The sequence below is a fragment of the Crinia signifera genome, chromosome 1, assembly GCF_055691185.1.
Source record: "Crinia signifera chromosome 1, ASM5569118v1, whole genome shotgun sequence".
In the NCBI taxonomy this organism is placed as follows: Eukaryota; Metazoa; Chordata; class Amphibia; order Anura; family Myobatrachidae; genus Crinia; species Crinia signifera.
In genome coordinates, this window is record NC_139217.1 from 432,645,070 (window position 1) to 432,930,844 (window position 285,775).

The 285,775-nt window shown below is 45.1% G+C and overlaps 5 protein-coding genes and 1 pseudogene across 16 annotated transcripts; 2 read left to right on the forward strand and 4 right to left on the reverse strand.

Annotated features, from left to right (window-relative positions):
* The first annotated feature begins 554 nt into the window (after positions 1 to 554).
* On the forward strand, positions 555 to 57,030 carry SREK1 (splicing regulatory glutamic acid and lysine rich protein 1). Of its 12 annotated transcripts, XR_014450711.1 has the most exons (15): positions 555 to 783; positions 4,458 to 4,591; positions 19,187 to 19,308; positions 31,057 to 31,089; positions 31,797 to 32,006; positions 32,980 to 33,158; positions 37,163 to 37,293; positions 39,946 to 40,048; positions 42,791 to 42,910; positions 43,900 to 44,043; positions 47,373 to 47,465; positions 48,690 to 48,828; positions 51,301 to 51,747; positions 52,594 to 52,693; positions 56,416 to 57,030. XR_014450711.1 is itself a non-coding variant. In XM_083152770.1 (13 exons), the coding sequence occupies exons 1-13, from the start codon at positions 659 to 661 to the stop codon at positions 51,430 to 51,432; spliced, it is 1,665 nt and encodes a 554-aa protein (XP_083008896.1). In that variant the 5' UTR covers positions 555 to 658; the 3' UTR covers positions 51,433 to 52,082. The 12 variants fall into 12 exon arrangements, 8 of the variants coding, with proteins under 8 accessions (XP_083008896.1, XP_083008944.1, XP_083008928.1 ...); XR_014450712.1 differs by lacking the exon at positions 52,594 to 52,693 and having other exon boundaries at positions 56,416 to 57,029; XR_014450710.1 differs by lacking the exon at positions 56,416 to 57,030 and having other exon boundaries at positions 52,594 to 56,408.
* Positions 55,900 to 108,017, reverse strand: LOC146020013 (leukemia inhibitory factor receptor-like). The gene is made up of 15 exons (XM_083152758.1): positions 107,967 to 108,017; positions 102,244 to 102,288; positions 89,681 to 89,810; positions 88,775 to 88,938; positions 85,127 to 85,245; positions 83,056 to 83,191; positions 81,541 to 81,620; positions 78,778 to 78,985; positions 77,056 to 77,217; positions 75,567 to 75,686; positions 74,123 to 74,275; positions 70,577 to 70,723; positions 69,434 to 69,527; positions 61,337 to 61,421; positions 55,900 to 56,507 (listed from the first exon to the last, which is right to left on the reverse strand). Exons 1-15 carry the CDS (start codon positions 108,013 to 108,015, stop codon positions 56,262 to 56,264), a joined length of 1,938 nt encoding a protein of 645 aa, XP_083008884.1. The 5' UTR covers positions 108,016 to 108,017; the 3' UTR covers positions 55,900 to 56,261.
* A 45,592-nt stretch (positions 108,018 to 153,609) lies between these two features.
* On the reverse strand, positions 153,610 to 161,191 carry KGD4 (alpha-ketoglutarate dehydrogenase subunit 4). Its single transcript, XM_083152862.1, has 4 exons — positions 161,041 to 161,191; positions 158,972 to 159,035; positions 157,060 to 157,268; positions 153,610 to 153,863 (listed from the first exon to the last, which is right to left on the reverse strand). The coding sequence occupies exons 1-4, from the start codon at positions 161,077 to 161,079 to the stop codon at positions 153,846 to 153,848; spliced, it is 330 nt and encodes a 109-aa protein (XP_083008988.1). The 5' UTR covers positions 161,080 to 161,191; the 3' UTR covers positions 153,610 to 153,845.
* Positions 161,192 to 163,549: 2,358 nt separating this feature from the next.
* On the reverse strand, positions 163,550 to 185,128 carry CENPH (centromere protein H). The gene is made up of 9 exons (XM_083152875.1): positions 184,853 to 185,128; positions 180,523 to 180,578; positions 179,466 to 179,526; positions 179,215 to 179,286; positions 178,368 to 178,424; positions 174,658 to 174,721; positions 173,035 to 173,086; positions 168,574 to 168,734; positions 163,550 to 164,748 (listed from the first exon to the last, which is right to left on the reverse strand). Exons 1-9 carry the CDS (start codon positions 185,011 to 185,013, stop codon positions 164,656 to 164,658), a joined length of 777 nt encoding a protein of 258 aa, XP_083009001.1. The 5' UTR covers positions 185,014 to 185,128; the 3' UTR covers positions 163,550 to 164,655.
* A 41,548-nt stretch (positions 185,129 to 226,676) lies between these two features.
* Positions 226,677 to 270,497, reverse strand: SGTB (small glutamine rich tetratricopeptide repeat co-chaperone beta). The gene is made up of 12 exons (XM_083152889.1): positions 270,424 to 270,497; positions 255,320 to 255,449; positions 254,845 to 254,948; positions 244,113 to 244,191; positions 242,146 to 242,245; positions 240,807 to 240,905; positions 240,346 to 240,484; positions 237,915 to 237,977; positions 235,813 to 235,850; positions 232,291 to 232,374; positions 231,770 to 231,891; positions 226,677 to 229,882 (listed from the first exon to the last, which is right to left on the reverse strand). Exons 2-11 carry the CDS (start codon positions 255,417 to 255,419, stop codon positions 231,780 to 231,782), a joined length of 918 nt encoding a protein of 305 aa, XP_083009015.1. The 5' UTR covers positions 255,420 to 255,449; positions 270,424 to 270,497; the 3' UTR covers positions 226,677 to 229,882; positions 231,770 to 231,779.
* An 11,541-nt stretch (positions 270,498 to 282,038) lies between these two features.
* On the forward strand, positions 282,039 to 284,035 carry LOC146015537 (NEDD4-like E3 ubiquitin-protein ligase WWP1 pseudogene; annotated as a pseudogene).
* Positions 284,036 to 285,775: the final 1,740 nt, after the last annotated feature.

Sequence of the window (285,775 nt, forward strand, 5' to 3'; positions counted from 1 at the left end):
AATAGTTATAAGAAAAAATTAAGCTTTAAATTTGATGAAAATAATGGTTTCTTTCACAGATTTTTCTGATTTATTGATATTGCATTTACCCCAAACGTCTGCAACAGTGAAACATGTCACACGCTATGTTACAAAAATGACCGCCTTCTTCCAATGAAGGTAAATAAAATTAAAGTAATGGTGATTTGTAACGAACCCATACCCCTATTACACCAGCCTAAAAAGTCCAGGAACAGAGCATTTTCTCCCTCATGGAGAGGGCCAGGTAGGCAAGTATGCCACAGTGACAGTGAGAGTAATTATTTATCCTGGGAGTCTTTTATATATGTGTGCGTATAATCTATCTCTTTTGAATGATCTGCTAGGGGAGCATAAAAAGAAATCTTGCCTAGGGCATCAGATTGCTTAGGGCTGGCTCTCGTGGCGTGCACACCGATGGCCATCCCTCCCTATGTATCATTCCGGGACTTGTATTAAACATGGCCACTAGAATGCGCTGTTGCAGCTCTGGCGGCTGGTGCGAGAGACAGCGCGCCACTTCCGGCGACGCTCTATCCGCCGTGGCCGCTAGCTGCTCGGCTCGTTGTCTGATGCTGTGAGGCGGGAGTGCTTCAGTGCACTGGTCAGGGCTTCTCTGTCCGCCGCTGCCGCCATCATCATGAGCAGCTCCCCGACCACGGTCATACAGGTCACCAACCTGTCCGCTTCCGTCACCAGTGACCAGATGCGGACGCTCTTCTCTTTCCTAGGGGACGTGGAGGAGCTACGGCTTTACCCACCCGAGTGAGTGCAGTGACCCGGGCACGGATGTGGTGCAGGGAATAGTGGGGTTACGGTGTCGTGCATGGGGGGTATCTGTGAGGTATTTGTGTGGCAGGGGAGCTGTGTGGTGAGAGAGGGCCATAGTGTCATCCTTCTGCTTCCCAGCACAGGTCCATGCTCCTTATCCCCTCACTGCCCGTGCATTGGTGTGCAATGTATGGGCATTTTGCAACAAAATGTCAGCTCCCTGCGTCTATTAATGTGGGGCTGTCCATCAAGGGCACATATAAATCTGGGTTTACCCAGCACAGATAGATGTGGTAAGCTGAGTACAGCCCATAACATACATCACAGGTTCTCAAACTCGGTCCTGAGGACCCACATAGTGCATGTTTCAAACATGTGGATCTTTTAAAATATGTCAATGAGTGCACCTGTCGTGTGACCTGGAAAACGTGAACTATGTGGGGTCCTGAGGACAGAGTTTGAGAACCCCTGAGATACATCATAGGATACATTTTTCTGTCACGGCTCATACAGCCTGCACTAGGCTGCATGGGGGACACAGGGCAGTGCTGCCCTGCGCGCTGGGTCCCTTCCCACGATTGGCCCGCAAAGCCAGACACAGGCTGACACCTAATACCCCTTTCACATTGTAGCTTTAACATGGTATATTGCCGTTTTTTTACCGTTTTAAAACAGGTACAGCTGCAATGTGAAAGCTCCGTTGTCAATTTACCGGTTACAGAATACCGGTATTTTGAAACGTGTTAAAAGCAGAATCCTACACGTTTCTGAGCCGTTTTCCCTGCAGTCTGATGCTGCTTTTACACCGCAAAACCTGCTTAGACCAGGTATTTAAAACGGGTCAGAGCAAGTTTAGCCCCTTTCACATCGCATGTAAATACCTGGACTAAAGCAGGTTTGCGGTGTGAAAGCAGCATCTTCTTTGAAGTTGCCCGGCATTTACTCATCACCGGTAAAAAGTGAAAGGGGCATGAACAGCTCAGAATGGTATTTGCTACAAATGATAACCACACAAGGGTGATAGGTTATCTCCCTGCATGATCCCCGCCCACAAGCAGGAAATAAACAAAGGATATTCTTACTATGGGTGAAACGGGTTGAAACTGAAAGGTACAAAAACGGTATTGAAACTGGCTTTTGACCCGTTTTAAAACACATTTACAAAAATGGGTTGAAAGCAGGTTTGCAATGTGAAACCAGTATAATTGGGCCTTTAGTATGTACCCTCCTGTGTACCTGGTCATTATCCTTTTGAATAGGATTATGCAATTGTAAAGCTCAATCGAACATGTTGCGCTATATAAGAAACTGTAAAAAAATAAAATGTGCTGCTTGCCAAGTGGGACAATTCCATGGGCGATGCAGGTATGCATGGTGTAATGGTACATTGTGTCATACATCGGATTGTTTAGTATGTGCAGCGGATGTGATCTATTATATTGCAAAGCTACTTCACACATTAGCATCTTCTTTATTTACAGTTTCTTATATAGCGCAGCATATTCCGTTGCACTTTACAATTGGAAACGGGAAAAAACAAACTGAGTAGTAACAAACCAACGTAGTATGTAACAAAAAAATGTTATTTGCTACATACTTTTATTGTGTATACAGCATTAGGCTCTTTGTATCAATCTTTCACTTGTGACAGTATGGGCAACAAACCTGGAATAGGATCCCAGTTAATGGTACAGATACTGATAAATGGTTCTGTGGATTTGTAGTAACAAGAATGGATCTGCTGGCAGTTTTTACACATGGACCTATCCAGGCACCATGGGCTACATTTCATTGTCCCAAGACTGTGTTTATAGTATGAAAATATATTTAAGCATTTAAAGAATTCCCTAAAAACAAACTCTACCCCCACAACTAATGCCCGCTCATGACATTCAGGTCACTGAGTGGCCATAAAATGGGAAATAAAATAACATACCAGGCAGAGTTCCCATTCCCCTGCCGATCCTACATGTCAGCCCGTCATATCACACCCAGTTTGGATAACTCCATCTCACTAAACCATCTGTAAATCTTAAATACTTTGAAAATTATACATTTCTTGGTGACCTATTTATCATGCTAAAAATATGGCTAATAATCCCCCATACACACTAAAGGACATAGGGCTTTCTGAGTGATCTCTTTTACTATATCTTCTAGTGTGCACACTCAATATTGTTAACTATGCACACTCCCTCGCATTGTTACCGACTCCCCATCCCTCTCGGCTGAACATGCAGGTCAATTTGGCAAATTCAGCATGTCCCGGTGACGTTACTGAACGCTAATGTTTACCAAAATCGTTCAGTGTGTACACGCAATATTGGCCCTCCATGCCTGATATTGTTAACTATTTTGGGTGCAGCCGTTATCGTGTAGTGTGTATGAGGCTAAAGCCTCCTGAAAATAAAATTTAATATGTAAATTATATATATTTTTTAACATGTAATATTTATTGCACGGGGCAGCTATTTTTTTGCCTAATAAAGACTCAATGTTTGTTTAGGACAAGCTGTCTCTGCCGTTCCATTCTGAGGTACCCATAATTCCCCTGTGCTAGTGAACTTGCAGTAATTAAATACTATCATGGCCAACAGAGTATAGCTCATCACTCGAGTCTGTTACCAGACTATTGCTAGATTCTTGTTAGCTCTGTGTCGCATATTAGAAGGGAAATATGTGGCTGGGTTCTCCCACGTGACCTGGAGAACACAATTCCACAGGAGGCACTGGAAGCTGGATAATCCAGCTTGTTACATATTCATGAATAAATGGTTTTCATTTCTAGTTTTACAGCATTGTAATAAAATACCACAGAATATTTAGGTTTGCCTTCAATAATTTATTTTTGTTTTAACATTAAGGGTGATTATTAATTGATCCTGGAGTCCTGGCTAAATCCATGGGGAATTGGGGGGCCTTGTTTAATGGTTCATGTAGTGTTTTTTTTTTTTTGCAAATAGTTTGGGATCTCCCCTTTATTGCATGTCATACTTGTGTCTCTTGGTCTCATGTGGCTTTCCAGCTGTCAAGAATTACACATCCCAGCATGCCCTGCAACAGTTTTTATTTTGGGGAATGCTAAAAATTTAGCCTGGCATGTGTAGTTTCAGAACAGCTGGAAAGCCTCCGGTTGGCTAGGCCTATATTAAACTAGTACACAGAAACTATGTAGTTATGTGAATAAGGTTCATTGTGTATGTACCACTCTAATGGGTTTATTCCTTCATGATCGCAACCCTGTCATAGGGATTGTCTCTATTAAACTGGTTTATAATGAGGAATAACTGCTATTGGCAGGAATGTGTGCTCTTGTTGCTAGTCCAAGTGAGGCCAAAGTGTTAAGACTATTTAGCCTTAAGCTGGGTACAAACTGCGCAATGTGTGTACCGGGCAATATTGGTAGCGGCAGGAACCGGGTGCAGTTTGGCATGGATGAGTACATACACACTTGCCATGCTGCTAAACCACTTCTATTTGGGCACTTGAAATGTAATGGACGCTTGATCAGTGCAACAATTGAATTGCTTTGATCGGCGCACATTACTTTGGGCACACACAAAAACCATTGCATTGCACCCCTAGTAGTCCTTATCTATAAAGCAAATAGTTATTTACTTTGTAAGAAAATGAACGGTTATCGAGATTTTCTTCTTTTTATTTTTCAGCAATGCACCGCTTGCATTTTCCTCCAAAGTGTGCTATATTAAGTATCGGGAGCCGGCAAGCGTCGGTGTGGCCCAGCATCTTACTAACACGGTTTTTATTGACAGAGCCCTCATTGTTGTCCCCTGTGCTGAAGGTTAGTATGAAAGACGGTGTGTTCTGTTTGTCTCTGCAGTGTCTGATAACTGTATTTATTTGCAGGCTCAGAATGAAGTCATTTGGTAATGTTCCCTTGATGTAGAACTTTAGATATGTGTAGCTTGCGGTCAGGTGATACTTAGCTGGTATCTGATAGACTCTTAATTAGCTCCTGTAATTTGACATGTGAGTACGTGTTCATGTTTCCTTCTATAACTCCTGCTGCATGGTGACATTCTGTATAATCAGACTGCAATGTCCTGTTAAATGCAATCCTGTTCTTCCAAACCCATTCAGCACATTCCTGTTCTTTTCTTGGGGACACCGGAAACAGTAAGGTTATGGAACTATGGCTGGGGAAATCTCTCCTCTTATTTATGTCCTGAATGTGCACCTTATAGCCGTTGCCACACAATAGAAGGGACAGTGCCCTCAGCCAGGCTAATATAGCATCATTATTTAGGAGTTGTTAAAGGGAGCAGAAGGTAAGTAGTAAAACATTTTCTTTCTCCCTTGCACCTTTTATTTCCCTCTGACCACTTCCATTGTCCCCCACACTTTGTTTTGCTAGTTCCTGTCTGCGGTTTCCTATATTTTCTCTCCTTAGTATTCTTCTCTTTCATGTTACTTAGCTCCGTAATGATAGATTGTTGATATTACAGCCCACAGCCTTGTTTTTAGATAGCAAGAGGCTTCCTGCAGCAGCAGCAGTGTGTCTTCACCCCTCACACACAAATAATGTTCCTGGGACTTTTGCATATAACTTTCGGCAAGCCTCAGGACTCTGGTGGAGGAACAAATGAATAAATTCACTTGAAATTGAAAGCAGGCTGCTAATTAGGTACTTACCACACGGCTATATTCACTAGTAACTATACTGAATGAGTACACATACATATTTACAATCATATTTTTGACACCTTGTGCCTAGATATGATGACACAGTTAAGGATGTTTATGTGGAACAGCACATATAATTTAGCTTCTACATTTAATGTCACATATTTAGATTACAGCTCAGGGTCAACCACAAAGTTGCTCAATGTGATTGTAATGGGGCCTACACACAGGGATATTTTCAGTGCGATGCTCAGCACACAGCGCTGCACAGCAACATGCCAGAGGTGTGTTCTCCGGAGACAACCCTGTCCCTGACCGGGGATTAACTAGATTTATCCAGCATGCTGGATATAAATCGCCAGGTGACAGGGCCGTGCATCGCTATAGCTATGGCCCCTACACACGGAGCGATGTAGGGGCATTTTCTAAGTGATCTAATCAGATCAATTGGAAAATGCCCTGAAATCGCCCCGTAAGAAAAAAAGAAAACAACAATTCTATGGATAAGTTATTTTATGTCTAATGTAATTATCTTTTCTGAAAAGTCTCTAGAGGTTATTTTCAGCAAATATTATTTTCTTGATGCCAGAAAATGTTTTCCTATGCTCCCTCTGCTACGGAGAGGTTATCTGTACATAAATACATTGATTTGGTGCTATATGTACTAAGCAGCAGGTTTACAAAGCCACAGCTTTCCTGCAGTTTTTGCCAATGTCATTAGACACAATATTCTTGCAGTTTTAAATCTCATGGGTAAATCTGCTGAAAACCTGCCTCATAATACATATGGGCCCTGATGTTCAGTGACTAAAGGGGACAATATTGTAAAAAAATAAAAAAAGAGGTTGGTGCGGCACATAGGGATTAATGTTCCCAATTTCAGATTGTGTGTTATGGAAGCCAAAAGAAGTCTAGAGCTGCAAGCAGGTCTGTTCATGGTAAATGCTGTTATGATGGAGCATAGGAAAACAATCATAGATGCTTCTCACTTTCATTATTTCCCCCCAGAGTCAGTTCAGTTACAAGTCATTGTTATTCATTCATCTGTTACATGTAGAGAGAATTCAGATGAGTCATTAGAATAGAATTTCTATTGGGCAGTCTGCCTGCACAGCTTTGCTATTCACATAAGTGGCTGCTTAATCTTTAGGTCGGAGCAGAATGCCAGCCAGTCAGTTTGAATTATGTCCTACATGATAAATGTACAGACAAAGCACATTTTTTGTCTAATAGACAAAACCATGTTCCACTACAGGTGGGGCCAATGTAACCATTTATGGTTAGGTCTAAATTCAAGTGGGCTAAGGGGCCTTGTGACGTGACAGGGGAGGAGATGGGGGTGGAGAACAAGGTCGAACCAAGAGACCCAAACGGACCCTCGTGGGCTCACTCAACACCTGGTTACTAAAGGCAGTGGTGGCGTGGATAGCGATAGTGAAGGAGCAAGCCCCCCGGCTTTGTGATCAATGCTGAATTAGGCCCATAGTGCGAGCAATTTAAACAATGCTCCTCAACATTTCCTTAAACTTTGCTTCTGTAACAACAAGGTATTGTGACTTGTACAAGTCTTGGTGCGACCTGGATACTGCTGAGGACGTTATTATGCTGGGCACACACTACATAATGCGTGTACCCAGCAGCCTCGAGCAATTAAGACTTGGCATTGGCCAGTGCATACACACTTGGTGATGCTGGCAGAGACTGGAGGGGAAGCCCATTGTAACAGCATGGCATTGCTAGCAACATTCCCCGACTGAGCTGCAGGTACAGACTATGGGGGATGTTGCTAGTGACCCGCAGGAGCGCCCACTGTTAACAATGCCGTGTGTATCATTTAATTCATTTTAGTATGTACCCAACTTTGGAACTGCTTTCAAATCCATATTTACCATAGCAGGTTATTTGATTTTCTAACATAATTAACATTTATCGCTTTATTTAGTAAAAAAGTGTAGACCTATAGACATATGTTTGAAAGCTGTTCAAAGTAAACTGTAAATGCATTAAATAACTGCCCTATTGAATTTATAAAATGTATCAAGTCATTGGTAGTGGCCCCGGTCCCTGGCAGGTAGCGGCCCCGGTCCCTGGCAGGTAGCGGCCCCGATCCCTGGCAGGTAGCGGCCCCGATCCCTGGCAGGTAGCGGCCCCGATCCCTGGCAGGTAGCGGCCCCGATCCCTGGCAGGTAGCGGCCCCGATCCCTGGCAGGTAGCGGCCCCGATCCCTGGCAGGTAGCGGCCCCGATCCCTGGCAGGTAGCGGCCCCGATCCCTGGCAGGTAGCGGCCCCGATCCCTGGCAGGTAGCGGCCCTTAGCTTTATCATTTGCTTACAGATCCTCTTATTGTGTTTCTGCAATTCTGATTCTCCTTTCCTACCGTAGCATAAAACATCTGTCGAACCTCCTAAAGCAAAAATTGTCCCTGATCTTTCATTGTGGGCTGCCTAAAGCTGAACCAACCCCTTACATTACAGAGTAAGGGGTAACGCTGTGACATTATATATTAGCTTACTAGAGAAGTAACACAATATGGCAGCAGCTGCAGTAGAGGAAGAAACCTTTATATTACTGGATGGATGCTATATTTATTACAGAAATTCTTTGACTTTTATAATGTCTATTTAATACTGATATATTTATTTTCTACCTCTAATTACTATCTATGGTGTATTTCTTTATTAACTGATGTCCAGGTTGGGGAAGTAAGCAGACTACTTGTGAGTGTCAGCAGCAGCTTCCAAAACAGGACGATTACAGAGGAAAAGAGGAATTAATTTAAGTAATGAGTCTGGCAACGTCTCTCTTATATTCTATGTTTTCATGCATCCGTCACAGTTCAGCACTTCTTATTTAGCTTTTATGTAGCAATACTGTCCATTTGCAGCTGTACTGCTCAATTCCAGTGCTGTCCTATTTCTTAAAACATAGCACCGTGCTAAACAAGGATATGGATCATAGGGTCAACAATGGCTAGGTTGTCATTGACAAAGGATCGACGTGTACAAGGTTGACACACAAAAAGGTTGACATGCGTTTTTTAGTTGCCAGTGTCGACACCTGAGCAGGTGTATCCCCAAGTAGTGTAATGTGTACCCTTGCATTCTACATGGCAGGTGCCTTGCTCTGCTACCACTGCCCTTGGCGCTCTTTACCATTCCCTATCGGAGTTCAGGTGAAAAAGTATGAAAGCCCAAAAAATTTAAATAAAATCATGTCGACCTTCTCATGTGTCAACCATTGCCTTGTCAACATTTTGGTGTCGACTATCATCCGGATCCGGCTAAACAAGAGGCTGCTAAATTACTGTCACGTACAATCAGTTGGCAGCGTCATTTCAAGCACACCTTGCCAAGCCTAGATTTATACAGTAGTTAAACCATCATAACTGTTTCAGTATAAGTTTAAACATGACTCTTAAAGGTGCCCATACACAACTCCGACTCTGTCCCCTCCCAGCAGTGGGGAGTGGTGTCGCCTGTTATACATCTCCTGTGAAAGGAATGCAGGGTGGTCTGCTTGCCCATACCCTGCTACAATACATAGCAATAGTGCATGGTTACCTTTTACAGTCACGTGGTAACAATGTCATGTTTGCTTGACCTCACACTGCTGTCACACAGATTGTTTACATTATGACTGTCAGGAAAGCATACCTATCCCATGATAAACATGCTTTCCTGTTAAATTGCAGTGTCGTGTGACACACCACCGCTAAACTGCAATTGTTTAAGAATTTATCGTACAATTACAGGACATTTATAATGTGTCACGGTTTCAGATATATTTTAATTTCTTAAGTTTAAGACAACCAGAAGTGTTATAAACTTGGTTTTCCATGAGTGTTTTACAGCTGTAGTATCAGTGGTAAGTACAAATTATACTTTAGTTGTGATGCTCTTGACTAACTGAAGTAAAATATTCTCAGGAGTTATTTGCATAAAAAGAATAAGCAGCCAATCTGGTTAAATCTGCTAGCCCTTATTTATTTTGGTTAACTATTTTTTAACTATTTTTAACTAGTATTTGGTGTACTCCTTTATTAAGCAGTACCCATGGACTATATGATGTTTGATATTTGAAAATGTTCAAATATCAAACATGCTTGAAGGATGCTCTTTAGATATTTCGGCAGAAATGAAAGTATAAATTTCCCATTTTCGTTAATAAATAGTCATTCAGTAGTTTTATTGAATGACTTTTTTTATTACAGGCTGTATCACCTGTAGCAACAAATTGCAGTGAAATATACTTTTAAACATAATACGGCATACACACAGGGCAATTGTACCCCTATTTTAAATTAAGCACAGATCGCTCTGAGTGTACTGGAACCCCAGTGACATCGATGCGCGGTCCCATCGCATGGCTACATTTACACTGCCGTACCAGATCAGTGCACGATGTGTGTTTAACTGCATCGATCAGCGCAGGTTCTCGCCCTGTGTGTATGGAGATTAACTCTAATCCATTATAGCCAATATCAGCATCTCTGTCTCTCAGCCTCTAGCACATTGTATAGACTTGGGCTTAATCACTTGGTAATGTTCTTCCAAGTGTCTGATCATTAAAATCCAGTGTTTATGCCTGAAATGTAAAAGGGCAATGCATTTACTATCCGCGTTTTGTTCCTAAAAGCATTGCCGATTTTTTTAATTTTTTAAAGACCTGAGTTTTAGATCCCAATACTTAGAGGATTATTTGCGGAAGTGGCATTGTAGAGCAGGCCTGGCCAAACTGTGGCTCTCCAGCTGTTTTGAAACTATGCATCCCAGCATGCCCTGCCACAGTTTTAGCATTCTGTAATAGCAATACTGTGGCAAGGTATGCTGGGATGTGTAGTTTCTAACAGATGGAGAGCCACAGGTTGACCAGGCCTGTTCTAGAATACTCCACTCTTGGTATTTGCTGGCAACTGATTTACTTTGTGTCACATCTTTTCACTTGATTGCCAATGCTTTTATCAGTTGAAACATTTCTACTAAAAATGCATTCCGTTTTTTCCGGCTTCTCTCTGCAAGTTTAAATGTGCTTTTACTTAAATGTAGGAGTGCATAGTTTGTTTGAGTTCCCTTCATTACCCCCATTGTGTATACTTGGGTAAGCTCATTCAGCGGAGCACACAGTGTTCTCAAAACAGCAGTGCAGCTGGAACGTATCACATAATTTTATACCAGTAGGTATAATGTCTAAGGGGACATGTAGTTGTACTTGTTTTTATCTGTGAAGATTCAGTCCTCCAAGGCCATGAAAGACCTCCCAGATTGGAAGGCCAAAGGCACTTTGTGACCAGTGACATCAGTAATTTTTCCTCACACCAGAGAGAGGTGCGCTGGATCATTAATGAAATTTGGTTACAATAAATATATGGGATTCATTAAGCCATATACCAGAGCTGGAAATTTAATTGATCCTGGTCAACATACGATATATCTATTTCCGTGGCTATTTCTCCCCAGGCCATGCTTTCATTTACCCTACTCGTCCATCAGCCATGCCCTCATTTACACTGCTCTTCCCTCGGCCACGCCCTCATTTACTCGGCTCTCTCCCTCACCACGCCCTCATTTACTCGGCTCTCTCCCTCACCACGCCCTCATTTCCACTGCTCTTTCCTCCTCCTGTCGAGCCCTAATTTCCCCTCTGGCTTCATCTTAATTTCCCCAGCTCTTGCCCTATATCATGCCCTGCTTTTCTCTTTGCTGTCACCTCGCCCTTTCCACTGGCTCGCTGCCTCCCTCTTTCCCCCTTCTCTCTCTGGCTCCTTTCCCTTGCATTGCTCTCTTTGCTGCCACCCCCTACAATTCCATGCTACCATCCTCCCCACTTAAAGACTAAATTAAATCTGGTGGTAAGAAAGTAACTATCTGCAATGTGGAAGGACAGTGGTGGAAATAAGGCAGTTTAATTGCTGTTTGTAGAAGGTAACATCCAATGGGCATACGTTTTTGTTTTTTTTGTATTAATAGTAATATTAATACATTTCTTTGTAGTTCCATTACATAAATTACTGGTCGCCTTAAAATCTTAATTGGTTTCAGCATAAAATGCTTATAGGAGTATCGTAATTATAAACCTATTACTTGTCTTTTATTATTTTTTTGATCTTTTAAAATCTGCCTTTGCTGACTTAACATTTTAAATACTGGTTATTCACTTAATTTAAAAAAATAATCTGATAAATGAATATCTACCAATTCACTCATCTATAGGGAACATTGTTGGGAAATAAGTAGCTTTCAGAACATAAATTTTCTTTTGTGTCCATATTTCAAAGTAGATGGATTTTAACAATTTGGTTTTGTATGTTTTTTTTTTTTTTTTTCTTTTTTTTTTTTTTTGTGATTTTATATGTGCATTATTAGATGACTAGCCTGGCCAAGGCAGACCTGTTACACATGCCTGAGTAAGGCACTGTTTGCCATGCCACTAAACCAGCCGTCAAGGGAAAAACTTCATGTGAGGATGAGCTCGGAGTCTGACTGCCGAAGATGGACGCCCTGTCTGTTTTTTTTTGTTTTTTCTTCTTTTCTTTTTTTTTTGTTTGTTTTTTTTGTTTGTTTTTTAATACTGTTTTTGGCTCTTGTATATTATGTAATATATATTTGCATAACGGGATATAACTTTTGTCTAATTTAATAATTTGTTGAAATAGATTTAGCCATGAATCGTAAATAGACCATTACCATACACTGTCGTTTTTCAAACAATGGGGCAGATGAATGAAGCATCAAGCCAGTGGAGAAGTTGCCCATGGAAGCCAATCAGCACTGAAGTAACATCTATCATTTCCATACTATAAAATGATACAGAGCAGCTTATTGGTTGGCATGGGCAACTTCTCTACTAGCACACGTCATCAGTATAACTATAATTGTATGTGCTCTTGATGTTCTGCAACATCTGGGATGTTTCATGATTTCTACAAGAGTATTCAAACGCTGTTGCATATGTATGTGTGAACAAGATGCTATTTTAAAGGGAATCTGTACATCTATTAGACCACACTTAAGTCGACAGTCATTAGGTCGCCCACGTTAGGTCGACAGGGTTATGGGTCGACATGGGTTTAGGTCGACTGTCATTAGGTCGACATGCATTTTTCACTGTTTTTTTTTTTACCTGAATGTCAACACAGTCGACATGGACACAGTTGGAGGTGAACCGCAGCCCTTCGCTCACAATGCTTCAGACACGGTGCCTCACTGCGCTCGGCACACTTTTTTATTCTCCCACCACGCCCTAGTGGATGGTAGGGCATGAAATACCGCCTGTCGGCACATGTTGGCTCAAAAAACAGTGAAAAACCCATGTCGACCTAATGACTGTCGACCTTGACCCATGTCGACCTATAACCCTGTCGACCTTGGCCCATGTCGACCCAACGTGGTCGACCTAAGTGTGCTCTAATAGATGACCGTTTCCCTTTTAAAGATATGCTCCTTGTTGAGACCTTCACAAAGGACGTGCATTTGATGAATGTGTCAACGGCGGCTGGAAACGTTGACATAAAGAACTTTTTTGTTCCGACATGTATGGAGAATGGCTGTCCCTGCATCAACAATCTCTCTCTCTCTCTCTCTCTCTCTCTCTCTCTCTCTCTCTCTCTCTCTCTCTCTCTCTCTCTCTCTCAGAGCTATCTACTATCCATTCACTTTGGAATAGTTACTTTTAAAGGGATGGAAATAGGTTATATGATCACTGTACATGTACTGTTTTGATTTATATTGGCTACTGACTATTTTTTCTTTTATGCATGTGGTATTTAACTACATCTCCAAAACCTGTAAAAACACGTAGCCGAAATTGTGATTTTCTGTACAATTCCTGTACATGCATTTCACATTATGGAGCTGACCTGATCCCGTTTTAGGCCTCCAGCACATTTGGTAACACAAATGTAGATAAAGTACTTCTTTAACTCTGTTTCCAAAATTGGAAACGTTATCTGTTCTTTATTTTTCTATATTATAATTTTAAATCTCACCATTTTTGGTAATAGTTCTGGTCCCTTCAGCAGTAATAAATTCACCACTTTCATTTAATTGAGGCCCTTATTCAGATCTGATCGCAGTACAAATTTGTTCTCAAAATAGGTAAAACCATGTGCACTGCAGGTGGGGCAGATGTAACATGTGCAGAGCGTTAGATTTGTGTGAGTTATTTTGTTTCTGTGCAGGGTATATCCTGGCTGCATTATTTTTACACTGTAATTTAGATATCAGTTTAAACACAACCCACCCAAATTGAACTCTCTCTGCACATGTTACATCTGCCCCACCTGCAGTACACATGATTTTGTCCATTTTGAGAACAAATTTGTACTGCGATCAGATCTGAATAAGGACCTGAATCCTGAGAATCTTCTACAGCTAGAATAGTCAGGACACTTCTGATTTCCTTTGTTTATGAAGCCTCCCTGGTCATCTTGCTCGGTCAGCCTGTGCTGCACGTGTGCAATTTGCCATTGTTCTCACTGGCTGCCAGGCACATTTGAAAAACAGCTAATGGTTAGTTTGGGAAGGGCGGTTCCTAGAGCCCACAGTCTTCTAATTATTATTCTCATGTGTAGTCAACTCCCAGCTTGGCATTGACTGGCTTTTTTTTTACCATAAGGCGGGGTTACTAAACTATTTTGAAGTAAGGCGGCACCCTAACGTTTCAGTATTTTCTTTGCGGCACCCCTAGGCCAAAGGTTTGTTATTGAGAAATTTATAAAACAAAATTATAAATAAAGTCAATTGTGTTTATATGTTTTTCTTAGGGTCAGTTAGGTGACGAGGGACAGGATTCACTTCTGTTTGCACACATACAGTATGTTATGATTAGGAGCCACAAGAACAAGTTTTGCCAATTTCATTGGCTATAAATGGTTTGGATTGGTCCTGGACCCCCCAGCCCAGGGCACCCCCTGCAAGTGACCTGAGGGACCCCAGGATGCCACGGCCCTAAGCTATTTTGTAATATTTATAAAGTTGGATATTTGTGTAACCTAAAAAAAAAAGAATAATACCCCTGTATTCAGCACTTTCTTCCAATCTGCGTGAGATGTACCCGAACATCACAATTCACCTATGGGGTGTCTTTAAAGTGCTGCGTGTTGTCCATCCCCCTGATAACCTGAGGCATTCGGCCATGGTAGAATGATGGCCATTGTTTTGCTGAAAAGACAGACAAAACGATGCTTTGTGCACTGTGTAAAATAAAATTACAAACTGTGGGAGACTGTGGTAAGTCAGCATCCAAGTAAAATGTTCCACTCACAAACTAGAGCAAGAGCCCTCTTGTAGTTGTGACCACCTGGATTTGGTTTATTGACCTAGTCCAAGAGCTAACCTTGGACCTCTCCATAAACAAACATGTACGGAGCGCTGTAGGAGCACTTACAGGTGACATAAAATTAAGGAAATAATATTTCCTATTTATTCTCTGGTATTCTCAGCAAGTAATTTGTTTAAAGGGAATAGTTTATTCATCCCATACGTAATTGTGTAGATTATACCTTTTAGTTGACAAGGATTCCTACAGACCAGAAATCTGTACTAGATTTGTAATGCTTGACATTGATAACAGGTCAGTCATGTACCTTTGCTTTGTCTTGTATTCTTGATTTTGCGGTGTCTCTCAAAGCATGTCTTTTACAGAGGCACTAGTGCAGGCCTGGCCAACCTGTGGCTCTCCAGATGTTGTGAAACTACAAACCCCATCATGCCTTGCCACAGTTTTGCTATAAGGTAGTGTTAAAACTGCATGCTGGGATTTGTAGTTTCACAACACCTGGAGAGCCACAGGTTGGCCAGGCCTGCACTAGCGACTATGGACACGGTGATAGTGTTCACTCTATTTGTAAGCGATCTGACCAGATCACTTAGAAATGGAGAGTTGATCACTCTGTGTGTATAGCCCCGGACATCATCGCCCATAGGGAGACACAGGGCTTGCTGTTTTTTTTTTTTTTTTTTTTTAACATCTTTTGTACTAATTGTATAATAGACACATGTAATTTGGCTGCAGTGTGATGCTATTTACATCATGCAATGTGAAAATGCTGTTATATGCCCCCTATCTATATATGCTTGTAACACAGTACTATAGGGTCATTTCAGTTAAAAGCAAATTGGGTCCTGTAAGCTGTTCTCCGGGCAGTCACATGTACCGCACATTGGCATTTCTAATTGGATCTTGCACTTCTTGGATGCAACCATTTAGTGCTAATTATTTTCTTCTATTAGTTTAGAACTTCTATGTTGTGTCATTACACGGATACTTCCTTTCATTCTAGGACTGATCTGTTGATACAAGTCTGACAGTGTCCTCCCCCTACACACAGGAGCAGTATGCTGCAAGTTTCTCACATTCCCCCGTAGACCAGTCTCACATACCAATCACCACATTGAGACACATTGCAGCAGTTTGTGTGGTTGCTTTGTAACTCTACATTTGAGCTTGGGTATTTATTCCAGGATTAAAGAAAGCAATGGGTTACGTCTTTACCTAGATTTGTCCACAAATGTAGAGTAGAGAAATATTTCCTGTATGTGAAAGTGGAGGTATGGCTGCTACGGCCCTTTTTCCTACATTTACATTAATTGACATCCGAGTTTCTGCTTATCTTTAACCCTTTGTAGCCCAAATGTTTTGGTTTTTTTTTTTTTGCAATTCAAACAGTTTGATTTAAATATATATTTTTCCTTTTTTTTAAGCAAAAATGGTCTACATAGAATGCTGTTAATGTTCTTTATTTTAAAGTGGCTCACCACTGGATCTGCTACTAGTGCTAGGGCTGTTGAGCCTGACTAGTCGTTGGACCTGAAACAGTTAACATGTTTACTGTGTCTTATTCACAAAGTCATTGAAGTATCGGCTTTGTCTCGCTGTCAAGATCCTGCTCCTACCTGAGCGTGTAGTCCACTGCTGAAACCTTTGTTTTCTAACGCCGAATTGCAAGTGATTTTCTTGGAGAACTCTATTTTCAAGGAATTTTTTTAAGTAGATATTCAAAGTTTATCAGTATAATGAATTTCTCCTAATATTCCCTTGTTTCCAGATGTGTTGTCTGACTGGTGCCTGGCTAAAGGTCTTGCAGATTCTCATTCTTTTATTTTTGATGAATACTCTGAAACCTACTTTGGGCACTTACATGAATTGTTTACGTCGCTGCTGTCTTTCTTGAATTTAGCATGTTCTGTTCCGGCACAGCATAATTTGGCTGTTGGTTCAGTATCTGTTATCTTTGAGGTTCTCCACTTGGCCTGTATAGTTCGGTGACATTGCCGTGTGTGCCGCAGGGCCACTTTGTGCTTGCAATCCTCCTTTGAGTTTGCACACTTTGCTTACTGTGGGGTTTATCATTCTTTTTGTGTGCTTCTGGCAAACTCTGAAGGACAAGTTTTAGAATATCCCTACACATTGCACTAATGGTCATTGCAGGTAGAGAAATGAAGCTTTGTCTCATTATGTCCCATACACCCATATGTGTATCATCCGTGTGCTTGGTCCTATATTTTTCAGGGACATGGAGTGTACATTGGTGTATATATAACTGCCAGATTTGTTCTGTGCATATCTGGCATACACAAAAAGGAGATTTATTTGCACCCCTTGCATCATAACCTTGTTTGTTCTGGAGAGACGTCCACATACAGTAGGTTGCGCTCTTGCCTTTGGTCTAACTCGTGGTTCCCAACCTGGGGTACTCTGCAGACCAGTTGGGGGTACTTGAAAATAATATTGGTAATGGCAGATGATGAAAAGGTCTTTTGATGGCTGAAGAAGACATATTGCCATATGCCTGACCTGCAATCCACTGGGAGCTTCCCAAGCTGCCCTCAGATATCAGCAGTCATCTGCCCAGCACTGACAAAGGTGGAGGAAGCAGCGGCATTAATCCTACTGGTGTTAGCGGGAATCTTGGAGATAATACACAACCAGTGTCTAGACACAGAAGGGCATGATTCCTGGCTTTATACTACTCCTCCGCTCCTCCTTAATATAAGGACATGCATAAGGATCCGCATACCGCTAAGTACTGTCCATATTTCAAAATGAGAGGAGGGGATACTTATCAACGAAAAGCCTAATCAAGGGGGTACCTGAGAGAAAAAAGGTTGGGAACCACTGGTCTAACTGATCTACAGTATCATTAATTAGTCAGTTGACAATGAGCATATTTTTACTTGTGGGAAACATACAAAAAAAGTTCAGTTACTATCTATTTTTTTTTTTTTTGCTATCAGGAACTATTTCTTTCATCAGTTTTTCTTTCTATAAATTCAGCTCTGCTAATGTTTTTATTTTCCCAACCTCACTCCTTACCAGTGCTCCGATTACAGAAGTACATTAATATGCATTTTAAAATACTGTGTAGAATTGAAGGAGCTGCATGAACTGGTATTTTAGTTGTTGTCCAGCATGAAAATGCTTCAGTGGTTAGGTGCATTAGTGCAGTAAAGTTGCTGGAACCCTTTGTCAATTAGCATAGTATTAGCAAGCATGTATGGCCAAACCAGCGGCATTAACCGAAATATAGAGAATCCTGTATGGTAACACTTTCTGCACTAGTCATTTTAGGGTCTTCCTGCAATTTGGGAAGTGCATATTTAGTTGGATGTAGTTTATTGGGAATATCGTCTTTATTTAGTGGTGTGAGGGCTAATTCTCTTGAGAGCGACTGGAAAGCATTTGGATAAAGACGGGATGACCTTTATACAGCATACATGATAATTCAGTCTTACTATTTGACATGTAATGCAGCATTGCATGTTAATGGTGTTCTTCATATCACTTGATGTAATGTCCTATATTCCTTTTGAAGTGCCGTTCCTTCTCCATTGCTGTGGTAACTTTTTTTTTTCTGCCGGAACCCAAAATGTTATACATTCCATAAAGAATGTATTACGCATCCGATTTAACATGTAACCCACAGGTTTTCCATTTACAATATGATGCAATATCTGGTCATTGAGTCACATGACCATGTTGACAGTGCAAAGCAATTATATATACATATAACAGGCATTGCATGTCTGGGAGGATTGCACCAGTCCTTACCAGCCTTGTATAGTTTAATCTAGTCTACCATAATCACCATCAGCACTTAATTTTTTTTTTTTTTTTTTTAATAGAACTTTGAATTGTCTATAACACTGTAGTTTAACTCAAATAAAATGATCAAATAATAATGGTGGATTTGGAATTGATATTTAAATAGGACTTGTTTTCATTCTCCCTTTTTTTTCTGTTTTTTTTTTTTTTTACTTTTGGTTTATTTTGAAAAAATTTTGGTAACTTGCATTTTTTTGGGGATTGAACTTTAAAAAATGTTCTTCTTTTCTGTATCTGATGTTCTGTGTGCTATTAGTGATGCAGCCAACACGAACGGTTGTCATGTGTAACACAACTTTCGATCAGCGTGAAAACAACGCCCTGGGAATTGGCTCCATGCTTGATATCGTTTGGTTCATGAACCTTAAGTTTCCAGTACAGGTGACCCATAGCTCAAAGTGTTCAATTGTATATTCAGTTATATAAGTAAAATTCCATTTGATGAGATTTAGTATTTGAAGCTTTACTCACTTTTTTGTTTTGATTCCTTGTAGACCAGGGTAATAACAGGAGGGGAAACAATTACCTTAAGTTTTTATTCTTTCTTACTAAGGCTATGATAGTTTCTTTTTTTCCTTTTATGTAGTGATTTTAAATGAGGAGTAACGGGACGTTAAACCTTCATTAATAACATTGCTTTTATTTTCTGCAGGTAAAATACCAGAAGAAGCCAAGGCCCTCTCTCTTTTGGCACCGGCTCCTTCATTATCAAGCTTGCTTCCTGGGGCCGGTCTGCTCCCTATTCCTACTCCTTCTCCATCCTCCCTAGTATCTGTAAGTATTGCAATACTTTGCATTGTTTCTACACTGTAGCAGAAGCTTAAAACCGCAATCCCACAATTACTTTTTATTTTTCTTTAAATACCTGTTAAGTATGCATCTTGACTGTCTTAGCACATATCATTATATTCTTTTCAATATGGCTGCCTTTCATAAACAAAGAGGGTCATAGCTCTCCGTAGGTCGTGTGATGGCAAAAAGGAGGAAGTACTTTATAGTACATGAAGCAATTGAGATCAGATAGGTCTGCTTCCTGTGTCATGTAACTGTGGTTGTCATGGTGTTAACATGATACTGCTGGAACATCATTCTAAATCACTGCTTAAAGAAACAAACCAAGTAGTAAACACCAATATTATTCACTGACACCGTGATTTCTTTTTGTAAAAAGAAATGTGCAGCTGTAACTTGGTGGTGCTGAAAGGACAACTTCTTCTAAATCATTTTTCGAACATAAAGCAGCATGACCGTGGATAACCAGATTTGTATATTATGTTATTGATTTGTGCCTGTCTTCTTTAGTGTGTTTAATTCTTTATGGAATCTGTATGTAATCAAAACGGCTACACAAAGAATTTCTTTATAGCAATATATAAAAACAAAATGTTTTAACTATGCATGTAAACCTTTACATATTTTATTCCTTTATCATCCATTTGGGGGATCCCATGACTTCTGGGTTGTGTATAGTGAGATGTGGAGTTGAGCACTAACTACAACGTTGCGCTGTCTTTTTACTCAAAGTGTATAGTTCACTTTTTTTTCCTTATTATGGTAATAATTCTCCCCAGGTATCCGTTCATAGAGAAGAAATAAGTGACAAAAAGTGAAATTGATGAGTACTTGACACAGTATGATGGATCCGTAATCTCAATTAGACTCCTTTTTACTGACCTGTATAACAGGCCATATATGCCCGTAAAGGTATCTTTTATCTGGGTCACAGTTTCTTGATCTAATAGACTCTGCTTGGCACCCACAATTTCAGCAACCCTCAGAGTATATGCTCACCTCAGAGAAGCGCCCTATGTTCATCCAAAGGTATCTTTTTGGTCCCACCTTGCCCCTCGGATATATTTCCAGACTCCGACTTGGTCAAGACAAGTAAGTTTATTCCAAAAACTTTCCTTAATGTTGTCTACAGCAAAACGACTTGTGGGTATTTTGCTGTAGACAACATTAAGGAAAGTATTTGGAATAAACTTACCTGTCTTGACCAAGTCGGAGTCTGGAATTATATCCGAGGGGCAAGGTGGGACAAAAAAGATACCTTTGGATGAACATAGGGCGCTTCTCTGAGGTGAGCATATACTGTGAGGGTTGCTGAAATTGTGGATGCCAAGCAGAGTCTATTAGATCAAGAAACTGTGACCCAGATAAAAGATACCTTTACGGGCATATATGGCCTGTTATACAGGTCAGTAAAAAGGAGTCTAATTGAGATTACGGATCCATCATACTGTGTCAAGTACTCATCAATTTCACTTTTCGTCTCTTATTTCTTCTCTATGAACGGATACCTGGGGAGAATTATTACCATAATAAGGAAAAAAAGTGAACTATACACTTTGAGTAAAAAAAAAACGCAACCTTGTCAACCGTTTGTGTTTTTGAGTTTGGATTGTAGGGGGTGGTATCCCCTGGTGTGACATTGCTGCAGTCAGGTTTGGCGCGGATATACCTCCACTACAGTTTTTGTTTTGTAGTGAGCACTAATTAGTTTGAGACTGCCCCCCACTCCCTATATAACCCTTCCCCCCTCCAATAGAACCGTAGTCTAGTTTTAGTGCCTTGGAGAAGGCAATAGCTAGGTCCTTTTTAAATTCTAGTGCTTAGTCTCTGGTGGGAGCCCACTTTTGGGAAACTTGGCAGCAATCCATCTTGGAACTTTGGCTATTGACTCATAGCTCAGTCCTCAAGGCTATGCAGTTGTTTGGGGAAATGGTGGCTTCTTTCAGAGCCATCCCTTTCACCAGATTTCATGCCTGTACACTGCAAAATCAGTGGTTTCGTCAATGGATTAATGTAGACCCTCGATTTAATAAGTCAAATGTCCAGATTATTTTGACAGATCTGTGGTGGTTGCAAGATGTAAATTTGAACAGAGGTTGACATTTGTCACTGATGAATTGATCATTGTCACCACAGATGCCAGCCTAACCGGCTAGGGGGCAGTGGTATTGGATATATACCTACAAGGTTTTTGGTCCATCCAAGAAGCTTCTCTTTCATCCATATACTGGAATTGAGGGCGGTTTGAGTTTGTCTTTGTTCAGGCTCCCTTATTCCAGAGCCTACCAGTCCGAATCCAATCAGACAATGTCATGGCAGTTGCATATATAAACAAGCAAGCTGGCACTCGCAGCTGGTGAGCAACAAGGGAGGTTTCTCACATCTTTATTGGGCAGAAAATAAAGTTACAGCAATTTTATTGTTTGAATTATAGCGGAAAGTGTTTGTAAAAATTGTGTCCACATGGGGCTCTCCAGACATATCTCTAATGGTTTTCCGTCTCAACACAGAATTCTCGGTATCGGGAACCTCAGGCATCCATGGTGGATGCCATGACAGCACTTTTGGTGTACCACACTGGCTGTGCCGTCATTGGTAATCAGTCCTTCGGAACATGTTGGCAGATGTTATGTATAGTCTGCCCCCGCATCCATATCTGTTGCCGTCACACTGATTTGTCTTGCTTGGCTTTGATGGCGTGGTTCTTGATACAAGGGGTTTTCACAATCCGTTGTAAAAACCATGATACGGGCTTGTAAGCCTGTCACTTCCCAAATTTATCATTGGGTATGGGAGATAACTATTTCATGGTGTAAACGACACAACTTGAAACCTTTATAATTTACGAGTGTCCCGGCTTTAATGATTTCGCCAGGATGATTCGAGTAAAGGGCTCAGATTATCTTCCCTTAAGGGACAGATTTCATCCCTGTCTATCCTTTTTTTCAAGGGACATTGGCCACCGTTTCTGAAGTTCAAACCTTCTTGCAGGGGGTTCTTCACATACATGTCCGGACAAGTTCCCCCTTGGGAGTTGAATTTAGATTTGCACACACCTAGAAAATGCTCCCTTTCTAAACCATTGGAATCTTTGGATTTGTGATAACTCAATTTAAAAGTAGTTTTTCTCTTGGCCAGGAGAACTTTCATATAAATCTCCGCTTCTCAATTTTCGTAAAGATAAGGTAGTGTTACGCACTAAACCTTCCTTTCTCCTTAAAGCGGAATTGGCTTTCCCACATCAATCAGGATATCGTTTTTGCAGCTTTTCGGCATGGTTCAGTGACATGATAAAGTTTCTTCTTCTTTAGCGCTGTTGAATGTGGAACGTGCGTTGTGCATTTATTTAGATGTACTCCATCTTTAAAACATGGATTGTTTTGTTCTGAGTGAGCACCGAAGAGAGTCTAACCAGCCTCTAAAGCAGGGGTGGGCAATAAGTGTCCCTTGTAGAGTTTAGGGAATCATATATCTCTCTTATCCCAATAATGGTTATTGAGATTGAAATATTATGTAAAATATATTTATTATATCTGGTATTGATATAATAACATATATATTTGCCGTCTGCAATTATATTCTAATAGATTTTACAATACAATATGCAGAGTACTTGTCATAATTTGATTCCCCAAATATGAGAGTTCAAGACTTGTAATTTTAGCTCAGAAAGTCTGATATTTATTTACAGGCAAAACAAACCATTACAGAATACATTAACACAGTAATTGATGTATATGCTATTATATATATATTCCTCCTTGCTTATATTACATAAAATGACATTAAAACAATTGACAGACTTAGACTGCTACGATACTGACATAAATTATATACTTACAAGTTACATGGGCATAGTGACCAGTGAATACCGATAGCTACCTGTGACCAACACTCCAGCCCATTCCTTCTCAGCCGTCCCTCTGATCTGAACTGACTACTAACTATCCATACCTCCCTTATATTACAGATTCACCCATTGAGTTTGCCTGTTCTCGGGGCATTATTGATATTCCCAGATGTCAAGTTTTATGGTTTTCCTGTTTGTTCAGATGTTCTAGGATGTGGGCATGGTGGGACCTTGTGTTTGATGGCATTTGACATTGTTTGTTCTCTTTGAAGTGCGCCTGGTTTATTCCACCTCTAGGGTGTGACTATAAACAGTTGTATCTTGTCCTGTAATATAACTAGACAATAGCAGGACATATACAGTCTGTGCTAAATAGTATATCCTTAAATACCCGTTTGTCTTATTGTTCTGTTATTTGCATCCTGGGGTGTGAAGTACCTTACTTTGTTTATACTTGGTTAATAAGTATTATGTAACTGGGGGAATCAACACATCTATCTCTGCTAATTAGCATGCCTTAGACATTTTGTCTCCTAAATAAATTCAGTTGCATTTGATATGTTGCAAAGTGGTCCTTCATATTCTTTAGTAAAACAAAAAGCTATACTACGATGTCTAAACATTAAACTCTGATATCCTAATTATTAAGCTATTCCTATTTTTATATACACATACATAATATATACTATGGTTAATAATCACATTACATTAATGGTGGTATAAAACAATATCTATATGCCTATATGGTAACAGTCCCCCGCTTGTGACCATGAGAAATTATTTTGATTGGTCACACAGTAAATTACCATACTTGCTTCATATATATTTCCAAACTTTCTTTTTCAAACTATCCTAAACATAAATTAACCATTGGTATGAAATATCCTTCATTTAATTAACCTATTTTACCCTATAATAACTAAATTTGACCAGGGACAGAGGTTATTTATATTCAGTATTCATGAGGAAAATATTTTCATTGCTACAGACAGTTATATGCCACGCCACGGCTTGCCTTGTCGATGTTGTTTGGTCGATGTGTGAGGACACTTTCCTTGTATTGTTGCTCACAGTGATTTCCTGGCTGAGTGCTGTCACCTGTGTGGGTTGCAGTTCTTGGAGACACTTTACATTTGCAGTATGGTGGACGTAGAAGTAGAATTCTTCATAGACGCTGTTGACTTGCTTGCCATGTTGCCATGTATAGAGGGAATGTGTGTGGCCCTTGGAGTGCTGCGGTCTTGATAAATTTCTTCACCACAGTTTTGCAAAACACGGGGGCCTTTGATAACCCTCATTAATGCAGTCCTTAGCGAGTTTGCTTTGTATATCCTTTATGATTATCGCTGTGATCGTGACAAGTGTCCTTGTGCGTCCTTTAAGATTATCGCGCTGCAATCATGATAAGTGTCCATGTCTCTCTTTAACCCTAACCTCGTTGTGTTGAACAAAACAGTTTGTGACATTGAATACAGCAGTTGAAACTTTAACCAAGTATTTTTCCTTTAGTGGTTGATAAGAACATTTATCTTCAGGCATTGGCAGGTAAATGTCTGGGGTAGATTCTAAAGGATCCACTCCATTTATACTAAATTTCCTCACTGAATAATAATTTACCATTCAGTCTCTGATCTCTTACCTACCTTCCTATATACTATCTTATCTTAAACTAAAATAACCATACACCAGCTAAATCCAATAACTAACAATAATATTTTGATTTGACATATCTATGACAACATCCTATCAATACAAGAAATTACTATGATTTTTCTTCAAACAAATATTAGATATCTGTTAAGAATGGGTTTGACTATATCTGATTCCTTCCAGTGTTGTGTGATATGCAGCCATGTGCATATACAATAACTACAATATTCTATCTATGCTATTATTCATTCTCTTAGACTTGGTTAAGTCTGTATTCAGAGAATGATCCAACAACTAACAAAACCTTTTTCTTTTCCAATTTGATGTAAGGCATACCATTCTTTGTCTGATATTTAAATTAGTTTGAAGCTTTTTAAGAAGGAAGCGTATATATATATATATATATATATATATATATATATACATATATAATCAGCATATACTCCTAAGAATAAGATGAAAAAAACATACAATATTTACAAGGTATATACAGTTACATAAAACAAATGAAGATCATATACGTGGGTTGATTGGCGATTAAAATGTAGGTACAAAAGGATTCTGCATGCTTGCAGTGGAATGCACATGGTAAGAGGTGTGTGCATGTGTCCGGAAAACAAACAGTAGTTGCTGTAGTTAAGCCTTTTCCTTCTCTGAAGGACTGAAGAAAGAAAAATAAAATAATAACAAAAAGGTCTTTTGATTTTGTCCATGTGACAGTTTTTGGATTCTCCTTAGGCCACAGATACTGGCTGTGCAGGAGACTGGCTGTTTGCATAATTGCAGCAATAAAAGGGTTAATAGAAGTTGTTCCTTTGTGTGAATTGGAGCTTTGTTTGGGGTTTTGTATCAATTAGTATTGACGCTGCTGTGTAGAACTTGTAACCTAAAATTGAAACAGAAAGAAATACAATTACTATCATTGTTATTTACATACTGGTGTGACATTGCTAGCTATATCTTTTGTGCTATCTGCTGGTCCAACATTGCTGGGCATGTTTTCTGGTTTGTACCATTTCTCTCCTCTATGTAATAGGAGGTGTTACTGACAACATAAACTTTGCTGCAGGTATGATGCAGGTTACATTTAATCTGGATCTTGTATCCATTTAAACATGTGTCAGTTTCTTACACCACCCAAGGACTAGATTTAATCTAAAAAGTAAAAGAACGATACTCCCTGTTGTCATTGCCAGGATGCATCTTTTCTCGATTTGCTTTTGGTGGTCCTGAGAGTTTCTTCAGTCTGGAAACTTGGAGCTTCTGAAAAATATACTTATGGGGCGAAAAACTTGTTAGGCTGTGCCAAATATGCTTGGTATGACTCGGAGCTTCATGTTTGACCAAACCTAAAATAAAATGGTTAGGACTCCAGGACATATAAACATTTTCATCCTGGTGATGCTTTTTAGCATTCCTGTACTTCTGTGTGGTGTTCACAGATTGCCACTCTGCATGTGGTCTCTCTGAGAGATTGTGGACATCACTAGATGTCGCTGGGTGCAGTGTGGGGGAGGCAAAGGTATTGTTACTTTGGGAATTAACATGCACTCCTAAATTCATGCTATTGCTCAGCTCAAACATATTTGTGGCTGAATACATTTGCTCTTTTAACTCTGTGACAACTTTACCTACAACTGGTGTGTGTGTACACAAGGCTATTGTCTGTTCCCCTGAGGGCAACACAAGTTTCTTTGTCACAATGGGGGCTGTGAGAGTGGATTCTGCAGAATCATTCTCCTTCTCAATGTACTGATCTCCCCCCTTAATCAATACAATATTACTTTCTTCCTCTATTACAGAGCCCTGATTAGCATCTGTGACCATTTCAGACTTTGTAGTTTCTTTGTGAATGAGCCCCTCTGTGGTCTCATCCCTGCTCCTAACACCTTTGCTGGGTGCTTCTGTGATCCCTTCATGAAAGATCTGGGCAGTTTGTTCACAATCTGCCAGAAAATTTACTTTTGTCTCAGAATTCTTCTGAGTACACTTCTTAACCTTTAGGGATTTTAAGAAGGAATGCACCTTTGCATTCATTTTCAGGCATACCCTCTTGAGGCATGAACCTGATTTCTCTTTAGCTCCTAAAGTAGCAGTTTTGGGCATTTTCCTGAATGCTACTGCAACTTTATGTGAATTCAGCATTGCACACGTTTTGCAATGCTATATTTATATTTTGTACACAAGATATCCTCCCAATGAGAGTGTCCGGATTCTCAAAGTTAACTCTAATATCTGGTACTAATTATCATTTATTTGGAAATGCTCATTTCCATTCTATTTTATTCTAGGCCTTACAATTATCATGTGCCTATTTAGTAACATACCCCACTGTGATCTTGCAGTATGTCAGCAGGCTAACCAGCCCTTGTGCTGAGCCTAGTAAATGTAGTATTAGTTCAAAATATTGCTGAATGATGCCATATATCAATATCTAAGCGTGCACTCCCAGATAATGGTAACAATGGAATATCAGTTCTGTTCTACCAATACGTTATTCTAGTTCTACAAACAATGCAAGATAAAAATACACAATAGTATTACGTTTTCCTAGATACATCCTCACTGTGATTCTGTAGGTTAGGTAGCCAGCTTCACGCATCTGCTACTCCTTATAAATATTATAATCATACAATCAGATACCAAAATGTACAAGTCCCGTCCGTGGTCGCCATTGTTGAGTTTAGGGAATCATATATCTCTCTTATCCCAATAATGGTTATTGAGATTGAAATATTATGTAAAATATATTTATTATATCTGGTATTGATATAATAACATATATATTTGACGTCTGCAATTATATTCTAATAGATTTTACAATACAATATGCAGAGTACTTGTCATAATTTGATTCCCCAAATATGAGAGTTCAAGACTTGTAATTTTAGCTCAGAAAGTCTGATATTTATTTACAGGCAAAACAAACCATTACAGAATACATTAACACAGTAATTGATGTATATGCTATTATATATATATTCCTCCTTGCTTATATTACATAAAATGACATTAAAACAATTGACAGACTTAGACTGCTACGATACTGACATAAATTATATACTTACAAGTTACATGGGCATAGTGACCAGTGAATACCGATAGCTACCTGTGACCAACACTCCAGCCCATTCCTTCTCAGCCGTCCCTCTGATCTGAACTGACTACTAACTATCCATACCTCCCTTATATTACAGATTCACCCATTGAGTTTGCCTGTTCTCGGGGCATTATTGATATTCCCAGATGTCAAGTTTTATGGTTTTCCTGTTTGTTCAGATGTTCTAGGATGTGGGCATGGTGGGACCTTGTGTTTGATGGCATTTGACATTGTTTGTTCTCTTTGAAGTGCGCCTGGTTTATTCCACCTCTAGGGTGTGACTATAAACAGTTGTATCTTGTCCTGTAATATAACTAGACAATAGCAGGACATATACAGTCTGTGCTAAATAGTATATCCTTAAATACCCGTTTGTCTTATTGTTCTGTTATTTGCATCCTGGGGTGTGAAGTACCTTACTTTGTTTATACTTGGTTAATAAGTATTATGTAACTGGGGGAATCAACACATCTATCTCTGCTAATTAGCATGCCTTAGATATTTTGTCTCCTAAATAAATTCAGTTGCATTTGATATGTTGCAAAGTGGTCCTTCATATTCTTTAGTAAAACAAAAAGCTATACTACGATGTCTAAACATTAAACTCTGATATCCTAATTATTAAGCTATTCCTATTTTTATATACACATACATAATATATACTATGGTTAATAATCACATTACATTAATGGTGGTATAAAACAATATCTATATGCCTATATGGTAACACCCTCCAGCTATTGATGAACTACACATCCCAGCTAGGGTGGCCAATCCCGGGATCGGGATCGGCGGGATCCCGGGATTTGGCCCCCAAAACGCCGGGATTTCAATCCCAGGATTGGAGTTTCCAATCCCGGGATTTTCGGGATTAGACTGCGCATGCGCAGTCTAATGCCGGGCAGTGTCTGAGCACTCGCTCAGCCGCTGCCCGGATACTCCCATTCCCGGCAGAGCAACCCTGCGCAGCGTGACCTCTCAGCGTGACGAGAGGTCACGCTGCGCAGGCAGGCAGAGATGAAGCCGCCCGTCCACCTAGCCAGCCCACCCAGCAAGCAAGCAACTCCGCATTATGAAGTCGCCCGCCCACCTAGCCAGCCAGCCGACCCAGCAACCCGGCTCCCGAAGTAGGAAGCTGGCATCCCGGCTCCCACCCTGCCGCCGGCCGCCCCTGCAAATGTAAGTAAATGCGGGGCGGCCAGGGCGTTTTTTTATTAGGAAAGCCAATTCCGGGATTGAAAAAATGCCCCGGGATTGGCTTACCTAATCCCAGCATTCCTTGGATCAGTTTGAGCATAACCAAATAGCAAAACTAAGACATGACATGCTGGGATGTATAGTTCATCAACAGCTGGAGACCCGCTGATTGCCCACCCTTGCTCTAAAGGGTTGATTCATTTGGCAGGCATATTTGTTTTCAAATGTGACTGTGCCGACTTCAATTTGGGCCCATGCGACTCCTGCACTTGGGACTTCATGGGCATTATGGCATGGTGCCTTGGTAGCTCGCCTGTGTAGGGAACCTGCTTGGTCATCCGTACACACTTTTAGAGTTTTACCGCTTCCATACATTTGGAGCACGGGAAGCAAGCATTGGGTGAAATATTCTTCAATGCTGGGATCCCTGGGTTTTTTGCTCTGGCTTTGATAAACATAGACGGAGGTTCTAGTGGACAGAGAGGGGTTTATACGATATGGTGGCCAGTCTCAAACTAGTTAGTGCCCACCATCACAGCTCACTGTACATAGCCCAGAGGTAATGGCACCCCCAGATGGATTTCAAGGAAGAGCTTTTATGGTGAGTAAAGCCAACAGTTTTTCTTATGATGTGGGGAAGCGGGTGTAGTTGATTTAAAGTGTAAATGTTATCACCTGTAAAATAACGATGTAGGCAGAGCAGAGTTTGCATTTCATTATGAAAAATTAGGAGACATTATAATAATGAAATTTGGTTAAAATAAGTGTTGCTATGCAAACGTTGTGTACACACAGTCACACACACACACACACACACACACACACACACACACACACACACACACACACACACACACACACACACACACACACACACAACAAAATCCCAACGTACTCTATAGAAAACACTGCCTGCTCTATATTTGACGCAGGAGGTTGCATCCTCTTACAGCTAGCCACAACACACCAAGCAGCACAAAACCGTGCTGGTTAATTTGACATGACACATGTATATTGTGTGTGACAGTCTGTAAACTGAGCAGAACAGAACTTCTACTGGAATAAGCTGCCGCTGCTACACTGTAGCACAGCTTATATGTAGACTCAGTCGCACACAGATATGTGACTCTCTCTTGGAGATCCGCATTGCAGATACAAAATAATGCAGTCTAATGGAAACAGGGTGAAACTTTATCTGCACTGGTTTTGTTAAATGTCATTTAGTGGGAGGTATCAAGTCAGTGTCGAACTGGCCAGTGTTAGGACGTTCGGGGCAAAAAGTTTGCGAAAAACTTTCAGTGAAATAAGCGTTTTAGTGGCAGGGGCGCTGTTTTCGCCCAGATAGTAGGTCTGCTTTTTGAGGCCTGAGGATAAGCAGTGTCTCAGGGACTTTTTGCTGCTAAATCCATTTTGTAACAACCTTGTTCATGGTTTACCTACACACTGCTTGCTTTACATCCTAGAGTGGTCACAATTTAGTGTCACTATAGTTGCTCTTAACCTTCCGTAATCATTGTTATAGATGGCTTCCTGGCTAATGTTGGTGTAGAACAGTGGTAAGGGAACTCGGTCCTCATTACCCCACGCAGTGCATGTTTTGCAGGTCTCCTCACAGAATCACAAGTGAAATAATTAACTCCACCTGCGGACCTTATAAAATGTGTCTGTGAGTAATTAGTACACCTGTGCACCTGCTGGGTTACCAGCAAAACATGCACTGTGTGGGGTAATGAGGACCGAGTTCCCTGATCACTGGTGTAGAAAGACTACCACATACTGTATTTTAGCTTATATTTGGCTACATACAATTAAAATAACAAAACTGAAAAAAAAAAAAAAAAATGTCTGGGTATCACATTTTTTCCCTTGTTGCCTCCTATTTGTAACTAATGCATACCTCCATAATGTCATCTAACACTTTATCTGACTTTAGGTTCTCAGAAGAGATAAAGTGGATGTACCATTGGTAAGGAAAACTAGCTGAAACTTAATTCTGTGTGTAATGTGAATGTACAGAGCTGTAGAAGGGTATAGTCAGTTGTCTCTGGGATGGTTTTGGTCATATTAGTCCTATACTGGACTATAATTATATATGTAATCATATATAATATGCACGGTGATTTGTGCAGACAAAACTTTTTAATTGCACTAAAAATCCAAACAGACATGTAAAAGAAATGTCCCCCTCGCATGCTGGTTCTAACTGGGGAATGCTGATTGACTTTCAACCTGTATATAACAAACCGGTTTGAAATATGAAACCTTTTTAGCATCACCGCTTCAGTAACTTGATTTTTGTTAGTAGAACAAACTTAATTATTGGGAGCTTTACATATGCCACAATTGTTTTCTGTTGCTGGCAGGTGTTAAATACACTCGTATCTCCCTAAATATGGCACTGCTGTTGTCATGGCCCAGAGAAATTACAGGTTTTATACCAACATGTAAAAAAAAAAAAAAAAAATTGACTACATGTCTGTTTAAGGTTTTTTTTTTTTCGTTCATATTGGTTTCATATACCATTGTGTCTCTGACAGGTGTCCTTTTAGGATGCAGTTGGTTCCTATCTTTTCCCTAGTCACTTATAACTGTTATTATTTCATTGAAGATTAACAAATTCTCTTTACAGTCGTTATTTACATTAATTTATTTTTATTATTACTTCTTCTTCAGCTGAGTGTTCCATTTACCGCATTGGCTGCTACATTACCAACACCACTGGAGCCAGTTATCCCAGCTCTTGCCCCCATTCTTCCAGCTCTAGCGCCTGCCCTGCCCGCACTTGGAGAACTGCCACAACCGCCTTTAATGGGCAATGTTGATCCCACAAAGGTTGATGAAATTAGGAGAACAATTTACGTTGGAAATTTAAATTCTCAGGTAGTAAGTTTCTGTGTCGCTTTTCAAACTACGTGTCACGTCTGTGCTTCCTTGTGGCTCTATGTCAAATCTAACGTTCCTATTGTGGGTCGCTGACTTCCATCAAGCATGTCTGGACAGATTTCCATTTCTTCACACGAGGAGTGTGCCAGGATGTTTGTATACAAAATTCTTTGTTAAATGTGTTTTTCTGTCTGTAAGCAACTATGAGGAAGAGTCAGGCTTTGACTGAGGCCCTGATTCATTTGCTGACATTGGCATTGTACGTGGGAACCCAATCCACACAAACATTGTTCATTTTAAGACACGGCTCTCAAATGTGACTGTTTTTGGGGACCTAGTTAACCTCAGTGTGCGGAGATTTTTAGTAGCAAAAATATTCCGATAGGAAACCTAGAGATCTTTCCTATTACCCCCAATGCCTGGGTTCTTTTTTCCTGATACCCGCTGTTGGCATGCAAAGCTTAATCCCTAAAAAACAGCCGCCAGAACTCGCAACAACATATGGGATCGGTGGATTTTCCCCAATCCCATGTGTTTGCGCATGATCAGGAGTCCATTTTTGGCTGATTGCAAACGGACTATAAGTGGATGCCGCGATTGAGATCATGAGTCATATTAATTATGATATCCTGCTGTATTTATCAGCCTGAACAGCATCAGGGCCGATAGGATGTTGCCCAATGTTTTTTTGTTTTGAATATTTTTTTTCTTGCATTATGAAAGCTGGGTGCAGCAGCATTACAGTGCTCTTTCTCTCTGGTACCCTTGCCCCCTTTGGGAGGTGGTTCCCCATGATGTTTATCTGTGTGCCCCTTGAGTGAATATTAAGTTAATAATCCTTGGGGTTTTATTAAGTAATGATATATATTTTTGTGCTACAGAACTATGTAAGTTACCGTGTTATATCCAATATATTTATAGTAAAATCCTGAGAGACTTGCTGTACACATGATTTTTTTGTTCTGTTTTTCAGACTACAACAGCTGAGCAGCTGCTGGAGTTCTTTAAGCAGGTTGGAGATGTCCGCTTTGTCCGTATGGCTGGGGATGAGACGCAACCCACGCGGTTTGCTTTCGTGGAGTTTTCTGACCAGAATTCAGTGTCTAGAGCTTTGACCTTCAATGGCGTTATGTTTGGTGACAGACCCCTGAAGTAGGTTACGCCATTCAGCAAACAGTATTTCTCATTATAAATTACATTTCACAATTCTGTTAATGGAGACAGTTTATTTCCTATTTTGTGCTCAAAACTGTAGTAATAATAATGTAATAATTCCTATGCATTAATATGTCTGAGACAGGAAGTTTGGTACTTGTTTCCTAGCACGGCCACAACGATCTTAATCGCGGGCATCGCGGCCGCTAAAAAATCGGGTGCGATGCCCGCGATTTCCCCATAGAGAACAATGTTAAATGCCTCAATTTACCCGCGATGACCACGATTTCCCATAGGAAACAATGTGAAATGGCTCAATTTAGCCAAATTATCATAGGAACAATAGTAAATGTGCCAAAAACACCCCTGAACATTGAAATGTCCCCCCAAAAATAGTTGACGCCACCCCGCCATCAACGTGAACCCGAAGCGTGGCGAGCGCAGCGGTACGCGTCCTCCGACCTTTTCATGCCCTACTATCCACTAGTGCGTGGAGTGAGAATAGAATAGTGTGGCGAGCCACCCAACCCTGAAGCGTGGCGAGGGGACGCGGATACCTTCACAGTTATACGCGTCCCCTCGCGGGCTTCCCAGGTGTCCATGGCGACGCGGACACCTGGGAAGCCCGCGAAGGGACGCGTTTACCTGTGAAGGTATCCTCGTCCCCTCGCGGGGCGCGCTGCGCTCGCCACGCTTCGGGCTCGGTGGCTCGCTGCGCTCGCCACACTATTCTATTCTCACTCCACGCCCTAGTGGATAGTAGGGCATGAAAAGGTCGGAGGACGCGTACCGCCGCCCCTCGCGGGCTCGCTGCGCTCGCCACGCTTCGGGTTCACGTTGATGGCGGGGTGGCGTCAACTACTTTTGGGGGGACATTCCACTGCTCTGTGGGTTTTTTTGGGGTTTCTGGCCCATTTACCATTCTTCCCTATGCTGATTTGGGTAAATTGATCCATTTAACATTGTTTTCTATGGGAAATCGTGGTCATCGCGGGTAAATTGAGGCATTTAACATTGTTCCCTATGGGGAAATCGGGGGCATCGCGTCTGGACCGTTTAAGCATTTTTATGTGCACACGACGCGACCGACCCGATTTTTCACTATTTTCAATGCATTTCAATGGAAAAATCGGGGGCATCGCGTCGGTCGCGTTGCAGGCCACTAAAAATTACCCCCGATGGCCGCGATTGTGGCCGTGCTAGGAAACAAAGTACCGGAAGTTTTTAACTTACGCCAGTTTAGTTTACATGTCTGTTCGACTTGGGCATTCTTTTTCTTTCAGGCTGCATTTTGTGTATCTGGGGACAGACTCCATGATTTAGTAGTTTTTCTACTATGTGGGACACATCCAAGGGACCCATTCCATCCGCCATAGTGCACACCACAGGCTCGCGGTAGGGGTCAGTCGGATCAGTCTTCGAATAGTTGTTTCGTTACCTGAGAATACTAGGGACGCCATACCGCAGCTAGGGGCACTGCTAGCAATGGGTGCTCTGCATCCTTTCTCTTGCTTTCAGTGGGTACCTCATGAAGAGATTCCCTGCCATTGGGAACTACCACATTGTTCTGCCCCTGTGGAGTGGTTCACAGTACTGTACCCTCCCTTGTCTGAGTGCACTTCTGCATGTAGATTAACCCACCCGAAGCTACTGCCACTGTCTCAACTTTTACTTTCATGGCAGCTTTCATTACATGTCTAAGGTGTACCTGAAATGGCACAGCACTAGATGTCCGTCATATCCAGAGAGCCTTCCTTCATATGTTGACTTCCAGGAGTCGCGTGAAGTCTCTCTCTTTTTAAGAGGAAGAGTAAGCACGCTGTTACCTCCTCTTATACTCAGAGGATCTACTGCCAGGTGCGTCCAGATTGCAAGTTCCAGATATCCAGGCACGCATGATCCTTTTTATCCATGATCAGCTGTAGATAGGAGTGGGTATCTCCCTCCTTTGGTGGATCCTTTTATTTCCCAACTTTAAATAAAATACTGTTCTAGTGCATGGAACATTTTCTTTCCGAGACAGCTCTCATACCAAGCTGGTGTCTACTCTCCACAGTCAATATACATAACTTCAGATGCTTCACTTCCACCAGTTCTGATTTCTGCCTGGGTCAATATAATAGGGGAAAAATGGGCGTACCTGGCTAAGGGGGGCAAGATCTCCACGTTACTACCATCCTCCTTGGTTTCGGGGATTGGTTGGAGAATTGTGACCATGGATGCTGGTCTCGGAGACTGGGGTGCAATGATTGTTCAGAATCTTTTCCAGAGGTTTTAGTCCCTATCAGTGTCCAGGAACTCAAAGCAGTTTTTCCTGTCTTGATAGTAGCTACGGAAGCATTCGGTAAAGGTCCAGTTAGACAATGCCGCAGTGGGGTGTACATAAAGTGTGGTATACAGATGGCTGATAGACAGTGTCTAGGTCAAGGGTTCCCAATCTTTTTTGAATCAAGGCACCCTAGAGTATCAGAATTTTTTCACGACACCCCTAGACCACCAACCAAGGGCACCCCTGCATGTATCCTGAGGCACCCCAGGGAGCCGCGGCACACAGTTTGGGAACCACTCTTCTAGGTCAATGGTAAGTAGTTCAACACCATATGGTCGGTTTGGTCAAAAGGTTAACACAAGTGAAATGCTGCTGTGGTTGACACATAAAAAGGTCAACATGACTTCTTTTGGAAGTATTTCTTACTCGTGGATCGGTGTACCAATTGGGGGTCCATGTGCCCAGTTGTCAGCATTTTCACCAATAAAAGTAAAAACTCATGTTGACCGCGATGGCTTTCACCCTTCAGTCGGCAGAAAGTTTTGCCATATTCATTCCTGGTAGAAGATTGTCTCAGCCATCAGGATCTTTGACCAGAATTTTGTAACAAGATCAGGACTCCCGGAAGTAGGTCCTAGGGCATCACACATAAAGCACAAGGTTCCCCTCTACTGCTTCAAGTCAAGATCAGGCAGCAGATGATCTTGACTTTGCCATGATCTTTTCATCGAATTTACCTATTTTGGCTGTTTCCGTTTCTTCCTTGTGTCCTGAAATGCGTCCAGCAGTACCGAGCGACTAATCCTTGTTCCGGATTGGCACAGTCGACACATTTAACCTAATAACCGCATTGATACCTTCCTCCTCTATTCTAGAAGGTGCTATTACAACTATGCTAAAGGCTTGAAAGCTGGTTTCCACAGCTTCTGTAGTCAGGTGTGATAGGACTTGCATCTGGTCGTACATTTTTTGCAGTCATATCTGTTTTAAACCTCTTTTAATACCTCACTTTGAACATGTTTTTTCCTATTGACCATTTCCTCAGCCAAGTGAGTGTCTGAGTAAAGTGCTTTCTTTTATCGTTTGTCCTACATTCTCTTTTGTTGTGATGATCCTACATTCTCTTATGTTGTGATGATCATGCAGAGCTTTGTAACAAGACTTCCTTCTTGCCCCAAGAGTTGTCACATAAGTCAGCCTATTGTAATTCCAGTTCTCCCTAGCGGAGAGTTTCTGGCACATTCCTGTGTGTGGTATGGTCCATTCAGTTTCCCCATGGAATCGTAAAAATGGATTTTGGTACTTTTGTAGTTTCACGGCGCCAGCATGGCTACTTCCGGGTTCTACGCTCGCCACAAACTATGTAAAATAAAGTAACTTAACTCCATGCCAACATGGATAGTTCATACCTCCACTATCCATGTTGGCATGGAGTTGATTTTAGATAGCGTGGCAAGCGTAGCGAGCCACCGAGCCCGCAGCGTGGGCGAGCGAAGCGAGCCCCGCAAGGCGACTCAGATGCACGCCATGCCATGCATGAAACTACACAAGTACATGGATTTTTAATGGTAAGTACAAAAATCATGGATTTTGTCTCCAATCACTTGAGAGATGACAAATTAGCACTGATCAGCCGCGAGGGTCAGTTGTAGGTGCTGTTTCTGTTGTTTAACTGCCATTAAAGTAGAATACAGTTTTTAAAAAATGTAATTTGAATCTTTATTCCACTCAGAATCAACCACTCAAACAATGCAATCGTTAAGCCCCCTGAGCTGACCCCACAAGCTGCGGCAAAGGAACTAGAAGAAGTGATGAAGCGAGTGCGTGAAGCACAGTCATTGATCTCTGAGGCAATTGAGCCAGGTAGGTCTGCTGACTGTCCCCATTGCTACCTTGTGTTCTTTACAGACCTGTCTCCAGAGTCATTGTGTAGAGTTCTGTTGTCTTTGGAATAATAATCCTTATTAGTCCATATTGTCGCTCATTTTGGTCTGTGCTAAAATACCCAACATGCCTAGCATACATATTAAGACCACCCCTGTTACTTTGGCCCCTTCTTACCCCTGTCCTCATGGCATCTCTCCTCTTGCTTTAGAGTCTGAATCGGACTCATTGCAATTGTCTATTCACCCAGTGAGAATCCATATAACAGGGAAAGGGAAAGTAGCAGATTACACCGATTGTTGCTATGGAAGAAATGCTGAATATGTTGGAGATGTTCTGTACCTTTATACTTGATCTGTTACAGATTGCAGACACATCCATATTTTGTATGTGTATTGCAACCTTGCACTTCGGGGAATCATTTTTTTTTCTTCTCCTACTTCTCTCCTTCTTTCCTCTGCAGAAACTTGATTGGCTTTAATAGCTGTCAATCAACCAGACATTACAATTATGCCAATTGCTGATGACAAGGACTTGTTTCTATTGCACTGATACATGCAGGGGTGGATGGGATACAGAGGACCTTCTAGGGCTGGTATTTGTAGATTACTGTTCAATGCATTATAAATATACAGGACTGGGAACAGACTACAATTCCCAGCATGCTTCCTATTGACTGGAATTCTAGCATGACTGCAATGTGAGTTTTTCACTTCTAATACATGCATTCATTTATTTTATATTATGAGTATTCATAGATGCAGCTGTACTATCCCAGATGTTGGCACTTCATACATGATGGGCTAGGTGCATGTACACTTTTTTTCATCATCTTTTTTGGGGAGACTGAGACTTCGATTAGAGGCTCAGTCTGAACTGCAATAACTTGAAATATCATCGCAAGCTTTTAAACCCATCCCCTTTTAGAACACCTGTTGACAGTAGTATACACTACATATTTTTATATACATTAACTTTTGGGACTGTACAGCTGCATCTGCAACCACCAGTGGCTGTGAGGTGCATAAAGGCAGCGTGATAAGGTAATGCACCTACTCTGGGCAACCTTGGCATGCTTTCGCCAGTACTGGCAGACATAGTTTTACAGTCTTTCCTAATATGCACCTCTGACAGAATGATGGGGATGCGGTCAATATGCCGGGGGTCGGAATCCCAATGGACAAATACCGATGCCGGAATCCTGACCGCCGCAATGCCGGCACTTTGTTCCTCTATGGGTGTCCACGACCCCCCCCCCCCCCGTTGGCATTTTGGCGTCGGTGTTTCGACCGTCAGGATTCCGACCGCCGGCATTTCATACTGAATCCAGAATGATGGTTGCAGCATTGAATTATCAGTGATTTAGTGCCCTTAGTCCTGTTGGGAACTGGGGTCTGTCTTACAAGTTCACTTTCTTTTTTGTGACCTCAGTGGTCCCTTTCATGCTTTATCAGAGACTGGGCCAATTCCTGGACTAGGGATGGGGAGGTGATATCCGTTAAGCTTCCCCTTGGAACACTCATTGAGGTACTCCTTAGTCACAGGCTGCCAGTCTGAGGCTCAGTTGCTGCATGTATTGGCACCAATTATTTTGCCCAGGCCATAGATTTCACCTCTTCGTTAGATGCATACCCCCAGAGCACACCAGGACAATGGGCATATGGGACCTCTCTAGGTCAAGTTACAAGGTTAGAGAGGTTACGGACCCTATATTTTCTTCAGTGAGGTTATGAACAAAGTGGAAGCTCCGCCCAATATAGATGCTACTGTTGCATATCTAACACATGTAGCACTTGTAGAGGTCATGGACGGGAATATTGAGAACATATTTTAATATAATTGACAGCTATGGATGGTCTTAGACCCATTTTAGCTTTAGCTTGAGTTAGCAGGTGGTAGGGAGCTGGTTGGAACATCATTTGGAGGGCTTACTTTCTCTCACACTTAGATCAGCACCCACCAACAGCGGATGCTTTTACCAGAGGTCTAAATACTGTCTACAAGGATTTGTATAGTCCTTGATAATTTGCAGAGATCTATTTTCTTATCTGCACAAGGGGTCCTAGCAATGATGGTGTCCACCTTCCAGGTTGTACAATTGGCCCAGTATTGTTAGGGAGACTTACGATTCAAACGCATTTTAAAGTGGAATATATGATCAGCCGGTTCATCATACCATCTCCAAAGGTGCTTCATTTGTTTCTGTGGTGGCTGAGAGGTGACAAACTCAAGTCATCCCTTCATCATTAGGGATTGGACACTTTATGACAACATTCACAGGCTTCAGGCATTACCAAAGCCAGAAGATTCCATATCCTCAAATGAAGGACTAATAATAACTAGTAACTAAACGGAAGTCTAGCATAAATTAATTTGAGCTAGGTGATACTCAGTTTTGGCCCAATGTCTTCTCTAGGTAATACAGGATTTTCTATATATGTTACATGCCACCCTCATTCAGCCAACAGGCTGCCTCCAGTCTGTACAGGCGATGGATCTACTTGGGTGTTGGGATTCTAGAACATGCATGCAAATGTGCAATTCCTCTTTTCTGCTAGCAGATGTGCTCTCACTGCATGTTGCCCTTGGTTTGCCTTTAAGAATTTGAATATGTTCTTTTTTTTTTATTAGTAGAGACTGGTAAGCCAATTGAGAAGATCATCGAAAAGCACTCCATTTCTCGTTCTCGCTCCAAGTCCCGGTCTAGATGGAAAAGGTCCCTCTCAAAGCACAGGTAATCAGAACAGTGTTGGCAGCTTAGTAGAAAGAGGTGGTGATGCAACATCATACACATTTGGATATAGTTTTCATTGTAACACCACATATTGGATAGTCAGTCTATCAGCCAGTGATTAGTGAGGCTGCTGTGTGATCCTATTACTTATAATTTATCTCTTCAGTCGGGTATTGACAACTGCCCATCTGATTTATTTTCCCAAGCACGTGACCCTGGGTTCATCTCAGATTGGATGCAACGTTTGTTGATGCCAGTGAGGATGGATGGGGAAAAAAAAATATTTGTCCCATGTAACATCCAAAATTTGTTTTGGTACTTGTTTCCTAGCACGGCCACACCGATTTACATCGGGGTGGTCGTGTCGGAAAAATCGGGTCGATCGCATCGCATGCGATTTGGTCGCATGCGATGCGACCGACCCGATTTTTTGATTGAATGAAATGTAAATCGGGTCCCTGGGACCCGATTTTACATTGGATTCAATGTAAAATATTCCCTAGACCCCCAAATTTAACGACGTAAACCCCACCCCACGATAAACGCCAACCCGAAGCGCGGCGAGCCCGCGAGGGGCGGCGGTGTGCGTCCTCCGACCTTTTCATTCCCCTACTATCCTCGTCGGCGTGGAGTTGAGAATAGAATAGTGTGGCGAGCGCAGCGAGCCACCGAGCCCGAAGCGTGGCGAGCGGACGCGTATACCTGTGAAGTTATACGCGTCCCCTCGCGGGGCTCGCTGCGCTCGCCGACGTCGATAGTAGGGGAATGAAAAGGTCGGAGGACGCGCACCGCCTGCGCTCGCCACGCTTCGGGTTGGCGTCTATCGTGGGGTGACGACGGGGACATCTATAATGTGAAATGGGTCATATTGGCCCATTTCACATTTTTCAAATTTTTTTAAAGGTGAGATGGACTTAATCAAGTCCATCTCATCTTGTGCCATTATAATGGCACAAGACCGACGCGATCCTCACGATTTCAATGTTAAAAAATATTTTAACATTGAAGCCTATGGGGAAATCGGGGGCATCGCGTCGGTCGCGTCGGGACCAATGTTAATGGTCCCGACCGACGCGATGCCCCCGATTTTGTACCTTTGCCGGCAAAATAGACCTGATTTCAAAGGAAATCGGGTCCATCGTGTGGATCGTGTACCTTAACGGTACACGATCCACAAGATTGTGGCCGTGCTAGGAAACAAGTACCTTTGTTTTTTAAGTAAATTAACTCTCTAGAGAATTTCCAAAGCAGGAAGGTTCACATTGCAGTTATTTGATAGTTCAGTGTTGCATGTCATTTTTGGCTTTGGCACATAGGTGCCAATTTATGTTTTTGCTGGTGGGTGCTCAAGCCAAAAATATAGAGGAGTGGCTTCATGGGGAAGGGGTGTGGCCACAGAATAGTACCATTTTATATCACGGAGCACAGTTGTCTCTAATATTCAAATTACGGCAACAGAGTTCCACATACATAAATTTCCCCCACAGTGCAGGTACATAAATTTCCCCCACAGTGCAGGTACATAAATGTCCCCACAGTGCAGGTACATAAATGCCCCCACAGTGCAGGTACTCCGCGGACAGAATACACTCTTCCCGGCATACTGTTTCCCAGGTGGCGGGTCCGGCAATGCGGGTGCTGCAGCCACAAATTAGCAAGTTAATATGGCGGCCCAGCAGCGGGACTCGGGCCCGTGGGTGCTCATCAATGTCCGTGGGTGCTCGGGCCCTTGAGCACCCACAGAATCGACACCTATGCTTTGGCACCTTGGTCATATGCAAAGTATGGCATTCTTGGAAGCAAATTCTAATGGCCTATGTGTATGATGTATGGTTCCAAGAAGCAGCCAGTCCATTTAACTGACCATTTGTGTTGTAGAATGTTCCTCAGGTCACTTCCTGAATTTGTTAATTCAGTGGTTATAGGGTCTTTAAGTAGTATCCTAGAAGATTTGTGCAGCATTTATGTATTATTGTAGAGGCATTCATGGTTCCACTATTCAAATAAATGTATTGGTCTCCTGCAGGCTTTAAAAAAAAAAAGGAAGACTAGCAGGCCAGATTTTAAGGATAGCCACACAGGTGATTTAATTAGTAAATCAAGTATAAATATCATTAAAACCTGGACTTTTAGTGTTCCTTGAGGACTATGGTTGGGAAACACTGGTCTGCTGTAACGATGGTAGTTTCTGGGTTGACTTGGGTCTCTGTGCGATGGGAAAGGGCCTTTTTGAATCTCCTGGGTTCAGCAACCTGGCATTCTGTGCAGTGTGAAAGGATAACCCAGCTCTTATTCACACAATGACGGAGGCAGCACTTGGAGACACTGCCTCCTTCCGCCCTCGAAGACTCCTTGCCTCAGTCTGATGTATATTGCCGGGTCACTGTGGGCAGCAAAACATCATAAATGCCGGGTTACTTCCGTATCCAAATTCTGGCTGCGATTTGGCATTTGTGATGTGCAAGGGGTTATACTGAAGCCAACCCAGGTTGTACTTAGGAATAACTTTGATGGGACCAGGGTCGGATCTGGGATGCAGAACCTTGGTTGATCCTTATACACATACACAGCTGGAACCCAGGTTGTGCCTGCTTGCCCCAGTAATAACGCCGGGCCTCTGCTGTGTTTGAAAGTAGCAACAGCCTAGCACCTGAACATCCCTCAGATAAAACTGGGAGGAAGGCCACCACGTTTGTTTCCACATGCACAAATGACTTAAAAAATTTTTTATTTTTTTTACAGAAGCAGATCACGTAACAGGTCTCGCTCCAAACATAAAGAATCCCGAAGATCCAAAAGTCCTCATAAGAAACGTTCCAGATCAAAAGAACGTCACAGATCAAAAAGCCGATCGCGCTCAAGGTATGTGGAGGCAGCAAGGTTCTGGCTTTTGCAGTGGGATTATTGCTATATTACATGGCATTAGTTGCTTTTGTTACATGTGTTTGCTTTAAAAGACAATGGGGATTTATTGGAAGTCCAGATGAGACAAGTGTGATGCAAGAGCACAGTCTTGACATTGGGCTAAGGGAAATTAATTTGTAGTCTTCATGTGTGAAGGTAAGAATTACCATGTGACGGTATAAAGTAGGTGGCTACAGAATGGGATGAACTTTTAGGCGTGTTTTGCTAAGAGCAAGCAGTACCATGGGTCATGGAATTTTGTCTGTTCTTGTTTACGATGCAGGCTCCTCCCACTCGTATCACAAGACTCATTTTGAAAGTGTTCTATGATGGAAATCAGAACTTCGGTGAAGGCAAAACACACCTAGATATGAGGATCACCTCATACATCTCATACAAGCAACTTGTTTTACAGGGATTTATTTGACACTTTCCCTTTCTTTTCTTTTACTTTTTTTTTCTCTCTCTCCTTTTAATTTTGGTACGGACAAAATTGCCTGGTTTAAAAAAATTTAATTTAGTCAAATAAGGGAATGTTCCTGTTCAGATTTAAGTATTCCAGGCTAGGACTAATATTTTAGTTTCTGTGTTTGGCACTGGTATTAATAGCACTACGGACATATGTAAAAATACATGGTAAGGTACAACAAAAACATTGATCTCAAAGTCTATAGAGCTGATCCTTTTTTATGTGTCAGTAGCGTTAAAAAGTAACCTTTGAAAAAAAATTTATTTTAGGATAGGGCTTGGCGTACTAATGTTTGAGCCCAGACATCGTATTGGGTGAAAGTTATTAAAATTTAAACAAGATAGAATTCCTTTATTCGTCTCACAATGGAGAAATTTACAACATTGGCACTCTAACGTGTGCGGGGCCATCGTTGCGTTCATGGGTTAGTCTTTGTTTTGTCCCATTAACGATTCTCTCTCAATATTTTTTCTTACAGGGAAAAGAAAAGAGACAAGGACAGAAGTAAAGTTAGGGAAAAAGACAAGATAAAGGATAAAAATGATAAAAGAAGAAAGGACAAAAGGTCAAAGAGCCCATCAAGGAGCCATTCTTCTGTTAGGAAGTCTCGCAGTGTTAGCAGGTTAGCGTCTGTTTCATGTTCTTACTACATTTATACATTCCTTCGCTGCAGGCCTCTTCAGGTTCTTTATAAGTTTTTCATACTTATTGGAAGTACATTTTTAAAGGGTGAATACCTGATCTGAAGTGATCTTAGGGGTCAACGGCACCGGGTGCACTTTACGGCGGACTGAATTTGCTTAAAAGTGCTTGCACCTCCATAGGGGTGCGAGCAATTTTAAGTGAATTTGACCCAGCAAAGGGTGCGAAATCTGTTTAATTCAGGTGCCATTTTCAGCATTTAAACGGCACCCGAATGGCACCTCGCACCCTTCGGGCGCTAATAGGATCGACCCCATAGATCAAGCATGTCCAAACTATGTTGTGAAACTACACATCCCAGCATGCCTTGACAGTTTTAGCATCCCTAATAGCAAAACTGGGACAAGTCATGTTGGGACCTGTAGTTTCACAACAGCTGGAGGGCCATAGTTTGGACATGCCTGCCATAGACTGATATTTCACAGTGACATGACAGTAAGTCCTGGGATGTGACGTTCTTGTTGTGGGGGAAGTGGGTTGACCTATTATGTAAGTACATTATTCCTCCTCATCTCCTAGGGGCTGGGGGGGTTCCGCCATAATTTTGTCCAGGGCACTCATGTCACCCTGCCCCATTCCTAACAACTTTCAGACAGGAATCCACTTCCAGGCACCATTTCCTTATCTGCATAGGCATAGCACACTGGGTGACTGCTGCAGGGTGTTCTATAGGGATACCATCACAGCGAGTATTGTGGGACTATCTCCGATAAATGATTTAGCCCTCCTGCATTATATATACTGAAGGCACGGCTACTTTCACCATTAGCCTGAGCCTGTATGTAATTACCAGTCTTTTTACACTATAATCTCATTGCACTTACGTTCATTTATTTAATCTGAATACATTTACACAGTGCTTGATCGTATAAGGGGTCTTATACTTCTATATTTTAACAATTTTATTGTATTCTGCTATTTTTTCCTACCACTTCAAGCAAACCAGAAAAAACTTTAAAAAGCAAGTCCGGCTCAGCTGTCCACTTTTCTTATTCAGTGTGATCCTAAATTACCTCAAAGGTGCCCTCTGTAAAGCGTGTTATGTGGAACCCGTTGTTGCTCAGCCTGGGGGTTGGCAGATCAGTCTGGTGCTGACATTAACTGTTGGTAGCTCTCAAGGACTGGAGTTGGCTTCCCCTGGTTTATGCCATAGCTGAACTTACAATGTCAGAAGTCTTTACCCCAGCCTTTTAATGCTGCTTAGAGAAGACCATTTATTTATATAATATGGTTGAAGCTTTTGGGGCCACTGTTTTGAAGTGCCGACCTTGCCTCCTCTTACTTTTATTTGGGATGATCCAGACTTGGCGGCTTCATCTCAAGAGGAAGTAGAAGTAGGACTGGTGGAAACTTCTGGTTGGGAAGAAGACTGCTTTTTTTCATGTTTCAAGATAAAGTATCTTGAAAGAGGTTTGGCTTTGACCAGACTCTAAATGTTAAGTTCCTAGAAAAAGTAAATATCTTTATCCCTTTGCAGACAAATATACAAGCCCATGGGAGATTCACCCGAAAGTGGATGCTCCTATTAGACAATTATCAAAGCTATGGTTATTCCTTTCGTACAGACCGATAAGCTTGTCACATGATGTCTGGTTTCATGATGTTTACTGTCCCCATGTGGTAGGAGCTTGTTTACCTCAGAGTTCTGTCTCTGATCTGAACCAGACCATTGGATAAGCAGGTTAATATCATGGGGGTACATTTTGGACTTTGAGGGGCCAGTACCAAACAAGTTTTTTGCCTCTCCTCTTCCTCAGTATACTTCCAAACAAAGGGCTCTTCTTCAGGCGGCTTCCTCTTTCAGAATTCAGAGGTTATGGGGTTTATCTCCAAAATAAGCCAGACCGCTTTTTCGGCCAATTCTGAATCTAAATTTGTTAAATCCTTACACTTAGAAACGCTAAAGAGGGAATCAATCCGGTCTGTCATCTGTGCCTTAGAACCAGGAGCATTTTTGGCTTCTATTGGCATAACTTTCAGTTTCAGGTTCTTCCTTTCTGCCTCCACAGCTCCAAAGACGTTCACAAACCGCTCACATGGTAGCCAGACATGCCTGGGTCAACATTACGTTCTTGGATGGCCTATTGCTGAAGGCTACATAAGAAGTCCATCTTTCTTCAACATATCCAGCTAACACTGGACACTTCCGTATGCATTATCTATACATATATGTCCATTTGTGTGTCCGAAACACTGCCATCTGTTGGTAGCATGTCAAACCTTTCTCTCACACTTGAACAAACACAGAGGCAATCACAAGGTAACAGACTAGCTCGAAGCATTTGCTTTGAGTAGGCTTACTAGTAGTATGTATTCACTCTTCAGCTGCATAGTTAATTTTTTCAAATCCAGTCTTTTGCCTTCACGTGAATGGTATTTCTGGGTCTGTTTTTCGATACAACATGTTAGTAGATTTTCCATTTAAAGGTCCATGTCACCTCCACAATTTAGATCAGCTGGCTTTACAGCATGGTTCTTGAAACCTGCATCTTAAGGGCAAAAGGAATCTGTCGATGGTCCGGACTATGATCCAGGCCTGGAAGCCAGTAACTCCAAAGATTTATCGCTGGATTCAATGTTTGTACTTTGCCTGGCATGGACATTATTGTCTTCTTGCTGGTGTTTTTTCATTTGTCACATTTTATCTCATCATTCCTTCAGGATGGTGTTCTGAAGGGTCTGCTCTTTTTTAAAGGGCAGGTTTAAGCCTTATCTATTTTTTTTTTTTTTTTTTTAAGAAAGCAGGAGAGTCTTCCAGAATTCCAAACCATTCTTCAGGGATTTCTTTAGATCCATTCTTCTTGCATCCTTCCTGTCCCACCTTTGAACTTGAATCTTGCTCCAATGTCCCTCCAGAAGACTTCTTTTGAGCCGCCGGAGTCAAACAAGTTGTGTTTCTTTACCCTGAAGGTGGTCTTTCCCTTGGCCATTGCTACCACACTGTTTCTGTCCCAGGCCTGCTGCCTGCTCATTTAACCTAGGCTGTTGGTACCTTCTGTGCAGGTCGCTTCTGTGGAATAGCTGTGTAGGGCGGCTTTTGACTAGAATCTAATGTCAAATCTCACCGTGTACACAGCATAAGTTTTGCTCCCTCATACTGAAAAACGTCCACAAAATAGTTAGGAAAAAATTAAATGTTTTCCCCCCAACAAGGCGGACACTTGCAGCGTCTTCATGTTAAGTTGAATGGGTATCTGCTAATAATTTGTTGCATGTTATTAAAACTATTACAATTAACACTGTTTTCAGGGAAATACGCAAAAGGAGGAGTCGAAGTCTTTCCAAATCCCCCAGAAGTTCCAAAACTCTGAAGAGGGTCTCTAGATCGCCTTCTCCTAGGAGGTAACAGTACTGATCAGCCACTTGCGCATTAACCTTTCTACATTATGGGTACATTTACTAAAGTGTCTTAAAAGGAAAAGAGGTGATGATGTTCCCATTGAACCAATCAGATTCTTGTCTATAATTTTCTAGGATGAAATAGAGAAACGAGAGAATCTTTTCTTTTTTTTTTTTTGTTTTTTTTTAGAAAAATCTTATCTTTTCAATTTTAGGAACTTTATTAAGTTTACCCACAAAATCTACATATTTGTATTTAAAAAAATATTTCTTTTTACTAATTGCTCTTCTTAATTTACACTTTTGCATATATATTTTAGCCCCTCCCCTCCAAACGATTTTCAACGCAGCGAACACTATTGAAAGCCATTCAGGGTACTTATGTAATATCTGGGCTCCCGTTTTTCTTATGAGACTGTGTCCCCTCGCGGGGCTCGCTACGCTTCGGGCACACTATATAAAATCAACTCCATGCGGATTTGGATAGTAGGGGTATGAAAAAATGGGGTGCATTTAACATGGGAGCCCAGATAATACATAAGTACCCCATTCAGTCCGTCGCTCATCTGCTGGGTAATAACAGCCGGTGAGCTGCGGTGGCCCGTACACACAGGGCGGCTTTTCAGCTGAAATGAAAAACTGAGCTGCTTTCAGAAATGTACTTTGTGTGCGTTGCTGAATATTCTGTGAATGTGGAACAATAAATAGGACATCCATATTTGATATCCTTTGCAAAATGAAATCCTCTGCAAGCATAAAAAGTATGCAGAAATGTATTTGTAAGTTTGATGCCCCGAGCCTTATTCCATCCTTTGAAGGAGTTTCTAGAGAAAGTTGGCGGAGCTCTTTCAATGTTCCTAGCCTATAGAAGCACATATTGTAGTACACGTATTAGGCTAGCTGGTATGATTCTTCAGGCATTGCTAACATTCACCCCATAACTAAACCTATTAAGTTCTGCTACTGAGCATATACTGCAGGGTATTCATCTATAGTCTTAGTTTCTATGTATTGCATTTAATGCTGTGGTTAAAAGCTTGTGGAACAGATTACTTCTGACATCTCCCCCCAAAAAACCTGCAGATCTTAAAATAGAGTCTGCAGTTGGTAGAATTATATTCCACACGATATTCTATGTACCACTGCAGAACAAAGATTTCCACTTGTATTTCTTCTTAGAAGGACCTTTCCCGGAGCAGACCCGTTCCTAATGTAATGTTTTCTTAGCAAAAATAGGAAGGAGAAGCGAAAAGGGAAAGAGGGGGCTCACAGCGGTGATAGGAGGGAGAGAGACCGTTCATCATCCAGGAAAAATAGCTATAAAGACAAAGATTTAAGAGATTCAGCTGATAAGTACAAGATAAGGGTAAGCGGTGCCTTTTTTTTTTTCTATAACATCAATTACATGTTCCTAGCTCACAAAAACAAACAGTGCTCCTATATGGAGTCTTGGCAGGATTGTGCAAATACATATGTCTATGGAGGCACTATTTCAGTTCCAATAGTAATGGGTGGAAGTTATATTTAATATAATGAATATACTGTCTTGTTCATGTATTGGTAGGACAGCCAGCACTCATCATAGTATAGTGGAGGAACAATAAAATGGTTAATAGAATGCTGTCATTCCAAAAACAGCAGTTGTTACTGAAATGTAAATATATTTTTCCCCCCTAAATATATTAACTTGTTTTTGGTTTATGTCTGAACTGTTCTTGTATACTCTATTTTGCACTGTACATAATTTCCTTTTTCCTACTGTACTGAACAAGGTGGCAGCAGTGTGAGCATAGCTCAGGGAAGGCAGAATGATCTGTTGGTGGATTAGGGGCCCTGATGTATCAAGCTTCAAAAAGTGATAAAGTGGAGAATGATAAACAACCAGCCAATCAGCTCATACCTGTCATTTTTCTAACCCAGCCTATGACATGACAGATAGGAGCTGATTGGCTGCTTGTTTATTACCCTCCATTTTATCACTTTTTGATGCTTGATACATCTGTCCCTAGGGGTCTCTAGAGCAGTCTGGACATGTAAGATTACTTGATGCAGCTCTACACTGTGGAGTTGTGATCTCTCCCAAGCAGAAAGCCTTGACAGTGTTCATCCTTTTATAAAGTCAAGAACTGAAGCTGTAAGGACCAGCAGGAGGAATCTTATGGACTGCAGAATTCTGTAGTTCCGGTGTGAGAAGAGCAATAGAATAAAATGACCCCAGCTTCTACCTTTTTAAAAAGAGGGGTGTTTAAGGCCTGAAAAGACTGCACATCTACGATAAAGGACAAAAACTGCCATTGTAGAGTGAGGAAGGTGGTAGGAGCAACTTCATTACCAATTACCCAGGCTACTACTTCCAAATCCATGTTTGTTCTAGAATCATGCTCCAACATCTGTAATGGTTGTGGGCTTTTTTGGATCCTGAACTACTGGGACAAAAATGGGTGTAATGTAAAGACTGGGTGATTTTTAGGACTAGTAAAAGCCAACATCAGAGATTATATTGGTCATAGCTCTCATAATGTTTGTACAATGCGTGGGTGTGGCAGTTTCGGTTGTAGGTACAGACCGCCAAAGAGCCTATCAGTATGGTCGTCAGGACCTTCATTCAGATGATTCCTGTTTTGAGTTATATTTTTCTGTACATGGAAAAACACATTACCTTAAAAATAGACAGTTAAGGAAATCTTTCCCAGTGAGTCTACAGGAGTGGGAAGAAGATACAGCGGCCATTTGTTACTTGCCCCCTGGATGTGCTGGGAGATCAAGGGAGATCACCAGTGAAAGGATGTAGTGAGCATGGCAGCACGCCATACATAAGTATCCACATACGCCTGTCCTCAAATCTCACCATATAGCCTTGTTTGGCATGCCACAAATTGTGTGACTAAGCCGTACAATGTGTTCTGTACTGATCATTTGCATATTTAATATGGCAGAAGTGAAAATACACAAGTACCCTAGTCGTTGCTGCTGGCATTGCATGTAGCAGCAGTGTGTGATTTGTACATTAACCTGGACAAAAAGGCAGAGGAGCGATGCAAGTGGCCATTCCATGCATCACTGGGTGAATACACCTCTATCGATCAGTTATTAGAGAATGCCCAGTGCTGTTTTTCTATTAGTACATAGTCACCTTAACATTTATTATCTTTTAGTCTACCTTTTATTTTATCTGCCTGTCTATTCAAGTCTTTCTTTACTTATATAACATTAGCTTTCAAGGAGATAGGGCTACCTGTTTACATTTTATTATTACTGAACCTTCTGCATCCCCCGCTCCTTACAGCATTTACTGAGTACTCTGTAGTTATAATATGGTGCATTTTGTGTCCCCCCTCCCTGCAGCATTTTCTGAGTACTTTGTATGTTTAATACTGAGCCTTCTGTGCCCCCCCCCCCCCCCCCCCCCACTACAGCGTGCCCTGAGTACATCGTAGGTATACTACTGAGCATATGGTGTCCCCCTCCCTAAATAGTCTTCTGAGTACTCTGAGCTATAATTCTGAACCTTCTTTGTCCCCCTCCCTAAAGCATCTTATGAGTACTCTGTAGCTGTAATTCTTAACCTTCTGTGCCCCCACCTCCGCATCTTCTGAGTACTCTGTAGCTATAATTCTGAGACTTCTGTGTCCCCGTCCCTACATCATCTAAGTACTCTGTAGATATACTGAGCCTTCTGTGTCCCCCTCCCTACAGTGTCTTCAATTTGTCTTCACTGTTTCCTTTCCTCTCCTTTCAATTCTGTTTCCTATTTATCGTCTTGTACTTGAATCTATTAGGAATAGCTTGCTGTGTGTTTGCAACATGATTGTAAATAAATTGCTCTTATGTCATTCAGGAAAAGGATCACGTAAAGGATGATCAGGATAGCATGAATGAAAGCCTCGAAGACCAACATGCAAACTCTTGGCACAATGGGAACTGTAAAATGAATGAGGACAGTACGGCAGGGAAAACAGAAGTGTCCTGAGCCTGTGCTCTAAGAACTCCAAGCCAAAACCATGTTCTTCAGTAGGCTTCACAATGAACATGACGTGGGCTTCACTTGTTGCCCGTAACACAACTCAAGAGCATCTTTCAATAGTATTGATTCACTGTGGTGTTGGATAGTGTATGAACTAATCACCAAGACACGTACTATTAAATCCTCATTTTCAACATGCCTCAACTTACTTGTAAAGTGCTAACCCGCCAGAATACATAGAATTGTTTCCCACCTGTGTTATTATTGACAGCGGTCAGACAAGGCTCAAATACTCACTAGTGGTCATTACCGCTAGTAATGGTAAGTGTATTTTTTTTTTTATATATATATTATTTCCTAGTAGTTATTAGTAGCTGCACAGACGGTGGGCGCATAGACCACCAGACCATTGTTGTGAACGATGTAACCGTTGTTTTAATCTGTTTTATGTTTCCGCAAATAACACGAACTGTAAATGACCAATAACTGTTCTCCAGAATTTTCATACTTAAAAAAATGTATGTTCTACAATACTGTTTTTTTTTTTTTTTTCATCTGCAGTTGTATATGTTGTAGGTTATCATACAAGATGTACACGTATGGATTTTGGTTGTTTCCTAATTTGTTCTCCCTACTAAATGAATTATCATTTTTAATTGGGCTAATGATTTCATTTTTTTTTAGACCAGGGCTGTGAGATCCACAGCCTATGTACCAGAAGTGGCATTTTGGATTATTTTTTGACGCTTGACTCTTCACTGAAAGCTATATTGATCTTTTCTATCTGGTTTCATATATTTTAGGGCGCATGTATGGATGTGGCAGGAAACAGTGTTAATGACTGGTTGTTATCAGGAGTTTGGCTGCTGTTAAATAAAAAGCTCTCACATTCTAGGGCAGGCCTGGCCAACCCTGTGGCTCTCCAGATGTTGGGGAACTACATATGCCAGCATGCTTTGCCACAGTTCTAGCATTCCATAATTGCAAAACTGTGGCAATGCATGCTGGGATGTGTAGTTTCACAACAGCTGGAGGGCCTCAGGTTGACCAGGCCTGTTCTAGAGTGCCTTCTTGCAGCGCTATGTGTTATGTGGCTGCTTTTCATAAAGGATATTACACCCCTAGAACAGTATGGATATTATATACTTGCCTACTTTTGAAATTTAGTTTCAGGGAGATTATAAATTGCACTGTACGTCATTGCATGGAGCACCGTTGAGGGGGCATATTGCATTCTATCCGAGGGGCGCATCTTCGGCCACCCGAGGTAAATATGAAGGTTCAAAGCCCAGTACTGAATACTCAGTATTTAATGTTTGTAAGTTTGCCTCAATCAAACCATTATGCTCAGTTTTGTTTTAGTTGGGATCGATGTAGAGAGGTTCATAGGTATGGGACAGCATAGTGGTTGATAATATAGCTGTAATGCAAATATTTTTGACTTTACATCATTCATTGTACAGATGGAATGCCTCTCAGCCAGCGCCGCGGCTCGCCAGAATTCCCATGTGACTGGGACTCACACGCACACATGTCCCAGTTTGCAGGGGATGGGAACCCTGCCCGTCTCTGCTTCAGGGAGACTGGCATGGTTAGGGGGTTTGCGGGGAGGCGGTGAGTTCAGTTAGAAGGGGACTCGTGGCGGATGGTGATCTGACCGGCAGCGGCTCCATCTGTATTTAGGTAAAAGCTGGTCCGGTACAAGATCCAATTGTGGTGTTAGTCTTGGGTAAATGAAAGAGGATAGTGTTTTTAAACTTTTTTACAGTCAAAAGACCTAAACAATTGTTTCCTAAACTTTTGAATTACTGCACCCTTGAGAATTTGTTTCGCTGCACCCCCTAGACCAAAAGTTTCTTATTGAATGTAAAAGACAATGGGGCAGATGTATTAAGCCTTAACAAGAGATAAATGAAAGACTGATAGCAGGTGATTGGCTGGACGTTTATGTCTCTAACTGCCATGTTACAGGCTGTGTTTGAAAAAAGTCAGTAAGGAGCTGATTGGCTGGACGTTTATCTCTCCTTATCACCCTTGCATTTATCTCTTGTTGAACAAAATCTCTAAATTCAGACATACTCTGGCTTATCGGGGCTAACTGCAAAGCCCTGGCTGAGACCATTACCTGCGGTTAAATGATTGTGGGTAATTGGATACCACCCATAGTCTGTACATACTCATACATCAATGCCCTGGTATTATCATTTTGTCTTGTCAAAAATCACTTTTAATGCTCTTGTATTCCCCAAAAGATGGGTATTTCATAATCCGAGAGGGCCTGTGTTCACTCTCTGGTGCATGTGCCATTTCCATGGTGATATTTTCACTAAAATTGGCACATGTACTACCACCCCTTGACTTGGGCCCTTGTGCACCACACACCCCGCACCCATTATAGATACGCCACTGCCAACAGGTAAGTTACCTAAAGTATAGCCTTTATCAGTTGTTATACACATGTTCCTAAGATAGTTAAGGGTCATTTTGTAATATTTGGGCAGATGTATGAAGCAGTGATAAGTGGCTCTATAATTTGTGTAATATAAAATTATACAGAGCAGCTGATTGGTTGCCATGGGCCATTTCTCCTCTGGCTCACTTCTCTTCCACTATAATATGCTTCAAACGTCTAGCCCAGTTTACTACTCATACACATTTTAATTTTTTTTTTATTTATTTTTTTATAAGCCGGGGGAAAAAATAATAGAAATAGGGCAACGAAAAGGCTTTTACAATAAAAGGCATTATAAGGACAGGCGTATGAAGCATTAAAAGAGAGTGGATAAGTTGCCATAGGTGTGTTCTATAATGATACATAGCGCTAGTCTCCCCACTGGCTCACTTCTCCACTCTTTTTACTGCTTCATATATCTACTCCAGAAATCCTTATGCGCAAAGATGAAGGGTTATGGTTTTAAGGAAAAATATAAACACATCGGAACCTTCATGCTGCAATGGATGACCTCCACGCTTAAGTTTTTTTTATTTTTTTTTATTGATTCTGAAGCAATATGAACAAATATACAAACAGTGCAATGTCCTAATATACTTATCCCGGAAATATATAAAGCATGTAATACGTGAAGAAACAAAGAATTACTTGCATTAAATACAGAGGCTGTTAAATAAAGGTCACAACAGAAAATCCAAAATGTAAATTGAAAAAAGTGCAGTGTGGACCAGGAGGTCCCTGACCGCGTCATAGGTGGTCATTACACTATGTAACATTATTTTTGTCCTTTGGTAGTAAGTGCTGGTTTAATGGTTTATGTCTCCAAAAGTATGAAAAATTGGATTTCATTATTAAATTTTGCTTTTACCTACAAATGAGGTCAAGTGGTATGATTGGGATTAAGGTACCAATGTGTATAATATAGTAAATATTCATAGGAGGTTCTAAAAAGTTACATCCAGTAATTTACAGGGCAATCTCATTGGCTAGCTGACAGTGACACAAGCGTTTGGGGGAGGGCAGATACAGCAGGCATGTAGCTAAATGTTCTGTCCTGGTGGCAGCTGTGCTATATACATCCAGCTGATTCTTGGTACGCTTACTGTTACCACAGACTTCTGGCAATTTGAAGATAGTCACTGCTATTGTGCTTATCTCTGGCACATATGTACTGCTCTGCAGCCCCTGCGTTGCAACAGTGCTGAAGTATGTCCAGATCCCAAAAGCATAGTTTGCGGGGAATAATTGGGTCTTAGGAAATAACATGTCAAACACAAGGAAATACAGATTGATACATATTATCAGCCAGTCATAGTAAATACCACAACGTACACACAAAGCATTGTATAAGCAGCCGTTCTGTCTGTGATTGGAGAATAGGAACTTAACTTGTATCTGGAACTTTCCCAAACATCAAGCATTTGGTATCCATAGTGTCTTTGGCCAAAGAAGCCTCCAGCCAACCCATCCTGAACAAGAAAAATAACTTCCTTCAGGAGCCTCCCCTCTTTTAGGGAGGGTATTCAATACTAGTCAGTACTCACCTATTCAATGCGGCCGTTACCGACCGCATTGAAGGATCTGTTTTGTCGGTTACTTCTGTGGCTTGTCTAATTCAAAGCCGGTTTCCAACAATTAGCTGCTGTTTTCGTTGTTTAGGACTTTCCGACAATCAACTATCGGTAACTTTGAATACCAACTGTCGAATTACTATCAGTTGCCGGTGAAAAGCGCTGGGATTCTGACAGTCAAAATCCCAGATTGAATATCCCCCCTAAGTGATTTAATGTCAAATGTCTTCTGATATGATTATTCTTTTGTTTCCATTATAAACTTGCACCTTATCCTACAAAAGCCAATGGATGTATAAATTTTGAGAAGATACCAAAGGCTTCTGAGGTGGGGGCAAAGTTCAGGCCGCTACATAAAAAAAATTGCCTGAGGTTAGAACTGTGAAAGAGAAGGTACTCCCCCCCCCCCCCCCCCCCTCTCTCCTCCCATGTCTCTACCTCCCCCTCCACCACTCTCTCTCCCCCATTGCGAGGCCTCTCTCTCATTTCTTTATATAAAATGTTTGTATCACACCAGTGTTAATGATAATTTGTATACCTATTACTGTTTTTTGTACTTGGTCAAGTCTGTATCTATCTGTGATTCATCCAATAAATTGTGTGAAAAAAAAAAATGGATGAGAAATAAAAAAAGAGAAGGTTATATATGAATTTTCTCTATTTTTATGCTTGTAAGCCAATGGCCTCTGCTCCTACAATATTTCATGGTCTGTTGATGTATAGGCCTGTATCTGTTCTGATCTTCCATAGGTATGGGAAGTTGGTAAGCTGCACTTTAAAAAAAAATATATATATATAATTATTTGCCACCCTTAGTTCAAATGAATGTTGGTTTGTGGCATATTTTTGAAGGTGTTGATCATTGACTGCATGCTAGTGTAATCTTTACCATTTAGTGCTAATGCAGGAGTTCCCTTGTGTTGAGGAATGTTCTTCATAGTACATGTCTCCCTTCCCTGCATACAGGACTCTGCTGACATAGTTACTATAGGAATCACCTCCACTCCACCACTGTCACATCCACTTTCATGAGTCTGTAAGAGCTTTAGAAGCTGCATCTGTTGGAAAAAAGAAAAATACTCTACGGAATGTTTTGACGTTTGTTATCTTTTATATGGTGGAACAAGGGGTCCACAGCACTGTACAAAAAGCCTGTCCTACCATCGGCACCTGTAATATTGGTGGTTGCCCCGATCCCATCTGTCAGCAAACACCAGAATAGGCTCATTGTCCACATCTGCAATGCGGCCAAATCCCTAATCGGCAAACATAGGAAACGGTAAAGACAGCTCTCTACACGCGGATTCATTTTGTGGCCTCGATGGAATATATCACATGTCTACAGAATGACTGTTTCTACCTTTCACAATGTTTGGTCCCTTTGGTATCATTTACGCTCCTTACCCTCTCCCTGGACTCTGCTAATTAATCTGTATTTTTGTTGCTTATTTTAGATATATATATTTTTTTTTTACGTTTCTTTTTTTGTTTTCTTATGCTTAAGCGGACAGCTTTTTTCTCTTTTTTCTTTGTGCCATTTATGTAAAAATGTTGGTTTTTTTTTTTAATTTCTGATTTATCTTCATCGATCGCTGTATTTGTCGGTATAATGTTTTGTACTTTGTATGTTTTCCTTTTGTAAAATTTGTTTTCTGTACAAGAAAAATAAATTATTATTTTCAAAAGGCCGGATTCCAACAAATCCAATGGTGGTTGCACTGCTCTTGTGCAGGTATTGTTCTGCATATTTATGAAACCGGTTCTGTGTGATTTGCAGTCTCTCCTTGGCCTCAGCTTAATTGACATGCTCACGAGTGGGGTGAATTCCATAGAATGCCTTAACAGGACATCCATAGTTGAAATCATACCATTCGTGAGAGTTATTCAGACATAGTCATTACAATAAGGTTGCATGGAGTGAGGATGCACTGAACAAGTGTTTCAGCTGAAGGTAAGTAATAAAACAATTGAGAGCAGAATAAGTGTGGAAGGGGTGGAGAGAAATTTTAAATTCCAAATATTGAAGTTGTTTATTGGATGATCGCAGACAGACCATGGATGATGTTTTGAAGAGAACCCCTGTATAGAACAAAGTGAAGCAAGCTTACAAGCAACACTGTCTAATTGGTACTTATATGTTAGTTGGGCGCCCACTATAGTTAGTACGCTCATACTCCCACTATCCATGTCGGCATGGAGTTGATTTTATATAGTGTGGCGAGCGTACACGGAAACTAAGCAAATAGCTTAGTGGGTGCCCTGCTAACATATAAGTACCGTCTAATTCTGGGGTAGCCAACCCTAGTCCTCGAGAGCTACCAACAGTGCATGTTTTGCAGGTCTCCTCACAGAATCACAAGTGAGCTAATTAGCTCCATCTGTATATCTTTTAAAATGTGTCAGTGATTAATGAGTGCAGCTGTGCAGCAGCTAGGTTGTCTGGAAAATGTGAACTGTTGGTAGCTCTCGAGGGCTAGGGTTGGCTACCACTGGTCTAATTCTACTCATGTCAGAGGCAGGAGGACCAATTTATGCCATGGCCCTGCTGAGGTGTGTAGCCAAATACTATAGTTAACATCCTGGGAACCATTAGAAGTCCTTGAATCATTTGTGGAGCTGGGAGAGAATATTGTTCAGTACACTAATCTTCAGTGTCCAAAATAGAGGTAGGAGATTCATTTTGACAATAAGCTAGAGGATAGGTTCCTAAGATACATAGCATTATAAAGGAGAACTATAAGAGTATTAAAAGTAATAAATATTTAGTTTTATCAATTCTGTCATTAGATTTGAGAAGGCCCATTTAAGAGCAAGGCATATGAAAGGGGGGAGGCTCTGTCTTCGAATAGTTAATCTTCTAACCACACGTAGTACCACAGGAAGCTAGGAGATCATGCAAAGCAGGAACTGTTGTCTGGGGAGAGGATCAAGTGAGCAGGAAGTCATCAGCGAATAAAGATATTTTACAGTCCTTTGAACTAACCTGACCCCCTTTTTTTAAATCTATAAGCCAAGGATTGACGGATCCTGTCTTTCGGGTCCCATTAGTAGTAATAGAGGAGTTGTGCGTATCAACTTTATTATCGGACATCCTACCAGAGAGGATGAATATAAGTCCAAGATGCCTTGAAGAAATGCACCCTCAAAGCCAAATTGACAGAGCATTTCTAACATAAATGGCCAACTAATCCTGTCTCATGCTTTCTCTGCATCCAGAGAGGACAAGACAGCAGTACATTTGTGGCATGGATTAGACCAGTGGTCAGGGAACTCGGTCCTCCTTACCCCACACAGTGCATGTTTTGCTGGTAACCCAGCAGGTGTGCAGGTGTACTAATTACTCAGACACATTTTATAAGGTCCACAGGTGGAGTTAATTATTTCACTTGTAATTTTGTGACGAGACTTGCAAAACATGCACTGCGTGGGGTAATGAGGACCGAGTTCCCTGACCACTGGATTAGACAGATGAGCCATCTTGTATTCTCTCAGACCTGTCATCCAGGAATGAATCTGATTGGATCATTATGAATTAGGTGAGGCAAGACTATTTAAGTGAGTTGCCAAAACTTAAGAGGATAGTATAATATCCATATTTAATGAAGACATTGCCTGATAATGGGCACAGTAAGAAGAATCCTTCCCTTATTTATGAATCCTTGCCTTAATATGCCCCCCACCACACACACACACCATCTCAGGGACATAGTCAGAGCAGTAGTGATATTGAAATAATGTTGTAATTCAGTATATAAAAGCTTTAGTGCGGGTTTGAGTAGAACCCGATCATTAGGCTCCACAGTCAGAACCAAGCTTTTATTAAATTATAATTTATTATATCTCCCCCATATAGCAACCATTCTGCCCATCCTGAAAAGTGATGGGGGTACAGCTTTTTTTTTTTTTTTTTTTAAATGCAATCATTTTTATTGCAATTTTGTAAAGTGTACAAAAAGCATAAGAGAACTAAAATAAACAAAAACAAAACGAGAAGAGTAAAACAAAAACATTAAAACAAACACATGCTTACGAAATGGAAACTATTGGATTTAAATATTCCATGAATCCAAACCCCCCCCCCTGACTAAATGGTTACCTTGGTCTACCTACTGTACTATGCTTCCCATTTAGTGTCATACCTCTTCCAGCCAGACATACTTGATTTTCCTTTTATTATTTGTTATTCTCTGTTGGCGGAGCAACAGGGACTTTGACCTATGGCCTAGTCACTATTAAATATCTCTGTTAACCTAGAAATTGCTCCAATGTGCATGCTTCTCAATTTTATTTTTGTTCTAATTTATATTCAACCACCCTAAAGATTAAGACTATGACGTTTTCCATTTGTTTGAGGCTATACCTGGCATCACCCCCAACTTATGTCCCTTTAGACCAGGGGTGTCAAACTCAAATTCATCGGGGGCCGCATCAGCAGTTTGCTCACCCTCAAAGGGCCGGTTGTATCTGTAGGTCCCCCTGTATAATTATAATGCCATGACACCACAGGCTGCTCCCCCTGTATAATATAATAAAAGTAATGCCATGACACATAAATGATTATACAGGAGGAGCAGCCTGTGGTGTCATGGCATTATTATTATACACGGGGACACCTCAGGAAACAGCAGATAGATATATATATATATATATTTTTTTTATTGTGAGTGTGATCCTCATCCTCACTGTTTCTCCGTCTGTCCTGCAGCTGCTGCGGCTTCCAGCTTTTCTTCACTGCTTGCTGCGGCCACACTGTCCCCGACTCCCGGTCCAGCTTCCCTGCCTGCTCCTACTTCTCTACAGACGCATGGGTGGGCGGCGTCATCGTCATGACGTCCCCACCCAGTGTCTGTCACTGCCGGGCATCAGAGGGAACAGGCGGCCGGGCCCTCCTCCACGTAGCCGTGGAGGCCGGCGGCCATGTTTCTGTAGCCGCATACATATGTGCCTACAGGAACATGGCTGCCGACAGTGGAGGAACAGGTAAGGCGGCCGCGGACGTGGACGCGGCCCGCAGCACTCCTGTTTTAGACACACTGCCCCTGAGTGCTATCTCCTCGCGTGGGCCACATGACGAGGTCTGGCGGGCCGGATTTGGCCCGCGGGCCTTGTGTTTGACACCCGTGCTTTAGACTGTTCTTCTATACCCTCTTTACCCGTCTTTTGTAAGATCTATATTGCAGTGTAGAAATAAAGCAGTCAGTATTTTCCCTGCACAGAAACAAAATAACTCACCCAAATCTAATTCTCTATGCACATGTTACATCTGCCTAACCTTAGGCTAGAAGAGGAGTAAACAGTTACTTATGTGAAAGATACCGGAGATAGAAAGACCAATTTAATTAAATTCACCCCACCTGTTAAAGGTAATTTAGTCCATAAGCGCATCCTGGAGCATAGAAATAAAATCAAAGGGTCATGGTTCAATGGTATAATTTGAATGAGTCAGACCACTGCAAAGGTAGAGAGACCTCGGGGCAGGGTGGACATTTCCCCGACAACGGCGGGGGTACGGCTTTTAACCCCTTGAGTGGTGAGCTTTGCTGGGGCAGGACAAGCCTGCCAGGGCAGGTTTGTCCTGCCCCAGCAAAACTCACTACAGAGTTGCGATGAGAGGAGGTGGGGGCTGCCCAGACAGGTGATGCACCAGTGGTACACACCTGGACACCACTGACTCACACCTTCTTCTTAGTGGTATACCTGGAAAAGTAGTTAAATACTATTATGTAGGGTACAGAAAAATTTCCATCACACTTTTTAAATCTTCAAAGAAAAGTCTTAACAATGAAAATTACCGCCACCTTATACAGGGATACAAATGTTTGGTATAAAGTTATATAATAATGGATTTGTTGCTAATACTCCTATAGACAGTCATTGCATGCCATACCTTTGTCGATGCTTCTTCATTGACTTTCATGACATTGCTGTACTTTGGATTGGGTATTTTTGGAAAATACAGATTTTTCTTTTTTCTGTGGCATAAAATATTGGATCATATTTAGATTAATATCCCCAGGATCTATATTATTTTTATATATTCAAGATAGAGAATTATGTGACATACAATACTATAGAAAATATTCTGTAGTTCAGTATGGTAAAAAAAACAACAACCCAATTATTAAAATAGTAAAAGAAACATTTTTGTGTGACAAAATTAATATACTGTTTGTGTGGTTACTTGAATTAATCTTTCCTCTTCCATACTCATAGCCTGTGGTGGGCATAACTATAGAGGGGGCAAGGGGCACCATTGGTATGGGGTTCAAAGGCTTACAGGGCTGGGTTAAGACGGGGTCACAGGCCATGTGCCCCAGGTTACCTTAATGTGCCCCTCCTAGGCTACGTTACCAGCTTTGCACACTGCATGTTGTCCCTGTTCCCTATTTAACCCCTTCCTGACACAGCCAGTTTTTGCATTCCTGACAGAGCCCTTTTTTTCAAATCTGACATGTATCACTTAAGTGGGGATAACTTTTTTTTTGCTTTTACTTATCCCAGTGATTTTGAGATTGTTTTCTCGTGACACATTGTACTTCAAGTTAGTGGTAAATTTGGGTCGATACAGTCTGTGTTTTTTTGTGAAAAATACCAAAATGTCGTAAAAAAATGGAAAATTTAGCAATTTGCAAAATGTTAAATTTTCTGCTTGTGAGACAAATAATCATACCACTCAAAATAGTTAATAACTAACATAGACCATATGTCTACTTTATGTTTCCATCATTATTTCAACTTCCTTTTCATTTTTTTGGACACTAGGAGGCTTACAATATGAATAGCAAATTCTCAAATTTTCAAGAAAATTTCAAACACTGATTTTTTTTAGGGACCAGTTCAGTTCTGATGTGACTTTGAGGGACTTGTATGTGAGACACCCCCATAAATGATGCCATTTCAAAAACTGCACCCCTCACAGTATTCAAAACAGCATTTTGGAAGTTTGTTAACCCTTTAGGTGTTTCACAGGAATTAAAACAAAGTGTAGGTGAAATTTCAAAATTTCATTTTTTTTGCAGATTTGCAATTTTAATACATTTTTCTAAGGAACACAGTAGATTTTACTAGAGAAATGTGACTAAAAATTGATTCCCCCAATTCTTTTGTTTTCATAAATATCCTATATGTGGCCCCAGTGTGCACGTTGACCAAACCACAGGCTTTATAATAGAAGGAGCACCTACTTGATTTTGGAGCCTCCTTTTTATGAGATTATTTTTTAGGCACCATGTAGGTTTCTAGGCACCATAAGATGCTAAAATTTAGGAACCCCCCCACAAGTGACCCCATTTTGCAAACTACACCCCTCAGGGAATTCATCTAGGGGTATAGTGTACATTTCAAACCCCCAGGGGTTTCACCAATTGTGGTACAACTGGGCAGTGAAAATGAAAAATAAAATTTTTTACACAAAAATGCAGTTCTGGCTCAAAATTTTTCATTTTCACAAGGAATGAAGGAGACAAAGCACCCCAAAATCTGTGCCCCAATTTCTCCCGAGTACGGCAATGCCTCACATGTGACCAAAAAATACCATTTGGGTGCATGGCAGGACTCAGAAGGGAAGGAGTGATTTTTGGATTTTGCAGCTCAGATTCTGGTGGAATGTTGGTGGGTGCTATGTCGCATTAGCAAGACCCCCCAAGCACCAATACAGTGGAACCCCCCCACAAGTGACCCCATTTTGCAAACTACACCCCTCAGGGAATTCATCTAGGGGTATAGTGTACATTTCAAACCCCCAGGGGTTTCACCAATTTTGATACAACTGGGCAGTGAAAATGAAAAATTACATTTTTTTACACAAAAATGCAGTTCTGGCTCAAAATTTTTCATTTTCAGAAGGTATGAAGGAGAAAAAGCACCCCAAAATCTGTGCCCCAATTTCTCCCGAGTACGGCAATGCCTCACATGTGACCAAAAAATACCATTTGGGTGCATGGCAGGACTCAGAAGGGAAGGAGTGATTTTTGGATTTTGCAGCTCAGATTCTGGTGGAATGTTGGTGGGTGCTATGTCGCATTAGCAAGACCCCCCAAGCACCAATACAGTGGAACCCCCCCACAAGTGACCCCATTTTGCAAACTACACCCCTCAGGGAATTCATCTAGGGGTATAGTGTACATTTCAAACCCCCAGGGGTTTCACCAATTGTGGTACAACTGGGCAGTGAAAATGAAAAATTAAATTTTTTACACAAAAATGCAGTTCTGGCTCAAAATTTTTCATTTTCACAAGGAATGAAGGAGACAAAGCACCCCAAAATCTGTGCCCCAATTTCTCCCGAGTACGGCAATGCCTCACATGTGACCAAAAAATACCATTTGGGTGCATGGCAGGACTCAGAAGGGAAGGAGTGATTTTTGGATTTTGCAGCTCAGATTCTGGTGGAATGTTGGTGGGTGCTATGTCGCATTAGCAAGACCCCCCAAGCACCAATACAGTGGAACCCCCCCACAAGTGACCCCATTTTGCAAACTACACCCCTCAGGGAATTCATCTAGGGGTATAGTGTACATTTCAAACCCCCAGGGGTTTCACCAATTTTGATACAACTGGGCTGTGCAAATGAAAAATTAAATTTTTTACACAAAAATGCAGTTCTGGCTCAAAATTTTTCATTTTCACAAGGAATGAAGGAGACAAAGCACCCCAAAATCTGTGCCCCAATTTCTCCCGAGTACGGCAATGCCTCACATGTGACCAAAAAATACCATTTGGGTGCATGGCAGGACTCAGAAGGGAAGGAGTGATATTTGGATTTTGCAGCACAGATTCTGGTGGAATGTTGGTGGGTGCTATGTCGCATTAGCAAGACCCCCCAAGCACCAATACAGTGGAACCCCCCCACAAGTGACCCCATTTTGCAAACTACACCCCTCAGGGAATTCATCTAGGGGTATAGTGTACATTTCAAACCCCCAGGGGTTTCACCAATTTTGATACAACTGGGCAGTGAAAATGAAAAATTACATTTTTTTACACAAAAATGCAGTTCTGGCTCAAAATTTTTCATTTTCAGAAGGTATGAAGGAGAAAAAGCACCCCAAAATCTGTGCCCCAATTTCTCCCGAGTACGGCAATGCCTCATGTGTGACCAAAAAGTGGCAGGACTCAGAAGGGAAGGAGTGATATTTGGATTTTGCAGCACAGATTCTGGTGGAATGTTGGTGGGTGCTATGTCGCATTAGCAAGACCCCCCAAGCACCAATACAGTGGAACCCCCCCACAAGTGACCCCATTTTGCAAACTACACCCCTCAGGGAATTCATCTAGGGGTATAGTGTACATTTCAAACCCCCAGGGGTTTCACCAATTTTGATACAACTGGGCAGTGAAAATGAAAAATTTAATTTTTTTACACAAAAATGCAGTTCTGGCTCAAAATTTTTCATTTTCAGAAGGTATGAAGGAGAAAAAGCACCCCAAAATATGTGCCCCAATTTCTCCCGAGTACGGCAATGCCTCACATGTGACCAAAAAATACCAGTTGGGTGCATGGCAGGACTCAGAAGGGAAGGAGTGATTTTTGGATTTTGCGGCTCAGATTCTGGTGGAATGAATGGTGGGTGCTATGTGGCATTAGCAAGACCCCCGAAGCACGGTGAAATTATGAACCTAATAATCCATAGATGTGTGGTATATTTTAAAACACTCCTTTATACATAGGCCGGGTTTGTCGGGGCAAGTGTCACACTGGAAAATAGTTTGCTTTCTTATTCCCTTTTTATAGCAAACTTTGCACCTTTTTTGTGTCCTGCCCTTTTTTCCAGTGGAGGGGATTTCATCAGGAAAATGCTGCCCTGGTACAATACAGGGGCCAGTACTAGAAGTACTGGGGCCCTCTGCCTGCTGGTTCCCAAATATTAGGCCCTTTATGACTTCCTCTTGAAAGTGCATAAATGTCCCCCTCTGGCCGGTAGAACGGAATAGCACGTAAGCGTTATACAGTGCCATCTGGATGATATACACGGCCAGCTTCTTGTACCAGATTTTTGTTTTCCGCAGGGCACTGTACGGCTTCAGTACCTGATCTGAAAGATCCACTCCGCCCATGTACCTATTGTAATCCAGGATACAATTAGGTTTTGAGGTGTGGGTACTGGTACCTCGTACAGGGACGGAGGTGGTACTGTCTCCGTGAATTGTTGTCAGTATTGTCCTTATATTTGACCAACAACATATTTTCGGTGCATATTCCCCTGCTTTCACCCCTTCTCATTACTTGGGCAATGTGCGTTTTTGGGAGGCCTCTTTGGTTCTTGCGCACAGTACCGCAAGCTGCTGTACCTCTTGAACCAAGGGCCTTAAACAGGGGGATGCTGGTGTAAAAGTTATCCACATAGAGGTGATAACCTTTATCCAGGAAGGGGTGCACTAAATCCCAGACAATTTTTCCACTAACACCTACGAGGGAGGGGGGGCATTCTGGCGGTTCAATTCTTGAATCCTTCCCTTCATATACCCTAAACCTGTGGGTGTACCCTGAGGTGCTTTCACACAGTTTATACATTTTTATGCCATACCTTGCCCTCTTACTGGGAAGGTACTGGCGGAATTTAACCCTTCCTTTAAAATGTATAAGGGACTCGTCTATGCAAATAAATTTTTCAGGGATGTACATCTCTGCAAATTTGGCACTGAAATGATCAATGACCGGCCTGACTTTGAATAGCCGGTCAAAGGTGGGATCATCTCTGGGTGGGCACTGTGCATTATCGGTGTAATGCAAAAATTTAAGGATCATCTCAAAACGAGCCCGAGTCATGGCCATACGGTAAAATGGGGTGCTGTACAGAACATCTGTACTCCAATATTTCTGGCTTTTTTACTATGCCCATATGAAACACCAGACCCCAAAACGTCATCATCTCTACTGCATCTACAGGGGTCCACCTAGCAAATGATGACGTGGGGTTTTGAGCAATAAACTGCTGGGCATATAAATTAGTTTGGTCCACCATTAAATTTATAAAATCATCAGAGAAAAATAATTTAAAAAAGTCAATTTCTCTGAGACCTGTGGAATCAAATTGGATTCCTGGCATGGCCAAAAACTCAGGAACCTGGGGCTCAAAATCGTCTGGTGGTGGGGTCCATACGAGATCAATTATTGGGGGGGGGGTCTCAGCTGCTCTACGGGGGCGTCTTTGAGGGGGTCCCTCATCACTAGAGGAGGAAGAGGAGCTTAAGATGAATCCTTCAAATTCCCCGCTTGCCTCACTGGCTGTGTCAGAGTCAGAGGCAAGCATGGCATATGCCTCCTCCGCTGAATACATTCTTCTGGATGACTGGGATGACATTTTTATTTTTGTGTTTCTGGTAGTGAAATGTTTCAACACGTGTATAGTGTAGGGGGGGTACAAACTTTATTTCAACCAGGGGGGTATGTAGTGTGTATGTAGTGCAGAAAAAAAAAATACTTTATACAGGAATTTGATCCCAATAAAAAAAAAAAAATTGATGGGGTTAAAAAAAAAAAAAAAAATTAAAGGGGTTAAAAAAAAAAAAAAAAATAGATCAACCCTGTGCCGAAAAAGCTGATCAGTGATGTACGTCACTGATCAGTGCACAGTGGCCACAGGACACCCACAAAATCACAGTGTGTGTAAAAAAAAAATAAAAAAAAGACCCCACAGCACCCTCAAAAAAAAAAAAGGTGATCACTGATGCGACACTGATTACCAGTGAGGGGCAGCAGGTGCACAACCTTTGGTGCAACTGACAGTGCAACTGGCAGCAACTGACAGGTATATATAAAAAAAAAAACCTCTGCACCCCCAAAAAGTTGCTGATCACCTCAGATATAGTGATCAGCACAAAAGGCGGGGGCAGCAGACACAAAATATAGCACTCTCTATCACTCTCTGTCACTATCTCTCTCTATCTCTCACTATCTATCACTCTATGACACTGCAGCAGCAGCACTGACAGTTATATATATAAAAAATTACCCCTGCACCCCCAAAAAGTTGCTGGGGGTGCACAAAAGGGGGGCAGCAGACACAAAATATAGCACTCTCTATCACTCTCTGTCACTATCTCTCTATCTCTCACTATCTATCACTCTATGACACTGCAGCAGCAGCACTGACAGGTATATAGATTTAAAAAAAAACCTGCGCCCCCAAAAAGTTGCTGATCAGTTAATTTATACTGATCAGCACAAAAGGGGGGGCAGCAGTCAGTTATATAAAAAATATATAGCACAATCTGTCACTATCTCTCTATCTCTCTCTATCTCTATCTATAACTCTATCACACTGCAGCAGCACAAAATATAGCACTCTCTGTCACTATCTCTCTCTATCTCTCTCTATCTATAACGCTATCACACTGCAGCAGCACAACACAGGAAGTCACAAGTAGTAACAGGATCCAGGAAGCATCCAGCACGCTACAAGCAGTGATCAGGTAAGTATTTGCAAGGATCAGGTCAGTATACTACGGCAGATAGGCACGGTGACCGCACTGCACGCAATTCCAGACCGGAATGGCGTCTGCAGTGCAGTCACCGTTAGTTTAAATCCCCCTCCATGGCTGTGATTGGTTCGTCGGTCCGACGAACCAATCACGGCCTTTGGGGGCGGGCGGGGTGAGGTAGGGTGACACCAGTGTCACCCTTACACCCCGTGGTGATTGGTGCTGTACTTTACAGCACCAATCACCTCCGATCCCTGTGTCACCGGCGAACGTTATTCGCCGGTGACACAGAAAACGCTGTAATTGGCTGTTCACACTGAACAGCCAATCACAGCGATCGCCGACGGGGGGGCGGCATCGCAGCCCCCCCTGGGCATGCAGGGACATGTCTGCTGTCAGGGACAGCAGACATGTTTAAACTGTCACCGCGTCTATAGACGCGGTGACAGTTTAAAGCCATGACGTACATTTACGCCATGTGTCGGGAAGTACTTCCCGACCATGACGTAAATGTACGTCAAATGTCGGGAAGGGGTTAAGAGGCTGGGCAAGGTGTGTATATCAAACTGATATCTAAACAAATTAGTAAGAAAAGAAAAACAGTGGTGGGTTTTCCTGGGGATTTGTTCTGCCTCAGTTTTGTCCGGATTAGCTTTCTTCTAGATCAGGCCCTGGTGGGAATCAAACCCAAGACTTCAGTGCTGTGAGGTAATAATGCTAACTATTAGGGCAGTACGGATGGTGTAATGGTTAGCATTACTGCTTCACAGTGCTGAGGTCAGGGGTTTGATCCCCACCATGGCCCTAACTGCGGAGTTTGTATATTCTCCCTGTACTTGTGTGGGTTTCCCCCGTGTACTCTGGTTTCCTCCCACATTCCAAAAATATACTGGTAGGTTAATTGGCTCCCAACAAAATTAACCCTAAAACGTCTGTATGTGTGTACATGTGATAGGGAATATAGACTGGAAGCTCCACGGGGCAGGGACTGATGTTAATGTTGAAATATTCTCTGTAAAGCGCTGCGGAATATATGTGCTATATATAAGAAACTGTTAAGTAACTATTTCAGTATATAAGAGTTGCTATTTCAATTTGTCAATCTCACATTTACAATCACCCCAAAACATTGACGAGTGGACTCGCAAATGCTATACAGGTTGAGTATCCCTTATCCAAATAGTTGTTTTTTTGTTTTTGCTAAAAACGTACTGGGGACATGATATGTAACTAAGAAAATGATTGCTTGGCATTCACATTCAGTGTCTGAGATAGTACTCAAACTTTATTGTGTTTTAAAAATTTGTTTCATGCACAAATGAACATACAATTAGTGTGTCTTTTATGTTTTTTGATGTGGTTTTACAACATAAATGCTACATACCTTAAGATATCTCATTAAAAAAATACAAATATTTAGAAATACGGAATAATCCATTATCCAAAATGCTTCTGGTCCGGTGCATTTTGGACAAGGATACTCAACCTGTATTTGTTCTCGGTGTGCAATCCCCATCCATGGTATCACATTGCAGACTGCATGCAAATATTAGATACATACCTGTAGATTGCATACACAGCAACGCTAATTATTATAGCAGTTATGCTTATTCCCCCACACGTAGCTATTATAATTCTTTGAAATTCACCTTCAACTGCATAAGGAAAGAGGAAACACATCAATAAGAATATATAATCAGTAATCCATCAGTTCTACAACAAATGAGAAGATTGTCATAATTACTATTGTACTAAGCCAGGGGTATCTCCAGGTAAGCTGGCTCTCAGATGTTATATGCCATTATCATGTGGCCTTACACTGGGCTATTAAGCCCAGACATATATGTTATTGCTTATGGGATGGGTTTGGGAATGTGGTGCCCCCTGTGTTGGTAGGGCTGGTCTGCTCCAGGTTAGCACACCCTAACACTTTATTAACTCTTATTTTTCCTATCACATTGTATATATTTTGTATTTTAATCCCACCTTCACTTCCCTACATAGCACTTATGTGCTCCTTATTAACCCTTACTAATTTTCATTTGTGTGCGCCCTGGAGTACTCCGCCTGTGTCGGCATGTTGGGGGCCCACACCCCAGACCCATACCCAGTATTAGGGACCCCCAGTGACAGAGAGGCCTTCAGCTTATCTAGTAAGTGGAACAATACACTGGTACTGCGGTCAGCTTATATAGTAAGTGGAATAATACACTGTACTGCGGTCAGCATATATAGTAAGTGGAACAATACATTGGTACAGGGGCCACCCCATATAGTAAGTAGAACAAAACATTGATAAAAGGGCCAGCCCATTCAGTAAGTAGAACAATACATTAGTACAAGGGCCACCCCATATAGTAAGTAGAACAATACATTGATATAAGTGCCAGTACATATAGTAAGTAGTAGAACAATACATTGATACAAGGGCCAGCCCATACAGTACGTAGAACAATACATTGGTACAAGGGCCAGCCCATATAGTAAGTAGATAAGGAGGTAAATACATTCAGGACAGAACTCAACATTTAAAAACGTTGCTCAGTGGGAGCTAAATCAGGCCGGTACCTTAGTGGCTGTATCTAAGAGGACTAGTAAATGGGAACAATCCTTTTTTATTCCAAACCTTTTACTTATGTAATAAAATAGTTTTAAAGAGGGAATAATATAATTAATGTAACACAATGATAAAAAGTTCTGTTACCATAGCTGAGTGTTGTGAACACAAGAGCAGGACTGAGCGCACCAGTCCCTTTACTTGTCACTCCTGACACAGCCAATTCATACACTTGGCTGCTTGTGAGTCCCAATAACACATGGCTTCTTTCACTGGATAGATTCACAAAAATGTCTAAGATAAAAGCATGCAGGATGTTAATTAGGAGATACTATAATAATCAAATCTATCAATGTTTACCAGTATTGTTTTCTTTAATACATAGTGCATTTATTTCAATTTAATTTCCACACACAAAAAATATAGTACAAAACCTTTTCTCTATCATCCAAAGGGGACATTGGGGTATAGATCACTTTACCCCATCACTTTAAATCATTTGTAATGTGTAGCAAGCTCCTCTCCCTCTACACCCCTCCACCAGATTAAATAAATGTGCCTGGGTGAGCTGGACGCTTCTCTAGAGCGCTACAGAGGATGTTCTTATTTTATTTTTTTTGTTTCAACTTTTTGTGTGCCTTCCAACAACAGGCAGACAGCTGGCCCTGTCTACTTGCACCAAGGGATGTGGTCTGGGTAACCCATTGCCACCATGTGGGGTTTTGTACTCTGATCCCCGGCTGCAGAGACCACTATCACCAGGTGACTCCAGCCAGCCAGTCACAGCTTGCGCTGGAGTCCTTTGCAGCCAGCTGCCAGCAGCAGCACAGCTGAAGCAAAGGGACCGGCAGAATCTACATGTACAACCGGCACTTTGACTAATGGAGTTACCAGTAGGGATGGCCATTGACCATCAATGATCTGAAATCATCGATGGTTTATGGCCAATGTCAAATACTTTTGCCATCGATGGGGGAGAACCAGATGGTTTCTATTCATCAATGGCACAGCAAAACCGATGTTTTGCGGGATTTTTTCTTCTCTGTTTGTGGTTCCTAAACTGGACGGTTCAGTCCGCCCCATATTGAACTTGAAATGCCTCAATCACTTCCTCAGAATTTTCAAGTTCAAAATGGAGTTCCTTCGATCTGTTATAGCAGGACTCGAACAAGGGGAAGTTTTGGTATCACTAGATATCAAAAATGTCTACTTGGAAGCCCCACCAGAGGTATCTGCTTTTTGCGATCATGTCTGCACATTCTCAGTTCCAGGCTCTAATGGTAGTAATGGGGTAGTTTCTCAGCTCGTGGTGGGTAAACATCATACTGTACCTAGATGATCTGTTGATCAAGGCTCCATCCTGTCCACAAATACTTCACAGTATCGGTCTAACGCATCAGTTTCAGCACGGCTGGATTCTTAACTTTCCGAAGTCCCATTTACAGCCAACAACATGCTTTCAATTTCTGGGCATGATTTTGGACACTGACAAATAGGATTTCTTGGACAACTTTCACACCATTCAGACTCTTGTCAGATTGGTTCTCCGTCTGCGGTGGTTGTCGATCAATTTGTCAATACATCCTATTGGGCAAGGTGGTGGCTTTCAAGGCCATTCCTTATGGAAGGTTCAACTTGTGGCCATTTCAGCTGGACCTTCTTTTGAAGTGGACAGGGATTAATCTGTTTCTTCATCAGTTAGTTTGTCTCTTCCCTCTGGCCTCAGCTGCTGAAGAGGGTGAAACGAGAAGCAGCGGTGACCATCCTTGTAACACTGAATTGGCCTCGATGGTCATGGTACATGGACCTAGCCTGTCACTGGACCATTGACCTGTCACTCTAGCAAGGCCCTTTTCACTATCCAGATTTACGGCATCTGCATTTGACGGTGTAGGCAGTCCTCCGCAGATTGGGCATCCCCTCAATAGGGATTCCTACTATGCTAAACACGCATAAGTCTGTGACTTACAGATGAAGCACCTGTCTTTCTTGCAGGGGCTGGAGGTCAGATCGCCAGCCACCGGAAAGGGATACGTGCGCGACACCTTACAATGGAGCTCCCCCTGGGTCCCCACCACGGCCCCCCACCTCCCCGCTCCCCCCTAACCCTGTCCATCCCCCTGAAGTGGAGACGGGCAGGGTTCGCATCCCCCACCACACTGTACCTAGACGCTTGCGCGTCTTAGTCAGATGGAGTGCCGGCTCACCAGCAGGGGCAATCTGACTAGCCCTGGCACTGGCTGAGAGGCGCTTTATCTGAATAAGCTTTACCATCATATGGATATTGTATGTTGCTTGGTGCGAATGAAAGCGTATTTTCAGTTGGCCCGGTTTCTGCGCTTTCTCCAAGCGGGCCTTCATGCTGGTTTATGGCTTGGCTCGTTAAAGGTGCAGGTCTCTGCCCTTTCCATCTTTTTTCAATGCAGGCTTGCTTTGCTGCCCCAGTTTCAGACGTTCCTTCAGGGTGTTTTACATCTTCAACTGCTATTCATTGCTCCTAAGGCTCCTTGAATATCATCTTCTCGGTTCAAACCATTGGACTTCACGGATTTAAATTTTTTGTCCTTTTATGTTTTTAGCCTTCGCTTCAGCTAGGAGAGTCTCGGAGTTAGGAGCTCTCTCATGTAAATCGCCGTACCTTGTTTTTCTCGAGGACAGAGCAGAGGTCGTTTTTATTTTTTCATTTAAATCAGCCTATTGTGGATGATTTTCCCAAGGTTAGATCTTTGGATATGGTCCATGCTCTCAGGTCTTCAAAATTCCTTGTTTGTTCTTTTTGACACACACAAGATTGGCTGGCTTGTGTCTAAACAGATTATAGCCCATTGGATCCGAATGGTCATTACACAGGTGCATGCTGCTGCTTCGCAGTAGTGTCCATCCTCTGTTTCTGCTCATTCCACACATTCCATAGGATTTTCTTGGGTGGCTTCCTGGGGGTTTTCTGTTTTGTGGCTTTTTTTGGGACACTATTTGGTTTAGCCACCTTTGCAGCTTACGGAGCGCAGTTTGGTAGAGCTGTTTTGTAGAAAACAAAGAGCTCTCCTGCCCAGGATGGGATCTTTTGGGATGACCTCAATGTAAACCTGCCTTCCAGAGACCCCTATGAGAGAAAACAGGATTTTGATACTTACCGGTAAATCCCATTCTCTGATTCCATTGGGGGCGCTGGATGCCCACCCTGCGCTGTTAGTTTAATTTTTCCTGCTGTAGTTTAAGTTTCATGACAGCTGTTGCCGCATCTTTGCCTTACGTTCTGTGTGTTTGTGTGGTTTTGTTTCGTCTTGCTTCTATCCTCCTCTACAGTTGGCTTTACAGTCTCTCCTCAGGCACAATTTCTTAACTGGTGGAGTAGAGGGGTATAGAGGGGGAGGAGCCTGCCACACATTACAAATTATTTAAAGTGCCGGCTCCCCTAATTGCCCATCTATACTCCAATGTGAACCTGCCTTCCAGCGTCCCCTATGGAGTCAGAGAAAGGGATTTACAGGTAAGTACCAAAATCCTGTTTTTGCCTGTTACACAGTGTCCATATGACCTATTGTGTCTTGTAATTCTGCAGGGTACATTTGCCTCAATTTTGATTGCTATCTGTCTAAACTCTTATAGTATTCCTACAGTGACAATACAAATGTCTTCATCCTAAATATAAAATATCTGGGTTTGTCTGGACAATGCATGATCTAATCTTACCTAGAGTGGTGTTTCTCAAGGTGTCTCTGCAATATATCCTGTAGCCCAATAAGACACCCAGACAGTCCACCTCAGGAATATCTCCCCACTCCACAACAGCGGATGTTTTTGTCACATTTCTTACAGTAATACTGCTTGGACCTTTCCTAGGAACTTCAAATACATGTCAGTATGTTCACAGCAGTATATTAATGTGCTCAAAAGTTTAGTTACCAAGGATTCTTATCAAATTTAGGATATTTTGGCATTGCTGAATTAAAAATTTAATGAATTTTTTTTTTTTTTTTTTACAAATTAGCTTTAGTTGTTGAGATCATTAATATTTGCAATAAGTAAGGAACTTAGCCATCATGAATATGGAAATCTACTGGAACATTGTAGATCAGGGATGGCCAAACCGGTCCTCAAGGTCTTGTCTGTATATTTCAAAAACTAGAGCCAACATAGCAAAACCAATGTCATATTCATAATTGGCATCACAGATTTACTCCAAAATCACCCTAATATGACTGCCAATATAATGGGTATTGATTAGTGTAACAACATACTTGCCTACCTGACCTTCTCCATGAGGGAGAAAATGCTCTGTTCCTGGACTTCCCTGGTAATGTAGGATTGCCATCACCTGTGGTGAAACACCTTTCTTATCAATTACCTAGCTCCCTAGCAGTGAGACCAGGGTATAAGAGTCAGAAGGATCCTGGCCATAGGGTAGACAATTAACATTAAGCCCAGACTCTAACAAATTGAATCGGACACTAAGTTAAGACACACAAGTGTTCATGAGCGAATGTAACATTATCAAGGGCTGCCCATGAAGGAAAGGGCTGAGCATCCAAGCCTGAGCAATACAAACTTTAGCCAACACTAGGAAGTTACTAGAGGTTACATGGGTTGTCCCAGGATAATACCAAAAAGGACAAACATGAGAGTCAAGTAGAGGTAGCTTTATACCCTGGCCACGTACTGTATAACAATGCAAATCCTGAGACCAGAATAGGCAACCCGAGGAGATGACCAACGCAGATGCCTGCAACCAGCAGCAAGCTTATGAGATGTTTGTCTGATCCTGACCTTAGCAATAACCTGTAATACTGGGTGAAATGAATGAATTCATATAAAACAAGTTCTTTGTATGAATTCAGTAATCGTGCACAGATCGTGTCAGCCTGAAAGGCAGCACAAAGTTTAGGAGCTAATGAATTACTCCTGGATAAAGGATCAGGTTAATAATGTCTTGGCAATTTGGATTTCCATTTGTTAGCTTAAAGATGACTGTAAATAAAGAAATAAATCTCTCCCATGCACCCCCCCCCCCCCCCCCATATGCCCATTTCCTCTTTTACTAATTCTAACGTTTAATGCACTATTTTATTTTTAATATACATACTATGGCAGGAGCTCGTCCTCTCCTATCTGACAATACGATAAGCACCACACATACCTCCTTCTTCTGGATAAATAGAGGTGATGCCAAAGGTTGTTTCCTTTCTGGAGTCCAGACATTGACATGAGTCATATATGTATAGCATTATCATGTAGCGCTTCATCCTCTGAAACGGCCCTGCATGTTACCAAACAACAATGAAAGTATTGGACAGACCTACATCGTTTTTACTCTAATAATGATTTTATTAAGGAAATAATGTTAGAGACATCTATGCATCAGTGTAGATGGGCAGCAAGGAACTTCCCGCTACTGTCTAGCTCAGGACAGGCCAACCTGTGGCTCTCCAGATGTTGTGAAACTACAAATCCCAGCATGCCTTGCCACAGTTTTAACACTCTCTTAGCAAAACTGTGGCAAGGCATGATGGGATTTGTAGTTTCACCACATCTGGAGAGCCACAGGTTGGCCAGGCCTGGTCTAGCTAGTCAGTGGGAGGTACCATATCGATATGAAAGTCAAGTCCTCCAATTGTATGTGGGCCTAGGATTTGTCAGTGATATAAGCTGGAATTTTATGGCAGTATAGCGCACACTGAGTAACTCAGTAAGCTGTCAGAAGGTAAATAATGTGTAATAGGATTTCTTCAAGCATCTTATCATGTAGTTATCATGTAGTCCCCTATAGCAGCAAAGAAGCCATTAGGTTAGGTAAGAAGCTTTTTTATTTTTAATGTATGTGACACTCCAGGACACCTGCAGGGGTGCCTTGGATTCATCGCTCTGATCCAATTAAAATTATTTATGGTCAGTGCAATAGACAAAACCAGAGCTTGTGGCTGCCAATCATAAAATATTTGGACAAACAGAACACAGTTTACTTGATTTGATATATTCTTCAAATGTTCTCAATAAGTCTCTTTTGGTCTAGTGGTGCCATGATTCAAAAAAGTTCGGGAACCTCTGCCCTATTCTCTTACATGGATAGTATAAGCATGACATTGACTGCAAGAAAAGGAACAGGAATCTTGTCCCACTCTAAAGAGGCCTACACACGGGGAGATGAGAGTTCTGAGCCATGCTAGAACGCTCAGATTGCTCAGCACACAGCGCTGCACAGTGATGTGCCGCTGAGCGGTCTTACAGAGAACACTGACCTTGGCGATTAACTAGATTTATCCAGTATGCTAGATATTAATCGCTGGGGTGATAGCGTCGCCCGTGCATCGCTATTTCTATGCCCCTACACACACACAGCAATGTATGGGCATTGAGTGATTAAGTGAGATCGCATTGAAAATGCCCGGGGATTGCTAAGTGTGTAGGCACCATAACTCACCCTCCTGTAGCCATTAATGCATGCAAATGTTGCGTTTACGTAGTTACCTGGCTGGAACGCCGGATGCACTCGGAGATAGGAAATCTCGCTGCCTGAAATGTGCAGCATCCTGATCCTTTGTAATGTATTTCACTAAAGTATTTTTATCTTTCTTTTAACAGATTTTAGAGCGACTGCTAACCCCTACACAGGAATACAATAGGGCTACCTGGAATGGAATAGTTGTTGATTCTCTCCATAACAATTTCTGACTCCATTTCTAAGTAGCTGGTGCCCCAATTGATTACAACAAAATCACATTGGAATAATGGGTTCCATGTCAGAAATATTGTGCTGTTTGTATGCGTAGCAAATATCTCTCCAGGCAAATCTATAGGAATACAAAGTAACACATAAAATACGCAGAACATTTTATTTCAGTGTACACCAATATGTATAATCAGCTATCCTATAAGCTACAGCAGCTTATACGTTCTGAAGTTTGCATTAGCTGTTGGGGCCATGGGCCTCATTCAGTAAGGATCGCAAAGCATATTTTGCAAGTGGGGCAGATGTAACATGTGCAGAGAGAGTTAGATTTGGGGGGAGTTATTTTGTTTCTGTGCAGGGTAAATACTGACTGCTTTATTCTTACGCTGCAATTTAGATTTCAGTTTGAACACACCCCACCCAAATCTAACTCTCTCTCTGAACGTGTTCCATTTTACTCACATGCAGTGTAACATGGTCATGCTTAGAAAAGCTTAAGGGGCCCATTAAAGTAGGATCGCATATACAGTGCGATCTGGGTGGAATATTACCGTCCAGGATCGCATTGTAATATAACATCCTATCGCAGGGACAGGGCCGGGGGGTCTGCACATGCAGGGCCGCCGAGAGGTATAAGAGAGTCTTGCTGCAGAGAGGTATAGGAGAGTCTTGCTGAAGAAAGGTATTGGAGAGTCGTGCTGCAGAGAGGTATTGGAGAGTCTTGCTGCAGAGAGGTATTGGAGAGTCTTGCTGCAGAGAGGTATTGGAGAGTCTTGCTGGAGAGAGGTATTGGAGAGTCTTGCTGCAGAGAGGTATTGGATAGTCTTGCTGCAGAGAGGTATTGGAGAGTCTTGCTGCAGAGAGGTATTGGAGAGTCTTGCTGCAGAGAGGTATTGGATAGTCTTGCTGCAGAGAGGTATTGGAGAGTCTTGCTGCAGAGAGGTATAAGAGAGTCTTGCTGCAGAGAGGTATAGGAGAGTCTTGCTGCAGAGAGGTATTGGAGAGTCTTGCTGCAGAGAGGTATAGGAGAGTCTTGCTGCAGAGAGGTATAGGAGAGTCTTGCTGCAGAGAGGTATTGGAGAGTCTTGCTGCAGAGAGGTATTGGAGAGTCTTGCTGCAGAGAGGTATTGGAGAGTCTTGCTGCAGAGAGGTATTGTAGAGTCTTGCTGCAGAGAGGTATTGGAGAGTCTTGCTGCAGAGAGGTATTGGAGAGTCTTGCTGCAGAGAGGTATTGGAGAGTCTTGCTGCGGTACCTCCTGATACATTCGGAGGATATTTAATATTTGCAGCTAATCCCCAAAAGCGGGCGTTTGGGAGATTTACCCGCAATAATAAATGGGCCCCTAAGACGATATCTTTCGGTATTTGCTGCATTAGGCACTTGTTAAACAGGAACTGTACTTAGTATTGCCTAAACCATATGGAACTGTTGTTTCTATGTAGTTTTAGACTTAATAAATAGTCCAATAGTGGAGCATATAAAACATAAAATAAAGATAACAGATCTGAAACCATAACAAGGTACAAGCCATCTTTTTGAGTAATTGGATTTTTTTTATCTCACTATATCAAATGTAAGCAGTCTGTTATGTCTCTTAATGTCTGACCCATGTTGCTGCTGCTGATGATGATGATGATGATAATAATAATGATAATAATAATAATAAATGTGATCTATCACCTGCCACAGATAAAGGACGGACCACAGAGCTGGCTATGGCGGAGCTGCCTGCTCTGTTGTAAGCACTGAGGAAGACCATGAAGAAAGCCACAGAAAGGTTGATGTGTAAGGATGTGTTTGTTGTCCTTAAGGTGATATTGTAATTGCAGCTATTTGGCAGTCTCTGAATTGTTACCAAGTATCCATCCACATCGTCATGTCTGAGATACTGTAGGAACAAACAAGAACAAAAATACTCATTATAACACACATTGCCTGGTCTGTGTATAAGTCTGGGAGACTCTAAGCCAGGCATGTCCAAACTATGGCCCTCCAGCTGTGGTGACACTACAAGCCCCATCATGCCTTGCCCCAGTTTTGCGATTAGGGAATGCTAAACTATGGCAAGGCATGCTGGGATGTGTAGTTTCACAACAGCTGGAGGGCCATAGTTTGGACATGCCTTCTCTAAGCCAAGCACTGTTCCCAAACCAGAAGGGATTTAATGTTTTTAGTGTAATTTCCTTTTTACCTCTCAGGTAGTGCAGCTCATTCAGGATGGCACATTAATGTGAGCTGTGACAAGAAGGTTTGCTGTGTCTTGTCAGCGTAGTGTCCAGGGCATGGAGGCGCTACCAGGAGACCAGCCAGTACATCAGGAGACGTGGAGGAGGCCGTAGGAGGGCAACAACCCAGCAGCAGGACCACTACCTCCGCCATTGTGCAAGAAGGAACAGGAGGAGCACTGCCAGAGCCCTGCAAAATGACCTCCAGCAGGTCACAAATGTGCATGTGTCTACTCAAACGGTCAGAGGGTGGTGGTATGAGGGCCCGACGTCCACTGGTGGGCGTTGTGCTTACAGCCCAACACCATGCAGGACGTTTGGCATTTGCCAGAGAACACCAAGATTGGCAAATTCGCCACTGGCGCCCTGTGCTCTTCACAGATGAAAGCAGGTTCACACTGAGCACGTGACAGACGTGACCGAGTCTGTAGACGCCAAGGAGAACGTTCTGCTGCCTGCAAAATCCTCCAGCATAGCCGGTTTGGCAGTCAGTAATGGTGTGGGGTGGCATTTCTTTGGGGGGCTGCACAGTCCTCCATGTGCTCGCCAGAGGTAGCCTGACTGCCATTAGGTGCCAAGATGAGATCCTCAGACCCCTTGTGTGCGGTTGGCCCTGGGTTCCTCCTAATGCAAGACAATGCTAGACCTCATGTGGGTGGAGCGTGTCAGCAGTTCCTGCAAGATGAAGGTATTGATGCTATGGACTGGCCCGCCCGTTCCCCAGCCCTGAATCCAATTGAGCACATCTGGGACATCATGTCTTGCTCCATCCACTAGCGCCACGTTGCACCACAGACTGTCCAGGAGTTGGCTGATGCTTTAGTCCAGGTCTGGGAGGAGATCCCTCAGGTAACCATCCGCCACCTCATCAGGAGCATGCCCAGGCGTTGTAGGGAGGTCATACAGGCACGTGGAGGCCACACACACTACTGAGTCTCATTTTGACTTGTTTTTAAGGACATTACATCAAAGTTGGATCAGCCTGTAGTCACACACTCTTGACCTCTGATAAGATTTGTGACATAGGCCCTTATTCTGATCTGTGCGGCCGGAGCCGCATACGTTGCTCCGGCCGCACAAACCAATCCCCGCCTACAATACGGATCGCCACGGCCGTCCGTACGCGGACGGCTGGCGATCCGCATGAAAATGGTGGGGCGTACGCCTCCACCATGGTGGGAGCTGCCCCCTGCATTCGATGGTCGGCGACCATCGAAGGCAGGGCCGCACGCTCCACCAGCTCCCGCAAGCTTAGACCACACGGACAATCGTCCGTGTGAAAGCTTGTATGGGGGCGGAGAGCTGAAATCCGGCGATGTCAGCTTTCCGCCCCCATCACTGGCGTCATAGCCTCATTACCATGCATACGCCCCGCGTTTGCATGGGAACGCCCATGAAACGCTGGGCGTATGCATAGGGTAATGAGGCTATTAAGCCCCTCACGCCCCTATACGCCCCCTTTGCGGTGTATACATTTTTTGTGCGGCGATTTCGCCTGCACATGCGCAGAGTGACCTCTGCGCATGTGCAGAGTGAAAACATCGGCGGTACGGCCGCACGCGGGCCGTACCGCCGAGATCAGAATAAGGGCCATAGTGTAAGAAGTTTCTCTTAATTACATTTCTTTTAAACTCTGTCAGTGTTTTCTTCACAGACTTCCTTATTTGAATGCATTTTGTTAAGGCAGATGTGCAGCATGGATAGATGCATCTATGTGATTCATATCTCATGGGAAAGAGGCCATCCGGCAGTGTTGGGTATTAGAGCAAATCTAGACGTACTCTTCGGCTGCCTAGAGGGGGAAACCCTTTGATGGTGAGTGATTATGAATGGTTTTCCCCCTGTGTCACAGCTGGGAACATGGATTAGTTCTTTGGGTAAGCCGTGCCGGGATTGGTTCAGGGGAATAGCGTAGCAGCAGGAAGTAGTGAGCTGCGGCGCAGTGTCCAGTGTAACTGCACAAGGCAGTAGTTTTGCGACAGTTGTGTTTTCGGATAAATGCATCAAAGGAACCTTTTAGAACCTTTAAGAGTCACAAAGGGAAGATGGGTCTTTATTTAGCTTTAAGTAAATATTCTATAGACTGGTAGACATGTCTGTAATAACACCATTTGTCAAATGAAAACAACGGTTTCACACACACATATATATATATATATATATATATATCAGTTGAACCTGAAAGCAGTTTGCCATTTTCTACATGAAATGTAATTACCTTCCACTCAACAGTAACGAGCTGTTTGCCAGGTGATGATTTCTTAGTGGTAACAAAAATATCAGGCGCTCCAGTTAATTCTGAAATCGATAAATAAATCACAAAGATTAGGAGACACATCTGCTCTCATTGGCCCTTATTCAGATCTGATCGCAGTACAAATTTGTTTGGAAAATGGGCAAAACCATGTGCACTGCAGGTGGGGCAGATGTAACATGTGCAGAGAGAGTTAGATTTGGGTGGGGTGTGTTGAAACTGAAATCTAAATTGCAGTGTAAAAATAATGCAGCCAGTATTTACCCTACACAGAAACAAAATAACTCACACAAATCTAACTCTCTCTGCACTTGTTACATCTGCCCCACCTGCAGTGCACATGGTTTTGCCCATTTTCCAAACAAATTTGTACTGCGATCAGATCTGAATAAAGGCTACTGTCACAACACCATTGTCTAAAATAAGACTTTATAGATAACTGGTGTAACCCCCATGGCCTGGACACAATACGGAGGAAGAGTGCGACTGTGTGTCTGTGCAATAAATGTAAACCATTTCCTGCAAGTTACATTAAAGCCCCCATTCAGCATCTCCTGTACATATTTGTATCCATATTATGGCTAGCAAAATTCACAATTTCTATCCTAAAGAACTCAACCCAAAACCTAGGCCCTTATTCAGATCTAAGCGGTAACGGCCGCTTGCGGCCGTTCCGCCGATGGTGTCGCTCTGCGCATGTGCAGAGGTCACTCTGCGCATGTGCAGGCGAAATCGCCGCACATTTTTTTTGACCGGCGCAAAGGGGGTGGATAGGGGCGTGAGGGGCTACTAAGCCTCATTTCCCTATGCATACGCCCCGCGTTTCATGGGCGTTCCCATGCAAACGCGGGGCGTATGCATGGTAATGAGGCCGTGACGCGTGGGTACAGGGCGGGCATCTGACATCGCCGGATGTCAGCTGCCCGCCCCCATACAAGATTTCACACGGACAAGTGTCCGTGTGGTCTTGTGTTGCGGGACCTGGTGGAGCGTGCGGCCCTGCATTCGATGTTCGGCGACCATCGAATGCAGGGGCTGCTCCCACCATGGAGGAGGCGTATCCCCGTACACATTCATGCGGATCGCCACATGTCCGCGTACGGACGGCCGTGGCGATCCGTATGGAAGGCGGGGATTCGCCTGGTGCGGTCAGAGCCGCATATGCGGCTCCGGCCGCACCGATCAGAATAAAGGCCCTAGTTCTGTATCATGCTTACCAACACTATATAAAGCTGAACTACAGCTACTGTTCCGTCCAGCCATGGCCCAGCAGTCACTGTGGTCTGCCTAGGGCGGACAGGATGTTGTAACATCCCATTGTCACAGCTCAGTGGGGCCATAAGGAGACGTGCGGAACCATAGGAAAACACTACAGGTTAGATTCACATAGCGAAGTCAATGTTACGGGTAACAGCCAGCTATTGATAAGAACATCGGAGTTTGTCAATGGATATAATATAAAGAGATTAGCAGACTCACCATGAGGTATTTTCGACTCTTCTTCCCATCGGCAGTGAAAACATAATGCATGTAAACATCTTTGCTGGACTACATATGATGTCGGCACCAATGTTTCCAGCAGTGGCACAGTGGCCGACATGTTTGTTACATTAATCTATGGTAGAAATGGTAATATCACTTTGGGAAAATGTAACAGTCACACAAAATGACTATATTGTTAGTAACTGGCCACCATCAGCCAATGTCTATTGCTGCCAGTACTGCGCTTCCCTCAAACATTATGTTGCTCTAATTCCAATGGTCCGGTCAGTGATAAGGGCCACTAACTGCACCACGCTTGTTATATATGTCCCCTCCCCCAGAGAGAAAGGAACTAGCGCTGCCTGAGGACCTCTATAATTAACTGAAGCTGATCTACAAAGAGGAACATCAGATATGACTCTAAGGAAACCCATGCCACCCCAAATAGGTAATGTGTGCAGTTCAGATGAGAATGGTGGGTGCTGGGAATAGATCAAAGAAGTACAGTAGCTACTGTACCAATAGAGCAGTGGATTTTTTGTCATGAATTCATAAAAAGGAGATGGGACAGTACCAGCAGGGGGGCTGTAGAACAGTCCAAAATACAAATAGGGGAGTCACACCCACTGACAGTGAATCAGTTTAGAATGGCACCATTGTTGCGGTCTAACTATTTGAATTTTGAACTGTGCTGAGCAACCCCCCCCCCTCCCCCTCCATATCCCCCCTTCTGAAGCCACCACTGGACAGAACTAGAATTAAGAGGATGGACATATGCTTGGGAGGCTCACCAAGTGCATCATAATTCTGGTTTGCTTGGTAAGTTGTGAAGCTCGCAGCTTACTGAGCGCCAGAGATGCTACCCGCCCCCTCACCGCTGCTGCTGATTCCCCTAATTAACATGCGAGGGGATGTGTAACAAGGACACATCTCCTGTCTCCGCTGCAGGAGAAATCATTTGTGAGTGCGGGATGAAGACAGGGCGGGATAAAGATGGGGCCCATTCCCGACAGGCATTGTCCTGCCCGGGTTTTGGTTGTCGGTAATATGACTGCTTATCCTAGATGCCAGATGCGGCTAGATGTACGGAATAAAGCAGTGCTGGTACTAGATGCCATATTAGGCTGAATGAGTGCCTCTGTCTCCTACTGTACCTCTCTATGTCCCCTCCCCATATGTACCACTGCCCCCTGCATCACCGAGCATGCTTTTGCCTCCCCTCATGAGTGCCATTGTCCCCCTCATGAGTGCTGTTCTGTCTCGTACCTCCCCATATGCACCTTTCAGCTCTCCTCCCTATGTGTACCTCTGCTTCTTGCCTCACCAAGTGTACATCAGACCCCCATCCCCTTGAGTGTCTCTGACTTCTACCTCCCCATGTGCATATCATTCTATTCCCTGAAGTACCAATGCCTCCTGCTTCACCAAACATACCTCTACCCCCTCCCCATGAGTGCCTCTGTACCCCCTCCCCATGAGTGCCTCTGACATCTACCTCCCTATGTGCACCTATCATTTCCCCTCCCCAAACATACCTCTGCCTCCTGCTGCAGCAAGCATGCCTCTGCCCCCTCCCTATGAGTGCCTCCGACCCATCTCCACATAAGTGCTTCCGCCTCTGATCTCCCGATGTGCACCCATCATCTCTAATACCCATGTGTTCCCCTAACCCCTCTGCCTATCTGTAACTCTGGGCAGCCACCATCCTGTGCCTTTGCCCCCTCCCCAAGGCTGGTGGCTTCTGACCAGAAGTAGCACGGAGATTACTCTATGATAAAAGGAAGCTGAGCAATGAGGATTTTTGTGAAACAAGTAAAAGAAAAAAAAAATGTCCGTCCAAGCGAGGGGACAATCAAAGGGGACACGAAATAAATGGCCGGCCAGTGTGAGCGTATACATCCATGGTAAATGCATCTGTTGTGGTGTCATTACGTAGGATGCTCTTTAATTATATTTAAATATTGTATTACCAGTATGTGCAATGGAAAGTGGGTATAGGTTGTAGCATGACCAGTTATCACACAAAGCATGAGGAATGTTATTTCTTGTTCTGAGCATCATTACTTACAGTGTGCCATTGAGTTAGGTCAATCTGGCGATATCTCACTTGTCCGATGCCACCCAGCTGAAGTCTTATCTCACGGGATGACTGAACGGAATGCCGGATACTCGGAGCATCACATTTCACTGCAATAAAAAGGTGTCTGTAAAATATCTCTTCTCCTTCCAGTGAACCCTGACCATGACCTAACCCACTCTTATGATACAGCTAACCATTGTTACCTTTGTTTGGCAGCAGTATACTTCAGTGAAATCGATGGCGATCGCAGGAATGTTATTGGCGGGTATTTCCTATTTATCAAGGATGCTGGGTTTGGTTGATGTGACCAAGGCCCTCATTCTGGTTTACTCAATAAGCTTCAAAGCTTGCAGCTTACAGAGAGCCCGACCTGGCAAATACACGCCCCTCCCCCCCAACTGCCGCTGCATCCCCCAGCAACCATGCAAGGGGATGTGTTATCCCCTTGCGTGTCCCGCCACAGCAGAAATCATTGGACCATCAAATGATTTCTCATGGACTCGCAAATATTAATAAGTGGAGACTGACTTATATTTGCGTGTGACCAGACGAAGACAGGACGGGCAGCTGAGTCATGTGACGTCAGCTGCCCACCCCGGAACACTGCATCATATCCTCATTTACATGGGAAGGCCCAGCGTTTGCATGGGGACCCCCATGAAACACTGGGCATTCCCATGTCCTGCTGTAGCCACCCCCCCCCCCCCCCCCTCCTTCCCCCTATGTGAGCACCACTCTGACTGTGCAGGTCGGCAAGGTGCCCGCAGAGAAGGCCTGCACATGCGTATATAACAATGATGGTCTGCTATTGCGGCAGATCTTGGTTGTGTTGCCCAGTGTCTGTTCCTCCCCCTAAGAGTACATTCTGTTTTGAATGGCTTTTCTGGTGGCATTTCATGGGGTTTGTGAGTTGGGGAGATTGCTACGCCTTCCAGAACAGCTGTGTCTTCATTGCTTTCGTCACATGTTTTCATGCAGGAAGACACGGTGCTGTGCAAGGCGCAGCGCTCCAAAACCGACCAGTTACGTTACGTAGGGGGCATTGGGTTTCGATGTGTTCTTTGGTTTTGTCTGTGGCTCATCTGAGGCTCCATTTGTGTATTTTTACTTCTAATATTTAGGTAAAATAGGCCACAATAAATAATAAGTAAAAAATACGTATATAAGTAATCCCTTATTTATAAGGTGTCAGCTATCCCCTAAGAGCAGGGCCGAAACTAGGGTTTCTGGTGCCCGGGGCAAGACATTCATTTAGTGCCCCCCCCCACATTATAGCACACACCGTAATGCCCAGTACACATTACAGCACACACCGTTATGCCCAGTACACATTCCAGCACACACCGTAATGCCCAGAGCACATTACACCACAAACCGTAATGCCCCCCCAGTACACATTATAAGCAATAGTTAATTGCTGCTGCCACTGGATAGAACACTGTCCCTGAATGATACACAATATGCCACACACTGCAATGTCCAATATGTCACAAACATACCTCCCAACACTGGAGGCAGAGGAGAGGAGGCAGAGTAGAGGAGACATCTGCGCGTGCCGAAGGCACGCGCCCAAAATTAGAGCGTTCATCTACTACCGTGGTACTCCTGCGAGGCTACATCCCCCATTTTTTCCGCTATTAGGGCATGGTCAGCTCTCTAAGAGCTGTAGCCACATGGGGTGCGGCCATGGAAAATGGAGGTGTGATACACATATGCCCACAATAGTGCAGTGCCAGATACACATGACCCCAAAAGTGCAGTCCGTGATGCCCAATATACATGACCCCAAAAGTGCAGTCCGTGATGCCCAATATACCTATGCCGCATACTGTGATGCCCATTATAAATATGATCCGCACCGTGATGCTCCATTATACATATGCCCCACACCTGGATGCTCATTATACATATGCCACACACATGATGTCCATTATACATATGCCCCACAACGTGATGCTCCATTATACATATGCCGCACACCGTGATGCCCATTATACATATGACGCACACTGTGATGCCCATTATACATGACGCACACCGTGATGCCCATTATACATGACACACACCGTGATGCTCCATTATACATATGCCACACACCGTGATGCTCCATTATACATATGCCACACACATGATGTCCATTATACATATGCCGCACACCGTGATGCTCCATTATACATATGCCGCACACCGTGATGCCCATTATACATATGACGCACACCGTGAAGCTCCATTATACATATGCCACACACCGTGATGCTCCATTATACATATGCCGCATACTGTGATGCTTCATTAATCATATGCCCCACACCGTGATGCTCCATTATACATATGCCGCACACCGTGATGCCCATTATACATATGCAGCACACTGTGATGCTCCATTATACATATGCCACACACCATGATGCTTCATTATACATATGCCACACACCGTGATACTCATTATACATATGCCCCACACCGTGATGCTCCATTACACATATGTCACACACCGTGATGCCCATTATACATATGCCGCACATCGTGATGCCCATTATACATATGACGCACACTGTGATACCCATTATACATGACACACACCGTGATGCTCCATTAAACTTATGCCACACACATGATGCCCATTATACATATATTATGCCCCACAGCGTGATGCTCCATTAAACATATATGTCACACACATGATGCCCATTATACATATGCGACACACCTTGATGCTCCTTAATAATGAGCATCAAGGTGTGGGGCATATGTATAATGGGCATCATGTGTGTGGCATATGACATGTTTAATGACTCATTAAACTTTAATGAGTCATTAAACATTTGCCACAGTGCACACATGATATCCATTATACATCAGTAGGTATGCAGGCTGGAGTCAGACACAGTTTAAAAATGAAACATCGATTACCAGATGCAGGGAGATGATTGGGAGGAGCAGCGGTGTTGACGGCATGTCATGAGGCATGAGGGAAGGAGGAGGAATAAAGCGCGATTTCTAGCGCTGGGGATGGGAAGGCAAGTGCTGCTGTGTGCTGTTCCCTCACTTGGCGGCAGGAGGTCAGATAGTGACCTCCTGCCTCTCCGCCGTCGGGAAGCGCTTCATCGCTTGGCGGCAGGAGGTCACTATTTGACTTTACCGTAAAGTAAGCACCGAGCCACTGAGCACCCGGCGAGCTACCCGTCGCTCGCAAGCGACGGGGTAGCTAACAGAAACAGTTACAATACGGTGGCCCAGCAGCGGGACTCGGGCTACATCAGTCCCCGAAACCCCGCTGGCTGTCTCCCGGACCTGACAGCGCCCCCCCCCCCCTCCAGTGCCCGGTGCGCGTGACCCCCCAGCCCCCCCCTAGTTACGGCCCTGCTAAGAGGCTAAGGTAAAAAATGTGTATAACAAAGGATAGGGGTTCAGCGACCAACAATGCTACATACTTGCTAGATGCTAGACTATAATAATTGAAAATAAATATATTTTAAGAAGTTTTAGTAAATTTACCCCTTTCTTTCCACTGGGAACACCAGGATAAATAACCTGCCCCAATATTGTCACAACCTTTATGTACAGTAGGAAGATCATGAAGGGAGATCTGCAATCAACACAATGAACCATGAACGACGACACTGACAGACTAACCTTCAGGTAAAATATAGAAATTACTTGTTTTCACGCACTGCAGCGCAGAAATCTGGTGTGATACCCAAATGGTTGTCATTATATCTGGCTCCAACGTCTCCATCCCAAGGCTCACAGACAGGTTATTTATATCAACTACAAATTCTTCACAATCCAATTCAGGCCTTCAATATAGAAAACAAAATATGAACTTGCTTATTTAGGTTGTGCAATATAATTCAGATGTATGCTTTTTACATAAACCAAAATGCATGCCTTCATTTCTAAATTGCCGCTTTAAAAAACGAAGAAGCCTCTCCCAAAATCTCTCACTTTGTAATTCTCACACCCTATTACATTTGGCCCTATGTTTTTTCACTCAAAAATGGCAAGATTTTTTTGGGGATAATTTAATCCCCCCCCCCCCCCTTAGGGCTTCTTAATGTCCATCTCACACTGGGGTAGATGTATGTAGACTGTTTTTTTCAGCACAGAGGGGTAGATGTGTGAAGCAGTGATAAGGGAGAAGTGATAAAGTGCCTGGTACTTTATCACCGGCCAATCAGCTCCTGACTGTTGAGTTACAGGCTGGGTTTAAAAGGGGACAGTTAGAAGCAGATTAGCCGGTGATAACGTACCATGCACTTTATCACTTCTCCTCCCTTATCACTGTTTCATACATCTACCCCACTGTGCTGAAACAACAGTTTGAAAAGCAGATATATGAAAAATTTATTGAGGTGCAAGTTATATTTCACAGGTGATGTTGCTATGGGCAACCAATCAGAATCTACTTATTTATTTGTCACCTTCTAGAAGATAATAGGAAGATCTGATTGGATGCCCATAGCATAGCAACATCCCATCTGAAATAAAACTAGCATCTTAGTCAATTTCCCCCATTATGTCCATTTTCGATGAACTTACCACATCTGATGTAGCTTGTACTCTGTGCTGTGCAGAGATAAAGACGGATATGGCAGCCAAGAGCAATGTACGTGTAGTAAGTCTCCGTCTGAGTTGATATCTGACTTACAAAAGATGACATCATGCCAGTCTATATTTGGAGACATGTACGTGTGAGTGGTATTTACAAACTTTAGCACAGGTATGAACAATTATTTTTCTACAGTCTATGGGGCAGATGTACTAAGCCTTGGAGAGAAATAAAACAACGATCAAGTACCAGCCATTCAGCTCCTAACTGTAACTTTTCAACCATAGCAGTTAAGAACTGATTGCCCGATACTTTGGGGGTTATACTGGTTCACTCCTTCTGGCAAATTCCTTCTTAATTGATAAAACCATGTGCACTGCAGGTGGGGCAGATGTAAAATGTGCAGATAGAATTAGATTTGGGTGAGTTATTTTGTTTCTGTGCAGGGTAAATACTGACTGCTTTATTTTTACACTGCAATATAGATCTAACTTTGAAGTAAAACCCCGCCCAAATCTTATTCTCTCTGCACAAGTAACTTCTGCCCCACCTGCAGTCCACATGGTTTTGTCCATCTAAGAAGGAATTTGCCAGAAGGAGTGAACCAGAATAAACCCCTTTATCTCTTCCACTTTATCACATTCCCCCAGTATCCTATTTTGGACAGAGGAATGCCCAGGCAGCCCATTTTAGGGCTGTCCCTTACATATATACAAGTACATATTTTTTTAATTATACAAGTTATTCCCTCCCCTCCTCCCTCATAACCTGACCGCAGTGTCAGCCTATTTTTAGAAGGATCTTTTAATTCAAGTATAAGGCTGGTGCACATTCACACTGATCATGTGAAAGATATAAAACCAAGTGTACATCTATGGGCAGTAGAACTCAGCATACAGATGAATGCATGTATTTCCCCCTACATGCAATGCACAATCTATTAGGGCCTATTTGTATCCAAGTCCGCATTGAGCCCAGTGAGTCTAGCAGTATAGATGGCCAGGGAGACTGTATAGTAGTGTTCAGGCATTTTCTGATACCCGATAGAAATAAAAGGTTACATGTAAAAATAGCATAGTACAACATCCTGGCTCTGCCAGCGCAGTCAGTCTTAACAGGAAGACAGAACGGCACGACTTGCTTGATAGATTGTTTAGTTCTATCTCTGGAAACTATTTTAAATACAACGAAAGCCATTTAGGTGTGTAAATAATGTCACAATAAGAGCAGGGTTGCCGACCCTCCCGGAATTTCCGGGAGTCTCCCGAAAATCGGGTCCCCCTCCCGGTACCCCGGAAGGGTGGGCAACCCTCCCGGATTCAGGGGGGACCCCCGCTGTCCCCTGGATCACGGCATTAAAATGCCACAATCCTCGGGTCTCAGAGGAGGGGGCGGAGCTAAAATGACACAATCGTGTCATTTTAGCCCCGCCCCCTCCACGGAGATCCATGACTGCGCTGGTTTACCATCATGGGGGCGCGGGCTTAGTGATGTCACGCTCAAGCCCCGCCCCCTGAGCGGCTACTGAAACACTCCTCTCCGGGCTTCTCCCGGAGAGGAGAATAATAAAGTCGGCAACCCTGAATAAGAGGCTGGAACCTCTAGCAACCAATGAGACATTTGCTTAAAGTTACAGAAAGCTGTATTCATAGACAGTATCAATAAGGTCTGGGGATAAAAAACAATACTTGTGCTGGCAGTGCCATCTTTCCAGAAAGATAAGACACTGTCAGCCAGATGCACTAAGATTCAAAAGTGATAAAATGGAGAGTGATAAAAAGCCAGCCAATCAGATCCTACCTGCCATGTCACAGGCTGTGTTTGAAAAATATCAGGCAGGAGCTGATTGGCTGGCTGTTTATCACTCTCCATTTTATCACTTTTGAAGCTTAATATATCTGGCCCTGTATCTGCCAAGGACACTTTTTATGCACATATTATGGTTATACTGACAGAAAGCAATGACCATTCTGTGTGCTATAGTAAAGCTGGATATGCACTAAGCAATGTGCCCAGAGACATTGTGAGCAACGGGATCCGGGGGGAAACGGCATCGGCAAGTTACACTTGCCGATGCCAGAAGGGCTGACAAAAGGATGTAATTGACAATGCGCGAGAGTGCGCATTGCCCGTGGCATAATGGGCAAAAACTAGGGCGTGTCCATGTCGACATGTGTCAACATTTTTCTGATGTCCACCAATTGCACACGTCGACAATGTTAAAATGCATGTCGATCTTTTTCACGTGTCCTTCTGCCTGTCGACCAAAAGCGGTTGACCTTATGCTAGTCAACCTTACGATCCCCACCCCACACTAGTTGCATACCTCACATTTTATACATGTAATCAATCAACTCTCTGCAATGAACTATGTACCTCTCTTGTAGAGGGTCCTCAGAGAACTACAGGTTCGGCATTTACAGGAATATCCTTAAATGCTGTTCCTTACCTTGCTAGTAAGGGTCCCCTCCAAGTTCCTTTGGACAAGTCGGACTGATCTGATCTGATCTCAGTACAAATTTGTTCTCAAAATGGGCAAAACCACATGCACTGCAGGTGGGGCAGATGTAACATGTGCAGAGAGAGTTAGATTTGTGTGAGTTATTTTGTTTCTGTGCAGGGTAAATACTGGTTGCATTATTTTTACACTGCAATTTAGATTTCAGTTTGAACACACCCCACCCAAATCTAACTCTCTCTGCACATGTTACATCTGCCCCACCTGCAGTGCACACGGTTTTGTCCATTTTGAGAACAAACTTGTACTGCGATCAGATTAGTGAAGCGCTATATGTTGTAATCGCTCCTATTGTCACTTTGGTTGTTACATTTATTGCTCTGTTATGACAAAAATTGCTCTATAAAATGAGGTGTAATATGTTGGGATTTTATTTGATGACGATAACGATGATATTTTCAGAATAATTGTGTATTTTTTTTTATGTATTTTGCAATAATACTTATTGTAATCTGATTCATTTCTAATCTCATGTTGATGCAATATTGATACCAGTTGTTAAATAAAATATATTCTTCCAATGCTTCCAGAATAAATGACCGATTTATAAAATATTTGTTCCATTTATAAAAAAGACAGATCAAAACTGATGCATGTAATTAATCTTTTACATCATAAACACTCCCTGCATAAATGAATGTAGATATGGAGGAATTGCAGTGTGGTTTTATAATCTGGTAGTCAGTTGTCACTTATAAATATAGGTGTGGACCGCGCTCTATGTGTTGGCAGCTCCGCTATTTATTTATGACAATATGGAATGGAAGTATCGGAGCGCTCTGTGTGTTTAATAATTAGGAATAAAATGTACGAGTGGACACCTGTAAAAAAAATTGTAGGTTAAAAGGTTGGATATTCCAATGTTTACACTATTTTAGTGAAAAGGTGGAGTTGCCCGTGTCCCTGTCTAACCCTATCTAGAGCCGGCGGTGCAGCACGGCGGCTGCGGTGTTAGCCGCGGCTTTGATTACCTTCTCCCGTATGGCAGCGGGGGAGCAGCTGTCGGGTCCTGTTCTTCGCCGGCGTCCCGGCACGGCTTCCGAGTTCTTCTTGCTGCTGGGTACTTGGATGTGGTGAGGCAGGTGGGCTGTGAATCTGCTCCAACGCGTTTCATACCGCAAGGGCACTTTTTCAAGGATGCAGTGTTTTAAAAAGTCCGCTTTTTTATTCTAAACTTTATTGATAAAACAGGAAGTTGATGGACGGATGTGTCGTCCTCTTTTGGTGGGAACCTCATGGGTTCTGATCTTCAAGGTGCCACTCGTATTTTTGTGTGAAAAGCAGAAGATTTATATGAAGTGAATAAAAGTGTTTAAAATTAATAAAAAAAGGCATTTAATTCTATATCTATGTTTAAACCACGTGGGTGGAGGGTTTTTAGTTCGAAGATCCATCGCATTTAATTTTTTTAGTAAATCTTTAATAACGATGTCTCCTCCTCTCCAGTTTTTGTGGATTTTTTGTATCACAGTGAATTTTAATTCTGTAGGATCTTTATTATGTTTTTCTAGGAAGTGGTTGGAAACACTGTGGGTTGTTAAACCTCTTCTTATGTTATATATGTGTTCCGCTATCCTTATTTTTGTTTTTCTTTTTGTCTGGCCGATGTATTGAAGTTGACAGGGGCATTCTAGGAGGTATATGACACCCTCTGTTTCACAGCTGACTTAAACTCTGATGTTATAGTCTTTACCCGTGATGTTTGATTTGAAACTTTTTACTGATTTGGTGCTGGTAGATTTTAATTTGCAACCTTTGCAGTTACCACACTGGTGGAAGCCTCCATTGGTTTTCTGTGTTCTTGTCTGGTTTCTGTGTTCTTGTTGTTGGTACATAGCTTGAAGTGATTTCTTGTTTTAGGTTTTTGCTTTTTTGTATATTATCCTGGGTCTGTCTGTTATGATGGTTTTTAGTGCTTCATCCAATTGAAGGATGTGCCAGTTTTTTCTTAACATATTTTCTATCTGTCTTGAGTTGCTGTTATACTGTGTGATGAAAGCTGTTGTTTGAAATTTGTCAGTGTTTTCTTTGTTTTTATATTTTAATAAGTCTTCTCTTCTTATGTTGATGACTGTGGTGTTCTGTTTCTGCAGTTGTTTTTCTTTGTATCCTTTCGCTTGAAAGTTACATAACATTTCCTTGCTTTGTTGTTCGAATATTTCTTGTTCAGTGCAGATTCTTTTCAACCTTCGGAGTTGTCCCCCGGGTATATTGTTTATCCATTTGATGTGGTGATTGCTGGATGCAGGAAGCATGTTATTACCTGAGACTTCTTTGATGTGCGTCTTTGTGTTTATGGTATTGTTTTTTATGTAAATTTCAAGGTCTAGGTATATGATTTTGTTCTTACTGTTCGAAGTGGTGAATTCCAAGTTTATATTATTTGAATTCATATATTCAGTGAACCTTCTTAGATTTTCTTCTTCCCCCTCCCAGATAAAGAAGACGTCATCGATGTATCGACGCCAGATGACGAGATGTTCTTTGTATATATTGTTGTTCCAAATGTTGTCGTCCTCCCACTTGGCAACAAATAAATTTGCATAACTTGGGGCGAGGGGTGTCCCCATCGCCGTGCCACACAGCTGCAGGTAGAAGGTATCGTTGTACCAAAAATAGTTGTGAGATAGGATGAACTCGATGTTGGCCATGATGAAATTTATTTGTTCATTGTTGAGATCTGTTTGTTCTGACAAGTAGTGACGGGTGTGATCGCATCCTTTGTCATGTTGGATGCATGTATACAATGACTTCACATCTGCTGTGCAGAGAATGTAATTTTCTTTCCATTGTATTGTTTCCAGTAGTTTCAGGATACCAGTGGTGTCTTGTAAATAACTCTTTTGTTGTGAAACTATTTGTTGGAGAAAGCTGTATGTGTGTATTTTGATAAGTTAGATGTCAATGATTGGAGACCAGATATGATTGGCCTACCAGGCGGGTTTTCAACGTTTTTATGAATCTTCGGCAAAAAATAGAAGGTTGGAATCTTTGGGCTTTTTTGTATCAGAAATTTGTGTTCTTTTTCATTCAATATTCCGATATCAAGTCCTTCCTGAAGATGTTCTGATAATTCTTTGCTGTATTGATTAGTGGAGTCTGATTTTAATGTTTTGTATGTTGTGGTGTCTGAAAGGAGGTTCTCAGCTTCTCTTTCATACATTTCTTTTGACATAATGAGGACTCCTCCCCCCTTATCTGCCGGTTTGATGATGATTGAGTCGTCTGACTTGAGATCTTTTATTGCCTTTTTTTTCTGTTTTTGAGATGTTTCTTTGTATTTTTTGACAATCAAAAAATACAAAGAAACATCTCAAAAACAGAAAAAAAAGGCAATAAAAGATCTCAAGTCAGACGACTCAATCATCATCAAACCGGCTGATAAGGGGGGAGGAGTCGTCATTATGTCAAAAGAAATGTATGAAAGAGAAGCTGAGAACCTCCTTTCAGACACCACAACATACAAAACATTAAAATCAGACCCCACTAATCAATACAGCAAAGAATTATCAGAATATCTTCAGGAAGGACTATATATCGGAATATTGAATGAAAAAGAACACAAATTTCTGATACAAAAGAACCCAAAGATTCCAACCTTCTATTTTTTGCCGAAGATTCATAAAAACGTTGAAAACCCGCCTGGTAGGCCAATCATATCTGGTCTCCAATCATTGACATCTAACTTATCAAAATACACACATACAGCTTTCTCCAACAAATAGTTTCACAACAAAAGAGTTGGTACTTGCTTCCTAGCACGGCCACACCGATCATTATCTTGGGCATCGCAGGTAAAAAAATCGTGTCGGTCGCATCGCATGCGGGCTAAAAAATCGCATGCGTTGCGACCGACGCGATGCCCGCGATTTCCCATAGCGATGCGACCGACACGATTTTGACTTTTTTCAATGCATTTCAATGGGAAATCGCGGGCATCGCGTCGGTCGCATCGCAGACCACTAAAAATTACCCGCGATGCCCGCGATTGTGGCCGTGCTAGGAAACAAGTACCAAAGAGTTATTTACAATACACCACTGGTATCCTGAAACTACTGGAAACAATACAATGGACAGAAAATTACATTCTCTGCACAGCAGATGTGAAGTCATTGTATACATGCATCCAACATGACAAAGGATGCGATCACACCCGTCACTACTTGTCAGAACAAACAGATCTCAACAATGAACAAATAAATTTCATCATGGCCAACATCGAGTTCATCCTATCTCACAACTATTTTTGGTACAACGATACCTTCTACCTGCAGCTGTGTGGCACGGCGATGGGGACACCCCTCGCCCCAAGTTATGCAAATTTATTTGTTGCCAAGTGGGAGGACGACAACATTTGGAACAACAATATATACAAAGAACATCTCGTCATCTGGCGTTGATACATCGATGACGTCTTCTTTATCTGGGAGGGGGAAGAAGAAGATCTAAGAAGGTTCACTGAATATATGAATTCAAATAATATAAACTTGGAATTCACCACTTCGAACAGTAAGAACAAAATCATATACCTAGACCTTGAAATTTACATAAAAAACAATACCATAAACACAAAGACGCACATCAAAGAAGTCTCAAGTAATAACATGCTTCCTGCATCCAGCAATCACCACACCAAATGGATAAACAATATACCCGGGGACAACTCCGAAGGTTTAAAAGAAACTGCACTGAACAAGAAATATTCGAACAACAAAGCAAGGAAATGTTATGTAACTTTCAAGCGAAAGGATACAAAGAAAAACAACTGCAGAAACAGAACACCACAGTCATCAACATAAGAAGAGAAGACTTATTAAAATATAAAAACAAAGAAGACACTGACAAATTTCAAACAACAGCTTTCATCACACAGTATAACAGCAACTCAAGACAGATAGAAAATATGTTAAGAAAAAACTGGCACATCCTTCAATTGGATGAAGCACTAAAAACCATCATAACAGACAGACCCAGGATAATATACAAAAAAGCAAAAACCTAAAACAAGAAATCACTTCAAGCTATGTACCAACAACAAGAACACAGAAACCAGACAAGAACACAGAAAACCAATGGAGGCTTCCACCAGTGTGGTAACTGCAAAGGTTGCAAATTAAAATCTACCAGCACCAAATCAGTAAAAAGTTTCAAATCAAACATCACGGGTAAAGACTATAACATCAGAGTTTAAGTCAGCTGTGAAACAGAGGGTGTCATATACCTCCTAGAATGCCCCTGTCAACTTCAATACATCGGCCAGACAAAAAGAAAAACAAAAATAAGGATAGCGGAACACATATATAACATAAGAAGAGGTTTAACCACCCACAGTGTTTCCAACCACTTCCTAGAAAAACATAATAAAGATCCTACAGAATTAAAATTCACTGTGATACAAAAAATCCACAAAAACTGGAGAGGAGGAGACATCGTTATTAAAGATTTACTAAAAAAATTAAATGCGATGGATCTTCGAACTAAAAACCCTCCACCCACGTGGTTTAAACATAGATATAGAATTAAATGCCTTTTTAAATTCATTTTAAACATTTTTATTCACTTCATATAAATCTTCTGCTTTTCACACAAAAATACGAGTGGCACCTTGAAGATCAGAACCCATGAGGTTCCCACCAAAAGAGGACGACACATCTGTCCATCAACTTCCTGTTTTATCAATAAAGTTTAGAATAAAAAAGCGGACTTTTTAAAACACTGCATCCTTGAAAAAGTGCCCTTGCGGCATGAAACGCGTTGGAGCAGATTCACAGCCCACCTGCCTCACCACATCCAAGTACCCAGCAGCAAGAAGAACTCGGAAGCCGTGCCGGGACGCTGGCGAAGAACGGGACCCGACAGCTGCTCCCCCGCTGACATACGGGAGAAGGTAATCAAAGCCGCAGCTAACACCGCAGCCGCCGTGCTGCACCGCCGGCTCTAGATAGGGTTAGACAGGGACACGGGCAACTCCACCTTTTCACTAAAAGAATGTAAACATTGGAATATCCAACCTTTTAACCTACAAATTTTTTTACATGTGTCCACTCGTACATTTTATTCCTAATTATTAAACACACAGAGCGCTCCGATACTTCCAGTCAGTTGTCACTACCAGAAGTGACGTGGAATACCTTACATTGCGCGATTGTATCGAAACAGCCCAAGGTCTGTGGTGTACTAGGTGGGCCTTCCCAAGTCAAAAGAGGGATTACCATCAATGCTAACTGGGGAGGGAGGTATTAATGCATTTCAGGTGGCCCCCAATAGGGGAATTCAGATAAAACACAAAGGGGGTCATTCAGATGTGATTAACCATGTGACCTCATGTGCAAATTACCAATGTTAACTTTGCACAAGAGCAGGACCTGTGCTGTGCAAGTGTGAATGGGTCATGTGATGTTGGAGCAAGACACCAGCAGACTGTCAGTGATCAACATTCATTGGGTATGGGGGGGGGGGGGGGGGGCGCAGAGGCGTGTTACAGCCATTTAGGGGGAAGAAAAAGGTCATAGGACGGAGATTTCCTGTCCTCTGCAACTGGTGGTTTGCACGATTATTTGCCCCAAGCCACCGATGTTGAACCATAGATGCCTCCTACTGCCTTCTATACAGCACAATCACTGCTGCTTCCAAGTAAGCAGCAGCAAAAGCTACTCTAGTCACTCCTGAATGACCCCAAAAATATATTTATTGCATGTAGTTTTACATTGCATATTGTAGTTACACTACTGACATTTCAGTTTTTTTTCTTTTTTTTTTAACAGAATGCTGCTGAATGTTAGTATAAACAGATTGTGATCTGCAGTGACATCATCAGATAAGCATATACAGACTGACGCCAATTCTCAGCAAGTTTATCTACATACTGTATGTTATACTCCGAACCTTTTAGATAAATTGATATATCTGGAACCACTGAGAGATAGGGGGACAAGTTGAAGATTACCGAAAGCATGATATAGTTGCCCTTGCAGCATTCATTATATGTCTAAGTAATTATGTTTTTGTACTTAGAGGTGGGTATATCCAGGGCCGTCTTTCCATATGGGCTTAATGGGCACTTGCCCAGGGGGCCCATGTGTATAAGGACCCTATTCTGATAGCTGAGGATCCCCTTTTTTCAGGGATACCAGAATTTTGAAAACCGGCCTAGGAGAACTGGAGATATCCAACTTTAAAGCAGCAGTCCACATCTGACCTGTTATACCCCTTTTACACCAAAACGCCGGGTCGCACCCGGCTTTTTTAGACTCAGGTCGCACCCGGCGTTTAGTGCCATTTACACCGAGCGGACAGCCCGACCCGCACCCGCCCCCCCCCCCCCCCCCCCCCGGCGTTCCCATTTACACCGCCCTCTACCCAGGTCCTAGCCGTGTTCTACCCAGGTCAGGACCTGGGTAGAAGTCCCGTGTAAAGGGACACGGCGTTAGGGATTTACACCGCCGAAGATCCGGGTCTGACCCGCCGCTGACCCGGATTTTTCGGCGGTGTAAAAGGGGTATAAATTGCAATTCCCAGTAATATTTCTCAGGTTCTATCTGATGTAGAGATTTTATTCCAAGAGCTGAAACTCTTCCCTTTCTATCAACACTAGCGGCTTGTCTCTATCATGCCCAGAGCCAGAGATATCAGCCTTCCGGCAGCTGGTCCCTGCTTCAGCTCCACACATCTGGTGTACAGTTTTATATTTTTGTCAATGGATTGCTCTGGCTCCTGATCTCTGATCCCCAAGTCCCCAGCACCTCCTGAAAGTTGGGACTCTAGGTTTTTATACTATTGAAGGCTAAGAAATCTATTTCCAGATAATGGCGATATCTGCAGTCAAACAAGCTGCCCTTCCACCGGAAAATGAGGAATATTAAGCCCACTCCATTATCCAACCCTCCCCTGCATATAAAACACCCCCTACCGCCCTGGAAGTCATTTACAAGGGACCCTTCATTCAGCTCAGTGCCCCCTTCCACACGTTAGCGTTCTCCCTCCCAACACCTGTGCAGTAAAGGAGTAATTAGCAGAAGTTACTGCTCCAGGTCCTAAATGTTGAGTGGAAGATAGAGCACCCCCTGCCACCCGTGGGACATCAAAGCTGCTGCTGATAGCACCCCCCACCCCTAGGAGGGGAGAATGGGTAAGGGCCCCAGTGCATTGCTTTGCCCAGGGGCCCACAATGCTGTTAAGACGGCCCTGGGTATATCCATATAATTAAGCAGACAACATTCTGGAGTATTTGGTAGATGGAGACCGGTAATAAACATGGATAGTCTCCTAACTGTCTTCCAATATTCAGCCAGTTCTGAGCAGAGTCACCGTATATGCAATGGGTAACCCCAAGATCGAATACTTCGCCAACAGAGGTCAGAAACCGTTAGAAACATCTGATCTATGTGTACGGGGCATCTATACCATCTGGATGATATTTTGCATTATCTCTACAACCTGGATTGAAGATGAGCTGGCAAAAGTATATTGCCAGTGTTCGTCTTGTGTATTAGTTGCCAATTCAGACTGCCATGTTTGACAAAAGAAGGTAAATCAGTAGATACAGTAGAATCTCTAGACACAACTGATAAATAATAGACACCAAAGGGGAAGCTTAATAGGATGAGCTATTCAGAAAGTGAGAGATTTGGTTAGAAATCTCCAGTTTTTTTAAAGCGGCAATCATTTACACAAGTGTAAATGATTGCCCCTTTAAAAAACCTGGAGATTTCTCACCAAATCTCTCACTTTCCGAATAGCTCATCCTATTAAATTTCACCACAGGTGTACTTGTGTGGATTTACATAAACACTTTTGTGCAAATTTGGTAAGGGTCCATCTAGGAGAGGCATTGTGAAAGGAGAGGATATAGGAGGTCATTCTGGTTGATTAGCAAGGCTGTGAATTTGCAGTCTTGTGAGTCCACCAAATCCCGCCAGGATAAGAGCTGAGTGGGAAGCAAGATTCTATGGCTAGTATATAAAACATGTTTTTTGTTATTTTCTGCCAGTATTTAATTGTAGGTCCTAACATAGGATGTGAGACGTCAGGTAAATTACTGATCCAGGGGAAGATGGAGGAGGGTATATTAGTGGTATGACTTTTAATGTGTGTCCACTGTTTTGTAGCAAGGATTCTGGACATCTCAACTATTCTGGCCATAATATATATATATATATATATATATATATATATATATATATATATATATATATATATATATATATATATATATATATATATATATATACATATACATATATACATATACATATATACATATACACACACACACACACACACACTGCTTCCTAAAGGTCAGAGATCCCACTATTTATTGTATGTATCACTGGCAATCTGATGGCAGATCCTGTGTTTCCTGCTGCAGATGGTTTGACTAGATCATAAGGGGTGTACACATGGGAAGATTTTGGCAGGAGATTGTTACTAGATATACAAAAGCTTCTAGAAGGTTAGCAAAAATCTCATTATTTTTCTCCTGCTTAAGGGGTGTACACACAGGGAGATTTTGACTAATGGGCAATTTTGACTAAGCAATTTTGGGAGAGCTTTTGGCTAGATGCACTGGAGATTTTGACTAAGCAATGATAGTCTATGATCTAGTCAAAATTGCCTTGCCTGCACAGTCAATATATGCTAAGCAATCTATGCTAGACAATATTGACTAAGCAGGAGAAAAATAGGGAGATTTTGGCTATCCTTCTAGGAGATTTTGACTATCTAGTGAAAATCTCCTATTAAAAGTTCTCCGTGTGTACACCCCTTAAGGGGCCTTTAGACAAAATCGCTTAGTCAGAATCACCAGTGCATCTAGCCAAAATCTCTCTCAAAATTGCTTAGTCAAAATTGTCCATTAGCCAATATCTCGCCATGTGTACGGGGCTTAAGTCTTCATATTTCATAGTTCCTGGATAACCTATTAGTAATACCTATAATATGTTACTGCTGCTTACTGTGTACCATCTACCACAGGACTTCCTGACATACCGGTATAAATAGGAGAACTGGTCTGTAGAATTCTGACAATAGTCTTACCTGTAGGCTCCTGGCAGTGTGATATGGGACACTCTGTTGAGACACCTGTCCAAAACATAAACCAGAGGATTGCTGGATATCTGATAACAGCATTATATCCAGAATTGCAATAGGCACAGGCATTATTATGTTACTAATGTGGTGTTGGTCAACCAGCGACCTGTGGTACTACTGTATATAGCAGGGAGAGCCTTTAAATCTTTTCCTTAAATAAATGTATCATCTATCACCAATCCCTCCTTTTCGTAGCCGCACCTTCATGAACTACTTAATGAATTTGCGGAAGCTTCATACTACAAATTAAACAGTACTAAAACCGAAGCCGTAACCTATTAATTACACTTCAGACCTTCTTCAGTTACATGAAGGGGAATATCCCTATATATATATATATATATATATATATATATATATATATATATATATATATATATATATATGTATATGTATATGTATATGTATATGTATATATATATATATATATATATATATATATATATATATATATATATATATGGTACTTATGTAATATCTGGGCTCCCGTTTTTCTTATGAGACCGTGTCCCCTCGCGGGGCTCGCTGCGCTCGCCACGCTTCGGGCACGGTGGCTCGCTGCGCTCGCCACACTATATAAAATCAACTCCATGCGTAGTTGGATAGTAGGGGTATGAAAAAATGGGGTGAATTTAACATGGGAGCCCAGATAATACATAAGTACCATATATATATATATATATATATATATATATATATATAGCAGGATAGGAGCCTCAAATATCAGGGGATCCAAATACCCTCACGAGCATCGGATATAATTTCCTGTAACTATCCTCCCCTCTTAGCTAAACGTACATTATTAACATCTGATTGGATGCTCCAGAATGTTTCTTGGATGGGACGTATTGCCGCTCTGAAAATGGTGGTCCTCCCAAAAATAGTACATTTATTTAGAACTATCCCTGTCTTTATCCCCAATGTTCTCCTGTGTAAATTTTGCTCCCTTTTTCTCAAATATATTTGGGGAGGTAAAAAACCCAGACTGGCCAATCAAATTTTATCTCTGCCTAAATTAGATGGGGGTCTCGCATTGCCTGACCTACAATCTTACCAATAAGCCACCTTGCTCGCTCAAGTAGGGGCATGGTTTGCAGAGGAGGATATCAAGCCATGGGCAATTCTAGAATGCAGCCTCGTAGCCCCTTTTCCCTTAACAGATATCTTATGGCTACCGCCAAAGGTAACTCCACACTCAGCGCCACGATCACTGGCAGTGTTAGCCACTCGTAAAGCTTGGTTAACCCATATCTCTGGCTCTAAGGATGCTTCTCTCCCTTCTGGTGATTTCTCAGGATGCAGTTCAAATCCTGGAGGTCGGAATCCCGGCATTCAAAATCACGATGCCAGAATCCCGACCGCCGAAATCCCGACACTTTCTCCCTCCGAGGGTGTCCAAGACACCCATAGAGGAAGAATAAATGAGTGTGCTGAGCGCAGCAAGGCACCGGGCCCGTTGCGTGGCGAGCGCAGCGAGCCCGCAAGAAGGGGCGATCCACGGCCCCCCTTGTCAGGATTTCGGCGGTCGGAATTCCGTCGTCGGGATATTGAACGCCGGGATTTCATATCAATCCCGATTTCTCCTTACAGGGTCTATCCCACCTTATCCTCAACTTAAATCTCTCTACAGGGATTGCTAGATATGTGGGGTCCCTGGAAAGAATTACATCAAATGGCCTATTAATGCCCTATTCCCAACTCCAGGACCTCTATTCCCTCCCTCATAATTTTTTTTATAAATTCTTACAAATGAGACACTGGCTTTATAGCAATACCCCGTCCGCTCATAAGGTATCAACAGTGCCCAGATATCTTCAAGACAAACTGACTGCCCCTGAGAGTAAAGGGAACATATTGTGGTGGTATGCCTTATTGATTCGTCCTAGCACACCTAATAAGATACCTTCCACGGCTAAATGGGAATCGGACCTAGAAAGCTCCCTCTCCAAGGATGAGTGACACACGGTCTTTCAGACATGTTTTAGCCTGTCCAAATGCATATCCCACTCAGAACATTTTTATAAACTTCTCCATCGACTATATCTGACACCGGCACTGCTTCACACCATATGGCCATCTACTTCTAACCCATGCTGGTGCAACTGCGGCCAGGTAGGAACTCTCCTTCATATATTTTGGTCCTGCCCAGCTTTGTCAAACCTACGATCCTCTGTATTCACCACCATATCCAAAATAACAGTCTCCAATTACCCCAAACCCATTATTAGCCCTGTTCCATATCTATCGTGACAATATGCCTGCCAACGACCGCTATGTGATGGACCATATCTTAGTAACCACGAAGCTCCTTCTAACATGACATTGGCGCACCCCTTTTGTCCCTACTTTAGATTTGGTTGGATCAAACCTACAACTACATTGTGAATTTGAAATAGCTGGAATCACTCTTTCCCCATCAGCTTCTAAGTCGCTGATAAAATGGTATGCATGGACTGAGTACTGGTTATCCCGGACACCTGCCACAATCCCTGGGCCCCAACCTTCGCTGACTCAACCTCCAGACATGTCCAACTGTTTTTGATGCTGATTTGCCCAGACTCTCTATATATTAGGCCCCGGCGCCCAAGAGTCGTCTTGCATAGTGAACCCCTTAGTATATCTTCACGTGAAACCTGTCTTTCACAAAGCATATAACTGATAAGTAATAACATTTGCCTCTTCCTACTAACCCACCCAATGAACACCACCGTCTGGCGTACCCCCATCCCTTTCTTTCCTACTCCTCCCCTATACTGTGTGACCTATATTTATGTTTAATAGCATATCTAATGTTTGTTGTTTACACTGAGATTACAATGTATTTTGACATTTATTTTCAATAAAAACTTAATAAAAAATAAAAATAAAAAGTATCAATCTCTAAGTTTCCGTTAACAGAGATCTCACAGTTCTTGTTGTGCAGAGAAGGGCCTGATTCTGGTTGATGTGCTGCTTAACGAGCCATCTCATGCCGCCAGCCACTGTGCGAAATCCCTGCCGCATTGCAAATGGATGTTTATCATAAACACCCATTCGCAGGGGAGTGTACGGGGGCAAAATCATTCGATCTTCGCCCCCTGTCTTGAGTGACCTATATTTGCGACGTCCGGTCAGAGAACGGGTTGGGCGGCTGACGTCCTGTGTCATTAGCGCCCGCCACCCAGCAGGCAGCTTCCCACCTGCGTTCGCATGGGTATGCCCCTCCCTGTGCAAATGCCTTGAGGACTGTGCAAGTCGACGAAGACGTCCGCACAGTGGCCCTGCATATGTGTAGAGCAAACCTAGAATTGGGCCCTAAGTTTGTTATCATGAAGCAATATTATGCACTATGGTAGTTCCTCATTGTCCAGCGAATTGCAGAACCATGGGCAATGCCAACTTTATATCCATCATGATGTGTAAATTGATGTTTTTATTGTTATTCTTTCAAGTGAATTTAATGAACCAAATGGAGTTTTCTAAAATAAAATGAACTCTGATTGGTGAGTTCACTAGAAAGGCAACCCCAGTGCATCCAATAACAATGCACCATTTACAGTTAACATGGATGAGATCTTGATCCTACAAAGAAGGCTGAAAAGATAATGACAGCTACAGATACTATACAGGGATTACTGCAGAGAATGGAAGTAAACAAGGAGCATCAGGGAGCACTCTTGGTTCCTTGACTCTTGGATCAGCACATTGAGAGACGGATGGCTGCAGCTGGTGCAATAAACAGTATTTAGTCAGTAGGGGGCCCATTCTGAGGGATCATCTGAGCCTAGAACATCTGAATCATTAGGTCAGAGGTTTTTAAACTCGATCATCAGGACCCCACACAGTTCACACTTTCCAGGTCACACGACAGGTGCACTATTTACTGACCAACACATTTTAAAAGATCAACAGGTGGAGCTAAATACTTCACTTGTGATTCTGTGAGGAGACCTGCAAAATATGCACCGTGTGGGGTCCTGAGGACCAAGTTTGAGAACCTGTGCATTAGGTTATTCCATCAACCCTCCTGTAAAACCCCCAGCACTGTCATTGGCATGCATCGCGTTAGTTACAATGGAGATTTTCTAGTGAGTATGCACTTCAGTGACCTGTCCATGAGACAGGTCATCTCCCAATCACTGCCCATGATCACTGAGCATATTTCCAAGGCAGTTCTGTTATGTGCATCTAAATCGTAACAGACCCTTTGTGCGTATACACTGTGTAAATGCATGTGACATCACTCAACTCCATGAACATCAGTATTGCAGGCGGCTCTTAATCAGAGCCATAATATCTGGATAGGGGTGAACTCTCAGGGCAGGATCAACATTGGGTAGGTGGAGCTCATGCAGACCCAGTGTAAGTGTGCGTCTCAATACACCAGTGTCAGAAAACAAAACACAATGTATAAAACAAAAAGAAACAGCAAAAAAAGGATATAAGGAAGATAAAACGAAAGAAAAACAGAACACAAAGGTGAGTCTGGAAAAGTACATCAAAGGAAAAGTGTCAAGTGTTCATAGTGGCCCTGTATTACAGATGAAGTGATGCGCAGACTGTGGAAGCACGGCCGTGTCTATTTATGTGTCATAAGGGGCATACCGAGGATCATTGCAGTGCAATACAGTTCACACCCTTTCCCAAAATAAATCAATAAATAAACCTTTTACTTATTTTACTACTCTACTATAAAGTGTGTGAAAGTAAGTGCTGGTAATGCGTTCCCTTTAGCTAGCCCCACTGCCTGTGTAGACCATTGGCTACTCTAGAATTTGCTTTTCAGAGCTTGGTAAATGCAACGACATAGCATCCCCATAGACATAGATATGTTTTGGAGGGATTGCATTAGATATCCCTCCTTAAATCTTAGGGAGGGATATTGCCCAAATATTCTCTACTTATACCCCTTTCACACCAGCCTAAATTCCCAGGTTGGGTCCGGGAACAACACTGGACTAGCGCTGGTGTGAAAGGTTCCAGGGACAAATTCCCGGGTAAATTTGCTGGCAATTCAACCCTGCTAGGTTTTTCTATGTTGATCTTGTGTGTCTGTGTCGATCAAATGGTGTTGACCTATTGATTGGATAATGACAGATCACCAGTTGCAGTTCACATCTCCAGGACCACAGGACTGACAAGAAAAGGGGTCCATGTCATGAGGCCACACCCCTTAACCAAGAGGCCACACCCCTAACCAAGAGGCCAAGCGCTGGGTGTAACCTAAGGTAAGGACGCTACTGGTAGACGATACCAACACAGCCACGGCACTTGTCACACCCCTGCAGCTGCAAACAATAGCTAAATCACAGATTTGATCATGAGAACACAAATCTACCACCATGCTGTGGACAATTTTGTGTTAAAATTTCATCCAATAAAATAACTGTAATTGAATCAAATTGCTTATCAAACACCTTCCCAAACCTTTCTCCACCTCACACCCTACCACTGCAGCCTCTTTCCTGGCTGAACCTGCGCTCACAGCACGAACCACAATGATCTCTCAATAAGATATTATCAACAATAACATTGTGTACACTGATCTGTTCTGACGAATAATTAAAGGGAAACATGAGATCCAACCTTTAATACAAACATGAAATATTACAAAGATATAGTCTGCAGCTCAGTTTCCTCTACAATATACACACATACTTTCATAATGTCATTTTCAAGTATCACCTTACCTGCGTCATAGTACATAGCGAACATTAGCAGCAACAAAACAGGTTTCATGATTGTCCTAAAATGAAGGTAAAACACAAATTGATGGATGTTTGTCAGGTTGTAGTTAGCGCCTTTATGTCGGTCATTCAGGTGACATTGTTGTCGTGTGTATTTCCATTTGTATCAGTAGACAAAATATGATCATTCGTGAAAAGAACAATGCAAACATCAACATTACATAGAAACAGATCATAATAAATCAGAGCCGGCACATCTGTAATATAAATACATGTAAATAAATGTAATTTAATACTACAATTTCTTGGAGAATAGAGAGCGGGTATGGGTAATCGGGTTGACCACAGGAAGGTCGAGATGCATTGGGTCGACCACTGAAGGTCAACATCGGCTTAGGTCGACAGGGTCATTAGGTTGACACAAGCATTAGGTCGACGGCCAAAAGGTCGACATGGGGTTTTCACCTTTTTTTGTTTGAATGTCGACGTGGACATGGTATTGGTGCACCGCTGGGCTCACCATGATTCGGGCACACTATTCTGTTCCTCCTCCACACCCTAGTGGACGGTAGGGCATGAAATACCGCCTGTCGGCACATGTAGGCTCCCCCCCCCCCCAAAAAAAAAAAACCTTGAAAAACCCTAAAGCTTGTGTCAACCTTTTCAGGTGTCGACCTAAGCCCATGTCAGCCTTCAGTGGTCGGACCAATGCATGTTGACCTTCAGTGTGTCAACCTAATGACCATATACCTAGAGAGCAAAGGAAGGATAGGATACAGAAGGCATTTCATATGCCAGTCATAACTGAAACCTCCAGACTAGGGTCAGCACACAGTTACTGGTATAAGGGCAGACTAGGGTCAGCACACAGTTACTGGTATAAGGGCAGACTAGGGTCAGCACACAGTTACTGGTATAAGGGCAGACTAGGGTCAGCACACAGTTACTGGTATAAGGACAGACTAGGGTCAGCACACAGTTTACGGGTATAAGGACAGACTAGGGTCAGCACACAGTTACTGGTATAAGGGCAGACTAGGGTCAGCACACAGTTACTGGTATAAGGACAGACTAGGGTCAGCACACAGTTACTGGTATAAGGGCAGACTAGGGTCAGCACACAGTTACTGGTATAAGGGCAGACTAGGGTCAGCACACAGTTACTGGTATAAGGGCAGACTAGGGTCAGCACACAGTTACTGGTATAAGGGCAGACTAGGGTCAGCACACAGTTACTGGTATAAGGGCAGGACTAGGGTCAGCACGCAGTTACTGGTATAAGGGCAGACTAGGGTCAGCACGCAGTTACTGGTATAAGGGCAGACTAGGGTCAGCACGCAGTTACTGGTATAAGGGCAGACTAGGGTCAGCACACAGTTACTGGTATAAGGGCAGACTAGGGTCAGCACACAGTTACTGGTATAAGGGCAGACTAGGGTCAGCACACAGTTACTGGTATAAGGGCAGACTAGGGTCAGCACACAGTTACTGGTATAAGGGCAGACTAGGGTCAGCACACAGTTACGGGTATAAGGGCAGACTAGGGGTCAGCACACAGTTACTGGTATAAGGGCAGACTAGGGTCAGCACGCAGTTACTGGTATAAGGGCAGACTAGGGTCAGCACGCAGTTACTGGTATAAGGGCAGACTAGGGTCAGCACACAGTTACTGGTATAAGGCAGACTAGGGTCAGCACACAGTTACTGGTATAAGGGCAGACTAGGGTCAGCACACAGTTACGGGTATAAGGGCAGACTAGGGTCAGCACACAGTTACGGGTATAAGGGCAGACTAGGGTCAGCACACAGTTACTGGTATAAGGGCAGACTAGGGTCAGCACACAGTTACTGGTATAAGGACAGACTAGGGTCAGCACACAGTTACTGGTATAAGGGCAGACTAGGGTCAGCACACAGTTTACGGGTATAAGGGCAGACTAGGGTCAGCACACAGTTACGGGTATAAGGGCAGACTAGGGTCAGCACACAGTTACGGGTATAAGGGCAGACTAGGGTCAGCACACAGTTACGGTTATAAGGGCAGACTAGGGTCAGAACACAGTTACGGGTATAAGGGCAGACTAGGGTCAGCACACAGTTACTGGTATAAGGGCAGACTAGGGTCAGCACACAGTTACTGGTATAAGGGCAGACTAGGGTCAGCACGCAGTTACTGGTATAAGGGCAGACTAGGGTCAGCACGCAGTTACTGGTATAAGGGCAGACTAGGGTCAGCACGCAGTTACTGGTATAAGGGCAGACTAGGGTCAGCACACAGTTACTGGTATAAGGGCAGACTAGGGTCAGCACACAGTTACTGGTATAAGGGCAGACTAGAGTCAGCACACAGTTACTGGTATAAGGGCAGACTAGGGTCAGCACACAGTTACTGGTATAAGGGCAGACTAGGGTCAGCACACAGTTACTGGTATAAGGCAGACTAGGGTCAGCACACAGTTACGGGTATAAGGGCAGACTAGGGTCAGCACACAGTTACGGGTATAAGGGCAGACTAGGGTCAGCACACAGTTACGGGTATAAGGGCAGACTAGGGTCAGCACACAGTTACGGGTATAAGGGCAGACTAGGGCCAGCACGCAGTTACGGGTATAAGGGCAGACTAGGGCCAGCACGCAGTTACTGGTATAAGGGCAGACTAGGGGTCAGCACGCAGTTACTGGTATAAGGGCAGACTAGGGTCAGCACGCAGTTACTGGTATAAGGGCAGACTAGGGTCAGCACGCAGTTACTGGTATAAGGGCAGACTAGGGTCAGCACGCAGTTACTGGTATAAGGGCAGACTAGGGTCAGCACGCAGTTACAGGTATAAGGGCAGACTAGGGTCAGCACGCAGTTACGGGTATAAGGGCAGACTAGGGTCAGCACGCAGTTACGGGTATAAGGGCAGACTAGGGTCAGCACGCAGTTACTGGTATAAGGACAGACTAGGGTCAGCACACAGTTGCTGGTGTAAGGGCAGACTAGGGTCAGCACACAGTTACTGGTGTAAGGACAGACTAGGGTCAGCACACAGTTACTGGTGTAAGGACAGACTAGGGTCAGCACACAGTTACTGGTATAAGGACAGACTAGGGTCAGCACACAGTTACTGGTATAAGGGCAGACTAGGGTCAGGCACACAGTTACTGGTATAAGGGCAGACTAGGGTCAGCACACAGTTACTGGTATAAGGGCAGACTAGGGTCAGCACACAGTTACTGGTATAAGGGCAGACTAGGGTCAGCACACAGTTACTGGTATAAGGGCAGACTAGGGTCAGCACACAGTTACTGGTATAAGGACAGACTAGGGTCAGCACACAGTTACTGGTATAAGGGCAGACTAGGGTCAGCACACAGTTACTGGTATAAGGGCAGACTAGGGTCAGCACACAGTTACTGGTATAAGGGCAGACTAGGGTCAGCACGCAGTTACTGGTATAAGGGCAGACTAGGGTCAGCACGCAGTTACGGGTATAAGGGCAGACTAGGGTCAGCACGCAGTTACGGGTATAAGGGCAGACTAGGGTCAGCACGCAGTTACTGGTATAAGGGCAGACTAGGGTCAGCACGCAGTTTACTGGTATAAGGGCAGACTAGGGTCAGCACGCAGTTACTGGTATAAGGGCAGACTAGGGTCAGCACGCAGTTACTGGTATAAGGGCAGACTAGGGTCAGCACACAGTTACTGGTATAAGGGCAGACTAGGGTCAGCACACAGTTACTGGTATAAGGGCAGACTAGGGTCAGCACACAGTTACTGGTATAAGGGCAGACTAGGGTCAGCACACAGTTACTGGTATAAGGGCAGACTAGGGTCAGCACACAGTTACTGGTATAAGGGCAGACTAGGGTCAGCACACAGTTACTGGTATAAGGGCAGACTAGGGTCAGCACACAGTTACTGGTATAAGGGCAGACTAGGGTCAGCACACAGTTACTGGTATAAGGGCAGACTAGGGTCAGCACGCAGTTACTGGTATAAGGGCAGACTAGGGTCAGCACGCAGTTACGGGTATAAGGGCAGACTAGGGTCAGCACGCAGTTACGGGTATAAGGGCAGACTAGGGTCAGCACGCAGTTACTGGTATAAGGGCAGACTAGGGTCAGCACGCAGTTACTGGTATAAGGGCAGACTAGGGTCAGCACGCAGTTACTGGTATAAGGGCAGACTAGGGTCAGCACGCAGTTACTGGTATAAGGGCAGACTAGGGTCAGCACGCAGTTACTGGTATAAGGCAGACTAGGGTCAGCACGCAGTTACTGGTATAAGGGCAGACTAGGGTCAGCACACAGTTACTGGTATAAGGGCAGACTAGGGTCAGCACACAGTTACTGGTATAAGGGCAGACTAGGGTCAGCACACAGTTACTGGTATAAGGGCAGACTAGGGTCAGCACACAGTTACTGGTATAAGGGCAGACTAGGGTCAGCACACAGTTACTGGTATAAGGGCAGACTAGGGTCAGCACACAGTTACTGGTATAAGGGCAGACTAGGGTCAGCACACAGTTACGGGTATAAGGGCAGACTAGGGTCAGCACACAGTTACGGGTATAAGGGCAGACTAGGGTCAGCACACAGTTACTGGTATAAGGGCAGACTAGGGTCAGCACACAGTTACTGGTATAAGGGCAGACTAGGGTCAGCACACAGTTACTGGTATAAGGGCAGACTAGGGTCAGCACACAGTTACGGGTATAAGGGCAGACTAGGGTCAGCACACAGTTACGGGTATAAGGGCAGACTAGGGTCAGCACACAGTTGCGGGTATAAGGGCAGACTAGGGTCAGCACACAGTTACGGGTATAAGGGCAGACTAGGGTCAGCACACAGTTACGGGTATAAGGGCAGACTAGGGTCAGCACACAGTTACTGGTATAAGGGCAGACTAGGGTCAGCACACAGTTACTGGTATAAGGGCAGACTAGGGTCAGCACACAGTTACTGGTATAAGGGCAGACTAGGGTCAGCACACAGTTACTGGTATAAGGGCAGACTAGGGTCAGCACACAGTTACTGGTATAAGGGCAGACTAGGGTCAGCACACAGTTACGGGTATAAGGGCAGACTAGGGTCAGCACACAGTTACTGGTATAAGGGCAGACTAGGGTCAGCACACAGTTACGGGTATAAGGGCAGACTAGGTCAGCACACAGTTACGGGTATAAGGGCAGACTAGGGTCAGCACACAGTTACGGGTATAAGGGCAGACTAGGGTCAGCACACAGTTACGGGTATAAGGGCAGACTAGGGTCAGCACACAGTTACGGGTATAAGGGCAGACTAGGGTCAGCACACAGTTACGGGTATAAGGGCAGACTAGGGTCAGCACACAGTTACGGGTATAAGGGCAGACTAGGATCAGCACACAGTTACTGGTATAAGGGCAGACTAGGGTCAGCACACAGTTACGGGTATAAGGGCAGACTAGGGTCAGCACACAGTTACGGGTATAAGGGCAGACTAGGATCAGCACACAGTTACTGGTATAGGGCAGACTAGGGTCAGCACACAGTTACGGGTATAAGGACAGACTAGGGTCAGCACACAGTTACTGGTATAAGGACAGACTAGGGTCAGCACACAGTTACTGTAAGGGCAGACTAGGGTCAGCACACAGTTACTGGTGTAAGGGCAGACTAGGGTCAGCACACAGTTACTGGTATAAGGGCAGACTAGGGTCAGCACACAGTTACTGGTATAAGGGCAGACTAGGGTCAGCACACAGTTACTGGTATAAGGGCAGACTAGGGTCAGCACACAGTTACTGGTATAAGGACAGACTAGGGTCAGCACACAGTTACTGGTATAAGGGCAGACTAGGGTCAACACACAGTTACGGGTATAAGGACAGACTAGGGTCAGCACACAGTTACTGGTGTAAGGACAGACTAGGGTCAGCACACAGTTGCTGGTGTAAGGGCAGACTAGGGTCAGCACACAGTTGCTGGTGTAAGGGCAGACTAGGGTCAGCACACAGTTACGGGTGTAAGGGCAGACTAGGGTCAGCACACAGTTACGGGTGTAAGGACAGACTAGGGTCAGCACACAGTTACTGGTATAAGGGCAGACTAGGGTCAGCACACAGTTACGGGTATAAGGGCAGACTAGGGTCAGCACACAGTTACGGGTATAAGGGCAGACTAGGGTCAGCACACAGTTACTGGTATAAGGACAGACTAGGGTCAGCACACAGTTACTGGTGTAAGGGCAGACTAGGGTCAGCACACAGTTACTGGTGTAAGGGCAGACTAGGGTCAGCACACAGTTACTGGTGTAAGGGCAGACTAGGGTCAGCACACAGTTACGGGTGTAAGGGCAGACTAGGGTCAGCACACAGTTACGGGTATAAGGGCAGACTAGGGTCAGCACACAGTTACTGGTATAAGGGCAGACTAGGGTCAGCACACAGTTACTGGTATAAGGGCAGACTAGGGTCAGCACACAGTTACGGGTATAAGGGCAGACTAGGGTCAGCACACAGTAAGTTACTGGTATAAGGGCAGACTAGGGTCAGCACACAGTTACGGGTATAAGGGCAGACTAGGGTCAGCACACAGTTACGGGTATAAGGGCAGACTAGGGTCAGCACACAGTTACGGGTATAAGGGCAGACTAGGGTCAGCACACAGTTACGGGTATAAGGGCAGACTAGGGTCAGCACACAGTTACGGGTATAAGGGCAGACTAGGGTCAGCACACAGTTACGGGTATAAGGGCAGACTAGGGTCAGCACACAGTTACGGGTATAAGGGCAGACTAGGGTCAGCACACAGTTACGGGTATAAGGGCAGACTAGGGTCAGCACACAGTTACTGGTATAAGGACAGACTAGGGTCAGCACACAGTTACGGGTATAAGGGCAGACTAGGGTCAGCACACAGTTACTGGTATAAGGGCAGACTAGGGTCAGCACACAGTTACGGGTATAAGGGCAGACTAGGGTCAGCACACAGTTACTGGTATAAGGGCAGACTAGGGTCAGCACACAGTTACTGGTATAAGGGCAGACTAGGGTCAGCACACAGTTACGGGTATAAGGGCAGACTAGGGTCAGCACACAGTTACGGGTATAAGGGCAGACTAGGGTCAGCACACAGTTACGGGTATAAGGGCAGACTAGGGTCAGCACACAGTTACTGGTATAAGGGCAGACTAGGGTCAGCACACAGTTACTGGTATAAGGGCAGACTAGGGTCAGCACACAGTTACTGGTATAAGGGCAGACTAGGGTCAGCACACAGTTACTGGTATAAGGGCAGACTAGGGTCAGCACACAGTTACTGGTATAAGGGCAGACTAGGGTCAGCACACAGTTACTGGTATAAGGGCAGACTAGGGTCAGCACACAGTTACTGGTATAAGGGCAGACTAGGGTCAGCACACAGTTACTGGTATAAGGGCAGACTAGGGTCAGCACACAGTTACTGGTATAAGGGCAGACTAGGGTCAGCACACAGTTACTGGTATAAGGGCAGACTAGGGTCAGCACACAGTTACTGGTGTAAGGGCAGACTAGGGTCAGCACACAGTTACTGGTGTAAGGGCAGACTAGGGTCAGCACACAGTTACGGGTATAAGGGCAGACTAGGGTCAGCACACAGTTACTGGTATAAGGGCAGACTAGGGTCAGCACACAGTTACGGGTATAAGGGCAGACTAGGGTCAGCACACAGTTACTGGTATAAGGGCAGACTAGGGTCAGCACACAGTTACGGGTATAAGGGCAGACTAGGGTCAGCACACAGTTACTGGTATAAGGGCAGACTAGGGTCAGCACACAGTTACGGGTATAAGGGCAGACTAGGGTCAGCACACAGTTACTGGTATAAGGGCAGACTAGGGTCAGCACACAGTTACGGGTATAAGGGCAGACTAGGGTCAGCACACAGTTACGGGTATAAGGGCAGACTAGGGTCAGCACACAGTTACGGGTATAAGGGCAGACTAGGGTCAGCACACAGTTACTGGTATAAGGGCAGACTAGGGTCAGCACACAGTTACTGGTATAAGGGCAGACTAGGGTCAGCACACAGTTACTGGTATAAGGGCAGACTAGGGTCAGCACACAGTTACTGGTATAAGGGCAGACTAGGGTCAGCACACAGTTACGGGTATAAGGGCAGACTAGGGTCAGCACACAGTTACGGGTATAAGGGCAGACTAGGGTCAGCACACAGTTACTGGTATAAGGGCAGACTAGGGTCAGCACACAGTTACGGGTATAAGGGCAGACTAGGGTCAGCACACAGTTACGGGTATAAGGGCAGACTAGGGTCAGCACACAGTTACGGGTATAAGGGCAGACTAGGGTCAGCACACAGTTACGGGTATAAGGGCAGACTAGGGTCAGCACACAGTTACGGGTATAAGGGCAGACTAGGGTCAGCACACAGTTACGGGTATAAGGGCAGACTAGGGTCAGCACACAGTTACGGGTATAAGGGCAGACTAGGGTCAGCACACAGTTACGGGTATAAGGGCAGACTAGGGTCAGCACACAGTTACGGGTATAAGGGCAGACTAGGGTCAGCACACAGTTACTGGTGTAAGGGCAGACTAGGGTCAGCACACAGTTACTGGTGTAAGGACAGACTAGGGTCAGCACACAGTTACTGGTATAAGGGCAGACTAGGGTCAGCACACAGTTACTGGTATAAGGACAGACTAGGGTCAGCACACAGTTACTGGTATAAGGACAGACTAGGGTCAGCACACAGTTACGGGTATAAGGGCAGACTAGGGTCAGCACACAGTTACCGGTATAAGGGCAGACTAGGGTCAGCACACAGTTACCGGTATAAGGGCAGTCTAGGGTCAGCACACAGTTACCGGTATAAGGGCAGTCTAGGGTCAGCACACAGTTACGGGTATAAGGGCAGACTAGGGTCAGCACACAGTTACCGGTATAAGGGCAGACTAGGGTCAGCACACAGTTACGGGTATAAGGGCAGACTAGGGTCAGCACACAGTTACGGGTATAAGGGCAGACTAGGGTCAGCACACAGTTACTGGTATAAGGGCAGACTAGGGTCAGCACACAGTTACTGGTATAAGGGCAGACTAGGGTCAGCACACAGTTACTGGTATAAGGGCAGACTAGGGTCAGCACACAGTTACTGGTATAAGGGCAGACTAGGGTCAGCACACAGTTACTGGTATAAGGGCAGACTAGGGTCAGCACACAGTTACTGGTATAAGGGCAGACTAGGGTCAGCACACAGTTACTGGTATAAGGGCAGACTAGGGTCAGCACACAGTTACTGGTATAAGGGCAGACTAGGGTCAGCACACAGTTACGGGTATAAGGGCAGACTAGGGTCAGCACACAGTTACGGGTATAAGGGCAGACTAGGGTCAGCACACAGTTACGGGTATAAGGGCAGACTAGGGTCAGCACACAGTTACGGGTATAAGGGCAGACTAGGGTCAGCACACAGTTACGGGTATAAGGGCAGACTAGGGTCAGCACACAGTTACGGTTATAAGGGCAGACTAGGGTCAGCACACAGTTACGGGTATAAGGGCAGACTAGGGTCAGCACACAGTTACGGGTATAAGGGCAGACTAGGGTCAGCACACAGTTACGGGTATAAGGGCAGACTAGGGTCAGCACACAGTTACGGGTATAAGGGCAGACTAGGGTCAGCACACAGTTACGGGTATAAGGGCAGACTAGGGTCAGCACACAGTTACGGGTATAAGGGCAGACTAGGGTCAGCACACAGTTACTGGTATAAGGGCAGACTAGGGTCAGCACACAGTTACTGGTATAAGGGCAGACTAGGGTCAGCACACAGTTACTGGTATAAGGGCAGACTAGGGTCAGCACACAGTTACTGGTATAAGGGCAGACTAGGGTCAGCACACAGTTACTGGTATAAGGGCAGACTAGGGTCAGCACACAGTTACTGGTATAAGGGCAGACTAGGGTCAGCACACAGTTACTGGTATAAGGGCAGACTAGGGTCAGCACACAGTTACGGGTATAAGGGCAGACTAGGGTCAGCACACAGTTACTGGTATAAGGGCAGACAAGGGTCAGCACACAGTTACGGGTATAAGGGCAGACTAGGGTCAGCACACAGTTACTGGTATAAGGGCAGACTAGGGTCAGCACACAGTTACTGGTATAAGGGCAGACTAGGGTCAGCACACAGTTACTGGTATAAGGGCAGACTAGGGTCAGCACACAGTTACTGGTATAAGGGCAGACTAGGGTCAGCACACAGTTACTGGTATAAGGGCAGACTAGGTTTAGCACACAGTTACGGGTATAAGGGCAGACTAGGGTCAGCACACAGTTACTGGTATAAGGGCAGACTAGGGTCAGCACACAGTTACTGGTATAAGGGCAGACTAGGGTCAGCACACAGTTACTAATATAAGGGCAGACTAGGGTCAGCACACAGTTACTGGTATAAGGGCAGACTAGGGTCAGCACACAGTTACTGGTATAAGGGCAGACTAGGGTCAGCACACAGTTACGGGTATAAGGACAGACTAGGGTCAGCACACAGTTACGGGTATAAGGGCAGACTAGGGTCAGCACACAGTTACTGGTATAAGGGCAGACTAGGGTCAGCACACAGTTACTGGTATAAGGGCAGACTAGGATCAGCACACAGTTACGGGTATAAGGGCAGACTAGGGTCAGCACACAGTTACTGGTATAAGGGCAGACTAGGGTCAGCACACAGTTACTGGTATAAGGGCAGACTAGGGTCAGCACACAGTTACTAATATAAGGGCAGACTAGGGTCAGCACACAGTTACTGGTATAAGGGCAGACTAGGGTCAGCACACAGTTACTGGTATAAGGGCAGACTAGGGTCAGCACACAGTTACGGGTATAAGGACAGACTAGGGTCAGCACACAGTTACGGGTATAAGGGCAGACTAGGGTCAGCACACAGTTACTGGTATAAGGGCAGACTAGGGTCAGCACACAGTTACTGGTATAAGGGCAGACTAGGATCAGCACACAGTTACGGGTATAAGGGCAGACTAGGGTCAGCACACAGTTACGGGTATAAGGGCAGACTAGGGTCAGCACACAGTTACTGGTATAAGGGCAGACTAGGGTCAGCACACAGTTACTGGTATAAGGGCAGACTAGGGTCAGCACACAGTTACTGGTATAAGGGCAGACTAGGGTCAGCACACAGTTACTGGTATAAGGGCAGACTAGGGTCAGCACACAGTTACGGGTATAAGGGCAGACTAGGGTCAGCACACAGTTACTGGTATAAGGGCAGACTAGGGTCAGCACACAGTTACTGGTATAAGGGCAGACTAGGGTCAGCACACAGTTACTAATATAAGGGCAGACTAGGGTCAGCACACAGTTACTGGTATAAGGGCAGACTAGGGTCAGCACACAGTTACGGGTATAAGGGCAGACTAGGGTCAGCACACAGTTACGGGTATAAGGACAGACTAGGGTCAGCACACAGTTACGGGTATAAGGGCAGACTAGGGTCAGCACACAGTTACTGGTATAAGGGCAGACTAGGGTCAGCACACAGTTACTGGTATAAGGGCAGACTAGGATCAGCACACAGTTACGGGTATAAGGGCAGACTAGGGTCAGCACACAGTTACGGGTATAAGGGCAGACTAGGGTCAGCACACAGTTACAGGTATAAGGGCAGACTAGGGTCAGCACACAGTTACTGGTATAAGGGCAGACTAGGGTCAGCACACAGTTACGGGTATAAGGGCAGACTAGGGTCAGCACACAGTTACTGGTATAAGGGCAGACTAGGGTCAGCACACAGTTACTGGTATAAGGGCAGACTAGGGTCAGCACACAGTTACTGGTATAAGGGCAGACTAGGGTCAGCACACAGTTACTGGTATAAGGGCAGACTAGGGTCAGCACACAGTTACGGGTATAAGGGCAGACTAAGGTCAGCACACAGTTACTGGTATAAGGGCAGACTAGGGTCAGCACACAGTTACGGGTATAAGGGCAGACTAGGGTCAGCACACAGTTACTGGTATAAGGGCAGACTAGGGTCAGCACACAGTTACGGGTATAAGGGCAGACTAGGGTCAGCACACAGTTACGGGTATAAGGGCAGACTAGGGTCAGCACACAGTTACTTGTATAAGGGCAGACTAGGGTCAGCACACAGTTACGGGTATAAGGGCAGACTAGGGTCAGCACACAGTTACTGGTATAAGGGCAGACTAGGGTCAGCACACAGTTACTGGTATAAGGGCAGACTAGGGTCAGCACACAGTTACTGGTATAAGGGCAGACTAGGGTCAGCACACAGTTACTGGTATAAGGGCAGACTAGGGTCAGCACACAGTTACTGGTATAAGGGCAGACTAGGGTCAGCACACAGTTACTGGTATAAGGACAGACTAGGGTCAGCACACAGTTACTGGTATAAGGGCAGACTAGGGTCAGCACACAGTTACTGATATAAGGGCAGACTAGGGTCAGCACACAGTTACGGGTATAAGGGCAGACTAGGGTCAGCACACAGTTACGGGTATAAGGGCAGACTAGGGTCAGCACACAGTTACGGGTATAAGGGCAGACTAGGGTCAGCACACAGTTACGGGTATAAGGGCAGACTAGGGTCAGCACACAGTTACGGTTATAAGGGCAGACTAGGGTCAGCACACAGTTACGGGTATAAGGGCAGACTAGGGTCAGCACACAGTTACGGGTATAAGGGCAGACTAGGGTCAGCACACAGTTACGGGTATAAGGGCAGACTAGGGTCAGCACACAGTTACTGGTATAAGGGCAGACTAGGGTCAGCACACAGTTACGGGTATAAGGGCAGACTAGGGTCAGCACACAGTTACGGGTATAAGGGCAGACTAGGGTCAGCACACAGTTACTGGTATAAGGGCAGACTAGGGTCAGCACACAGTTACTGGTATAAGGGCAGACTAGGGTCAGCACACAGTTACTGGTATAAGGGCAGACTAGGGTCAGCACACAGTTACTGGTATAAGGGCAGACTAGGGTCAGCACACAGTTACTGGTATAAGGGCAGACTAGGGTCAGCACACAGTTACTGGTATAAGGGCAGACTAGGGTCAGCACACAGTTACTGGTATAAGGGCAGACTAGGGTCAGCACACAGTTACTGGTATAAGGGCAGACTAGGGTCAGCACACAGTTACGGGTATAAGGGCAGACTAGGGTCAGCACACAGTTACGGGTATAAGGGCAGACTAGGGTCAGCACACAGTTACGGGTATAAGGGCAGACTAGGGTCAGCACACAGTTACTGGTATAAGGGCAGACAAGGGTCAGCACACAGTTACGGGTATAAGGGCAGACTAGGGTCAGCACACAGTTACTGGTATAAGGGCAGACTAGGGTCAGCACACAGTTACTGGTATAAGGGCAGACTAGGGTCAGCACACAGTTACTGGTATAAGGGCAGACTAGGGTCAGCACACAGTTACTGGTATAAGGGCAGACTAGGGTCAGCACACAGTTACTGGTATAAGGGCAGACTAGGGTCAGCACACAGTTACGGGTATAAGGGCAGACTAGGGTCAGCACACAGTTACTGGTATAAGGGCAGACTAGGGTCAGCACACAGTTACTGGTATAAGGACAGACTAGGGTCAGCACACAGTTACTGGTATAAGGACAGACTAGGGTCAGCACACAGTTACGGGTATAAGGGCAGACTAGGGTCAGCACACAGTTACCGGTATAAGGGCAGACTAGGGTCAGCACACAGTTACCGGTATAAGGGCAGTCTAGGGTCAGCACACAGTTACCGGTATAAGGGCAGTCTAGGGTCAGCACACAGTTACGGGTATAAGGGCAGACTAGGGTCAGCACACAGTTACCGGTATAAGGGCAGACTAGGGTCAGCACACAGTTACGGGTATAAGGGCAGACTAGGGTCAGCACACAGTTACGGGTATAAGGGCAGACTAGGGTCAGCACACAGTTACTGGTATAAGGGCAGACTAGGGTCAGCACACAGTTACGGGTATAAGGGCAGACTAGGGTCAGCACACAGTTACTGGTATAAGGGCAGACTAGGGTCAGCACACAGTTACTGGTATAAGGGCAGACTAGGGTCAGCACACAGTTACTGGTATAAGGGCAGACTAGGGTCAGCACACAGTTACTGGTATAAGGGCAGACTAGGGTCAGCACACAGTTACTGGTATAAAGGCAGACTAGGGTCAGCACACAGTTACTGGTATAAGGGCAGACTAGGGTCAGCACACAGTTACGGGTATAAGGGCAGACTAGGGTCAGCACACAGTTACGGGTATAAGGGCAGACTAGGGTCAGCACACAGTTACGGGTATAAGGGCAGACTAGGGTCAGCACACAGTTACGGGTATAAGGGCAGACTAGGGTCAGCACACAGTTACGGGTATAAGGGCAGACTAGGGTCAGCACACAGTTACGGTTATAAGGGCAGACTAGGGTCAGCACACAGTTACGGGTATAAGGGCAGACTAGGGTCAGCACACAGTTACGGGTATAAGGGCAGACTAGGGTCAGCACACAGTTACGGGTATAAGGGCAGACTAGGGTCAGCACACAGTTACGGGTATAAGGGCAGACTAGGGTCAGCACACAGTTACGGGTATAAGGGCAGACTAGGGTCAGCACACAGTTACGGGTATAAGGGCAGACTAGGGTCAGCACACAGTTACTGGTATAAGGGCAGACTAGGGTCAGCACACAGTTACTGGTATAAGGGCAGACTAGGGTCAGCACACAGTTACTGGTATAAGGGCAGACTAGGGTCAGCACACAGTTACTGGTATAAGGGCAGACTAGGGTCAGCACACAGTTACTGGTATAAGGGCAGACTAGGGTCAGCACACAGTTACTGGTATAAGGGCAGACTAGGGTCAGCACACAGTTACTGGTATAAGGGCAGACTAGGGTCAGCACACAGTTACGGGTATAAGGGCAGACTAGGGTCAGCACACAGTTACTGGTATAAGGGCAGACAAGGGTCAGCACACAGTTACGGGTATAAGGGCAGACTAGGGTCAGCACACAGTTACTGGTATAAGGGCAGACTAGGGTCAGCACACAGTTACTGGTATAAGGGCAGACTAGGGTCAGCACACAGTTACTGGTATAAGGGCAGACTAGGGTCAGCACACAGTTACTGGTATAAGGGCAGACTAGGGTCAGCACACAGTTACTGGTATAAGGGCAGACTAGGGTCAGCACACAGTTACGGGTATAAGGGCAGACTAGGGTCAGCACACAGTTACTGGTATAAGGGCAGACTAGGGTCAGCACACAGTTACTGGTATAAGGGCAGACTAGGGTCAGCACACAGTTACTAATATAAGGGCAGACTAGGGTCAGCACACAGTTACTGGTATAAGGGCAGACTAGGGTCAGCACACAGTTACTGGTATAAGGGCAGACTAGGGTCAGCACACAGTTACGGGTATAAGGACAGACTAGGGTCAGCACACAGTTACGGGTATAAGGGCAGACTAGGGTCAGCACACAGTTACTGGTATAAGGGCAGACTAGGGTCAGCACACAGTTACTGGTATAAGGGCAGACTAGGATCAGCACACAGTTACGGGTATAAGGGCAGACTAGGGTCAGCACACAGTTACTGGTATAAGGGCAGACTAGGGTCAGCACACAGTTACTGGTATAAGGGCAGACTAGGGTCAGCACACAGTTACTAATATAAGGGCAGACTAGGGTCAGCACACAGTTACTGGTATAAGGGCAGACTAGGGTCAGCACACAGTTACTGGTATAAGGGCAGACTAGGGTCAGCACACAGTTACGGGTATAAGGACAGACTAGGGTCAGCACACAGTTACGGGTATAAGGGCAGACTAGGGTCAGCACACAGTTACTGGTATAAGGGCAGACTAGGGTCAGCACACAGTTACTGGTATAAGGGCAGACTAGGATCAGCACACAGTTACGGGTATAAGGGCAGACTAGGGTCAGCACACAGTTACGGGTATAAGGGCAGACTAGGGTCAGCACACAGTTACTGGTATAAGGGCAGACTAGAGTCAGCACACAGTTACTGGTATAAGGGCAGACTAGGGTCAGCACACAGTTACTGGTATAAGGGCAGACTAGGGTCAGCACACAGTTACTGGTATAAGGGCAGACTAGGGTCAGCACACAGTTACGGGTATAAGGGCAGACTAGGGTCAGCACACAGTTACTGGTATAAGGGCAGACTAGGGTCAGCACACAGTTACTGGTATAAGGGCAGACTAGGGTCAGCACACAGTTACTAATATAAGGGCAGACTAGGGTCAGCACACAGTTACTGGTATAAGGGCAGACTAGGGTCAGCACACAGTTACGGGTATAAGGGCAGACTAGGGTCAGCACACAGTTACGGGTATAAGGACAGACTAGGGTCAGCACACAGTTACGGGTATAAGGGCAGACTAGGGTCAGCACACAGTTACTGGTATAAGGGCAGACTAGGGTCAGCACACAGTTACTGGTATAAGGGCAGACTAGGATCAGCACACAGTTACGGGTATAAGGGCAGACTAGGGTCAGCACACAGTTACGGGTATAAGGGCAGACTAGGGTCAGCACACAGTTACGGGTATAAGGGCAGACTAGGGTCAGCACACAGTTACTGGTATAAGGGCAGACTAGGGTCAGCACACAGTTACGGGTATAAGGGCAGACTAGGGTCAGCACACAGTTACTGGTATAAGGGCAGACTAGGGTCAGCACACAGTTACTGGTATAAGGGCAGACTAGGGTCAGCACACAGTTACTGGTATAAGGGCAGACTAGGGTCAGCACACAGTTACTGGTATAAGGGCAGACTAGGGTCAGCACACAGTTACTGGTATAAGGGCAGACTAAGGTCAGCACACAGTTACTGGTATAAGGGCAGACTAGGGTCAGCACACAGTTACGGGTATAAGGGCAGACTAGGGTCAGCACACAGTTACTGGTATAAGGGCAGACTAGGGTCAGCACACAGTTACGGGTATAAGGGCAGACTAGGGTCAGCACACAGTTACGGGCAGGGGCGGATCCAGAATAAAATGACAGGGGGGGCACCATGATAAAAGAGGGTTTAGGTGGGGGAGGGCCAGTGTTAGTGGTGCCAGTGTACATGCTAAGAGAGTGGCAGAGAGAGGGTGGCAATGGGATTAAAAATAGGCCCTCCATGGCAAAAAAAAGTGAAGGATGTAGTTGTGCGCGCGCCGAAGGCACGCTCTGGAAAAGGGGATGTGGCCACTCAACAGGGGGCATGTCCTTGAGTGTAGTGTACAACACCATATACAACTTCTACACATTATGCTACAAAATACTAGACCCCATTATACTTGCCCCTTACACATGATGCCAAATGGAATGAGCCAAAATTCAAACAAAGCCACATGGATTGTGTCAAAATTCACATAATGCCACATGGATTGTGTCAAAATTCACATAATGCCATACGGATTGAGCCAAAATCTACATAATAACACATGGATTGAGCCAAAATTCACATAATGCCAAATGGATTGAGCCAAAATTCACATAATGCCACATGGATTGTGTCAAAATTCACATAATGCCACACGGATTGAGCAAATTCATAAGATGCCACACGGATTGAGACAAAATTCACATAATGCCACACGGATTGAGCCAGAATTCACATAATGCCACACAGATTAAGACAAAATTCACAATACGCTTCATAAACAGGGACATTGTCCACCAAAGGCGCGCATTAAACATTTACACCATAATGTCCATTGCACGTTAAGTTACACGCCATTATGTCCATTATGTATTATGCCAAACACCATAATGCCTATTAAAAATGATGCTACATACAGTAAGTGCTGCTTATCTACATGCTCATTGCCAAGGGTTCCATGCTCATTGCCAGAGGATCCATGCTCATTGCCATGTGGGATTACATGCTCATTGCCAATGGGGAATACATGCTCGTGGTAAATGGGGGACAGCAGCCGCCAGGCAGAAGTGATAGCCACTGACAGTGGCAGAGCCTAGCTGTATTCAGAGCACTGCAGGTCCCGGATATTTGAAATAATACCCATTTCACACCAGAAAATGCATTCCCAGGTTGGCCCCTTTTACAGCAGCCTAGTCCCTGCATTTTCTGGTGTGAGGGGGAGAGAAAACCACCCCTCCCCCCAGTGGCATAAGTTTGTTCCATTTGCCCGGAGGCAAGATATATGTTGGTGCCCCCCCAAACACACACACATACACAACACAACCCAATAAAACCTTATATAAAATATATATTTCTGTTAAGAAATATAGATAGATAACACATAAATCTCTCAGAACTCAGCCCCAGAAGCAATATCGTTGGCTTTTAAATAACCGATTTATACTTGCAGGGGGAGGATAGGTGCCCCCTTGGGAGCAGGAGCCCGGCGGCAGATGACTCCATTGCCTCCCAGAGTTCTGCCTCTGCCTTCCCCCCTTTAACCAGTTATCTCATTTAACCGGCTATATCTTCGGAACTAACTGACCCATTTACATGAGACAAGTATCATATTGAAGAACTTTTGTGTGGGCTTTGAATGATTTTGGTCCAGTGAAACTGGAACATTTGGTTCCAGAGTAATCTGCCCTCAAAGAACATGAACAGCCATGAAAATACATTTCAAAAATAAAAATATCGATTTACACGCTATATCTCTGGAACCGATTGACCGATATGGACCATCCTGGTATCATATTAAAGGCACAGCGATTTGGAATTGAATGACATCAACCTCAAGCTCCTGTGATGCCAGGGGGGGAACTGGCAGCCGTCGGAACCGGGTGGGGGTCGGAATTGACGGGTCCCATATTATCCTATGGGGAAAAAATGTTACAGCTTTGCCAGGTGATATCTCCGGTTCCCGGGGGGCTAGAGACATGGGGCTGGGCTCGTTGGAAAGCTCTGGTCCTCATCTACAAAATGAATGACAGGGGGGGCACGTGCCCGGGTGCCCCCCCCCTGAATCCGCCACTGGTTACGGGTATAAGGGCAGACTAGGGTCAGCACACAGTTACTTGTATAAGGGCAGACTAGGGTCAGCACACAGTTACGGGTATAAGGGCAGACTAGGGTCAGCACACAGTTACTGGTATAAGGGCAGACTAGGGTCAGCACACAGTTACTGGTATAAGGGCAGACTAGGGTCAGCACACAGTTACTGGTATAAGGGCAGACTAGGGTCAGCACACAGTTACTGGTATAAGGGCAGACTAGGGTCAGCACACAGTTACTGGTATAAGGGCAGACTAGGGTCAGCACACAGTTACTGGTATAAGGACAGACTAGGGTCAGCACACAGTTACTGGTATAAGGGCAGACTAGGGTCAGCACACAGTTACTGATATAAGGGCAGACTAGGGTCAGCACACAGTTACGGGTATAAGGGCAGACTAGGGTCAGCACACAGTTACGGGTATAAGGGCAGACTAGGGTCAGCACACAGTTACGGGTATAAGGGCAGACTAGGGTCAGCACACAGTTACGGGTATAAGGGCAGACTAGGGTCAGCACACAGTTACGGTTATAAGGGCAGACTAGGGTCAGCACACAGTTACGGGTATAAGGGCAGACTAGGGTCAGCACACAGTTACGGGTATAAGGGCAGACTAGGGTCAGCACACAGTTACGGGTATAAGGGCAGACTAGGGTCAGCACACAGTTACTGGTATAAGGGCAGACTAGGGTCAGCACACAGTTACGGGTATAAGGGCAGACTAGGGTCAGCACACAGTTACGGGTATAAGGGCAGACTAGGGTCAGCACACAGTTACGGGTATAAGGGCAGACTAGGGTCAGCACACAGTTACTGGTATAAGGGCAGACTAGGGTCAGCACACAGTTACTGGTATAAGGGCAGACTAGGGTCAGCACACAGTTACTGGTATAAGGGCAGACTAGGGTCAGCACACAGTTACTGGTATAAGGGCAGACTAGGGTCAGCACACAGTTACTGGTATAAGGGCAGACTAGGGTCAGCACACAGTTACTGGTATAAGGGCAGACTAGGGTCAGCACACAGTTACTGGTATAAGGGCAGACTAGGGTCAGCACACAGTTACGGGTATAAGGGCAGACTAGGGTCAGCACACAGTTACGGGTATAAGGGCAGACTAGGGTCAGCACACAGTTACGGGTATAAGGGCAGACTAGGGTCAGCACACAGTTACTGGTATAAGGGCAGACAAGGGTCAGCACACAGTTACGGGTATAAGGGCAGACTAGGGTCAGCACACAGTTACTGGTATAAGGGCAGACTAGGGTCAGCACACAGTTACTGGTATAAGGGCAGACTAGGGTCAGCACACAGTTACTGGTATAAGGGCAGACTAGGGTCAGCACACAGTTACTGGTATAAGGGCAGACTAGGGTCAGCACACAGTTACTGGTATAAGGGCAGACTAGGGTCAGCACACAGTTACGGGTATAAGGGCAGACTAGGGTCAGCACACAGTTACTGGTATAAGGGCAGACTAGGGTCAGCACACAGTTACTGGTATAAGGGCAGACTAGGGTCAGCACACAGTTACTAATATAAGGGCAGACTAGGGTCAGCACACAGTTACTGGTATAAGGGCAGACTAGGGTCAGCACACAGTTACTGGTATAAGGGCAGACTAGGGTCAGCACACAGTTACGGGTATAAGGACAGACTAGGGTCAGCACACAGTTACGGGTATAAGGGCAGACTAGGGTCAGCACACAGTTACTGGTATAAGGGCAGACTAGGGTCAGCACACAGTTACTGGTATAAGGGCAGACTAGGATCAGCACACAGTTACGGGTATAAGGGCAGACTAGGGTCAGCACACAGTTACTGGTATAAGGGCAGACTAGGGTCAGCACACAGTTACTGGTATAAGGGCAGACTAGGGTCAGCACACAGTTACTAATATAAGGGCAGACTAGGGTCAGCACACAGTTACTGGTATAAGGGCAGACTAGGGTCAGCACACAGTTACTGGTATAAGGGCAGACTAGGGTCAGCACACAGTTACGGGTATAAGGACAGACTAGGGTCAGCACACAGTTACGGGTATAAGGGCAGACTAGGGTCAGCACACAGTTACTGGTATAAGGGCAGACTAGGGTCAGCACACAGTTACTGGTATAAGGGCAGACTAGGATCAGCACACAGTTACGGGTATAAGGGCAGACTAGGGTCAGCACACAGTTACGGGTATAAGGGCAGACTAGGGTCAGCACACAGTTACTGGTATAAGGGCAGACTAGGGTCAGCACACAGTTACTGGTATAAGGGCAGACTAGGGTCAGCACACAGTTACTGGTATAAGGGCAGACTAGGGTCAGCACACAGTTACTGGTATAAGGGCAGACTAGGGTCAGCACACAGTTACGGGTATAAGGGCAGACTAGGGTCAGCACACAGTTACTGGTATAAGGGCAGACTAGGGTCAGCACACAGTTACTGGTATAAGGGCAGACTAGGGTCAGCACACAGTTACTAATATAAGGGCAGACTAGGGTCAGCACACAGTTACTGGTATAAGGGCAGACTAGGGTCAGCACACAGTTACGGGTATAAGGGCAGACTAGGGTCAGCACACAGTTACGGGTATAAGGACAGACTAGGGTCAGCACACAGTTACGGGTATAAGGGCAGACTAGGGTCAGCACACAGTTACTGGTATAAGGGCAGACTAGGGTCAGCACACAGTTACTGGTATAAGGGCAGACTAGGGTCAGCACACAGTTACGGGTATAAGGGCAGACTAGGGTCAGCACACAGTTACGGGTATAAGGGCAGACTAGGGTCAGCACACAGTTACGGGTATAAGGGCAGACTAGGGTCAGCACACAGTTACTGGTATAAGGGCAGACTAGGGTCAGCACACAGTTACAGGTATAAGGGCAGACTAGGGTCAGCACACAGTTACTGGTATAAGGGCAGACTAGGGTCAGCACACAGTTACTGGTATAAGGGCAGACTAGGGTCAGCACACAGTTACTGGTATAAGGGCAGACTAGGGTCAGCACACAGTTACTGGTATAAGGGCAGACTAGGGTCAGCACACAGTTACTGGTATAAGGGCAGACTAAGGTCAGCACACAGTTACTGGTATAAGGGCAGACTAAGGTCAGCACACAGTTACTGGTATAAGGGCAGACTAGGGTCAGCACACAGTTACGGGTATAAGGGCAGACTAGGGTCAGCACACAGTTACTGGTATAAGGGCAGACTAGGGTCAGCACACAGTTACGGGTATAAGGGCAGACTAGGGTCAGCACACAGTTACGGGTATAAGGGCAGACTAGGGTCAGCACACAGTTACTTGTATAAGGGCAGACTAGGGTCAGCACACAGTTACGGGTATAAGGGCAGACTAGGGTCAGCACACAGTTACTGGTATAAGGGCAGACTAGGGTCAGCACACAGTTACTGGTATAAGGGCAGACTAGGGTCAGCACACAGTTACTGGTATAAGGGCAGACTAGGGTCAGCACACAGTTACTGGTATAAGGGCAGACTAGGGTCAGCACACAGTTACTGGTATAAGGACAGACTAGGGTCAGCACACAGTTACTGGTATAAGGGCAGACTAGGGTCAGCACGCAGTTACTGGTATAAGGACAGACTAGGGTCAGCACGCAGTTACTGGTATAAGGGCAGACTAGGGTCAGCACGCAGTTACTGGTATAAAGGAAGACTAGGGTCAGCACGCAGTTACTGGTATAAGGACAGACTAGGGTCAGCACACAGTTACTGGTATAAGGACAGACTAGGGTCAGCACACATTTACTGGTATAAGGACAGACTAGGGTCAGCACACATTTACTGGTATAAGGGCAGACTAGGGTCAGCACACAGTTACGGGTATAAGGACAGACTAGGGTCAGCACACAGTTACTGGTATAAGGGCAGACTAGGGTCAGCACAGTGTTACGGGTATAAGGGCAGACTAGGGTCAGCACACAGTTACTGGTATAAGGGCAGACTAGGGTCAGCACACAGTTACGGGTATAAGGGCAGACTAGGGTCAGCACACAGTTACTGGTATAAGGGCAGACTAGGGTCAGCACACAGTTACGGGTATAAGGGCAGACTAGGGTCAGCACACAGTTACGGGTATAAGGGCAGACTAGGGTCAGCACACAGTTACTGGTATAAGGGCAGACTAGGGTCAGCACACAGTTACGGGTATAAGGGCAGACTAGGGTCAGCACACAGTTACTGGTATAAGGGCAGACTAGGGTCAGCACACAGTTACTGGTATAAGGGCAGACTAGGGTCAGCACACAGTTACTGGTATAAGGGCAGACTAGGGTCAGCACACAGTTACTGGTATAAGGGCAGACTAGGGTCAGCACACAGTTACTGGTATAAGGGCAGACTAAGGTCAGCACACAGTTACTGGTATAAGGGCAGTCTAGGGTCAGCACACAGTTATGGGTATAAGGGCAGACTAGGGTCAGCACACAGTTACTGGTATAAGGGCAGAATAGGGTCAGCACACAGTTACGGGTATAAGGGCAGACTAGGGTCAGCACACAGTTACGGGTATAAGGGCAGACTAGGGTCAGCACACAGTTACTGGTATAAGGGCAGACTAGGGTCAGCACACAGTTACGGGTATAAGGGCAGACTAGGGTCAGCACACAGTTACTGGTATAAGGGCAGACTAGGGTCAGCACACAGTTACTGGTATAAGGGCAGACTAGGGTCAGCACACAGTTACTGGTATAAGGGCAGACTAGAGTCAGCACACAGTTACTGGTATAAGGGCAGACTAGGGTCAGCACACAGTTACTGGTATAAGGACAGACTAGGGTCAGCACACAGTTACTGGTATAAGGGCAGACTAGGGTCAGCACACAGTTACTGGTATAAGGACAGACTAGGGTCAGCACGCAGTTACTGGTATAAGGGCAGACTAGGGTCAGCACACAGTTACTGGTATAAGGGAAGACTAGGGTCAGCACGCAGTTACTGGTATAAGGGCAGACTAGGGTCAGCACACAGTTACTGGTATAAGGGCAGACTAGGGTCAGCACACAGTTACTGGTATAAGGGCAGACTAGGGTCAGCACACAGTTACTGGTATAAGGGCAGACTAGGGTCAGCACACAGTTACTGGTATAAGGGCAGACTAGGGTCAGCACACAGTTACTGGTATAAGGGCAGACTAGGGTCAGCACACAGTTACTGATATAAGGGCAGACTAGGGTCAGCACACAGTTACGGGTATAAGGGCAGACTAGGGTCAGCACACAGTTACGGGTATAAGGGCAGACTAGGGTCAGCACACAGTTACGGGTATAAGGGCAGACTAGGGTCAGCACACAGTTACGGGTATAAGGGCAGACTAGGGTCAGCACACAGTTACGGTTATAAGGGCAGACTAGGGTCAGAACACAGTTACGGGTATAAGGGCAGACTAGGGTCAGCACACAGTTACTGGTATAAGGGCAGACTAGGGTCAGCACACAGTTACTGGTATAAGGACAGACTAGGGTCAGCACACAGTTACTGATATAAGGGCAGACTAGGGTCAGCAGACAGTTACGGGTATAAGGACAGACTAGGGTCAGCAGACAGTTACGGGTATAAGGACAGACTAGGGTCAGCACACATTTACTGGTATAAGGACAGACTAGGGTCAGCACACATTTACTGGTATAAGGGCAGACTAGGGTCAGCACACAGTTACGGGTATAAGGACAGACTAGGGTCAGCACACAGTTACTGGTATAAGGGCAGACTAGGGTCAGCACAGTGTTACGGGTATAAGGGCAGACTAGGGTCAGCACACAGTTACTGGTATAAGGGCAGACTAGGGTCAGCACACAGTTACGGGTATAAGGGCAGACTAGGGTCAGCACACAGTTACTGGTATAAGGGCAGACTAGGGTCAGCACACAGTTACGGGTATAAGGGCAGACTAGGGTCAGCACACAGTTACGGGTATAAGGGCAGACTAGGGTCAGCACACAGTTACTGGTATAAGGGCAGACTAGGGTCAGCACACAGTTACGGGTATAAGGGCAGACTAGGGTCAGCACACAGTTACTGGTATAAGGGCAGACTAGGGTCAGCACACAGTTACTGGTATAAGGGCAGACTAGGGTCAGCACACAGTTACTGGTATAAGGGCAGACTAGGGTCAGCACACAGTTACTGGTATAAGGGCAGACTAGGGTCAGCACACAGTTACTGGTATAAGGGCAGACTAAGGTCAGCACACAGTTACTGGTATAAGGGCAGTCTAGGGTCAGCACACAGTTATGGGTATAAGGGCAGACTAGGGTCAGCACACAGTTACTGGTATAAGGGCAGAATAGGGTCAGCACACAGTTACGGGTATAAGGGCAGACTAGGGTCAGCACACAGTTACGGGTATAAGGGCAGACTAGGGTCAGCACACAGTTACTGGTATAAGGGCAGACTAGGGTCAGCACACAGTTACGGGTATAAGGGCAGACTAGGGTCAGCACACAGTTACTGGTATAAGGGCAGACTAGGGTCAGCACACAGTTACTGGTTTAAGGGCAGACTAGGGTCAGCACACAGTTACTGGTATAAGGGCAGACTAGAGTCAGCACACAGTTACTGGTATAAGGGCAGACTAGGGTCAGCACACAGTTACTGGTATAAGGACAGACTAGGGTCAGCACACAGTTACTGGTATAAGGGCAGACTAGGGTCAGCACACAGTTACTGGTATAAGGACAGACTAGGGTCAGCACACATTTACTGGTATAAGGGCAGACTAGGGTCAGCACACAGTTACTGGTATAAGGGAAGACTAGGGTCAGCACGCAGTTACTGGTATAAGGGCAGACTAGGGTCAGCACACAGTTACTGGTATAAGGGCAGACTAGGGTCAGCACACAGTTACTGGTATAAGGGCAGACTAGGGTCAGCACACAGTTACTGGTATAAGGGCAGACTAGGGTCAGCACACAGTTACTGGTATAAGGGCAGACTAGGGTCAGCACACAGTTACTGGTATAAGGGCAGACTAGGGTCAGCCCACAGTTACTGGTATAAGGACAGACTAGGGCCAGCACACAGTTACGGGTATAAGGGCAGACTAGGGTCAGCACACAGTTATGGGTATAAGGGCAGACTAGGGTCAGCACACAGTTACGGGTATAAGGACAGACTAGGATCAGCACACAGTTACTGGTATAAGGGCAGACTAGGGTCAGCACACAGTTACGGGTATAAGGGCAGACTAGGGTCAGCACACAGTTACGGGTATAAGGGCAGACTAGGGTCAGCACACAGTTACGGGTATAAGGGCAGACTAGGGTCAGCACACAGTGACGGGTATAAGGGCAGACTAGGGTCAGCACACAGTGACGGGTATAAGGGCAGACTAGGGTCAGCACACAGTTACGGGTATAAGGGCAGACTAGATAGCGGCATGATGACGGATGGGCCTATCACACTTACCGATCAGCAGCCAACATGTCGGTCAGGATCCCCACCTGGGTGGGCATTTGAATTTCGGCAGCCCCCAGAAATAAGAGTACGGGCTGTTGGCGGTGCACAACTATACACAGCCAGATGGCCCAATATATCTGCAGATAAATAAGCCATTGGCTGTACTGTGAACAATGTAACTCACAGACACATCCGAGGTACACACCCCAGGCGATGGAAAGAAGGGGAGAGATGGAAGAAGAGGGTAGGAGATAGAGGAGGTGGAGTGTTGAGGACTGGCAGTGGCACTGGCACAGCACACTGAGAAGAGGGAAGGAAGGGGAGGCGGCGCTGCTGCCTGTTCGTCATTTGATTAACAGCAGACAGGCACAGGGAGCAATGCGTAGGGGGCGGATCAGGACATGACATGTCATCCAGGCATTCACAGACAGCGCTACATGCCTCAGTGCAAGTGTCCGTGAAGAAGGGGGGGGCAGGTAGCAGGAGGAACACAGTGTGTGCGGTGCAGGGAGCTGCTCAGCCTCTCCAAACTGCCGGCTGCTGTCAGACAGGCACTGCGGGCAGCGTGCAGGTGGCAGTGACAGTGAGGGCTGAGGCAGCTTTAGCAGATCAGGGAGGGAGACAGCGCCTTTTCAGCATGGCGCCTCCCTGCTTTGCAGAAGCTGCTGAGTGGGTAGCGCCGGCCCTGCAGGTGGGGCAGATGTAACATGTGCACTGCAGGTGGGGGGGGGGGGGGGGGCAGATGTAACATGTGCAGAAAGAGTTAAGGCCCCCATACACTTATCCAATTTGTCACCCCATCCAACCCAATGCACGGTCCCATGCGCATCAGGTCGGACCCTACAGACTGAACCTGCTGCAGGTTCAATCTGTTGGATCGGACCCATCAGAGGCACATGGCGGGTGCTTTTTAGCACCCACGATGTGAAAGGGTGGGCAGTGTGGGGTCCGGGCTGTGGGTGCAGCGTTGCATGGGCTGGCCCAATGGGCCAGGTTTTAAGTATATCAATGGCTAAGCACAGATGGATAAAGCTTATTGACTATGGTACTAATTAGGTCACCTGTGGCCAAGCATAGATCTAGGTGTCACTATTTCAGGGGACTTAAAGGTAGGTAGGCAATGTAACAAAGCAATGAAGAAGGCAAGTCAGATGCTTGGTTGCATAGGGAGAGGTATCAGCAGTAGAAAGAAAGAAGTAATAATGCCACTGTATAGGTCATTGGTACGACCTCATCTAGAGTACGTTGTCCAGTTCTGAAGGCCATATCTCCAGAAGGATATAAATACATTAGAGACTGTACAAAGAAGGGCAACAATGGTGCATGGCCTACATCACAAAACGTAACAGGAAAGACTAAAGGATCTGGTACTTCTGTAGTTTCACGGCGCCGGAAGTGCAGAGGCTCGCGTGCCGCTCTAGCTATGAAACTTGGCAGCCTGCCAGAGGCTCTGATTAACCGTGCGCGTGCCGCTCTAGGTCAGACAGAGTGTGCTCGCGCCGCTCTAGCTGTATTGACAGCTACGTAAACAGCGTATAGCTGTATTGACAGCGTAGCGCCGGGCAGCAGCAGCGCGCTGCCCAGGCGCTGAGAGGTCACTGTCACTTGTAGTTCCACAGTGAAATAGGCAGCGCTTACAACGGGGGTATGTTAAAGTGGACACCCCGGCACAGCGTTGCCGGGGCTTCTAAACTGTACGCGAGATTCAGACGCAACTGCGTCTGAATCTCGAGTCGCATAGATAGCCGCTAAGAAGTTTAGGTGGCCCTAGGGGAACACTATTGAAACCCACCCTCAGTGCCACTAGTGGACGCCACAGCTGTGGACCGTGTAAATCCCACTATCCACACCCACCCGAAGCGTGGCGAGCGGCGGCGGTACGCGTCCTACGACCTTTTTATACCCCCACTATCCACGTCGGCGTGGAGTTGAGAATAGATTAGTGTGGCGAGCGCAGCGAGCCCGAAGCGTGGCGAGCGCAGCCAGCCCCGCGAGGGGACGCGGATACCTTCACAGCTATCCGGGTCCCCTCGCGGGCTTCACAGGTGTCAGCGTCCGCTCGCCACGCACCGAGCCCGAAGCGTGGCGAGCAGACGCTGACACCTGTGAAGCCCGCGAGGGGACGCGGATAGCTGTGAAGCTATCCGCACGCTCGCCACACTAATCTATTCTCAACTCCACGCCAACGTGGATAGTGGGGGTATGAAAAGGTCGTAGGACGCGTACCGCTGCGCTCGCCACGCTTCGGGTGGGCGTGGATAGTGGGATTTACACGGTCCACAGCTGTGGCATCCACTAGTGGCACTGAGGGTGGGTTTCAATAGTGTTCCCCTAGGGTTACGTCTGAATCCAGGCTTTCCGGCTTCTTAGCGGCTATCTATGTGACTCGAGATTCAGACGCAGTTGCGTCTGAATCTCGCGTACAGTTTAGAAGCCCCGGCATCGCTGTGCCGGGGTGTCCACTTTAACATACCCCCGTTGTCAGCGCTGCCCAGGCGCTGCCTATTTCACTGTGGAACTACAAGTGCCACAGTGACAGTGACCTCTCAGCGCCTGGGCAGCGCGCTGCTGCTGCCCGGCGCTACGCTGTCAATACAGCTATACGCTGTTTACGTAGCTGTCAATACATCTAGAGCGGCGCGAGCACACTCTGTCTGACCTAGAGCGGCACGCGCACGGTTAATCAGAGCCTCTGGCAGGCTGCCAAGTTTCATAGCTAGAGCGGCACGCGAGCCTCTGCACTTCCGGCGCCGTGAAACTACAGAAGTACCAAGGATCTTAATATGTATACTTTAGAGCAGAGAAGGGAAAGGGGGGACCGGATAGAAACTTTCAAATATATCAAGGGTTTTACCAAGGTACAGGTGGAAGACATTTTTCACAGGAAGAGGAGCAACAGAACACGAGGACATGCACTGACACTAGAGGGAGGGAGATTCAGGGGAAATGTGGAAGAATTACTTCACAGAAAGAGTAGTAGATAAGTGGAATAGCCTACCATCAGTGGTGGTAGACAAAAATACAGTAGTACAATTTAAACATGCTTTGGATAGGCATATTGATAATCTTACAAAAAAAAAAAAAAAAGGATCAAATATGGTTTGAGGCAACATGTTTAAAAAAGGGGAAGACTAGATGGGCCAAGTGGTTCTTATCTGCAGTCAAATTCTATGTTTCTATACTGAACCATTGGAGTGCCTTGAGGACCACGGTTGGGAAACTCGATTTCCTAGCACGGCGCCCATCGCATCGTATACCATAAGCCTTACAGTGGTATGCGATGCGATGCGACGTGATGGCACCCGATGTTATACAATTTAAAATTGTATACCATTGTATATGGCATACAATGGCATACAATGCGATTGTATACGATTTTAAATTGTATAAGCACCTTAATGGGTGCTTTCAATGTTAAATGGCCCCCCTATAAGATTATTAATTGTATAAGCACCGTAATGGGTGCTTACAATGTTAAAAGTACCCCCACGACACCCCCACTATCAACGCCAACCCGAAGCGTTGAAAGTGGGGGTGTCGCAAGCCCGTGAGGGGCGGCGGTACGCGTCCTCCCACCTTTCCATACCCCCACCATCCACGTCGGAGTGGAGTTGATTTTAGATAGTGCGGCGAGCGCAGCGAGCCACCAAGCCCAAAGCGTGGCGAGTCCCGCGAGGGGACGCGGAATACATGTAAAGTAATACGTGTCCTCTCGCTGCGCTCGCCACACTATATAAAATCAACTCCACGCTGACGTGGATAGTGGGGGTATGAAAAGGTCGGAGGATGCGTACCGCCACCCTCGTGGGCTCGCCTCGCTTCAGGTTGGCGTGATAGTGGGGGTGGCGTGGGGGTGCGTTTAACATTGAATAGAAGGGGGTTTGTTTGCAAGAAGCAAACTGTAAGACAAATGTGTCTTTTTGGGCGCACTCTTTCTTGTATTAAATTATGTGGTTTGATTAATCATTTAAAACATAACTTTTATTGGACTTCTTTATCTAAAATATATGGAGTGTTCATAGGTTAATAATAAGTCATTTAATTTGACTGTCAAAAAACACAAACACAGCGACGTGACAAAAGACAAACTTACATATACACAAATGCATTTTCTATTTCACTTAGAAATATAACCTTTCATAGGAGGTATTTTACGCCATTATTATTCGTTCATATGCCTTATTTTAATTGCCTTGGCAAGTGGCGTTTAGACAGCTAAGCCAGATGGCCCAAGTATAGTATTGGGATATATTCTATTTCTGTGCGGTCGATCTGTTGTATATCAAGGGTCAGAATAGTCCCACGTGAAAGGTACTCCTGCAACCGGTGGCTCCTGTGTATCTACTGTTCAATCACCATGCCTGTGTTACCATACCAGCTCTTCTCCAGAGGTCTCCTCTCTGGTTAATAGGCTGGCCCCTAAAGAATCTGATGGTCCTGTTGGATTCTGGCCCAGATTAGGGTATGAAGGTAACCATTCGGCAGATAGTGTTGAATGAGAGTACCAGGTTAGTTGTATGTTGGAGCTGGAGTAAAGTTCACTTCTGCTTTACAAAACAGCTTAAGAGGTCACCCTGATGCTTTTCAGTATTGCAGGGAGACACTGTGGGCTGGATGGATGAGAGAGTGTTTGAACGAAGTGGGTCAAAGTGGCAGATTGTCAGTTTGTCCGATGGTGGGACTTCTGCTTTCAAAGATCTGCTTTGAGCAACGAATCAATGATGAGAGAGTCCCGTCTCATCAGAGCTTCATACTGACAATGAATGTGTGATTTTTAGATAGAAAAGGAGAGGAAAGGAAAAAGACTGGTGAGAAACTACTATGGAGATCAGAGAAATCGATATTAATTCAACTGTCTACTAATATCACCCAGTGTGGATCCAATCTCTTATTGATTGCACTGTGTGTGTGCTCCACATCTGTTGTCAAGATGTAGGCTATCATGGCCAATCTCTTGTGGTCACCTTTTTGTCCCAAGATCTGGCTGTTGGGCCACAGAAAAAAAATATATCTCTTGCGATTAAAACCATATCCGATATGTACACATTTAGCTCGCAATCAAAATGTATCGAATTCCTCCCCTCATTCCTTACACACAAAGCAATTGTAATAATTCTACGTGCACTGCTTGTGTAAATTATATCGCCAAATTATATGAATGCTGTTCCTAAGCATGCACAAGACATTTGTAAACAACAGGTTATTATCGTTAGTATCAATTGACAATCGATACGTGAGCAGATAGCAGAAAAAGGTTAACCGCACAAATTTTATCACCACATTATATAAATACTATACTTTAATTCTAATATACATGTATCCAGAAGATTAATATCTCCTGTTCTGCAAAACCTGACATTTGTAAACAACAAATTGTCATGTGTATCAGATGGCATCAATTGGCATTCAATATGTATGCAGGTAGCAGGAAAGGCTGGCCTCACACACAGTGTATGGACTATGACAACATAAGATACATATGCCGTTAATAGAGAAATATTCCCCGCTCAGGGAGATTCATATCTCCTATTCTGCACAGTCTGACATTATACACACCACATTATCATGAGTGTTAATTGACATTGGACATAAGTGCAAGTAGCAGAAAATAGTGTTCACCGCTCACGCTATGTGTGGGCAGCGGCAGCGATTGATACATATGCGGGTGACAGTGAAGATTTCACTGATTGCACAGTGTGTGGGCTGCGGCAGTACTCGATACATATACAAATAGCAAAGGATAAAAGGAGTGTTCACCGCTCACACGGTGTGGGTTACCTTGCTGGAACCATATAGTTTGCCGTATAGGATAGCGGGGAGACCGCTCGCATGCTCTTAATGAGCTGCGGCGGGAGTCACCTTACTTCGGCCGCTAGTGTTACCACGCCCGAATCGCGGGTCTGCGTGCAGCGGCTCTGGATGTCTCTCCTGCTGTCCCGGGGTAGTGGCGGATTGAGGAAGCCGACAGGCGAAACGCGTCTTCTAGCCACAGCCAACACGCGCCGGAGTCAGCTACAGCCAGCTAACCACTACCCCGGGACAGCAGGAGAGACACACACTGTGCAATCAGTGAAATCTTCACTGTCACCCGCATATGTATCAATCACTGCCGCTGCCCACACATAGCGTGTGCGGTGAACACGATTTTCTGCTACCTGCACTTATGTCCAATGTCAATTAACACTCATGATAATGTGGTGTGTATAATGTCCCTGAGCGGGGAATATTTCTCTATTAACGGCATATGTATCTTATGTTGTCATAGTCCATACACTGTGTGTGAGGCCAGCCTTTCCTGCTACCTGCATATGTATTGAATGCCAATTGATGCCATCTGATACCAATGACAATTTGTTGTTTACAAATGTCAGGTTTTATAGGTTTTTTAAGAGATATATATTTTTTTCTGTGGCACAACAGCCAGATCTTGGGACAAAAAGGTGACCACAAGAGATTGGCCACGATAGCCTACATCTTGACAACAGATGTGGAGCACACACACAGTGCAATCAATAAGAGATTGGATCCACACTGGGTGATATTAGTAGACAGTTGAATTAATATCGATTTCTCTGATCTCCATAGTAGTTTCTCACCAGTCTTTTTCCTTTCCTCTCCTTTTCTATGTAAAAATCACACATTCATTGTCAGTATGAAGCTCTGATGAGACGGGACTCTCTCATCATTGATTCGAAGCTCAAAGCAGATCTTTGAAAGCAGAAGTCCCACCATCGGACGAACTGACAATCTGCCACTGTGACCCACTTCGTTCAAACACTCTCTCATCCATCCAGCCCAGAGTGTCTCCCTGCAATACTGAAAAGCATCAGGGTGACCTCTTAAGCTGTTTTGGAAAGCAGAAGTGAACTTTACTCCAACTCCAACATACAACCAACCTGGTATTCTCATTCAACACTATCTGCCGAATGGTTACCTTCATACCCTAATCTGGGCCAGAATCCAACAGGACCATCAGATTCTTTAGGGGCCAGCCTATTAACCAGAGAGGAGACCTCTGGAGAAGAGCTGGTATGGTAACACAGGCATGGTGATTGAACAGTAGATACACAGGAGCCACCGGTTGCAGGAGTACCTTTCACGTGGGACTATTCTGACCCTTGATATACAACAGATCGACCGCACAGAAATAGAATATATCCCAATACTATACTTGGGCCATCTGGCTTAGCTGTCTAAACGCCACTTGCCAAGGCAATTAAAATAAGGCATATGAACGAATAATAATGGCGTAAAATACCTCCTATGAAAGGTTATATTTCTAAGTGAAATAGAAAATTCATGTGTGTATATGTAAGTTTGTCTTTTGTCACGTCGCTGTGTTTGTGTTTTTTGACAGTCAATTTAAATGACTGATTATTAACCTATGAATGCTCCATATATTTTAGATAAAGAAGTCCAATAAAAGTTATGTTTTAAATGATTAATCAAACCACATAATTTAATACAAGAAAGAGTGCGCCAAAAAGACACATTTGTCTTACAGTTTGCTTCTTGCAAACAAACCCCCTTCTATTCAGTGACAAATACTGAATGTGTTGGGCGCACCGCCAATCCACGACTACAACAATCTATATAGGTAGTCCTTCATATTGGTTAAACAAATAATTATCTACGAATACCATAATTGATGACCAAGTCTGTGCGGATCCACAACCCCCTTCCCTAGAGCATTTAACATTGTAAGCACCCATTAGGTTGCTTATACAATTAAAAATCATATAGGGGGAACATTTAACATTGAAAAAACCCATTAGGGTGCTTGTACAATTTAAAATCGCATCACATCGCATCGTAGGTATATGGCATGCAATGCGATACAATGCCATACGACTGAATATCAATTGCGCCGTGCTAGAAAACAAGTACCGGAACCTCTGCTGTAGGTCCTATCACTGAACTTATACAATAGAGTCACAAATGGCAGGAACAAAACATTGTCTTGTTCCTTACACACCACCACTCGCTACCATAAAACACCTTTGATAGGTGACTGTGATACAGTAAGTATCGCCCTAGTGTGTCCTAATCCATCACCGATGAGTACAGATGTGTCCTTTCCATAAGATAATGTATTTCGGAGAGGTGATCTGTATTTTAATGTAAATAAATCTGCAAGCTTTAGCTGCCCCTTTTAGACTATTACACAGCCCCCTTGGTTCATGGATGGTAAAAACAGGTAGGCAGTGTACAGTTTTCCAAAGGTAGGAAACATCAGCTTTTATCTCCTACATCTGCATAACAAAATCCTTTGATGCAATACCTACCTACAGTACTAATAATCCCTGTCTCACTCTGGCACTGAGCCCGGGCTGGTCACTTCTCCTTACCTTTTTTCCAGATGTCATTCACACTTGTCTGTAATAAGCAACCTTGAAGGAAGAGTCCTCCTATGGGAAAATGCACTTGCAGCATCAAATGCAAAATACCTGCATGTGAAAAATAAATCACTGACAGCAAACCACCTACAGTACTAAACCTTTAAGGGATTTTCAAGGTGTATAGGCTTCTGCAAAGCTCTAGTGAATTACTCTCTCTAGTGATTCCTATCTTTATCTAAAAGTCGGTGTTGACGTCTTACAGGAAGTAAGCACAGCACTGCGTGCAGCTCAGGCTGAGAGGTGCCCATATCAACTTCAGATTATCGCATTTTACTGACAGCTCAAAACTCCCTAAAATAGAATTATCATATATGATACATGCATATAAACTGTTCCCTTTCACCCTGACTTGACAAGCTATAGACTGTAATAAAGCATTTACTTCTTCTCCGTTACAAATAAGTAATTAGCTCTTACATAGTATGATCATGTACAAAAAGCTCAAACGGCAAAGCAATGCACATCAGTTATTTCATTGCCTTTTCACAAATGGTTCAGCCTGTCACTCAGGAATCTGCTCCAGAATAATGCAAGAGACACAAATTCTGCCGGCAAATTAGAATTTCATCTAAAGGAGCAGGAAAACACTGACTGAATGACATACAACTTATTCAGTGTTATTTTCCTGCTGCACTCCCGAGTGCCAGCTGCCTTGAGATTTAAACTAATCGTATCCCCTTCCTCATAGGTTAATTATGTAGGGACCCTCTGCCCAGCCCTACCCTTATCTGCCAATGTTAACTGAATAGGACCAACATGGAGACCCATGGTTGAATTAAGGACTGTGAAAACCACAAAGCTTTGGAGGTTCTTTCAGCCAGGGGCCAAAGAGAGATAACTAGGCCCCTGTTAGGTTACAGCTGGAAGCCTCAAGCACATGTCAGCATGGAGCATATCAGATCCTTTCACGAGCAATGGGCACAGTAATGTTATATCAGCATGCTCCGTCATAATAGCGAACTACATGGATGTGTGGGTCCCTAGGCTGCAGCCTACTAAGCCTACCATAAAGTCCAGTCAGGCTTCTGGTCTTCTGTTTCAGTGATTATGATCAGGGCCAGCTATACGCGGCCACTTCCAGGCCCACCCACCCACCGTAGGCTGCATAACTTACCTTTTTTTTTTGTGTAATTATTTTTTATTGAGGTTAACATGCACAAAAAGCATAATAGTCACCGATATCAGAATAACAAAAACACATTAAAAAAGGGTGCATAAATCTCCCAAAGATGCATAACTTACTTGTACAGTCTCTGGCTGTCCAGGAGGTCTGGTGCGCGTGGAGTATGCGACTATGCTCGTAGTGCAATTTTGATGGCCCTTCCTGCTTGCTGTCTCCATTACACTTCTCCCATCATGCCAAATGCGCCATCCTCAGTATAATCGCAGCAGCAGACTGGACAGAGCCTCCTGCAGGATCAGCTGCTCATCCTCTGCTGCTGGGGACAACCTTTTTATGGTCTGATGGCAAGTGTTTTCACCATCAATGAAAGGCCACTACTGGTAAACACCAGTGGCTGATCTCCGATGCATAGGCATCTAGACAAACCATCGATTGCTCAAAAATCAATGGTTGAAAACCTTAGATGGCTGGTCATCCCCGCACAATTTAAACCATGACATATAGGGCCTAATTCAGATCTGAATGCTCATCTGGTGAAAAGATAGCCCCCGCCCAACAGAAAGAAAACCCGCACTGTGCAAATCTGCAAATTAATTGCAAAAGGACTGCAGTCCGCTATTAACCCGCAAATTCATAAGCAAATCATAAACCATCAAATGATTTTTCTAGATTGTGCAAATGTAAAGGCCCCTATACACTACTGCAACTTGTAGGAGGCACAAGTCCAATCCGGTTTCCCTTGAACTTCCGCGGCAGCTCCCCAGGAGACCTTCCATCCGATTTCATACTGCATGTGCTATATGTTACACGCAATTCATCCCATAAAAAAGGACTCCCTGGGAACTCAAAGAATATCGTATGCAATATATGGCAGGTGCTAAAAAGCATCCGCAATGTGAACTGATGGCTGCGACTGCGATTCATTTTTGTGAAGCAGGTCCAATCTCATCATACACATCAGATTTGGTCACTTTCCACCCGATTTTTTGGCCTGATCAGTCAGAATCGGGGAAAAAAATGGCCAAATCGGACAAGTGTATGGGCCAGCATCAAGTCTGACCCTTAGTCAGACACAGGATGATTGAGACCAGTGCTGACATAACACACCGTCCCTTAACCCCGTCTCTGGCAATCCTGGACATTTTCCGGGCTATGCTTCAGTGGTAAAACTGGAATTCCTTGAAAATTTCCGGCATTGCAACTATCTCCCCCTCCCTGGTGCCGGGCAAAGCCTCTGTGCTGAGCTAGCGATGAGCTCAGCTTCAGCCGCTGCCTGGCTCCTTCCTCCTGGCTGTGTGCCGCATGAACTTGCTAATGTCACAGCGCACACAGCCGGCTTGCCAAGGGCAGGGCAGCGGCTGATATAGTGCACAGCAGCGCTGCCCAGCCCCGGGAGACACACCTGCCCTGTGGGGAGTGCTCCCTACAAAATAAAACAAAAAACCACTAATGAAGGGGTTAAAACACTTGGGCATGCCTGTATTTTTTTAGACACTCCCTGGAAACAGCAGGTGTTCATCCCCAAACGCTGGATTCCAGTCAGTCAAGCTCCAGCCGCTTTCTGCTTCCGATCCATAAGGAATGTTTCACTAGTCGGGGCCGTGCATATGCGCTCCAATCCGTGAGAAAGAAGGGCCCGATTCATAGTTGTACACAAACACAACGGTTTGTGTAAAGGTGGCCATACATACGTGATTTGGGCCATTTTCATATGATTACGACGCTGCAGACCACATGTGCTTTAGCTCGGATTCCAATTTGCAGTGAAGTCTTGTGTGCATTGGATCGGAGCCAGAGGGCACAAGGGATGCACTATAGATTTATCGGATCCGACAGCCTTGGCTGGGATCGCATAATATACAGCGTATGCAAAAGGACTGTACATGGTGTATCGTATGTGATCCGGGTGCCTGGGCAGTTCCAGGGAGATCGCGTATGAAGTCTACCTCCGAGAAGTCGCATAGTGTATGGGGGACTTAAGACTACAATGGCAACCCGAGCGTGACTCAGAAGGATAATGGTTATGGAAGTGATCTGACACTGCACCTCCATATGCAGGTGCGGATCACAGACGTCAGCTGGAGGCGTCCATTTACACGTCTTTTGCTGCATTAATGATACTACCACTGTGCTACTGCGACCATCTCTGAATCAGGCCCAATAATCAATGCCTTCCTGAAACAGGACAATTTGTACTTTTTATTCTGATAATGGAGATATACATATACATGCTTTTACCTGTACAATGACATTTGTATTTTATTGTAATCCTTATTTATGATCGGTCAAGGTACAGATCTGGATCATTAGAAATAGTGACTTTTCTCTGTAAAAATATTGTAATCACAAACAAAGAGGAGAAAAATGAGCCCTTAGCGTGGAGGCTTGGTTCTATTGAAATAGGTATAAATTCCGCACTTATAGGTCATATATGTTCACATAACCATTATCCCTTACTTTCCTTTACTTCCTTTCTTTCCTTTTCTCTTGTAGTTTATATATTGACTTAATTGTAATGTAGACATATTACCGACGTCAATTTGTGGATTGAATGTTATGATCAATGATGTTGTCTACTGCTTCAATAAAAACAGTTTACGCAAAAAAAGAAATATGTATAAATTCAATGTTTAATCCATCAGCCAGAGGTCTCATCCAGCTTGGAGTTATTGCGAAGTAGAAATGATCAGAAAATAGGAAGAGGAGCAGCGCAGATGGGTGGGTGATGGATTAAATAATTCAGTAATCTTAACACTGATAGGATAAAAAAAGTAATAACGGTACATTTATTAATAAAATACATTTTACAATAAAGTGCAGTGGACATTTTTAGTTAGTTATTAATAAATGATAAGGCCTTATTTTGATTATGCTGGGGAATAATTAGAGACTCACAAATGTAATCCTGGCTGATTACGTCCCCGGCGCAGGACAGCCCCCCTGGCTTCAGGCTGCATTCATTCCTGCCACTGAGAGAACTTAAAGTCATCTATACCAGAGCCACACTAGCCAATGAACAATGAAGAACATCTGACTGTCTATCATCTATTGGTCTGCCGCTCAGGACTCCCACTTGCTAGGACGCTCAGAACTCCTACACATTGTATTCCCTAGCACAGGCATGTCCAAACTGTGGCCCTCCAGCTGTTGTGAAACTACACATCCCAGCATGCCTTGCCATAGTTTTAGCGTTCCCTAATAGCAAAACTGGGGCAAGGCATGATGTGTCACAACAGCTGGAGAGCCATAGTTTGGACATGCCTGCCCTAGCAGGAAGCCCCTTCATACACAGGATCGAACTTTTGAGTCGCTAATTATTCCCCAGCATAATCAAAATAAGGGTTGATCATTCATTACTAAAAGGTGCCCATACACGGTACAATTATTGTATACAATATCACATTGCATAGGTTTTACAATGCAATGAGATTAGATCTAGTACAAAACGTAGGTGCAGCACATACTTTTTGAGCTGTGCGATGAGACGTGTGACAGGAGCGCGCATCTCATCGCACATAACAATTGTACTGTGTATGGGCACCTCAACACACACTGTTTATGTACATTGTTTTGAAAAATCTCCACTGCACTTTTTGTGAAATTTGATATCAGTCTTAACATTACTGAATTATTTGATCCATCATCCCCCTATCTGCACTGCTTCTTCTCTTCCTATTTTCTCAAAATATTGTAATTGCTTACTTTTATATAGTCACATAAAATACATATTAACCCCTTCCCGACATTTGACGTATATATACGTCATGGCCGGGATGTACTTCCCGACACATGACGTATATATACGTCATGACTTTAAACTGTCCCCGCGTTTATAGACGCGGGGACAGAGGGACGATGTCTGCTGTCCCTGACAGCAGACATGTCCCTGCATGCCCAGGGGGGGCTGCGATGCCGCCCCCCCATCGGCGATCGCTGTGATTGGCTGTTCAGTGTGAACAGCCATTCACAGCGTTTTCCTGTGTTACCGGCGAATCAGACGCTCGGTAACACAGGTGTCAATCACCGCCGGGCGTCAGGGGGCATGAGGGGGTCATCGGTGACGACGACACCTCACCCCACCTGCCCCCAAGGCTGTGATTGGTCCGTGGGACCCACGGACCAATCACAGCCAAGGCGCGTGATTTAAACTAACGGTGACTGCACTGCAGACGCCATTCCGGTCTGGAATTGCGTGCAGAGCGGTCACCGTGCCAATCTGTCGTGATACATACCTGATCCTTGCCTGAAACTTACCTGATCACCGCTGATCACCGCTGGTAGCGTGCTGCCAGCAGCTGGATACTTCCTGGATCTTGTGACTTCTGTGTGTGCTGCTGCTGCAGTGTCATAGAGTCACAGATCGTGAGAAATAGGGACAGATAGTGACAGAGAGTGATAGAGAGTGCTATATTTTGTGTCTGCTGCACCCCCTTTTGTGCTGATCACTATATCTGAGGTGATCAGCAACTTTTTGGGGGTGCAGAGTTTTTTTTTTTATATATATACCTGTCAGTTGCAGCAAAGGTTGTGCTGCCTGTGCAACTGACTGCTGCCCCCCCTTTTGTGCTGATTGTGCTGATTAATTAACTGATCAGCAACTTTTTGGGGTCCAGGGTTTTTTTTTTTAATATATATACCTGTCAGTTGCACCAAAGGTTGTGCTGCGTGTGCAACTGACTGCTGCCCCCCCTTTTGTGCTGGTCAGTTTAAATTAATTAATCAGCAACTTTTTGAAGGGTCCAGGTTTTTTTTTTTATATATATACCCTGTCAGGTTGTGGGTCTGCTGCCCCTCACTGCTAATCAGTGTTGCATCACTGCATCACTGATCTGCAGTTTTTTTTTTTTTGGAGAGTGCAGTGGGGTTTTGTTTTTACACCCACGTTGCTTGTGTGGGTGTCCTGTGGCCGCTGAGCGCTGATCAGTGACGTACAATCACTGAACAGCATTTTTGGCACAGGGTTGATATAATTTTTTTTTTCTGCAGTTTTTTTAAATAGTTTTTTTTTTGGAGAGTGCTGTGGAAATTTTTTTTAAATTGTTTTTACACCCACGTTGCTTTTGTGGGTGTCCTGTGGCCGCTGATCTGTGACGTACAATCACTGAACAGCATTTTTGGCACAGGTTGATATCATTTTTTTTCTGCAGTTTTTTTTAAATTGTTTTTTTTTGTTTTTACACCCACGTTGTTTTTGTGGGTGTCCTGTTGCCTTTGAGCGCTGTTCAGTGACGGACGTTACTGATCAACATCTGTGCTCAATTTTTGGCGCAGGACCTTTTTTTTTTTTTTTTTTTAACCCCTTCAATTTTTTTTTTTTTATTGGGATCAAATTCCTGTATAAAGTATTTTTTTTTTCTGCACTACATACACACTACACACTACATACCCCCCGTGTTGAAATAAAGTTTGTACCCCCCCTACACTATACACGTGTTGAAACATTACACTTACAGAAACACAAAAATAAAAATGGCATCCCAAATGTCATCCAGAAGAATGTATTCAGCGGAGGAGGCATATGCCATGCTTGCCTCTGACTCTGACACAGCCAAAGATGCAAGCGGGGAATTTGAAGGATTCGCCTTAAGCTCCTCTTCCTCCTCTGCTGATGAGGGACCCCCTCAAAGACGCCCCCGTAGAGCAGCTGAGACCCCCCCCCCAAATGATTGATCCCGTATGGACCCCACCACCAGACAATTTTGAGCCCCAGGTTCCTGAGTTTTTGGCCATCCCAGGAATCCAATTTGATTCCACAGGTCTCAGAGAAATTGACTTTTTCAAATTATTTTTCTCTGATGATTTTATAAATTTAATGGTGGACCAAACTAATTTATATGCCCAGCAGTTTATTGCTCAAAACCCCACGTCATCATTTGCTAGGTGGACCCCTGTAGATGCAGTAGAGATGATGACGTTTTGGGGTCTGGTGTTACATATGGGCATAGTAAAAAAGCCAGAAATTAGGCAATATTGGAGTACAGATGTTCTGTACAGCACCCCACTTTACCGTATGGCCATGGCCCGGACTCGTTTTGAGATAATCCTTAAATTTTTACATTACACCGATAATACACTGTGCCCACCCAGAGATGATCCCACCTTTGACCGGCTATTCAAAGTCAGGCCGGTCATTGATCATTTCAGTGCCAAATTTGCAGAGATGTACATCCCTGAAAAATTTATTTGTATTGACGAGTCCCTTATACATTTTAAAGGAAGGGTTAAATTCCGGCAGTACCTTCCCAGTAAGAGGGCAAGGTATGGCATAAAAATGTATAAGCTGTGTGAAAGCACCTCAGGGTACACCCACAGGTTTAGGGTATATGAAGGGAAGGATTCAAGAATTGAACCGCCAGAATGCCCCCCCTCCCTCGTAGGTGTTAGTGGAAAAATTGTCTGGGATTTAGTGCACCCCTTCCTGGATAAAGGTTATCACCTCTATGTGGATAACTTTTACACTAGCATCCCCCTGTTTAAGGCCCTTGGTTCAAGAGGTACAGCAGCTTGCGGTACTGTGCGTAAGAACCAAAGAGGCCTCCCAAAAACGCACATTGCCCAAGTAATGAGAAGGGGTGAAAGCAGGGGAATATGCACCGAAAATATGTTGTTGGTCAAATATAAGGACAAGAGCGATGTCCTTATACTGACAACAATTCATGGAGACAGTACCACCTCCATCCCTGTACGAGGTACCAGTACCCACACCTCAAAACCTAATTGTATCCTAGATTACAATAGGTACATGGGCGGAGTGGATCTTTCAGATCAGGTACTGAAGCCGTACAGTGCCCTGCGGAAAACAAAAATCTGGTACAAGAAGCTGGCCGTGTATATCATCCAGATGGCACTGTATAACGCTTACGTGCTATTCCGTTCTACCAGCCAGAGGGGGACATTTATGCACTTTCAAGAGGAAGTCATAAAGGGCCTAATATTTGGGAACCAGCAGGCAGAGGGCCCCAGTACTTCTAGTACTGGCCCCCGTATTGTACCAGGGCAGCATTTTCCTAACGAAATCCCCTCCACTGCAAGAAAGGGCAGGACACAAAAAAAGGTGCAAAGTTTGCTATAAAAAGGGAATAAGAAAGGAAACTATTTTCCACTGTGAAACTTGCCCCGACAAACCCGGCCTATGTATAAAGGAGTGTTTTAAAATATACCACACATCTATGGATTATTAGGTTCATCATTTCACCGTGCTTCGGGGGTCTTGCTAATGCCACATAGCACCCACCATTCATTCCACCAGAATCTGAGCTGCAAAATCCAAAAATCACTCCTTCCCTTCTCAGTCCTGCCATGCACCCAACTGGTATTTTTTGGTCACATATGAGGCATTGCCATACTCGGGAGAATTTGGGGCACAGATTTTGGGGTGCTTTTTCTCCTTCATACCTTCTGAAAATGAAAAATTTTGAGCCAGAACTGCATTTTTGTGTAAAAAAATGTAATTTTTCATTTTCACTGCCCAGTTGTATCAAAATTGGTGAAACCCCTGGGGGTTTGAAATGTACACTATACCCCTAGATGAATTCCCTGAGGGGTGTAGTTTGCAAAATGGGGTCACTTGTGGGGGGGTTCCACTGTATTGGTGCTTTGGGGGTCTTGCTAATGCGACATAGCACCCACCAACATTCCACCAGAATCTGTGCTGCAAAATCCAAATATCACTCCTTCCCTTCTGAGTCCTGCCACTTTTTGGTCACACATGAGGCATTGCCGTACTCGGGAGAAATTGGGGCACAGATTTTGGGGTGCTTTGTCTCCTTCATTCCTTGTGAAAATGAAAAATTTTGAGCCAGAACTGCATTTTTGTGTAAAAAATGTAATTTTTCATTTGCACAGCCCAGTTGTATCAAAATTGGTGAAACCCCTGGGGGTTTGAAATGTACACTATACCCCTAGATGAATTCCCTGAGGGGTGTAGTTTGCAAAATGGGGTCACTTGTGGGGGGGTTCCACTGTATTGGTGCTTGGGGGGTCTTGCTAATGCGACATAGCACCCACCAACATTCCACCAGAATCTGAGCTGCAAAATCCAAAAATCACTCCTTCCCTTCTGAGTCCTGCCATGCACCCAAATGGTATTTTTTGGTCACATGTGAGGCATTGCCGTACTCGGGAGAAATTGGGGCACAGATTTTGGGGTGCTTTGTCTCCTTCATTCCTTGTGAAAATGAAAAATTTTGAGCCAGAACTGCATTTTTGTGTAAAAAATGTAATTTTTCATTTTCACTGCCCAGTTGTACCACAATTGGTGAAACCCCTGGGGGTTTGAAATGTACACTATACCCCTAGATGAATTCCCTGAGGGGTGTAGTTTGCAAAATGGGGTCACTTGTGGGGGGGTTCCTAACTTTTAGCATCTTATGGTGCCTAGAAACCTACATGGTGCCTAAAAAATAATCTCATAAAAAGGAGGCTCCAAAATCAAGTAGGTGCTCCTTCTATTATGAAGCCTGTGGTTTGGTCAACGTGCACACTAGGGCCACATATAGGATATTTATGAAAACAAAAGAATTGGGGGAATCAATTTTTAGTCACATTTCTCTAGTAAAATGTACTGTGTTCCTTAGAAAAATGTATTAAAATTGCAAATCTGCAAAAAAAATGAAATTTTGAAATTTCACCTACACTTTGTTTTAATTCCTGTGAAACACCTAAAGGGTTAACAAACTTCCAAAATGCTGTTTTGAATACTGTGAGGGGTGCAGTTTTTGAAATGGCATCATTTATGGGGGTGTCTCACATACAAGTCCCTCAAAGTCACATCAGAACTGAACTGGTCCCTAAAAAAATCAGTGTTTGAAATTTTCTTGAGAATTTGCTATTCATATTGTAAGCCTCCTAGTGTCCAAAAAAATTAAAAGGAAGTTGAAATAATGATGGAAACATAAAGTAGACATATGGTCTATGATAGTTATTAACTATTTTGAGTGGTATGATTATTTGTCTCACAAGCAGAAAATTTAACATTTTGCAAATTGCTAAATTTTCCATTTTTTTACGACATTTTGGTATTTTTCACAAAAAAACACAGACTGTATCGACCCAAATTTACCACTAATTTGAAGTACAATGTGTCACGAGAAAACAATCTCAAAATCACTGGGATAAGTAAAAGCAAAAAAAAGTTATCCCCACTTAAGTGATACATGTCAGATTTGAAAAAAAGGGCTCTGTCAGGAAGGCAAAAACTGGCTGTGTCAGGAAGGGGTTAAACATCTTTAAAATGTATTTAAGCTTTTCATTTGACTCTGCTCCATCCCCCAGCACCTCCACCGCTCTCGGTTACAAAAACAGGTGAATGCAGCCTGGTTATTAAATAGGAACCAGTGACACTGGGGTGATACAAAGGCGGATGCTATGCAGCAGCCAATGGTCTGTCTATTGAGACGTCCACCAGCTGCAGCACTGATCCACCGTGGTACACACAAAGGCGCACCATCGAGAAGACATCAATTGCACCATCGAAGTTCTGAGCAATGGCATTTGGCTGCCATTGTGAGAGCAACCACGAGTCACCGCCCCCCTGCTTACACAATTTTATCTGTCTTCTGGATAGAAGGAAATGCATGCCATGTTCAACAGAACTCCGTGAGCAATGTTTAGCCCATATGTTTACACACAGGTCATGTGTAACAGACCTAAAGCCTTTGTACTTTTTGAACCACTCTAGGAAATTCATGCTAGCGTTTACAATTAAATTACGGAACTAATATATTACAAATTAGGCAATTTAATTGAATAATTACATTAATACAAACAAATTGTAAATACACTTTTCTACAGAGGCTTCTTATAGAAAAAGCTGTTGTAGAAAGTTTTGTGAACACAGAGGTTGGAAGCTTCTTTATTAGATCTACTAATTTACAATTGTATAGGATTACACAGACCCAGGAAAGCTTGGTAACAATATTTGTACGCTGTCATCGGTTTCCACGGTCTCTGCTTCTCATTCGGGACCTCCACGCTGAAGAACACAAGGAGATAAAAACCATCATTAATAAACTACTAAGTATATAGAGAACAGAAGATATCAGTGGTCGTCAGCACATCAAACACATTGGGTGAAATTGAATAGGATGAGAGATTTGGTAAGAAATCTCCAGTTCTTTTAAAGCGGCAATCATTTACACTGCAAAACCAGTTTGATTTTCAAGTGTAAATGATTGCCGGTTTAAAAGAACTGGAGATTTCTTCCCAAATCTCTCACTTTCTGAATCTCTCATCCTATTAAATTCCCCCCATTGCTGCTGCCCAACTTAATACAATTGTAATGCTTAGTAAAATCAGCTTCAATATAAAAACGCTACTTCCTTTGCAAATGTAACTATAAAATCACTATAGCTACTGATAGCACTTTAGCCAGTGTCCAAAACGGATCTAAAACGCAACAGAAATAGGAAAATTAAATTCTGAAACCATTTAAAAGTTGGGAATATCTCCAGGCAATAAAAGAACTGGGAGAGACTGAAGCAGCCAGGATTCCTGGCCACAGAAAACAACGCGGTATGGAGTGTAAAGCTGGGAACATACTACATGACTAGGTGATTCATCGCGCCCTACGGGCGCTCTTCACACCGTCGTAAGGGGCTGCGCCCCCTTAATTTGTGAACATTTGTATATGAGAAAGATGGTTAGAATTGTATGACAGATGCCTGTATTGCAACTTGAGTTATAGGTGAAATGTGTTAAATAGAGAGCATATGATGTGGAAGGGGGTGTGTATTGTTTTGTTTAATTAAAAAGCGGTTACAGAGTAAGATGTACATTGATAGTGTGGATGGTACAGTGACATTTGTGGGTGTGGGGGGGGGCTGTGTGTGCATGTTGTTTAGGTGTGTGTGTGTGTGCAATAGTATAGTAGGGTGTTTCTAAGTCAGCGGCTCCCCACTGGCGGAGGTCACGACACAGGAAAACAGGAGGCTGGGTAGTGATAGGGGTGTGTGGGCATAAGGGGGACTAAAGAGGAGGGTGGGAGATACTGTGCAGCTTCTGCCAGTGGGTGAGGTCCAGCGTGGCAGTACAGGAGTACAGGATGGTGGCCCTTAGTCAGTGTCTCCTCCTACTGGGTGGGAGTTCGGGTGCATGAGAGCTGGAGGCTGGGCTATGAGGCATGATAGGGGCATGTGGGCAACACAGCATCAGCGACTCCCCAGTGGTGGAAGTTACGGTTCAGGAGAGCAGGAAGCTGGGTAGTGGTAGGGGTGTGTGAGTATACGGGGGACTAAAGTGGGTCTTAGGGGTGCTGCCGTGGGTGGATGCCGTGAATTGCGGGAGGGGGGGGGGGTCACGGGGAGGGGGGGGGGTGTGGGTACCGCGAATTGTGGGAGGGGGGGGGGGCGCGGGGGGTTGCAGTGAATCGCGGGAGGGTGGGTTGCGGGGGCGGGGGGTTGCAGCAATGACAGGAGGGGGGGTCAGGGGTGGGGAATCGCGGTAGGGGGGTCGTGGGGGGCACCGTGAACAGTGGGAGGGGGGGCCCGGGGGTTTGGCGCGAATCGTGGGAGGGGGGGTCGCGGGGTGCCACAATCGCAGGAGGGGGGGGGGTGTCACGGGGTGGGGCCGCGAATCGCAGGAGTCACCGGGGGTGCCGCGAATTGCGGGGGGTGTGCTGCAAATCGCGGGAGGGGGGTCGCGGGGGTGCCGCGAATCGCCACAAGAAAAAATTAACACAGAAAGTTCAACACATGTAAATGTTGACATAAGTGTGGCACTTCATCGGTGTCCATGTCAACACATGAGAATGAATATGAAAACATAAAAAAAAGAAAAATAAACCTTCAAAAACTCATGTCAACCTTTTTCATTGTCGACCATAGCCGTGCCACTGTTTTGCATGTGCCATTTAATCCTGGGGTTGCCGTGAATCGCGCGCGGGGGTGGGGGGAGGGAGGAGGTGAGGGGTGTCCGCGAATCACGGGAGGAGGGGTCGTGGGTGGATGCCGTGAATTGCGGGAGGGGGGGGGGTCGCGGGGGGTGTGTGGGTGCTGCGAATTGTGGGAGGGGGGGGGCGCGGGGGGGGTTTGCAGTGAATCGCGGGAGGGTGGGTCGCGGGGGCGGGGGGTTGCCGCAATGACAGGAGGGGGGGTCAGGGGTGGGGAATCTCGGTAGGGGGGTCGTGGGGGGCACCGTGAACAGTGGGAGGGGGGGCCCGGGGGTTTGGCGCGAATCGTAGGAGGGGGGGTCGCGGGGTGCCACAATCGCAGGAGGGGGGGGGGGGGTGTCACGGGGTGGGGCCGCGAATCGCAGGAGTCACCGGGGGTGCCGCGAATTGCGGGGGGTGTGCTGCAAGTCCCGGGAGGGGGGTCGTGGGGGGTGCCGCGAATCGCCACAAGAAAAAATCAACACAGAAAGGTCAACACATGTAAATGTTGACATAAGTGTGGCACTTCATTGGTGTCCATGTCGACACATGAGAATGAATATGAAAACATTGAAAAAGCGAAAAATAAATCTTGTCAACCTTTTTCATTGTCGACCATAGCCATGTCAGTGTTTTGCATGTGCCATTTAATCGTGGGGATGCCGTAAATGGGGGGGAGGGAGGGAGGTGCATACCTCCCAACATGACCCTCTCCAGGAGGGACACATTGCTCTGTTTCTGGACTTTCTTCTTAATTTATGGATTACCATCACCTGTGCTTAAACACCTTTCTTATCAATTACCCTGTTTAAAACAGGTGATGACAATCATAAATTAAGATGGAAGTCCACAACCCAGCGTTACAGCTCCAGACACACTTTGAGTGACAGATGTAGCCAAATATATGAGATGGTTTGTGCAATCATGGTACCTACGACTATTCTGCACCCTCATGTAGTGTATACACATAATTCAGAATAGATGGAACTGTGCGGTCGCATCTTCCCAGCTGATGCGCTACACATCAGAGGGTACAATATGACACACAATGGGGTTCAGTTATATTAATCAAGCCGCGTGAACGCAGGTAACATTGATAGAGAATATCAACCCGTCGCAAGATTGCCTGGTACTTGTGCACCCAGCTTAAGGCAATCACATGACTGTCACATCCAATCACAGGCTACAAAATTGGGTCAGGAACACCTGCTGCTTCATAGTCTCCCAGCTGATCAGCTTTTCTAGCTGGAGGTTTTCAGCTCTTGAGGACAAATAGAGGACACAGAGATCCTGGGAGCATTACTTGTATATATTCCATCTCCTCGCTGGGTACAGCTTTTCTTCTGTACTTCTGTGGAAGTGATCTCAGTAAGTCAGAGGTGTCCGGTGATCCCTGCACTTTACGGGCTGTTATAGGATTCGGAATACCTAGGGGGTTATCACTTGCTGCTTTAAATGCGGATGACGTAGGTGCGGTGAATGGGAAAATCATAGACTTCAAAGCTTCTTGCACTAAAAATGAAAGAAGAAAAATGGTTGCAAATTGTAATAGTTCACTCGATCGAAATGTAAAATAATAATAATGTGAAAATGAACTACTATAAACGCAATCATGTTGACAGACGTGTTATTACTAAATAAAAAAGGACTGTCATTTAACAACATCACTAGCCACCAACAGTATCTGAAGATTACTTGCTTTTTACGCAGGCAGCTGGTATAACACAAATTCTAGTGGTCCTGGATGCAAAACGTTGGAATAAACTCTATAGAAATAACCCAGTATTAACAAAAGTATATATTTTTTATCCGTGGGCAGCAGTGGTCTTTAAAATGGGTCATATTTATATGTATTTAATGTAGTGAATATATGTACATGTCTTGTTTAAATGTTGTATGTTGATTTTTTGTATGTATATAAACTTTTCAATAAAGATGAATAAAAAAAAAAAAATTTAATGGGTCATTTGAGACTATTGGGATAAGTTCACAGACCTATGTGTTTTCACTGCTGCGATCGGGAACACAGGTTATCTATGAGGAATTGTTTTCAGGACCTCAGCAAGTCCTGGAAATAAATCCACAAGGAGTGCAGACATCGGCCTAGCTAATTGAATAGCCCCAGGGAATCGGCTTGTGGAAAATTGCTGCAGGTATTTTAGTTCTCCTTATATGTCATAGTGTTTCCACTAGCTCCTTTGGTTTTGTCTTTTTTAGGCGGAGTCGTCTTTCTTCTGTCCAGTTAAACAGTGAATATTATCACCAGTTTTGGCAATTTCCTCTCTTCTTGTTATTGGCATGTGGTTACACGGGATATGTTCTGAGGTTGCATTTCTTTTGTTTTATAACTGGTCTATGATTAGGTTTCTTTCCACCTTCCATTTGTCAATACCTTCTGTCCCACCTCCCTCTTCCATCTGAAATTTTACTTGTAATACAAAACCTCAATATATAGTCACTCAAAGAAAAAGACGCCTTCTGCCAATTTCGCTGGTCCAAGTTCTGTGTCCAAAGCCGCAGTGTAGTATTAATGTCGCAATCATCTCTACATGCGCTGTTTTATAAACATCTAAGTTGTGCCTTAACCATTCGGTTATGTTGCAGCTGTAAATCAGGCCTAACGTCACTTTAGCCCACAGTTTGTCGACATACATACATACGCTACATGGCCAAACAGATACAAAACCCCATCTTATTAGTGTGTTATTATCATCACTATCACTGTTTGAGGTGCAAAAAGCTAAACAATCTCCATAGTAAACCAGTAACAGCAGAATTGATCATAGGGAAGTTCTCAGTGACTTTCCTGCTAGAGCTGTCCCAGCAAACCGTAAGTGTCGTTACTGTGAGTGAACACAGCTAGAAAGCACAGCTCAAGTGTAAGCGTTAGGCCATATACAAGGTCACAGGACAGAACTGGCGAGTGCTGAAACTCCAAGAGTATAAAAACCATCTGCAACACTTGATAACCACTTCCAACCCCTTCTCACATGAGTGGAGACGGTTACTGAATGGAAGAGGGAGACCAACTACTTATTAATGCCTGTGGTTTTGGAATGAACTGATGTTTGTACTGTCATTTCCAATGGGTCTCATATAGGTCACATACTAACCAATGCTAGGATAGGAACATTATCATTAACTGAAGTCACACAGCGAACACCTGGGACATTATTCATCACCGAAGAGAATCTTTGGCCTTCTTAGTAACTCACCGTTAGGTTTTGGACTATTCTTTCTGTCTGGAAACCTTATGGCAGGCATATGCGGCTTCACACTCTAGAATAAAAAATGGACACAAGTTTGTTATTCAATCAAAGTACTGAATTCCAAAAAGCATTTTATTGCTATCATTTTACGGAATAGCCCAGATGCTGTAATAGTTACCAGTGAGGCACTGACAACTTATGATTTTAGTACAAACAAAATCATCTAGTCGTAAAGGTGAACATACACATAGCTGTCTTTTCCATTGGGCTCAATGGGCAGTTGACCAAGGGCCCCAGGATTCCAAGGGCCCATGACCAACACAACTCCTTGGCAGGTTAGTTAGCACCTGGGGTTGCAGCTGAGCAGCGGGGGGTGTTAGTGCAGGGCTGAAACTGAGGTGTGGGGGGAGGTCGTCGCTCGCCGACTGCGCTCCGTGGTGTCTTCCCTTGCCGTGCACAGGGGGGGGGGGGGGGGGGGGGGGGGGAGAGCGTTCCTCCCGGTCACCCCCCCCCCCAGCATCTGGCCGCCTGCCGCGGGAGGAGCTGTGCGGGCCGAACAGTGCTGTGGGAGGCGGGCAGCATGGGCATGCTGCTGCTGTGCAAGCACCCGCCCATGTACATGGTGGTGATGCGGCAGCCCCCATACCCAGCAGCGGAGGAGGCCAGGCTCCATGCGCTGGGGGCGGACTTCCAGCGTGCACTGACTCAGCGGCAGTCTCATCACCTTCCACAGGCTCGGCCAGCTGCTGTGTTACCCGGTGCTGGAGCTTGCGCCATCAGTGAGGACATGGGGGAAGGAGGGTGTGTGTGTGTGTATGTTATACTGTACGTACTGCAGCTATGGGAACTTCAAGTCCCAGCAGCATACACTGTGTGGGTTGGTGGTGGGGGGGGGGGGGCAGTGAATTGTTTTGCCCGGGGGCATTCTCAGCTGTTGAGACGGCCCTGCCCATACAGTGCGATTATTGCATACCTTTTGGTCTAGATCACATCACATAACACATGCGATTTGTGTGCGATGCAATCGAGACCTAGTTCAAAAATTACGTGCAGCATATACGCTTTAAACTGTGCAATGGGATGTGTGCGGGAGCGCACCTCACAATGCACCCACAAGAGGCACCGTGCATGGGCACCTTAAGTGCTTCAAAAACATGGTTTTATGATACATCACTACCTGCTTTCCAGATTTATTTAATATAGCCTTTGACACCTTAAATATGTCTCTTTCATCAATTCTAATTCTTTATGGGAGTTATCACAGTGTGGTGAGCGCAGCGAGCCCGCAAGGGGCTTTGTTGCGCTCACCATGCTGTTTGAGCCCGGGCAGTCGGGATCCCGACGTCAGGCTAATGACTGTCAGGATCCCGACTGTCGGTACCCTATACCACACCCGCTCCCACTAATGGCTGACCCATATTCATTATTATTTCACCTAACAGTAGTCATAGGAACATGGCAAACAGGTGACATCTCCAGGACAGATCCAGCTGTATGAAAGCCTGTCAGTGGCACACGCTGCAACCTTCATACACTTACTATGGCAAATAGCATGCTATACAGCTAGTATAGCCGTACCACCTGGCCTGCTCGCACATACTGCAGTCCCTCTCTGCTGACAATCCCATGATCTGTAGCCTGCTCGCATGTCTCTGCAGCTGGAGGCCAGCACACATGGTGGACACTTATTGCTGACTGGTGCAATAGAACATGAGCAAGATCTGCCCACCGATGCTGCAGAACAAAATACCGCAACGCAGCCGTGCACTGCCATAAGATCTGATTGCATCGGTCAGCCAACACGATCTGTGCGATCCAATCCTAATCGTACAACCGGGCAAACAGCAGGGGGTACTACAGAGAAAGTATGCTAGGACTTGTAGTTGCACTGCCACCTTAGTGCCGGGGTGGCACAGTCACCCTCAGGTCTCCTCTGATGCCAGTGCAGCGGCCTCGGCACCGGAGCGATGCACCGTCCAGCCGGGGCGGCATTTGGCCGCGGTGTGCATGCTGCCCCACTACTAGGCACTGCGATATGGTGCCCGATGTGCTCTAACTATTTAACTTTATCTTACCTGCACGACCCTGCTGGCCGCTGCCATCTTACTTCCCATGATGGCGACCCCCAGTGGCACTTCCGCATCCGGGTAACAGCAAAACGATCATGTGACCTTCAACCGTCCTTAATGATCGCCGCTAAATCCCCTTCGCAGAGAGCACCAGTTTCCCATATAGTCATATACAGCATGTACTATACCAGTAATCGGAGCATGAACTCTGCACATTCCAAAAACATCTGGACAAAACCTATATGCAGTCATGGAAATTTTCACTTTTCTGCCACCTTGGTAAATCCCATCCAAGCGACGTGCTGTAATGATATATCGCACCAGCGCACACAATACATGATCAGCATGTAACACCGCACCGGCCATGGAATTGTCTCATTGGACGTGCAGCACCTGCAACGAGACGGTGCATGAACAATGGATCAGGCTTACATAGTATACAATCAGGCAGAGTGGTCCAAGTGATCAATGTCACACAATATGTTGTAGAGTATATACCCAACTTTAGGCCTTATAGCACGTGGAGCGATGGGACGTGGGTAGGTGCATGTAGGTAAGTTCAGTGATGGTGTTTGTAGAAATGCAGATACGACAAATAGCGTGGATGCTATATGCCATATGTGCTGAACAAAGTGAACATAAACACATTTCAGAACTTTTTTTGTTTATAACATCAGCAGGAGGGTGGCTGGAGACGCAAAGGATTGTGGCTGGGGACTGGTCCAGATCTTTGAAAGGAATGGTAAAGCCTCAGAGGAAAAGGCTCTGAATAGGTGGCACACCAACAGGCATTTTCCATGGTTACTTATATTTTATATTTGGGAGCACATGGCTGCAAAGAGTAGGTGAAATGAGTTTGATAGCAGTTCCAAGAACAATGGCATGTAAAGTAATGCATATATGCAAAGATTGTGAGATACACAGTGGGAAGTTTAAAGTCTGGATATGAAAAATTGCAGGTTGAACTTATGGCCACACCAAAGGCGCACAGCCTGGTAAAGGGGGCGTATTCATAAATATAGTGTACTACACCATAGTGCCTGTTATAAACATTATGCACCACTAAGGTAGACCCTGCCGCCAGATTGGCACCAGCTGTAATCAGCTGGGGACTGGGGCCGAGTCCTCCATCAGGCAGCCCAGCATGGCTCAGTGCTGGTATGCCATGCGGTTGTATACCGGGCCACTGAGCACAAGACAATACAGGAGATCAACTTCAGATGTTTCCTGCAGGTTTCATGGAAATGATGGAAAGTGTCGGCTAAGAACACCACAGAGCAGATCATCATATTACACAGACCATGAAGCGCTCATTTAAGTTTCCAATGGCAAGAAGTGGAGGTACAGAAGGTGACATGATCACCATGTTAGCAAATTGACAAGTGCATGTATAACAGAAACATGGAAACCTCAACAGCCCTGAGTGCTTGTTCCTTATAGTAAAGGGTTCTTTGGGATCCACTGAGTGTGGCACATTCTACTAACATTGGCTTAAGCTGGGTATACGTTATATTTGTTATTATAGTGCATATCATCCTTGTGTGTATGCATTCAATCATTAATCCCTTGAGTGGTGGGTTTTGCTGGGGCAGGACAAACCTGCAGGTTTGCCCTGCCCCAGCAAAACCCACCACAAATCATTAGGAGGCCCCCCCTCACCTTTGCTCCCCTGCCCCATCACACAGGCGGCAGGCTTGGGATGGTTCACAGGGCGCCTGAGTGCTCCCGAGCCTGCCGCCTACGTCATTGCTTCAAAATGAACGGCAGCAGGCGGCTAAAGGAGCGGCAGGGTTTAGAAGAGCTCTGGCGTACGCCGGAGCACAGGTGATTGGGAGATGTAGCAGGGGGCTCAAGAGGTGGTGCACACCTGAACACCACTGGCGCGCACCTATTTCATTTGTGGTATGCCCAGAAATTTTCCGGGCATACCACTCAAGGGGTTAACGTTGCACACTCCTGTGAGCTGAACATGCAGTCAAAATTTTACTAGATCGGCAAAAACTGCAGGTTCTGAGCAAAGGGCGGGTGACATCACTGGACAAGATTGCTAATTATATTGTTCAGTGTGTATGCGGTAGATCATTTGAGCACTAGTACTCATGATACTCATAGAGAAACCGTACAGAGTGTAGCCAACCTTAGATGGAAAGGCAATGTTAAAAATTGTACTTAATGGCACCTAGTGGTTTATCTTCACTATTTGCAGAGCAGACACAATTGCCAATGGTTTAATGCAGGCATGTCCAACGTTGGCCCTCCAGATGTTGTGAAACTACACATCCCAGCATGCTTTGACACAGTTTTGCTGTTAGAGAATGCTAAAACTATTGCAAAGCATGCTGGGACGTGTAGTTTCAAAACATCTGGAGGGCCAACGTTGGACATGCCTGGTTTAATGCGTATGGTACTGCTGTTGTCCATGTTATGGCTCCCCCAGATGTACATAACTGCAATGATGACACCGTGAACTGATTGTATTTTTATTGAGCCTTTGTGCAACAAATGTTACACTTCTGAACCTTCAATATGGTGGGACTGCTATGCTACTGTATTACTGGTGCCTGTCCTTGTGTTTCCCTCCTATGTCCCTATAGTCTGTAAGCTTGCAGCAGGGCTCTACTACCTCCAAGTCTGTCTGTTGTTACCCAGTTTGTTTTATCACTGTCTATAATTGTAAAATGCAACGGAATCTGCTGCACTATATAAGAAACTGTAAATAAATAATAACCAAGGTTACCATTAAATAGGATTTTATCAAATAGCAAGACACAACAAAAAGCATTCATCCGCCGATAACAGATTCAGACTTTAATGAGTTCCAAGAGAACATTTATGTTGCCGGCCTTGACGATGAGCTCCAGAGTAGGGTTCTCTCATCTGTGGCTCACTCTGTTGTCTAAACGAGCACTTTACCTGTGACCAGATAGGAAGGCCTTGATCTTGCCTAGATATAACCAATCCTGATATCTTCATATTAATCTCCTAGTTCGATGCGGTTCCATATGAAAATACCCAACATCAAGTGAGACTGGCCAACACTTCTTTGGGGGCATACAGTGCTTAAACAGCATTTACAGCAAGTAGATAAGACTTTAATGACCTTCCATGTTCAATTCCCACTTCTTGTCTGCATGCTTTAAGACCATGGCACCTACATGAGGGGTGAATGAAGTACTGAAAACAATATATGGTCTTTAATCTCCATATATCATGATCGTCAAAAACACAAGGCATTATTTGTAAATCTGACATCTGCACTGTGCATTATAATTCCTGCCAGTCCTCTGCACCCTAAACAGGTAAGGCCATCAGCCCACTGTGTATTCTCTAACAGATGGTCTACATTAGAAGTGAGCTAGTTTCAGGATCTTTATAAGCAGAACACAACACTGGCTGCGTAATCTTCAGTTTCATATATTGCCTTACTGCTTTGTGAACATGATAATGTAATATAAGCCATGAAACGATTGAAGCAACTAATATGTCACTATTCTTATTTTAGGTTACAACATTTTAGAATACATTATATAAAAGCAGAAACTCCATTTAAGAAATGTACATATACATCTGTTAAACCAATAAAACATTTTGACAAACTGGATGTAGAAAACGGTCGATTTACTAAAATTGGTCTGGACTTTGTCCCAGCTTGAGGACCACCTCTCTTAGTTTCGGATCTTCTGCCCAGTTGGTACCGCTGGCAATAATTAATCTCTGAAAAACAAATAAATGAGTCAGGTAAGGGCACACTCTTGTGTGACATTTTCACCACTTGCATTATAATCCATACAGTACATTAGGAAAGTGAACAACCTTTACAACATTTTAATTAACCCTTCACTGCACAGAAACTGAAAACAGACAGCATCAACATTACAAATAAGGAGCAGCTGTCATTTCTGTGCTACTGTTGGGATCCCTATCTTTCTGTGAGGCTGACAATTCAGAGGATAAATGAGAAATAACCTCTGTTAGTTGTGAGGACCATGAAGGTATCCCCTGCTTGGGGGGGGGGCTGGTTCTGTACAAATATAACAGCACCCTCTGTTTGAAGTGTACATTTGTTGTTACATCACTTACAGGTCACTTTGCAAGGTGCCTTCGAGTTACCTCCTGCCATATCAGGGCCGGCAACAGAAATCTTGGGGCCCGGAACACTGATATCTCTGAGGCCCCCCAACACCAAACGCGGATTGTTATTACATTGCATATTGAATGTATTTTTTTTATTAATAGAAATAAACAGATAATTAATATTCACAATGCAATATAATAGGGAAGGGCAGATGGGAGGGCACAGCATTGTGCGTTGTGTGGTTTGGTGTGTTGTGTCATTAAACTCATTAGTACGGGTAGCCAGACAGGTGATTAGGCAGTCATGCTTACAGACCCTGAGTTCTGCAAAGCTTTGGGGCCCAGTACGAGTGTCCCCTTTGACCCCCCTGTCGCCTGCCCTGCCTGCCATAGTACACCCACACAGTACCCACTATGCACACAATAAAGGAGCAATAGGTATATAAAAAGGGTTAAAAAGGACTGGAGAGGAGAGTTAGAAAAAGGAGGCTGTCAAAAGTCAGTACTGCTCTTTTGACAATCGGGAGGGCACATTTTTCAATCAGGAGGGCACCCCCCCTCCCCCCGACACACACCCTAGACAAAAATGCCCACAGTAGCGCCCTAGACAAAGTGCCACCAGTAGTGCCATGCTGCCGGTATAATCGACACACATAATTGACATCGGTATAATGCCCTCCAGCAGTGACACCGGTATAATGCCCCCCAGCAGTGACACATATGCAGTTTCCCTGCAACACTCACCGCCCCGGCTTGGCCTCTTCTGCTGCAGCCTCCTTATTGAGAGGAGAAGCAGAGATCACTTCCCCCCTAACTGCATGACCACCCAGCTTCTATTTGAAATATGGCGCCAGCTCCTGAGCCTGGTAGCCAATCATTGACCCCACCTTCTGGCACCCATGCTAATTCCTGGGAGGTGGCGCATTTAAAATGTAGAAAATGACCTGCAGTTGGCTGAGCCAGATTAAGCCCTTGGGGTGCCCAGGGCACCCAAGACAGGTGCCCCCCCAGCTCTGCCCCACACTCCCTAACCGTACCGGCAACAAGCAGCATGGGCTGGTCTCAAGCACAGTAGTCTGTAATTGCTTATTGCCCAGGGAGAGGGGCACATGGCCTGAGGCGGACAAAGAAGGAATTATTGCCATCACATTACATTAATGATCTCCAGGACGAGCTACTATCGGAGACCCCTTGCTCAACCAACAGTGCAAATAAATAAATCTTTATAAACCTCTTCAGTGGTGGATTTTTTTTGGGAGCGCTCCCCACTGGGAGAGTTTTTTTATGGGGAGCGCTCCCTTTAAAAAAAAAAACACCACTACTTCCCTGGGTCCAGGCAGCGCCGCTGCACTGTCAATCAGCGGCTGCCCGTACCTGCGCCACGTACCTGTCCCCGGCAGCCAGCTTGTCATAAGCCGGCGCCGGGAACTTTAATAAGAAACCCGGAGGGGAGGGGGGCGGCGCCGCAGAGAGGAGGGAGCCGGGCAGCGCGAAGCTGCCTGAGATCAGTGAGTGAACTCCGCAGCGCTGCCCGGCTCCAAACAGTGGCAATCCCGAGAATTTTCCGGGCTTGCCAGACTGGGCACTGAGGCACAGCCCGGAAAATTCTCTGGATTGCCACTGAAGGGGTTAATTGGAGCTGGACGCAAATGAAACCTAAGGTCACTCCTCCTTTAAAGAAAACAAAATCATTTTCCCCTACAGTAAAAAAACTTATTTTATATCCCCCACAATAACCCACATATTATTTCCTTCAAATTAAAAGTAAACTGCACGGAAACTAAGATGTTACATACACAGCAGCAGCAGCAGCAGTACAGACCACTATGCAGTAAAGTACAGCTACTTCCTGCATCCAAAGTTAATGAAGAGTCTGCTTGCTGGGACAGTAATAAATCACTGAACAGGACAAGGGAACAGTGAGGGTATACCAGAGGAATGCAGGCTGCCCCTGTCACTGCTACAGTCACAGCTTTGATCACATAGTGCACATCGCACTGATCAATGCTTTAACTTTTGAACTTGCCGCCTATTGCTCTCCCGAGTCCCGGCTGTTCCGGACCCACACGCTACCTTTCTGTAGCACTTAGCAGCAGCTTTCCGGGGCAACTTTCTACGTATATGTGCTGCTGCTCTCAGCCTCCCCTTGTCTCACTGTGCTGGGAGCCCTCTCTGCTGCTGCATCATAACAGCAGGACAAGGAAGGGGATCTAGCCTGTACCAGAGTGAGAAAGTGGACACACTCCATAGTGGTGAGCAGCGAGGCAAGGGGGAGGAGGGATGCGTGCTGGAAGAGCTGACAGCCGCTCACATAAGAGGTGAGCAGCCTGTCAGCGCGGCTATGGAAGCTGAAGACTGCAGGGCTGAGGGGAGTATCAACAAGCTGCCGCGCTCAGTCAGCAGTGTGTACACTCAGCGGGCGGGTACTACAGGCGCAGCAATGGCCGGGGAGGGACACTGACAGTAATTTCTCAGCGCATATTAACTGTACAGGGCGCAGGGCAGACAAAAACGGGCAGGATGGATTTCAGCAGCTTTTAAAGGGGCAGGGCGCAGCGCCCTGCAAAATAAGCCTAGCGGGAACACTATCTATGGCATATAACACAGGAGCGCTATGACTTACCATTTTGAAACAGAAACCTTTTCCTCTCCTAAAAAGGTTTCTAAGTCCCCACTGTGTAACTCACAGATCCTGGGACTGTATGGGAAGCCAGCTGATCCCGTATGAGGCCCGCAGCAGCAGATCAGGTCCTGACCCCTGCGCAGACTTCAGAGCACATGTGCTAAGGTGGACGTGACCTGTGAGGGGAAGCAGGGCGCCTGCAGCACTAAGCATTGCTCCCTTGAACGGTGCACCAATTTGCCCGAACTCCCCAGCTAAAAGGGAGCCGGGATGAACTGACAACTGTTGTACTGGCCATTGCCGGTATGGCTGGAGGACTGCGACGCACAATGCATGCAGCAGCGTCTGTAACCAGAGACCCTGGCGCAAACCGCAAGCAGTGGTGCTGAGGTCCCCCTGGCAGCTTCCTTGGTGCAGACAGGAAGTGGCAGAAGCTGCCCGTCTGTCCTCAGTGTAAAAGTAGAACCAAATAAAAAATAATTGAAAATAACATTTCTATTTTCCCTTGAGAGCAAACAAGCGCGCAGCTCATGCAGGGCACAATCTAAGACTACCTGGGAAGGGGAAGTAGAAGGGGAGGAGCTAGCCACACTTCTTTAATTTCTTAAAGTGCCCATGCTCCTGGTAGTCACCCTTCTATTCCCCACTGTGAACTCCAGTGTCATCTAGTGGATAAAGCAGAAATAATCGATGGTAGATGATCCAGGACATACAAAAATGGAGTTTGCTTCAAACCTTGTTTGGCTTTCCCCGCCGAAGACCCATAATAAATCTTATACTGAGAACAAAGGGCAGAATCAGGCAATAGTCACATGAATGCTACAGAGGCACATTTCTGTTACCTGGAAAACATTCTGGACCACTGTGATGACATCCTTTTCCTTCGCGAGGCGTGCATTTAAACTTTTTATTTTAGGATTTCTGGATTCTTCTAGGTAATAGAACTGATTTTCTTGCTTCTTTTTAAATTCAGCCATCACTGTGGCAGTAGTCTCAGCAATAGCTTTATCAGCCGTGGTAGAAAAAGATAAACATTTGTAAATAAGCAGTACAATGCCACAAACATGTAGTTCATAGGCGAGGTGACAGTGTATTTACCAAAATGTATTAAAATCGGGATATAAAAAGTTCTATTAGCACATAAACATTACTTTTATAAAGCATCAGCTGCAGCACTTTACAACATTATTAATGTGTATCAATGTGGTAAACAAACACACACATAAGGTTTCATTTTTCTTGTCAGAATCCACAGAAAGCACATACAAATAGAATTTGGACCTTGGCAGGAATTGAACCCAAACCTCAGTGCTCTAAGGCTGTGGTGCTCAACCTCGAAAAGACCACATTTGAAAAGATCACAGGTGGAGCTAATTATCTCACCTATGATTCTGTGTGAAGACCTGGGGGTACTTGAGGACCGAGGTTGGGAATCACTGATCTAAGGCACCCAACCATGCTTCCTCTATTGAATGAGGATCAATTTTAGATTTGCATAGATGGAAAGATGACCAATTTGGTAGACCCACAGGGGAGGCTATGGAGGTGAATTTACTACTTTGTCCTTAGGCATTTACCAACACCACAGAATGAATACAGTCTTCCCCATTTGTGCTTGTTGCAGGACAGAGAAGCCTCGGCAGCATTCATTAAATTTCACAATAATGATTTTTTTGGGCATATCCATGACATTAAGCAGCCAGAGCTGTGGTGTGTCTTGTAAGGGCAGACCAGTAATTATCACTGACAATATCCTAATGCTCTACCAATAATCTGTCAAATCTGGGCATGGTCACCATATAGGTATCTGGGTGCCCTGTGCTCGTTTGCATCGCCAGAGATCAGATATAATTGAAATTTCTGGTGCACGTGAACTGGACACCTATACCACCTGGATAGAATGTTATATTGGGCTTCTAAAACTTGGATAGAGGATGAGCTAGTAAATGTATATTGAAATATTCTGGGCCAATGTTCATCTTGTACATCATTCACTAACTGTGACTGGCAGGCTTTTACATAGGAGGGTAAGGGCAGTAGTTAGAGTCTCTAGCCATAGTTTGTAAATAACAGACAAGCTGGTTAGGTGTGTTTTCTTCTAAGCACAACAGTTTGGGATGTATCTAGGGAAATTAGTATGAAAAGAAAATGTTATGCCTATATTGTAGGTAAGCCCAGAAGCACCGGGATAGAAGGAAAGGTACTTGTGTATTTTCACGGTGGCAGGCCCAATGGCTGCCTAGCGTAGTGACTCTGCGGCAGCCCTGCGTAGTCAGCGTAGTATCCGAGTCAGGCAGCTCTGTCCCGGGCAAGCCTAGTGAGCATCTCCCACACAGCGCCGGTAACCACCATCCCCTGCGCTGGCGGAGAAGGTAATCATGCGGGCGCCGGGGGAGAGGCGCTCCATCTGTCTGAGACGCCAGTGCTCCATGTTTCATACAGGCAAATGTCTCCTTTTCAAACCCCCCACTATCCACAGCAGCCAGAAGCGTGGCGAGCGTAGTGAGCCCCGCCCTGTTCATACCCCTACTATCCACGTCGGCGTGGAGTTGATTTTATAAAGTGTAGCGAGCCACCGAGCCCGTGGCGTGGATAGTGGGGGTGTTTAAAGAAAACATTCACACCTGCCATATACATCTGAGACCGTAATGACGACATGTGTTAACTGGATTTTAGTGACTAAAGAAAAAAAACACTTAAAGTACAATAATATCAAATAAGACAAAGTACAGCACAGAGTCTGTTCCAGGCATATCTGCTTGCAGAACACACCTTATGCCAATGCCAACTGTTTTCAATGTGGAGTGCCCCAGGGTGTACAGTTACACATGCATCTCTGGCGACACACTTCACAACTTCACGGTACAATGGTTGAAAAACACTGAGCTATAGGCAGGGAAAAAATATATAGAATGCTCCTACAAAACTGTAATTGGCCATCATGGAGAAGGAATAAATATACATACAGTGCATGCTAGTTACCAGCCCACCGAAATGACAGAACATAACAGTATTTATGCCGATGGCGGTGCGTGCCCAAACATAGCAATAAATGACTTTTTCCATTGGGTGCCATCTAGTGGCTTAAGCTCTTGCTACACCCATGGGTGGAGCTGGCAGGGTGCAAGCATCCAGAAGCCGGTGTGTAGCTGGTGGCAGTGGCGGACATGCCCTGTATGTCACTCAGTGGGGGTGTTAAGGGGAGAGGTGTCGCTGACGGCAGCGGGGAAATGCAGGTGTACGTCGCCCGGCAGTGGCATTAAGGGGAGAGGCAGCAGCGCAGTGTGGTAGGACCACAACACGGGCAGCAGCACCAGCACCTGCTGCCATTATACTCAAATCTACCTCTCCTCTCCTGACCTCCTCACTCGTATTTCTAACTGTCTCTCCACTACCTCTTTTTTGGATGTCCCAGCGCTTTCTTAAACTAAACATTCGGGTAAATAAATATTAGGATAACCAGCGCTAATTTCAGAACTTGCTTGTGAACTGGACACTCTAAGACAGGTGAAACTCCTTAGTGGGTCAGTGGAACCACACTTACTTTTCAATCCTGTCTCGAGTTCACATAGCAGTTTCTTTAATTCAACCGTTAAATGATCCTCCCCTTCCAAGACAGACACTTACTTTAAAATCCCTTTTTGAGTACACCAAAAGGTCTTTTAAAACTTCTCTCTAGCTCATCAAAATGTGGTATGGATGTGGGTCCTAATATTTATTTACCCGATTGTCTATATTTTTGGAGAAGTGGATGGTCTCCAGAGGATTAACATAGCTGCTTCCCATTAGCGCCAGTTTTTCATCAAATATTGTTTTAGTCTTAAACTAAACATGTCCAAGACTGAGCTGATCATCTTCCCACCTCCCGCATAACCTCACCTTCCACAATTTCACTTTCTATTGATGGAACAACGATCTCCTCTAGCCACCAAGTATGCTACATTGGCGTTGTTCCTGATTCCTCTCTCTCCTTTAAACCACACATTCAGCATCTCTCACAGTCCTGTCGTTTCCACCTCAGAAATATTTCCAGGATCAGACCCGATCTCACCCAGGATGCTACAAGGGCCCTCATCCACTCACTAGTCATATCCTGATTGGACTACTGTAATCTACTACTTTCTGGCCTCCCTGTAAAACATCTCTCTCCACTCCAATCTATCCTCAATGCTGCTGCCCAGCTCATCTTCCTCTCCAAACTACTATGTCCACCTCCCCTCTCTTACAAGCTCTGCACTGGCTCCCCTTCCCCTTCAGAATACAATTCAAGCTCCTTACACTCACTTACAAAGCCATCACCCATTCTTCTCCCTCCTACATATCTGACCTTGTCTCTGTTTACAGTCCCACCTGCCCACTCCGCAAATGCACGTTGCCTCTCCTGCAAACTAATTAATTACTCCATTTCGCGCCTCCAGTACTTTGGCCGTTTCTGGAATTCTCTACCCCTCCCTATTAGACTTGCCACCTCCCTACAAAACTTTAAATGGGCACTCAAGACCCACTTCTTCATTAAAATCTAACCATTTCCCATCCTAACCCTATGTTTATGTTCGCTTCTTTCCCAGCTGTGCCACCCCAGTTTGTCTGCCCCTTACCTTTAGAATATAAGCTCTAACGAGCAGGGCCCTCTCTCCTCATGTGCTTTTCTTAGAATATATCTCTGCCACTGTTATAATTGCATCAGTGTCTTTTTTTTATTATTTCCCATGTCCTTGTCCTAATTTGCATTTGTATTGTAAATCACAACATTTCTTGTGTTGTTCTTTGCTCATCTATGTATTGTCAGGCGCTGCGGAACCCTTGTGGCGCCATATAAATAAACGATAATAATAATAATAAATTATCCCCATCCCCGTGTGTCCAGACACCAGGGATCTCCTAGAGCACAAGACAGAGGGACAGGCTGAATCATGTAAACTCAGCCATGCTGCTGCAGCTGCCTGGTCAGTGCTGCTTTTTTTCCTGAAGAGAGATTGGGCAGGGGCTATCTGGCAAGGGGCTGTGCTGATAGGTTATAGCCCTTGTCTGTCACTAGGACTCCGCCCAGCGTTATACAGAGTGACAGATCTGGGCAAAATTTATAAGAGATCAGAGATTTATAAAAACACAGGACAGAAAGAGGAACACCGGACAATGGAAGTATCATGAGCACAGCAGGATGCAACAATCCTGACAACACACAGAGTAACACCTACTGGTTTTCATGTAAAAATTTGATATTTAATGCAAAACCTGGCAAGGTAACACCAAACACACATCACAACGATCATATAGTATTAAAAAGTTGAAAAAGAGTTTACCCATTCTTTTATGTCTGATTGCCATCAGTTTTTCCTCCAAAATGCGATTCTCCTAGAAGAAAACAGTGTGATGAAGCATGGCAATTCTGGTTCCTTCTAAATAGAAATTGGGGCTTTTATCAAAGCTGTAAGGGGGGGAGGTGTTGTTGTCATAGCAATGAGATAGTCATTGCTTTTTTGTGTCCCCTATTTTAAAATCGTAAGATGTGCACTGCTCGGATGTTGCTTCCCTGATGAAGCAGCCTGCCGCCATCTCCACCTGCGGCCGCAGCAGTTATATCTAACACATCCATTTACAGCGAAGAGAGACCTTGGGGGCAGCCCAGCATCCCTGTAAGTGTGGTGGAAGCACCACAGAGTGACCACTCTTTTCAGGGAAATGCCCACTTGGGGAAAACTAGTATTCTAGGCACACAATTCAGGGAATCAAAGCCAATTACTGCCCCCCCCCCCAACCCCCCCCCCCCCCCCCCCCCCCCCCTTTGTACTGGCACTGTGACTGCTGGCAGTGGTTAAGCCTGAACTTTCACTGGCACTATCCTGTTCCTCAATTACATCCATTAAAAGTAAGCAATCATTGACTGCAAGACTGTACATCTACACATCACTAGAAGACATACTGGACGCAAATATACTTGTGTTTGTTCTAGAGATTGCTGTTGCTATATTTTGCTGCTCCAAATTGCATTTGTATGGTAATATGGAAAGACTAACCTGAGCATAGGGACACCCACTACTCCGGGGGAGAAGAGACACAGCATTGCAGTAGTCTCCCCTCCCCCCCCCCTCCCCAGAGGTAAGCGCTGTCGCTGCTACCAACCCCAATCAATTCATGTTATAGGCATGCACAGTAAAAAAACAATAACCCAATTTGCATTAAACTAAAACTGCCAACCATCTGTGGCACAGGCTTATGCCTTACCCTCTACCCCGCAGCACCCCATAGATCCACAGGTTGCCTGAAAGTCATGAACTGTTGGTAGATGTTGGGGACAGGTTTGGTCACCCCTGGTCTTAATAGCTGAGAGAACACTGGGATGGCCAAAATGCAATCACAAGACAGCAGCCAGTGAATAGGACTGAAAGATACTGTGCTAGAACATTGGCCCATATTCAGATCTGATTGCAGTACAAATTTGTTCTCAAAATGGGCAAAACCATGTGCACTGCAGACGGGGCAGATGTAACATGTATAGAGAGTTTGATTTGTGTGAGTTATATTGTTTCTGTGCAGGGTAAATACTGGCTGCGTTATTTTTACATTGCAATTTAGATTTTTATTTCAACACACCCCACCCAAATGTAACACTCTCTGAACGTGTTACATCTACCCCACCTGCAGTGCACATGGTTTTTCCCATTTTGAGAACAAATTTGTACTGCGATCAGATCTGACTAAGGGCCATTGTATATAATCTATAGATGCCAAAATAACAATGTAACAGTGTCATAACTGCCTGGTTGGATTTAAGGAAAAGCATTTGAAAACAGCCTTCCAGATATAAATTGTTTCCTTAAGCAAGGTAAAAAAAAACAAACACAAGAATCAGCAAATCCTAGAACACAAGATACTTGGCCAACCGGCATTGGTAAGGCAGCACACCCTGATCCCAAAAGACTTACCTTCTGTGACTGTAATATGAGAGTGCTAATGTTCGCACTGTGGTCCAGCACCTCACTGAGTACCCTATAAAAAACAGTTCATATTGAATTAATCTTAGATTTTCCCAAAATATAGAAAAAGAGTTCTCAAATATTGCTCCTCCTTATACCTAGTAATACAGGGGTGGATTTATTAAGCTCGGTGAAGTGATAAAGTGTCTGGTTTTTATCACCGGCCAATCAGCTACTAACTGTGAAGTTACAGGCTTGGTTTGAACTATGACAGGTAGGAGCTGATTGGTCGGTGATGAAAACCAGGCACTTTATCACTTCACCGAGCTTAATAAATCTGCCCCACAGTCCTTACTGCATAAAGAAGGTGTATAAACTCTTTTCTGGAAACAGAAGATCCAGAAAGCTAGACATGGAAAGAAGTGGTATTGCTCAGTAATAAGTAGACAGCACTTCATTCTACAGTCACTGTGAGGAGCGCTACTTTTTTCCCTTTTCAGGTTAGGTTTGATTTCTATGTTTTACATAATACAAAAAGATACATATGCCATCAGTGAAGGAGATGCAACAAACTGCAATCTTGGAGAAAGCATTGCCGCATACTTCGCCAAACAAAACACTTTATAAAACAGTAAACAATCTAATGTAAAGTGAGGCAAAGCAGGTTCCAAATGCATTTCAATGCCTCCAAAAATCAGGTCTATACATTAATTGATGATGCTGGGTCACTGCAAATTGGGCATAGTGTCTATTTAATACCGGCAAATAGCTCAGCTCTTCGGAATATTGTCTGTTTTCGTGCAGAACAGATCGAATTAGCATTCAATCTTATTTTTTTTTTTTTACGACTTTCCAAAATAATCTCTAAGTCGTAAAAGAAGTGTATCCACAAATCCATTTTTTTTTTTTGCACGGAAATGGACTCGGTACTTTCACGGCTCCCATCGCATGCCATATGTAGTGGCATGTGATGGGATGAGATTTTTGCAGTTTTTAAGCAATTTTTTTTTACAAAATCACATGCGATTCGATCGCATGCGTTTTTAACAGAAATGCATCCGAATGCATTGAAATTAGTATCAAACATGTTCAATGGCCCCCAAATGTCATTTTTGAGGCTGTACCACCCCCACTATCAACGCAAACCAGAAGCGAGCGCAGCGGTACGCGTCCTACGACCTTTTCAGGTACTTGTTTCCTATCTGGGCGCCCGCTAAGTTAATTGCGCACCATGCTATTCTCCGTAGAGAAATCTGATCGCATCGCAACGTACACATACACGATATTGAACGATGCGATGCGATCCGATTTCCCATAGGAAACAATGTTAAATGGATCAATTTACCCAAATCAGCATAGGGAAGAATGGTAAATGGGCCAGAAACCCCCAAAAAACCCACAGAGCAGTGGAACGTCCCCCCAAAAGTAGTTGACGCCACCCCGCCATCAACGTGAACCCGAAGCGTGGCGAGCGCAGCGAGCCCGCGAGGGGCGGCGGTACGCGTCCTCCGACCTTTTCATGCCCTACTATCCACTAGGGCGTGAGAATAGAATAGTGTGGCGAGCGCAGCGAGCCCGAAGCGTGCTTCCCAGGTGTCCGCGTCGCCATGGACACCTGGGAAGCCCGCGAGGGGACGCGTATAACTGTGAAGGTATCCGCGTGCGCTCGCCACGCTTCGGGCTCGGTGGCTCGCTGCGCTCGCCACACTATTCTATTCTCACTCCACGCCCTAGTGGATAGTAGGGCATGAAAAGGTCGGAGGACACGTACCGCTGCGCTCGCCACGCTTCGGGTTCACGTTGATGGCGGGGTGGCGTCAACTACTTTTGGGGGGACATTTCAATGTTCAGGGGTGTTTTTGGCCCATTTACTATTGTTCCTATGATAATTTGGCTAAATTTAACCATTTCACATTGTTTCCTATGGGAAATCGAATCGGATCGCATCGTTCAATATCGTGTATGTGTACGATGCGATGAGATCCGATTTCATTACGGTACCGTACGTAGAAAACCTGGGCGCCCAGATAGGAAACAAGTACCCCTTTTCATACCCCCACTATCCACGTCGGTGTGGAGTTGAGAATAGAAAGTGTGGCTCTGCGCAGCGAGCCCGAAGCGTGGCGCGCGGACACCTGTGAAGCCCGCGAGGGGACGCGTATACCTGTGAAGGTATCAGTGTCCGTTTGCCACGCTTCAGGCTCGGTGGCTCGCTGCGCTCGCCACACTTTCTATTCTCAACTCCACGCCAACGTGGATAGTGGGGGGTTTGAAAAGGTCGTAGGATGCGTACCGCAGCCGCTCGCCACGCTTCGGGTTCGCGTTGATAGTGGGGGTGGTACAGCCTCAAAAATTACATTTGGGGGCCATTGAACATGTTTGATACTAATTTCAATGCATTTCTGTTAAAAATCGCATATGATGCGATTTTTTGCTATGCGATGGACATCGTGGGAGTCGTGATTGTACACAAGTACCCCAGACTCTAATTGCAAATTTAGCATCCGTTTCTGCAAATGCAGATTCGGCTTTTCAAAGTGGGTCTCAAAGACCGAAAACAGTCGGGATAGAGCAAGTACTGGCCGAGTATTGTACATACCAGCCAACATTAATGTATTGTAAATACCAGCCAACATTGAATACCCATTGTATAGTAAATACCAGCCAACATTGAATAGGTCATATGATTATATGAGGGGACATTACCCATTTAAATTCCAGATAGTATAAACCCAGTTTCTCCACTGTATACTTAGATTTCAAAACGACTAATTTCTATAAGTGATTATATTTTGATAACATTTTTTATAATCTCGTCTTGTGTTTTCCAGTCACGGTACTGTAATTAGAAAATATTTCTTACTAGGGTTACTTCTACTTTTGTTCTTTGCACCAGTAACCAGAGTGTCTGTTGGATAGTCTGCTGCAAAAGCAGTGGTTGGAAGGTCTACAGTGTTTAGCTAAGATAGTCCATAGGTCAACATGAGTTTTTCCCAATTTTTTTACTTTTGTAGACTCTTTCATACTTTGGCATCCATTCGGACTACAATTGGGAACAGTCAAATGTGCCAAGCAAAGCGTAGCACCAGGGGCAAAGCGAGGGTATGCATTACACCAATTGGAGGTTCATGTTGACATGGACACAAAAAATACCCTGTAAAAATACACATTGACCTTTTCCATGTCCTTTTGCTTGTGTTGAACTTTTAAACCTATTGCATATCGACCTTTTTTAGGTGTCACCTAGTGCATGCTGACCTCCTCTCCTGTGTCGACCTACTGCATGTCAACCTTTTGACTGTCTGCCTAGACACTGTAGACCCTGCTGCAAAAGGGCTGAGTTCGGAGTAAATTTCAGCTAAGGTGAGTCTAAAGGTGCCCATACACTGCCTGTGACGTCTCGCAGCAGTGTACGGACACCCGACAGAGTGCGAGCCGCCGGGACCTTCCCGGCGGCAGGGACACATGCGATCTGTTGTAATGGATTGCATGCATCCCTGCTTCCCACCCGCCTCGCCGCCTGGAGGAACGGGTGGTCAGACGGCCTGCCGGTCCGACCACCTGGTCGGGTTCGAAGCGCACGGGACCGCACATCGGACCCGAGGGCATGTCAGATTATTTTCTGGGCGGCGTCCGCGGCCTGAAGAAATCGCAGCAGAGTCGGCATGTGTGTACAAATATGAATAAGGCCCCTGAAGGTAGGTGTATCCAATACTTACTTTGCCTCTGTGGTCTTTGCAAACATCTCATCATGCATCACATCAGATATATTTATTCTGGAAAGAAAACCCGTTTATTTTTATTGTTAAATACACTTTTGTGCAGAGTACTGAACAGTATATGATCTGGCTCTTCTCTATACACCTAAACCCACATAACAGCATCAGGTCTTCTGACTGGACACCTAGCGGCCATCACATCTGGAAGTGAGGAGGCCTGCACCTTTGCATTTAACTCTCACACTTTGCTCATGTCACACCCAGGACTCTGACTCACAACCTCATGCACCACAGCCACCTGGCACACACCCATGGACGGAATAGGATGTGATACATTGCGGGTCCGATTTATCTTATGTTCTGCCGGTCTGACCTCCGACTCCGGTCCGATGCGCACGGGACCGCACATCGGATCGGATGTAATACACATACGATTTGGGAAGTTTTCACCCGATTTCTGGAGGAGGGTGGTAAACATCCAGCCAATTAGCTCCTGTCATTTTTCAAACACAGCCTATAACATGACAGTTAGAGACTGATTGGTTGGACGGTTATATCTTTTTTAACCCTTTGCAGTGCAATTACATTTTTTTTTTTTTTGCGATTCAAACAGTCTGGTTTAAATTAATTGGAATTTTTATTTAAAAAATTGTCGACATTGAATGTTGAACGATGTTAATGTTCTTATGTTAAAGTGGCTCACCACTGGATTTGCTACTAGCGCTAGGGCTGTTGAGCCTGACAAAACATTGGACCTGAAAGGGTTAAGGCATAATACCTCTGCCCCATTATTTTCTGACATTCTAAAAGGTAGAAATGTGAGTGCAAATGGAATTGTCAATCTTACCTGTCTAGCACCAGTCTTTTGTTGTGGAATGTAGTCCTCAGCTTGTCAACATCTTTTTTTAGATTTCTAATTCTGAACAAAAAAAAAAAAAAGTCAGAATTTTGTCTGTGTACTTTGCAGCAATTAGACAAATACATTTCTTTGCAACGTCAACATTTTTTTTTACATTTCTTAGCATAGAAAAATATCACCCAGATAACAGACAGGTGTAGCAACTGATATAGAGAAAGGAAATAGTAAATATTACGTACATTTGTGTCAGATTTTCCTCTGTAAGTAATTCAGGTGAAATATCTGCTGTAGAAACTTTAGCTGCAAATAAAGAAATGAACATCGTTAGATGTGTAAGGAATATACAGGTAAACTGTGTCTGTATTACAGGAATGAGATACAGACAGCCCTGGAACGCATCCGTCCCGGTCACAGTGGAGCTTACAATCTACAGTCCCTATAACATTTTGACATTTTTGCCAATTACCCTACAAGTATGTTTTGTACTGGAGCAAAACACAGGAACATACAAACTCCACACAGAAAGGAGTTAAACACAGAACATCAGTGTTGTGAGGTAGCAAGCTACTCACTCTTCCACCGTGCTTCCCCACATGTAATTTATGAACTGCTGTCAGGTTCAGACAGTACTAGGAGACATGAATATGGAATCTGGTACATAATGTTTTGTTGTGTGTGTATAGTGTTCATTCTAGCATCTTGAACCTTTTAAAACCCATGCAGTTCCTCTTTACTGCCTGGGGTATCACTGTCTGCTCTGGTGATTCTAGCACACTGGTCTGTATCTTAAGTCCACCATACACAGGTCCGCCTTGTCCTGTTTTCATCCGATTCCAATGGATCGGATGAAAATGGCCCACATCAGATGTATTTTGACATCCAATCCGATGCGCGGCCCTGTGCCCATCAGATCAGAACCAGAGATATGTGCTCTCGGCAGCCGGGAATTTGATCGCACGTGAAAAGACCATATGTGAAGGTCCCAAGCAGCTCAATGGGGATCGGATGGACATACATTGCTGCGAGACATCACAGCAGTGATTAGTGCAGAGAAGCCTTCACGTTGGCCATGCTTACCATACTTCTGCAGATATATGCAACTAAGATTACTGAATTATCTACTATCATGTAGTATGTTGGGGAAACTAGTTTTGTGTATCTACAGAGATCTGCTCCGTTGCAATGCTTATTTTTGTCACAAAGCAAAAAATAAATTTCAATTCGTTTTCCCTTGCTTTCTGTGCAGGTTAGAGAGCTCAATGAAAAGTGTGTCTGACTGCAAATTGTACAGCATACCTGCATCAACCCTTTTCTTGAGCTGACACCTCCACGTTGTCAACTGTTGGCAGTGTCTACAAAAGAGTAAAAAATAAAATATTAATTCATTGCTATTAAAATACAAGTTGACAATGTTAATACAGGTAAAGCTGGCCACAATACAGTGTGATCCTGATACTCAGCCAGTGACCTAATGTAAGGATCGCTATTCAATTTGTTCACAGTGAAAAAGTTGAATTCAAATTTTGTTCCCATGGCAACTTACCGTTTTGTTACCAAATACCCTTATAAAAGCAGGGCCATAAACAATGTTTTTTTTTTAAATGGAGCAATAAAGTCCCCTACCTACAGTATAATGAAGAATTTTGGCAAGGAGATTATAGGCTCAGCAGACATATAAGCCTTAAACTGTGTACACAAGGGTATAAATCGCTGGCAATCTGGTCGTTGAGCGCTAATAGTCGCTGGTCGGACGAGCATGCTCCTCTAACCAGCGACTTCCCCTGCCTCTTCTCCCAGCAGTGTGTCATTTTCATCAGCGACCATCTCTAGTCGCTGATGAAAACGGGACGCTGAGCAATATATTGCCAGCGATCAGATTGCTCCGTGTGTACGCACCTTTATATTGATCAGTAAATGTAATGACTGAAGCCCATTGATTGGAGCAGAGGTCCTCAAACTATTTTGCTCTGGGACCCCATCAGACAATAAAAATAATGGCAGGACCCCAGCAAGTTACTGCAGAAGGTCATCACATGACGGGTGCATAGCTGCCTCTCAAATTGAGAAGAGGGACACACCGCACGAGCGCTGGGAAAAGGGGCCATGGCCATGTAAATGCGGACGAAGCGTGTGCAAATGAGGGCCACGCCCCTGTATTCATCCTCTGCACCGAAGAATAGACGCTGTGTGCATGCTGAAAAGTTATCTGCCTGATGGTCAGTAACATGGAGTCACCACCCCATGCTGAGACGGTCAGAACCCACAGTTTGAGAACCGCTGTTATAGAGGATTCAATTACAAACCTGAGAGCAGTCTTCTGGCACCACTTCTCAGGGAATCGCATCCATGTATAAATTCCTATAAAAGGTGTGTATACAAGCATCGATTTTACTTTCGATTTGCCCAAATCCACCCTCTTTCGATTTGGCCTTTGCGTTCCATTTGATTTCACATTTGATCTGCACTTTAGCATTCGTTATCGATTTCTATATAAAATTCGATGTGCATTCAAGGCACAGTGTACACATTCCATTTACTGGATCAAATTCGATATTTCCTTGCATGCACAGTCTATTTTTCTTTTTGATTTAGAGAATGGAATGCAGATTAAAAAAAAGCATCTTAAAAACCATTCGATTCCGATTCCATTTTGCTTCTATAAAGCAAAGTCGAATCGAAAACCTGTCAAAATCGAAGGGTGTGTACACCCCTATAGAATCACACATTAATACCACCTGTGGATCTTTCAAAATCTGTCAGTAATGACGACATCTATGGCCCCCTCAACCTAACCCTAATTCCCCTGCTAGTGCCTGGAGAAAACCTAGCTCTCATTCTTACCGATCAGGTCAGTATTCCAGCATCGGCACCCTAATCAATTAGTTTCTGTGCTGGTATTTTGACGGCAGTCAGGGCGCTGGCGTCAGTATACTGAACGCTGGCATGCTGACTGCATCCCCTATAGAGATTCCACTAAAATGTAAAGTAATATAATAAGATGGAATACAAACAATGGCGCCAAAAAGGGCAGCACTAACCTGCCCAGGGGTTACCTTCCCTGGGTAATAGATAAACAGTAAAAATTTAAAGAGTAGGAAAAGCGCCCACAGTTAGGAAATAATGCTCACGTATTGTACTTCCTTTTCAAAGTTCAAAAAAGTTTTCTATTTCTTTCTCGATGGGATACATAAAAAACAGAAGGGAGAAAGAAAACACAATGTGTAGTCCTGTTTCCAAATAAAGTTCTAATTCTTGGGTTTATGGGCCGCACAATACACCGACGCGTTTCGACCCTCAGGTCTTTATCAAGGTGGCACCTTGATAAAGACCTGAGGGTCGAAACGCGTCGGTGCGGTGCTGCTATCTTTTAAGTGCGTCTTTGGTCAAAGATACCTTGATGTGAGAATCCCCACATAGTTGAATGTAAGCATACAAGTAAGAACACTTGTCACAAAGATACCTTGATGTGTGTTTCAAGCACCTGATATATGTAAGCATACATGTACGAAGCTTATATATAATCGGACAACGTGGTGAACCCATAAAAGATATACCAACACGGGAAAGAAGGAGGGAATATTGTGCGGCCCATAAACCCAAAAATTAGAACTTTATTTGGAAACAGGACTACACATTGTGTTTTCTTTCTCCCTTCTGTTTTTTATGTATCCCATCGAGAAAGAAATAGAAAACTTTTTTGGACTTTGAAAAGGAAGTACAATACGTGAGCATTATTTCCTAACTGTGGGCGCTTTTCCTACTCTTTGCATTTAAAATGTAAAGTAATCTGGATAAATTATTAATATAATGGGTAATTGTTACTTAGCCTTCCCAAAACAATAAAGAAAAAATAGACTTACTAGATCTTCCTTTGAAGGTATAAAACATAACTGATCTGTTGTGCTTCCGCATCTTGGTATGCAAGACCAATAAAAGCTGCATAGTATTCTATACCAATCACTCCCATACACAGTCATCAAGGAACTCTAACTATTGGCCAGTGTGCGCCACGGAAAGGTTTGGGGACAACGCTTTTCAGATATCCTGCATCGGCTGTGAAACACAGTGGGTGGCTGATATCATACTTTGACACATCAGGCTGTGTGTGCAGGCGATACACTGATTGTCCGTATTAGAAGCTGGCATGTAAATGCCTGCCCAGTTGTGAGTTTTTAGGATATCCATGGCGGAGTACATACAATATGGTTAAAGGCCTCTTTACACTTGTGAGATTTTGTCAGATTTGACACAATTCAGATGGATTGGGCCAATTTATCTGTCAAAATCTGATGTGCCTGATGCTGTAGGACCCAATGCACGTCCCCCTGCGCATTGGGCCTAAACAAAAGTTTGATCATCATCATGCACATATGATAAATCTCAAGTCAATCAGGTCCAACTTGTCCCTCAGACAAGTTGGACAAGTGTAAGGGGGCCTTAAGTCATTGACTGGAGACAGTAAGAAGGGTAGGGACTAGATCCCCTTCCAAACTGTCAAAACTGAAGGGGATCTAGACACGGGTGTGGTATGGGACTCCGACAGTCAGGATCCCGTCAGTCATTATCCCGACTGGCCAGAGTCAGACAGCATGGCGAGTGCAAAAAAGCCCCTTGCGGGCTCGCTGCGCTCGCCACGCTGCGGGCACGGTGGCTTGCTACGCGAGCCACCTATTCTATTCTCCCTCTATGGGGGTCATGGACCCCCACGAGGGAAAATAGCGGGTGGCCGTCGGGCACCCGGCTGTCAGCGTTTTGACAGTCGGGATCCCGACGTCGGGTAAATGATTGTCGGGATCCCGACTGTCGGGAACCCGTCCGGCACCCCTAGACACTGCCGTTGTTGGAAGAGGGAAACCTTTATTGAGAGGGTCCCAGCTTCCCAAGGAATTCCTGGCATGGGCTTACTATTTGGGGTAATGATGCATTGGTATGGGGATTGCCATCAAGTTTATCCCCTGGCTGTCATTACCCCTTGCTAGTGAGGTGCTTGTTCTTAAAATACAGGGGAACCAGGTCTATTTTTTGTTGCTAGTGAGGTTTGTTTTGTTTTTTAACAGATTTTTAAGTCTTTCTTTACATTTAAACACAGAGCATTTGGAGAAGTCCAGAACAGGTATTCAATTGTCGTATTGTCAGCAACCAGTAGATGATGGCCCCCAACTGGGCTATTCAATTGTTATTCCATTTTCGCGTTATTGACAGCCAACGCTAGCATAGAAAGGTTTCCCATATGAGCACTCAAATAGGAGTTTTTGTTCTGCATACGTTAGTTTGGTGGTGGCTAAACCCGACACCTATAGCCACGATAAAAAATAAAGGAGCAATGCTACAACGATTGCATTTGGGAGGAATGCTGAAGGCACTACAAGTCCCAGCATGCACTGACAGTAAGGACGTATCATTTAACCATACCTCCCAACATGACCCTCTCCAGGAGGGACACATTGCTCTGTTTCTGGACTTCTCCCTTATTTAATGATTGCCAATCATACATTATAAGGGAAGTCCAGAAACAGAGCAATGTGTCCCTCCTGGAGAGGGTCATGTTGGGAGGTATGATTTAACTACAAAATACATGAAGGTAGGCACAACGCTCTGGCTGTGGTAGGGGTCTCTTTCTACTCACTTCAGTAGCTCAACCGGACTCATGGCAGATGGGGGCGGGTCATCGGGAACAGGCGGGTCACCGAGAGTCCCCACCATGGCCACTTTCTCCAGCTCGGCGCTTTGCTGCTGCAGGGACAACAAGCAGTCCAGCTCCCGGGGTACATTATCCGTATTACTCATCCCGCCCGCCAACTACTACTGCTGCTGCTGCAGCCACGACTCCAGTGCTGACTCTGCCGGCCGCTGTCACGTGACCCGGGCTGGTAGGAAAGTGAGACCGCTGTATACAACATACAATCCAGGGCGGGAAGGACTAGCCGCCGTGACGTCAGCGACACGTGACCGCGAGTAGCCATGTGCGCGTCCTCGGCTTGTTGTGTGGCACATACAGAATAGATACATACTGTCATACGAAGTGATTGGGGAATATGTATCGGCGTAGGTGTGGTTGACATTTATGCATTGCCGACACTAAGAATGACCTTCGATGACAACATACCCTGACCCTCTCAATGAGGGAGAAAATGCTCTGTTCCTGGGCTTCCCTGTTAATGTAGGATTGCCATCATCACCTGTGGTCAGAGTAGGGTTACCAACCGTCCGGGATTACTCCGGACAGTCCGGTAATTAAACCGGGTGTCCGGACAGGTGGCGATCCCGGACTATACTTTGTCCGGGAACGGCGCAGGGAGGGAGGGTCGGGCAGCCTTGCTGCCGCCGCCGGGAACCAAGCTCCAGCAGGCATCGATAGGCCGGTTTCACACACTCCGGCTCCTGCCGGACGGTGAAATCCTGCACGGGAGCCGTGCCGCACACAGTACTTTATCATGGAGGGGATGGCCACAGCCCGGCAGCCGTACAGAACAACAAAGGTTTGCAGCGCTGAAAATTCAAAATTCGTAAAAAACCAGTTGGCAGTTGGATTGACTTCACAGTTTTATATAAGAAAAATGATTATAACAATTTAATAGGCCACATGGCCACACATATACATAAAATGTTGATAAAAAAGCATGGGTATGGTAGCAGAATGGGGATGGACTGGGGTAACTGTCCGTTCCTATATTGCCTAGATTGGTGTTATTGGGACCGCCTTTAATGACCAGAGCAATAAATATAATTACCGTCCACTTTGCTCACTTGAGGGGGGGAATGGATCCTGATGGAATGGAATTTCCCTTGGTATGTCCAAAGTCCCTTTTGAATCGAGCGTGGAGTGGGGCTTGCCACTTGGTGTTGAAGAAATGCTGGTAATCGGGTCCTTTTTAGGCTGGTTCGGGCAGTTGATTTGGCAGAAAAATGGGGAATAGGTAGAGCCAGTGCTCCTGCTTCTGCATCCAAGAATAAGTGTCCACCTGACGCGTTTCGCTTGAAACAAGCTTTATCAAAGGTATAATGGTTATGGAGAGGTAGGCAACTGGCCTGATATTTATACCCCCATGCATACTGGTTAATACATTGCAGCTGGTAGCTAATTAGTCAATCCAACATAAAAAATGATCAAAACGATTGTATATGAAGGTGAGGAGGAGACATACACAACAACCTGTCAATGAATTAATTAGATATCTAAAACGATTTTTCATTCACAAGAAATAAAGCATTAAAAAAACGGAGTTTGTTTATTATGATTTCCGGATACAATATGATTGGATAGTGCTTGAGCATGTGACTATGTGAAAACGAGTCTTGGCTTTAATCTGGCCATACATGTATTCAATTCATATAGAGGCTTAGTTGTTTAGACGCAATAAGCGTCATGTGATCAGAGAGGCCTGGCTGGCAAGCGTGACAGACGTCACGTGATCGGGATGTGACGTCCGCACTATTAGCCTTCTCGGAAGCGAGCCTGCATTGTATATAGCAGGCGCTTCCGGGTACTGACACGCAACCTGATGATAGGTACTTCCGGGTTTTGGTACGCAACCTGCGCTTCAGGCACACAGGACGGAACCTCCGCCGTCCTCTGTATGTGTGGGAGGGGATTCCAGCGTCAGGTTCTGACGTAAATTGTGTGGTGGCAGCTTCCTAGTGTGTTGCTAGGGAACAAAAGATGCACCCGTACATCCCGCAGCCTGTATATATAGCTGCTAGGCAACGCTGGCCTAGAGATATGCTATTGTAGATTGAGACAGCGCTTAAGCTAGGATTTTGTTAGTGACCTTGGTACTCTTTACCTAGAACGGCGCCCATCGGGGTGATCGCGGGATCGCGGGCAGTACATAAACGGCCGCGACGCGATGCCCGCGATCACCGCGATTTTCCCATAGGGAACAATGTTAAAAAGCCAGATTGACCGCGATTTTGCATTCAATGCCTCAATGCCCGCGATTTTACCATAGGAATCAATGTTAAATGGGCTACAGAGCCCAAATAGGCTCAATTAACCCTTAAATGTCACCCCAATTTTTTTACGCCACCCCACGATCCACGCCAACCCGAAGCGTGGCGAGCGCAGCGAGCCCGCGAGGGGCGGCGGTACGCGTCCTCCGACCTTTTCATGCCCTACTATCCACGTCGGCGTGGAGTTGAGAATAGAATAGTGTGGCGAGCGCAGCGAGCCACCGAGCCCGAAGCGTGGCGAGCGCAGCGAGCCACCGAGCCCGAAGCGTGGCGAGCGCAGCGAGCCCCGCGAGGGGACGCGGATACCTTTACAGTTATACGCGTCCCCTCGCGGACTTCACAGGTGTCCGTGGCGACGCGGACACCTGTGAAGCCCGCGAAGGGACGCGTTTACCTGTGAAGGTATCCGCGTCCCCTCGCGGGGCTCGCTGCGCTCGCCACGCTTCGGGCTCGGTGGCTCGCTGCGCTCGCCACACTATTCTATTCTCAACTCCACGCCGACGTGGATAGTAGGGCATGAAAAGGTCGGAGGACGCGTACCGCCGCCCCTCGCGGGCTCGCTGCGCTCGCCACGCTTCGGGTTGACGTGGATCGTGGGGTGGCGTAAAAAAATTGGGGTGACATTTAAGGGTTAATTGGGTCTATTTGGGCTCTGTAGCCCATTTAACATTGATTCCTATGGGAAAATCGCGGGCATTGAGGCATTTTACATTAAAATCGCGGTCAATTAGGCTTTTTAACATTGTTCCCTATGGGAAAATCGCGGTCATCGCGGGTACACGATTTTGATGTACCCGCGATTTACCCGCGATGACCGCGATTTTTTACCCCCGACGCCCGCGATTCTGATCGCGGGCGCCGTTCTAGGTAAAGAGTACCGTGACCTTTCCCTATATAGTTATTTTACATAAATACCAACATTCAGAGTGCACAAATATGCATGTAGTCCTTTCTAGTCTTCTACACATTTGAAACACAGAGGTCTCAAGATTATTCTTATATTCATATATATACAAGTCGGTAATTCTATAGACAGACCAGACATCAACCCCTGATGGTTTGCATAGACATTAACCTTTTGTGGTTTATATCGCAAAACCCGCAGACAGAATATACATTAACCCTTTAAGGTTTGTACTTAGAAATGAACTTAATATATCGGAATAAAAATATATATGTATGCATAAGATGTGTTACCCACATATCTTATTCCCTATGGTAAAACATATAATAGGTTTATTGTTATTAAGACTAACCAACAAAATCATAACGTTTAGTTTCAGTACATCCCATGATTGCATAATTAAAACTCTTAGAAATACACTGGTATGTTTGTTTGGTCCTATAGATGAGGTTTGAACATTCCTATCAATATTTTTCTTCTTTTTCTGATGATATGGGGAGGGGGGGGGGGGGGGTGAGGGAAAGGGGAGAAGGATTTTATGATGATAAATGGAGGGGAGGGGATTTTGGTGATACAAAGAGGAAGATTCTTATATCACAGTGTTAAACTCAAGTGCTTCGTTCAACCCGTCTGGGTACAATGAACCAAGTTGGTGTATCCAGTATACCTCCTGTCTACACAGTCTTCTGTATCTATCCCCCCCTCTCATAGTCTGTACAATCTGTTCTAACCCCAGAACTCTTAGACAATCTGGGTTGCCCTGGTGGTATTCAGCAAAATGTCTGGATACGCTGTGTGTTAGCAGTTTATTAATAATATTGCGTCTGTGTTCTAGAAAGCGAGCCCTCAGCTTTCTAGTTGTGCGGCCAACGTATAATTTTTCACAATCGCAGGATAGAACGTAAACTACGTACGTGGTATTACAATTCACAAAAGAGGCCAAATCATGGGTTTTACCTGTGGTGGGTATTAATAGGTTTTTTGTAGTTTTAATGTGGGGACAGGTAAGACACCTGGTTCCCCCACATCTATAGCAGCCCTTCGGCTTAACATTTAACCATGTTAGGCCGGTTTCTTTGCTTCTGTTTGCAGTAGTCTGCTCCTTTTTGAGGCAACTTGGTGCTAGTAGCTGTTTGAGAGATGTACTCTTTTTGAACACAAAAACTGGTTTTGGAGGCAGGTTTATTGCTAGGCAAGGGTCTTGTTTCAGGATATTATAATTCCTTTTTATGATCTTTTTTATTTCAGTGCAGTGGCTGTTAAACTTTGCAACATATACTATTTCTTTATCCTGATTGAATTTTGTTGGGATCTCTGATTTTTTATGAGTTTTTGGGATTAGTAGATCCCTTCTGTCAGTCTCCAAAACTTCCTGTAGGGCTTTATCTAAGAGGCCTTGGGGGTAGCCTCTACTGACAAATGACTTGGTCATTTCAGTAGCTTGTTCCCTGAAATGTTCTATAGTGGTGCAGTTCCTACGAAGGCGAATATATTGCCCCTTGGGAATATTCTTTTTCCACGGTGGGTGATGTTGACTCTTAAAGTGCAAATATGAATTGGCTCCTACTTCTTTAATATGATTTGTTGTGATTATTTGATTGTTTATAATTTTCAAATCTACATCCAGAAATGTAATGTGAGAAGGGTGAGATGTGAACGTGAACTGTAAATTATAAGAATTAGTGTTAAGAGAATTAGCAAATAATTGTGCTGAGTGAAGGTCCCCATCCCAAATAATAAATAGGTCGTCAATGTACCTGCCATAGAGGACCAGGCTCGACCCCCAGCCGCCTCCCCACACATGGAGTTCCTCAAAGTCCCCCATGTATAGGTTGGCATAGCTGGGCGCAAACCTGGTCCCCATGGCAGTACCCATCACCTGAAGATAAAATGTGTCTAGAAATAGAAATCCCAGTGGTGGGATCCGGCTGCAGCCGTGCGGCCGGGCCGTGGCCGTCCCGTGTGAATGGACACAATAGTGTCCATTCACAACTAATGTGTGCGGCACGGCTCCCTGGCCGTGCGGGATTTCACCGTCCGGCAGGAGCCGGAGTGTGTGAAACCAGCCATAATAGCCACTGCCGGTGACCCGGCGACTAGCATCACAGAGCACTGCAGGAGTCGGACTGACTATTTTAAATCTCGCGCCGGCTCGCTCAGCCAATCGGGAGCGGTGGCTCCTGATTGGCTGCCGGTGCCGGACCGCATGAGCTGGCGCGAGATTTCAAATAGCGCAGACCTGCAGTGACAGCTATAGGAATCTCCAGGAAGCCGACGTTATGTGCAGCCAGAGCCGCCCATCCCTTCCGCTTGTCTCCTCCCTCAACCTCACTGCAACACAACTACATGGGAGACATGGAGAGGCTGCACATCCAGGGGGCTGCTGCTGCCAGGGCCATAGATAAATACCTGGAGTACAGGAGGTCAGTCGTACTGCTGCATATCAGGGTTCATTATACCCAATGCTGCTCAGCACTGTCCCATACACTGTGCATTTATACTTACCTGTACTTCATCTGTTGCTAGGATACCTTGTGGGGACACTCTCAGTGTGGCCAGTGTATAGAATGGCATCCGGAGTCCGGACGGGTGGCTGCTCCGGACTATACAATGGCCCTTATTCTGATCGGTGCGTACTTTCCCGAATTCCTACGGTGCTGTCCGCACGCAACGCTGTGCGGTGGCGTGCGGACATCGTCCGTAAAGACGCCCACGGGTCCTCCGCATTCGGACGGACTCACTCTTTAAGAACAGGGCGTGTGTACGGACGACCTAAAAACCTTGCGTGTGCGGTGGACACGTACAGATTCTGCACGGTCTTACAGCGTAAGCACGGACTTACCGCGTTAGAACGTACGGGAACCTGGCCGTACGCACCGATGCAGAGTATTTACGCTCAAATACAACACTATTTTTCTGAGCACAGACAGCGATCACATGACCCACTTATGCAATTAGGCAACCTCATTAAAAAGTGATTGTTGTCTATTTGAATCAATTAAATCCTAATATATACTGAAACACATTACTACTATATTCATTACACACATTAACCCTTACAGCATGTGAACATAACATAATCTATATACAGTATGTACAGTTTGCTTATTTAAAACATTATAAACAAGTTACACATATACTTTTCCATTTAAAAAAAAAAAACACGGACAACTTCGAACTGTAATTAACTATTTATTAACTTTACAAAACATATAAATTATAGAAAAAATAAATAAATTAATTTGCCCCATCCAGTAGCCGGTCCAATTCCGCCATGACCTGGTGCATGTGGGCTCGAATTCGGAAGAGGGCCCCACGGAGACCCTCTTGTGCTTGGGCTGGCTCATCTGTGGACCAAATAAAAATGGAAAAATTAATAATGATATTCATGCATACATTTAACATAGTCATACCTAAATGTTAAACATGCACCGTGACAGGTGTGTGTGTATATATATATATGTATATAGACACATATATAACTATATATATGACACATACATCTATACATACATGCATACATACTACATGGAAAGCCTGTTTTTTCCCCTCTACCCTTTACTCTGTAGAACACCTCACAGTCATAGTGCTCCTTCTCAATCCAAACCCACCCATGACTAAGCTCTGAGAAGCATGTCACGCGCTGCACCAATCCCAATTCTGCAAACAAAGTTCAGTGTCTGTTATATGATGGAGCGTGGCAGGGGAGTTAGTCAACTCTCAGGAATGCTCAGTACATTTGTGCAATCAAGCATGGCTTGCCTGCTGATGGTCTGCTCCAGAAATCATTGTCATAATGCCAGTTAGGTGAAGCTGCAGCACTAACCCACTCCCATGCACAAAATCATTACAAACACAAAATCAACAAACAATTATGGTGCCAAACATACATGCAGACCGCAGGGGGTGGTTAGCTACAAGAGGGCCCAGGGGCACTGACCACTTGCTACTCCAGTCTAAGCCACGCCTGTCCATACTCCATTTATGCCATACTGAATCTAGTTTAGAAAGATCAATCACCAGTAAACTCTACTCACCTATATGAGGCTACAGATTGTATGCTTGCAGCAGGGACATGTAACCCTTACATGAGCAAGTCATCCCTTTCTTCCAGGATACAGATTAACTACACAGGTTCAGTGGCACTTAAAATCGACCCGAAAGCCATCCTCACAACCTGTGTCATTAATATGTGTCCAGGATGAAAGGGATGGTTTGGCCACCCTATCTAACCCCAAAGTGTGTCTGTTGCTACCCAATTTGTTGTTTGACTTTATAGTATTTTCATACACAATTTAATCACCAGTGCTACATATCAAATAGTAGATGACAAAAGGAATAATGATTCTTTATGTATACATACCACTTTCGGCCGCCTGCTCCACCTCACAGGCCTCCTCATCCTCCTCCTCTTTCTGGCCCTCCTCGGCTGCCACCACCTCCTCCTCGGTTGCCACCACCTCCTCCTCGGCTGCCACAACCTCCTCCTCTTCTAGTGGCACCACCTCCTCCTCCACTTGCTCCCCTTCCTCTGCCACTAGCTCCTCGGCCATCCCATCAGTGCCCTCCTCCTGGGCCTGGGCCACCTCTGCCTCCTCCCGGGCCTGTCTTGCTCGATCCCGTGCTGTGTTTGAGAAAAAAAATGCCAATTAGGGGTCATTTGGACAGATGTATTAAGCTTTAACAAGCAATAAATCCAAAGGTTATAAGTAGAGATAAATGTACAGCCAATCAGCTCCTTACTGGCTTTTATAAAACACAGCCTGTAACATGGCAGTTATGATGTGACATTTGGCCAATTGTAAGCATCACAAACAATAATCCTACACAATGACATATTTTATCACCATTACAGGGTGTCAAACAGGAAGTAGCACACATATAGTGTATGCCATGTTTAACTCATGATCAGGCTGGTTACCTTATTGGCTTAAATAAGGTCATGTAAGCAATCATGTACAAATGGCCATTTAATGTATAAACACTCACATCTCGCTATGCTGGCCCTGATTTGCTGGAGCAAATCCGGCTGGCGACGTCTCAAGTCTGACCACCGCCGCTCCAGCTGTGCGATGGTCCGCCGCACCTGCGTGCGGGTGTATATGCGCCGGCAGGCCACCGCATAGGCATTACGCTTCTGCCGGTTGGTTATGAAGGGCCCTGCACGGCCCAGCCTGGTCTCCATAACGGCGACCAGTGTCCTTAACTCTGCAGGGGAAAAAGGGGCTGCTCTGCCATAGGCCGCCATCTTAGCAATGGCACAAATCAAGCGATCATGTCCTGTCATTGGTTGATCAGAGTGATATTTGGTATTAACTTTATTGTTCATTTTTACAGTAACAGCGTGTATGCGCCAGAACAGACGGCTAACCCATTGCATCGCAAACCCACACTTGCTGTACCTTTGCATAGTTTAGCAGACCATGCCATTACTTACTATCTCCTAAACAGACAGTGTAAAATAAGATGGGAACCCATTATATATAATCTATAACATTCACCAAACATGGCTATAAGCAACAGGTGAAATAGTCTGCATCACTAGCCTGCATTACACCTAACTCAACACGGTACTAAACAGCTATTTTATTATGAAAGCTATGGAGCAGAAACATAGCAAATAGTGCCAGACCTTTTACCAATATTAGGCCATGCTGCCATGTGTACACTTACCTTCTACAGGCCCATACTAGAGAGGTGGAATGAATAGAAGCTAGTATCAAGGCTGAATTTGGAGAGCTTTCACTTGTGATTTGGATGCTAGCACTGATTACTTGTGCCTAAGTGGTGGACTGGATTTACATATGGAATGGGTATTGTCATTTGTACTACATACCAAACAAGTGCACAGTACAGATGTACATTCACATATACATTTCATGTCTGACCTCAGTTTTTATTTGGTGATTGGTGTACAAATCTGCATTTACCTACTAAATCAGACTTACTCAGTCTGCCAGGTTTTTTTGAAATTTTTTCCCGCAGCAAGGGGCGTGGCCTATGCGCCGCACAGTTGACGCTGCCGTACGGAACGCGGCCGTACGGAACGCAGGGTGTCGCTGATGTACGCCGATTACAGAAATAGTATATAAAGGTGTGTTTGGCAAATACAATGTTGTTGCACACGTCTGCATCTCTATCTGAGGAAGAGCAGGAGTTGCAGGACCTATTTGCTCAGATGGACTCCAGCACCACCTATGTCCCCATCAACCCTGAACAGCCATTAGGGGAAGAGCAGCCAGATGGGCCATCGACATCAGGCCAATCGGCAGCTGGCCCATCCTCAGCATCTGGTGGGTTTCCAAGGGAGGAAGAGAGAGAAAGAAACTCTGGGTGGGGGCACCCTTAAGTCATAGATATGTATGTACAAGGTTCTGTATTTAAAAGAATTACTTTAATTGGTATGCTCTAAAATGGTGGTGTGCCTTATCCTTAAATATTAAAAATTATATGCGCATTGAAAATATATACAGTATTTGAGAGGCTGGTATTGCCTTCTATAAACGGCAAGGGAAGGCAGCTTGTCAAAGTGTGATCCTCATATGTCCCAGTTCCTACCAATATTGAGGTAAAGATGGTAATGGGAGTATAATCATAGGTCACAGTTTTATGTAAAATAGTAGTTATGACAAGTGCTTGTATTAGCCAGGGAGTAGTGGCGCCCTTGAACAATTTGTGCTCCTATGTAAAATTACTGCTGAAAATAAGCAAGGAGTTGCTCGCAAACAGGAGACAATAAATATTGATACAAGTGTGAGTTTAGGTAGAAACAAATGTATCCGCTGGACGAGTCCAGCGGTTACCTCACTGCCGGCTTGTGTGTGTCAGATTCCTGTAAATGCGTGCTGGCGTCCCCGCTGGCGTCTGTTCCTTGCCTGAGATGCCCGGTCACGTGGTGCACCACGTGTCCCGGGGAGGTCCCGACGTACGTTTCACTTGCGCTTGGTCACGGGAGGTGTGTCTCTCCTACTGAGCACCAGGGTTTTTGTACGCAGTGCGGCCAATCAGGGATGGCTTTTCTGTGATTGGCATCGCTACACCAGGGATTGTGTCCAATGGCTGATTGGGGGTTTGTTAATTATGTCCAATGTGACGTTTGTTTATCCCCTCTCAGCTGTTTAGTGATTGTGCGGCCATATACGTGTATTGTCAAAATGTAACAGGCATAATCAATAAGGATAATTATTTGCCTGTGAACTTTGTATGGCTTTTAAGTTACTTGCAGAGTTTAGAAGAAGTTCTAATATGCTTAATTAGCGCACTACAATCTCTTAGTGATGCTGCAATATTGTCCCGGTGTTAAAGTGGAGAGAGATATAGTATATTAAGAATTTTTTTTAAAGTTTTTTTAAAATTTCTCAGCATCAGCAAAATCACTGGGAACACAGCAGGTGGCTTCCCAACAGAGTAGCCTGGCCAGCACTTCAAGTACAGCAACCGGTGGCCGTGGCCGTGGCGGTGCCAGCGGCAGTGGCGGTGCCAGTGGCAGTGGCGGTGCCAGTGGTCGTGGCCATGGCCGCAATCGGGCAACAGAGGAACCAACCACCAGAAACATGGCATACGAACCGCAGGAGCTTGCCATCCTGGTGACCCGGGCACGGGATTTGATCGAGTGCCCACCGGAAAAGTTGACACACACAAGGAGATGGAAGATCTGGGAGGACATAACGGCGGAGATTAATACGGTGGCTCCACAAGTTTGTGAGGCGGAGCACGTTAAGAAGAGGCAAGTTCATGTGTGTTACATTTGAGCAGTACAAGTCCAGTATGTCACAAACCGCAGATCTCACCATCGGAAACATCGGTCATTGCCATCTCGATGGTCTGTGCTGCGTGAGAGGTCTGTCATCCGCATGGCTTCTGATGTGTGGCGTGATGTCCCCAGTGTCCCCGTGGTCCGTTGCCATAGCTCCCTGCCGAGTGCACGCCGCTCCCGGGCAGCATGGGTGCCGCCATGACACTCTCAGTCAGCTGATTCCCCAGACCAATCCCCGCTCTCCATTCGCTTCACCTCTGACCCACACACCTGTACCTGGATCAAGGTGTGTGCTCCTTTCCCCAGCATTGATTGGTGCTGCAGCCGGCAGCCAATCACAGACAAGCAAGGGGGATAAAGCCGGCCTGCGGCCTTCCTTCCTTGTCTTGAACAATTGCTTACCTGCTCTCAGTATTCTCCTGTGACAGAGAAGTTCCCAAGACTCTGAGATTTCCAGGCTCCCCTGTGTCTCACTCCAGCGTTACCTGCACCCGCTATACCTACCTGGTTCTAACCATCTCCAGAAGACTCCTGCCTTTTCCACCTCTGCAGTCGAGTACAGGTGCCTCGCCATTACCATCTTCGGCTTCCAAGCCTTTCAGCGACATTCTCCATCTTGTCCTGAACTACCGACAGGCTCCGTCGACTCCAGCGTCGACATTTCTCTGCTGTGCTCTATAGAGACTTTACCATCCACGTCCTATTGCTCCAGCATATACCTGAGCCATCCACCAGCCGTCGGCACCATTGTCGGCACCACAGTCTACCTCAGTTGTCGACATCCAGTGCAGTCCTCTGCAGTCTCCAGACTGCCTCATCCTCATTATTACCTCCAGTACCATCTCTCTTGCCTGCGTCCAGAGGACCAGGGCAGGGGGCCGCGACCTGCCTGTCAGACGCAGCTAAGTCCAAAGTTCCTTGCGGGGCTCCCTGGTGAATACCGCTGGCAGGTTAGACTCCGCGCCCCTGTTCCTGGTCTCCGTCAACTCTCTGGTTCGCTGTGCCCTGATCTCCCCGTGTATGTCCTACATCAAACCTTCTGCCTTTGGCTCTCCAGCGCCCTCCACTGGTCCACCACGGTCACAGCCGGGAACACAGAACCCGCCTGCGCTGACACAGTAATGTTTACATTAGATATTAGATGGAGTTGGTCAATGGGCGGTGACGTTGCTTGAAGCCACAGACATGTTTGCCATGTCATTGAATTGATAGTTATTGTAGGGTGAGTGTGATTGTATCTTCTAAGGGTTGTTTTTCAAAATTAATATAATCTAAGTTTGGTGTCAGGAGGCACATGTTGTATTATGTTTCAGATTGCAATGGGTGCTACAGCAAACATGAGGAGTGACATGTATTAATATTTACACTTTGATTGCAGGTGGCACGACTTCAAAACGAACCTCAAAAAGAAATTGACCCAGCGGTGGGAACACAGCCACACCTCTGGGGCTGGCCCCATGCCTTCAAAGCTGAAGCTCACCCCCCTGGAGGAGATGGTCGAGTGCTGCATTGCAGTGGAGGAGGTCCGGGGGGTGAGCACCATGGACAGCGAGTCCCCAGCGGAAGTCATGGCTTCTTTGCTTGAAGGTAATTATTTGCCATGCCATAAGTAGATGTTTCGAATTTTGCATGGAATGTGTGGTAATTGGAATTTTCTTTTTCACCAGCATCCCCACCGCTTGGTCAACAATCTCTTGAGGAGGTTGAGGAGTCTGTGCCACCTGGCCCCAGTAGCAGGCCCGTGCAGCAGCAGCCGCCAATGTCCGCGGCTGAATTGGCCACGTGGGGGCATGTGCTTGTCAATATTCAGCAGCAGGGAGAGTCGGCATCAGAGCGGGTGCGTAGGGCCAAGGAGGTGTTGCAGGGTTTGACCAGCAGCCAGCAGAGTATCGCTGAGAGCCTGCAGGCTATGAGTGCCAGCCAGCAATCTATTGCTGCTAGCCTGCAGGTGCTGGCTGATCAAGCCCTGCGGCAAAATGAACTCCTCCTCCGCCATAATGATCTTATGGTAGAGCTAGTTGCCAGCAATAGGGTCCTAATGTCACCCGTTTCTGGTGCATTACCACCATCAGCACTCCCTGCTGCCAGAGGGGGAAGACCATCCACCCCCTCCCCAGCATGTGCTTCACCTGACCCACCATCTGGCCGTGGCCGTGGCCGAAGAGCTGCTGCACGTGGCAAGGAGCCTGCCAGGGGCAAACGTGCCCGCAAATGAACTTGTGTCCGCATTAATCTCCACCCTTATGTCTTCCCAAATCTTTCATTGAGCTGTGTGTGTCAGCATCCTGTGTCCAATTCCGTGCCGAGGGTCCCCACATTTGCCCTCGGTTCAAATGTCATGTTTGGTTCCCCTGTTGCCCTGTTTTGGCTAGCATTACTGTGTGCTGTACTTGAAGTGTTGGTGCTATACTTTTGTTGTGAAGCCACCTGATGTGTTCCTAATGATTCTGGTGTGGCTATGTATGTCTATAATACATGTATTTATTATATATTATTTACTTTTATTCCTGCTATGCTACCTTTTATTTTGTGACGGTTTCTAATTTATTTTATAAGTTCATTTAATAAATGTTATTTTTGTCCCCCAAATGTGTGGTTTAATTGATACATGTAGAAGTGACATGTGTATTTGTATTATTAATATTAAGTTGTGTTCATTATTTGCAGTGTAAAAGTGTGTGAAAAATGCAGCATATATGTGTGTGTTTAGTAATGGTCCATTTAAGCTGCAATGGTTCCAATTGAAGCAGTGAGAAGCGTGTAATTAACAAGTAATGAGTAAAGTAGGTGATTGTATTGTGTTCAGCTGACATTGGTTGAGGTGCGTCCGTCCTGATTAGGCGTTCCGATTGCCTAGCGGATGACCGAGTGGTGTCTGCAAAGCAATACTTGCTTATGGACACCGCATATTTCTAGCCTTTTTGTTCGCGTGCATTCTGTGTGCTGTCCGAATGCACGCCTACCAAAATAAGTGCACTCCCCCGTGTCCGCCCATGTTTCCGCCCAGTTTAGCCCACTTTGAAACTACGCCCCTGTGTCATTCCGAATGACGCCCATAATACGCCCATATTTCCCGAGTGTTTGCGGTGCACATTTCTGTACGGTATTAGTGAGTACAAGTACGGAGACTATGCGTGGCACATGCGCATAGCGTTCCCCACGCATGCGCAGACGGCTAAAAAACGCCATCCGAAAGTATACGGGAAAGTACGCACCAACCAGAATAAGGCCCAATGTCCGGGAATTCCGCCCGCTGCGCGCTCGGAGGAGGGACAGTGTGTCATGTCCCCCCCCCCCCTCCGGTTCCTCCTGTGGCGCTCGCTGTGTGACGATGGTTGCACCGCAGTGTGTGAGCCTGACAGTCAGACGGACCAACTTGTTGTGGTGCAGCGCAGTATTACCGCTGGGTAGAACTAGTACAGTAGGCTGTGCAGCCCAGCCGGCCGCCCTGTTTCCGACCCGCGTCTGCACCCGCAGTCCTGACTGCTCCTATGTGTCTCTTTACCTTCCACTCTCACCTGCCTGGTGGTGCAGCACCCAGCCCCAGCTACTACTAGTACCGGCCCAGGCTGCGGCCAGACTGGAGGAGAGGACTGGTCTGGACTGCAGACGGGCAGCTCATGATGAGCTCAGGCTTCCTCCGACCACCGATTCATTCACTATGTAATCCCCCATGGCATCGAGCATGAAGGCCCTGGCTATTAACATGTAGGTAAGCAGTACTTATATGGCATAACATGTAGTAGCCATTACGGTGTGTGGTATACACACATCATATGTAAACAACATCATGGTGTGTTGCATAATGTGTAATGGGCATTACGGTGTGAGGGATAATGTGTAATGGTCATCACGGTGTGTGGCACAATGTGTAATGGGCATCACGGTGTGTAATGTAATGGGCATCACATTGTGTGATGTAACACATAATGGGCATCACAGTGTGAGATGTAACGTGCAATGGGCATTTCGGTGTGTGACGTAAAGTGTAATGGGCATCAAGTTGTGTGACGTAACATAATGGGCATCACAGTGTGAGATGTAACATTTAATGGGCATCACGGTGTATGAGATAATGTGTAATGGGCATCACAGTGTATGAGATAATCTGTAATGGGCATCACGGTGTACAACATAACGTGTAATGGGCATCATGATGTGTGACATAATAGGCTTTATGGTGGAATTTTTTGACGCGCGCCGAAGGGGCACACTCTCCCTGATTTTATTTATTGTGTCTGGCTCCTACATTTCATCCTGGCTCCTAGATTTAAAAAAAAAAAAACATTTGTCTAGCACTGGCATAACGTGTAATGGGCATCACAGTGTAGTGTAACATGTAAGGGGCATTGCGGTGTGTGGCATAATGAGTAATGGGCATCACAGTGTGTGGGATAATGTGGAATGGGCATCACGGTGTGGCACAATGTGTAATGGGCATCATGGTGTGTAAGTAATGGGCATTACATTGAGTGATGTAACATATAATGGGCATCACAGTGTGAGATGTAACGTGTAATGGGCATCACGGTGTATGAGATAATGTGTAATGGGCATCACGGTGTATGAGATCGTGTAATGGGCAACACGGTGTACAACATAACGTGTAATGGGCATCATGATGTGTCACGTAATAGGATTTACGGTGGAATTTTTTGACGCGCGCCTTCGGCACGCACTATCCCTGTTTTTATTTGTTTAGTCTGGCTCCTACATTTCATCCTGGCTCCTAGATTTAAAAAAAAACCATTTGTCTAGCCCTGGCATAACGTGTAACGGGCATCACAGTGTGTAGTGTAACATGTAAGGGGCATCGCAGTGTGTGGCATAATGAGTAATGGGCATCACGGTGTGTGGAATAATGTGTAATGGGCATCACGGTGTGTGGCTTAATATGTAAGGGGCATTATTATGTGCAAAAACAAGAATAGAATTGAGGCAAAGGTTAAAAAAAAACATAAAAAAGGTGGGACTGGGGGCGGGGGGCGGGTCTGGGGGCGGGTCAAGGGGCGGGTCACTGTCCGGGAATCTCTCAACACAAAGGTGGTAACCCTAGGTCAGAGCTAGGTAATTTGTAAGAATATAGTTGCCTACCCTCCTGCATTCTGCAGGAGACTCTCTTTCTCTCTTGTCTAGTCAATCTCCCTCATTTCACCTAGTCCACATTACACTATTATATTTTTGGAGAAAAAAGGAATGAGAGATAGATACATTTACATTAAATCATCAGCCCCATTTCCCAGCACTTTACCAAGTATAGTAGCTCTTACTAACTGCTTTGGGGCTCATCTACAATTGGATCTAAGTAATTTTAAAAGATTCCCCTCAGATGTAGCAGTACGCACCCACGCGTCTAGATGCCTTGTGCACAATCTCTTTTCACAATGTCGCCATATATGGAACTAGACACACTCTTTGGGTGGAGCATGACATGCCCCCTGAATGGGGCGCTGTGCAAAATTCTACAACCAACTATAATCTCGCTGAAACTAGTTTTCAAAAGGAGGCAAGTACGGATAAGAAAGGAGTTTCACCACAGAAAGGAGCCGCCCTGATTTTTATTTCTGACTTCCTTCTGATGAAACCGCTGTACTAGCCCATAGTGGAGAAACGCGTCAAGAGGTTGGGCATGATTACACTACCCGTGGGAACCATAACCCGTTGGCTCCCTTACTGAACTGCACCGGTATATGCACAGAGATCCAAGTGCGGCAATTTATCTATTCAACCCACCAATCCTCCCGGCGAGTCCACGTCAGAGGCGACTGTGCGGCACACTGCATGGAGACGGACAGCTCGCTCCCTGGTCAGCGTACCAACGGCGGCACGTCATCGGGCGGTGGTAGCCATACAGGTGTGAGCTTTAGCTGTCCAAAAACATTGGCTCCTGTAATTTTTGGACATCTTATTTTTATATATATATATATATATATATATATATATATATATATATATATATATATATATATATATATATATATATATATATATATGGCTCACAAGGTATAATCTGAAGCTGTGACAAATTGTCTTGATAACAACTGCCAGAGCCTTATAACATTGGCTGCACGCCAGCTGACTATTCTGTTATAGTGGATTTAATTCTGCCACAATCTATTAGGATCGGCATTAAAGTGGGATATCGCAGCCTAATCAAAACAGGTACTAAGCTTGCACTTTATTACAAATAAAAGCACTGGACACCTTATATTCCTAATAGAGATCTTTTGGATTAAAATCCAGGACTTGGTTCATTAATATTGCATAGGAGTGTGATCATATAAAGGAATTATTTCCATTTTTATTGATTAATTAATCATGTAATTATATGTATATGTATTTTTATTTTTAATCATCTAATTATTATATTAATTACATTGTAATACATCTTTAATTTTATTATATTCAGTTGTGTGGTGCTCTCTTGAAAGAGATATATGTGTGTAAATATATATATCTTTTGGTTTCTACTTTTTGTAACCAACCCTACAGTCACACTCCCTCCCCACCACTCTATCTTGGACGCTTACATACTTTATTACTGTAAGTAATAAAATATCCCCACCCACACTTCTGCTATTTTTCCTGCAAACCTCCCTCCCTTCCTTTAACTACCCTGTCCAAATCCTGGCTTGCATACAATGTCTCATGGTTAGGCCGAAGGGCTGTGTTCAAAATGTCCCTTCTCCCTAAACTAACGCATCTGTTCCGCACAATTCCTCTATATTTTCCCGAAAAAATCCCTACAACTCTGTACCTCCATCCTAACTAAATATATCTGTCTTCCAAGACCCCCACTTTAGCTAGCACCAGAATGGTGCTGCCAAGAGCCTTGGGTGGGCTAGATGTTCCTGACTTAAGGCCCCCATACATTAGTCCGACTTGTCCTAAGGACAAGTTGGACCTGATTTCACCCTGCAGCTCCCCGGGAGGGGGACACATGAGTAGGCACTTGATGTGCCAAGGTTTGCATATGATAAATCGCATGGATTTATCATATGCGGTCCCCGGGGAGCTGCAGGAGGAGGGAGCCGTGCGGGGGGGTCATCAGTGGGCGGGGGATGCCGGCTAATAGAGAGCCGGGCAGGGGGAGGCTGCATAGGGAGCCGGGCAGGAGGAGGGTGACAGCGGGAGCAGCGCGCCGGGCAGGGAGGATGACGCTGGCTGCCGGGCGGCGGGCAGTGGCGGGAGCCGGGAGGAGCACAGATAACTTGAAAAAAAAAAAAAGCCCATACAGAATGACTAGCAAGCCATTGATTGGCTGAGACCTCTCTCAGCCAATTGCTGATTGGCTGAGAGAGGTCTCAGCCAATCAATGGCTTGCTAGTCATCTGTATGGTTTTTTTTTTTTTTTCAAGTTAGTGTGTTCCTCCCGGCTCCCGCCGCTGCCCGGCAGCCAGCGTCATCCTCCCTGCCCAGCGCGCTGCTCCCGCTGTCACCCTCCTCCTGCCCGGCTCCCTATGCAGCCTCCCCCTGCTCGGCTCTCTATAACCGGCATCCCGCACCCGCTGTCATCCCCCGCACGGCTCCGGGGCTGGGCTGCACATAAGATTTAGCAAATCTTATGTGCAGCCCGTCCGACCTCCCGACCCCGATCCGATGCGCACGGGACCGCGCATCGGATCGGACGGGGTGTCTGCAAGTGCGATTTGGGCCGATTTCACGGCCCGATTCATCCGAATCGGGTGAAATCGTGCCCAAATCGCATAGTGTATGGGGGCCTTTACACTTATATCAGGAAGCATGTCTTCTGGCCTCCCTCAAGTATTACTCCAATACCAAATTTGCCGATGGGATGGGTAGACCTTGAACAGGCCTCTGCCCCTTCTTTGTCACTCACAGACTTTTTGCGGATCCCTAGACCCTTCAGACCAGATCACCTTACCCTACTCCCATCCACACAGGCATCCCTGAAAGGCTGGGACAAACTGTCCACTATATGTCCTCTCCAGCCTGTACCATACCGAAAATACCCATTACAACGGTAGCGAGGTTAATCCCTAACCTGAATTTGAATAGATGGAACTCTATTGGTATCTCAATCCATTTTTGATGGTCATTTTTGCTGCCCTTCCACTCCCTACAACAGACCCCCCCCCCCCCACACTCATTGGAACACCTCCACTACCTTAAAGTTGCACGCTGGTGGAAATCATTTCCCCTTGCCTCCATCGCTTCAGACACACTTTCACAGACACTCCTTGTCCGGCCCTTCTTATCTCAATCAAAAGGTGATATATCTTACTAAGTGAAGCGCTCAGAAGAAATGGGAGTTGGACCTGGGTAGAACCCTCTCCCCTTTCCAATGGCGTAATATTTTATTTTCATCTTATTCCATGTCTAGATGCCTCTACCGCACTGAAATGCACATTAAATTGATCCATAGGCTATACCCAGTGCTATTTTTCAGCAGGCTCCAGCAGGAACTGAGGCCCTTATTCTAGTTCACTCTTTCTGACAAAATCCTTCTTAGATGGACAAAACCATGTGCACTGCAGGGGGGCAGATTTAAAATGTGCAGAGAGAATTAGATTTGGGTGAGTTATTTTGTTTCTGTGCAGGGTAAATACTGACTGCTTTATGTTTACACTGCAATATAGATCTCACTTTGAAGTAAAACCCCACCCAAATCTAACTCTCTCTGCACAAGTAACATCTGCCCCACCTGCAGTGCACATGGTTTTGTCCATCTAAGAAGGATTTTGTCACAAAGAGTGAACTAGAATAAGGGCCTCAGTTCCTGCTGGAGCCTGCTGAAAAATAGCACTGGCTATACCTGACCCCAGATCGCCTCCACACATTTTGGCCTTCATGTTCAAATATGTGCTGGAGACTATGTGGTAATGTTGGCCACATATTCCATATCTTCTGGTCCTGCCTAGCGATCTTACAGTACTGAAATGAGGTCTTTGCTTTAATTGCTAAAGTACTCAAAATGAATATTCTGCCTGACCCACTTTGGCTTTGCTCTATATTATGCCCCCCCACATATTCCCTCCGCCAACAGATATGTTTTGGCCCACATTCTCATTGCTGCCCGTGCCAACCTGACCCAACAGTGGAAACAATCCCCCCCCCCCCAACATTATTGAAAGTCAAGTCATACGTAAAACGGATTTACACTTCCTCATGGAAACCGAATTTATCCCATACTCCTATACGACCCCCTCCCCTTTTGTAGGCTGATCTCCATGGCATGCTTATGTGACCGTTGGTGAAGGAGCCCAATATTTCCCAAATCTCTCCCATACTGACCTTCTCCATATTAGTCTGAATGAGAATCCCTCTACCTAACCACTGAGATTGTTCAGCGCCCCTGTTAGCCTAACACTTGTTATGTTTCTTGTTTACTTGCTACCACTTATCTTTCATATTGAATTATGGATATTCTCACCGTTGACCTCCTGTACTCTTCATGTGTCTTTAACCCCTTACCGACATTTGACGTACATTTACGTCATGGTCGGGAAGTACTTCCCGACACATGGCGTAAATGTACGTCATGGCTTGTAACTGTCACCGCGTCTATAGACGCGGTGACAGTTTCAACATGTCTGCTGTCCCTGACAGCAGACATGTCCCTGCATGCCCAGGGGGGGCTGCGATGCCGCCCCCCCCCCCCCCCCCCCCGTCGGCGATCGCTGTGATTGGCTGTTCAGTGTGAACAGCCATTCACAGCGTTTTCTGTGTCACCGGCGAATAACGTTCGCCGGTGACACGCGATCGGAGGTGATTGGTGCTGTAAAGTACAGCACCAATCACCGCGGGGTGTAAGGGTGACACTGGTGTCACCCCACCTCACCCCGCCCGCCCCCAAAGGCCGTGATTGGTTCGTCGGACCAATCACAGCCAAGGAGGGGGATTTAAACTAACGGTGACTGCACTGCAGACGCCATTCCGGTCTGGAATTGCGTGCAGTGCGGTCACCGTGCCTAGCTGCCGCAGTATACTGACCTGAACCGAGCAAAATACTTACCTGATCACTGCTTCATCACTGCTTGTAGTGTGCTGGATGCTTCCTGGATCCTGTTACTACTTGTGACTTCCTGTGTTGTGAACTTGTGCTGCTGCAGTGTAATAGCGTTAGATAGAGAGAGATAGATAGAGAGAGATAGAGAGATAGAGAGAGATAGTGTCAGAGAGTGCTATATTTTGTGCTGCTGCAGTGTGATATAGTTATAGATAGAGAGATAGAGAGAGAGAGATAGAGAGATAGTGACAGATTGTGCTATATATTTTTTATATAACTGACTGCTGCCCCCCCTTTTGTGCTGATCAGTATAAATTAACTGATCAGCAACTTTTTGGGGGCGCAGGTTTTTTTTTTATATATATATATATACCTGTCAGTGCTGCTGCTGCAGTGTCATAGAGTGATAGATAGTGAGAGATAGAGAGATAGAGAGAGATAGTGACAGAGAGTGATAGAGACTGCTATATTTTGTGTCTGCTGCCCCCCTTTTGTGCACCCCCATCAACTTTTTGGGGGTGCAGGGGTTATTTTTCATATATATAACTGTCAGTGCTGCTGCTGCAGTGTCATAGAGTGATAGATAGTGAGAGATAGAGAGATAGAGAGAGATAGTGACAGAGAGTGATAGAGAGTGCTAAATTTTGTGTCTGCTGCCCCCGCCTTTTGTGCTGATCACTATATCTGAGGTGATCAGCAACTTTTTGGGGGTGCAGAGGTTTTTTTTTTTTATATATACCTGTCAGTTGCTGCCAGTTGCACTGTCAGTTGCACCAAAGGTTGTGCACCTGCTGCCCCTCACTGGTAATCAGTGTGGCATCACTGATCACCTTTTTTTTTTTTTGTGGGTGCTGTGGGGTCTTTTTTTAATTTTTTTTTTACACACACTGTGATTTTGTGGGTGTCCTGTGGCCACTGTGCGCTGATCAGTGACGTACATCACTGATCAGCTTTTTCGGCACAGGGTTGATCTATTTTTTTTTTTTTTGATCAAATTCCTGTTGCCTTTGAGCGCTGTTCAGTGACGGACGTTACTGACCAACATCTGTGCTCAATTTTTGGCGCAGGACCTTTTTTGGTACTTGTTTCCTAGCACGGCCACAATCTGGAGTAATCGTGTCCCTTAATTAAGGGACACGATTACCCCCGATGGACCCGATTTCTTTTGAAATCAGGTCCATTTTGCCGGCTAGGATACAATATCGGGGGCATCGCGTCGGTCGGGACCATTAACATAGGTCCCGACGCGACCGACGCGATGCCCCCGATATTTCCATAGGCTTCAATGTTAAAAAATATTTTAACATTGAAATCTTGTCGGGAAAGTTAAAATATCGGGGGCATCGCGTCGGTCGGGACCATTAACATTGGTCCCGACGCGATGCGACGCGATGCCCCCGATATTTATATCGGGGGCATCGCGCCCGATATAAAGCCTATTTCCATAGGCTTCAATGTTAAAAAATATTTTAACATTGAAATCTTGTCGGGAAAGTTAAAATATCGGGGGCATCGCGTCGGTCGGGACCATTAACATTGGTCCCGACGCGTTGCGACGCGATGCCCCCGATTTTTGCATAGGCTTCAATGTTAAAATATTTTTTAACATTGAAATGGTGAAAAATTGTGAAAAAATGTGAAATGGGCCAATATGACCCATTTCACATTATAGATGTCCCAGTCGTCACCCCACGATAGACGCCAACCCGAAGCGTGGCGAGCGCAGCGAGCCCGCGAGGGGCGGCGGTACGCGTCCTCCGACCTTTTCATGCCCTACTATCCACTAGGGCGTGGAGTGAGAATATAATAGTGTGGCGAGCGCAGCGAGCCACCGAGCCCGAAGCGTGGCGAGCGCAGCGAGCCCCGCGAGGGGACGCGGATACCTTCACAGTTATACGCGTCCCCTTGCGGGCTTCACAGGTGTCCGTGGCGACGCGGACACCTGTGAAGCCCGCGAAGGGACGCGTTTACCTGTGAAGGTATCCGCGTCCCCTCGCGGGGCTCGCTGCGCTCGCCACGCTTCGGGCTCGGTGGCTCGCTGCGCTCGCCACACTATTCTATTCTCACTCCACGCCCTAGTGGATAGTAGGGCATGAAAAGGTCGGAGGACGCGTACCGCCGCCCCTCGCGGGCTCGCTGCGCTCGCCACGCTTCGGGTTGTCGTCTATCGTGGGCTGGAGTTTACGCGCTTACATTTGGGGGGGTTGGGAATTTTTTTCATTTAATCCAATGTAAAATTGGGTCCCAGGGACCCAATTTACATTGGATTCAATGAAAAAAATCGGGTCCAAAATCGGTCGGTCGCGTCGATCGCATCACATGCGACCAAATCGCATGCGATGCGATCGACCCGATTTTTCCGACACGACCACCCCGATCTAAATCGGTGTGGCCGTGCTAGGAAACAAGTACCCCCTTTTTTTTTTTTTTTTAACCCCTTCAATTTTTTTTTTTTTAACCCCTTCAATTTTTTTTTTTGTATAAAGTATTTTTTTTTTCTGCACTACATACACACTACACACTACATACCCCCCGGGTTGAAATAAAGTTTGTACCCCCCCCCTACACTATACACGTGTTGAAACATTTCACTACCAGTAACACAAAAATAAAAATGTCATCCCAAATGTCATCCCAAATTTCATCCCAGTCATCCAGAAGAATGTATTCAGCGGAGGAGGCATATGCCATGCTTGCCTCTGACTCTGACACAGCCAGTGATGCAAGCGGGGAATTTGAAGGATTCGTCTTAAGCTCCTCTTCCTCCTCTGGTGATGAGGGACCCCCTCAAAGACGCCCCCGTAGAGCATCTGAGACCCCCCCCCAATAATTGATCTCGTATGGACCCCACCACCAGACAATTTTGAGCCCCAGGTTCCTGAGTTTTTGGCCATGCCAGGAATCCAATTTGATTCCACAGGTCTCAGAGAAATTGACTTTTTCAAATTATTTTTCTCTGATGATTTTATAAATTTAATGGTGGACCAAACTAATTTATATGCCCAGCAGTTTATTGCTCAAAACCCCACGTCATCATTTGCTAGGTGGACCCCTGTAGATGCAGTAGAGATTATGACGTTTTGGGGTCTGGTGTTTCATATGGGCATAGTAAAAAAGCCAGAAATTAGGTAATATTGGAGTACAGATGTTCTGTACAGCACCCCATTTTACCGTATGGCCATGCCCCGGGCTCGATTTGAGACGATCCTTAAATTTTTGCATTACAACGATAATGCACAGTGCCCACCCAGAGATGATCCCACCTTTGACCGGCTATTCAAAGTCAGGCCGGTCATTGATCATTTCAGTGCCAAATTTAATGAGATGTACATCCCAGATAAATTCATTTGCATAGACGAGTCCCTTATACATTTTAAAGGAAGGGTTAAATTCCGCCAGTACCTTCCCAGTAAGAGGGCAAGGTATGGCATAAAAATGTATAAGCTGTGTGAAAGCACCTCAGGGTACACTCACAGGTTTAGGGTATATGAAGGGAAGGATTCAAGAATTGAACCGCCAGAATGCCCCCCCTCCCTCGTAGGTGTTAGTGGAAAAATTGTCTGGGATTTAGTGCACCCCTTCCTGGATAAAGGTTATCACCTCTATGTGGATAACTTTTACACTAGCATCCCCCTGTTTAAGGCCCTTGGTTCAAGAGGTACAGCAGCTTGCGGTACTGTGCGCAAGAACCAAAGAGGCCTCCCAAAAACGCACATTGCCCAAGTAATGAGAAGGGGTGAAAGCAGGGCACAATCCACCAAAAATATGTTGTTGGTCAAATATAAGGACAAGAGGGATGTCCTTATACTGACAACAATTCACGGAGACAGTACCACCTCCGTCCCTGTACGAGGTACCAGTACCCACACCTCAAAACCTAATTGTATCCTGGATTACAATAGGTACATGGGCGGAGTGGATCTTTCAGATCAGGTACTGAAGCCGTACAGTGCCCTGCGGAAAACAAAAATCTGGTACAAGAAGCTGGCCGTGTATATCATCCAGATGGCACTGTATAACGCTTACGTGCTATTCCGTTCTACCGGCCAGAGGGGGACATTTATGCACTTTCAAGAGGAAGTCATAAAGGGCCTAATATTTGGGAACCAGCAGGCAGAGGGCCCCAGTACTTCTAGTACTGGCCCCCGTATTGTACCAGGGCAGCATTTTCCTGATGAAATCCCCTCCACTGGAAAAAAGGGCAGGACACAAAAAAGGTGCAAAGTTTGCTATAAAAAGGGAATAAGAAAGCAAACTATTTTCCAGTGTGACACTTGCCCCGACAAACCCGGCCTATGTATAAAGGAGTGTTTTAAATTATACCACACATCTATGGATTATTAGGTTCATAATTTCACCGTGCTTCGGGGGTCTTGCTAATGCCACATAGCACCCACCATTCATTCCACCAGAATCTGAGCCGCAAAATCCAAAAATCACTCCTTCCCTTCTGAGTCCTGCCATGCACCCAACTGGTATTTTTTGGTCACATGTGAGGCATTGCCGTACTCGGGAGAAATTGGGGCACAGATTTTGGGGTGCTTTTTCTCCTTCATACCTTCTGAAAATAAAAAATTTTGAGCCAGAACTGCATTTTTGTGTAAAAAAATGTAATTTTTCATTTTCACTGCCCAGTTGTATCAAAATTGGTGAAACCCCTGGGGGTTTGAAATGTACACTATACCCCTAGATGAATTCCCTGAGGGGTGTAGTTTGCAAAATGGGGTCACTTGTGGGGGGGTTCCACTGTATTGGTGCTTGGGGGGTCTTGGTAATGCGACATAGCACCCACCAAAATTCCACCAGAATCTGAGCTGCAAAATCCAAAAATCACTCCTTCCCTTCTGAGTCCTGCCATGCACCCAAATGGTATTTTTTGGTCACATGTGAGGCATTGCCGTACTCGGGAGAAATTGGGGCACAGATTTTGGGGTGCTTTGTCTCCTTCATTCCTTTTGAAAATGAAAAATTTTGAGCCAGAACTGCATTTTTGTGTAAAAAATGTAATTTTGCATTTGCACAGCCCAGTTGTATCAAAATTGGTGAAACCCCTGGGGGTTTGAAATGTACACTATACCCCTAGATGAATTCCCTGAGGGGTGTAGTTTGCAAAATGGGGTCACTTGTGGGGGGGTTCCACTGTATTGGTGCTTGGGGGGTCTTGCTAATGCGACATAGCACCCACCAAAATTCCACCAGAATCTGAGCTGCAAAATCCAAAAATCACTCCTTCCCTTCTGAGTCCTGCCATGCACCCAAATGGTATTTTTTGGTCACATGTGAGGCATTGCCGTACTCGGGAGAAATTGGGGCACAGATTTTGGGGTGCTTTTTCTCCTTCATACCTTCTGAAAATGAAAAATTTTGAGCCAGAACTGCATTTTTGTGTAAAAAAATGTAATTTTTCATTTTCACTGCCCAGTTGTATCAAAATTGGTGAAACCCCTGGGGGTTTGAAATGTACACTATACCCCTAGATGAATTCCCTGAGGGGTGTAGTTTGCAAAATGGGGTCACTTGTGGGGGGGTTCCTAAATTTTAGCATCTTATGGTGCCTAGAAACCTACATGGTGCCTAAAAAATAATCTCATAAAAAGGAGGCTCCAAAATCAAGTAGGTGCTCCTTCTATTATGAAGCCTGTGGTTTGGTCAACGTGCACACTAGGGCCACATATAGGATATTTATGAAAACAAAAGAATTGGGGGAATCAATTTTTAGTCACATTTCTCTAGTAAAATGTACTGTGTTCCTTAGAAAAATGTATTAAAATTGCAAATCTGCAAAAAAAAAGAAATTTTGAAATTTCACCTACACTTTGTTTTAATTCCTGTGAAACACCTAAAGGGTTAACAAACTTCCAAAATGCTTTTTTGAATACTGTGAGGGGTGCAGTTTTTGAAATGGTATAATTTATGGGGGTGTCTCACATACAAGTCCCTCAAAGTCACATCAGAACTGAACTGGTCCCTAAAAAAATCAGTGTTTGAAATTTTCTTGAAAATTTGAGAATTTGCTATTCATATTGTAAGCCTCCTAGTGTCCAAAAAAATGAAAAGGAAGTTGAAATAATGATGGAAACATAAAGTAGACATATGGTCTATGTTAGTTATTAACTATTTTGAGTGGTATGATTATTTGTCTCACAAGCAGAAAATTTAACATTTTGCAAATTGCTAAATTTTCCATTTTTTTACGACATTTTGGTATTTTTCACAAAAAAACACAGACTGTATCGACCCAAATTTACCACTAATTTGAAGTACAATGTGTCACGAAAAAACAATCTCAAAATCACTGGGATAAGTAAAAGCAAAAAAAAGTTATCCCCACTTAAGTGATACATGTCAGATTTGAAAAAAAGGGCTCTGTCAGGAACGCAAAAACTGGCTCTGTCAGGAAGGGGTTAATATTTTATTGTTGTTCACGTGATTTACCCTTTGTTATTGTGTTTTATGCCAAATTCTGGATGTACCCATGACCCTACCTATTTCCCTTAACCCCCTTTCCTTTCCCTTTTTCTCCTTAAATTTTTTCTGTGCCCCATAAAAAATATTTTTTTTCAATAAAAACCATTGATGTTAAGAAAGTAGCCTATTTGCTTTTAAGTAATTTTAGATGCATTGTTGGATTATGTCACAATTCGTGGTGCGCGGTCCCATTTGTGCCTGTGCCCCTTACCTTACTGCTGGTCCTCGCTGCATCACAGGCCCATTGCTTGAGGCTGCAGCTCATGGCGCGATGTCTTCTGTGTCCCTTGCGCCCCCTGGGCCTTTGCACGGCGTCCTATGCCAGTTCCATGCTGGACTCATGCTGCATGGGTGCCGCCATGACACCTCTAGTCAGCGGACAGAATGGGACAATCGTTCTGTCTGCTTGCCTGAACCCTGACCCTGTTACCTGTGTCAGAATTCAGGTAATTCCAGCTACTTCCTGGTTCTGATTGCTGCTGCGGCTTGCAGAGGGGAGGCAAGGGGGATATAAGCCAGGGTTCTAGCCCAGCCTCCTTCCCTTGAGCAAATGTACATTCTGCTCCCTGTATGTTTGCCCCAGACACTCCCACGCTCCAGTCTATCCAGTGCTCCCAGCAATTCCACCTTCAATGTCCTGCTGCTGCTGTTACCTGGTTCATCCACCATTTACCAGTTCTCCTGCTTACTACATCCCTGCGGCTGAGAGTGCCCGGATCTCAAGACATCCTTCATTTTCCTGTCAACATCCTCAGCACCAGCCAGCTGCTGCTAGAGGACCAGGGCAGGGGGCCGCCCCCTGCTTGTCAGACGCAGCCAAGTCCAAAGCTCCTTGAGGGGATCCCTGGTGAATACCGCTGACAAGTTAGACTCCGCACCCCTGTTCCTGGTCTCTGCTAACTTTCTGGTCCAGCTGCTCCCTGGTGTCCCAGTGCATGAGTTATCCATATCTCAAGCCACCCTCCTTTCAGTTCCTAGTGCCATCCACTGATCCACCACGGTCACAGCCGAGAACACAGAAAATCCCGACAAATTACTTGTATTACATAGTGGGCGAAATGTAATAGGGTGCGTTTTTTTAGACTAAAAAAAAATCGCACCAAATCGCACCTTTAAAAATCGCGTTTTTTGCCGCGAATTCGCATATGTAATGAGATGCGAATTAGCGGCAAAAAATGCGATTTGCCGCGATTTAGGTCGATTTTTAGTCATGAAAATGTGCGCATTTTCAGTCCTGAAAATGTGCGCATTTTCATATATGCGATTTTGGTTGTCAAAAAAAAAAAGAAAAAAAACGGCGTGCGGTCCCCCCCCTAAGCATAACCAGCCCCGGGCTCAAAAAGCCGGTGCTGGTATCATAAAATCAAAGGAACAATCAAGTTGGGGTTCCCTGGATTTTATAAAACCAGCACCAGGCTCAAGGTCCGGCGCTGGTTCCCAAAATACGGGGGACAAAATGACTAGGGGTCCCCCGTATTTTAAGAACCAGCACCGGACACAACCAGCCAGCAGGGTAATGCCACAGCCGGGGGGAGACTTTTTATACAAGTCCCCCCGGCCAAAGCATTAACCCCCTGGCTGGTCAGCATGGGCAGGGGTCCTGGGGAAGTGGGGACCCCCCCAATGAAGGGGTCCCCCCCCTCCAGGACTTACCAGCCCATGCTGATAGTCCGGGGCTGTCCCCGATGCCCCTGGGCGGTGGGCATCGGGCTGATATTTGGTGTAAAAGAATAGATAAACTATTGTTTTTTACTGTGGCACTACAAGTGCCAGCAAGCCTCCCCAGCAAGCTGGGACTTGGAGAACCACAAGTCCCAGCCTGCTGGGCATTAAAGGGCCCGCTGGCACTTGTAGTTCCACAGTTAAAAAAATAGTGCACAAAACACACTGACACACATTTTAAATAAAACTTTAATACACACATTACACACATACTAATACTTACCTATCTTCTTCCCGTAGGTAGCCCTGGTCCTGATGTCCTCCGGTCCTGTGTCGGCGTTCCTCTTCATGTCGACGTCCTTCTTGAAGTCGACGTCCCTGTCGGCGATGGCGTCCGGTGTCCGGGTCCGACGAAATCCATGGAGGAAGCTGTGGAAGGAAACCATACTCACCTGTCCCAGCGCGACGTAGTCCAGGTAAGGGTCTTGGAAAAAAAACAAACCGACACCCGAATCCAAGCGGACACGACGGAGACGCAACGGTGTTTACATCGTGCGGCTCCGCCTCCCGAATGCCGCTATTGGCCGCCTTGCGGCCTAGCGGCCAATCAGGAGCCGCTAGGCCGCAAGGCGGCCAATAGCGGCATTCGGGAGGCGGAGCCGCACGATGTAAACAAACACACGTGCGTCTCCGTCGTGTCCGCTTGGATTCGGGTGTCGGTTTGTTTTTTTTCCAAGACCCTTACCTGGACTACGTCGCGCTGGGACAGGTGAGTATGGTTTCCTTCCACAGCTTCCTCCATGGATTTCGTCGGACCCGGACACCGGACGCCATCGCCGACAGGGACGTCGACTTCAAGAAGGACGTCGACATGAAGAGGAACGCCGACACAGGACCGGAGGACATCAGGACCAGGGCTACCTACGGGAAGAAGATAGGTAAGTATTAGTATGTGTGTAATGTGTGTATTAAAGTTTTATTTAAAATGTGTGTCAGTGTGTTTTGTGCACTATTTTTTTAACTGTGGAACTACAAGTGCCAGCGGGCCCTTTAATGCCCAGCAGGCTGGGACTTGTGGTTCTCCAAGTCCCAGCTTGCTGGGGAGGCTTGCTGGCACTTGTAGTGCCACAGTAAAAAACAATAGTTTATCTATTCTTTTACACCAAATATCAGCCCGATGCCCACCGCCCAGGGGCATCGGGGACAGCCCCGGACTATCAGCATGGGCTGGTAAGTCCTGGAGGGGGGGGACCCCTTCATTGGGGGGGTCCCCACTTCCCCAGGACCCCTGCCCATGCTGACCAGCCAGGGGGTTAATGCTTTGGCCGGGGGGACTTGTATAAAAAGTCTCCCCCCGGCTGTGGCATTACCCTGCTGGCTGGTTGTGTCCGGTGCTGGTTCTTAAAATACGGGGGACCCCTAGTCATTTTGTCCCCCGTATTTTGGGAACCAGCGCCGGACCTTGAGCCTGGTGCTGGTTTTATAAAATCCAGGGAACCCCAACTTGATTGTTCCTTTGATTTTATGATACCAGCACCGGCTTTTTGAGCCCGGGGCTGGTTATGCTTAGGGGGGGGACCGCACGCCGTTTTTTTTCTGTTTTTTTGTTTTAACTATTTTTTTACAACAGAACCATGCACAGATCTCAATGATCTGTGCATGTTTCTGATAAAAGCGCCAGGCAGAACCTGGTCTATTTTTTTTGCGATTTTTAGTAAGCTTTACTAAAAATCCCAACCCATTAAATATGCGACTTCTATCCTTTTTAATGGGAAAACATCTGGATGCGATTTTTAGTCTAACTAAAAATCGCACCTTTAAAAAATGCGATTTTTCCCGCAAATCGCACCCTATAAAATATGCGATTTTCGGGAAATGCCCGAAAACGGCATATTTTGCGGGAAAAATCGCAAAAAAAAAAAAAACGCACCCTATTACATTTCGCCCAGTAGTGTGTCCTCATGAATTCAGGTGTATTGTTTTATTTTTATACTTTGGTCTTCAAATACAATTATATAAACTTATTCTTTTAAAAATCCATACAAAGGGACAGATGTATAAAGCTTCAGAAAGTGATCAAATGGAAAGTGATAAACAACCATCCAATCAGCTCCTACCATTTTTCAAACCCAGACTTTGACATAACAGTTAGGAGCTGATCGGCTGGCTGTTAGCAAAACACTTTTTGAAGCTTGATTCATCTGGCCCAGAAACTCAGCAGAGATGTTGGTTAATGGAAGACCTGTTTATCAAAAGTAAATGAACTAGTGACCCATACTTGATCTTTTTGGCCACTGACATTGCCCTTCTATCTCCCCCCTTCATCAGAGCGTTTCTGGATTAAAGCTGACAGACACATTTTTTGAAGAGAACGTATGGGTACGATGAGATTGCCCAGGTCTGTGTCGTATTTTCAAGTTGAATCACTAAAAGGATTTAGAGAAGGGTAGTCAACTCGAGTCCTCGAGAGCTACCAACAGTTAACATTTTCCAGGTCTCCTCACAGAATCACAAGTGAAGTAATTAGCTCGAAATGTGCCAGCGAGTAATGAGTGCACCTGTGAGGTGAGCTGGAAAAAGTGAACTGTTGGTAGCTCTCGAGGACTGGAGTTGGTTACCGCTGATTTAGAGCTCCCTGAATCTTCCTCCTGGACCCACACAACTCAATATTATAATGCTATCTGTTCATAGATAACTTTAGAATGATCCAGGTTTCTATTCATATATGTCAGTGCATTCTTTTTGAATGGAATGGTTTTTAAACACTGTGTAATGACCATGCCGGATGCCGGCAGAACTTTCTTTTAATGGCAGCCTAATTAATGACTGCCCCTTTAAAAAAAAAAAAAAAAAACACTTCAGAGTTTGGATATCACCAAACACACTGCACTCGCACTGCATGACATCCAGCCCTATATTTTATTTCATTTCAGAAAATAAAGTGTAAATATGCTGATATTTAAACTTTTGTACATAACTATAAAATCTCGGCAAACAATGTAGATTCCTGCATTTAATTATATAATGTTATTATTCAGCAATGTGAATGTATATCCATCTACTGTCCAGTGAAACCAAGGTATTTGACATCATTTTTGGCGTGGTAAGTTTATGACCCTCAGATAAATACAGCCTGCAGTTTTAATATAGTTTTATTTCAACTGTAACAGGAGATCTCCCAGAGGGATGAACCAAACAATTTACATCCATTTTCCAGTGTTTGGGGGCAAATGGTTAATAGTCATTCCCTCTCATATATTACCATATTTTCTTTTCAACCAGCCAACAAGATACAGTGTAGGTGTATGGACTAATTAGCAGGTAATGACTGGGGGTCTGAAATGGCACTGGCATTCTTGTGTGGTGTGGCCTACTGGCTTGCCCCCATCTTGTATGCTTCACAGTTGAGCAGCTCCACCACCCAGTGCCCTGCTCAGCTGCCCGCCAATGAGTTTGTTGGAGTGGCCCAAGGCCCCCTCCCCAGTTGCAGGGAGAGAACTAACTGCCGCTGCAGCAGCCTCTCTCTCCATCCCAGCACATCCTGTTTAGTGCTGTAGATGTAGTCAGTCCTCTCCGCCTTGTGCCCACCAGCATTTTTTTTGTTTTAGGTAGGAGGCTTGTCTAGGCCTCCTCCATTGACCATGCACCATTATTTTAACAGGGCTTGGCTGACCTATCTGTTAAATTGGAGCAGTGCATTCTGACATTTGCTATAAGTACAAGATGGCCAGTCTTTCCCAGCTAATTAGTAATGCTTGTGATGGACCAATTAGTTATTTTATTACTTTTTTAACATTTAGGGCCAAATGTAATAGGGTGAGTGTTTCACAAAGTGAGAGATTTTTTTTTTTTTTTAAAGCGGCAATCATTTACACTGCCAGGTTGATTTTGCCATGTAATTGATTGCTGCTTTAAAAAAAAATTGGAAAACTGTCCCAAAATCTCTCACTTTCTGAAACCTTAATCTTTGTTTTCCCCTTTAAAAAAAATATTCCTTCATTTAAGTACAGTATGCAGTTTTATTTGTAAATAGTAAAAATGCACAATGTTTTACAAAGGATGGTGTTTATTTGTATAGTTTATAATGTGACTTTGTAGATTTGTATTAAACAGCTTAATAAATACATTGTGTTAATAGTCAATATAGTCAAATCTATATAACCCCAACATTCTGCTAGGGTACATCTGGTACAACTGTATCTACATCCCTGGATCTTGTCTTATAATTACTCATTAGGTTCCCTGGAACATGTCTTCTAATGACTCCTCATTTGATCCCTTGGAATATGTCTTAAGGCCCATACACACTGGGCGACTTTGAGCTAAAAATCGCTCGAAACAGCATGTTTAAGCGGCTTTCAGCTCAAAGCCGCCCAGTGTGTATGCCCCAGCAATGAGCGCGCATCATTGCTGGGAAAGCCACTTATCTACTGGTTATACCAGCAGATAAGCAGCTTTGAAGACGGCTTTGCATAGCACTGCGCTATGCAAAGCCGTCCTCCCCCCTCCATTTGTGCCGGGCAGGGGGAAAGCTGCTCAGTGTGTATGTACTGAGCGGCTTTCCCCCCAGTAATGAATGCTATCATCGCTGTCCATACACGCTGGGCATAGTTGCCCAGTGTGTATGGACCTTAATAATGACTCCTCATTAGATCCCCTGGAACATGTCTTATAATGACTCTTCAATAGTTCCCCTGGAACATGTCTTATAATGACTCCTCATTAGATCCCCTGGAACATGTCTTATAATGACTCCTCATTAGATCCCCTGGAACATGTCTTATAATGACTCCTCATTAGATTCCCTAGAACTTGTGTTATAATGACTCATCATTAGATTCCCTGGAACATGTCTTATAATGACTCCTCATTAGATTCCCTAGAACTTGTGTTATAATGACTCCTCATTAGATCCCCTGGAACATGTCTTATAATGACTCTTCAATAGATCCCCTGGAACATGTCTTATAATGACTCCTCATTAGATCCCCTGGAACATGTCTTATAATGACTCCTCATTAGATTCCCTAGAACTTGTGTTATAATGACTCCTCATTAGATTCCCTAGAACTTGTGTTATAATGACTCTTCAATAGATCCCCTGGAACATGTCTTATAATGACTCCTCATTAGATCCCCTGGAACATGTCTTATAATGACTCCTCATTAGATCCCCTGGAACATGTCTTATAATGACTCCTCATTAGATTCCCTAGAACCTGTGTTATAATGACTCATCATTAGATTCCCTGGAACATGTCTTATAATGACTCTTCAATAGATCCCCTGGAACATGTCTTATAATGACACTTCAATAGATCCCCTGGAACATGTCTTATAATGACTCCTCATTAGATCCCCTGGAACCTGTCTTATAATGACACATCATTAGATCCCCTGGAAACTGTCTTACATTTTTTCTTGCCTCCTACATTTTGACTGTCTGTAAATACCCTGTTTGTTGTATCACTGTCTCCTTTATAAAGAACAACGGAATATGCTTCGCTATATAGGAAACTGTTAATAAATAATAATGACTCATCATTACATCCTCTTGAACTTGTCTTATAATGACTCCTCATTAGATCCTCTAGATAGAACTTGAATTATAATGACTATAATGAAGGTTAACTTGATTTTTTTTACTTTTTCATACTTTACCATCTACGATTGAGAAGCATGGCTAACGGAGCGATACACTAATACCCCTTTCATAGTGCAGCTGTTAACCGGTATATTGCCGAATTTTTTAGCCTTTAGAAATGGTTACAGCTGCAGTGTGAAAGCGCCAGACTGCATTTACCGGTTACAGATAACCGGTATTTGTAAATGGTTAAAAAGCACGGTCCTACACGGTTCAGAGCTGTTTTTTATGCAGTGTGAACGGGTCTGAACCGGTATTTAAGACCCAGGCAGCATTCAGCACTGAGCTGTTCCCGCTCTGTGATATCTAATGAGCGGGACCCAGAGCAGTGAATATTTAATGAGCTCAGACCTGACAGTTGATATAATGGAGAGAAAAAAGTGCTTATAGTGCTAAAGTGCGCTTAAATCCCCTATAGCAGCTTAACCACACTACACAATGAGTGACATCCCCATACCACTCAAATACAGAATACAGCAAAAAAAAGGGGGTTTTAGTGTAGGAGTATAGCGCTTAAGGTGTTCTCATACATCCACCATATGTCCAAATTCCTCCTGATAAAAAGTCCAAATTTGTCCAATATGTCTGATAGTGTGTATGGAATCCTCAGATTTTCTCCACATATAAAAAACAGAGAAACACAAATGGTGCAAATAACGTTTTTAAAACATGAAATTTAATTTTGAATTGCACTCACAGACAGACGATTTTAAAAAGCTTATAGAGGGAGTCCCCAGGCAGATCAGCAACCACAGATGTTGACTGCAATCGTCCTGAGCAGCACCCGGTCCGGACCAGTCAGCTGCTCCACACTTGTTCGTAATCAGCCTTTCCACCAAGGGCAAACACTCCTCCTCTGCCACACTTAACATGTTTCTGGATTGATCCCTTCTTCAGAAGTGTGGCTATTCAGTCGAGTAACAGGGTTTAAATACCCTGTCTTCAATGTATTCTAATTCTATTTTCCGGTGATCACACACGCAAACCCGGAAACAATATGGCTGTGCGTTCCATTCGGCTGGAAGTAAGCGTCATTTGCGTTCCACTTGACCAGAAGCGTCCGTCTGAAGTAAGCGCAGGAGACGGACGCTTCTGGTCAAGTGGAACGCAAATGACGCGTACTTCCGGCCGAATGGAACGCACAGCCACAGAATGGATCAATCCAGAAACGTGTTAAGTGTGGCAGAGGAGGAGTGTTTGCCCTTGGTGGAAAGGCTGATTACGAACATGTGTGGAGCAGCTGACTGGAACAGACCGGGTGCTGCTCAGGAAGCTTGCAGTCAACATCTGTGGTTGCTGATCTGCCTGGGGACTCCCTCTATATGCTTTTAAAATCGTCTGTCTGTGAGTGCAATTCAAAATTAAATTTTATGTTTTAAAAACGTTATTTGCACTAGTTGATATAATGCACAAAAAACAGACAATGACCCTTATTCAGATCTGATTGCAGAACAATTTTGTTCTCAAAATGGGCAAAACCATGTGCACTGCAGGTGGGGCAGATGTAAAATGTATAGAGAGAATTAGATTTGTGTGAGTTATTTTATTTCTGTGCAGGGTAAATACTGGCTGCATTATTTTTACACTGCAGTTTAGATTTCAGTTTCAACACACCCCACCCAAATTTAACTCTCTCTGCACATGTTACATCTGTCCCACCTGCAAAGTACACGGTTTTGCTCATTTTGAGAACAAATTTGTACTGAGATCAATTCTGAATAAGAGCCAATATATAAATTGAAGAGTGATACAGATTATAAGAAGTATGTTAGGTTAGTTATAAAAGTAGACATGATGTACAGACACAACATATAGACCTGGACCCGCTCATTACATATGAAGGGGCGGGGACCCGCTCATTAAATTTGCGGAGAAAGAACCATATTGATGACGTTTGACTCTGTGATGTGAATGAAGTGTCCGATGATGATCAATGTGTTGAAATAGAAATAAATATAAAACAAGGTGTAAGTTTCCTTATAAAAAATGTGTAAAGGATGGAGAATGATTGAAAAAGATTAGTCTCGTTCCAAACTCACACAACGGATGGTGAAATCACGTGTATAAAGGTTTCTTTAAACGGGAACACTTCAGTGTTACTCTCAAAATGGGGGTGTTGATAAGTTGTGTGCCGTTCTCACAGTAGATTATACGGGGGAAATTTACTAAAGGAAAGTTGTAAAAAAATAGGTGTATTTGTATCCAGAAATACACTTATTTTTGACATTTACTATCCCGAAAATACGGCAATTCGTATTCGTATTGATAGCACATCAATACGAATACGAATTGCCGTATTTTCGGGATAGTAAATGTCAAAAATAAGTGTATTTCTGGATACAAATACACCTATTTTTTTACAACTTTCCTTTAGTAAATTTCCCCCGTGTTAACTCCTATAATGGTTTCTTTACAGACGTCTGCCTTTTCATGACTCCATTAACATGTGGTTCAATTGGGTGTATCATAAAAATGGAAAGAAGGTGGGTGTGAATAATAATTCTTTAATAAATCCCTAGGTCTCACAAAGGTGGGGGGAACCAGTAGGCGTACCCAACTCACAAAGAAACGTGCATAGCCGTGTCTATCAAGGTTTCTTTTAAGGGTGTCACCAAAAGTGAGGAGGTGCTGATCTGGAGTGATGCGTACTGTACTTACAATACGATATGCGGAGGTGCTCCCATAATGGTTTCTTTAGTAGACGTTCCTCTATATGGGCTCCAATGGACTTAATAATAATTTGAGTAGTACATAAAGAGAATGGAAACCATCTGTGAAGGTCCGACACCCTTGTCTTTGTGGGTGATGTACTTGCAATTACAGACTATTGCAGGGACTCTTAGTTTGCGCCTTGGGACTTTATTTTTTTCCCTTTTTTGTTTACCCGCTCATTAAATATTCACTGCACGGAGTGAGTCCTGTTCATTACATATGAAGGGGGCGGGGACCCGCTCATTCAATATTCACTGCGCGGAGCGGGTCCGGGTCTGTATGTTGTGTCTGTACATCATGTCTACTTTTATAATTTGTCTTGTGCCTCATAAATACATAAGGCTGCCCTGGAGCAGATACCTAACATACTTCTTATAATCTGTATCACTCTTCACTTTATATATTGTCTGTTTTTTTGTGAATTATATCAACTGTCAGGTCTGAGAGCTCATTAAATATTCACTGCGCTGGGTCCCGCTCATTAGATATGCACAGAGCGGGACCTCAGTGCTCACTGTTATCTGTCAGCCAGCAAGGCGGGAGCACATTTCACCACAACTGTTTTCTATGGGTGAAACTGTTCAATATGAAAGGTACAAAATTGGTAATTAATCGGTAATATACCATTTACAACACGCTATGTGAAAGGGGTTTAACTTGCTTTGACCCATTTTAAATACTTGGTCTCAGCATGTTTTGCGGTGTGAAAGCAGTATTATTGACATTGACAATTGACAGTCGCTTTTATTGTAACCTATGTTCTTCCCTTCCACCATCTACACTACACAATGCAGTTTCTCAGCATCTACTTTGTGGTACTACAGAATAATGATTTATTTGGAAGACCAGGTTTATTACAGTCAATTGAATTAAATTAACAGGAGTAAAAAAAAACATTACCCAAATTATTCATTTTTACATTTGGTTTATCCTAATACTTATGTTGATTGTATTCACAATACTGGAAAATATGGAAGGAAAAAGAACTGTTTATACTGTAAGTCAGACTACTAGACTTGAGTCCTGTTGGAGAAAGTGCGCTATATAAATAAAACTTACTTACAGTCCACCTGTGCAGAACGTAAGACCAGGGGCGTAACTATAGCACCGCAGGCCCCGCGGACACGCGCGGGGGAGCGCTGTGCATGTGGGGGCGCCGGGGGGGCTGCAGTGCTATAGTAATGCCCCTGTCCCCCATCCCCTGTAGGCTTACCTGTCTGCGCGTCCAGGCTCCCCTCCTGGCTTCAAGCAATTCTATGGAGACGGACCACGATAAAATGGCCGCCCCATAAAGCAGACAGTTCTGTGAAACTGCCTGCGGTATGGGGGCAGCCATTTTATTGTGGTCCGTCTGCATAGAATTATTAATTGAAGCCAGGAGGGGAGCCGGGACGCGCAGACAGGTAAGCCTGCAGCGATGGGGGTGCACCGGCAGCCGGGGGGGGGAGGCCGGCGGGGAGGGGGGGGAGGCACCCCAAACCAAGCTACGCCACTGCGTAAGACACTGCACTTACATGCAGAACTGACCTTAACGTTCACTATACAGTAGCATTAACAAAACTTGGACACAAAACCGTATAAAAGAACAATGAGATAAACACACAACAATGTCACTTTACATAAGGATGACATGGTCTATGAAGCTAAAGTTTGTTTTGTTCTCTTTAAAACATGTCCTAAAAATGAATTAGTAATGATATTGCACTGTACGGTAGTGTTATTATACATTTACAATATAAAGCCATAGTCCAATTGATCAAGTTTCCATTATTACACAAATTAGCTCAATACCGCTTATCTGTAAAGTTCCTACCTATAGAATTACATGTTTTTGGCTGAATGATACAATTTGTATTAAAAAAAACTTCTCTCCTTAACCACTTCAGTGGTGTTTTGTTTTAGGTAGCGTTCCCCATTGGGCGAGTTTTTTTGGGGGAGTGCTCCCTAAAAAACCTCACCACTGTCTCTCGCAGGGCAGCGCCGCTGAGCCCTTGCCCCAGCAACCCGGCTGTGTGCAATGTGATGTTAGCAAGCCATGCCGCACACAGCCGGAGGGAAAGAGGCGGAGCTAGGCAGCGGCTGTTGCTGAGCTCAGCATATCGATCAGCTCAGCGGTGCTGCCCGGCACTAAACAGCACAGACAGTGGTAATTCCGATAATTTTCCAGTCTGGGCATTGGAGCATAGCCTGGAAAATTCTCGGCAGTACCACTGAAGGGGTTAATATATGCTCAGTGATTGTGCTGAGTGGTACTGTACACTTTGGGAGATCGCACCTTTCCAGGGGATGTGTTCAGCTTCCGGTGGGTTGGATGCCAGCAGACACAATTCTGATGTCGGCATCATGACTACTAGACTGGTGCCAGAATCTTGCCATCAATGAGGATGACGGCGATGGAATCTGGCTTGCGAAGACTTGATCGTTCGTTTTCCAAGCAGTGGATATATAGTGGGTTATTTAGACCTGGTTGCTACTGTGCAAAATCACAAGGTGGCTGGTTATCGAACAACTGCGCGTGCATACGGATCATAATGTGCATTCGCAAGGCCAAACAGCGTCTAGTCTGATTACTAGCCATTTGTAAGTTGATTGACAGGATGCTGGCACTATTGGGTGTCATCCAGCCATTTTCTGGGAGTGTCAGAGAAACCGCAAGCGTGCCCAAGCCTCTTTATTACATAATCTCCAAAAGACAATGGGAAGACAATGTCAAGGTCGACCACTATTGGTTGACATTGAATAGGTTGACACCTAAGAATGGTCGACATACCCTAGGTGGATGGAGCCAGAAGGTCACCACAAACTTAAGGTTGGCATGTACATGGTCGACACAAGTTTTTCACATTTATATGGGTGACTTTTGTTAAAAAATGTCGATATGGACACGGTATAAGTGTACTGCGTCCCCTCGCGTGGCTTGCCGTGCTCTACATGCTTCGGGCACACTACTATATTCTAACTCTATGACCACTTGGATAGTAAAGTATGAACCAAATTGGTATAAACAAAAATACAAAATTAAAAAACTTGTATCGACCTTCTGAGTGTTGATGATGTACTTGTCGACTTATGCCCCTTTCCCACTGCAGCCTTAAAACGGTATATTGCCGATTTTTGAGGGCAAAATACCATTTAAGGCTGCAGTGGGAAAGCGCCAGAGTTGAAATACCGTTTAAAGTTAAACGGTATTTCAACCCGTTTTCAAAGCAGTGTTTTAAACGGTAATCTACCGTTTAAGAGGCAATGGGAATGCATCTTAAACGGTATTCTTAATGTAAACAGGCCACAATTAAAGCGATTGGTTGTTGCCTGTGTTGTGACACTCCCCACAACCCTGAAAAGCCCATTAAAGTCACAGGCACTCATTTGTGCTGTAAAAACGTTTTGAAGAGCTAAAACATTTTACCTGCAATGGGAATGGTAATTAATGGCATTTAAAACTGTAATCTGCTGCAGTGGGAATGCTAAATACCGTTTAAGATTACCTGTAACTTAAAACGGGTCTGCAGTGGGAAAGCAGCATTAGGGTATATTGACCATTCTTAGTTGTTGACTTAGTCACTGTTGATCAATAGAGGTCAACCTAGTGACTGTTGACCTAGACGAGTGGTAGCCAACCCTAGCCCTCGAGAGCTACCAACAGTTCACATTTTCCAGACAACCTAGCTGCTGCACAGCTGCACTCATTAATCACTGACACATTTTAAAAGATACACAGATGGAGCTAATTAGCTCACTTGTGATTCTGTGAGGAGACCTGCAAAACATGCACTGTTGGTAGCTCTCGAGGACTAAGGTTGGCTATCCCAGACCTAGACATTGTCGACCCAGAGACCAGATACCAATTTTAATACAGTTTGATATAAAGTGTATCTTTATTAAATTTAATTAAAATGTTTAATTTTTGACCATTCCAAAAGCACTTTTGTATACTTGTCTTTTGGTATACGAAAGTTCTGAATCAGACCCATACTTTGCCCTCCATTTTTGTTTGTGGCTGTGTAGGATGACGATGGCAAGTCCTGACGGAAAAGGTGGAGAGTGCTCTCGATGGGTCAAAGAATTATTTTCAGATATGTTTGAAGATAAACAGGTCCTAACAGCCAATTCAGGTTTCCTGCCTAATCTTGTATTACATTTTCATAACAAGAAGATTACTATCCTCTTACCTACAGCTAGTGAATGAACAGTAGAAGACACGGCATGAACTACAGATGTAGCGCCCGTCATTCAGGCAGGGGCTGGCAAAACTTTTGCCAGCACCCAGCTCCCGCCAGGGAGCATACGAGATGCTCACGCGCCCCGTGGCAACAGAGCTCCCCCCCGGGTCCCCGCCGTCTTGCCACCCTGTTCCAGCGCTTTTCCCCACCACCCCGCACCCCCCCCCCTAACCCTGCCCATCTCTAATGAGACGGGCAGGGTCCCGGAACCCAGCCGCCAAGAGACTGGGATGCGTGTGTGACGCACGCATCGTTCCAGTTTAATGGCATCCCTGTCCGCCGGCGGTCGCCAGAGGGGGCATTCTGGCGGGCGCCTGGCAAGGACAAGTGGCGCTCCATCTGTAGATTTATTCAGTGCAATTCAGGTGCTCTCAACTATTTTGACTCGGGTAAATGTAATAGGGTCTGAAAATCACTGTATTTTTAAAGCGGCCATCATTTATAAGGCATAATAAGGTTGGTTTTGTCTTGTAAATGAGTTCCACCTCTGGTCATTCGAACCCTTTACATTTACCCCTCTGACTGAGGCACAGAAAAGTCATAAACCTTTAAGAGGTTGCAAATTCTTTGAAGAAGCCGTGCAGACCAGAGTGACCGACCTTTGCAAGGAAGCACAAATTCTATACTCTACCGAATATCAATCTGGGAATTATGTTCTACCCACAGCTACTATGTTAGAACGTTATTTTTTTTAAAGGCTTCCCCTCCCCCAAAAAATGTTATATAATCAATGATGACTTGTGCCTCTGAGTCTGTACAAAATACATTATAGATCAAAATGAGGATGGGTTTGTTATTACAGGCAAAGTTATTTTGGTGACTTTGCATTTACGTGCCTAGGATTTGGAATGCCACTGTCAAGGTCAAAAATTCCAGAATGTGATACCAAAGAACTTTGGATGAACAGGTTATACTGGAAGTACGAGATTTGTTCACTGACTTTTCAAGGCTTCTTTCCATCCATTTGTGCTAAGAGGGCGATCGGTCAGTTCTGAATTTGCTCCCCCAGCCATTACCTAGGAAATAATTGTGGTGGATGGTTGTATGGGAATACATATGTGTGGCCAACAGTTGCACGCAATGGTGAGGATCCCGACAGGCTCCCAGTAAGTACCCTAACCCACTCCCCTAACCCTCCCTATCTGCAGCCTAGCTAAACCTAAACCTCTCCCCTGGGCCTAAACCTAGCCCCACCCCTCAAACCCTCGGCCCTCCCCCATGGCCTAACCATAATCAGTTCCGTGATACTTAACATCAGAATGCTGGCTATCAGGATTGGCATTCTGATCCAGGTCAGTATTCTGGCCGGAGATAAGGATTCCGACGCTAGGAATCTGCCTGCTGCCACCCTGACCGGAGGTATGATGACCACATCCCGTTATACGCTACTGTTAAAGAATGCCCAATGCAGCCATGAAGATGTTCTAGGTGTATAGCAAATTAGGCCAAATATAACAGTCCTAATATAATCTCTATTGCAGACTATGAGAAAAGGATTCCACAGGCAGGGCTCATTAACAAGGGTGATATATCCCCGGCTGCTACTCCCCATTATGCTACACGGTTTACCTGCCATTAACCAGAGCAAAACTGCGCTTCAGATGGGGCTTGCAATACTGCAGTAACTATAGAGATCACCCCTGAACACAGATGTTCAAGGGATGCAAGTGAGTGACTATATGGAAACACATTATACTATATCTTTATGTATATTGCATCTTTCTCCCCAATAGGACTCAATTTACATTACTGCAGAGGCAACTATCTTGAGTGAGCTTGATTGTTCCATAGTCACATTAGTCCCTGCCCAGCAGGAGCTTGATATCTAATTTCCTTAACCTGCATATACACAGCTATGTCATTAGAGTGTAGGAGGAAGCTAGATTACCCAGGAAAGCAGCCGCACAAACAGAGAGCATAGAACGTAACATAGCTAGTGCACTGGTTTGGAACACTGCTAACCACTGTGTCACTATTCTAGTTGGATGCAGTTGTGGATTTATTGCTAGGTGGCCACTAAGGGCTCGGTGGGGCCTGGGATGTTGAATTGACTGGACTTTTTTTTTTTGGCAGTGCAGTGGCAACTCTCAGCCCACAGCAGATCGTCATTGACCAACAAGAGCCCCATTTATCATGGGGGAGGGGGGTCGTTGGGGTGAAATCCCGCCTTGTGAGTGAATGTGAATATATATATAGGGACAGGTGATGGTAACAATGAGGACCAATCCCAAGCCACAATCTTTTGATTGCAGTTTGTTATTGGTCCTCCTCACAGTGGCATATTTATAATGAATGCAGTATGAGTGGTACATACGGCTCACACCACACATGCTTCACCCATTTATTAATACACCTCTGGAGTCCAGCGAAAATGGCAGCAGTGATGGGGAAAATGACAGAAAAAAGGGCCGCTACGCCATTTTCCCAGAGATCTACATGTTAGAGTCTGAGGCCTTTGGAGCTCAAATTCTATAGTACTGTGCAGCTGCCGGCAGAGAGGAGGTGCGCTGAACGGAGGAGGCTGCACCTGCCTCCTCCTCACACTTCCCAGCACCAGTTGGAAAAAAAGCCCCAGCAAGGGGTAGATGCAACTTAAAAGAACATTGGTAGCACTGCATTAAAGTGTACTTATCGGGCAGCCATTTTGTGTACTCTATCAAAACCCGATAAAATGTGGCCTGTCCATTTACCGAGGCACACATCTCACGTGTATTCATGTAGCATAGAAAAGGGTCTGTCTGACCTGTGTGTAGACAACAGCTACACTATGTAGGAGGAAGTGAAACAAAGGCAGTGAAACGCAACAGACAGATTACACTGGAAGATATATGTCTGCTTACATCACAATCCTCTAACAACCTCCACTAACGTTTACAGGCTAGAAGTACATGAGACAATGTAAAAGTGCAATCACTGCAAACTAGTAGTGTATTGAATTTTGTGGTATAGTAATGATAGAGCACAAGATAACGCATTCATCTAAGTCATTTCTGTAACACTACTAGTATTCTGCCTTGCTGGTAGCCAGAGACAGATCAGGGACATGGTAGCTGTCTACATACACAAAGCTTCCCAGCATTAGCCAGCTCGCACTATGTATGACACCGACTCTGCTACACATGCTGTAATATATGACATCTCTCCTTCTTCCACAAGAAAAGATAAGATGAATATAAAATGCAGGATGGGCCACGTTCTTTCCTGCACCGGGACCCCATCATACCGTGTATGACATGTTCCCGTGTTCTGCGTGAGAGTGACAATGGAGCATATTGGAAGAATGCAATCTGATGAGAACCCAGACCCGCCAGACTCTTCTGTTAACATGTGCGCAGTGGTTGGTTTGTGGTCAAGTAGTCAGACTGTCCAGCTGAAACGGCAAATAACCAAAGTTAGGCGGGTAAACTGAACAAGTCCTAAAACTGGTTTACACAAAAACAATTACTCATACTCTAAACTCCCCTGTTGCTGCTGTACCTTGGGTCCAGCTGGAGCTGGGACCTGTCCTCTCCTCCAGCGGCTCCCACAGCCCCTGGCCCAGCAGGCCAGTACACTAAGACCCTGCGCTGCCACCATTGCCGACGTCCAGCTGCTGCTGCTTCCATGGCTGCTCATTGCCTGATGTTCCACTTCAGCGCTGAGGAGCCGTCTGGCACTCTCAGCGCTGAAGGGGAACAGCAGGCAATGAACAGCCGCAGACACATGGAAGCAGCAGCGGCTGGACGTCGGCTGCCCCCTAAAAAAAAAAAACTTGGCTTGTTAGGGGGGTTTCTGTGCAACCAGTAACCCCCCCTGCGTGTGCCACTGAGTCCCTATCTGTTCCTACAGACAATTTCTGTCTTCACAGCTCCCTCTCTCCATATCCAGCAAGTTTGAAACAGTGTCCCTGCAAAAATTGCTTTTACTTTCTTTTCTGACATCTTATAAGACACAAAGGAGTAATTTTGTCCATTAAGTGGTCTCTAGTGGTCACTGGTGGTACTGCACCTCATAGAGGTGAGGAGTAGTTAACCTTATATATATATATATATATATATATATATATATATATATATATATATATATATATATGTCCCTTTATTTAAATGTGTATTTATCATTTAATATAGTATCTAGTTTTCAGGGGAGACCTGCAAATATTAATATAAGTATCACCCCTCATATCTTTCACAGTCCCTCCATTTACAACAGTTCTAATATGTGGGTTGCAGCTGTCAGATTTACTAAGCTCTGGAATGTGAAGATGGTATTAGCCGCTGTAGACTATAGGCTACATTCTGCAGAAATTACTGGGAGAGGGTTCTTTATAGAACCCTTCCCCGCAATGGCTGCAGCACATATGTTCTTCTAAGTAGACCATGCATTCTATGTAGCCACCCGGTGCTGGATGACTGCCCGACAGTCGTGATTCCGACAGTCAGTGCACCGACATCAGAATCCTGATCAGGGATCCCGACTGACAGGGGCTATTCTTCCTTGTGGGGGTCCCTGTCAGAGCACCGGCAGTCAGGATTCCGATGATGGGATACTGACCGCCGGGATCCCGATTATTGGACCACACCCAACATCTGATATCTTTACTAAAACATTGCAGAGAGCCCTGGCCCCTGCACATGTATACTAATACATCTGGGTTAATGTTAATTCCTTATTGCGATTAATATTGGTGATAAGAAATTACAATGGTCAGACCTAAAACCATCTCATTGATAAATATGCCCTATTAGATATGATGCGCATTCGCCAGTAGATGTCGGACAATTGGTGATCAGACAGATGTGAGTAATGCATAGTTGCCTACCCTCCTGCATTCTGCAGGAGACTCCCTGAAATAGTAGCAGTCTCCCTCTCTCCCTCATTAGCCTAGCCCACATTACACTGTTACATTTTTGGGGAAAAAGGAATGAGAGATAGATACATTTACATTGAATCATCAGCACCATTTCCCAGCTCTTTATGAAGTATAGTATCTCTTACTAACCTGGTTTGGGGCTCATCTATATTTGTATATATATCATTTTAAAAGATTCCTCTCAAATGAATCAGTACACATCCACGCATCTAGGTGTAACGTGCACAATCTCTTTTCACAGTCTGCATATATGGAACTAGACACGCCCTTTGGGTGGAGCATGACAAGCCCCCTCAGTGGGGTGCTGTGCAAACTTCTACTACCAACTATAATCTCCCTGAAACTAGTTTTCAAAAGTAGGCAAGTATGGAGTAATGTACATAAATACAGATATTCTGGCCATGCCTGATGAGGGTCATGAATGCTCCTCAGTGGTTCCGCTGAAAGATCTGCTCCTAACATGGTTCCGCAGTTGTTGTATTAGTTCAGGATTTTGCTGCTGAATCTGTTGTGCAAACTGCTGCCCTCTGTCAGGAGAAAATAAAGCTTCATGATTCATAATTAAAAAAAAAAAAAAAAAAACATTTCCTGTGAAAAAGACACCAGCCTGTGTACCACCACAGAACTCCTCTTCGATTGTTACAACAACGCGTGAAATGTTATGTTACAGCTTTCAAAAATAAACCAAGTTTTGTTTTATCATTGTTGTTTCCAATTGTAAAGCTCAATGGAATTTGTAAAGCTCAATGAAAAAAAAAAAAAAATACTGGGGAAAAAAAAACATGTTACAGTAGTTGGGGGGATCGCATAGTGCACTGAACAAAGGCAGACAGACCTTACTGCGAGGACCATGGCCGCTAGTAACCTGCTTATTACATCTATACAGAGGCTGCCTCCTTTATAACTAGAATACTAGAGATACTTACGCTTGTATGAGGCTGGAAAGATCTGTTAGGCCCCCTACACCGGCAGCTGGGCCCCCTCCAGCGTTTGACATCATACCAGACATCCTGCACAGTACAAAGCAATACAATAAATTATTGTCCATAATAGAACTAGGCTGCGTACAAACCATCAGTACATTCCTAGCTGACAACCACAAGCTACAGGATGGATATCTTAGCTGTCACATTGCATGGCACCTGGCTAGTCTACTCAGCCACTTCTGACACCACCGGGCCTTTAATGTTGCAATATTGCGCCAAATGCCCCAAGCACAAGAAGGGATGTGGCTACACCTCACTGTCCTGCATCACAGGAGGTAACCAGTGATTCCAGTGCACTAAACCCCCATGCCCCCTACCCCTCATGGAACAGTAACACCAAGCCTTTAAATGCTCCCAGGTAAAGGTGCAAACCTTCCAACCACATCAGGGAATAGACTATTGGGATGTTGGACTAGTGCCCTCAAATCCATATTGTCATGATCAGTGGACTTTGGGCTGTAGCAGGGCACTTCTGTGCTATGGGGCCTCACACGGATTCAGTACGAAATCCCGGTGATCGGAATCCCGGCGGTTGAAATACCGACGCCGGAATCCCGACCGCCGAAATACCGACAAGGGGGGGCTGTGGATCGCCCCCCCTTGCGGGCCCGGTGCCTCGCTACACTCGGCACACTATAGACACCCATAGAGGGAGAAATTGCTGGCATTGCGGCAGTCGGGATTCTGTTGTTGGTATTTCGACCGCCGGGATTCCGACCGCCAGGATTTTGACTCCATCTGCCTCACACATATGATGTAATGTCCTTGAAGAGGCCTATGTACTAAGGATGAGCCAGTCACATTTCTAGGAACCCCTAAGCCAAAGAAGGTGCCAAAATGGCAGCAACATTGCTCCCCTCATCCGTGCAACCTGGCCAGCACCACCAGTCACAGTGCTGTTACTCAGTGCCTAGGGCTAAGCACAATCGCTACTCATGGCTGCTGTGTTGGGATTGCATTGTGCCTGGTCCTTAGGAGGCCTCAGTCTCCCAGCTTCTTCCTGCTCTCAGGTTACATATGCAGGAGAATGACCAGTCACATGCCTCCCACTAGAGCAGGGGTGTCCAAACTTTTTGCGACGAGGGCCAGATTTGGTGAGGTGAAAATGTGGTGGGCCGGCCATTCAGCCTGACATTCTTTGAATCATTAATCACATCAGAATGGTCCCCCATTCTGCTCCCATTCACTCTATGTCCCCCAGCCTGCCCCCTCACTGTATTTCCCCCAGCCTGCCCCCATTCACTGTATGTCCCCCAGCCTGCCCCTCGTTCACTGTATGTTCCCCACTCTGCACCCATTCACTCTGTCCCACAGCCTGCCCCCCTTCTCTTAATGTCCATCAGTGCCTCCATTCATTGTATGTCCCCAAGCCTGACCCTCCTTCACTGTATGACCCCCATTCACTATGTACCCCACTCTGCCCCATTCACTCAGGGGCGTAACTATAGCACCGCAGCCCCCGCGACCGCGGGGGGGCGCTATGCATGTGCGGGCACCGGGGGCTGCAGTGCTATAGTTACGTTACACCCCGCCACCCGCTGCACCAACCCCCCCATCCCCAGTCTTTACCTGTGTTCAGTATGCGCTGGTCCGGTCCCGGCTCCCTTCTTCTGCTGAGGACCACCACAAAATGGCCGCCCCCATATAGCACACAGTTCTCTGAAACTGTCTGCTGTATGGGGGCAGACATTTTGTGGTGGTCCTCATAGCAGAAGAAGGGAGCCGGGACCAGCGCGTACTGACTGAACCTAGGTAAGACTGCGGGGGTTGGTGCGGTGTGTGGTGGGGCGGGTGAGTGGCTGGGCGCCCTCCCTTTAACGGCGGGGGGCGCCCAAAATGTAGTTACGCCACTGCATTCACTGTATGTCTCCAAAACTGCCCCTGCTCCCCTTCTCTGAATGGCCATCACTGCCCCCATTGACTGTATGTCCCCCTGACCCTCCTTCACTGTGTGTCCCCCACTCTGCCCCCTCACTTCTCTGTATGTTTCCAAGCCCCTTGTGTAAGCCAGAGGAAGGAGAGGCAAAGCAGGCACTGCAAGGACAGGAGATGCTTGGGCTCCCGCTGCTGCCCTCCTCCACTCTGCATGTTACGGGAGCAAGCTTCCCCCTTGCTGCCCCCCTCCCCAAACACTGCTGTCACTGTGATTGTGGAGTAGGGTGATATACAATTGCAGCAGCAGGGGTAGGATGCCAAACACATCTCACTGTGGCAGCCGGCACCTCCTCACTGCAGCAGACAGCAAGGTAAAGGCTCGCTCGCCGGGGCCCCACCTTTAGTGTTCTTCCCACATCTGATGCTCTGCCCACTTCCAGCTGGAGGCTGCGGGGCCACTTGAAATGACAGCACGGGCCGCAATTGGCCCCCGGGCCTGACTTTGGGCATGCCTGCACTAGAGGGAGCTACATTCACATCATTTGCATGACATAGCAGGGATGTCAGCCAGGTGTGAGGGGTTGGGATCATTTGGTCTACAGCAACTAGGTCGACAAGCATTAGGTCGACAACACTAGCTCGACAGGCAGCATGGTCAACATGGGTCAAGATTGACATGGGTCAATGTCGACATGGGTTTAGGTTAACAGGTCATTAGGTCGACACAAGCATCAGGTCGACATGGGCAATGTCGACAGTCAAAATGTCGACATGGGGTTTTTCACTGTTATTTTTTTTACCCGAATGTCAACACTGTCGATATGGACACAGTTTGAAGTGCACCGCATCCCCTCGGATGCTTCGGGCACACTATTTTATTCTCCCACCATGCCCTAGTGCAGGGCTGGGCAACACCGGCCCTCCAGATGTTAATAAACTACACATCCCAGGATGCTTTGCATTAGTTTTGCTATGTGGCCATGCTGAAACTGATGCAAGGCATGCTGGGATGTGTAGTTCATCAACATCTGGAGGGCCGGAGTTGCCCAGCCCTGCCCTAGTGGATGGTAGGGCATGAAATACCGCCTCAAAAAAACAGTGAAAAACCCCATGTCGACCTTTTGACTGTCGACCTTGCCCATGTTGACCTAATGACCTGTTGACCTAAACCCATGTCGACATTGACCCATGTTGACCTTGCTGCCTGTCGACCCAATGCTTGCAGATCTAGTTGCTGTAGACCCAATGACCGTATCCCGGTGTCAGGCAGCTATGACTTTACTGGCTATATACACTGATTTCCTACAATGATATTGCAGTGTGTATAGGGACGTGAACTGTTCCCTAATCATATCTCATCCACATTGTACCACAGACCGATCCCTTAGCGTACACACGTTATCTGTGGATATTGCTTTCTTTATTTCACCCAATGAATGGCAAACAGCCTCATCTATAGAGCAGATCCTACCATATGCAACATTTCCATCAGAACAACACATTCCTCTGTAACCCAGTGTTTTACTTCACATAGGATTTATTAACGATTGTAAAATATATTTAAAGGAATAAATAGTGACCACTCACAGCTGTTGTACCTGGGGATCCTGCATTAGGCTGGCTGCCTAGAGAGACATGGGAAATACACGCACCTTAGAGTCTCGGCCATCAAAAATCACATGTATATATTCCACAGTAGAACTATAATGTAATGGCTAATCCAGACTATGGTATAAATGTAGTTGACAATACAGTGATATATTGGTCTCCCTGTCCCAGAATAAGGCAGCACAGCTTTGGCACAAGTTATATGTGCGAGTCATAAATTCCTTGTAAAGGGTGTTCATTGCAGCGACACTTATCACACTGTGACATAGGTCCCCCAGCTGTTATTATTATTATCATCGACCTTTATTTATAAATAAATGAGCAAAACAGGAAGCGGTGACTTATGCACCATACACACGGCGCGACAGGGGAGCCTGTGCTGAGCGAATTCACGGATTGCTCAGCACACATCGCGGTACACCCACAATGTGATTTTTTTTTTTTAATTACTCAATTCATCCGAATCCTATGTCTTGGACTGCTGATGTTCGTACTGCCTATTTGAGACTGGAAAAAAACCCTATTAAATCTCAAATCACGCAATCAAAACAGGCCGTCCATACTTTTCCATCATATCCATCTTACCTGTCAATCATGATGGAGGTGTGAATATACGGGTGCCGGACGGGGTCCCGACAGTCGGGATCGAGGCAGTCATTTACCCGATATCGGGATCCCGACTGTTAAAATACCAATGCATGGGTTCCCGACGACCACCGGCTATTTTCCCTCATGGGGGTCCACGACCCCCATAGAGGGAGAATAGAATAGGTGGCTCGCTATGCTCGCCACCGTGCCTGCAGCGTGGCGAGCACAGCGAGTCCGCAAGGGGCTTTGTTGCGCTTGCCACACTGTCTGAGTCCGGCCAGTCGGGCTAATGACTGTCGGGATCCCGACTGTCGAAACCCTACACCACACCCTGAATATACTACTAACCCCCCACCAGTGTAACAGCCCGGCACATAAGCCCCGGCCATGTGACAGACATGTACCTACAGTTTCTCACCCATTTTATAAAGCAGCAGAATGGATTCACTATACACTCTGCAATTGGTCCGCATCAAATTCCCAGGGATGTCCAGTGATTGGTGAGCTCCAACACATATGAGAGGTAACAGGTCAGTCCGGGACTAGCACTAGGGATGGCTATCGACACATTCCCCCATTGATGGTTGTCATCGATGACTTTTGAAGCAGGAACCATCGATGGCTATAAAACATTCTATCACCAGCCATTGATGGTTCCCACCACCGCAGTAGAAACTTGAACTAGATTATATCAATCTAAAATTTCACTTTCTTCTGCGCATGCACGCACTTCTGGCAGTGTCGCCGGGCAGACCGTAGTCCGGTCCCCTGGTATCATTGAGAAGAAATCAGGTAGCTGGGGGTGGGGGGTGGTGACGCAGAGGAGGGAGGGATTGGCAAACAGAGGGGGGCGGGGTCTGGGACAGGGCGGGCTCCACGCACCATCCTGAGTATGTAGTTTTGTGAATACATATAGCAGAGCGGCAGCCTCCAGCCAGCTATGCCGCCGCTGCGCATGCACACACGGCCGGCATACCAACCAATGGGGTACAAATAAGAAACATAATCTGTCCCTAGGTTGAACTCGATGGACGCAAGTCTTTTTTCAGCCTTACCTATTATGTAACTATGTAATTGCAATCGGATGCCATCCATCGATGGCATAAATCTATTTGACCCTCGTCTATCGATGCCCAAAACATTGAGGACTAGGTCCCGACCATTGATGTTTTTGGAACATTGATAGTCTATGGCAATCCCTAACTAGCACTAAAGAAGCAAGTGGTGAAACGCCCGTCTGATCTCACCGCTGCCTGTGGCGGCCACACTCCCGCAGCACGCATTACCTCGGATTAATGCAGGGGCGTCTAGTCACATTGCATTGCGATAACTATACATTTTCCAGTAAAAGACACAAAAAAAGATGTCCGGCACTAGCGGAGTCACGTGGGGCGTGTGGTGTCTAGGAGGGCATGACCGCAGCAGTAAGGTATGAGGGCTATTCATGATGATTTGCATCCATGCTATAAATCTACAGTCCAGGAATCTCTCACCATGCTGACATAGGCTGGGTTATTCATCAGGCTGGCCATATCAAATCCCCATCCAGTGCTAGTCTACGCAAGAGAAGAACAAAAGCCATTAGTAAATGGGAAGTAAAGATATCATAACAGGCTCATTAAATATATACAGCACTTACATCACGTGTATTATGTTTATATCTAATTATTAATCTTCCCGAAGATGTTTGCCATTGTCAGGTTGGTATAGCTCACAGACAATATCTAGGTCGACAGTCATTAAGTCAACACGCACACAGTCGACACAGGCAAACTGTCTCAAAGGAAAAGGTTATCACATAAAAAGGTTGACATGGGTTTTTCACGGTTTATGGTGTCAATGTCTATACCTGAGCACGTGGATCCCCAATTAGTGCACCGCATTACCTCTCCATGTTGACGTATGGTGTTGACCTGGACACTGACTGTCAGCTCTCCGGATACCTGCATTGTATGAGTTTCTATACAGCTGAGTGTATGCTAGTGGTATCTATCAGCACTATCACACTTCAGAGTCTAATGTAGGGTACACACCACAACGACCCGCTCACGATGCACATTGTGAGCGGGTCGTCAGTGTTTCTTCAGACCCGCTCACAATGATGCGGGGGGGGGCACGACCCGCTCACGATGATGCGGGGGGGCACGACCCGCTCACGATGTGCACCGTGAGCGGGTCCGATCCAATGGCGACCCGCAACCGGCAGTATGGTCGTTATTCAGATCCTACCTGCAGCAGGTAGGATCTGAATAACGACCGACCCGCGGGGCCGCGCATCGGATCGGTATCGGTCCACACCAGGACAGAAAAGGGTCCAATCACCACACAATCTACATCCAATTGGTCGGAATTGGATCTAGATTGAGGGGATCGGGCCCTAGTCGTCCTGGTCTGTACCAGGCATAAGGGGTTCATTTACTAAGATGGGAGCTCTATTAAAGAAGGGATGTTGCCCATAGCAACCAATCAAATTCTATCCATTCTATCTATTCTATCTTCTATAAGGTACTCAATTAATAAGAAGCAGAATCTGGTTGCTATGGGCAACAGCCCATCTTAAATAAAGCTCCCATCTTAGTTAATGTACCCCTTTGGGGTTTATTTACTAAGATGGGAGCTCTATTGAAGATGGGCTGTTGCTATGGGCAACCAATCAGATTCGATCTACTATCTTCTAGAAGGTGATTCTGATGGGTTGCTATTGGTAACATCCCATCTTCAACATAACTCCTATCTTAGTAAATAACCCCTAAGGGATATTTACTAAGATGGGACTTCTATTGAAGATGGGGTGTTGCCCATCGCAACCAATCAGATTCTAATTCTAATTGATTTAGTACGTTATAGAAGATAATATATAGAATCTGATTGGTTGCTATGGACAACATCCTATCTTCAATAGAACGCCCATCTTAGTAAATTTACCCCAACTGTCTTTAGGTAAAATGAAAGGCAGGGAATCGTATGCATACAGTATACCCAGCAAGGGGGCGATTTATAATGTGCATAATTTACAGTTTAGGGTACTAAGGGTACTATCATTCTATATTTGCAGCTAATTCCCCGAAAAACACACACGGGGGTTAGCTGCAAATATTAAGTATCCCCCAAATGTATCAGGAGGGACCACAGCAGGAATCTCTGTTCCCTGCAGCGATCAATCCTGCACCTCCGCCGGCCGCCTCCCCCATAGATTCTATGGAGGATGCGAAGCTGCTTGATGTATCAACATCGGGCAGCAGCGCTTCGCATCATTGGGCTATCCCCATTCTGAGATGGTGATAGCCCATTGTAGCCTATGGCATCGCACAGCCTCGGCGGCAGTGCAGTCAGCGGTGTCGGCGGGGGGTCAGCGCTAACCGCACATGTGGAGACCCCCCGGCGCCCTGCTCAGCACCTTTCAGAGCCCTGTCCCTGAGTGGGGGGTGATACATCCTGCCATTAGGATCGCATTTTACAATGCGATCATGGGCGGTAATATTCCACCCAGATCGCATTGTAAATGCGATACATGATAAATGGGCCACTTAATGCCTTGCATGCACTGATATCACGTTCCCTCTGTTAATGTATCACTATAGCAGTATATTCATAGATTAGCAGCACTTCTGGAACCTGTATTAAATGTAATATCTAAGTGATGTCTAGAACAGACAAGTACTCCATATTTGGGATGGGGATGGGCGACACAACCTGATAGCAATGTGACGTACAGCAATGTGACCTAGCTAACGTGATAATAACATAACATTTACATTTTTAAAGCTGACTCAGTGATGATGCAGTATATCGCATTACCACCAACTGTCAGTGGAGACTATGACACTGTGGGCCAGTTCATGGATAGATACATGCATACAGAAATACTCCAATGCAATGACTTATTGCTACACATTGTACAAGAAGGAGGGAAAACTGACTTACAGGACTGGGCACTTGTTTGAGTTTCTGTTCCGCTATCTTTAAATAGGATTTGTAGGATTCATTGTCAGGATCTAGATCCAAGGCTTTCTGGTAGCTGCTGATTGCTTCTTTGTATCTGCTCAGTGCGGCCAGGGCTCGCCTGCATAGAAACAGCAGTAGTGAGATAACACGGAGCGTTGTGTTTATATGGGACTATGGAATCTGGGAATATGCAGTTGGGAGTCCCCCCAGCCTGAAGGGAATAGACGGTGTCCACATGCGCACAGTGTCTATTCAGAGACGCAGATGGGGGGAAACGGAGTCGTGGCCAGATGGTGCATCATTTGCATAGACCACACCCTCATTTGCACTTACCACACCCCTTTTCGGACACGAATGTCCCTGTTCGACAGATGAAGAAGTTGGGAGGTATGCCATAGGTGACACAGGCAATACACCATAAATGATACGCAGTCTCTTACCCCATTCTCCCATAGGCTTTGCTGTACTTTGCATCAATAGAAATGGCTTTTTCACAGTCTATTATTCCATGGCGGCCTAACTGGCTATGTGCAGCTGCCCTGGAAGTAAATAATACTGTCACTCATTAGTATGAACTGATTACATAATAAACAGAATACAACATCAATGAACCTCTCTACATCTGTGTGTTTATATAGTAAATTCTGTTTCTGCAAGCAAGGCCAGATATACACAAGAACGATATCGCCATTTATGATCATACTGAACAATAAAATCCAAACAACATTGGGTGTACAGTTGTACATTGCAATGAAGACTGCCCTGACAGCTCTCTCTGCACATGTTACATCTGCCCCACCTGCAGTGCTCATGGTTTTGCCTATTTTGAGAACAAATTTGGGTACTTGTGAGTTATCCGGGCGCCCGATTTTGTACTAACGATTTGCATGCGATTTGCATGCGATATCGCATACGATATCGCATACGATATCGGATACGATTTGCGATTTACATGCGATTTACATGCGATTTAGCATGCGATTTGCATAAGATTTGCTATTCATTTCATTACCCCACTATCCCCAAAGTGTGTCTATCAACGTGAACCCGAAGCGTGGCGAGCGCAGTACGCGTCCTCCGACCTTTTCATGCCCTACTATCCACTAGGGCGTGGAGTGAGAATAGAATAGTGTGGCGAGCGCAGCGAGCCACCGAGCCCGAAGCGTGGCGAGCGCAGCGAGCCCCGCGAGGGGACGCGGACACCTGTGAAGCCCGCAAGGGCACGCGGATACCTGTGAAGGTGTCCGCGTCCCCTCGCGGGGCTCGCTGCGCTCGCCACGCTTCGGGCTCGGTGGCTCGCTGCGCTCGCCACACTATTCTATTCTCACTCCACGCCCTAATGGATAGTAGGGCATGAAAAGGTCGGAGGACGCGTACCGCCGCCCCTCGCGGGCTCGCTGCGCTCGCCACGCTTCGGGTTCACGTTGATAGACACACTTTGGGGATAGTGGGGTAATGAAATGAATAGCAAATCTTATGCAAATCGCATGCTAAATCGCATGCAAATCGCAAATCGCATGCGATATCGCATGCGATATCGCATGCGATCTACTACCAAAATCGGACGCCCAGATAACTCACAAGTACCCAAATTTGTACTGCGATCCGATCTGAATAAGGGCCCATATATGCGATTCTATATAGCTTTTGTCATTACATACAGTTTGTGAGCATTATATTAGATGCTTCTGTTTTTATTATTTAAAAAAAAAATCACACACGCACACGCACACACACACACACACACACACACACACACACACACACGAGGGGCATTACCTGTTGCAGTAATACACAGCATTGTTCGGATCCAATTCCACAGCCTGTGAGTAACAATCCACTGCAGCCTGGTAGCTCTGCTCCTTCATGTGACTGTTACCTGGAATGAAGATGCTCCTTAGTTGTCATGCATACAATGATACGTGCAGGTCTTATTGCATTATTCCCAGGGCAGATGCTTTATTTCATATGATCAGTACTTTGGTTATTTCACTTTTCAGCTCTTATATCTGAAACGTGATAAAGACATTACACCTGAAATCCGGTTGGCAAGACCTACATTTTATTTCCTCAAATAAAGAATGGTTATTAATGACATCCCGTCTCCATCCCCCCAATACTACCCCAGGTGAATCCCAAGCTTTGAATAGCTACTAATGTAGCTCAGTACACACTTGGTAGATTTCCCGCACATTCTAACCTCAGCATGCGAGGGGTCTAGAGAACTAGTAGCGGTATGAGAACTTTATGGCACGTCAGTACCGCTAGGCAAGGTCATGTTCAGGACTGAGCATTGGCAGAGGGTGGTCTGTCGTGTATATTGCTAATGCTAGGCATACATGTACAGCCTCGGACAGTGCAGGTGTCAGGGACTGGGCGATATGTCAGTGTATTAACCATGATATCTGTACTCTCCCCCTGTGGAGGGGACATTTCCCCATTCCTTCCCATATCCATTGGGTGACTATGGCAGGGCAAACACAAGATGGACTTGGTCAGTGTGGTTCATAGTTGCCTCCCCTCCTGCATTCTGCAGGAGACTCCCTGAAATAGCAGCAATCTCCCTCTCTCCCTCATTAGTCTAGCAATCTCCCTCATGTCACCTCGCCCACATTACACTGTTACATTTTATTGGGAAATGGAATGAGAGACAGATACATTTACATTGACCAATCAGCACCATTTCCCAGCACTTTACCAAGTATAGTAGCTCTTACTAACTGCTTTGGGGATCATCTATTTTTGGATATAAGTCATTTTATAAGATTCCTCTCAGATGTAGCAGTGCACACCCACGCTTCTAGGTGCCATGTTCACACTCTTTTTCCACAATCTATCCATATATTTATTTATTATTTATTAACAGTTTCTTATATAGCACATACATAGCAGTGGCGTAACTAGGTTTTGGGCGCCCAACCGCCTTTAAAGGGAGGGTGCGCACCCACTCCGCCAACCCCCCCGCCGCACCAACCCCCGCCCCGCCGCCCATGCAAACCCCCCCATCCCCCGCAGTCTTACCTACGTTCAGTATGCGCTGGTCCCGGCTCCCTTCTTCTACTATGAGGACCACCACAAAATGTCCGCCCCCATACAGCAGAGAAACATTTTGTGGTGGTCCTCATAGCAGAAGAAGAGAGCCGGGACTAGCGCGTACTGAAGACAGGTAAAGACTGCGGGGGATTGCGGTGGGGTGTAACTATAGCACTGCAGCCCCCGGCGCCCGCACATGCACAGCACCCCCCGCGGTCGTGGGGGCTGCGGTGCTATAGTTACGCAGCGCTTTACAGAGAATATTTCAACATTCACATCAGTCCCTGCCCCAGTGGAGCTTACAATCTATATTCCCTACCACATGTACACGCACACACAGACATTCTAGGGTTAATTTTGTTGGAAGCCAATTAATCTATCTGTATATTTTTGGATTGTGGGAGGAAACCGGAGTACCCGGAGTAAACCCACGCAAGCACGGAGAGAATATATAAACTCTGCACAGTTAGGACCATGGTGGGGATCGAAAACCATTACCTCAGCGCTGTGAGGCAGTAATGCAACCATTACACCATCCGTGCTGCCCGCATATATGGAACTAGACACGTCTTCTGGGTGGAGCATGACACACCCCCCTCAATGGGGCGCTGGGCAAAATTCTATTACCAACTATAATCTCCCTGAAGCTAGTTTCCAAAAGTAGGCAAGTAAGGTGTGGTTTGATTACAGGTCTAATTTAATAACATAGGTACCTTCATCTTTTAGCTGTTCAGCTTTCTCTATGTCGGCCGGTGAGGATGAAGGAGATTCTGTTGGCGTCAATTCATCTTTCTGTAGAGAAATCACACATGTTAATGACAGGATTCACCAAACAACATGAATAGATTCAGATCTGCAACAAAACATATTCCAGATTACTGGAGATGTGAGGTATTGGACACCAGGCTCAGTATCCATTGTTAACATCAATTCAGAAACATTCAAGGTACAAGAACAAAAATAATAGTAGTTCAAACTTATATACAGTATATAATCCATATAAAGAGTATATCAATAAAATAATATGCTAAAATGTCCTATTGAGTATTACAATCTAGAGCAGGGCTGGGCAATTGCGGCCCTCCAGATGTTGAGGAACTACACATCCCAGCATGCCTTGCATCAGTTTTAGCATGGCCACATAGCAAAACTAATGCAAAGCATCCTGGGATGTGTAGTTGCTCAACATCTGGAGGGCCGCAATTGCCCAGCGCTGATCTAGAGATACTGCAGTGTTAATGTCTGATTTACAGACAATAGAGATCTCAGCATAGTTCAAGTCAGGGACAGACAAAGATGCCGGTCACATTCTGAAATCAAAACTCCTGGTGACAGCCGGGCGCATGCAGTGCAAAACAGCCCAAAGTGTTATCTCTATTGGGCCTAGCTCACTAGTAATTATTGTCTTCATGGCAATGCAATAGAATCAGGTGAAGATAAAATATTGGAAGAATTCCATGAAAAGTGTCCATAACTTTGCATAGGTTTATCTGCTTTCCACACATCTAGACAAAATAGGTGGCAAGAGCACTTTAGATCAATTACTTAGACATGTCCCATAAAACGTGAATGCTTCGCTGAGTGAGGAGGCGGCCTGTATGCAGAGATCCCCCCACCCTCTCTTCCCCTCTCGTTGGTGCATTTGCCAAGTAGAGACTTAGGGCAGGATGTACCAAGTTAAAAATGCGGTAAAACCCCAATTTTGGGAGGTTTTACCGCATTTTCTAATGTACTAATACCTGTCCCTCGCATCATCGCAGGGCAGTGTATCGCCACCTTTATTTTAAAATAACACATTCCAGTTCATCTAAAAAAGTGTTGAATGCAAAATGATGAAACTCTGTGAAAATCATGGTGAAAGCAGTTCTCCATTCTAGCATTGAATGCACTCTCAGCGAGTCAAAACCCATTGAAATACACCAGCGAATTGCAGCGACTATGAAACGGAGAACTGGCCGGCATTCACTGTTCGCTTTCGGCGAACAGTAAACATTGTATACAGTGAATATCATTTTCGGTGAAAAAAAAAATCACAGCTTCCCTGAAAAAAAGCCCAGTTCAGCGAAAAAAGCGATAAATCAAGAGCATTGAATACTGGCCATAGATGCATCTATTTCAGATTGCATTACATACTTCTAGTCTTACATTGGCCAAACAAGCTCATTACTGACGGCTTGTTATCCTGTAACCAGTTTATGACTACGCTATATATTACATATGCCCATTCAGGGCCGGACTGGGACCAGAAATCGGCCCTGGCATTTTGAGCACACAGGCCCACCGGAAGGAGGCGGGACCCATTCGCAGCGAAGCCGCTCGTCGGAAAGGGGTATGGCCTCATGGAAAGGAGGCGTGGCATCAGAAAATGGAGGCGTTACCCATTACACATTATGGAACACACGTAATGCCCATTACAGAATATTACACCATTTAATATGCCCATTACACATTATGGAACATTGGGCCATTGGGAAGAAGCACTTACTGGCAGCCTGCCAGTAAGTGCTTCTTCCTAATGACAAAGAAGAGGATGACACTCACAGTGGCAGGAGTCGGACTCAGGACAAGAGCGCAGCACACTCACCAGTACTCTCGCAGGCAGGCAGCCCAGGACAGATCCGCATGATGACTGCTCTGTTCTGTGCCCCGCCGTACAGCTTCTCCCGCCCGATGTGGTTGCGGTAAGAGCTGGCGCTGCTACCCGCACAATGGAGTACGGTACTGCTGCTTTGCAGCAAGGAGAGGAGGACAGCAAGGAAAGGAGGCGCCACCAGACAGGAGAGGCTTCTGCTGTCTGCCCCTGCATGTTAGCAGCATGAGGCCTGGCACTGTCTATACACACAGCGGGCGGCGCGCTTCAGACGTTATGACGTTGCTGCGTCGTGGCCGGCCTCTCAGCTCCCCTGACACAGGCTGCTCAGACAGGAGGGGGGCGGATCAGATGTGTGGCGGTCGTGTCATTAGGTCAATATGCAAATGACACAGCTGCCCGGTGCAGTGCAGAAAATCGGCCCTTCTGGCTTTTGGCAGAAGTGCCAGATGGCCAGTCCGGCCCTGCGCTCATTACTGGCGGCTTGTTATGCTGTAACCCGTTTATAACTATGCTATATATTACATACACTCATTACATAGGCGAGCAATATTTCTACAATTCCTCCCCAGCTGTAACGGAATATCATGGAAATTCCTGCTTTCCATTCAGGGCCATAGGAAATGTCATTTGTAATCTAGATCGAGTACATCAGTTTTGCTAAGATTTAGCTTCTAGCCAGTGACAGCAAATCCCTCCAAATAAAGAAACAATATTTGACATCTTGAGCGTTCCTTAGAGGGTGAGAACAGGGATCCCAGGGCTAGGTGGACGGGATCAAGAAAAATTAGGTAAATGTCAAGATTTGATTATATGAACGAACCATTCAAAGGATTTACCTGCTCGCTGGGCTCCAAACACTCGCAGCCCAGCGAGCAGATCAGAATCAGGCACCAAGACCCACTTGAGCAGATGTAATGGAGTAAATTTATTAAAGTTTCTGAAATAAAATGAGGTGTTATTGCCCATAGCAACCAATTAGATTGTGTATATCATTTCTCTATTGCATTCTAGAAAATAATAGAATCTGATTGGTTGCTATGGGCAACATCACCTTTTTTCATATATAGAACTGTTAGTAAATTGACCCTATATCGGTGATGGCTAACCTTGACACTCCAGCTATTGTTGAACTACACATCCCAGCATGCTCTGCTACAGTTTTGCTATTTGGCCATGCTAAAAATTATGTAGGGCATGCTGGGATGTGTAGTTCAACAACAGCTGGAGTGTGAAGGTTAGCCATCACTGCCCTATATGTTTGTGTGGAAGGGGTCATCAAAATAGAACCACCTGGAATGTCTAAAATAATTAAATATCCCCTTGGCGATCACTATTATCTGCCACCTGTAAGATTTGGTTCCAAAGCAGATCCTCCTAGAACAGTGATTTTCAACCTTTTTACCTTGCGGCACACTAAATAAGATTTTAAAATTGCTCAGGCACACCATGAAATCCCCACACGGCAAAACACATTGGCCCCCCAACAGGAAAAAGAAAACAAACCTATTGGCTCCCATATAAAAAAAAAAACAATCATGCTGGTCCCCACAGGTAACAAAAATAAAATACATTGGCCCTTTACATGAAAAGAAGAGACCAGTCAGTAACAGTTGAACTGGTGGTGGCTGTAAACTGGTTTGGGCATCTCTAGATCTGGAGGCACACTGAGAACAGCTCAAAGCACACTAGTGTGCCACGGCACAGTGGTTGAACAACACTGTCCTAGAATAATACTGTCCTGGGTCCCATCTACAAGCCGGTGCAGCTAGAGCACAGGAGAGACGTGGTGGGGGTAAGGTGGGCTGGAAAACCAAACACAAGAAGCAATGCACTGAAACTGGAGGGAGGTAGGTTCAGGGGAAATGTTAAAAAAAATTACTTCACAGAAAGGGTAGTGGATAAGTGGAATAGCCTCCCATCAGAGGTGGTAGAGGCTAAGACAGTAGAACAATTTAAACATGCTTGAGATAGGCATATGAATATCCTTATAAATAAATAAGGATTAAAAAGGGTTGAGATTACCTGAAGGGTAAAAAAAGGTGCAGACTAGATGGGCCAAATGGTTCTTATCTGCCGTCAAATTCTATGTTTCTATGTTTCTAATTATGGGACTGTAGCTTAGATTCGTCTTTGCTATCAGACCCATCCTCTGCTGACATTTTGGTTTGCTAAACTAATTTGGCGGCCCTGTATTACAGAACCAGCAGAGTCCTCAAAATGAGTCAGATTTAAAGCCGACCTTCATTTTGCCGCGACCGACAATCACCGACAAGGGCTCTGCGATGAGCAGCTGATGTGAGTGCATATGAAACGTGTGCTACTATCTTGAATAAAATAATCTATTCAGGCTGGTTTCCTGACAATACTGGCTGCTGTTCAAGCGCCGGTGACTATTTTACCTTTAAATGTAAGAGACATATATTTTGTCTTTATTTGTATTCACCATCTTCATGTACGTACAGGTGGGGCAGATGCAATGTGCAGAGAGTTAGATTCGGGTGAGGTGAATTCAAATTTAAATCTAAACTGCAGTGTAAAAATAAAGCAGCCACTATTTACCCTGCACAGAAATAAAATAACTCCCCCAAATCTAAATCTCTCTGCACATGTTACATCTGCCCCACCTGCAGTGCACATGGTTTTGACCATTTGCAATAAAAAATGTGCCCTGCGATCAGGTCTGAATTAGGCCCACTATATAAGTGAATTCATATAGGCCCGGACTGTGCTTTAGGATAACACTAACTGGGACAAAAGACTGACCCCGGAATCTCTAAATGGAGAATTTTCATACATACCCTAACCTATCCCCATCCCCCTCACCCTAACCCTCCCTTGCAGCAGCCTAAACCACCCGGCATGCATATGTTCGGTATGTCAGCTGTCTGTATTCCCGCGTCGGCAGCCTGATGTGTTTGGAATTTCTGGCATTTGTGTTATTTAGCTTGCCTACCCTCCCGGAATGGCCGGGAGGCTCCCGGATTTTGGGTCCCCCCCCCCGGACCCTCCAGGATGATGGGCAAGTCTCCCGCATCAGCCACGCTGCCCCCCCGCAGCCCCCCTTTCCCACTGTGCTACATAGCGATTTTCACGGTCTGCGGCGAGGGGCGGGGCTAAAATAATGCGAATCGCCTCATTTCAGCCCTGGCTTCTCCCTGGGGGAGAATGAAAAAGTAGGCAAGTATGATTTAGGTAGCGTTTGAGGTGGATTAATGGCCCACCCATAGATAGAGGGATAATGTAGTCACATTTAATCATTACAGATTTCAGAGGAACATTCAAGATATTGAAGACCGTCTGCAGAAAATTAGCATAATACATAAAGTCTATCAGTATATTGTTTACCAGAATGAAAAACAATATCCGTGAGCAGAATACTTCACATAATGAATTCAGTCTAGCAATAAGAACTGTCAGTCAGTGAGATGCATAAATCAAATGTCACACAAGAAGCATTACATATATATACACTAGTAGGCCTGCTCGAATCAAAAGCTTTGAAAGCTAGTCTGCTACCCTCTGTCCTTGAGCAAGTGTGAGAAAGAGATGTAGTTTCACTCTCTGCCATCAGACGTCAGCGTTTCGGAGGCTAATCTAATAGTCTTTGATTGACAAGATTATTTTTACTAATTTCTGCCCTTGTCACTTGCCCACATTATATTCTACATCCCATGTGTCCCAGTATAAAGCACATAAATTGCAAGTGACCAAGATTTGCTTGTTGAAACACAAAGGTGGAAACCTTATATCACTGTCAGTAAGATCAGACCACCGTGATCCCTGGTGGTGTTTATTATTCTCTTTATTAAATCATGGCTATCAATTTCCCAGAACAACAATACCCACACCCTAGCAATAATATACTCAAATCCAATATCCTTCCATATATTATGGCCACTGAAAGCACTTAGCAAAACTTCTGCAGTGGCGCATCTTTGTGTCACAGTTAATAATAAAGCTTTATTGAATTTGAATTACAATTAGCATAATTGTTTGATTTCTGCTCAATAAGATTGGGCGTGTATCAGCTCACAGGCAATGTCTAGGTTGATAGTCAATATGTCGACAATAAAAGGTCGACATTGACAGTAACAATAGGTCAAAACTTGTTCCTGAGGAAGCCGGAAGCTGATTTATCTGGGGGAAACACGTTGAGCTTATTCTATTGTGTCCTATTCATATACCAGCGATCCAATTAATCTTCTCCTGAACATCTACAGCACCACCAGAGACTGGTAAAGTGACACATCTACTTCTGGAATATCTAACCAGATGCCTACAAGCACACCAGGGGCCCTGTAGTCATCATCAGGATATTATATTATAGAGCAATTATTCATTGGATCATCTGTAAGCGGAGGGACTTACGATTTTACCCCCAAACATCCAACAACCATAAGAGGATCGCTTAAAAAAATTTTGGTACTATGAAATATTTCCCGTGCAATTTCGGAATATTCCCCGTGCAATTTCGGAATATTCCGTTTTATTTTTCTTTTAAATTCTGATATATACCACCTGATGCCACAGATGTGACACCCCCCCCCCCCCTTTATTCTGATTTTAATTATTGTGTTATACATTATTCTCAGTTATTTTATTGATTTTTACATTTATCTTTAGTATAGTTAAGAAATATTTTTTATCGTCAACCGTTTGCCGGCGCTGGCAAACTTTGTATATCTTGTACAGCCCACACCCCAGACCCATACCCAGTATTAGGGACCCCCAGTGACAGAGATGCCTTGACGTACGGCCTGGGGGCTTAGCCCTATATCTGCAGATATACGCAACCAAAATCTCTGTGTTATCTGATTATTATGTAGTTATGTTTCCCTCAGTGTGCAATTGGGATACCAAATGTTTTTTCCTAAACAGAATTACCCCTCCCTTTTGGTACCTGAGTGACACACCTCTGATTGAGCAGTTTATCAACAAAAGTGTTGTACAGTACAAACCCTTACATGTATATAGTATACAGGTATGTTTACAGCAGGGATGGGGAACCTTCAACCCTCCAGCTGTTGTGGAACTACACATCCCAGCATGCCTTGTTACAGTTTTGCTATGTGGCCATGCTACAACTGTTGCAGGGCATGCTGGGATGTGTAGTTCAACAAAAGGTTCCCCATCCCTGGTTTTCAGTATAAAGCACAATAAAACTGTTACAAACGTTTCCTGTAATATACACAAATAATGCACAATAAAAATGAGAAAAAAAAGGAAAGAATAAGGTTTTGTCTGAAGAGAACGATTTTGTTGCTAGGGGTGACAATCCGGCTCTTATTGAAGTATACACGAAAAGGAATAGCTTGGCTTCGTCTTCTAAGCACCTCGCTTTGCCCCTATTAGAGCAATGCTAAAATGATGGATTTAGGAAGCCTAGATTGAAACAGAGTAAAGGCCCCCATACACTAGGGCGACTTGTCCTTAGGACAAGTCGCCCCCGACTTCCCCCTGAGCTTCCCCGGCTGCTCCCCGGGGGAGCTTGATTAGATTGGCACTTGATGTGCCATTTTTTACATGTGATAAATCGTCTCGATTTATCACATGTAAAAAACCCGGGGAGCAGGGGGGGGGGGCGCTAAGAGGTGGGAGCAGGGGGGCTGGGGACGCTGCGGGGGACACGTCTGTGTCCCCCGCTGCTGGGGACGCTGCGGGGGACATCGTCTGAGCGGCGAGAAGGTAGAGGGAGCAGGGGGGGCTGGAGACGCTGCGGGGGACACAGGCTGCATAGAGCCGGGCAGGGGAAGCCGGCCGGGAGCTGTCAGTAATGAATAAAAAAAAAAAGCCCATACAATGAATGGGCAGCCTGTGATTGGCTGCTGAGCGCTCTCTCAGCCAATTGCTGACTGGCTGAGAGAGCGCTCAGCCAATCACAGGCTGCCCATTCATTGTATGGGCTTTTTTTTTTTATTCATTACTGACAGCTCCCGGCCGGCTTCCCCTGCCCGGCTCTATGCAGCCTGTGTCCCCCGCAGCGTCTCCAGCCCCCCCTGCTCCCTCTACCTTCTCGCCGCACAGACGCTGTCCCCCGCAGCGTCCCCAGCAGCGGGGGACACAGACGTGTCCCCCGCAGCGTCCCCAGCCCCCCCTGCTCCCTCCACCGCCGCGCCGCCCCACTAGGTCCCAAGTCGGGTGGTCGGACGTGCAGCAGGTCCGACCACCCGACGCAGATCCGATGCGCACGGGACCGCGCATCGGATCTGAGGGGACATCAAAACTAGCCGATTTTGGTCCGATTTTGGCCAGATCCGACTGATCTGGCTGAAATCTGACCAAAATCGGCTAGTGTATGGGGGCCTTAAGAGAGTCTAACAGAGTTTCCAATCTTTGGAATCACTGATAATTTAATTGGTGGATCCATGTTGGCCCTGGGTTCTCAGAAGTAAATTCTGATATGATTTATATTCAGATTGCTGGAAACTTTGGCTTCAATAATGAACTTTTTTCCATTTACCCATCATAGTGTTTGAAGACTAGGACCTTGTCACCTGACATCTGTCTGATAACTGTTCTAGTTGGCACTTCCCAGTAGTATTCTGTCAAAACACCCTGGGCGAGATTTAGTGGGTTTACCGTTTTTGAGAAAATGCAATTTTTTTCTCAAATCGCCCTATATCGCCGTTTTTTAATATCGCATTTTTGCTGCGAATTCGCATATTTAATGAGGTGCGTATTCCGACAAAAAAAGTGCAATAAAGTGTGATATAGGGCGATTTTATAACCCTATCAGACGCCGGCCTGATAGGGTTAAATCTTTCAATCCTAACATTGCTTTATACAGGAGAACTACAAGTACCAGCAGACCTCCCCCGCAGGCTGGAACTTGGAGAACCACAAGTCCCAGCATGCAGGGCATTAATGGGCCTGCTGGGACTTGAAGTCCACCTGTAAAAAGAATGTTAAAAGAAAACACACGCACAGAAAAGTAAAACTTTATTACATACACATACACACACACCTCACTTTTACACCAACATACTTACCGATCCAGGATCCAGCTCTGGTCTCTGTACAGCATAGCCGGCTCCCCCCGCACTGTCCCAGCGCGACACAGCGCGACACAGGCTGAGAGCGTCTTGGGCGATGCGTCTCCATGGAGACGCATAGCTCAGCCAATCAGGGCTCAGCTATGCGTCTCCATGGAGACGCATCGCCCAATCACGCTCTCAGCCTGTGACTGCGCAACACAGGCTGTTATCTGCACGGGAGAAAGCCGGTTCAGCACGCTGACCGGCTATGCTGCACAGAGACCAGCGCTGGATCCTGGATCGGTAAGTATGTTGGTGTAAAAGTGAGGTGTGTATATGTGTATGTAATAAAGTTTTACTTTTCTGTGTGTGTGTTTTCTTTTAACATTCTTTTTACAGGTGGACTACGAGTCCCAGCGGGCCCATTAATGCCCCGCATGCTGGAACTTGTGGTTCTCCAAGTCCCAGCCTGCGGTGGAGGTCTGCTGGTACTTGTAGTTCTCCTGTATAAAGCAATGTTAGGATTGAAAGATTTAACCCTATAAGGCCGGCGTCCACTGGCCAGGGACGCCGGTGACAGCCCCGGGCTTCAGCCCTGGAAGGGTGAAGCCTGGGGGGGACCCCTTTATTGGGGGGGGGGTCTCCACTCCTCCAGGTACCCCGTCCAAGGCTGACCAGCCACGGTGCTCATGGTACGGCCGGGGGACCTTATGTAAAAAGTGTCCCCCGGCTGTGGCATGACACTGCAGGCCCGGTGCTGGTTTCAAAATACGGGGGACCCCCAGTTTTTTTTGTCCCCCGTATTTTTGGAACCAGGACCGGTCCAAGAGCCCGGGCTGGTTTCAGAAATACGGGGGACCCCAATGCTTTTTGTCCCTCGAAGCCCGGGGCTGGTTATGTACAGGAGGGGGGACCTCACGCCATTTTTTTTTTTTCTTTATAACTTTTACACATATTTTACCAAAGAACCATACACAGATCTCAATGATCTGTGCATGGTTCTATCAAATTCGCCATGTTTCTGACAAAATCGCCAGTCAGGATCAGGTCTATTTTTTTTGCGATGTTTAGACCTTTTTTTTTGGCGATTTCCAAATTCGCATCTAATTAAATATGCGAACTGTATATTTTTCAATGGGAAAACATCTGGATGCGAGTTCCGTAGATAAAAAAAAATCGCACTTTCAGAAAGTGTGATTTCGCATTTTTTGACGATTTTCGCATCTCATTAATTATGCGAATTCGGGGAAAAAGGCGAAAACGGTCGTTTTTGCGATAAAAATCGCCAAAAACCCAACATCGATCTCTAATAAATGTCACCCCCTGCATGTTAAAATGTGTAATATTAAAATACTTCTAAGGGTTTAAAGGATAGGAAGTGCAATACAGAGTAAAATGGTAGGAAGCGAGATGATAGAGTCACCTATATAGTTCTATTAATTATTTGGAACCAACAATTTACCAGCACACACTGATGGCAGCCATTTTGTGGACTGAACAAATATTCTGAACATCCTACCTTAGCAATGTCCCTAGTGCCCGTATAGGAGTGAAGTGCCTCACATGGCAGGTGGTATGCGTGTACTGTGTCTGGCTCACAAACAGCTGCAGAATCATTAGCAAACAAAGGGCCAGATGCACTAAGCTCCAAAAGTGATAAAATGGTGAGCGATAAAGAGCCAGCCAATCAGCTCCTACCTGCCATGTTACAGACTGTGTCAGGTAGGAGCTGATTGGCTGGCTGTATATCACTCTCTATTTTATCACTTTTGAAGTTTAGTGCATCTGGCCCAAAAACTGCAGAATCAATTCTAAAGGATAACTTCTAAATTCTAAAGGATAACTTAGCTCCACATACCAAATCTGTAGTAAAATTACCTCAAAACGTGCTTGTGAAAACATTTCTTCCAAGGTATTCGGTACTGCAAGATGTCCATCTTCAGGACTGATCTTGAACACAGTCTCCAGACACTGTATGGCCACTAATGGGGAGAAAACCAGAGTTGTTTCTGCAATTCTATTTCATCACAAATGTCAGATCTGCCATTTTATTTATGTGCCAGATCATTCAGAGAATGGGTAACAAACAGTGACGATTATCCGTCATAGAATACAAGGTACTGAATTGTTTCTCCAATTTTTTATTGTTCCTAAATGAAGATGACCGATAAATTCCATTATGGTATGTACGGTCATTGGCAATCTTCGCTGCTGAGGTTCTAGAGCAAAAAATAAGTGTATTTCTGGATAGGAATACACCTATTTTTTACGAATTTACCTTAGTAAATTCCCCCCCTCTGTCTCTTTGCATGCTCTCCTATGGCTCCGTAAATAGACTGCGTTACTTATTTACCTTCCAAACTTTCTTGTTCATCCGATGTGTACACATCCAGCTGACTCTGCTGTCTCAGGAACTGGATGACTGCATACACTAGACGCTTGATGGATGACATAACTTCAGCTCATCAACAAGAACTCAGTCACTGCAACAAGGACAGAAATACAGTAAGATGTTCCATGCCAGACATAGGGGTTCTGGGGTACTTGTAAACCAGCAATTATATCTCACTGGTTGGGGCAAATGTAACTGCTGATATAGTCAAAGAGACGATAAGGTGACACATCTTACAAAGTGTCATTGGGTTACACAATCATACAACATACTGTCACTCTTTTCTAGGAGAGTTTCTGTGAGACAGCGCCATAATTAGTTGTTCCTGTATCTGGTTGCCAGCTAGATACATATTGCCATAATTAGAGTTTTAGTGGAAATGACCCACATCACATACCATTCTGGCAGCTGCAATATAACGGAATGTATTATATTCACACCAGCCAAGAACAGTTACCATCCTGATATCTCCATAACTGTTGACAACTCGACAATCTAACCTACCCCACAAGCTCGCGGCTTAGGGGTCATCCTCGACTCTGACCTGTCCTTTGTTCCCCACATTCAATCAGCCGCAAAATCATGTTACATGCATCTAAAAAACATATTAAAAATACGACCCTATCTCACACAAGACACTACTAAATCTCTTATCCATGCACTCATTATATCCCACATTGATTATCGCAATAGTCTCCTAACTGGTCTTCCCAAGAACAGACTCTCACCACTGCAATCCATTTTAAATTCTGCTGCTAGGCTGATCTTCCTAGCAAGGGGCCTTATTCTGATCTGAGCTCAGTACAAATTTGTTCTTAAAATGGGCAAAACCATGTGCACTGCAGGTGGGGCAGATGTAACATGTATAGAGGGAGTTAGGTTTGTGTGAGTTATTTTGTTTCTGTGCAGGGTAAATACTGGCTGCATTATTTTTGCACTGCAATTTAGATTTCAGTTTCAGCACACCCCACCCAAATTTAATTCTCTTTGCACAGGTTACATCTGCTCCACCTGCAGTGCACATGGTTTTGCCCATTTTAAGAACAAATTTGTACTGAGCTCAGATCAGAATAAGGCCCAAGGTCTGCTGATCCACTTTGCCAGTCCCTTCATTGGTTGCCTGTATATTACCGTATTCAATATAAAATACTTATAATCACATATAAAGCTATTAACCATACTGCACCAGCATATATCTCCTTACTTATCACAAAATATCTCCCATCTCGACCACTACGCTCTGCACAAGATCTGCGTCTCTCTTCTGCACGGATCACTAGCTCCCATTCGCTATTACAGGACTTTTATCGGGCTGCTCCCATCCTATGGAATGCCCTTCCAAGCACAATAAGACTCTCCACTAGCCTCCAAACTGTCAAGCGTTCCCTGAAAACTCACCTCTTCAGGCAAGCCTATCATATTTAAGTTCCATACGCATAAGCCTCTTTAAGCGCTTATGTATTATATAGCTTTTCTTATGGACTTGCAACTTGGTGGGACTGCTATGCTATTACCGATGCCTGTCGTGGGGTTTCCCTTCTATAGTCAGGTCCATAAATATTGGGGCATCGACACAATTGTCATATTTTGGGCTCTATACACCACCACAATGGATTCAAAAAGAACCAAACAAGATATTCTTTAACTGCAGACTTTCAGCTTTAATTTGAGGTTATTTCCATCCAAGTCCGGTGAACGGCGTAGGAATTACATCAGTTTCTACATGTGCCTCCCACTTTTTAAGGGACCAAAAGTAATGGGACAAACTAAACAATCCCAAATCAAATTTTCACTTTTTAATACTTTGTTACAAATCCTTTGCAGTCAATTACAGCCTGAAGTCTGGAATGCATAGACATCACCAGACGCTGGGTTTCATCCCTGGTGATGCTCTGCCAGGCCTCTACTGCAAATACCTTCAGTTCCTGTTTGTTCTTGGGGCATTTTCCCTTCGGTTTTGTCTTCATCAAGTGAAATGCATGCTCAATCGGATTCAGATCAGGTGATTGACTTGGCCATTGCAGAACATTCCACATATTTGCCTTAAAAAACTCTTTGGTTGCTTTTGAAGAATGGGTCATTGTCCATCTGCACTGTGAATTGCCTCATCTGTGCTCAAGCATGGATATCACTAAAACCTAGACTATAGTGTGACTACAGGAACGAGGTTGAGAAGGCCTGCTCCAGGGAATCGGACTATGGCTGCTCAGATTGGCAGATTGGGTATCGATTGCTCATTCAGTATTGCTGCATCTTAGCCAGGGGGTGTGGATCGTATTATCGACCCGACTTAGGTTGACACCGTTGGGTTGACAGGCAACTAGCTTGACAGGGTTCTAGGTCGACATGGAGGAAGGTCAACGGGTGTCTAGGTCGACATGGGGCAAAGTCGACATGGTTTTAGGTCGACAAATGTGTTAGGCCGACATGGGTTAGGTCGACAGGTAGCGAGGTTGACATGGTTTTTTCACTGTTTTTATAGCCGAATGTCGACACAGTCGACATGTACACAGTTGGAAGTCAACCGCAGCCCCTCGCATCACTCACTTCGCTCGCAATGCTTCGGGCACGGTGCCTCGCTGCGCTCGGCACACTATTTTATTCTCCCACGACGCCCTAGTGGATGGTAGGGCATGAAATACCGCCTGTCGGCACATGTTAGCTCAAAAAACAGTGAAAAAAAAACAATGTCGACCTCGCGACATAACCCATGTCGACCTAACGCATTTGTCAACCTAAAACCATGTCGACCTTGTCCCATGTTGACCTAGACACCTGTCGACCTTCATCCATGTCGACCTAGAACCTTATCGATCTAGTTGCCTGTCGACCTAAGTCGGGTTGATAATTCGACCGTATTCCTCGCCAGGGGCGGGTTGCATTTGCCTCAGTTGTATTAATGTCCTCATCAATCTTCTACATTCTGAATGAGATACAGCGTTTGCCTTTTCCTCCCCTCCTTAAATGCATTATGTTCTAATAACAGAGTCACTCATAAGAAAGTGAATTATATATAATTCCCTGATGAGACAAGCATAAATTATATATAATTCCCTGATGGAGAGAGCACTGTAAGCGAGAAAATGATGCTCTAGACGAAGATGAAGTAGTGGACTCTGGAGCTGCATCTGTAAAATGTCCAAGGTAAACGGGTCTGTTTCATTTCAGTATACCCAGACTGGCAGCGCACAATCTGATCCTCAACCTGTCCTGATGGGTACATAACTAACACTCATAATACCATTTTGTTTGGGGTGTGGGAGAGGCAATCTCTATCTTATTACTTTACCTGCTTGTTTTTAATAGTTGAGCTAAAGATAAGATTTGTCGGTACTTGTGTATTATCACGGCGCCCATCACATCGCATACCAATAAATAGGGTATGCGATGGTATGCGATGCGATTTCCGCGTGAAAAATCCCAAATGTACACTTAAATATCGCATCGCATGCCAGCAAATGGCATGCGATGCGATGCCATGCGATTTTTAATTGTGCAAGCACAATTGTTAAATGCCCCCCCATTGCAATGTTAAATGCCCCCCCCCCCCCCATTGTCAACGCGACCCCCACTATCAACGGCAACCCGAAGCGTGGCGAGCTTAGCGAGCCGGTGAGGAGCGGCGGTACGCGTCCTCCGACCCTTTCATACCCCCACTATCCACTTCAGTGTGGAGTTGATTTTAGATAGTGTGGCGAGCGCTGCGAGCACCGCGAGGGGACGCAGAATACATGTAAAGTAATCCCAATTTGCAGGGTAAGCAAGTATGCAATAGAGCAGCGGTTCTCAAACTATTTTGCTATGGGACCCCGTCAGACAATAAAAATTATTACAGGACCCCAGCAAGTTACCACAGAACGATCATACACACATGTTGTCAGAAGACCACACATACATGGCAGCATTGTGGAGGCACAAAATGATGCAATGAGTCTAAAGTAACAGACAATTCAACTGATTTTTCAAACTCCTTGGATCACTGACTGAGAGATTAGTGAAGTCATCAGCCTGATGGTCAGCAACATGGGGGGACATTTACCAAAATGGATTCGTAGAAAAAAGGTGTATTCGTAGGGAGAAATACACCTTTTTTTTAACGAATTTGTATTTTCGGGATTTACAATCCCAAAAAAACAACAATTCGTATTCCTAAAGATGGAACATTCGTATTTGTATTTACAAATACGAATGTCTACACCATCGATAGAATACGACAGAAATCACCATTCAAAAGAATGGTGGTTTCTGATGTACTAAGCAGCCGTACTGATAATACGGCTGCTAAATGGTGTAAAACACCCACGCAAATACGACAGGAAAATACACCTTGCTTTCCCTGTCGTATTTGCTTTAAGCCTGCACGGATCAGTCAGATCCGTGCAGGCTTTAGTGTAAAAAAATAGAAAAAAAAAATAAATATAAAAACAAAAACGGCGTGGGGACCCCCCACAGCCGAAACCAGCACCAGGCTGACAGAGCCTGGAGCCGGTAATTAAAAATCAGGGAACCCGACAAATAGGGGTTCCCCGATTTTTAACAACCAGCCCCAGGCTCCAGGTCCGGGGCTGGTTCCCAAAATACGGGGGACAAAATGACTAGGGGTCCCCCGTATTTCAAGAACCAGCCCCAGGCCAAACCAGCCAGCAGGGTAATGCCACAGCCGGGGGGGAGACTTTTTATACAAGTCCCCCCGGCCAAAGCATTAACCCTACCGACCAGTCAGCCTGGCCAGGGGCCCTGGGGGAGTGGGGACCCCCCCAATAAAGGGGTCCCCCCCCCTCCAGGACTTACCTGACCAGGCTGAAGACTGGTGCTGTCCTCGATGCCCCTGGGCGGTGGGCATCGAGCTGATAAATGGTGTAAAAAAAAGATTAAACTATTGTCTAATACTGGGGCACTATGAGTCCCAGCAAGCCTCCCCCGCAAGCTGGGACTTGGAGAACCACAAGTCCCAGCCTGCGGGGCATTAAAGGGCCCGCTGGGTCTTGTAGTGCCACAGTATTAAAAATAGTACAATAAAACACACTGACACATACTTAAAATAAAACTTTAATACATACAAAGCCCACACATACTAATACTTACCTATCTTCTTTCCATAGGTAGCCCTGCTCCTGATGTCCTGATGTCCTGTGTCGTCTTCGGGATCCATGTCGACCGTCGCTGTCCATGTCGGCGATGGCGTCCCCGTCCGGATCCGACGAAATCCATGTGGGAACCTATGGAAGGAAACCATACTCACCTGTCCCAGCGCGACGTAGTCCAGGTAAGGGTCTTGGCAAAAAAACAAACCGACACGCGAAACCAGCCGGACAGCAGGGAGCCGCACGGTGTTTGTGTACATCGTGCAGCTCCGCCTCCCGAATGCCGCTATTGGCCGCCTTGCGGCCTAGCGGCTCCTGATTGGCCGCTAGGCCGCAAGGCGGCCAATAGCGGCATTCGGGAGGCAGAGCCGCACGATGTACACAAACACCGTGCGGCTCCTGCTGTCCGGCTGGTTTCGCGTGTCGGTTTGTTTTTTTGCCAAGACCCTTACCTGGACTACGTCGCGCTGGGATAGGTGAGTATGGTTTCCTTCCATAGAAGGATTCCATAGCCTGCCAAGAATAGACGCTGGGGGGCGTGACCAGAGGACGCGTCATCTGCGAGGCCACGCCCCCTTTCTCGAGGCCACCCCCCCTTTTCGGGAGCGCAAAAGTCCCGACCTCCCAACTACAGAAGTTGGGAGGTATGTGACAGGGGGTTACATATTCTTAGCCAGGGGGTTACATGCATGCCCATGGCAAGGGGTTACTTATGCTCATTACCAGGGGGTTTGTTGCTGGTTGGAAGGAGGTCACATGGTTATTGCCAGGGGTTACTTATGCTTGTTACCCGGGGGTTTGTTGCTGGTTGGAAGGAGGTCACATGCTTATTGCCAGGGGTTACTTATGCTTGTTACCAGGGGGTTTGTTGCTGGTTGGAAGGAGGTCACATGCTTATTGCCAGGGGTTACTTATGCTTGTTACCCGGGGGTTTGTTGCTGGTTGGAAGGAGGTCACATGCTTATTGCCAGGGGTTACTTATGCTTGTTACCCGGGGGTTTGTTGCTGGTTGGAAGGAGGTCACATGCTTATTGCCAGGGGTTACTTATGCTTGTTACCAGGGGGTTTGTTGCTGGTTGGAAGGAGGTCACATGCTTATTGCCAGGGGTTACTTATGCTTGTTACCCGGGGGTTTGTTGCTGGTTGGAAGGAGGTCACATGCTTATTGCCAGGGGTTACTTATGCTTGTTACCAGGGGGTTTGTTGCTGGTTGGAAGGGGGTCACATGCTTATTGCCAGGAGGCTAACATGCTCATTCCGTTAGATACTGATCAGAGGCACTAGAGGTCTGGTAGGACCTCCAGCGGCTGTCTCCTAAAAGGCAGAGGACATTTTTGGGAGGCTGTATTTGCAGATTCCAGCTGTCTGCATGGCATACTTGCCGACTTTTCTTCACTTCTCTCTGAGAGAAGCCTGGAGAGGAGACCAGATAGTAGTATGTCAGGGGGCGTGGCAAGGCAGACATCATCAAGCTCCGCCCCATGACAGTCAAACAACGCAATTTGTGGGTCTTTGGATTGGGGGAGGGGCTAAAATCACATTATTTTAGCCCTACCCCTTGTCGTGGACCCGCAAAAACCGGTAATTACTGTGGCACGGAAGGGGGATGCGGGGGCAGCCTGGTCAATGCGGGAGGATGGCCCCCCAGGTCCCCGGGGTGGCCAGGAGGGGGACCCGATTTTCAGGAGCCTCCCAGCAATTCCGGGAGGGTAGGCAAGCCTGCTGCATGGAATCTGAAGAGACCCCCCCACCACCCGCACACTGGACTCAGGTACTCCAACATGATCCAGGTAAGAAGAGCACAGAATTTGGTAAGTATAATGAGAAGCAGTATAGGGCTGTGTCCTGAAGAACTAGGGATTGAAGTGTTCTGTAGCACACCGATGGGGCCACTGGAGGGCGGTAGTGAGCTGCAGGAGGAGCAGCAGGCCAGCAGCAGGAAAGCTACGCAGAGGAGAGCCGGAGGAAGGAAGCGAAGCTGCATCTGCCAACTTCAAGCACTTACTCAGCTATTCGGTGAGTCATTTGTACCCTCCCTCACCCCGCTCGAGCCTGCCCATGTTAAACTTGCTGCCCCCATCCCTGGCTGGTCGTCAGCCACCAGGCCCTGGCAGCAATCCTCATCAATTTCCAGTGGACGCCCGCCCCTCCCCCTATTCGCGGCACCCGCGACCCCCCTCCCCCCATTTGCGGCACCCGCGACCCCCCCTCCCCCACACAAGCTACCCACTCCCCCACACAGGCTACCCCCCTCATGCTCTCTCCTCACAACCTCAACCCCCCCTCCCCCATTCTCGGCACCCGCAACCCCCCCTCCCCCACACAGTCTACCCCCCTCATATTCTCTCTCTCCCCTTACAGCTCCAAACCCCCCCATTCATGGCACCCACCCCCCCCCCCACACACACACACAGCCCCCCCACAGGTTACCCCCTCATGCTCTCTCTCCCCTCAAAACTACAAACCACCCCCTCCCCCCATTTGTGGCACCAGCGATCCCCCCCCACCATCCCCCACACAGGCTACCCTCTACTGCCTCCCCTTCACAGCTCCAAGCCCCCTTACCACAGGCAACCCCCTGTACTAATCACCGCTCCTACCAATAGCACCCCTGCCTGGACAATGCACATCACCGCAGACAGCACCGCCGTCTGGTCTGTCGGTGGTGCTGTATGTAGTAATGTGCACTTGTCCAGGCTAGGGTGCTATTGGCAGGAGCGGTGTTTGGGGGTGCTGGTAGGGATGTCTGCGGAGGCATTAGTAGGAACGTGGTGTGTGCTGTCTGTAGTGGCAGTGTTCAGGAATGGGAGGGTTGCTGGTGGCAACGGTAATGTCCTGGGCAGCTATGTGTTGAAGCTGTGTTTTTTGAAGGAGGGGGGGGGGGGGGGGGGGGGGCGGCTTGCAGAATATTTGCCTAGGGTGCTGAGAAACCTTGCACCGGCCCTGTGTGTGAGGAGCTCTGGTCTGTACAGTAGAATATCACTGAGGCAAACAGAAGATAGTATGAAGATGCTTAGTAGAATTGGCAGGAACTATGAACACCTCAGGGACACACTTGATAGTGTATATATAGTGCTTAGCATGACTGACTAGCATTAGGAGTATCTCCAATACATACAGGAGTCTGAGATAACACTTGGAGTATATCAGGAATATACAGAACATAGTGGTTAGTGCTCAGCTGCATTCGCTGGTGCTTCGAGTACTGTACACATAAATGCATAGGAGACGGTAAAACGCATGAAGCATCCAACATGACCCATTCCATTAGGTACAAAATGCTCTGTTCCTGGACTTCCCTGCCAGTGGCAGTTACAGAGGTTGGACTCCAGCACAGTCCAATATTCAAAGAAGGGGGTCACATCAACTGCCAGTGAGTCCAGGACAGTGATGTTTGGGGTGGCATTAGGTATGGCTCCCCTTTTTGAATATTGGACTGTGCTGCAGGCTCACATCTGTAACTGCCACTGGTAAGGAAGTCCAGAAACAGAGCATTTTGTACCTAATGGAATGGGTCATGTTGGAGGGTATGATGAAGCAGGACTGGCTGGTGCTTGAAGTAACACAGCAATAAGAGGGGGTTATTTTGGTCCATTCGCACAGACCAAAACATTCGCACGTGGACCGATGGCATGTGTATGTGCATGCGCAGGGTCATTTCTGCGCATGTGCATACGCCAGGGGGGGTGTGCACCCAAGGCTGCGGCCGGGGGGCGTGGGGCAGTGGTGGATAGTCGCGCTCATGGGAACACCCAGCGTTTCATAGGCGTTCCCATGTAAACGCTGGGCATTCCCATGGTAATCGAGCCGTGACGCCGGTGCAGGGGGTAGGAAGCTGACATCATTGGTGCCCATCGAATGATTTCTCCTCTATGGTGTCTCTGATCTGTGAGTGTCCTGTGTGGGAAGCAGGCAGACAGCTGACATCCGCTGTGCAGGGGACGCTGTGCACGTTTTTAGTGTCCATGTCAACTGTGTCGACATTCGGGTTAAAACAAAATTGTGAAAACCCCAACCTTTTGACTGTCAACCTAGCCCATGTCGACCTTCAGGTGTGTTGACCTTGATGCATGTCAACTTTCAGTTGTCAAAATTCAGTTATGGGAGAAAGGGGTGTATTGCAATCGCTGATGCATTTTGGTGCCGGTTCTGGTTCTCCTATGGCAGGCATGTCCAAACTATGGCCCTCCAGATGTTGTGAAACTACAAGTCCCATCATGCCTTGCCACAGTTTTGCTATTAGGGAATGCTAAAACTATTGCAAGGCATGCTGGGATGGGGTAGGGAACATTTTAGAGTGAGATCCTCAGTGCCGCAAAGTGCGCACGGCAATGTTGGGCAAATCCCCCCCCCCCCTATCTGCAGCAAGGAGGGGAATGCTACAAGTACTGCATTCCATGTAGAAAACAGGAATACAGAAGCTTCTGTTTACAATTTGTGGTTGCTAGGAGACCCTAAACATCCACTTGAGACTGTTGGGGTAAGCCAGACTCAGCAGGACAGAGGTGGATGGGGCAGATAATCCAGGGCTCACTGCAGTGATGATACATTAAATATCAGCTGAGATACTTATTACAATGAATCCAGCAATAAGGAAAATATGTTACATTTTTTTCTACAGTGGAAAAGGGTCTAGCTTGGTAAAGAGCAATAAAAAAAAAACTGGTCTACATATGAAATTATACACGTTATCCCTGAAACTATACAAAATAAAATTATTTACCGTTTAATAAGTATAACAGATAAAAGGCTATATATATATATATATATATATATATATATATATATATATACACACACACTTTTTTTTTCTTAAATCAAATAATAACTATATTTTTAAAAGGTTTGGGTACAAAATACTGGCAATCGGCACAGTCAATTGGGTACGTTTTAACCCTACCCCTAACTGATTCGCCCTAACCCATACTTACCTTACCTTCCCAGGACAGCCATGTAGTTACCAGAAATCAGGGGGCTGGAAGGACAGGCAAGTCTCCCGGTTTTGAGACCCTGCCCCACCCTGCCCCGCCACCCACTAATACCCCTTTTACACCAAAAACCCTGGTCGGACCCTGGTCTTTGAATGCTGGAGTATCCAGGGTCTGACCCTGCTTTATACCCCATTTACACAGCACTTTGACCTGGGTCGGACCTGGGTCTGCACCATTTACACTGAACCTGGGTCAGCCCTGCCTTAAATAATATTTTATATATATATTTATAGAAAAATATATATATATATATATATATATATATATATATATATATATATATAGAAATATATAGAAATATAATATATATATATATATATATATATATAATCAGGGCTGACCCAGGTTAAGTGTGTTTTTTTTTTTTTTTTTTTAAGGTGCTGGGGGTGCCGGAGGGTACCTGTCCTGCCTGCTGTGCTTGGTGTACCTGGGGGTACCGGGGTGCTGGGGGGTGCAAGGGGTGCTGAAGGTACCTGTCCTGTCTGCGGTCGGATCTCAGCGGAGAAGATGATGTGCGCCGTTGCTGTACCACCCCCCCCCCCTCCCCGGCAGACGGTCCCTGCGGCGTGCGGCGTATGGAGTGTCAGTGGCGGGGGTCCCTCTGGCGCATGGGAACTAGTACTAGTTCCTATGCGCTGGAGGGACCGCCGATACTGACACTCCATACGCCGCAGGGACCGGCTGCCGGATGCGGGGGGGGGGGGGGGGTGATACAGCAGCGGCGCACATCATCTTCTCCGCTGAGATCCGACCGCAGGCAGGACAGGTACCCCTAGCACCCCCGTACCCCCAGCACAGCAGGCTGACAGGTACCCCCCTCTCCTCAGCAGCCGCAGGGACCCCCCTCCTCCCGCAGCAGCTGGGAACATCTTCCCCAGCGCTGCACGCTGTGGACCCGCTGCGGGTGCCTGCACCCGCAGCGGGACCATTTACACCGACATTTACACGGGTCCTATCCGTGTTCTACCCAGGTCAGGACCTGGGTAGAGGACCCGTGTAAATGGAAACGGATACCCCCCATTTACACCGCCGCGGATCCGGGTCTGACCCGCCGCTGACCCGGATTTTTCGGCGGTGTAAAAGGGGTATTAATGAGTAAAGTGAGTGGTAAGGGCAGCTGATGATGCAATTCTGGCTGAATCACATCATTGTAGCCACTTTCACTGCTGTACAATGCTTGTACCCTCTCTATGCAGCTCTCTTAGCATGTACACTGGCACCACTAACACCGCCCCTCCCCCACCTAAACCCTCTTTTATCATGGTGCCCCCCCTGTCATTTTATCCTGGATCCGCCCCTGCCAGCCTGTAACATGACATGACAGGTAGGAGCTGATTGGCTGGTTGTTTTTCACTCTCCATTTTATCACTTTTTGAAGCTTGATACATCTGGCCCCCAGAGAGAACAGACCAGAAGTCAGCAACTATGACCTAAAGCAGCGGTTCTCAAACTGTGCATCCTCCTCAGTATGGGGTCGCGACTCCATGTTGCTGACCATCAGGCTGATGACTTTTTCTAATCTCAGTCAGTGACTCAAGAAGTCTAAAAAATCTGTTGAATTGTCTGTTATTTAGACTCCTCCCATCACTCTGCGCCTCCACAATGCTGCCATGTATGTGCTGTCTGCTGACTACACATGTGATGTGATGACCTTCTGCAGTAACTTGCTGAGGTCCTGTAATTATTTTTATTGTCTGATGGGGTACCAGAGCAAATAGTTTGAGGACCTCTGACCTAAAGGGGTGTACACAGGGTGAGATTTTGACTAGTCAAAATCTCCTAGGTTAGCCAGACTCTCCCAGTGTTTCTCCTGCTTAGATACTGATGCTAGGTACATACATACATACATACATACATACTGTACATACATACATGGAGCGATTAGCTCTGTGCATTTTTTAACTAGATTGCATCACATCTAGTTCAAAATGCATGTGATGTGCGCTTTAAAGTAGATGCGTTCCGATAAGGGAAGCCAATCCCGGAGCATTTTTTCAATCCCGGATTTCGGAATTGAAAAATGCCCAATCCCGGGATTCCCGGGATCCCGGGATTGGCTTCCCTAATTTAAAAAACGCACCCCGGCCGCCCCACATATTTACTTACATGTGGGGTGGGGTGCGGCCGGGTGTGTGGGTGGGCAGCCGGCTAGCCGGCCGGGTGTCTGTGGAGCCAGGCAGCCGGGTATGTTGGCGGGCGTCAGGGGATCCGGCGGGTGGATGGGCTGGGAGCCGGCGGGTGGATGGGCAGGGAGCCGGCCGGGTGGATGGGCGGGGAGCCGGCCTGGAGGGTGGGTGGATGGGTGGGTGGATGGGTGGGTAGCGGCTAGCGGGGCGGGCAGCGAGCCGGGGGTGGGGGGGCGGGCTTCTGGGGACCCAGCCGGGTTGGTGGGCGGGGGCGAACGCATGCTGCACAGAGCCACACTGGCTCTGTGCAGCTGCTTGGCCTGCACAGCGTGACCTCTGTACTCGTCACACTGCGCAGGGATGCACTGCCGGGGAAGGGAGAAGCCGGGCATCGCCTGAGCACACGCTCAGACGCTGGCCGGCATTAGACTGCGCATGCGCAGTCTAATCCCGAAATCCCGGGATTGGCCACCCTAGTTGCGATCTAGTTCAGCACATACTTTTTGTGCTTTATGATGCACAGAATCGGTCTGTGTATGGGCACCTTACGTCAGGATCTCCTAGCATAGATAGACTGTGCAGGTAAGGCAATTTTGACTAGATCCTAGACCAGTGTTTTTCAACCAGTGTGCCGTGGCACACTAGTGTGCCTTTAGCTGTTCTCAAGTGTGCCCCCACATCTAGAGATGCCCAAACCCATTTACAGCCACCACCAGTTCAAATGTTATTTACTGGTCTCTTCTTTTCATGTAAAGGGTCAATGTATTTTATTTTTGTTATTTGTGGGGATCAGTGCGATTGTTTTTAATGTGGGGGCCAATAGGTTTGTTTTTTTCCTGTGGTGGCCAATGTATTTTGCCCTATGGGGATCTTAGGGTGTGCCTTGGCAATTTTAAAGTCCTATTTGGTGTGCCGCGAGGTAAAAAGGTTGAAAATCACTGTCCTAGACTATCATTAGTTATGGTGTGTATACACGGTGAGATTCCTTTACTATTCAACTAAGATTCGATTGCTATGCAATCTTTGCTAACTCATGTGCTATTTACTGTACATTCACTTCATACTATCTACATTCAATCTGCATTATATAGTCAATACTGCACTGTCCATTTAGCTTTTTGATTACAGCTAAATGGGAGCACGCATTGGCATCGAATCAGGATCAAAAGCTTAAAACCATGTTCGATCTCCATTCGATGTCTATGCGATACCGATTCTATTTTGAAATATATAGTCAAAATTGAATGGTAAATCTGTAAACTGTGTACACACCATTAGACAAGATCACTTAGCCCAAATCTCCAGTGCATTTAGCCAAAATCGCTTAGTCAAAATTGTCCATTAGCCAATATCTCACTGTTGGGTATATTCAATTGATGCCGGATCCATTCTGAAATTATTTTGCCGGAATGGATCCGGCATCCATTAATCAATGCAGTGTCCAAATCCGGAGCCCGGCAGCGGGAGTCAGTGGGAGCCGGGTGAACTGCGGTCACATGGGCCGGCGGTGGGACAGTTGAGTGTGGCGGGTCGGTACGGGAGTCGGTGGGTGGCTACGGGCGGCAGCAGACAGGCGGTTGTCGCTGTATAAACTGCTGCTCACCCGGCACCGTCCTACCTACCTCAATCCGGCATCTTTTTTTATGTCAGATTGAGAATGCCGAAAACATGGCAAAAACCTTTCGGTTTTGGCTGTGTTTCCGTCAAAAACAGGTTCCGTCAATTCACTTGGTTTCCAGCAGGTCGGAACATTTCGACCTGCCGAAAACCCCCCAGCTACCATTGAATAGATCGGAACCCCTTCTGATCTATTCATGTCGAAAACTGCCATCTTTTTCGGCAAGATGGCAGTTTCAACATCCATTGAATATACAACCTTGTGTACACAGCTGTACTTTGCTCCAGGGTGTTTTGGGATTCTGGCTGTGGGGATCTTGCTGTTGTTATTCCAGCTGCTCTCAACCGCCAGAATTTTGACAGCAACCCCTTTAAAATAATTCTGTAGGTACGATGTCTAAAGGGATTCAGTATACAGTATGCAGTTTTCATAAGCAACCTCTCTGTATAAGGTTAAATTCCAACAGCTTTATTTGGACAGGGGTAATGAGAGGTCTGTTATGTTTACACAAGTATATAGCGCATACCAACACAAGTTAAACTTGATCTTAAATAGAAATTATATGAACACCCCCAATAAATACCCTAAACAAAATAACAAAAATCAAAGCAGGGCAATTAATAAAACCAGTCCAATCAAAGAAATAAACGGATTAGAAATAATTCCAGTTGATAATTGACCGGAACTAGTTAATTCCTGCCAATAACATCAATTTGCATCCAAATTCACCCATCATAAAAGCACAGGATCCTTTACACCATGCACTGACACTAAAGCATGTATAACAGTGTAGCATCAAACATGTAACTGCTGCAATGCCCAAGCTTTATAATTACACAGATATACAAGCAGCTCCTGTGTTACATACTTAGCATTCGTTACACAGCAAGCATGCAACAAATAACTGGGGCACACCGCTCTCCTTATGCAATGCAGCCCCCAAGCAGCCATGCACATCCCCACCAGTAACAAGTAACATGTACAATAAACATGTACCCTGCAATCATTGCATCATTCTACAAGCTGTGCTACCTGCACCAGTAATCCCATACATGCAATCATCAGCTGCTGGCAACATCTCCAACACTGGAGGACTGGTGCATGAAGGCTATTCCACTTATTTATTCTGCAATTTGCCATTTCCTCTGAAGCCTGCACGGGCCTGGTGGTCTGTGTCACCCAGTGCACAGTGACAGCAGCAGCATCCCTTAGTAGGCACAGTGAGAGCAGCAGCAGCATCCCTTACCATGCACACCTGCAGCAGAACAGCCGATGTGAAGTATGACAGGAGAGCAGCCTGTCAGGGGGAGGGGCCTGGTGGTGACAGCCACCAGTCACACTCACAGTAGGTGCAGTGTGAGGTACTGACCCCTCCCTGAGATACTAGTTGCATCTATTAACCCTTCACTTGTCATTCCCTAAATAGTCTTTAAGACATGGCTCAGTGTAATCTGACACTACTTGGATAACAGATCATCATACACATGTACTAGTTATAGCTCCACATAGCTATTATTTTATACCCAGCCCCTATGCACTTGCCTGCAGCATGTCACCCTTCCAATCTCACCGCTATTAATCAGTGTCAGCTCAGTGGCACAGGACCAGTCTAGAAGGAGGGAATTGGGAACTATATTATTAACCCACTAATATTGAACTATAATCCCAGTACTGCATGCACTGCACAGCTCTCTCTGTACAGCACGGGTGCGGACTTTCAGCACCATGTATACTGTCAGTGCCGCTGAACTGAGGGACCAGTGTGGAGGGGTAAAGACATTGACCAGTGTGGGCAAAGTGCTTGCAGTGCTGGGAAGCTCCTGTCCCTCCGCCGCCATCTTTACTGAGGGCAACGGTTATTTCCTCAGTGTCTTGACAGAAAATAATAACCATAGGAAATAAAATCAGGGCTGTAGTGTGCTGGCTAACTGTTATAAATTGCAATATTTGAATGCTCTATCTAGCAATTAATGTATCCACGCACATGTTGTTACAGTGAGTGTCAGTAATGGGAGGAAGATGCCGACACTGTAACAGGGATAGAGAAGGTCCAGTGAAGCCCTGTATGGCTGCCAGGGTAAGCTGGTCATGTGACATAATAAATACCTGAAATAATTCGACATAGATTGACAGGGTCGGAAGGTCGACGCAATCATTAGGTCGACAATGTGAAAGTCAACAGTCAAAATGTCAACATGAGTTTTTCACATTTTGGAGCCAACATGTGCCGACATGCGGTATATCATGCCCTACCATCCACTATGGCGTGGTGGGAGACTAAAACAGTGTGCGAGGAGACACGGTACACTTAGACTGTGCCCATGTTGACTATGTCGACATTCGGGGCAAAGAAACGTGAAAACATCATGTTGACCTTTTTTACTGTCAACCTTCTTATTGTCGACCTAACGCTAGTGTCGATCTTCCCACCCTGTTGACTTTATCCATGCCGACCTATTTCAGGTGTCGATCTAAGCCCTGTGGTCAGGATGCCAGTGTTCAGCGTACCGATGCCAGCATCCCAACTGTTGCCGGTACCATGAATAAATCAGGATGCCATCAACGGAATCCTGACAGCTGGCATCAGGACTGGTATGTGGGGACCCGCTAGCTTGCACCCAGGGAAGGGGGGTTAGGGATAGACACTAGTGGGGGGGACTTAGGGACACGCTGCAGGGCAGAGGGGTTAGGTTTAGACTGCGGGGTTAGGCACTTAAGGGGAGGGATAGGGTCAGGCTGCAGGGGGGGGGGGGGGGGGATTAGGCTGCTAAAAGGGAGGGTTAGGAGAGCAGGGGGAAAGGGTTAGGGTGCCGAAAGAGCCCCCGTCGGGATTTACACTATTGGGATGCCGTATGTATCCCTTCCATACGCACACATATTATATATTCATATTCAGCAAAAACAGTGGCCAGAACTCCAAGGAGAACTTAATAATGAAATCATAGCATGTTCTCTACTGTAGTTTGTAAATATACAGCTGTAAACACACAAAGTAGCATATACGCACAGTATACAAAACACACACACAGCATACATACTCTAGCATCCACACTCATTACGTGCAGCCACTTACACTTGCAGGATTTTTGTCGGGCAGCACCCACCTTATGGAATGCCCTTCCATGCACATTAAGACTCTCCTCCAGTGGCGAAACAGCAAATTTCGGCGCAGCCTCCCACCCCAGTTAACACACAAGACTACCCCCCCCCAGGGGGGTCCATGCGGCACGGGGGTACCTGCAGCGCTGTCTGCAAGCTGCGATCATAGGGGTCCCTGCGGTGCTGTGTATTAACTTGGCGGGGTCCCTGCAGTGACTTGGAAATAACTAGCTCTACTCATCTGCTCCCAACTGCCACTTTACACATTTGCACCTTACTTTGGGCTCCAACCAGCCACCTTCATCAGTGGACCGTGGTTATTATAACATCCAGTCTTACACTGGACTCCTTCCCTCATACTTCATCAACAAGGGATGACACAGCTGACATGCAATCCTAGAAGGATATAAAGATCTCCCAGATGAACTTACCAGTGGACTGCATCGGTAAATATATCCATCTTAACCAACACCTATACAGTTTGGGAAGTGTATATTTCTTTGCCATTTGACTGGTCCTCCATTCAACACCATTAGGGCGGCATAAATAGGAGCGGATCCCCCCAATATTCTATATTTTATATTCAGTGGCTCAAAAGCAGTGAGCATATGTTTTTAACCCATATATTCTTATATTTATGTTTATTATAATATGAATTCATTGTGTATGTGCACCAATAAATGTTAATTTTGTATTCAAATTCCTCATTGGTTTCAGTGCTACCTTCTCCTTTTGTCCTTTTCAGTTTTTTATTGGGACCTACTCAGTCCCACTGGCAGCTGCTTCACAGAACACTCCTTGCCAGCGCCCATACAGCTACTTAGTAGCTTCAATCCTTCTTTTACCAACGATGGAGGCAGCATGCGCAGATCGCCAGAAAAATGGCGTGTCAGAATTCTTTCCAGAGATCTGCACATGTACTTTAGTGCGCGGTGCACTTTTTTAGCGTTGACATTCGGGTGAAATAAGCGAAAACCCCATGTCGACCTTATGACTGTAAAAATGCTTGTGTCAACCTAAACCATGTCGACCTTCATACATGTGGACATTCAGTCATGTCGACCTAATGCTTGCAGGGCCGGTGTAAGGCTTCTCAGCACCCTAGGCAAAACTTCAACCTACTCCCCCCCAATTTTTTTAAATCATGTGGTCATCCAATCCCGTGACCTCCTCCCCCCTGGGAAGGTGGCCAAGTCCCTTGCTTTTTCTGGAGGTCCTCTGCACCCTCCCCTTTGCCACCCACAACAGAGTACAAGGAGGGTGGGGCAGTAATGTAGGAAGTATGACTTAAGGGAAAGTATAGAGGTGAGGTCTTATAAGTTCCACAGCCGCCACCTGCATTAAGGACAACAAGGATACTCATAGACATCCTTGATTTTTTGATTTGCAGACTTGGTGGCGCCCCCCCAGATCCCGGCGCCCTAGGCAGCTGCCTAAAGCTGCCTAGTGGTAGAGCCAGCCCTGAATGCTTGTCTATTCTATGATCCATACCCCCTGACATCACTACTACGACATGCAAAAGATGTGAGTGTAGCTCCCTCTAGTGGTGCTCAGCGCATGCTTATTGCATACAGAATTCACATTATTCTCAACTAGTTTTGATTTATTTCTTAGTTGGTATCAAACTTTTCAGTATTAAAGTAATAGATTAGAATTACAGTAGTACAGCGCCTAGTCCATTCAGAGCCGCAATGAGAGGTGTTGGGTTGATCAGAATCGCAGCAGGAAGATAATGCAGTTGGGCCTCCTATGCCGGCATCCTGATTGCTGTGAGGATTTTGCCGCTAGTCTCCAGGCAGTAGTTGGGATGCTGGTGCTGGTATAGAGAACGTCAGAATCCTGCTGCTGGGATGCTGTATCCATCCCTTCAATGACGTAATTACATCATATGTGCAGGAATGTGGAGCAAATGCCCGCCCCCAACCACTGTCCCAACATCCCCGCCTCTTTGCTAATGGATGTTTTGCATAAACATCCATTTGCAGGGTAGTGTACGGGGGCAAAATCCTTCGATGGTCGCAGACCATCAAAAGATTTTTCCCCTGTTCGCAAATATGTCAGTCTTGACTGACCTATATTTGCGCCGCCCAGGTGCGAGAATGGGGCAGGCGGCTGATGTCCTGTGACACATAGGGCCTTATTCTAGTTCACTCTTTCTGACAAAATCCTTCTTAGATGGACAAAACCATGTGCACTGCAGGGGGGGCAGATGTTACTTGTGCAGAGAGAATTAGATTTGGGTGGGGTTTTACTTCAAAGTGAGATCTATATTGCAGTGTAAAAATAAAGCAGCCAGTATTTACCCTGCACAGAAACAAGATAACTCACCCAAATGTAATTCTCTCTGCACATGTTACATCTGCCCCCCTGCAGTGCACATGGTTTTGTCCATCTAAGAAGGATTTTGTCAGAAAGAGTGAACTAGAATAAGGCCCTTAGTGTTTTTGTGGGTACGCCCAGGAAACGCTGAGCGTCCCCATGACGCCACGTGTTCCCATCCATCCCGCCTCCTAGCCCCCTGTGGTCACATGGGCAAATGTGAATATGCACATGAGCAGAGGGCAAACATCAGTCCCCGGTGCGAATACACAGGGGACCGATCAGACTAGAATCAGGCCCAAAGAGTAAAAAAAACCCCTCATATTCCTCAACCCCTCCGGCGCTAGAGGAGGCCCTAAAGACAGAACATAGAGTAGATTACGCTACCTAAACTAACTTCTTGTGACTATTGTTAATGGTTTTAGGGCTTATCCACTATTCGGCCATTAACAAATGCCTAAAAAGTGCACTACAATGGTTTCTCATTGGCTTCAGCCGATCATTTTAGACTAACCTTTGTAGTCCTCTGCACTTTAGAATTAGGGATGCCAATCCCGGGGCATTTTTTCAATCCCGGGATTCGGGATTGAAAAATGCTCAATCCCGGGATTCCCGGGATCCCGGGATTGGCATCCCTAGTGCGGACAGACGCCTGAAATATGGCTATTTAATGGGAAATGCATCCATTATACCACCTACACGCATAGCGCTATTATTAGCTGCCTAAAACGCCCTGGCCGCCCACTATTTACTTACATTTTGCAGAGTGGGCGGCCAGGCTGGTGCAGGGTGCTGCCGGGAGCAGGGTTGGGAGAGCTGTTGGGTTGGAGGCGGGGTGCTGGCCAGGAGCCGGGGCGGATGGGCGGGCTGTGCCCTGCGCAGCGTGACCTCGTCACGCTGTGCAGTGCTACGTTTCCGGGTATGGGAGAAGCCGGGCAGTGTCTGAGCGAGTGCTCAGACGCTGCCCGGAATTAGACGGCACATGCGCCGTCTAATCCCGGGATTGGAAACTCCAATCCCGGGATTGAAATCCCGGCGTTTTGGGGGCCAAATCCCGGGATCCCGCCGATCCCGATCCCGGGATTGGCCACCCTATTTAGAATGCAGCACTTCGCAAGCTACGCACCATTACCTCTGACCATGTCACACTGTGCAGAGCCGCACGCCAAGGTCAGGAGCAGCTGGGCAGCCCACGGGACCATCCCTTCCTGCACTTCAGAGACTGCCCTCCCACCCGCAGGACATTGCCACCTGTGGGCAGTGGTGCAAGTAGAATTTTTTTCTTGGTGGTACTGATAGCCTCCACCAAAAATGGGCGTGGCCATGTGTCATGAGGGGGCGTGGTCACAGAAAGCTAGAGGAGTGACTAAATGACAATAGTGGCTTGGCATCAGGAGACAGGGAATGAGAAACAGGGAATGACTGGGGGTGGGTTGGCTCTTGCTTGGGGGAAAGCCAGGCAGCTTGTGCTTACAATTGTGGAGCCTGCTCTTCATGCTGTCGGCGCCGCTGATTCCTGTCAGTGTGACAGGCTAATTCAGCAGTAGCTGGTAGCTGCATACAGCACCAATCATAACGCTCGGTGGGCAGGCTGCGGATGTATTATATTTAGACTTAAAATAAAAATAGAATTGACGGTGGGTCAGGGGGTAAGTGGTACTGCTTACCTGCAACATATTTCTTACAGGTACTCCGTACCATGCCGTACCCCCTTACTTGCAACATTGCCTGTGGGAGAGAGCAGGACAGACTCCAAATAGCGGGACTGTCCCATTGTAATTGGGACAGTTGGGAGGTATGCAATTGTCCTACATCTACTTGCAAAATGTGCAGCATGTCTCCTAGGAGCAATTATAATGTTTTAGATCTGATAACTGTAATCATCGTTATTCCTTATCCTTATTTCTGGCGAAAAGGAGCCTCCCTCTGCAATGTGTTAGGAGTGAAGTAATCACATTGCAGTCTCTTCAATCCTCTACTAGACCACAGCAGCACTGCCGAGCATTAGTGGTCTACTTACATAGCATTTTCGGCAGCCATTCCTGTAGAGCAGGCATTCCCAACCACGGTCCTCAAGGCACACCAACAGTGCAGGTTTTGTAGATATCCAGGCTTGAGCACAGGTGACTTAATTAGTATCTGAGGGCTTCTGATTAAACCATCTGTGCTGAAGCCTGGATATCACTAAAACCTGCACTGTTGGTGTGCCTTGAGGACTGTGGTTGGGTTGCCTGCTGTAGAGGGCTCCAGAGTAATTACCATCTCCTGGTAATATCTGCAGAATGTTGCCCACAGGCTAACATCAAGTTCACCTTCCAGTGCTTGGTAAATCTAACCACTCCACCCCCCCCCCCCCCCACCCCCATCCTTCATAGGGTCTGCGCCTGCTCTCAGAAATGGAGAGACAGTAGCACATTAGGAGATATATCTGCTGTGGTCCCTCCTTCATACATTGAGGTGATGCTCTAAATTTGTAGGTATCAACTGAAAACGTGCAGATAGTGAATGATAAATAGGTACCATAGAGACATATTTAAATAAAGGTATTATATTTAGCAAAAGGCTAATAATATTTTGAGTGAACTGTTTTTAGGACTGCTTCAGTTTAGCCGCCGAACGTTGATTATTTCCCGCTTCAGCTGGACAGTCACAACCCTTGACCATAAACCCATGACTGCACACGTGTTAACCGAAGAGTCAGTTGGGTCTGGCATCCAATCAGATTGCATTCTTCCAATATTCTCCATTGTCACTCACAGTATGATGGGGTCCCTGTGCAGGACAGAACATAGCCCAGCCTGCTTCTATCTTCACTTGATCTTTTCTTGTGGATGAAGGAGATGTCTCCTAGTGGGGACACAGTGGGTAGCAGTGTTCCTTTTACAGCACTGATGTCAAACCAGAGCACTAGCTATGTGGAGTTCCTGAACTCCAGTTTCCTCCCTTATGTGTGTGTATTTGAGGTGCCCATGATGGTTGCTTGTGCAGTAATGTAAATTGAGTCCTATTGGGACAATATAAATAAAGATATATTATAATGTGATGCCATCTAGTCTCTAACTTGCATCTCTGGAACATCTGTATTTATTGCCATATGGGTGATCCCCATAGATACTGCAGTACTGCAAGCCCCATCTGAAGTGCCATTTTGCTCTGGTTAATGGCAGATGTAATGTGGCAACTGTAATGACGTTACCGGCAGTAGCCAGGGAGTGATCATGAGCTTGGCATGTGGAATCCTTTTCTAATACCCCTTTCACACCAGCCAAATTTCCCGGGTTGGACCCGGCAAAAATTGCGGGGATTTCAACCCTGCTAGGGAGCAGGGTGTGAAATGGCTAGGGGGTACTTACCTGCGTTGCCGGTCCTCGGTGTGCTGTCAGGCTGGGGATCCACACAGGCGGCAGGCGCAAATGACAGGACAGCGGCAGATGAAGATGACGCAGCTCTCCAACGCCCTCACTGCCGCCGGAGAGCTGAGTCATCTGCACCCGCTGTCTGACCTGTCATCTGCGCCTGCCGCCTGTGTGGATCCCCGTCCTGCACCGAGGACCAGCAACCGGGGTGAGTACTCACCACCATCAAGCCTGCCTGCCCGCCTCCTTCCCACTCCTTCACACACCAGAAAATGCAGGGACTTTTCTGGTGTGAAAGGGGTATAAATCTGTAGTACAGATTATATTGTGATTTGTTATCCATCGCTTGGAAAAACAAAACAAATGGTCAAGTCTTCGGAAGTCAACACAGAAAAAACACTCATTGGTTATAACCAGACCTTGCATGTGGTACAGTAAGATTCTTATGGAATCCATTGTGTAGAAAGTCACAGCTGTGTGGATTAGTAGCTTCAGTTGGATCCGCTTTGGATTTGCACCATAATATTTTCAAAACTAAATAGCCAACTTCTGCTTTCTAGAGCTTATTTCTTAAAACTCCTTTTACTGTATGTACCTACCTCTAAAGGTGCCCATACACGGTACAACATTCCTGTGTGTTTTGAACTAGATCGCATCGCATCACATGCGATTTGCTTGCGATGCGATCAGGACCTAGTTAAAAAAAGAACGGGCTGCACAGACTTTATGTGCTGTGCAATGGGATGCCCGCGGGAGTGCACATTGCAAAGCACCCTCGCACTGTGTGTGGGCACCTTTAAACCTAAAATACAAGGGTTTTTGTAAATTAAGCCAAATAATAACAATTCTAGAATAACGATATACTGAAACACATGTTCACCAGCTTGTAAAGAGTAACTTGTGTGGATTCAAACTGTACATACTATGGATCATGTACTCATTTCTATTGTGATTGGGCTGGGATTAGGGGTGTTCATATGGCCAAAAATAGGAAAGACAAGTTCGGACACCCACAGGCTATGCAGAGTTGGTAATTAGCGTACAGTACCTACACATTTTTCAGAAGTATATTTTATACCAAGCACAGACCAGTACAGGAGAACCTATTAATCCAGGTGTCTGTCCGCTGTCGTATGAGGAAATATGTGCATTTATTTCTGTGTACTTATACTCCCATGATCCAGGCGCTGGTACACACTATGTATTATTACACAGGGGTTACAAGGTGCACTAAGGGGGCAATACACAGAGTAGTATTTACTGCAATCAATACATAAGCAGGGAATGTAATTGCCTATACAGTAACAACTAAAATGCAGACCAGTAATGTTTTGTATCAGTGGTCGCCAGGTCTATCCTGTCTATCACTAAGCTGATTGCTCTAGGGCAGGGGTCCTCAAGCTATTTTGCTCTGGGACCCCATCCGACAATAAAAATAATGACAGGACCCCAGCAAGATACTGCAGAAGGTCATCACATCACATGTGTAGTCAGCAGACGGCACATACATGGCAGCATTGTGGAGGCACAGAGTGATGGGAGGAGTCTGAAGTAACAGACAATTCAACCGATTTTTCAGACTCCTTTAATCACTGACTGAGATTAGAAAAGTCATCAGCCTGATAGTCAACAACATGGAGTCGGGACCCCATGCTGAGAAGGTAGGGACCCACAGTTTGAGAACCGCTGCTCAGGGCCGGTGCTAGGGTGATCGGCGCCTCCCTGCAAAATCTAAATTTGCGCCCTCCCATACAGTATATACAAACACATACATATACACAGTATATATATATATATATATATATATATATATACATACACACATATATGTATGCATGTGTGTGTGTATATATATATCAGTCCAACAAATAACGGCACTCAGGAGGCAGTATGGTGAAAGCACAAAACAGGTGTATTCAGATCATCAGGACTGTCCTGATGATCTGAATACACCTGTTTTGTGCTTTCACCATACTGCCTCCTGAGTGCCGTTATTTGTTGGACTGATATATGGATGTATACCTTCGGGCACCGGGGCTAACTGCACTGTTGGGAAATTGAGTGCCGGCAGAGTTGTATCGCTATATATATATATATATATATATATATATATATATATATATATATATATTCACACACTGTATGTGTTAGGTATTAACACAAGGGTGGCAGTGGCACTCACAGAATAAACACTCATAGCCACTTCTCTATTTCAACCAATTCTAATTAACCCTGTGAGTGCCACTGCCACCTCAATGTTAATAAAGACAGTGTCTCTCACCTAATGTTCTGTAGCTGCCTGTCAGCGTTGCCTTCTGTCCCGGCTCCCGCATTGTGTCCCGCGCCAGGTCAACCTGTTCCAGCTAAAATCCCACCGCCCGATGGCTCAGCTGGCTGTTCCCCACATGCATCTACTGTATGCGCCGGGCCAGTGTAATGACGTCAGGCGGCGTCACTCAGCGGGACAGGGTAAGTTGAGCCGCGGTCGCTGCCCAAATGTTATAAATTTTTCCCCATGTCCAGCGCCTGGGAGTGCCCTGCTGCCGGCACCGATGCCTTTCATATACCTTGAAAGGCTGCTGCAGCTGGCAGCTACAATATCGGAGGAGGGGAGGAAGCGTGGCGCCTTCAGGGGCCGGCGCCTACCTGCTTTGCAGGTTGTGCTGAGCGGGTAGCGCCGGCCCTGCCGCTGCTCTAGGGAGTCTCACAGAGTTGCACATGCCATAATACACCTACAGTTCTGCATATACTACACAAAGTACCCCATACTGTACCTTATGGCTTAATCGGTATCATGCTCCCCAACATTCCAGGAGGGACAAAATGCCCTGCTGTTGGACTTCCTTGCCAATGACAGTTGCGGAGGTGGGACTGCACCACTGTCCAAAATCTAAATAGGGGAGCCACATCTGTCAGTGAGTCCTGGACTGTGGTGATTGGGGTGGCAGTTGGTGAGGCTCCCCTATCTGAATTTTGGACTGTGCTGCAGCCCTGCAACTGCCACTAGCATGCAAGTCCAGGAAGAGAGCATCTTGTCCCTCCTGGAATGGGTCATGTTGGGAGGTATGCTGCATGGAAGTACAAGTATATAAAGCTCTTTATAAGGCACTGCTGCCCGCTAGCTTTACTGCATGGTTCCTCAGATTTAATCAGATTACAATTAATTTAATTTATTCATTGTTTATTTCCCTTTTGTTGGCCTTCCTTCCATATACCTCTTCATCCTCCAATAGAAAGCATAGCTACTCCATCTATACACATCAGACTTTTGTCTGTAATTCTGTTTATGTGACATAACACTCCTGGTGACAGAGAAGTGTAGTGCACCATGAGGACGATTATTATATGGTACCGTCAGCTCTTCTGTCACATTACAGAAACTCTTACACCTATGTTATTAATGGCAGAAGATGCTATTTCATATTGGACTTATTGGTAAAGGTGGTTGTTCTGTTTTCCTGGCTGTAATAATTATAAACTGTTACGGACGTAGTACTGGTAACCAGGAATAGTGAGGAGCAATAGTATCTGCACATTTCTGTGTGTGAGCTCTGTAGCAGCGTCTGAGGCTGCACTTCCCTGGTATAGATCCTGTCTCATTGCCAACTGTTGCATTTAGCCAACAATATTGTATGTTTTGAGGACTATCAAACCTTTCAATGTCCTTTTTTTTATACAAATGATTTTATTTTTACTCTTGTGGTGCTCATGTTTTGTCATGTTATAGCGCTACTTACGCACTGCACTCACTATATGTGATGATATAACAATTTTATATTATTGTTGTCAGAGTAAGTGTAGCATTTATGTAACTGAATCCTTTGCCTTTTCTGTCTAATCATGCCCTTGCTGTCTAGGCTAGGCACATACCTCCCAGTGTGAGTGTGTGTGATGACACCATGACATCATACAACCTTCCCACTTGCAGTGCAGCAGCCACATTCTAGGCAGAGCTGTGTAGAGCTGGATGTCCCGCGATATACCTCTGTGTATTTGAAGTGATTTCTTCACTTTGCGACTTATTGTTGTTGTTGCTTGCAACAAAACATTTTTAGAAAGGTTTTTGAAACCAGATCTGTAGCCAGACATGGCCACAGCCTCACCACAGGAGCCTGACTCCAACATTCTTGGAGGCTCACAGCTGCACGTGACCATATCTTCTGCCAAATTAACCATAAAGAAGAGTTGGTTTGGATCAGCCGTGTATGCTGAGCTGTCTGTGGAGGGCATAACCAAGAGAACTGAAAGAGCAAAAAGCTCTAGTATTCCAACATTGGAGGAAGAGTTCAGTGTGAACGTAACTCCAGAAACTGTACTTGAAGTGCAGGTATGGAGCCACCATACTTTGAGGACTGATACACTGCTGGGAAAAACCATTCTACCTCTGCAGCAAGCCATGGAAACACACCAAGGAACATTCCAAAGAGTTTCAGAGCAATTAACTCTCTCACTGGATGGCAAGCATGGCACAGTCCCAACAGGTGAGCTGACATTGATATTGGATGGTGAGATTGTAGAACCCGAGTCAGCATGTACTTCTACTACAGCCCAAGCACCCATTAATGGCGGATGTGCTTCATCAGAAGCCAATAGGGTGCCTTGTGATGACACAAAACCATCTGTTTCTGACCCAGTGGTGAAACCGAAGCTCAGTATTGCTGCAGACCCTTTGCCACCTGGAAGGGAGCGAAGGCAGCTTCATTGTGGGAGATACTATTATAGAGAACGCAACACTAAGATCACAGTGTGGGATCGGCCTTTACCTCCCGGCTGGGAGAGAATGTATACTTATGATGGAAGATCTTTCTATGTTGACCATAACACCAGGAGCACAACATGGATGAGACCTATCATAAAGTCAGCTTCAGTGTCATCAGAAGCCGACCCCCTGGAAGCTGTGCCAGCAGGCATGGAGACAAGAGAAGCCTCCACAGGATGCCACTTGCAAGGGTCCACAAAAGCAGAAAAAGGATGTTTCCGCTGCAGAGAAGCTTACTTCCGGGATTTGTGTAAAGCTAACACATTGTCGGATGTGGCACAGATAATGGTTTCAAGGCAGACCATTTTCGAAGATTCCTTCCAACTGATTATGGAGTTGAAGCCCTATGAATTGAGGAAACAACCCAATGTCACATTTATATGGGAAGATGGTGCAGATTTAGGAGGACTGACAAATGAATGGTTTTCTGTGCTTTCGCAGGAACTGCTTAATCCAAACTACGGTTTCCTAGAATACACCAGCGAACGCAACTCTCTTAATATCAACCCAGCCTCAGCCGTGATCCCTAATCACATTGGTCGTCTTCATGTTTATGGGCCGCTTCATTGCCATGGCTTTATTCCATGGAAAATACATAGCCAAAGGCTTCTCCATGCCTTTCTATAAAAGGATGCTGGGAAAAACGCTCACCATTGACGACCTGGAGGCCATTGACCCTGTGTTCTACAGGTCTCTTACATGGATCAGGGACAATAATATCGAGGATTGTGACTTGGGTATGTCCTTTTCTGTCACCACGGACACACTAGGCAGTGTCACATCCCATGCCTTGAGACCCGATGGAGACAATATCCCAGTTACAGAGGCCAACAAAGAAGAATACATTGACCTGATGGTTGAATGGCTGTTTTCCAGAGTGGACCATCAAATAGCAGCTTTCCTGGAGGGGTTTAATAGTGTTCTCCCCCTGAAGTGGTTGCACTCCTTTAAAGAGAAAGAGCTAGAGTTACTGCTTTGTGGTGTGCAAAAGCTGGACATAGCCGACTGGCAGAAGAACACCGTGTACGAGGGTTATACCTCAAGCAACAAACAGGTCATTTGGTTTTGGAAGTTTGTCCGAAAGATTGACAACCCGGACCGACTGCGCTTGCTGCAGTTTGTGACCTTTAGGCGGCTTCGCAGAACTGACAGGAAGATAAGGCCATCAGACATTCTGTATTGTCAGAGGCGGGACAAACATAAATCTGCCATTAGCCCATACATGCTCCAATCGCCTGATCCTGCCGCCTTACAAGTCCTATAAAAAGTTAAAGACAAAGATGCGTTTCGCATTAGAAGAGACAGAAGGTTTTGGATTTCAGTGAAGAACATGGCATGCCTGAGCCTTCTGTACCACCTAATTAGCCTTTTATAACCACCTGAGCTGCATCCACCCCCCTCCCTTGTATCTTTTTTTTAAAATCAACTGTTTTTGTTTTACATTGTTAATATTACAATAAAAACATAAACAAATACAAAACTGTACTCTCCATGTGTGGTTCTTCATAAGGGCTCAAAAGTGCAGAGGGCAAATGCAGTCACAAATCAGACATGCAAGCAGATACACAGGGATGTTACTGGAGAAATAGTATATTGGGGGTGTAAATCACATCTATCAGCATATACATAGAACAGATATTGTGTCGTAGGTCGAATTGGGATGCATGCCCAAACAGTTTCAACAATATATATATATATATATATATATATATATATATATATATATATATATATATATATAGGGAGATGATCCGGCACTCTATGCAGGTAATGCTGACTTTGAAAATGTCATAAAAGGATAAATGCTGCGGTGCCTTCAAATTGTAAGTCCAGGTCCAAGGAGATGGGCAAACAGGTACAAGGAAGGATGGAAGCGGCACTCAGCAGACTGCAATTAAAATGTCCTTTATTCCAACGGTTTCGGGGTTACCCCGTCGTCAGGGATGGACACAGCACACACAAAACAATAAAGCAAATGGCAATATATACATACAGACATAACCCATCCCACCCCATCCCCCGCCCCAATTAAGCACACACCACGCTCACCTACCGGAACTGGGAGCCTCCCACAACGCCAGGTAACATCGGAAGGTGCACCCAGCTGTGGGCGTCCCTCGGGTCCAGCTGACAGCCACAGAAGCGTCTACCATGTCTCGTGGCTTACTCGGTCGGCGGACGTGCCGTGTGCAGGCAGCCGGAAGTATCAGCCTTACAGCCACACTTCCGCCAACCAATACACACGTGCGCATCATGCCAGTCACAAGATGGCCGCTGCTTAGCAATGCACTGCCCTCCGACAGCTACACAGAGCGTCCCAGTCCCGGCGGCCATCTTGTGACTGGCGTGATGCGCATGTGTGTATTGGTTGGCGGAAGTGCGGCTGTAAGGCTGATACTTCCGGCTGCCTGCACACAGCACGTCCGCCGACCAAGTAAGCCACGAGACATGGTAGACGCTTCTGTGGCGGTCAGCTGGACCCGAGGGACGCCCACAGCTGGGTGCACCTTCCGATGTTACCTGGCGTTGTGGGACGCTCCCAGTTCCGGCAGGTGAGCATGGTGTGTGCTTAATTGGGGCGGGGGATGGGTTATGTCTGTATGTATATATTGCCATTTGCTTTATTGTTTTGTGTGTGCTGTGTCCATCCCTGACGACGGGGGGTAACCCCGAAACCGTTGGAATAAAGGACATTTTAATTGCAGTCTGCTGAGTGCCGCTTCCATCCTTCTTTATATATATATATATATACTCTATCTATACATTTGTGCATAGGGGTGTACCGTGCCGCACCAGGTGTAGCTCTGCGCTAAAGGTACCTTGTGGCTCATATAAAGTTTAGGGTGTGGGATCAATATAATGTCTAGAGTTCTTCCATTCAGCAAAAATAGGAGGTGTAGGAGTCGTCCAAGTTCGAGCTATCCACACATGTGACAGTGTAAGAGAATTATTAACATATAGGGGGTTATTCTGATTCACTCGGAAAGGCACAATCACTCTATAATGGACAAAACCATTTGCACTGCAGGTGGGGCTGATGTAACATGTGCATAGAGAGTTAGATT

Coding starts and splice junctions, on each gene's coding strand:
- SREK1 (XM_083152770.1), top strand. CDS start 659: ATGAGCAGCTCCCCGACCACGGTCATACAGGTCACCAACCTGTCCGCT. Junction 31,090..31,796: donor ATAAAGTGGATGTACCATTG/GTAAGGAAAACT, acceptor CTTCTTCTTCAG/CTGAGTGTTCCATTTACCGC. Junction 37,294..39,945: donor CTCTGAGGCAATTGAGCCAG/GTAGGTCTGCTG, acceptor TTTTTTTATTAG/TAGAGACTGGTAAGCCAATT.
- SGTB (XM_083152889.1), bottom strand. CDS start 255,419: ATGTCATCCATCAAGCGTCTAGTGTATGCAGTCATCCAGTTCCTGAGA. Junction 254,949..255,319: donor TGAACAAGAAAGTTTGGAAG/GTAAATAAGTAA, acceptor TCTCCCCATTAG/TGGCCATACAGTGTCTGGAG. Junction 244,192..254,844: donor TTTCACAAGCACGTTTTGAG/GTAATTTTACTA, acceptor ATTTCTCTACAG/AAAGATGAATTGACGCCAAC.
- LOC146020013 (XM_083152758.1), bottom strand. CDS start 108,015: ATGAAACCTGTTTTGTTGCTGCTAATGTTCGCTATGTACTATGACGCA. Junction 83,192..85,126: donor ACCTAACTCAATGGCACACT/GTAAGTAATGAT, acceptor TTTCTACCATAG/ATTAATGTAACAAACATGTC. Junction 69,528..70,576: donor GTTCACAACACTCAGCTATG/GTAACAGAACTT, acceptor TTCCTTATGCAG/TTGAAGGTGAATTTCAAAGA.
- KGD4 (XM_083152862.1), bottom strand. CDS start 161,079: ATGGGAAGTAAGATGGCAGCGGCCAGCAGGGTCGTGCAG. Junction 159,036..161,040: donor CGGCCAGCAGGGTCGTGCAG/GTAAGATAAAGT, acceptor TTTTTATTCTAG/AGTGTGAAGCCGCATATGCC. Junction 157,269..158,971: donor GAATAGTCCAAAACCTAACG/GTGAGTTACTAA, acceptor TTTCATTTTTAG/TGCAAGAAGCTTTGAAGTCT.
- CENPH (XM_083152875.1), bottom strand. CDS start 185,013: ATGAGTAATACGGATAATGTACCCCGGGAGCTGGACTGCTTGTTGTCC. Junction 168,735..173,034: donor AATCAGACATAAAAGAATGG/GTAAACTCTTTT, acceptor CGGCTGATAAAG/CTATTGCTGAGACTACTGCC. Junction 164,749..168,573: donor TGGTCCAGAATGTTTTCCAG/GTAACAGAAATG, acceptor TTTGTTTTTCAG/AGATTAATTATTGCCAGCGG.